Source organism: Melozone crissalis, unplaced genomic scaffold (assembly GCF_028551555.1).
Source record: "Melozone crissalis strain CALT ecotype California unplaced genomic scaffold, PUWL_Pcris_2 ptg000023l_1, whole genome shotgun sequence".
NCBI lineage: Eukaryota > Metazoa > Chordata > Aves > Passeriformes > Passerellidae > Melozone > Melozone crissalis.
In genome coordinates, this window is record NW_026535801.1 from 29,846,570 (window position 1) to 30,088,124 (window position 241,555).

At 43.2% G+C, this 241,555-nt stretch overlaps 2 protein-coding genes and 1 non-coding gene across 3 annotated transcripts; 1 reads left to right on the forward strand and 2 right to left on the reverse strand.

Moving 5' to 3' along the window:
* Nucleotides 1-9,359: 9,359 nt before the first annotated feature.
* TFCP2L1 (transcription factor CP2 like 1) lies at nucleotides 9,360-39,405 on the reverse strand. Its single transcript, XM_054278123.1, has 15 exons — nucleotides 39,344-39,405; nucleotides 35,043-35,194; nucleotides 22,322-22,398; nucleotides 20,646-20,751; nucleotides 20,292-20,398; nucleotides 19,556-19,708; nucleotides 18,571-18,681; nucleotides 16,761-16,852; nucleotides 15,357-15,405; nucleotides 15,167-15,260; nucleotides 14,222-14,312; nucleotides 13,537-13,637; nucleotides 12,425-12,567; nucleotides 9,992-10,043; nucleotides 9,360-9,555 (listed from the first exon to the last, which is right to left on the reverse strand). The coding sequence occupies exons 1-15, from the start codon at nucleotides 39,403-39,405 to the stop codon at nucleotides 9,518-9,520; spliced, it is 1,428 nt and encodes a 475-aa protein (XP_054134098.1). The 3' UTR covers nucleotides 9,360-9,517.
* Nucleotides 39,406-62,685: 23,280 nt separating this feature from the next.
* Nucleotides 62,686-231,069, reverse strand: CLASP1 (cytoplasmic linker associated protein 1). Its single transcript, XM_054278250.1, has 41 exons — nucleotides 230,958-231,069; nucleotides 219,109-219,583; nucleotides 185,731-185,809; nucleotides 185,394-185,497; nucleotides 184,816-184,907; nucleotides 184,656-184,731; nucleotides 182,021-182,118; nucleotides 180,622-180,689; nucleotides 150,279-150,431; nucleotides 149,253-149,326; nucleotides 148,504-148,596; nucleotides 146,989-147,134; nucleotides 146,129-146,264; nucleotides 145,335-145,405; nucleotides 144,301-144,360; nucleotides 143,507-143,584; nucleotides 141,489-141,656; nucleotides 140,621-140,670; nucleotides 139,285-139,455; nucleotides 130,374-130,481; nucleotides 128,870-128,896; nucleotides 127,279-127,446; nucleotides 122,065-122,172; nucleotides 118,489-118,551; nucleotides 114,499-114,602; nucleotides 110,870-111,114; nucleotides 107,213-107,276; nucleotides 105,885-105,887; nucleotides 105,484-105,647; nucleotides 104,521-104,599; nucleotides 104,099-104,242; nucleotides 92,049-92,192; nucleotides 90,704-90,810; nucleotides 85,700-85,816; nucleotides 81,981-82,131; nucleotides 81,091-81,337; nucleotides 80,145-80,335; nucleotides 78,381-78,509; nucleotides 68,037-68,243; nucleotides 65,746-65,862; nucleotides 62,686-64,001 (listed from the first exon to the last, which is right to left on the reverse strand). The coding sequence occupies exons 2-41, from the start codon at nucleotides 219,301-219,303 to the stop codon at nucleotides 63,915-63,917; spliced, it is 4,686 nt and encodes a 1,561-aa protein (XP_054134225.1). The 5' UTR covers nucleotides 219,304-219,583; nucleotides 230,958-231,069; the 3' UTR covers nucleotides 62,686-63,914.
* LOC128938349 (U4atac minor spliceosomal RNA) lies at nucleotides 186,963-187,079 on the forward strand. Its single transcript, XR_008483141.1, has one exon. It is a non-coding gene; the product is annotated as a U4atac minor spliceosomal RNA (small nuclear RNA).
* Nucleotides 231,070-241,555: the final 10,486 nt, after the last annotated feature.

Below are 241,555 nucleotides of genomic sequence, written 5' to 3' on the forward strand. Positions count from 1 at the left end.
AAGGATGTGGTTTATAAAGCCAGGTCTCCTGAGCAGGTGCAGGGAGGGCTCCTTGTCTCCAAGCTAGTAATGCTGACCCCACCGTGGGCCAGTTTGGGAAATTAACCTCCCAGGAACACCTGCTGGCTCATCTGCACCTCCCAGGATGTCCTCCCAGCTTTAGCAAAAAGGGTATTTTCAGCCCTGGCTTCCTTGTAAGACCTTCTAAAAAGTCAAATGTGGGTGAAAAAGTGTTACTCTTCATTAAGGGCCATCAATTCCTTCCCCAACACCTCCTTGTCAGCTTCCTTGGCCTCCACCACCTGGCACCCTGCTAAGGTGACAAAGAAACACCTGAAGAAGGACCCTGGTTGTGACACTGTTGGGATGGGGCTTAGTGTCTTGTACTCCTGACTATCAAAATGGCCTGTTAATATTTTACCTAATGTCTGATCCATGCTTCAGCTATAAATCTCCAGAGGAAGAATTAACTTAAGAATCAGACATTGCAGACAAAACACATCTGGCAGAGTGCTGCTGTGGCATTTAAATTCTTACCATTCTTCCTGTGCTTTGTGGGCGTATAGAATGTAATTTCTTTTTTTAAATGTATATGTCTTTTATTTATTCCTTTCTCAAACCTGAAATCACCTCCCCACATACTCCCATATTTGTTCAACCAAGAGTGGTGGCCACCAGTCAGGAATGTACCAAGAGTCTGGTGGTTTGGGGATTTCTGAGTTTCACGGCACTGTAATGTCATAAGAATTTAATGTTATAAGCAAGTGTCATGCTAGTTTTTCTCCACAGCCCCAAGCCCTGATTAACTGATCCATCTTTTTGGCCCAGGGTCTGAGTTTGGGCTCTTGGTCATGCTCTTTGCACCACTGGGGCTCAGGTGCTTTGCACAAAAATATAATTTTAAGGACATTTTCACAGAGGGAGACACAGGGTCATCACCTGTGGGCATGGGAGCCTGAAAGGTGACAGATTAACACCACTTGATGATGTTCGTGAGAAAGAAAAAATGGTTTCATTGTTTTAAAGTGGGAGTCTCCAAGAATCCAAAGGTTCGTTTTCTCAATTACTTTGTTTGTGTAGCTGGCCAGCAGTGACCAAACCGTCACCATAATTAGATCAAAAATTCAACTGTTGGAGAATTGAAAAGTGCAAAGCCTTTTCAAGGGCTTTTCAAGGGGTTGGAGGAACCAAAAGGGAGCGAAAGTTTTAGAAAAAAAAACAATGTCTCTCCCTTTCTTCCCCCAGTAATCTCTTCAACAATCACCAAAATTATCCCCACGTTTTCATTTGGGGATACATTTCTTCATTTCTTTCAAGCCATGCATGTGGCAGTAAATAACTCTGGCTGCTGGAGGAACAAGAGTTGTGGCCTCGTAGGCACTGCTGTGAAATGAGGTGAATCTGATGGAAAAGGGAAACTGTGGGCGGCTCTGGAATGATTTTGTCTGGGCCGATGTTTTTGTCCTCAGGACAGCTGAGCACCCTTGGCTCAATGCATGTGGCCTCCCAGCCTTTGTGCTGGGTTTGCTCTCCAGGTGCTCTGGCCATGCACCCTCAGCCAGGATTTCCTACCTGCACTGTCATGTGTTCATCTTTTTACTTAACTTTTCCCTTATTTTACTATCACAGGTTAAGCCATTAGGTGATGTCATGGAGATCTTAATTCCCCAAGTGTGCCAACCCATCCAGGAACTTTCTTCTGGGAGATAGTAGGCTTTGAAAATATTTTCAAGGAAGAATTCCTCTCAGCATTGCCTTTTTTTTTTTTTTAAGTGTATCCAACATAATATTTCTAGCGCGTCTCTTCTCTACATCAAAGTCTTCAGCATTTAAATTTTCACCACTGGAAAAACTATTTCTCAGCGCACTAATGTACTCAGCTAATTTTGGATTCTTGCTAATCAAACTTTTTCCAGCTGCATCATACTTGCTTATTACTTAATATCAGATAAATCAGAACTGAGGCTTTTCTAGACAGCAAAATGGACAGTGACACTGATTGCAACAGTCAAAAATAGAAGATTTAGGATGGGATAGGATGAGACAGTCCTGCCTCCCTGGGCCACACATCTCTGGGGAGCAGTGGAGTCAACACTTGTCTGAAACTCCAGTTTGATCAGGACAACCAGCCTCTGGTGTAATATACTAAAAAAACCTTCAGCAATTTAATTTATTGCAGGATCAAATCTTTCCTACTCAGGTAAGCCTGGAAGCATTTAGCTTCTTTACAGAAGGAGTATGACAGGTGGTATTTCCCTGTCTGCTCTACAGTTGTGACTAATCTAGCTGAAAGACTGCATTGTTTTGGGAATTAGAAAATTAATTTTAAAATGTTTACTTCTTGTTGAGGATTTAGATGATACTATGTCAGTGCTTTGACTAAACAGCTCCAGTCCTAAGTCTTGTTTCTCCTCACTCATTAAAAGCTCTTAAGAATTCCTGTCCAGTCCTATAGCTGCTGCTAACTTCTGGATCTATTCTGAGGGTGTTTACATGTGTTTCCCACAGAAATTATATTGTGCAGAATAACCACTTTCCCAGTCCTTGAACACTTTTTATTAGGTAAAAACCTTCCTAGTGTTCCCTTCTGCATTGACCAACCCCTGCCAGCACATTGGTCAAGCTTACAGGAGAGGGATAATTGTGTGTGGAGTTTGGTAGGAACTCTCCATGCACATGGCACTCCCTTGGCACCCCACCTTGCAGGATCAGGGAGGGATTCACCTCCAGCTCCCAAGAGCTCCAGGGATGGCCCCTGCAGCTGGCAGGGCTCATACACCCCCCAAGGCACCAAGCATTTGCTGCCAGTGACCCCCCACACTCTGCGCCCTCCAGCCAGCCCTGAAGAGCCCAGATGCCAGCCTTGGACCCTGGAGTGCCTACCAGCATCCTGCCCTCCGGGAACAACCCACCCAAACCCCCTGCTGCTGCCCAGATGTGGATTTGAAGCTGCACGGAAGCTGTGTGAACCCAGGAGCCTTGTGGGACACAGTGCTGCCTCACCATGCATGGAGCAGCTGAATACAGTACCAGGCCTCAGATGGCTGGACTTCTGCCTCCAGAGGAATTTTAAGCTAACAGAAACTAGGGTGGACAGTCCCTTTCCTCCTCTCAGGGATGCATGAGTCACTGGTAGAAAAAGATATTAAATTCTCTTGAACCTCTACCTAGGAACATTGTCTGTGCTCTTATACTTTGCATATGAACTTCTATTCACACCCAAGGCCCAAGATGTGTTTTCTAATTTTGAGATTCAAGTATTTCTTCAGCAGAGGAAAGGAGCTGAAATGGCTTGAGGTCAATTCAGACTAAGGAGCACCCTTACTCTGGTTGTACAGCCATTCTCACTACTTTGCCTTGACATGAACTTTGGCTGCTGGAAGAGTATGCCATCTCCAAACTGGGCTCCATCTTCTCTCACTGGAAAATGACTCTGAACATCTGCTCATTTCCTGACTATGTAAGTTACTAGATCTACGGTCTAAACCTTAGAGGATACTGGAGTTCTTCCAGTCAAACCACTGTGAATGCTTCACAGTCCAAGCCTCACTGCCAGCATGTGTCTCACAGCTGCTCAATGGGACAGAGCATTGCCGTGAGGAGGGACTCTGCTCAGCTCTGATGTCTGAAATGGCTGTGCCTTCTGAGCACTGCAGGAGCAAAGCCAGCTGCCATCTGACACAGCTGGTGCCCCCAGTACAGCACATGCCCATGGTCACAGCCCTGCAGGGACGAGGCTTCTCCTCGTGCCATGACCGGATCAAACACGAGCTGGGCTCTGCACTGTGGGGAAATGCAGGCAGTCCCAACTCGAGGAAATCACTGCAGGACGTTTGGCTGCAGCTGACACTCTCTGCCCAGCACTCTGCACCCTCTGCTCCCCCTCACCCCGAGGTGGTGCCCAGCCCCTCATTGAGCAGCAGCCGATGCCGAGGCGCTCCTGTGCCCAACCGCACCAAATAAACCAGAGACCAAAGCCGTGCTTCTTACAAACAGATTTATTTGCATTTTGACTGGAGCACAGATTCTAGATACAGATTTCTTCTGCACAACAGTACAAGAGCCAGTGCAAAATATGCTTTTTTTATTATTTATTCATGTACAAAAAACCCCAAAAACCAACAAAGGAAAAGACAAAGAGTGTGGCAGTATTTACTCACAACTGGTACGCCTCAGCCTCCCATCGACCCACCTCCACCCACCCTTGCCCATCATGCCAGCTTTGTGGCCAGCACTGCCTGCCTCTAACAGTTGCACTGTCAGTGAAGAGTGGTAACTCCCTTTTGAAAGATAAACACTCACCCCAAGCAAACCAGGACAGCAGGCTACTTTAAAAAGTTGGGCACACCATCTGGTCACCAATGCACCCCCTGCCAGGGAGCAGAATTTTGAGGGAATGGGGAAAAAAAAGGTACAAATCAAAAATGCACAAAAAATTAGGCACTAGCTTAACCCATTTGTTAGAGAGAGCCAAGGGTGTTAGATACACCTCCAGTCTGCCTTCTCATATTCACCCACAGTAGTGATGATCAAAGCAAACACTCCCCACTCTGAGTACCCTGTGCTGTCAAAGAGATTATAATCTAATAAAAATATTTCCATTACTAGCATAAAGTTAAACCATTTCATAACTGGAGGAGAAAGAGAAGCTACAGTCTGACTATAAGCATTTCTTTGAAAAGTAAAGAAAATCCCAACAGATAAGAGACAAAAAAACCTATTTGAGTCATCCACCAGATGATTGTTAGAATTACAGCCAATGCTTAAGCAATACAACATTGAGCTAGGAAAAGTCATCGTATGGTTGTTCTGCTTATGGAGTAGCCTTACTAGTTCACTAAGCATTGGGCAATCTATTTCTCTGTTACTCTAACTAATTTTCAGAAGCTGCATTTAGAACTGCAGTGTTAGTGAAAGGATATGCTCATCTTCACCAAGGCCTGGGATTTGTATTGCAGAAATTTATCAAACTTACATCCCTCCAAGTGTACCATGTCCAAATCACCTAGTTGCTACTATGGACTTTCACATTTCTACCCAAGGAATGGCTGGGTTTTGAAGCTTGATCAACCAGAGTCTTTTACACTGAACTGCAACTAAACAAAGCAGAGTACCAGTTAAAGCCAAAGAACACATGTACTCAGCACAAATATGTGTTGATACAGTACAGTATGTATGTGGATATATATGTATATATATATGCATATATATGTATATGTTACATTATAAGGAGAGTGCCATTCAGGGCTTCTCAAATGCAAGAATCCTTTTACCACCTCAAAGTCTTGAAATTTCAGCCCATTAAATTTCACACTAAGACAATGAGAACTCCAGTATTTTCCATATTGAATGATTATTTCTAATTTAGCCAATTAACCATGCAGGGCCAGCAGAAAGAACAGGAGCTTTAATTTTAATAGCACCAGTCCTGCCACCTCAATCAGATGGCCAAGATTTTATCACCAGATTGTTTGCCCTCTCTCTGCCCTGCAGGTGTGTGTCATGGGCATTACTGAGAGTTTTCCAGACATCATCAGAGTCATAGTAATTGATCTCTATCATTTTACTCCGTTGATAGAGAAAATGCCACAATTTATGACATTTCAAACAGACAGTACAGATCCAACAAGAATGCAAGTTTATTCTCTGCAGTACTGGCTAGAGTCATATTGGTATTAATCACATAATGATCCTGCCTTTTCATCCCCAGCAAGCCCTTTTACTCATAGTGGCTGTCATCATACATACGACTGAAGAGCTGGACAGCTTGATAAACAGTGTTACTCACTGTTATCCTAAGCCCCAGTCCTTATAAAGTTCTGCTGCACAAATTTCACATATAGCTGTAAGAAGTTCCAGTTAAATCACTTTGAGTAGGTTTTCTAACTTTTTAAGAAAGAAGTAGAAGCAACAACTATAAAAAAAGAGTAAAAATAAATGTAACAGGCACTTAATAAAAAAACTAAATGTTATTTAGATGAGTGGGAGCTACTCACCTCCCTTGCCTTTAGTCTATATAGAATTTAGATATCTATCCCAGACTAAACATTTGTGCTTCCTCCACTGTTGAGGAAACAAAAGTTTCCTTCTGGAGGCTGTCACTTCCACAAATGGGTCAAACAAGTCCCTCCAGGGATGGCAGATCCAAGGACAGTCAAGATTACCTGACACACAGGTGAGACAAGTCTTTCCTTCTCTCTTTGTCTCTCTGCACTTTCCTCAAGGGCAGCAGGGGAGGGGAGGTGCTGATCTCCCCTCTCTGGTGACCAGCAGCAGAAGCAAGGGAAGGGAGTGAAGCTGAATCAGGGCACGTTCAGACTGGACACTGGAGAAGGTTCTTCACTGGGAGGGTGGCTGGTCACTGGGACAGGCTGCCCAGGGACCTCCCTTGCCCCTGGTCATGGCACCAAGCCTGCCAGCGTTCCAGGAGCCCCTGGGCTGCTCTGGATGACGCTCATAGTAACAAAGATCAGTTTTAGGTACTTCTGTAAGGACCAGGGCATTGCACTCTGTGACCCTTCAGGTCCCTTTCAACTCAAGACAGTGTGTGATTCTAAGCTGAAGTAACTCAGCAGTCTTCTGGACACCAAGCCTGCCATGCTGTGTCTTCATGGACATGTATGTTACTCAATCACAAACCTCCAAATTCCTGATGGGGCTACAGAGGCTAAACAAGGACTAGAACCACTCTGTCAAATAAGGATAGGTATTACACACACCCCTAAGCCATACAGCTTTACAACAGGCTCACAGAGAGCCAACCCATAGGAAAATATACATAGGCTATGGGATTGTTTACTCTGGTATATCCTTTTAGAGCACGAGAGCAAGATATCAAATTCATCCTAAAATTATTTGTTTTATTTATTTTAAAAAATCTAAATACAGGAAGGCCCTAAGCGAATTCTTTTTGTTCAAAATTCATCAAGCAAGTACTATTGAAACAGTTAGAGGACTCTGGCATATAATTCCTTACAGGAAAGAGTTGGTTTTTAAAAGAATCAAGAATTTAGACATTTTATAACAAACAAACAGCTCTCAGTCCCTAACTCTGGCAGCAAAGCCACCTCTATCCTTCCTTCACTCTACTGTATCAGTATTGCTGTGTCCCCTCAGTCAGAGGGCTATCACATCCAAGTGGATAGAATATGACACAGGCTACACCCCTGGCAACTTCAAGGTCTATTTAGAACCCTTCTCACAAGGTCAGATTCACCTGAGCTGCATGCCCATGACAGCCACACCATGCACTGGGCCAGTATTACACAGCAGGATGAAAAACCACAGCCAACATCCATCTTCCAAAGCACCTTCTAGACAAAAAATCAAGCAGCTCCTGGTGCACAGGGGCACACTGGTCCCACCTGCTCACAAAGGCATCTGGAATTCATTCACTGTTTTGAAAGGCAGCTGTGTGTGGCCACAACCTGGCTTCCATGGCCAGGAGCTCCTCCTTGCCCACACAGTTTGGTTCTCAACCAAGAAGCCTCAATTTCTTCATTACAGAAGGGGGAAACCACCACATCCCAAAGCCTAAACATCCTTTTTGCATGCCTACAACTCATGGAGCATCCAGGACAGTCAGTTGAGCCAAGATCGTGCCTAAGGAGGCATTGCTGCTCAATTAGCTGAGTTGGCTGAAGGTTTTCCCATTGTAACACAAGTTTTCTATTCTAGTATTATTTTCAGTGTTAAGAAAAAATAAAAATTCAGTGGAGATGGGTGGGGTTTTTTGCGCAAAACTTGATGCTTTAATGAAAAAAAGGTTGCTTTTCTCAATATTTTGCTGTTTATTTCTGTTGGGAACACTTGAAACACATAACTTTTGTCAGAGACATATCAGTCCGTGTCTGTCCGAATTCCTCCAGTGTCAGCTGGGAGCTGTAACTCAAGGGCTCCATGGCCCCCTCTCTCCCTGGGCACCTCTCCAGCCCTCATGACGCATTCCCTGTTTGACTAACCCAGGGTAGGAGCATCATGGGATCTGTGATTCAGCCAAAGAGCTCAGCCCCAAGGGAGACATGGCGCACAAGGCACTTGAATGACAATTTCTGAGGGCTGCAACAGTAGCTCAAACTGATGCTGCTTTAAGGGCCAAATGGATTTAATTAAATGTTTCCATTTCAAAAGGCTGGAACATTTTATTCAGTGTTTTCCAGTTGACAATTTCTCATTTTTTGAAAAATTTCCATTCCAGGAAAATGTTTGGTATTTCAGCTTTCCATGTCAGTTCAGGATGAAATGAAATGTTCAAGAATCAGATTTTGATGGTAAATGGACACTCAGTTTGGGGAAACAAGCCACATTAGTTAGCTGTCAAAAGTGAAACGGTTTCATCCATGCAAGAAAGGTATAATGCAGTTTGCCTTTGACTTCAGCAGAAGCCACCTTTTTACCTTAATGGAGCTTGGATGGAGTCCCAAAAGCCCAAGGGCAGGTGGAGCTGATCACAGTTACAGATATGGGAAACAGGGGTCAAAGGTAAAAGAGCAAGAATATAAGAAGCAGCAACTAAGATGATCTGTTACCTGGTCTTGATCAAAACAGTTTTACTTCAGTAACAGGATGAAAATCCATTCAGATTATAACTTCTAATTCCCAGCTACAGTAAAGATAGCAGTTAATCACTAATTTGTAGAGTAGAATAAATCCATAGTATGAATTTGTCATGAGCACTATAGCTTCCAATGCTCAAAAGAGTTCCTCAGAAAACCTTCATATGCTCCATTCAGGGATAGTACTCTTAAGCCACAGATAACAAGGTCCTGAACTGCTCACCACAAATTGCCTATCCTGCACTGAACCCCCCCAGAACTGCTCTGCTGGATTGGTACTACAGGAGCTCTGTCAGGAGGGACCAGGGTCTCTGCTTTGAGCACACCTGCAGGTGCAGAACAGCAGAGTGTGGTGGGCTTCCAGAGCTGACACTTCAGTGAAGGCTGGGCACCAAACCCATCCTCTGCACTGCCCAATCTGTTCTGGGAGGTAGCCCCAAGCCTTCCACCTCAAAGAGTACAAGAGGAACCCTGGGGAGTCCACATCCATCAGCATCAGGGTGTGTGTTGAAAGCAAGAGAGCACTCAGAACTGTAAGTAAATCAATTCATCTGAACATGAGGGGTGAAGAGAATTGGGATTTGTTTATCTTTCATTTCCCTTTAGTACAAGGCAGATGTTTCTAAGTAATAAGCAGAAACCTCTACAATTTTCAAGACTGAAGAGGAAGGGAGGGAGGAAAAAACATGTACAAGCTTTGAGGATGTTCTCAGCTCCAGCTTAAAAAAACCAAAAGAACCAAAACAAAAATGAAACCAAACAAACAAAAAAACCAAACCCATCAAAATCACACACCACCAAAAATTTCTATCTGTAAAAGCAAGTTTTTTCTTAAGCTGTTTGGTAATTCTTAGTTCACAGGAGCATTTATCCAGAAGGTTCTTCGTGTTTCCAGTCTAGGTTGTAGCAATCTCAGTGAGGCACTAAGTTTTAGGCCATTAAAGTCTCTCTGTGCAGCACGGTCATTTTAAAATGATGTGGTAGCCATCATTGCTCTCAGCTATAAAAAGAAATGTAAAACATGTTTTCATTGCTTTAAAGAAACACCACAGATACAGAACTGATTTTCTTTCTAGGCAGTTTGCAATAGTTCCTACACTTGTTTCAAAATCCACTCATGAAAAACAATGTTGAACATCTCAGTCAAATAATTTACATATAAAAACTCCTACATACTATCATATTTTATTGTTTTACTCAAAGGCTTCCTGCTCATTTATGTCAGTGGTGTCAATGCATTTATGGAATTTTTGTAGCAGTGTAACTGAAAGTAAAGCATTGATCATTCTATCATAGTGTAGTCAACAGCTTGACTTATACTAGATTAGATTACTTATCTTTTCAGGATAACAGCATTGAGTTTGTGATAACATTTAGTGCAACTGAAAGGAGGAATTATCTTTAGAGAAACAGGTAACAGCAGCAGCAATACACACCTTTCAATGTACTGATAACAAAACAGGACTCGTCTTGGAAGTTTTGCACCATCTGAAGGGCAGAAGGAAAAAGCCAACACAATACATTTTTAGCAATTAAATTCACAATTCTTTCAGAGCCAGTATAGACTTAGAGGAGAGGTGTTAAACAGCATTTGGTGTCTAATCCTGCACAGTCCTGAGTAACCCTGCCCATGAGATTATTAATGTACATGACTGATCAATTAAGGTCCTTGCAATGGCTACTGTGTTTAAGGGAAGCTCACACTAAATGTGCTTGCCTGAAACTGATCTAGCTTATTCAGCATTTTACCATCCTCTTTGCAGCTCTTGATCCTGAAGGTTCCTATACCACTACAATTATTTTATTAAAGATCACACCCTTTGCTGTGTTCAGTGAAGCTGTACTAGTTTAGATAGGATTAAGGTAGTCCCTTTCCTAAAAATCCAACAGTGGTAATTACATATTCAGCTAAACAATGGAGCTCAGCTGAACTTACATCAGCATTTAATGAAAACCTGGAAATGGTAAACCCCAAGAAATGGACTCCCTGCTGAATAAAGGAATTGCTACTGAAAAGCCACCTCAGCAGCATCCATCTGGCTATTCTGATCAGACATTAAGTACAGGTGCTGTGCTTGTAGGATTCATTTACCTTTTTGTATTTTGTCAAGGAAGAAGAATTGTAATGAAACTGTTATAAGAAGCAAGGCAAATCATGGGAAGAAAGACTAGAACCTAAAGCTATTGAGCTATTCATGAGAGGCAACTAGATTTTCAGAAGAGGTGCAGATTCTAGTGACAGCCTTAAGTAAGGAGATAAGATTATTTCAGTTGCGATATGAAAAGCCCATTTAAGCCTCATCCTTAGTCAATGCTTCCTCCCATCTTAGAGTAGTTATGTGGGACAAAAGAGGTAAATTACCTTCAGGAGGTGTCTCATACAGTTGAGGCAAATGCTGGACACAATTCCAGAGAAGGGAGGTGTGACCTGAACCTCTCTGATCATTTCATGAAATCCAGATTTCTGAAAAAGCCTTCTCCTAGCTACTGAGTATCATTCAACAAGTGCTTTTTTTCATCTGTAAATTCTCACATCAAAACACCCTTTTCAACTTGGACTGATCTCCCTATACTCTTTTGGATTTAACATCCAGCCCCTACTCCTCCAAATCAAGCTTCTCTGGCCAGTTTGTGTGTCTTTGCCTAATGATGCATGAAGTACATTCACAGAGTGCCACACTCTTGCCACTGTAGTACTAGAACAAGAAAAAAATATTAGAAAAGCAATAGAACTTGTTAATAATTGACTTAAGCAAATACTTAAAGCCTTATACCCAGGCTGGTTCATGCAATTCCCCTACCAAGAGCTGCCTCCAAGCACTTTGCATCCATAAAGCATTGAAGTTTCAGATTTAATCAGGCTGGAATAGCAAGGAGACTTCAGGAATAAGCATTACAGCCTTCCATTTAGGCTCCAGTTGAGACCTATGCTCTGCTTCATTTGTTTTAACAATGCTTCTTTAAATGAAGCTCCTTAAGTGATTCTGGTGCATGAATGAGTAAGTAATTTAGTAGAGGAAAAAGAGGAAGGGCAACTCACTATTAACCTGTAAGTTAATGGAATGGACTAAATTAAGGCATCATATAATGGGACACAAACAGTATCAGAGGTCCATAACTTATAGTATGCATATAGTGACAGACCCAGTGCCTGGAAACACGGGCCAAGATGTAAAACTAATTGCCCTACAGATTTTAAAACTTACCTTCTTTGAGGAACTTACCTATTGAATTTTAAAAGTTCTTTAGATCCTTACTTCAAAATGTGTGTAAGTAGCCAAAATGAAAAGAAATTCATAGAATCATTTAGGTTGGAAAAAACCTCTAAGATCACCATGCACAAACATTGACCTGGCACTAGCAAGTCCAACTCTAAACCATATCCCCAAGTGCCACAGCTACACAACTTTTAAACACCTCCAGGGATGGTAACTCAACCACTTCCCTGATCAGCCTGTTCCAATGCTTGGTAACCCTTTCAATAAACAATTTTTTCCTAATACCCAATCTAAACTTTCCCTGGTACAACTTGAGGCCATTTCCTCTCATCCTGACACTTGTTATTTGGGAGCAGAGACAGAGCCCCACACTGCCACAACCTCTTTTCAGGTAGAGCGCAATAAATGACCAATTTTGGGGTTTTTTTACTTTAAAAAAAGCAAACAAAAACCCCAACATCTTTTACAAAGCAAAGGTCTTGAAACCAAAATCAGTGTTGTGCATGCTGATTCGCTACTTTAACTTGTTGGGATTAACGGCTTTACAATTCTCCCTTGAAGACACACTCCATAATTTGAAAGCTCATTCTAACTCCAAGAAGTCAGACAACTGTTGCACCCCTGACCAAGCTGCAGCCCTCAGCCCCTCACCTCATTGCTCACTAGGACGTGGATGCCCGTGGGTCCCTGCCGGTAGATGCGGTTGATCTGCTGTGGAGAAATGCTGTACAGGTTCGCAATCTTCTCCAGCAACTCCAGCGTGGTCAGCTCCTCTAAGAAGATTGCATGATACACTGCAACAAGTGGAAAGCAGCTACAGAACAGCAAATACAGATGGCACCAAGACACTCACCATCAACAACCAAATGGGTTTAAGATGAAGGTTCAAGTGGAATAAACAAGTTTAGTATTTTAAAGCATCCTCCAAATATCTGACTTGATGATTTGCAGAAAAATACCCACTATTTCTATGCAGCAGGCAATTAAAACATCACTTTTACCCAGAGGAAAACATGGGGACTAATTACAACTTGCATCATGAGGCAGTAAAACAGCCTTCTCATAAAGCTGCTTATATTTTTAGATAATCCTCTTTTACTGATTATTGAAGTTTAAAAAAAAACATTCAATCAAATAGTAAAACACATGCTGTGTGACACAAAAGCAGTTTTTTATTAGACACCATTCACTGATTCCATAGGCACAAACTAGAACATACAATGTATAAGGTAACACCATGGATGACAGTATTGCTTTAGAAATCCAAATTATAGCTACCAGGTAGGAAGGCTGTGCCTGTTTATTACTAAATGCAAGATTTAAGGATAATCTTTGTTCTCATTTGATTGCACATTGTGTCATGAGGGATGAAAAATTCCCAAAAGCTTTGAACTTTCAAGAATTATAACATTACTTTAAGACATACTGATTTTTAATTTCCCTGAATTTTTTCAGACAAGAAGACATAATCTAAAGCAAATTGTGGATGGAAGGGTGGTTTCTAATGCTGTTGTGGCTACTAAGAACTGAATAGAGATTTTGCTGTGGCATTCTGCAGATAATTTGTAAGCTGGGTCTGTCCCCCAGGCAGACAGTGTCATTTGGAATCTGTAGCTGTGAAACCACAACCAAAGTGGCAAAACTGGGATAAACAGGATCCCTTCAAACACTAAGGACACCAAGCTGTCCTGCACAGGAGCTCAGGCAGAAAGCAGCATTCTTACCAGGCAAGTGTTTAACAAAATCCATCCATAAGAACTTACCACAAAGACTGCCATCTCCATTTTCTCGTTTTTGGTGGAGATGGGACCTGTTTTGCTCTGGTTCTTGACAGACATAAATTGTCATCTTGGGCCTCACATTTCTATGGATTAATCAAAGACAGTAGTAAGTTATTGAGTAGATCTGAAATAGATCTGGAAGTTCCAAGTCAGCTATCAGACAATAAGAGATGGAATCATTCATGCCGTGCATAAGTAACAAACTAAGGGATAGTCTTGATGCTGGTGACTAGACAGCCTAGGATGTCTAGCAAGAGACTCCTGGGAGGTGATGCAGAGCATCTTAATCATTTCAACACCAGATAAGGATAAACAGTTTACAGCACTTGCTAAGCAGTTCATCATACCTGCCTCTACTGAGTTAAATCCTGCTCAGCTGTAGAATTTATGAGCTGCATAGGGTAGTGTAGGCTGTGTATCTCATGAAATGGATGCGAGCTATCAGCTGGTAGCAAATAAACCACTAGAGATCCACATTATGCTGCTTTGTTTTGGCAACATTTCTGAGCTGTGCTTGGATTTGAATATCATTGTGATCTCCAGTCCCTGAGAGAACGTCTCTCAAGTATTAAAAGGAATTTTAAATACTACAACTCCAGGATTAACTTCTAGTTAACACTGAAATTATCAAGGGATCATAAAAAAATAGGAAGGAAATAGTACAAACCTTCCTTTAATTGCATTAAAGAGCCGAATTCCATCAGCAGGCCCACAGATTTGAACAAAATCTTCTTTGGACATCTTCAGTAAGTCGGCACCTACATATTTCAAATTGATTTTTCTTCAGAAGTTAAGCAAATCTCAGCTTCCAAATAGTATGTATGGGCAGCAGAAAAGGGCAGGGGTAGAGGGCACAGAGAATCCACAAAGCTAAACCAGATCGATTTATAGAGAGAAGTTGCAAATTCAGAGAGGTGTGCACTTTAAATCAATCACTGTGAAACTGAAAGCTGGAAGCTGCCAAAAGAACAGTGCTGCATTGGAAAATATTCCAGCCAACTCATAAACAAGCCAGATATTTCACACTGGCCATTAAATGACCTGGTCTTCTGTAACTGTCACATTCACTGATTTATTTCATCGTGCTGCAAGTCAGAGAGAGTCTCCTCATGGTTTCAACACCGCTAACAGCTGCCCCTTCCACCCCCTTACTGGTGTGTACAACTACTGAATGGAGGGCACAGTGAAGGTGCCAGATGCTTCTTAAATATGCACATGGACAGGATGGGAGGCAGCAGACAGAAGATGAAGTGCTGATTAGACATAAGAATAAACATTTTCACTGTCAGAATAGTTAAGTATTTGAAGAAGTTGTTTAGAGAGACTGTGGAATTTCCAGCCTTGGAGATGTTCAAAGGCAACTGCACAAGGCCCTGGACTTGCTTTGAAGTTGCACTTCCTGAACTTAGGAAGTCCCTTCCATCTTAACTTATTTCCTTCCATTTTTACTTACTCTGTAGGTCTACAAACAGTTTTGCTAACTGGTAATTAATCTAAGAACCAAAGAACAACCACACTGGATCAGACCAAGGATCCCATCAAATGTGGCCAGCAGAAGAGCTGCACTTACAGAAGAGAAAAAAACCAGAATATTTGGACTGTTTAAACTCACCCGAAAAACTTGAGAAGAGTCTACAGAATGGAGAGAACCTATTACGATGAAGCCACTGCTGGGCATCTTGAATAGAAGCAGAAGGAAGGAGATGCTACATTGCAAAAAGAATAAGAAGGTCTTGAAATGAACTGTTCACCAGTGTCCTAAAAGAGAAAAGCACCACATTAACATGATCTCAAGTACTTACATCATTGGTGGGAGGCAGGAGCTCCATTTGGTGGGTTGGAGAACTGTTGCTAAAAGAAATTATATAAAGTTGGAAGAGAAAAAAAACACATTATTTTAAGTTTTACATTGCAGTGTCCATCCTCTTCCCCCTCCTCTATTTGACTCAATTGTCACAAGTTACATCCAACTTAGCTTTTTTTTTGTCTATCAGATCTTTAAAAAGGTGTTCAAAAGTTGGAACAAGAATTTTAAAAAAACACTCTCTACCTGAGTCTTTTTTTCATCAGTTGAGGTTCTCCTCAAAACTGAGAGAAAAACCTCAGGTTTACTGACCTCAATCAAGCTTTTCCATACGGTTGACTCACTAATGTGACATCACCTAAGCAAGAAAATTGTAACCTACAGGGTGGTAGGTTACAATTTTGAATTTGAAATTTCTATGAGCCAGAAATACCCTAACTAAATCCATTGTCTAATAATAATTCTTTTAAAAAATTGAATAAAGGACCTTATAATTCAACCCTGGTGTTATCTTAAACATAGTCAAGTGGCATAAATCATGCAAAACCACATTTCTAGTAAATTCTCCTAAACACAGACAGGACTCCTAAACATATCAGGGATTTTGCCAAAGGAAAAAAATACTCAGCAGATCTCTCTACTAACACAAAATTTTGTAATTTCAGTGTTTGTTCTTTTTCATAGTCTGAGGGGATTCATTGAAAATTAGTGATACAACATGGATGAATACAACATGGTAATTAAGTTGTGTGGGAAGGCAGTAAGATGGCAGAGTCCTACCAAAAGTAAAAGCCTATACCAAATTCCTAAGGGGAAGTATGTAGCAGGGAGGACTGATAAGTACTGAGGGACACTTCTGTACCTTTCTGACACCAGTTACCATCTTCAGCATTTCAGAATCACTAGAGCTGTCTCATTATGATGGCTATTTAATGAATTAAACATGTCTTCATTAGTCCTTTGTTCTGAAATGGCATCTCAAAAGCCAGGCTGTTTTGCCCCAAACAGGATTTCTTTACATGTCATTCACCTAGGAATTCAGCACCCCAAACTACCTCAAGACGGAAATTAAGGAAGAAACACCTACTCTGAAGAGGTGCTGAAAGCCTTTACACACTTGTGAGAAGATACTGGGGTTGGTGGTACAGGGCATGGTGTGTTCTCACCGGGGTTGCCTGAGGCCCTCTGATGCTCCCCTTCCAGCCACCACATAAACATGTACAAACAGTACTCTGCACTACAGGGAATTCCTGGATGGAAGGTCTTAAAGGCTTTTGGAAAATACTTTCTGCTTGCCAGAAAGGGGGGAGGTCCTTAACATCATCTTGCAGGGTAAGAAATGCACGGACACACAAAGGCTACCATATCAAGAGGGAAGATAAAGCATGTATTTGTTACATACCCATCTCCGAGGTTGAAGCTGTTGGGAGAACTGTTGTAGCTTGGAGATGGAGCATTGTTCATTTGATAAGGCACATCTGGCCAGGGAGAGCACTGTTGGAAGAAAGGCAGTGGGGAAACTTTCATAAGGATGGAAATAAAGGATTTGATTCTCCTCTAATACCACATTCATGCTGTTGCCACGCCACTAGCTTCAGCTCATCACTCCTGCTGGGAGGAGGAGACGGGCCATGGATTTTCTACACTGCTCTCCAAGTGGGCTGTCAGGGGGCCAAGATTGATTCCAGTTGTGCATTCCACATTTCTTTCTCCCATTTCACAAAGCCTGTCCCCAAATAACACTGGGCCAAAGCGTGCACAGCTGTAAGTCAGAGCAACGCCAGTAAGTCAACTCAGACTGAAGGCAGCAAAGATACAGAAATACCCCTGGTCTCAATTATAAATCCCTAATTAAATCCAGGCAAGAGTGACAAAAATGCTCCTGTGGCATTGCTTCAGGTTTATACCAGCAAAAGAGCAGAATCTCAACCAGCCTGCTGAAACCTCTGGCTATTAGCCAAACAGCTCCAGTCATAAATGGGTACTAAGTGGAGAAAATTTAAGATAGACAGACAGACACAAAGCTACTAAAAGCCTTCACAAATATAGGTCAGACTCCACATTCCATGACAGTAGTATAAAACCAGAGTAACCCAGCTAGAATTGGTGACTCTGTCCTGAATTTAAGCCACAGTAATCAGCAGGAGAAATCTAGCCCTGTTGAACCCCCACCACCAAGAGCTCAAGAAAACGCTCTGTAGTGGCCTTGTTTGCAATGATGAAAAGACAGCAAGTGTAGCTTTGGAGCTTTATCATCTCCACAAACACTAGCAAATGTTTTATAATCTCCACAAGCACTGACAAATATTTAACTCTTTGGCAACCCACATTTCCCCACGCAATATGTCAAAGTGCATCAGAGCTCACAGGGAGAGTCTGGGATCTGCCAACTCAGTAGAATTAGGTCTGTCAATCAGAAAACATGCTGGTTGCTCCTGGCAACATGAGGAAAATGGAGTGGGAGAGATTGGATCTCACAAATAGGAAGCTGATTTAAATTAAGAATAATTAATGTCATTTTTGGAAGTCCAGCAAGCTGCTCCAAAAAAAGAAGAACTAAATCAAATAACAAGTCATTCCCATAGGGAGGCTGAACAACACTTCTAAATCTCTTGAGTCCTGTTGCTGACTAATTCTACAGCCTATGGTAAGTTTATACAAACATCTTAGTAATGACAGGGAGGGGCAGAAACACACACAACTCTACACCAGATGCATCAGAACATAAGACAAGATATTCCTAGAGTACAACCCAAAATCTTGCATGTAACAACAGCTTCATAGGCACACTCACAGAAAAATAGATTAATAATTTAATCAGACAGCCTATTCATCTGCTCAAGTGTCCCATCTTCAACATGAGCTTTTGCCAAGCAGTTCTGAAAAAAATACAGACAACTGTATTTTCATACAATGGGCACCTGAGGGCCATGACAAGTGCCCAGGAGCACAGTGGTGAAAACTGAGAAAGTTGTTGTTTCGGTGTTTTTTTAAAGCCAGGCTTCTAAGGGTTATAGTTTATACCCCAAGACAAACTTTGGCACCTTTCATAAATTTCAGCAGTGAGTCATTTTATAATTTTGCTTCACTCTCAGTTTCACTCAGATCTGAGCACACATGTCTCCACAAGACAATCTCCAGGGCTCAGATGCTGTTTTCTTTTAAATTTATATCCCAACATGATGTAGTATGATGTGTCTAAAACACTTTACCTCCGTGAGAATAGTTGTCTCATAGGAAGGCTGATACTTCTCCTTCTCTTGGGTGGTCTTCTTTTCCATTTTTTCCCTGTCAGTCTTCTGTTTTCTATCTGCTCCTTTAGGCTATAAGTACAAGCACAGGCTCTCCCTTATGCCAAGCATTACTAGTTTGGAGACAGAGGCCAACAGATTTATCTAATCTGTTCACAAAAGCCTCCTTAAGATTTACATGCATTCTACATATGAAACAAGATCAGATCTGCATTTTTCTAGACAAAAGTATTAATCAAGCATCCCTACTGTTTCTGTACATCCACCACTGATGCCTATTGCAATTCTGAAATAGACTGACCACAGCCCTGAGATGTGATTCCAACTACTTCAGTCCATAAGTTATGCACCTCAACTGGCATCTGTAGCATCTTTCCAGAAACAGGAAAGACACTGCTCACAGGAGCAAACTGGAGCAGCAGATCCCTTGAGCAAACAGGCCTATGGAGAGTTTGTGGTTAAGTAGCTGTAGGTCTGCCATGCCTGGATTAGGAGCTTCACAGATGCTTGTTCTCTGAACCTTTTTCTCCTCCAGGTACCACAGAGACAAACTGTGCTCCAACAACAACAAAATGGTATTTAAGATCTCCACAACAAAATTTTATTGTTCATGGAAGGTTCAAACAAAGAAACTGAAGATGCCCTAATGCCTTGATTGCCTAGGAGCATCAAAACACACTGGATACCCCAAATATGTCAGTATTTTTGTAGTGTTTGAGGTGCAACAGACTGGCACAAGTCTTGGTGCAACATTTCAACTAGAATTGCTGTGCAGGTCAGTGTTTATAGCAAAATGTGCACAGGAGTCCTGTTTAAGATCTTAAGCATTCCCAGTTAAAAGTCTGTTCTTTTACTCCAATATTTGCATCGCTCCAATACCACCTGAAATCTTTGCATGTTCCTGTGCCTTAATCTAGTTGATGACAAAGCCAAAACTACCTCATACCTTGAACACTTTGATCTGGCAGCTTGCAGAATGCAAGTGTTCTGTGTATTCACCATTTTCATTCTGCTTAAAGGTGTCGATTTGCACCCGGAAGGGCACCCCCTTCTCTCCTCCATGTTTCCGTGGAGTAAACTCTGTGCTGATGCAATGTACCTGGCAAAACAGAAACTGTGCTCATCTCTGGAGACAGCTGGAACCTGTGCTCATCTGAATTTCAGATACTGCCTGAACATGAGGTTTTGGCTTCTCACAAAAACCTAGGAGGCAGAAGAGCTTGTATGTTTTCATTTCTGTTCCTTTTGACAAAATAATCAGAACAAGCAGTTCAGAAAGAAACAGGGCATCAGGAAAAGCATCCTTTAAGTAAATCCCTCATTTAGATTAAAAACAGACTGTTGATGCTCAGAATGAGAAACAGTCATGAAAGAGGAAAGCAAGGAAAACAGGTTATGAACAGTTTTCTCAAAATAAAACCTATGCTTAGAAAGCAACACCACTGTCTGAGTACTTTTTTAAAGAAAATCCTGGCAGTAGCAGGTAGTACTCCAACATTAACAAGTAGCCAGCAAACTGATTTAGTGAGTATCCTACAAATTAATTACACATGATTATCACAAGTTAGTAATTATCATTACCACTCTTCTCTGTTGTTCATGTACTGGCTATTTTGTCTCCCCAGGTCTTTAAAAGATATCTAACCACTGTATTTAGCACAGAAATATGACTTATCTCTTACCTGAATGAATGCTGAAGCCCTCTTTGACGGATCCCAGAGAAATTCAACAGTGTTCAACTGGGTCGGGCTAGCCCTGGGATCCAAGATACCAACTGACAGTGGGATATCTGTAGAAGAAAACCCCTAAAATTTTAAAAATATTAAATTGAAGAAGAGAAAGCACTTCCATACAATCAGAACACGCATGTGAAAGCGAAGCCATCAAAGACAGCTCTACTTGGGACCTATAGCACTAGATCTCTTTCCCTCCCAAAGACAAACAGGATTCTTAGGAAACCTAAACACTCATGCAAACACTGCATGCACCACTCACGTCCCCAGCAGAGCAGAGGTGCCACAATGAAATAGCCTCACCTATATCAAGGATGCGGTCCCCAGGCCGACTCCACCTCCAGCCCTCGAGCTGCTGATGCTCCGTGTACTGCAGGCGGCGGTCGTGGAAAACCACACGAATTATACTCTGTTAAAAAAAGACAGCAGCATGAGCAATGGCATCCAGAACCCTCTCTCAAGATGACTTTGGTTTTCCAGAGTAGAAGCAAAAGCTGATCTGTTATGCTTCTCACCCCCATTGATGAGGAGAATAGAAGGGTCCCCCTAAGAGACCCATCATCTTGGGTGTCAAATTCCTAAGGGACCCCTGAGAGAGAAACACACTTCCCTCTTCACAGGGCACATCTTACAGGAGTAACACAGCCCTGTACAGCTTTCTGGGATTCACTCTGGAATTCACTATAGCAATGTCCACCTAATTTTAGGTGTCATGGCATGTAAACATCACTATTTTGCCTCAACACCAAAAAAGGCTCATATGGGGGTAATATTTAATGAGTCTGTACCATGTCCCAACCCTAGTATATCCCATTGTGATATGCAAATGTGGAAGTCAGCTCACCTATCCCTGTCCCAGTGGAGCTGACATGTCCAGACACCTTGTCAGTGGGAATTAAACTTTATTCCAGCCATTAGGAGCCAGTCATAGGATTTGCCCCAGAGTAGTGAAACAAGGGTAGGTAGAGTAGGAAAGCATCTGTAACAGCAGGCTGGTCTGCAATGGCGCAGCCATGCCAATAACTGGAGAAAAAAGGCTGGAATAAAGGCAATCCCCAGGGCAGACAAGTCCTAAGTACTCCTAACTGAAACATTCTTTTGTATATTCACAGTGCTATACTTATACGAGTTAATGACCCCTAACATCCCAGTTTCTCAAGCCCACACTCTTGCTGGGGACTTCTGTATCAAGTGAGTGAGAAACTTTTGCCAGTGACCCTGAGAAATGCCTAAATCAAACCCTAGCTTCAAGATGCAAACATGCCACAGTGGGAACACCTGCAAAATTGGAATCCCAATCCACATACTACCTGAAATGGGCCAAAAGACAAATAGAGAACGGCCTAAACTTGGACAACAAATCCAAATTGGAATACTAATTTTGCAACCAGTTCCCACTTCTCAAAGGAAATCCTGAGGCAGAAAGTCAAGAATTGAAGGTTGGATCCAGAACCAGGGTCCAGACCAATGTTTTTCAATTTGAACTGTAATGGCAGTGGAGGAAACAACAGGAAAAAGTCCCCCAAACCAAATGATCAAGTTCTATATGTTCATCATTATGCTCATTACCAAAGTAAACTGGACCTATACAGAATCAGCCTGGCAGAACTATGTAAACACCCGGGCCCTCCATTTGTCACGTAACAACCCAGGCATGCTGCTGTGATTCAGCAGGGAGACAAGTCTGCCTCTCCACAGCTTTGACCGTGTTCACCACTGAACTTTGGGATTCCCCTGAACCCAATATTCATAGTGAAACTCTGGGGTCATGATCACAAATAGAATAAAGGTCGCCCTGAAGCCCTGCAAAGCCAAGCTGCATAGTCCCATGAAACTAGCACTCAACAACTCCATCACCCCTGCTTCCATTAAAAACAATGGCAAAGTGCTTTCCATTGTCTCAGTGGGAGCAAGGTCAGGCCCTTCATTAAAGGCTGTATGTAGTAGCAGGAAGAAAAGAAATCTATGTTTCTCCTTACCTTTACATATTTTGTGTTTAAATCTTGAAACTCTCCCAATTTCCTATTCTCAAGTAGACGGATTTCATAAGACTGACCTAGAGTTTAAGGAAACATTTCCAAGGTGTTTAATATGTTGTAGCAATGAGAGAGTCATGCTGGCATTTATGTGGCTGATAAAGCAAACGTTTGATCAGGGAAAGCTTATTTTTGCTAACATAATGCATTTGCCCCAGTAATCGACAGGCACTAAAGCACAGCAGAAATCTGAGGGGAAGGTTTGCCTTTTGGCAGCTAAAAGCTCTCCATTAGAGCATCAATTATATCTGTCTCCCGAGGCTGCTGTGGTTTTCTGGTCACCCTCCAGAATGTCACCAGGGTGCTTGAGGCAGTTGTCCCCCCATGCCACATGGCTGTAACAGCACTGCCTCTGCCTGTCCCTTCTGCCAAAGCAATTCTGCCAAAGCAATGGTTGTGTGAAGAGGTGCTGGCACAACAGGTCCAGGAACAATTCTGCAGAGGATGACAACTGGGGAAAATCTTGCAATCCTCAGGGAGCAGTCAGGCCTGTAAGGTGTTTTGGTGAACCACAAAAAAAAAGTTTCATAAGGCCTGGAAAGTCACTGCCAAGGGCATAAATATTCCTCCAGACTGGTGTGGAGGCAGCAATGGTATTACAGCATGTGCAAGGACCAGTTCCAGGAAGGGAATACACACGCCCATCACCCCAGCACCACCCTCACATAAGGAATTTAGTCAATTCAATAGAATTCAGCTAACTGGTTTATGAAATAACATCTCTTCGAGGCTGACAACAGACAAAGGAGGCTGATGTCTCAACACCTTACACACAGAAATGACTAAGAGTACAAATGCTCACTGTACTACACCAAGTCTTTACAATAAGCCTGCAACCAGTACCAAGGCAGGGTAGGATCATTAGGATTAATGGAGCATATGTGCGGCTAGCTTTTCTTGTTCATCTTGCTATCCTCCCTGTTCCTGAAAAATGCACAGGGTAGGACAAGGCAGGCACCAAGGAGCAGACCAGTTTGGTTTTTCTGGCTCAACCAGTATCTCGGCAGAACTGGCCCTGCAGAAAACTGCAAAGCAGATCTATCTCCCTCTAAGCAGCTTCTACCAGCAGAGACAAAAATGCTGAATTTTCAGATCTGGATTTAGAAATGGGAAACTTATGGCAGCAGATGTGTCAGAAAGGCAGACTGCCTTTTGAGAATCCCACCTGCATGGGCACAGACTATACCCACAGAGCACAGAGATAATTGTGCTTATTCAGCTGGCTGGCAGATAGCAAAAAGAAAAAAAGGAAGGACAAAAGAGGCCATATTGAAGCCCCAAATGTTTGCACAACAGCCCTATTGATGTTAGTAGGAGTTCTGCAAACAGGAAATGACCCCTGAATCCAGCAAGTGACTGAGGGCATGGGGAGAGCAGAGAATAAACCACATGAAGTATCAAAATAACCATGGCAACACGCACCAATCTTTACCCATCTCTGGCACATGAGTAAAACAAATTACAGCAGTGACCTGCCTCTGAAGACTGCTAGACAACAAAAGTGGATTTTGTAAACTACAGTCCTGAAATTGAGGTCTTCCACACTTAAACTCACAAGACTTTCCAATGCTTCCATTGACACATGTTAATATTGTTCACCTGGCAAATTTTAGAGATATGTACAGCATCAATTCTGTTATACCAGCATAAAAAAGATCAAGGTCAGGTTAAAAAAAATGGGTTTCTCTCAGAATCATAGAAAAGACCCTTTAGACCATCAAGTCCAACCATTAACTTAGGAATGCCAGGTTCACCACTAAAATATGTCCCCGAGTGCCACATCTGCTGTGCTATGTACTTGAATGTGCTGTACTTGTTTATCTATGTTGGCTGCTCAGTGGTTCACTCTGGAGATACACTTCAGCTACACAGTGATACAGTTCATCATCTTGAACCCATTCACACAGCCAAGTATCCCTTGCACTTACAGTTCATTCCCATGCAGGTATGAGACTAATTAATCATTACAGAATATTAATTTAGGTTTTGGAAGCAAGAGACAGTAAAAGACATCTGTGACTGTACTCAGGGGTAACAAGGACAGCAAAATGTAGTGGTATGAGCTGTGCTATGGAGGAAGGCAGTGGTCAAACCAGAAGCATTGTCAGCCACTCAGCAAGTATCTCAGGAATGAGCAGGTTTTTGGGACACCCTTGTGCACTGATACACTCTCGCTCTTTGGTCAGCCTGATCTGCTTATCTTCAGTTACAATGAGACAAAAGAAAAGAACGGGTATAAAAGCATCACCCATATTCCTTTCAAACTAGCATAAAGCACTCAAAAACTCTGTAGCATGCCATCTCTGACCCCCTTGCAGGGATAGGGGCAGAATTGCAGCCTGGAATGCAGTGGGCACCACACATCTCCACCTGACAGGAATGATTCACCTTGGAGGGAGTCAGAAACAGATCCTGCAGACCAGTGAAATAGAAACTGCAGAGTAGACAGAGTTAATATTAAACAGAAAGCCAAAGAGGAAATAACATGCTTTGATGAAAGATATATGGGTCATCTGATGGAAGCCCTGGAATGCAGTTTATGCCACGAAAAGCCTCAATCAAAATGGTATTTTATGCTAACTGCTTTCCCCTTGAACTCTGAATGTTTAACTTGAGTTGCTACATGATTATCAAACAGGACTGCTCCCAGCCAAGCTTCAGAAAACATGAGGGTATTTTCCCCTCACTGTGAAACTCTGTCAGTGAGAATTTGGTCCCAATTCCTCAAAGTTCCCTTATCTATCCATCTTCTGGTAGTGGTTTTTAATTTATTCTCCTTAAAGCTTTCTAGCAAATTCATTGCTTTGTGGCTTATGGTACCCAGAATTTGTTAGCATGGACAGCATTCAAATACTTGTACTTTCATAACACCAAACTGCTTGGATTATACTTTTTCCTTGGAAAATACCCTCCAAACCTTGTTCACCCTGTATTTTCCACCATTGCTACCAGTAAAACTAGTGAAATGGTGAATTACAATCTGAGCCCTGCAATTATTACTGTAGAGAAAAAAGGCTCTAAAGAATGACCACTTGGATGTTGGAAAACAAAATCCCTTTGTAAAACAAAGCAAATAATAGCAATCTAACCTGAAGGAAGCTGAACTCCCCCTGGCGTCAAAGAGGGCAAAGAAGTCACACAAGGCTCTGATAGATCATTTATAAATCCTGCACCACTGACTCACCAGCACGAGCAGGCACACACTGACAGTTTTCTGCTAAAACTAAATCTGTAACAGATCATTCTTAGTCAGGTGTCCAAATCTGTAAAGAAACATGTCTGAAAGTGTGATTACACAATCTGCACTTCCAGTTCCCAAGTTAAACTACAACTAGCTAAGCCCAAAACAAAGCTGAAATACAGAATTCCCCCATACTGAGTTTTTCCATGTGTCTCAGAGGGAAATACTGAATAATACCAGTGCTGAGACTAACAGTGATTTGATTGAACAGCCCAGGTCAGGTGTAATACTGGGCACATGCACAGGGGCACCTAAAGCACTTCTGTCACCACCTGAAATGAAGGGGACACTTTGCAAGCAATCCCCAGCGCAGCTGATGCTGCAGCAGCCTCCTGCACAACTGTGTGACCCTGTGCTCCCCTCACTCACCACAATCCTTCTCCCCTACCTCAGGCAGAGAACAGGACAGTAATGATACTCAGAAAACCACAACACATTCCTGAGATGCTGTTTGTCTCCCAACTTCACTGAAAGCTTCAGGGGCACCAATAAAAACCCGGGCAGGTGACAATACACTGTAATTTCTATTTTAAATAGACATTCTCTGGGCAAAAGGAAATTCATGTAATCTCCTCCTAGGCTAGAGTTTGAGCAACTCACTTTACAAACTAAGTAGTACCCAGTAAAATGGCAACCACCCAGGTCCAGAGAGTTCCTGGTTCATAATTTATGAAGCAATTTCACCTGTCTGAAGGAGGATTTATAGACTGCTTACTTTTTCAAACTTGCATTGTCTTTGATAATTAACACACATTAAATGTGGGCATGGCCACTTAATGTGGGGCCAGTAGAATTTAAAGTCAAGCACTTACTACAGATGAAAAATAATTCTGTTCAACACAGGAATGATATCACCTGCTCAAAAGGTACAAGTTTAACAGCTTTCTGATTTCCATGGAATTTAGACAGCCACAGAAATTTTAGGCAATTTCTGAATACAAAAGATTATCACTATTTCAAGCTCAAAGTTACATTTTGTTCAAATGTCATTTTACTACACAACCACAATATCCTGTTTGCTTTTCTTTGTTTTGGTGTTACATTTCAAGGGCCACTTGCACTATGCATTTTGTGGTTTTCTGCACAATACACCGATACAATGCACTCATTTCCAATTAGGATGCTGATGTTCCAGGCTGATATGACTCAGGCCTCACTTAATCTAACAAAGTAGCCTTTCCAGAAATTAATTAAACCCTAACCTTTGAATCAGCAATATCCCAAACAAAAGTCTGCGGAAAAGGGGAAAAAAGCCCCAAAAAACAACAGTGTCCTCTTTCTCAGAATGGATCCACATAGCACTAGACAGAACCAGCCTGGAAACTGTTTGATTATTAAGCCAAGCCAATAAAAATTCCATTTAGCAAGTTTATATGGACATCCTAAAGAGCGCACAGATAAAGGCAAAGGAATGCTGACAGTCAAATGCACCATGCAGAAGGAGGGGGGAGGGAAAAAAAACCCCAAGCATTTATCATACCAAACCAAAGCATATCCAGCAGGCAGGAGGATCACCTTTGAAACAGCCAAACACAACTATTCAGGGCATCAGGCACACACAAAGACTTTTCTGACAAGAAAGATTAATGAACCCTCAGGGTAAACACACAAGAGCGGCAGAGCTAACATGTGAACTTGCATGCTTGATGACACACACCTTTTAATCCAGTCACAAGCTAAAATAAAAATTAGCATGAGACTTGCTCATGTCCCATGTGTGGACACTCTGCAGGACAAGAAGCAAAAGCAGAACCCTCAATCCCTGAACCACAAATGACAGTGAGATATTCTGCAGTTGCTTGCTGTAGCCTCATTTGACAAGATGCTGTAGATATTTATCCAGTGGATATTTTGAATTCACCAGCTACACAATAGGCCACCCTGGAAGTTCCCACTATGCTAGGAACATGGAAATCCTGCAAAGGAGGACAAGCTGTGGGCCAAGAAATGCAAAAGGAACACCAGAGTCATTCTAACACTGCAGGCCCATCTTGCCCCACATCCCATCTTCAACACAGCAGCCAGAGATGGAGCAGGGTCAATAAAGCCAGCCTTTTCTTCCTTGCCATATCTTCTCAGTTTCTGGTATTGAGAGTCCAGATTGCATCTACACTGAGCTGCCCAGCCATGACCAATGCTCATTAACTCTTTTGTGTGGTCTCCTTCTGAATTTGCTTGTACTGTGGCAATCAGAACCACAATTTCCACACGCCTTGCTTTAGCACTGACAGGCCTTCACCTGGCTCCTGCCTCTCCCCTTGCACAAAGCTCCCTTAGCTACACCACGTTTTGGTACCCAGGGGTTTAACACTGAGGATTCCTGCTCTGCTTGCCCCTACCATCAGGGCAGCAGTGCTACAGGAACACAGCAATTCAACTCCTAATTCTACCACCACACCACAGAGCTTCACCCTCATTATGTCCCTTTTATGTTTTTCCTCCTTTTACAATGTGCCCCCAACTCAAGGGGGTTTTTCTTGCCCCCTTTTTCTACTTCCCTACCTCTTTCTTGTGGGAAAGCCAAAGAGCTGCCTGGGAGCCAAGTTTGCTGCAGGAAAATTTCATTGCTCATTTACTATATGAACATTTTTCTGAGTCCTACTCTCTACAGACTTATGAAGACGATCTATTTTACAGTGGTGACACTTCATAGCTAACAGGCACTAACAGAAACACTCCTCATTTACAATGGTTTCCACTCAAGAGAGGGAGGTGCATTTAAATCCCCAAAGTCTCACTTTGAATCAAGGACACAAAACAAGCCAGTGGACACAAAAACTCTTCTAGTTGCTAACTTCACTGCATGCACTTGGGCTTCTTTTGCCTAGACTTCCACTTGATCTCACCTTAGCTAAACCATGTTATAAAATTTGACTTTTAATACAAATTAATAAGTGAAAAAATTATGGACCTCCAATGGAAAGCTGAAAAAAATACCTACCCTGTAAAAATAATTTCTTCCTGTATTTCCACTTCTTTAGCATGTACTTGAAACACCCAGGATTATCTTAGTCACATCTGTCCAGCTCAGAAAACCTCAACCCTCTCTGTGTAAGTAAAAAATACAGGCTTTTTCTGGTTTCAACCCGTTTTAAGTCAATTTGGACAACAGGTTTTATAGCTTTGAAGGAGTAGCTTTGTGTGTAATATTTACTTGAGTTTCAGATAACTAAAATGAATGGTCCTGGGTGAGGGTGCTGACGAGGGATGCAGAGGAGCTGAGGATGACTCCTGACCCTACCTAGCAGCTCCCTCAGATGCCCCCAGGTTAAGTCCCTTCCTCCACCACATTTCTGCAATAGGAAACTGGGAGAAGCCAGTCCCACTCCCACCCGTGGCTGCTCAATCAGGCTGCCACCACAGGGCAGGGAAGGGGATGGGATCAAAGCTGAATGTACCATCCACACCAGTCCCAAACGTGGCACCAAGCTGGGACAGGAGGAATTTCACTGCTTGCTGTCTAGTTTCAGGGACACATAATAAATGCTTCATAGGAAGCAAATAGGAGAAAAAAAAAAAAAAAAAGGTGCTTTTTTCCCCCTACGTCTTACGGAAAAAAAGTATATTCTCTTATAAAAATGTATATTATTCCTACAAAAACAGCTAATCAGGTCAAACCTACAGTATTTCTCAAGCTTCTTACTGCTACCTAAAATGTGAACTTTTAGGGCACAAATTAGAGGAGGCTAATTGGAAAACTTCTATATCACCTCACATTGACAGTAACATTCACACAAACATCAAATCCTGTAAAATCAGAGGCAAAAAATTCTTTGTCATAATTAAAGGAATCTCAGATATGGATAATGAGGTAAAGTAAAAAAATTATGTGGAATATCAGGCAAAAATCTTCCCAATATTTTCATACTTCTTACTCCACTCTGAGGAACTTCTGAGCACTCCCTTTTTTCACAGATATTGAAGATTTATGGGGGAACAAAACGCAGTCTAGGGGTTTCCAGTAGGATTTGTGCACAGGCTACAATCCAGCAAGCTCAGAATCCCGTTTGAATTTCATCCAGATGTTAGCAACAGAAGAAAGGATTACAAAAAGAATGGAAAACAGTCTCTTGGTTAAAAGACAACTGAGATTCTAGCTTCCTCGGGACAACAGAAGTCAGATGCTCTACTTACACAGAGGTGCCCTGTCATCTGAAGCAAGATTCATGGTGAGCTTTGGGATGGTGTGGTTTGGAGACAGGGTTGTTTATCCTGGGCTGCCAAGTGAAGACAGAGCTGCCAAACATATGGGGAAATTGCTTCTAGCACAATTAATGGCTTCAGCTGAGACACCAGAACCTACTCAGAGCTGTCTTCAAAGTCAGGCAGGAGACAAATTCCTTCTCCAAAGATGAAGTGCACCACAAGAACCAAAACCACCGAAAGCCACTTTCAGAAATGGGAAAGACAAATTAGCATTGTTAGCCATTTCATTTTTTAAGCCATCCAAACCCCAGAACAGAGTGGAAAGGGGTCAAGGAGCAGTATGGCATCCCATAACGATTAGGGAAAAAGGATGCATGGGTGGGTGGGCAGGAACCAGGAGCACCTGGTACTCACAGTCTCAATGGCACAAAGCCACTGTTGTGCCTGTGATCTCAGGCAAGGGTGGAATGTTTGTCCACATGGGAGAAGCCACCAGCAGCAGAGCTCCTACACATGCCCAGGGCCTGCTCAGTGATGGCAGTCACTGTTAGGAAAAGAGGTAGTCCTAGCACGGGACAAAGCAAAAATATCCCCATAAACAGAGCTATAATTAAACCAGAAGCACACCCAGCCAGAGCTGGTCACTCAGCTTTCTCTATACTACATTTAGGCAAGTAAAGAACCATTCCAGGAAAAATATAAACATCCAGGCAGTTGTGACCCCATAAAAACTCAATTACGTAGGAGTTAACGTCAATATAAAACAGCTTTTTTCGTTTACTGTAAATCTCAGTGTTTAAAACTGGGTTCTCTTGCTGTAGATTAAGCAACCAAATTTGAGCTTTAGACTTTTTAAAGGAGGCAAAGGTTCTCTTCCTCCTGCTGTAAGCAATTTCATCTCCTACTCAAACAATCAGGCATCTACTCCAAAGTATCCTCCTGCCCAGTGCTTCCTGCACCTTTCTTTGGAGAAGCAACCTGAGCACATCTGCAGTTGAGCTGATGCAGGACAACACCTAACAGATTTAAATGCAGCACCATTTAAAATGTATCAATTTATGCACACACATCTGGAACCCGGATATATGCCTTGGCACCCTGGGGGTGAAATTTGGGCCTTTGTTTAGGCGTGACCCAGACTCAAGTCCATCATGAGGTTTATAAGGCATCATTTGCTAATGCACCTCTACAGCAACACTCCCAAAATCACAGGTTCTCTCAGATATTAGTGGGCTTCCCTCATGGCCTGGGTTTTTGGCTTGTTTGTCTTCTGAACTATGTAGGACTGGCACTAAGGCTGACTCCTGGTAGACACCATAATGCAGGGGTGTCCAGCCTTCCAAACCCGAGCCAGCTGTACACTAAAGTCTTTGCAGAGCCAAGAACCACAAGTCACACACTGCAGATCGGGAGAGCTGAACGGAGCCCAAGGAAACTTTACAGGCAGATGACGGCAAAGTTACTGTGAAATACCTCTGGGACTCTGGGCTGGATCTCTCACACAGCTCTCAGTGACCTTCTGCCACCAAACTGAGCCTCCCTCCATTTGAAATAATTACCATCTGAAGTTCTGAGCCAGCCCAACACTGGTCATGAAATAAAATCATGACTTGAACAGCTCACAGTCCACATGTGGTTCTGGCACTACAAGCTGATTCCCCTGGGCAATGACTTTCAGGTTTTTGTGATTTTTGACATTTTGTTTTTCACAATAATGACTTTATTCCTCAACTTTATTAGCATTCAGATCTACTGTACACAGTGCTTGTTTCCTCCACGTTCCTTCTGCGGCAATTTCCGGAACCACCTTTCATTGCACCCAATTCTGTCTGTGTTTGAAACTGGTTTCAGCCAGCCATGGTGAAACCACACCCCATATGACCATGGAATATGCACTGCATCAAGCCATCTTGCTGAAGCAGTGGTTTGTAATATGGTTGCTGGTTGATTGTTTGCTTGAAAATCCCTATCCACAAGAGACACTGAAACAGTGCTAAAAGGCAGGCTAGTTCCAGAAACGTTAGGATGTTTGTGCCGCAGACTTCTGGACAATGTAGTTCTGTTGACAGATGTGATCCCCGACCAAAGGAGAAATGCCAGCAGCAGCTTCCAGTGCAAGGACAGCACCTTTACCAGTCTCATGGACTGAAGGTGGAGTGGTATTGAGACACCTTTACCAATAAGCCTGTACTTTGTCCCATCAGATGAGTAATCCTCCTGAGATCCAGTAAAGACCTCTTAATGAAGGAACTGCCCTAAGGATCAACAAACTAATACTGAGTTCAATTTGGCTCCAGTCTCCCAAGGAATGTGGGAAGGCAGGAGAGGAAAGAGCTTGGGACTGACAAGTGTAATGAGTCAGTCTTTGGAAACCAAGCTACAGATCTGACTCTAGTTACCTCATTTACAGGCTGGTTCTAGAGTTGTGGCCAGAGAGCACTCATGGTTTCAAACCGGAGCAGACAAACTTGGGACTCTGCCACTGCTGAATGTCCCCAAGTCAACTTAACAGCTAAGCTCACTTCGTTATGCTCCCTCACAAATCCTTCCCCAAACACTGCCCTCTGGTTTCCAGTCCTCTCAGCCTCCCTCCTTGGGGAGAGTCCAGACCAAAGATCTCTTCCTCCTCAACCCCACTGACCATCCCTCTAGGTCTATCCTGCAAGAAGCAAGGCTCAAGAGAAGCCATTATGCTTCACAAGTCTGGAGCCCTCTCCCACCTGCACACAAACACAGCCACAGGACAGTCCTCCTTCCTAGCCAATATGAAGTCTTTTCAGACCCCACATGGAACTCTCCACTGATTCCTCTTCCATCTCTGCTACTCAACATGGCCTTCAGTTTGCTACCCAGTACTTCCAGCTTTCCACAGCCCATAGGTCAGGTCAGTCAGAGCTTTCTTCCATGCACTTCTGCATATGGACATTCCTGAGCTGGTCCACTCACCACCACTGGAACCTGTCACATGTGGAGAATGTGTTCCAGGGCAGGAAGCAGAGCTGCTTCACAGGGACAAAAGGTCATAACTGAGTGGTGAAGAGCTAAAGCTGAGAAGGAACATTTGAACAGCAAGAATCACCTAGCAAGCAGAAAACCCCAAAGCCCTTACTCACAGTTTGAGAAAGCAACCACACTGGATGTGAATTGCTTTGTTGGGGCTGCTGGGACAGCTACTGTCTTTGTACCTACCTTACTACAAGCGAGCCATGACTGACACACAGGCAGGGCAGAGGGACATTCATTAATGAAGTTACCCATTTGCTAAAGTAATCCATCACAACACTCAAGGAGGGAAGTCTTATGTAACAGTGCTTGGCCAATCCATGATAAACACAGAGGGAGGTTAAGGTGCAAGAGGTGTCCCTTTGCTTACAGCCAGCACAAGGTGATAAGGTACAAGGAATGGTCCTGAATTGCTTCATGAGATGTGGCACTGCAGCTGGGTCACAGTGCTTTGTAGTCAGCCAGTTCTTCTCCCATGCCACAAGCATTGGTTCCAGAAACTTCAGCTGCCTCGAGGTCCCCTTCACACACCTCCTCAAGCTCATAGAACATAACTCTACTAAGGGGATTCATTTTCTGACAGAGCCTTTTAATCCTCACCCCTTTTTAACCCATGGCAATGTTCTAGCCCACTAACAGAAACTAGACAGTCCAGCTCAGCCCCTCTGCACAGCTCCTGCCCGCCCCATCCCTGCTTTGCTCCTCCAGGCCTGCCCACATTCATGCTCTTCTGTATTCTGCAAATACACATCCCACCTCGAGGGGTGAAAGATAGATGATGTCCAAGAAATGACAACAAAGCAGGAAGCACTGTCACGATGTAACAGTAGACAACTCCTTGCAATAGTAAGCAGGACAAAGCCTAACACAACATGGTCTATATAAAAGGCAGTAACAGTCTCACTTTACAAAGGAAAACATGGATTGCTCCAGTCACGCAGTTTTTTAAAAAACTCACGGTACTGCATTAAGAGTTGTCTAACTTTTTCCCTGCCAAGGTAAAAAAGTAGGCACTGTTTCAAGTACGCTAAAATATTTGGCTGTCAACAGATTTTCATTTTAAAAAATCTTTTATTCCAATAGGAAAGAATTGCGTTTCATAGGAAGACTGATCTCAATCTCTCAATTGATATGTCCCATTATAACCTCCTGGGATCTGCTGTGTTTAGATGACTAAATTGAGATGACAGAGTCACATATCCCAAGCATCTTTGATCCTGAGAGACAGAACAGTGCCAGCTTACGTGACAGGAAATACCTCATTCCTTGGGTAGAGCCTGATCTTTCTGTGGGGGTTCTATGGGTCTACCAGCTGTCAACACAGATCCAGCAGCCAGCTGCACCTGAGCTCAGAGATCAAGGGAGGTCAGGGCTCCGATTTCAACCAGCATTAAGAGAAATCTATCCAGAGAGGCACCCAAGCGGGCATCCTACTCAGGGCATGAAGCTTAGACATGAGGCAGTATCCAGAGGCAGGAGAGGATCCCAGTGAGAGGGCAGACAGCCTTCAGCTTGTTGTTAGGCCCTTTTTTACAGCCTGGCAGAAACTGAGTGAAAATGTGTTTTAGCATAATCTGTGCATGGAGAGGTCTGATCCCCTCAAGACCCACGCACAGGAGGTGCCGCAAAGCAACAGCCAAACACCAACCACAGATGTGTCTGCACAAACGCTGCCAAAGGGGGAAAAAGAAAAGAACACAGAGAAACAAAGTGTTTATCCAGGAGTACGAACCAGTCTGTGAGGTCGGCTATAGAGGACCTTGCTGCACTGAACCCCGGCAACTTGTCAAGTTCGGCACAGAGCAGAGCCACCAGCCTGTTGGAGAGATGTCACTGCCCAGGCCTCAGAGCAGCCCTTGGATACCTGCTAAATCATTGCCTGGCTATGCCCTCCAGCAGTGCCAGGGGACTTGCAGTGGTAAGAGCCCTCCCCAGTCCAACGTGCTTCATCAAACTGGCCTTGGGAGATGAAGGCAGGAGACTGCAGCTTAAGGTGTCTGAGATCAAGCCAGTATTATGCCACAGGGAACTGTGCATGCTGTAACACTGCCTTAAGCCAACAGTTAATCAGTGGTATTTCTTTATTTTAAAATAGTTGATAATCTGGTACATAAATGTGGAAAATTAAATATTTCTCCTTTCCTCCACCCCCCTTCCCCACTTCTACCCCTCTTTTCCCATCCCACTGCCCTCCCGGTAAGGCAAATTACTGGATCACATCTCATGAACTGTTCCCAGGAAACACCCTCTCCTTCAGAGTACTGCAGACCCTACCTTGGTTGAGGTAGGTCAGAGTCTCCTCGTGCAGTTTCACGGCGGGGGAGGTGGCTGTGCAGAGGACGTACTGAAAGGGGGGCAGCTTGGCATCGTTCTCAGGAGACAGCTGCGGCTCCTCCTGCTTGAAGATGGGCAGCGCAAGCACATCTCTGCAACGCACAAGTTACACACAGTCAGGAGGAGTTTATGGGCTATCCTAGCCTCAATCTGCATCTGCTTCTCATGGTCTGAGATAACAGGATGGTCTCTGGAGAAACACCGGGTTAAAATGGCTAAAAGAGGAAGAGTTTGGCCTGTTTAATATAACCAGGCAACTTCTGCATCTAAGATATCAGCACTGCATGCAAAAGAACGTAGCGCTGGCAAAACAGAGTATGCCTGAGAATTAATGCAAGTTTTTAAGAAATAAATCAGATTCACTTTTCAGTTAAGCAGTCTTCTTGACAAGGAAAAACTATATCAAAATAGATCCTTCATCCTTGTGGACATACTTGATTAAGAGTTCTCAGGTTCTCAGACAAAAGCCTTTCAGAAATAAAAAAGGCAAGAAAGAGCACTTTGACAGGCAAAAGTCAGATCAGTAAAATGTCTTCAAGTAGCAGCCATGGGTGGGAAGCAGACACAACTCTGGTGTACAAAGGAGATATTCAGGTAAATGATGGTATGAACAGCTGGATTAATTTATTCATAATATATCCTTGCATTCTAGTAAACCTGGTCCCAAGGAATCACACAGCTCTTAAGTCAGCAGTGGGCTACCTTTGTAAATGCACACACAGGGGTGTGGGACAAGCTTCACTAGGACCTGCAACAGCCCCAGCTCCCACTCCTTTACAAAATGCTGATAGTGACCTGCCTGCCGCTTTAGTCCCAGGCTGATCCCAACCCACACTAATCCCCAAGCAGAACTGGTATTAGCAAGGCTGAGAGCTCAACAAATGATGAGTTGATTAGTACAAAATGAGATGTCAGGAATAAGCATCCTTATCTCAGCCTGTCTGATACTGAAGAACCACATTAGCCTTCCCATGCCACTAACACTGCTGATTACTGTGTCCACCTACTTAAAACATTAATACCCTTCCAAATTAGGAGGATTATACTGAACACGGTGACAATTCAGAACAAGTGATTTTTCTTCTCCTCTGTTTCTTCCAGATTCTCTTTGCACAGGCTGTAGCTCTGCTCCTTTTGACAACCCCATACACAAAATGCTCCAAGAAAAACCATCCAGCACATACAGGCACGCAACCTGAAAGGGCATTAAGAATTGTTTCCTTGCCTGTTCAGTTAATGATCCACTTATAGCACTCACAACCTTGAAGGCTACCCAGGTCATCAGTGAAACGGTGCAGCAGTTCAGAGTAAACTGCTCAAGTGCCTGATTCAAACACAGGTACTCCTGTTTAATAGAAAACAATGCCAGAGAGCAAATTGTGCCATTTCAGATGCAGACAGAAGAAAAGAAACACCCATCTCTGTTTCCAGTCTCTCTTCCAACCCCACGCCCCCAGTATTATCAGGGACTCGAAGGCATCCAGCCCCATTTGCTTCCTGGCATTACTGACATAATCACAGCTCTTGCCTAACTGCTGCCACAGAGAGGCTTTTTTTTTTCCTTAGTGATGATTTACTACAGCAATGAAGTGACAGAAATGCCTGCAGTAGATTTCTGAAATAGATAGCATTGCTCCACACACATGCAGGATCTGATACTGCTCCGGAGTCATCTCACCCAGCCCAGAGTCATCTCACCCAGCCTGGATGCCAACATTTGCTCCTGAGAATGCCAACATTTGCTCCTAACCCGCTCTGCACAATGCTCTCTGAATGCCTGTGGCTTTGCAGATGAGAACAGGTCAAAAACTCCAGCACAAAAACTCCTGCAGTCTGGCAGAAACAGTGCACAGAATCTGGCCTGGGTTTAACTGTTGGGGTGAGGAATTTGTACATACACTCACCTGAAACAGTTGAGAAATTTAGGCAAGGGGAAGTCAAAATTTAAATACCATATTTCACATCAGGTTCTCTGCACCCCTACACCTGCCAGCTGTCTGATCACTGAATTCTGCAAGCATGGAGGAATCCATGACTTGCTTTCTGGAAAGCTTCACCATATTTAAGCTCGAACAAAGCCACACAAGTTAATGACATTTTTACTCCTAGAGCATTTAAACTAATGGCCTGTGCTATAACTGCTTTGGGTCAAGACCTTCTTAAGAGTTCGACCTTATTGTAAGTGTTTGGAACTTAGAATGAGGTCAAAAGAATTTTTAACTTATAAGCATATAAGCCATCACAACATTTATTCAACTCTTCACTCAAGAGCTGCAAATCAAGTTTAGGGAAAATCAGGCTTTCACCACAGTTCCTATCCTTAAAAAGAAACATTGAACTCCTTAAAACTATCCCAATTTTCACCGTTATGCTACAGATTTACAGTTCTGGATTTAAATAACAATTAATTTGCATAACTAGAAGGAGAGAAAGTTAATTGAGAGTTCAGTCAGCTGACAGAACAGAGGGTAAAACATGTACTGCATTTTCATAAAAAAAGAATGAAAATTTATAAGAATTTTCTGTAGCATTATCTTGCTCCAGCTACAAATACCACTGAAATACAGCAGAACTTACACGAATGTCTCAAATACACAGAAAGCTCTCAATCTCTACAAAATATAACTTATACAAACTTTTCTTACGGCAACTTCAAATATTGTACTATTTCAGTTTCTTCTAGTCACTACAAGGCGGTATGGAAAGCCTTCAGAAGGGCATTGCTCAGCAGAAAAAATGCCCCTGTTAGAAATGCATGTCCTGACACATTCTCATGGAAAGTGAATTGGCCAGAATTAGCCACCTCTACATAAAAAACACATGAAACACCTGAGGGCATTGTTGCCATAAAAGTGGCTATAGGGATTTTGAAACGTACCACTTAACAGAGATAGGTAATCACTAAAGCTGAAGTTTGTTCCTAAAACACCAACAGGTCACCTCCATACCAACAGCGGTCCTGACAGAACAGATATCCTTTATCCCCCAGTTAGCACCAAGCCAGCAAAAATAAGCTAATATGTTTTCTGGCCCATTAAACGGAATTTAAATTGTGGAGTAAAGCCTGACCCAGACCTGATGATCTTCTAGCACTCCTGCTACAAATCCATGGAGTTACTGCAGCAGCCTGACCACCGTAAACACTCTCTAATGGAGAATATGCTGATGCTCCTCTGCTAGCACCATTTTCACTGTCCTAAACTAATCAGATTTGCAAGTGCAAAGCAAGAGAGAACAAGATTTTTGCCATAGACGTGTTGTGAAACTGAGTTATTGACATAGAGGGAGGAGATGAAGAATCTTGTACGAAGAAACAGAAAAGTTGCCAGAAGGCAAGAATCGCCCAATATCGTATAATTGGATAATAGGAAATTATTATTTAGTCCAAAATAAAATTCCTTTGCAAGTACACTGATAGGCAGCAGCAACAGTCAAGATAGCGTGTCTCCCTGAAACAGAAGCATTATCTGCATTCGAAGAGCTTCCCCAGACAAACTCAATGCTCTCTCAAGAGTGGTTATTTGGGGGTACATTGGAAAGTCAGGGTTCTTGGGCCACAGCCAGGCTCTCCACTGCCACAATTCAGCAAAATCCCACTCCAGCAATCGCCACCAGCTGACGGCTGAGCTTTACATCTTCAGAAGGCAAATAATTCACAAGCACCCAGCAAAAGGGGAACTCCCAAAGTTGCCTGCTTTGACATCGTTTAGAGGGAGGAAACACGGGTTTGTGCTACACATGTCACAGACTATTGTTTAGCAGCCCTTGTACTTAAATTAGGCACATTTAATTAAACGCAACTGTGCGGAGGCAGGAAAAAGCTGGTTTAGGCAAGTTCAGAAAGTGAAATTCTGCGCTTTTCACACATCGTCCTAAAACGCAGAGAAAGAAATCCCATCCCAAGAAAAGTGGGTGCCTTCTCAATTTGCCAGCAGGCGTTTTCTTCAGACCTCTGACAGCGCTCCGCCGCCGCCGCACCTCCTCCCTCGGAGCCGCGCTACCCCAGCCCGGAGAAGAGGGAACCCGGCACAAGCAAGAAAGCAACGCTGCAGAGAGCTGCCTACCCAGGCGCTAAAAAATAAAGAAGGGAAAAGAGAAAGCAAAAAAGGAAAACGGTCTCTCGGGCAGAGGGAGCGGAACGGTGGGGCACCGGGAGGGAAGGCGGCGGGCGGGCGGCCGCGGGACGGGGCACCCGACCGAACACGCACCCGGTGCCAGGGCTGCCGCCGCCCGGGACTCACCGCAGGTAGCTGCCGGTCGAGTGCTGGTTGTAATGCTCCGGCTGCGTGTGCCAAAACAGCATCTTGGGGGCGGCAGGCGGCGGTCCCTGCGCTGCGGAGCGGCAGCCGCGCTGCCCTGCCCGCCCCACGGGTGCCCAGCACGGCTGCCGCCAACTGGAGCCGCGGCCCCGCCGGCTCCCGGCGCTTTTATGGCCCAGCCCCGCCGGGCGCGGGTTGGCCGGGCCGGGGCGCCGCAGCCCGGCGAGCCCTCCCCCGGCCCGCCCCAGCGCCAGCCCCGGCCCCCGGCGGGCACGGGCCGCGCAGTCCCGGGGCGGAGCGCCGGCCCCGAGGGACGGGCCTGGCCCGGAGCGGGGTGTGAGGGTCCTGGGGGTCCGGGGCGGGACGGACACGGGAACCCCAGGGCGGTCCAGGGCGATGTCCGCTGTGCTGGGGCTGCCGCCTGGGCTGTGAGCTGTGATTTAAACCGGGCCACTCCATCCTACAGCAGTGTGAAAGTGCTGCTCAGGCTCCTCGGAGGTCCCTGTTTTCTTTAAATGAACGACAGCTGATGGCTTTAGGCCCGTGCTGTCTCTTACTCTGCCCTGTGCCTCAGGTTAATGCGACCTTTGTGTCAGGGGGTGTTTTCCAACTGAGAGAGCAAGAGGCAAAGTTTGCCAGAGGAGATGGATGAAGAAGAGAACAGTGTCAGAGACTAAACTCACCTCTAGCCCGTTGGAAACCCTCCTGTCCTTTCTACCTCAACTCCCCCACACAATACAGAGAAGTCTGTTTCTTTTCAATTTCAAATTTCAGATCCCGATCCTCACCGACAAAGCTGCCCATAGCTGTCATTTTCTTAAGCCTCTGCTCTCAGGGCCTCTTCATGTCCTACCAGTCCTTCTCTGGTCTGATAGTTTGGACAGGATGGAATAACAGGGGAGAGGGATTCCCTCTTTAGTCATTTCATACTGTCTGTCCACCAGCAGAAATGGGAACAGATCCTTAGTTACTCTGAGTCACTAAACTAAATCTTTCAGTCAGTTTTTCAGGAGAGGGCTTCCTATCCCTGAGGTTCCTGGTCGAATTTCAGCTGAGAAAAAGGCACTTCCCTCAGGGTACTTGTCAACACTGGCTGTCAGATTTCACCACTGGATGAGTTTTTTCAGACAGATGAATTTTCTATTCTCCTGCCATGATTATAGAATATTGCTATTGTCACAGCATTTATGGATCATAGTTAGGTCAAGCCCAATAGAGTCAGATGCAATATAATGATGGGGTTTTGTATCTTGGCATAAAGAACAAGGTAGCCTGAAAGGTAACTAAGCAGCTTTACAGAGATGTTATGAGTCTAAAAGTTTTTAGGATGCATTTTTTATATCTGCTTGTTAATTTCAGTGTAAGAAATTGCACAAATCAACATGCCTTTACAGTACCCTCGGTCACTACAGATTTAGACAAACACTGGCTCTAGCAAAGCAAAATGACTGGAGTTATCTTTTTTATACTCTCAAAAATATTTAGCTCTGCTCACACAACATCTGAGACCTTGATTAAGCAAAGACTATATATAGCTCTTGGACAGAGAAACAAGACAAAGTTTGCAGAGCTGTCCAAGGGCTTCTCTAAATAGTAAATATCCTTCCACAGTTTAAGTAGTTTGCTGCACCTACTGGGGAAATATGAAGTCCAATGTAAAAGTAACTTGCCACACTGTGTGAAACAAAGGACCCCATCAAGTCTGGTGTGATATATTTTCTTTACTATCCTTCTAGAAAGTACATATGTTGGAATGAAAATTACTTTAAAATTATTCCACTCATTTCCTCTGTAGCCTGTTGATGAATGTAGAAAATAAAGTCTACTAATTAATTTTACAGAGACTCTGGCAGCAGCTCTGTCTTCTAAATGTTCTCGTCCTTCCCATTCCTTTCTAAGCCAAATCTGATGAAGAAAAAGACTTCTTTGTTCTTTGTCTACCTCTCCTGAAAGAAATCTCAGCCATTTTCTGTTCTAACTGCTGCTCTTCCCCCTTTGTGGAAGTTTGTGCCACAACATCAAATACCTTCTCCTGGCCTTCAGAACCCACCACATCACATAGGCCAAATCATCCTCTGCCCCTCTATCTCTGGGGCTCCAGCATCTGCTCTTCCTCTTATCTTAACACAACCCCTCACTGAAGAAGTCTTGTCCACCACGGCTTTGTCACCCAAACTTCCCTGTACTCTCCTACTTCATCCCAGATTAAAGTAATTTCTTTGCTGTGCTGATTGCTTTTCATCTCTCGTTTTAGATGCTTGTTCAATTTGCCATGGTAAAACACTTTGATCATATGATTAAAAGAGATTGATTGAATATTTTGTTTGATGGATTTTTCTACTTGAGGTAATGCTGTGAAGGGTCCTTGGGATACTTTTTGTGTTGAAAAAAGGTATTTAAAAAAACAAGTGTCTTTTCCTGTAGATGTTTGTACCTGGAAACTCAAGTAGTGTGCCAGTGAGTTCAGTCCAAAAGCTCATTCTGCTGCTTCACTGTTCGTTGCAATCCCTTTAGCTAAGCACTGAGTGGGAATCATCTTTAATCTGCTTCACTGGAGAGGTGAGAAGTTTTGATCAGCTTTTCAACACCTGGAACCAAACTAGCAGAATTTGCAATGAAGTGACTGAGATATTCACATATTCAGTTCCTTTTCTGCTCTGGAACAACAATGTTCCCATTAGCTAAGGGTCTAAATTGACTTGAGCATTGTAACACTGTAGAGATGGCTACAGATCTGTAAAAGGATTGAAACACCTCACTTGCATGAAACTGAAAAGAAACAGAACATCTCCATACCTTTATGACTTCCATCACAAACATCTGAGTTGCTTCTGGGAAGTCTCAGGGGATGTTCTATATCAGTTTAGCAATTTTGTGTTCACAAAGCCCCAGATAAACTTAAAGGATCAAGGTTGAACATTATACTGTGCCCAAGAGCTCCCAAAACCAGCCAGTTATTCAGGGATTACTCCACCTCCCTCCTGATGCACAGACCATGGAATCTGGATGGACTGCAGCCATCTGAAATGAGCTGCAGAGACTTACTGAGATGGTCACCCAAGCACTGAATATGCTCTTATGAAAAATAGTCAGCATGTGCCTTTGTGCTGCCTCTCTGTGTACTTTAGCTCACAGGTTTCCAGGCTTTGGTTTGGGGATCCTTGGGGGAGTAATATTGAAGGAGGCTCTCCAAGATAACCAAGAAATATGACTGGGCTATGACTGACTAAATTTGCTCAACTTTCCCTGGAAAATACTGAAGGCACCAGAAAATAGAAAGGACTCCAAACTTGAGGTTTTAATCAACAGCAATATTATGAATGAAGAAAGGAACAGCTTTTACACAGCCCTTGTTGCTTTCAATTAGAAAAAAAACATTGCTTTGGCTTTGACAGGGTTTGGGACTGCTTCCAGTGGCAAGTACAGGCTTTCACAGGTACTGACCCTTAAGTTCTTCTCATCTATTCCATGCTGGTCTACTTTTCAGATGGAAACCAGCCCAGATGGGTTCCCATTGCCCTCTGCTGAGCAGAAGCTCTGAGCAGTGGCTACCACCAGGAGTATGAATGCAGTGATGGTATAACAGCCAAGAAGGAGGACACTGAACTGGAAAAACTGAGAATGAATGAGGTCTTGAAAGTGTGCATTATACTGACAGAAACACAGAGCTTATTTTGGTTTTACAGGAGGAAGATTAACAGGTGACTCAAACATAGTCTATAAATACTCCCATGGAAAATCAACATTTTACAAAATATGCTCCTGAACCTCAGAACAAAGATACAAGAGCCATAGAATAAACACTGCAAGTTAATAAAGCGAGGCTAAGAACATACTGCAGTGAATGTAATCCACCATGAGTGTAACTTTCCCAAACTTTGTGGTTAAAGCCACCTCCTGCCACCCCTATTTTCTAGATATAACTACAGACTAATTTTTTTCACATGTACACGCACACACACACACACAAAAAAAAAAAAAAAAAAGAAAAGAAAAGAAAAGAAAAGAAAAGAAAAGAAAAGAAAAAAAAAGTTGAACAGAAAGTAATTAATTTAGGTCCTATGGCCAGTTTGAGAGAGGAGAGCAAAGAAGCTCACCAGGACTCTTTCTGTCATTACAATCTCTGACGTCTCCTGCCAAAGGTTTCCAAAAGCCATCTTATTAAAGTCACCTCCCTGCTCTACCTCGTGAGTGTGGAGCAATGTGTTCCTTTCCCTGACAGTCAAACTGCCCCATGCTCATATGTTGTGATGTGCTGTCAACACAGTCATCCTGACACAATGAGAACCACATTAACTGAACTTAATAGCAAAACAAATATCAGGAAGAATACCACACAGACTGGCTTATTTTCTTATTCAAGTCATTCATTAAAACCCTCACCATTTTCTTACTTATCAGAGGTCACCATCAAATTTCCAGCTGCCACTAAATTTCCAGGCACAACATAGCACTGATGTATCCACGAGGTCTTTTTGCCACAGAAATTAAGCCTCATTTGTGAGCTCTCCCCAATGTCATATTAATCATTTTGACTGTCCTGATTTTATCACCAGAATCAAAATTTTCTTTCTTCCTGGTGAACATTTCTTTTAAAGTCATTTTGTCGTGGAAACAAAAAAAATATTTACACAATGAGGAAGACGGATGATTGGATGACAAAATAAGTGCTTTTTAAGTGCTCATTATACATCTATTGGCATCGGCTGTCTCATTGTGAGCTACAGGCTGCAATCGTGGGGACACACAGTAGCCGTGTTTACATTGCTGCAAGAGGGACCTCTGGAGCCAGCAGCACAAGTAGGAAAGCAGCACATGACTTTAAAAAAAAAATTAAAAAATCAACAACAGCAGAAAAAAAAATCATGTACTTTTTGGCCAGCAGCAGACACTGACTCTGCAAACAGCTGTGCCCAGAACTTGGCTGGGTTTTAGTTCTGGTCCCTCTGGCTGAGGTCACCGTCTGTGCTGCCCTCCTGTCCTGGCTGGAGCAGCGTGAATGCATCACACCTCACACACCAGGGTGGCAGAGAGGGGGGGGACTGTCACTGCCTGGAGCTTTGTGGGGAGCCGTGGCAGGAGGTGAAGCATCGTCACCCAGAGCTGACAACAGCCCAGCTCTGCTCACAGCTCTGCTGCCAGAGGAAGCTTTGCTTCATAGCTGAAAAATTGTAGCTGGGCCAAAAATATCTGTGATGGCTGAGTGTATCCCACATCCGCCCAGCAGCCTGGTCTGCCACCCTGCCCCAAGCACTGGTGTCAGCACTTGCAGGGAGAGGAGAGCAGGGAAAGGAGAGGCCAGGAGCCAGGCTGCAGCAGGAACTGACTGCTTCAGCCAGCTTTGCCCAGGGTGGGTGTGGGAAAGCAGAAGAGGTGCCAGAAGATGTCTAGTCCTTAGATCCCACAGACCAAGGCTGTGTCCTCTCCACTCATGCAAAGGGAGTCCTAAAAGCCTGAACAAGAGGCAGAAGGCTCCCTCTGGAGATTTGCAGGCACCACCAAACTGGGTGGGGTGGTTGGCATTCTGAGCACCCATGCTTTGATCAGCAGGACCTCGGGAGACTTGAGGCCATGAGAAACCTCAGTGAGTTTTGCAGAGCCATGCAAAGTACTGCAGCACACTGGAATAACCCCATGCACCAGTTCAGGCTGGGAACCAGCTGACTGCAGAGCAGCCCTGATGAGGAGGACCCAAGTGTTGTCTTGAAAGATTAAGTACAAAACAGCAGTTCCCCCTTGCCACAAATGAGCAAACCATTCCTCATAATCATGAGATCAAGGAAAGCTGCCGCCCCTTCTCCTTGATGCTGGTGGAACTGCACCTGTTTGAGCCTCCTGTTCAAGGTGGAGAGTTTGGACAGATCCAGCAGGTGAACTGCTGAAACACTCAGTGGGGCACAAACCACCTCTCCTGTGAGGAGAGCTTGAAGGCATTAGGCTGGCTGGGTCTGAGGATGATGAGGTCAAGACAGGTCCTAATAGCAGCCCACTGTGCAAAGGCATTAAAAAAGGTGAAGTCAAGCACTTCTCATTGGCAGCAGTGATCAAGGCAATGTCCACAAACTGTCCCTTGGAGATTAGACTGAGCATTAACAACAACTTCTTCACCAGAAGGCTGGAACAGGCTGTCAGAAAGGCTGTGGCATCTCCATCCTTGCAGGTGCTCAGGATGACAGCAGCTGAGCCATGGTTGATGCAGTCCAGTGGAGGCTCCAGCCCTGTTTGGATGTGGAGTTTAGATTAGAGACATTCAGAGGTCACTTCCCACCAACATTTCAACAAGTCTGTGAAATCCTGCAAGGGGTGCTGTGGTCCTGACCCAGGTTTTAGTCTACACGCTCCATAATCCCCTTCCTGCTCAAGGCGATGTCCAGGTCTTTACCAAATGTGTAATGGGATGTCCACAGCTTCCTACTTTCTGAAGAGACTCATGGCAAAAGGTCTGCATGCTGCTCTACTGCATGTGCTGTCCTGCCCCAGTGAGACTACTATGCAAAAGCCAGCTGAAAAGTGGTTATTTTTAACTCTAGAGGAAAGGCTTTATTGTAATCTGGAGTTGGCAAAGTTACAGTGTCAAGTAGCCACATCCTCTCCAATGTAAACTCTTCAGACATGAAATAATTTCAGGATAATTACTAGACACAGTTGAGCACGTAGAAAGAACTCAAATCTCCACTCCAGGGCATTTATCTGTTATAGGACAGCACTAAGTATGAAATACATTACAGTCTCTCATTTCCCCTGAAACACTTTAGAGACATTTTAAATTCCTTGAGAGGAAAACAATTCAAGATGCTTCACGTACTCAAAACACCTTTCAATAGTCCTTCAGAGAATGCTTAGTACCTCAGCAGAATCACATAGTCCTTCACAAACACTATGTTTAAAAACTCAAAATACAAGAATACATTGGCAATTATTGTCATTACTATTATAGTAATATTTGTTCTTTGCTTCAAAGTAAAGCTTCCATCAAATTAGGTTTTTCTTATAGAAATGCTCTAGTTAGATGATTCACACAACAAATTCATAACTAAGAAGATAGACTGGAAAAGAGAGTGTGGTTTTCTTTTATTAGCTACATGTAGTCTGACTGTAATTATTCCCAACTGGAATATTTGTACATAAAAGCAATTTTGCAATGGCAGTAATTTGTACAATTATTCTAATAACATGTTATTCCCTTAATTTTTATAAACAAATTCTAAGACTCTTTTTTATTGTGTTTGCAGAGCAATTCCCAAGTCAAATAATGAGGCCGCCCAAGTTCCCTGCAAGGTAAAATAAGGTGAGGTGAGTGGAGACTGACCTCTACTGCTAGTTACAAATGCATTTATTTCCTCAACATTCCTTTCTCCCCCAGGATATCCCAGATTTCCTGCTTATACAAAGTGTCCTCTCTTGTCTCTGCAAGTCCTGTGGGGCAAATTAACACATTTGTATTAATGAGTTAATACATTTGTATTAACTTCCTATGATGGCACAGAGTGTGGATGCACCTTACACCTGCAAATATCCCATCACCATTAGGTAATGACCAAGTCACCTCACACTGCAGGAAAATTAAGGGCAAGCTGACATCACCAAGACAGTGGTGGATGTGTGAATAAATCCCAGGGTGATGAGGCCCAGTCTAGCTCTCCTCAGCAGCAATACAGTAGGGCCATGGAGAAGACATCCCTTTCAAGGTGGGACATGCAGTACTGACGTCTGTGATTTCACTTTCTTCTTATGCATCCAGGGGTAAACTTAAGAATTGTCTGACAAAAAGTAGTGGACTTGCAGGAATCTCAAAAGTGTGCACATGGAAGAGGAATCACAGGAACACAGAGTATCCTGAGTTGAAAGGGAAGCACAAGGATCATCGAGTGCAGCTCCTGTTCCTGCAGAAGACGTCCCAAGATTCTCACCATGTGCCTGAGGACATTGTCGAAACTCTTCTTGAGCTCTGGCAGGTTCAGTGTTGTGACCACTTCTCCAGGAAGCCAGTTCCAGTGTCCACCCTCTAGGGGAAGAACCTTTTCCTGATATCTTAATATCTAACTTGGAGACTTTATTTTCCACATAACAGTGGGCACATTGGTGTGACTTTACAATAACCAGAGTGGGACCAATAGAAATGTGACAATTCCAGCACCTTCCCACATAACCCAGGGCAATGGTTTAAGGTACTGTACTTTCCAAATTTTTTAAGACTTGAAATCACCAATTTCAAGTCTAATACACAAATCATCTTCCCACTTGTGCTGTGGATAAAGACTTCCCAGAAAGGAACGGGATAGCATCTGGGGGCAGAAACAGACTATTTGAATGAATACCCTCAAATAAGACAATCCCAGTGACCAAAGCACAGAACTGCTGCACCTGCCCTTGCAAAAGAAGGCTTGTGGGTTTGTTTTCACAGTGCAATAACCAACCTGACTGCACAGCCCTCCTGGGGGCCATCACTGCAGCTTTTCCCATGGTGTAGTTGGTGGAGGTCAGCAGCAGTTCAGATGCGCACTATTCAGTACTGCTGGCTACAGCACGGCAAAAACGACCCATTTCTTGCCCTAGGTCTGATCATCCACAGCAGCTGCACTAAAGAGACAACAGATACCCGGGATAAAATTAAAGCTCACTGTGCTGAGTAGACACTGCTGTCTTCAGTAAGATTTTGTCTCAGGTTAGAAGCACTCCCGTATTTCATAGCAAAGACAAGCGCAGACTTTCAGAGGGAATTTTTTTTCTATTGTTCCACTTTAATCAATCAGTGCCAATTAACCAACATTTAGTTTCAGCTTGAGGAAGGAATGACAGAAATAATTATGTCCTGAGACAGACATCCCATCAACTTCTCCAAATCATTAACTACCTCAGATGAATTGGCAATCAATTAACTGAGATTAAAAAGTCTAACACACCAACCATCTTCATTCCCCTCTCTAGAGCCAGGATGACACAAAGTTACTGCCCAACCTCTGCATGTGTTCGTATAAATGCAACCTTACTCTGTCCATAAAACAGTTTTGCTGGTTCATCTCAGGACAGGGCTTCCTCTGACACTGAAAATCAAGGTGGATTTGCTCTTAGCTGACCCTGAGCAGGGAATGGAATAACCCTCCTGACATGTCTGTTTATAAGGCATCAGCTAAACAGCTGTGTTACCACAGAATGATTCAATCAAGGGCCTTGTGCCATAAATGCATGTTGCCCATTGTAAAAGAAATTTGTGGGCTTGAAGACAGATTATTGTAGATAGACTGAAGATATGAAAAATATAAATACTAGTGTGAAATAGGCTAAGGTTGTAGTAGTTTCACTGTAGCTCTGCCTTCCTTATTTGAGTTACTATAAATATATTTTTAGTATAGGGTGCAGAGCATCCTGAATTCCCTGGATTGTGCCAGTGTAATCCCATTGCTATAAACACTGAAGATGAATCAGATGAATCCTGCCAAACATCTGCTTTCATTTATCAAAACAAGGATAAGAAACTTGGTCACAATTTATAAATCTCTTTGGAAAGGGTCTCTTCTTGGCAGAAGAAGAGGAGGTAACACTGAAGGGGAGGCTGAGTGCATCCAGCAATGTCCAGCTCATAACACCTGGTGTGAGCAGGAGCAGTCATGGGGATTATTAATGGTGAGACAGGACCGTTTTTTACATGATAAATAAATAGAATAAACCCAAAGTGACATCATCTACTTAGTAGTGTCAAGCAGTCAGATTTATCTAATCATCATAGCTGCTTTTCAATAATTTCCATTTATTTGCAGTGGCTAGCATCTTGATTTTATCATTATACCTGCCTCTTGTGCTTTTTTTCTTCAAAAGCATAAAATACATTATTCTGAAGTTCTTCTTCCTGCAGGTTTCTTGTTTGGCCTGTTCTAACCTTAGCAGTGAGTAAACTTACAAGGTTTTAATCCAGCCATGCAAACATAAACTGCATTGAAGAACTGGCGGAACCATTGGTGCCAGTGTACAGCATGACTGGGAATCCCAGAAAAAAAAAAGGCCAGACTGTGATAATATTTACAAAAGGGGAGGGATGGCCTCCTTGAGCAGCTTGCTAACTGCCCAGCTGTAGGAATCAAGCAGTGAGGAACACGATGATATGGGGAGATGTCTCTTGGTAGAGGCTGTGGGTGGCACACCTGGTGTTATCCCAGCTCAACAGCAGGGAGCTGGGAATAATTAGACTAGTGAAATGTGGAAAGAAATATGCTTTAATAAAGGTAACTTCTCCTGCTGTCCCCCCTGGGGTGGTTTGAGGCTCTGTTTCACCTGTGGGATTCCTTTGCTGCAGGCCATCCCTTGTTTGCTGGATCCAGCCTGCTGGTGCATCTCTGCCAGCTCCAGCCCAGCACAGCTGGGCATGGATGAATGTGACCAGAGGGGTTTTCCTCTGCAGCCCCTCACCTGTGGGGATTTAGATGCCAGCAGCTGCAGAGCAATCCCCTGGCTCCTGCTGGATAAGGGGGTGATGCTGCAGCAGGTTCAACCCTGCAAGGGTCCAGGTTGGTCCTTCTGTCAGCTCCCCTCCTGTGGAGAGTGACTGCATTCCACAGGCCAGCTGGCTGTAGATGGGACTTTTGGGGGATTCCCATCTCTACTGCAAATAAAAATAATGGTTGAAAATCATTGAGCTACACAAATGCAAGAGCCTTCCAGTGGCCTTGAATATGCTATTCATTGAGGTCGGAAGCTGCTATGAAATTTTTCAATACATGATTTAATCTAGGCAGCCTGAGCTCCAGAAGCAGAGGGAGGAAACCCTTCCACTCTGGAGCCAGGACCCTCAGGCAAGGAAAGGGAACATTTTCAATGGCTTTTAGAGGACACATTGGCCAAGTCATGCATGTTCCAGCAGTTCACTGGCAGCACTATAAAGCTAGAAAAGAAGTGTCAGGTGAGCTTTCTAAAAGGGCAAAGATTGCTCCCTGCTCTGGAGCATGCTAACATTTGGACATTTTTGGGTTTTAACTGCATCATGGTTTGAAGGCAACCTCTTAGCACAGAGATTTTTGGCCACCCTAAACAGAGTCAGCAGAAGCTCCTCAGCAGACAGAAACCTGCTGTGGCACACACTTCTCAGCAACTGAGGTGCCCCTAGTTGGGTCTGGGGTGACACAGCCCTGTCCTGAGAGCTGCACTGCCTCCCCATGCACTTCCACCCACCCGCAAGACACACTGTCCCTCTTCCCTTACCAGCAGTGCAGGAGGTGAGCAGCTCCCTCTGGGAATTGTTCTTTCTTTGGGAGAGGAAAAAATGCCTTTTTTGGTCTTCATTTTGCTTCTCAGATGGATCAGTCCCTGGATCTGAGTCTTAGTGTGGAGCAGTGGTGCCAGCACAGTGTGGGGAGCAGGGAGGGCTGGGGATGGATTCTGCTCTCAGCCTAGTGAGGTGTGAATACCACTGAGGGTACAGCATAGTCTCAACTCCAAAGAGACCAGTGTCTAAACAGCTTTCCATTAACTCCTTCCACATCTTCCTGCCTTGATGGCATTCCTTCCCTCCTGACAAAGCTTGCTGACATTTTCTGCATACAGCATCTTCTTTTCTATTCCAGAAAATCTGGAACCTTATTAATAAAGCAAACAAACCCATGAGTTCTAACTTTCACTGTTTTGTTTCATTCAGTCCCAGTAACCCAAGGGAAAGTAAAACACAACGTTTACTGAGTGGTTCCTGAAGGGTGTGGGAGCAGCTCTCAGCAGGGAGAGGAGACCCAGAGCTGAAGGACACACACTGTGTCTCCTCACCCTGCACTACACAGCTCTCCAGGCCCTCTGGCAAATGTGTGTTGAGCTTCAAAAGTGATGTCCTCAAGTCAAGGGAACATCATCACCAAAGAGGCACCTATTCAATTTTCTGTCCTTCAAATGCCAGTGGCCTTGTTGTGGGTGTCTTTGATTTTAGAGACTGGTCAAGGAATTTGTGCTTCACACTCAATTGCATCCCACTGCTTTTAAAGCAGAGCACTGCCAGCCCAAGAAATACAATCTTATCCCAAGGCCTTGAGAAACGTGGTGGCTGTTTTTAAGTGTCTTCCTCCACCACAAGCAGCTCTTTGTCAAGGGCACCCAAGGCTAACCAACAGTGATAAGAGGATCACATCCCCCACTGCAGCTCCAAGGGGATCAGGCTCTAAAGGAAAAACCTTGCAAGGCCTGGTGCACCAGGGCTGAGGCAGAGCTCCCTGCCCACCCCCAGGCACCCTTGGCACCAAGGGTGGCACTGCTTGGTTCAGGGTGCACAGCTCACTGGCTTGAGTCCCAAGGGAAGTGGCATCACCCCACACAGGCAGGGACCATCAGCTGCATTTCCCATCTCAGGGCCAGTTACCCTGGTGCCTTCTGCAGCATCCATGAGATGGGGGAACCCGGGACATAAAGTTAGAAACAAACCCTAACACAAACAGAGGTGAAGGGATGGTTAAAAAATGGATAAAATTTGAATGTGTTTCAGCAATGGAGGAAGCCCATGACTGAACAAGTGTTTTAACTCCCTACAGATATGCAATAGCTGTGGAGGGATCCTGAAGTGCTGAGAAACAGCAAAAAAGCAGAAACTCACCATCCCCTTGATAACAGGAGCCCTGAAGGAAGATGTGCCCCATGTCCCCACAAGATCTCCCAGTGACTGTACACTGCTTTGCTAATTTTTTTTTCTGGATGCAGAGTTTGCAAGGTCTTCTCCTGAAAGGGACCTGGTTAGTGCAGCATCCCATGCTGCTGTTTCCCCCCCTGCACATCCAGGGCAACTGGGCTGTCACCACAGGAGCACTGGGAAGATGGATTAGTTAATATTTGCTTAGTGCTCTGGAGATAGCACTATATAAGTCTAATTGCATTTTATGCCCTCATGTGATAAGGATGTCATCTTGGATTAGAGGGGATTAGTTGTTAATGCCATTCCTGTACATACCGGTCCCCTCCAGGGCTCTCATTTCTGCTGAGAAGGTTTTTCACCCTGCTCTTACATCAGTGAGGTCCTCGTGGTTATGATCATCATGGAAACCAAAGATTTTTGATGGATGAAAACAAGGCTTGGTGGATACCTGACTGCTGTCAGCCAGGCATAGGTGTGTGCTCAGTGAATGATGGTGTGCACTCTCTTGCTCTGGCATCCCTAAACCTTTGGCAAGGCCAGGAGAAGGGGGTTGAGGGTGTCCCCTCCCTCTGCACTGAGTTCCAAACACACCACCAAGTTATTAAGTACAAATCTAAGTTAATGTTTAGCACTTGCCCAAAACAGAGTGATTGCCAAAAGCCAAAACAGAGTGAGGATACACACACTGGTAGTGACTGCAGGGAAAATGCCACTGAGAGGACATTCCCACATCCTGGCAGTGCTGCCCTCCAGGGAGTGCTCCAGGCTGGGGACATGTCCCAGAGGGATGCAGGGGCCCTCTGGCACCCATGCTGCATGGCAGGAGCTGGGCAAACACAGGGATTTGGCTTTTTGAAGCCTGTTGCAGTGAAGCTTGCATCCCTTCCCCACAGCGACCCTGATGGCTCTCAGGAGAGCCAAGGCCCCTGCCCTGGCTGCAGAGGTATCGCAGATTATTCCAAGATCCCTTTCAAGGTTCCCTTTTCAGCACTCCCAGTTGCTCCAAGCATTGTTTTGGAGCAGGCTGATTTCAGCTTCTAGCTCAGAAAGAAAAGGGCTGTCCTGTCTCCACCTCCCACCAACCAGGGTGTGTCCCAGAGGAAACCCTGGATCTCTCACCTATGGCTGACCACCCAGGAATAGCCAAGGGTAGGGCACAGGCTCCTCTCAGCAGAAGTTAGGAATATCACCTCCTGGCTCCCAGCCCACAGCTGACAGGAGCAGTTTGGGCTTACCAGCATGATGAAGAAACTCATTGGGAAGGAAAACCTCCAGGGACTTCTTAAAAGCTGCATTAAACTTTAAGAGACAGATCCCACCATGGTCCTTTAGCAGGGACCATCTGCAGGCAGGGATGAAACAGGGAGCTGCAGCAGGAAGTGGTGAACAGCAAATGGAGTGAACAGCAAAAGGAATGAGCAGCATAAGAAGCCCTTTCTGGGCTTCATGGGGAGTGCCCATGACAGCTAAGAGGGCACAGCTGAGTGAGGAGGAAGGTGAGGGCCCCGTCTCTGGGAGCCTGAGGGCTCAGGTGAGCACAGTTCAGGCTGGTGCTGCTGGGGGCCAAACTGGGTCGGACTGGAGGTGCTTCTCCATCATCAGTGGAATGCAAAAGCAACTGGAGCATTCTGCTTACCTGGGTTGGCTCCTCAGGGCAAATACCCACCTCCACTTATTTCTTATTGTTGGCCAGAAGAGTTGGTCTTTTGCAAGAGAGGAGTAAATTACTACCCCTGTCACTCTGGGTGGGTGTTCTCCATCCTCCCAGGGGAAGAGGTGCCAGGTTGCAGGTGGGGTGCAAAATGTGTGAGGAGAAAAAGGTTAGTTTGGTGTCTGAAACCAGACATGTTCCAAGGAGGACACCCCATGGAGCACCAGGGGCAGCTGCCAGGCAGAGTGCTGGGGGACAGGAGGCTGAAGGTGCCACCAGGGTGCCCTAGCTTGGCACAGCCTGTGCAGAGCCATCACCCTGGGAGCCCTGAGCATCGCATTCCTTTGGCTGCCGAGACTGACCTCCCTCCCAGCAGCTACTCCAAATGCAGGGCAGGGAGCCAAGCTGTCAGGGAAGCCAGCAGGATCCCTTAGCAATTTTATCAAACTCAGCATTTTTTTGGGGAACATTTCCATTTCAGTGAGTCAGCAGCCTTGGGAAGTGTCCGTCCGTCGGCAGCGATGGAGCTCGAGGTGGGCACACAGGGAAAGGCCCCTGGGACACACACCTGACCCAGCATGGACACTGCTCAGGAGCAGACATACATTGAAACTCCCACTTTCTGGCTAGTTCTCCTCCTTGTCCACCAGCAGAGAGGCTTGTCCAAGCTGAGTTTTCAGGTTTAAGTGGACTGACATGCAACAGGTAAAAACAACAGGATTCTGTTCCTTCACATGCTTGATCACATCATCCCCTCGCAAAATTAGGCCTGGAAACAAGATGATCATAGCTAGGAGGACCTCACTGATTTGAAAGCAGGGTGAATAACCTCAGCAGAAATCAATTTATTACTCTGATTGTTATGTTTTCCTCATCTAAATTTTTCTTGCTAAACTCAAAATGTCTTGCCCTATCCAGAGAAGAGATTAACCCCACTGTGGAATTGCCTCTTGCATATTTGAGGGCTGCTCTCATGCCTCCCTGAGCCCCTTCTGTTGCCTGTTATCCAGCCCAGGGCAAGCTTGCTGGGAGTCATCATGTCCTTGCTCATCTCTGGCCTCCCTCCAACCTGCCCATATCTTCTTCACCCCAGTGGGAAGCCAGCTTGTCCTCCCAGGCCTTCTCTGCAAACCCCCAGCAGGTCCTCACAAGGATTTACAGCCTGTCGCTCAGCAGGGATGGAGCTGTTCTCGTTGTTGGAGAGATGGAGGAGATAGGGCAGGGGATGCAGCCTTGGGGGTACACAGCAGATTGGAGACTTGCAAAGAGACCAAAACTGCTGTCAGCCCCCTCTCCCTGCTCCCTCTCCACCAAGAAGGATTTTTCACCCAGGGAGCTGAACCAGGTCTACCACATCAGCTTGCAGTGCTTGAACCAGGGCTTCACCTGTCCCAAACCGAGGGGCAAGGCAGGGAGTCAAACTGAACTGGAGACTCTCAGGACTAACCAGGACCCTGGAGTCCCTCCCAGGGCAGGGCTTGGTTTCTCTCCTTCCTTTTTTTATTTTCTTTTTTTTTTTTTTTTTTTTTTTTTGGTGTGTGTGTTTTTTTGGGGGGTGAGTTGGAGTAGCACTGACACCGAGTGAGTCTCATGGGGCAGGACTCGGCTGCTCCTCATCCATCCTCTCCCAGCAGGGTTGGCAGGGCTGCAAACTGTAGCAGCTCCAGGTACCTCCTTGCAGGAAAAAGCAGGAAAAAACTGGCAGGGAGTGGAAACAAGTGACAAGCAGATTAGAAGCTCCTATTTATAGAGCGGCAGTCAAGAAACTGCCCCTGTGACAGGGCCATCTGTTTAACCCTTCTGGTGCCAAGCACCAACACCCAGAGATGCTGAGCCCACCCAGCCTGTGCCATGAGAATTTTGGCACAGGGGAAACAGGATCCTGACCAGGGCACCTGTGGAGGGGGCAGAAGACAGGTCCAGGCACAATGGAGCTTACAGGGGTAATTCCTCAGCAAGGCACTGAGGAGGGTTATGGTTGTTAAGAAGTTGGGTCACCAGGACAAGGAAAGGAATATCCCAAGTATCCTGCTGCATGGCAGACAGAGACAGACAAAAATATTTCCTCTAAGAGGGAGGTAATAAACATGTTTTAGGGGCAGCTCCAATGTTTGCAGCCTCTTTTGTGTCCCCTGGGCGTTGGTGAGTTTGAATGTAGTGGGGGCCCTGCCTTTGAGGGCACTGTTTATCCCATGCCCAGGAGGGGTTGCTGGTGCTCACACGGGGCTGCTGCATCCCTCAGGAGTTCCTGTGACCCCTGCTCACTGCTGCTCCTCACCATGGACTCCCAGAGCTCAGACACTTCCCCAGACCCTGCTGCACTTGCAGTGATTTGTTGAATGGATGCTGAAGCTCCTCTTGGCTGTTCCTGTTCCTGTACCTGCTGTCACTTATGGGTGTCTTTATGCCACACATGGTTGTTTTATACACTGCCATGACAAGATTTCCAGCTGTTCCCCCACTTGCTTGTGTCAATAGTTATTTTTACAAGATTGCCTTTCTTTACTTCTTAATTGATCTAAATCCTTTCCCTTAGCTTTCTTGTTAAAGGTGGATTTAAAGAAAAAGACTTCATTATCTCGGACATTTTTGAGTCATTATGAATTTCATCCCTGTCTTCATTAATTACTCATTACCCCTCAGCTCTGGAGGGCTGCTTTGTGCTCAAGGTGTTTGTGAGCAGCTTCCCTGGCACCCTGTAATCCCGCTAGCCCCTGTTAGCTGGGTCTGGTTTGCACTGCCCTCACCATCCCTCGGCTGCTCCCAGAGCAGCTCCTGCCTTCCCTGTGCCCAGCACTGCCTCTGCACGCTCCTGTGGCCCGGCTCCCTCCGTGGGGTGCACCCCATGAGCATCACCCTGTGCTTCCTGCCTGCCCTAAGGCACTAGCACCCACTCCCTGTGTCCCTGAGCCATCCCTGGCTCCTGGTTAACGGGCTGGCACTCACGTCTGGATGTAAATACTGGGTTTTGGAAAGCTGTGGCTTTGCTGGGCCTGTTTCAGTACATGCCAAGTTGTGACAAAGCAGCATGGAGAACAGAGTAATGTTGTGTAAGGGCCTTGGGATTAACAGTCCAGTACTTCCCAAGACTTGGGCTGCAGTCAGATCCAAGGGAGAATCTGAACCGTGAGCATCTCCTGTGCTGCAGTGGTCCAGGGGCACAATGGCTGCAGTGGGTGTCACTCCCTCCCATCCTGCTGGCAGAGGGAGGCTGTGCTCACTCAGGCACTCAGGTGCTGACCCTGCTACTGAGCCAGCCTTTTGCGGCCCCTTTTAATGCACATACTGCCTGTAATGCTGGTTGTCCACAGAGATGGATCCATGACTGGGCATCACAGTCAGGGATGGCCTTTCTCTGGACCTATACAAGCACACAACCTGAGAGCCCTGGTTCATGCTCTGCCCTCTCCTCCCTGGGCCAGTGTTACATCCATTTCTGCCCTGAGCCTCTTCCCTGGGCTGGAGTGCATTTGCTGGGGTGGGCCCTTTCCATACCTCATGGAAATGTATGAAAAGGCAAAGCAGGAAAAATGTGTTGGGTTGGTGAAAGGAAGAGAGTGGTGTGTGATATTTGCTCAGAGAGGATAAACGAGGGTTGCACAATCAGAAGCAGTGGAATTATTTAGGTTACCATTGATCAACTGAGCTGTATTTTCTTGGGGGGTTTAAACCAAAATATCTTATTCTTTAAGTGAAGAAAATTGAGATAAGACACCTACCTGGTCCAGGAGTGGAACTCTGCTGACATGTCCCGAGTCACTCCTTAGCACTTCCCTTATTGGGAGGGAAGGGGTCACAAAATCATCTCGGGGGAATGCACAGGGAAGAAGCGGGAGCAGCTCAGATTCTTCAGGACAGAGAAATGAATTGAGAATGGGCTCTAAGTGCTTCCAGCAAGTCTTCACACTTGCCAGGAATCTGCTACCTACCTTTAATGGCTGGCAGTGACTCCAGTCTTCCTCCACAGGGTGAGCTCAGCAAAACTCTCTAAACCAAGGGTTACAGCCATTCCTCATCCTCCATCTGTGAAGCAGGCATGTGGCTGAGGACAAGGGACTTCACCACAAAGGGGATACAAGGCACAGATATCTTCAGGTGGTTCAGTAAACAAACTCTTCTGTCTAATCCCAAAGAACACATGAAAATCCATAGAATCATTTAGGTTGGAAAAGTCCCCTGATGTCACCAAGCCCAGCTGTTAACTCAGCACTGACAAGTCCACCATAAAACCATGTCATAAGTTAAACATCTACATCTTCTAAATACCTCCACAGATGGTGACTCAGCCACTTCCCTGGGCAGCCTGTTCAATGCCTGACAAGCCTTTTCCATAAATTTCTTTCCTACTATCTAATCTAAACCTCCTGGTGAAACCTGAGGCCCTTTTCCTAATATTTGTTACTTGGGAGAACACCTCTCTACAGCCTCTTTCAGCTGGTTGTAGAGACCTATAAGGTGTCCCCTGAGCCTTTTTCTCCGAAGCAAGCACCCCCAGCTTCCTCAGCCACTCCTTGTAGTATTTATGCTCACACCCTTCCACAGCTCCCTTTCAGCCCCCCCATGTCCTTCCTGCAGGGCGGGGCCCAAACCCAGATTTGAGGTGCAGCCTCACCAGTGCCCAGCACAGAGGGACAGTCCCTGTCCAGCCCTGCTGGCCACACCACTGCTGGTCCAGGCCCGGTGCCACTGGGCTCCTTGGCCACCTGGGCACAGCTGGCTCGTGTTCAGTCACTGCTGACAGCATCCCTGGGTCCTTCTCTGCTGGAGACCCTTCCAGCCACTCTGCCCAGCCTGAGGCACTGCCTGGGGTTTGTGATCCAAGGGCTGCATTTGACACCTCACCTTATTGAACCTCATGGAATTGTCCTCAGACCATTGATCCAGCCTGCCAGATCCATGTGCAGAGCCTTCCTGCCATCCAGCAGCAACACTCCTGCCCAGCTGGGCACTGTCTGTAAACTGAGGGTGCATTTGATCCCTTCATTTGGATCATTGAGAGAGACATGAAACAGCAGTGCCCCCCACACTGAGTTTTCTCAGGAACACCACTGGTGACCAGCTGCCAACTGGGTTTGACTCCCTTCAGCACCATCCAGACAGTTTTAACCCAGCAAAGAGAGCAGCCAGTGTCTCCAGGAGGTGCTGTGGGAAATGGTGTCAAAGACTTTACTGCAATCCAGGTAGAAAACATCCAAAGCACTCCCCACACCCACTCAGTGGGTCACCCTGTCACAGAAGGAGATCAGGTCAGTCAAACATTGCCTTTCACAAACCAGTGTTGGCTGGCTCTGGTCCCCTGACTGTCCTGTACATGCCCTGTGATGGCACTCAGAAGGATCTGCTTCATGCATTTCCCTCATCCTTTGTCACTACGTTTCCTGTGCATCCAATAAAGGATGGGGATTCCCCCTCTGGCTGTTAATTGCTTACTGTCTTTTACAGCAGCAGCCAGATTAAGTTCTAGCTGGGATTCAGCCCCTCTAATTTTCTCTCTGCATAACCACACAGAGAGTGCTCTGGGAAGAAGCCAGGGTCACTGGGCAAGGATGGACCTTCCCTCCTACTGTTCTGGCACATAGCAGAGTCAAAACAGACCCTGTCACCACAGGAGCAAGATCTGCAGCAGGGAGAGCCAGCACTGCCCCTTGCTCCCAGCCCAGCCCCTGAATCTCGGTGCAGAAGGGTCCCTGGGCTGGCATGGGGCAGGGCTTGGTGACAGTGACGAGTGCCAGTGCTGCTGTTCATGCTCTCTGACACTCTCCATATACTCTTCTGTCTAGGAATATTCAAACCAAAAGCCTCCTCTACAAAATCTGAACCTCTTGTGCACTCCTGGCTTCCTTGCTCCCAGCACAAGGTGTTTGAGGAGCTTTTGCCTTCACCATCAAGGTAAAAATCATTCATACCTTAGGGAACTAATTTCCTGAGTGCAGAGCACAGCTTCTCTACAGGTTTTTAAATTGTGATGAGTTACTATTCCCACAGGAAAACACACAAGTGCTTGAGTGGTCAGGCTGCCCAGACAATTCAAATTCAAGTTCTTTGTCATTTGGTACCAGGCACACAGACCTGTGCAGTGTCCCAGCATTTCTTCATTTGCCCAAATGCTTCATCACCCAAATTTCTACAGCCATGTATTTAAAACCTCTGTAATTCTCTCAACAAGCTTCAGAATACAGGTATCTCTGAAGCCCTTCCTCCTTGAGTTACATGACTTTGCACAAGCATCAGCTTTCAAACACAGTAGTGTCAAATAAGACCAAGTCATCTACAAGCACAGGTTGCAATAAGGAGCTGTGTTGGACAGTGAATTACTTTGAAATTACTTTGATGTTTCTCCCCCAAGAAGAAACCCATCTTCCACTTACTCTAGGGCAAACTCAAAAGGTTTTATTTTAACTTTTTTTTTAGCAAATTCTATCACGTAAATGTTAACAAAAAACATCTGTACAATTGCCATGATACACTCAAAAGTGAAACAAATAAGATATAAATACAGATATGGATGTAACATGACAAAAGCGGAAAAAATAGAAAAAAATACATGCGCATGAACACGGTGCCAACAAAGTCATTTCTCATGGCTGGCATTTTTCAGAGCATTTTTAACTTCCCATTTAAAACATTGTTAGCAACGTCCTGCTGTGTACTACAAAGGTCTATTTTTCTGTCCCTTAATATGTAATATTATGCTTGATAAATAAAGGGGTGGGGAGAAAAGGTTCTGATGACAAAGATGCAAGTTACATTACTTATACAGGTTATTGGTAAGCTAGTAATAAGCAATTAAAAAGACAGTCTTGTATTGTATTGTAATCCAGGCAAGCACACATAGTGTACCTTAAGAAAGCCACATGCCTTGGTATTTCTGAACTACATGAGAACTACAGTACGTAGACCTGTGGGGCAGATGGAGCCGGGATTTGCCCATGCCCACGGAGCACTGGTGCAGCCAATGGCAGAAAAAACACCCACATCTGAGATTTCGGCAACCTTGCAGCCACGAGCTGCTGTCTGCTGAGAGTTTTCTCCCATTCAGATTTTTAAAGCATGGTGGGCAAAGAAAATACACTTTTTTTCTTTTTTTTTTCCTTTTTTTTAAAGGTACGAAAAGTTGAAGCCCTGCATAATGGGCAGCAAGAAAAAAAAAGGCAGCTGCAGTAGGTGGCTACTGCCAGGAGAAGGTGAACAGAAGCTTCACCGGAGCAGTGAGGCACTGCAGCATGCAGGCCTTCCTCTGCAAGCGTGCGTGGACACTGTGATGTGTAGCCAGAGAGACCTTTATGCTTGCTGAAGAGAAAACAAGATGATTGTACAGCTTGTTGAAGTCAAAACTGCAGATCAGAGAGGTGACATTCAGAGCTAGCCCTTTGAGTACTTCAAAGGAAACACAAAATAAAAACTGGGTCATGTTCAACATCCTAAAGAACCCTACTATGTACATTGTCGGCGATGATTCATAAATACCCCAGCAGAATGCTCCTACTGTGGGCAGGCAGAACACACCCTGGAGTCCTCCCAGGATGGACAGTGCTCCACCCATACCATGAAATCAAGTAGCACATGGATGAGCATCTGCTGACAAAGAGAACTGAATCTGATTCAGAAGCAAGGCCTGATCCCCCCGCAGGGCCAGGGAAGCGCGGGCTGGCCGCAAGGACGAGCTCAGACCCCGACGGCGGGGTCAGGGACGTGCAGTGTGCTCACTCTCAGTGCATACCAACAGTGTTTTATAAAGCATTTAAAATCATTGCAGAAGGAATTCGATTCCTGGAGATTTGCTACAGTGTGCCATTCAATGGAAAGGAAAAAAAAAATCAAAACCAACCGACAGCAAATGATGATAGACCAAGCTCCATCACAGCTGGGAGGGACTAACACCACCTGGTCACCTATGCTGACCTTCTGAACCCCAGACCTGGAACAGAAGATGCTGAGCTGAGATGGGGAGAAAGAGAGGCATAAATACTAAGCAGTTAAGAGCATAATTAAGAAAAAAAAAAAACCCAAAACAAAAAACCAACACCCCCCCCAAAAAAACCTAGCCCACTACTAAAAATGCAAACAAGACAGCTTAACTGCTGCCAACAAGTCAACTGAGTATTTCCTCAAAAGGAAAAATAAATTTGTGTTAAAATCAAATTTGAAGCATTCAAAAAAATTAAAAAAGAGCATTCTAACAAGCACACAGAAAGATGTGGAAAAGAAATGGTCCACAGAAAGGCAGACACGAGCCATGGAGCAGCCAATTCCCCCCCTTTAGTGAGGATGGCTTTTCTGAGCCTGCAGAAAGACCCTGGGGGAATCCCCCACCCCAGGAAAGCACATGGTTTCTCCAGCCATAGCATTACTGGCTGGGAAAGATGAGGGAATTAGCCCTGCAGCCAGCAAAAGCCTCACACATATGTAGCAGGAGCAGGTCACCTCCCCTGCTCTCAGGTAAGCAGGGAAAGGGACCAACAAGCTTTGCAGCCCAGTGACACACAGTCCCCCACCAGCCCCAATCCCTCCTGAGAAGAGAATTAGGAGAGAAGCTGGCACCAAGTGTCAGCTCCTCAAGGATGGGGTTGAAACAAAGAGGGATAATTGATGGAAGGGGCTTTACCCTCCCCTGCTGCAGTAATGGAGTCTCATGTTCTCAGTGCGCTCCCAAGGTGTCCCTTCAGCTCCTAAAGGGGAGGTGGAGGAAGCTGGAGAGACTCCAGGGCACTGAGAGCAGTCAGGGAACACACATCCATCACCACAGCTGCAGCCATGAGCTGCAAGTCCATCACCCTCTTGCATCACTGGCATGGAGGCAAAGCCCCAGCTGGGATCCATGACAGGTTTGGGGTGGGCATGCCCAGCAGCCAGGATCCAGCCCAGGGCCAAACCCAGCACGTTAATTAGCAACCTCCTGCCTTCCCTGGTTACAGGCAGGCCAGGGGGAGCTCCCCCTGTGCAGGAAGAAGGGTCTCTGTTCAGGGAAGGGCAGTGCTGTGGGTATTTCATTGCTGCTGGTTTGCCTCTGACCTGGTCTGTGTCATCAGGCTGCAAATACCACACCCAGAGCACCCTGCTGCCAGCAGTGCCCCACTCTTCTGAAATGCAGAGCACTCAGCAAGCCTGTGCATGAAGATGGCACAAAGGAGGCTTCTAAGGGCAGTTAGCAGCACTGCAGGGTCCTCAGGAACAGGAGGGGCTGTGGCAGGCAACCAGCACTGTCCCAGCTGGCTCAGAGGTGCTTCCATGTGGTATTTCTGTTCAGATTCAGACACCCTTTCTGTCCTCTGGGATGAACATTTTGCCCAAAGTGCAAAGGAGCCGTGGGGACAAAGCCATCCAGCATCAGTGGGTCAGTCAGAGCAGCAGATCAGCCCTTTGATGCTACAGATTTCAAGGAAAACAGCTGGCACTGCAGTACAGCTCTGCCAGCTCCCACTGCCCACCCACTGACACACTCAGAGCCTAACCCAATCCCACCCACCCAACTCCACTATCCTATTTGCAGAATCAGTCCCAGAACTGGGTCTCAGGTTCCCTTTGGGGAGTAACAGGTAACCCGGAGAGTCTTTTGAACATATGAAAGAGCCAAATGGGTTGAGAGGGGAGAAGTATTTACAAAGTCAATGAAAAGAGCAAGAGCCCAGCTGTTATGCACAGCACAGCTGGCTGGATAGCAGTTAGAGAGAGATCAGCTCATCTGGGGTCTGTCAGAACTATGTACAAAACTCAGATGTTTAAAAAGAACCTACTTTCATTACTCACTTGGTATCTCTCAGTATTAAAGCATCTGAGGCTGGAATCACAGCCATACCTGCAAAGATCTCCCCATGGAGGGCCCTGTAAGTCAGCTAAGCTGCAACAGGGAGTACAGAACAGGAACACAAGACTTGAAAGAAGAGAAGGACCCAGCCAGAATGGCTGAGGGGAGAGAGCAGGTAATTAACACACAGGAACCAAAACTGGGTATGAACTAAACCCACAAGATTTGTTTGACTTTTACACGTGCCCAGGTTCTTGGACTCAGTGTTAGAATGCTAACCTAAACATATTTCTGAGATTTCAGCAGGCTATACAAATATGTTTAAGTATGGCTTTCTGATGTTCACTTTTAATGAAGACTGCGACACAGACCTTGCTTCCTTTACATTCAATACCAGTAAGATTCTACATAAAAGCTTTGAAGGGACTAAAATACTGATTGCAATAAATATCTGCATGGCCTCCTTGAGCTGATGGAGCGCGCCAGCGAAGAGTAGCAGAAAGGTCTGAGAGGCACCGTTGTTTGCTTCTAAGTCTACACACATGTCCACACATCTCCATTAACTGTGCGTTGAAACATCTGAAGAGGAGCTGCTGTTGCTGTTGGTGGTCTGTGCCCTCTTTATATACAAGTTTAGTAGCTTCATCTGAAAGAAAGAAAGAAACATCAGGAGAAGATGCCAGGAAAAAACAGAGGGGAAAAAAGCTGACTGCCAATGTAAAAACTCTCATTTCATAGTGAGCTCATTTTGGGGTGAGCTGACATTGGGCATTCTGGAGGAAAAGCAAGAAAACTGACCATATTTCAGAACAGAGACCAGAGGCTATGCCCAGTCCCACTGAAGTTACAGACAGACTTAATGGGATTTAGAAAAGCCTCTTCTTGTATTTTCACTTCAGCAGCCATCAGTTCACAGCCCTCAATCCTGCAGCCAGGCCAGGCCAAGCAGGATCCCCACAGAGGTCAGTAGGGCTGCAGGCACACTGGTGATCCAAGAGCCAAGGGTCTCCCTCCTAGGAAACACCCTGAACCTTCCCTGTTGTATAAAATGTTCTTTTTCAATGACATTATATCTTCACTAATGTGGTACATCTAGTGCAATTGCAGTTGTTATGACTATATACTTCCCTTGCACGGATTTGTTTTCTTTTGCCACCTAAACTCCAGATCCTGTAATGACTCATGTTACCATTTAACTTTAAACAGGCAGGCAGTCTGCATAAACCCAGAAGAATTACTTACATGTTTATAGTTACTGATGTGGTGGACTGTGTTTGTGGCACCTAGGATACTGGAATAATAAAGCCTCTACAATATTTTATAGGGGGATTTCCCAACATCTCAAATATAAACCTCAGCACACATAGCTGTCTCTTTGCAGAGCAATTTGAAGGCACAATTGCAATTTTTTTAGTGACAAGACAGAAATAAAATCCAAGTGTTTTTAGTCTCAGATTGTTTTGGTCTACACCACACTTCCTTACCCATGAAAGAAATTATGACTTCAAAATGACAGAATTAAGTCCTCTGAACTAAGTAGCTATTTCTGTGCACAGATTTGTTTCAGAAACAAAATCTGCAGAATTCATGTTAAAATTGCATAGAAATCTTGGGTATGAAGACTTAAAACAGCAGAAAAAATTTGTGGTGGCTTGTTGAGAGCTCTGAAAAGCAATCAAACACTAACACAAAATTCTTGTCTGAAGGATGGAGTTGAATTAAGGGCTTGGTTTCACTTGCAGCATCAGGTCAGAATTTGAGTTTTGCAGCTAGTCTGACTCCAGGGTACAAATTCCTTTGAAGGGTCATTTGAGCTTGCTGTTGTCCCAGAAGGAAAGGGACACACGTGCCCTGTTGTTAAGAGGCTTTACCTGCATCTCTACCAGCTGCTAGCATCTCACAATTTGCTGCTGAGAGGACCTGCTCTCCCACCATCCCCATGCATTTCCATCACTCTCTGCATGAGGATGCCTGTGTGGCCACAGAGCAGACTAAAAGCTATTTAATTTGTATTGCAGATCTGGTTTTCAGCCAGAGCAGCCAGCTGAGCCAGCTCACTCCACAATCACTTCTGGATGTAAAGTCAAAGGAGGAAGACAAATGTGGCTGGAGAAGGACCTGCTCAGAGGCAGCCTGCAGTTACACAAGATCAAATGTATCACAGAACCAATCTCCAAACACCATTAAAATTTTCTAAGTGGGATTTCAAATGCTCACACTGCTGAGCAGGTGCAGTGCTGCTCCTGTGGCATTTGTCAGGGTGAGAGAGGATTTAACAGAGTTCAGGGAACCTGACCCAGAGCTACAGTGAAGCCACTGGTCTTGCTGCTAGTAACAGCCAGCAGAATGGCTTGCAGTACCAAAACACCAGAGACACATTACTCATGTACCTTGCTTCCTGTGAGTTGTGCGAGATGAGGTTTCAGTTCTTCTCCAATTACTGAATAAATAGCCACTAGGCAAAATACACTGGCTTTTCTGACACTGCTCTCCGTGTTATCATAACCCTGGAAATGAGAGGAAAAGGTCAGAAGACAAACAGCACTCCCCAACACCCTTCCTGAGCAATACACTGCAGAGCTGATGTGCATTTTGCAAATGTGGCTGACCTAAGAGATCAATTTAAAAACCTCTGCTTAACATAACAGTCTGCAACCTGAATACTCAAAGAGCAAGAGAATGCAAACACCCTTTCTGTTCCTTCTGATATTACTTATTACTGTCATGTTGTAAGTTATTAATATCTAGTTATTTATAGCATTAGCTAACAACACATGGTTTCCTAACACAAGCTCAGGAGTCCATCAGATACACACATTTCTGTGTCCAGTTCAGATAACCATGAACTGTCCTGAACAGTCAGGATTCTTTGGAGGGCTGCTTACCTATCACAGAAGAAATACCACAGGAAAGAACATGCACAAAGACCCCTGTGCTGATCTCTGGCAGCTTGGGCAGAGCTCACACTAGCCAGCAGGTCACTCAGCAGCTATGGACAGCAGTGCCAAGCTCAGGCAGAGATGCATCACTCAGCAGCCATCCCACCCATGAGAAAGGCAGACACCACTCCAGCCTGCAGGATGCCAGCTCCTCTGGCTGCAGGGTGACCTCTGCCAGGAAAGCCAGAGGAGGGATGCAGCACAGCTGGGGCTGTCCCAGCTGCAGGGCCCAAGCACAGCCCAAAACAACAGTCTGCAATCCCACAGAGCACTGAGCTGGGAAAGCAGGAGACCTTGGTGAGCTCAGAGGAACTCCAAGCCATTGAGCATCAAGGTGGAGAAAAGGCTGAGCCTCCTCATCAGCACCAGGACAAGCACCACAGCTCTCCCCTGCCAAGCCCTGCTCTTCCATGGGGTGCCCCCTGTCCCTGGAGAGCCTGCTCCAGGCTGTTGAGCTGCACACTTGTGCCCACACTGCTGCTGACCCTCCTTGCCTCCTCACCCCTCTGCCAGGACCCTCAGCATGGTGAACAAGCACAAAGGTGATTCTCTCCACACACAGTCCTTCTGCCAGCATCCCAAAATACTTCCCAAGTGTAAGGAGTAAATTCCTTCTATCACTGAGTTTCTAAGGTAAGGAAATACCTCAGGCAGACTCTGCTCTGAAACAAGAACCATTTAAAGTAATTAAAGAGGACAAATAAAGCTGCCTTTTTAAAGGCATGCTGCTCTCAGATTTTTCCAGTGCATCAAAGCTTCGCTGTTCAGATTGTTGTCTCCAACAATGATGGCTAAAACTATTTTACAACAAAAGTTTAGATGAATACAGAATTGTCCAATTCCCAGAAGCTGAGATTTAAGAATTGCAAGAACTGACACTACAAAGTTGGGAAGAATGCCAGGATGCATAAGGGGAATTTCAGACTTTGCTCTTGTCCTTCCAACATTTTAAGCTCACAATGAGGAGGCCTCCTTATCCCAGTTCTTCATGGAATTCTTACCCACCTAAACACATCTCCTCCTTTCACTGTGACTGATCTGTTCCTGTCACAGTCTCTCCCCAGTAAACACACACATTTTCTCTCCTCCCTCACTGCTACTTCACATATTTTCTTCTTGTTTGCAGCCCCATCCCAGCACTGCCAGCTGCTTGTGCAGGGGACCAAAGACAGCACTGCTACAGCCAGTGCTCAAAGCTAAATCCATAGTGTCCAACTAAGCCTTGGCACTGGCAAAAACACAGCTCCCCACCCAGCCCGAGAGAGTTATGAAAGAGACTGAATAAAGTCAGCAAGCAGCTTGGTCCTAATTTCAGAGAGAAAAGAGGAAAGGAGCAACCTGCCTGCTGGGATTCAAATTCAAGTGCAAAGAGCACCATCAAAGCACAGAACAGCTCAGCAGAACGAAAGGGGAATTAAAGGGGACTACAAGATGTACAGAGACAGTGTAAAATGTGGCTAACTTCTATACTCAAATTTATTTCATGGCTGCTACTGGCTTATTTGGGAGTCAGGAAAAGGCATGCAATTGTGGAATATCCATGCAAGAAACTGAATTTTCCTTTCCTTAACATTAAAAGGATGAAAAATTCATATATAAAAATTTTATTTGACAAAAAAATTAAATAGCTTAATTTACTAAAATCTGGCCCCATAGGGTCCATCATTCTCCCTCCCTTGTGGCAGAAATGTCACAAATTAATGGTGACTTGTGCTCAGGAGCAGTGACATGGGATTCTGTACCTGTAACAACCCAGGAATGATATCAGGTAGGAGCTGATGCAACGACTCCTTGGAAATCCTCTCGATGACTTTTGTTTGCATTTTGATGGCAGCCAAGTTAATTGGATAGTCTGCAGTCTGAATGATGGGGCAGAGCACCTTGATGCACTGCTCGGGGTGGATGGAGCTGGCCAGGGTGGAAGCAGCTTCTTCAGCAGCTCTGACGACCTGGAATGAAAGTAGAGCAAAGCCTTATGTTAATGAGGTCACCCTTGACAGCCAACACTGCTGCTGTGTGCTAGGAATGACTGCCAGGAAATGCTTGGGGATGTTCATTAACAGATCTGCAGGAGGCTTTGTTGAGGGGCAAGTGACTCTGAGACTTCACACCCTCTGTCTCCAGTGACATCTTTGTTCCAGCCAGTGGCAAGAACTCCTTCCTGCCTGATGTAACTGTGTCAGAGTTGTGGCTAGGTTGAAAAAATGATCTGCCACCCAAGGCAGACAGGCACTCCCAATCCCAGGAGGAGAGAGAGGATGACATCTCTCCAGCCACTGCCAAAGAACCCAAACCCACCAGCTTAGACTTACACCAAAGGTTTCTCCTTAACCATTATCACAAATGGCTCTGCCACAGCTTCCAGTGTGCACTCAGTGCTGAGTGGCACCTGCCATGCTGAGGCACCCTGGCAGCTGTGTCCTGCCCCTCCCCAGCTGAACCACACTGCAGCCAAAGCCAGGTCACAGACACAAACTGTCCCTGACTCAGCAATGTAACCCATCCAGGCAGCACTGGGATCACCATACAAAATGGGAGCAAGAACAAGTGGAAACAGCAGCAGCACCCACCCTCTGAACCAGCCCACACTGTACAGGAGTCACACAAAGCAAGGATGATGCTAAATTCAACTCTACCCTGAGAGAAAGCAGATTCACAACTTTCACTCTTCCCCAGCAGGTAGGACAGCTAGTTCAAAGAAGAAAGACCCAAATCTGGTCTCTCCTCCCAAGAGAATTTATTAATTTTACATTCTGCAGTAATTGGATAAAAAAGAACAGGATGGGAAGGCAGGTTTTCTTTTTTCAAGTGTCTGTGCTAATTGCCAGGCAACAAAATGAAGCTTCCTCTTGGCTGTCCTCTTCCTGGCCACAAATAACACACTCCTTACTCCTTATGTTCTTGTTACAACACAAAAGATGGAGGATGCTATTTTCCATCTTCTCTCACTCCCCTCTTCTCAGGACTTACTTTAAAGGGAGGGTAAATCCTGAGCAGACAAATGCCCCCATGGGTAGACTTAAATCCAACACCTCAACTTTAAGAAGAAAGAAGCATTCACAAATCCTCATGTTTGGGCTCTTCCAGCTAGTCCCAGGCAGTCCCTAACAAAGCCCAGGAACATTAAAGCACCCTCTTTCCTGGTTGTGTGGGAGGCTCAGGTGCCCAGCACCAGTTCTCTACCTCCTCCTAAACTGAACTACCTGGGACAGTCTAAAGTCAGTACTTTGAAACCAGCACCAGAAAATCTGTCCCAGGCAATCTGCAAAACAGCAAATAAATCAAACCACAGGTCTCCTGGCACTTGGACTGAAACCATGGCTGCTGAATTTGTGTTGCTCTCCTCTCCTACACACTGTGATGGCATCAAACTCAGGGACTTCTCTTTGAGTAAGGCAGCTATGGACAGATGTAGCTCTATCAAGGCCTCAAAAGAAAGTGAGCTTTCATTATTTTTAAGCAGCTACTGTGGATAATGCATGAACAAGGAGTAGCTGGAAGCTTATCTTAGTCCATGGACTACAAAACACAAGGTTTAATTGACTTTCAAGAGAACAGCAATTAATAGTGAGCAGAAGGGATCATCTCCACCTAGAGAGCCAGCTTCACCCACAGTCACAGCATCCCAGCCATGCTGCTAACATTTATCTACCACTCATGCTGAGAGCTCCCTCCCTGAAACAGGAATGGCACAAGACACTTGTGTTCCCAGGAAACAGCAGAACTGCTCCTCTTGGCTTTTGGCATTCTCTAAGGCAGATCCAACAGTGAATGTGACCTCAGACACTTCACACAGCACAAGTATTGCATGCAGGCAAGATATGGGCAGGATGGTGAAACAACCTGAGATTTTAAACTGCCTCTGTACCAGCGCCCTATTTACAGAAATAAAGCTGCCCAAGTGCTCCATTTACTTCAAGCCTTTCTCAGCATTTAATTATAACATTAAAACACATTCCAAAATGAATGGCAATCCACAATGTGGTCAATATGAAAAAAAAATTCTTCCTGAAAGATCTGTGAATGAGCAGCTAGGCAGAATAGAATGCTTGCTTTCCCACTTACAGCAATTTTCCCTCTTCCAGCTATGTCTTTGCTAATTTCTTTTCAATTTCACACATGAGGAGCATGAAAGTTAATATTTTTCCACATAAGTTAGTACTAGCTTAGGAGCCAGCACTGTGTGATTTTGTGGGGAAAGCAGAGAAACACCCAAGTGCTTAAGGGAAATCTAATGCCAGGCTTTGATAGCACAGAGTGGAATTGCTGGAGCAGATTAAGCCAGGAGGTCTCTAAAGGAATCCACTTCCAGATACTGCAGCTTCTGATGTCTGCTTTCCACACATGATGGGAAGCATGGACTTAGAGGGCCCTGATATTTTACCATCAATTTAACTATTCACTAGCAAGCCACTAGCTTAAAAAACCCAAATATTACTATTTGAACACAGGCCACTTGGGATTTTGTTCTGCAGCAATGTCAAACAGGGTTGGAAGGATGTTTTCAGACACTCTCAGAAAGAAAAGCTGGCACATATATCACAACACACTAAAAGAAAACTGAAAAAAAAAATTGAACCTTATATTCTCTTGGTATCCCACTTAATAAAAAAGCAACAATATTTTAGTACAAACCTATGGCTAGACTCTGATCTCAAACACACTACCATTAAAAAAAGCAGTAGGTGAAAAATTTAATGAATATTCTATCTGGGTTTCAGCTCCATATTCTGTTTGCAGTATACTATGTCTATTAAGTTGAAGGTCTGAAGCAAGTCCATGAGACAAAAAGCCCATTAACCAATTCCAAGCACAAGGAACATTAAAATACAGTGAATTTTTAACAAAATAAGCAAGAGTTCAACAGCAACAAAGGTCACACACATTTTGCCCATCAAAAGGTGAGTAAGGAAAGTTGTGAAGGTACAGGAGTTATTTATACCCCTGACAGTCCTGCTTTCAGCACTGCTGCCCAGTTCTAGCATGGATGTGGCTACATTTAGGCAGTGGCTGGCTGTTTCACATCCCTTCCCCCAAACACAGGAGGATGCATTACACATGTCCAGCACGACAGGAGCTTGTAAATGTGACAACACCAGGGAGACTTGCAAGCCTCCCATGAGCGCATCTGGCAGACAATGTCTGCATCTCAGCCACACTTCAGCAAACTCCCTGAGCTGTGATTAACTTTAATAACATGTTCAGGTCTCACTGACATCAACAGCATTCCAGCATGTGCTAACATGCTGGTTTGGATGAGAGCCTCTGCAGGTAACAGCCCCTGGCTCCCTGGGGAAGCACCAGCAGGTGACAGGGCTTAGGAAGGGGTAAGGCAATACCAGCTGACAGTGAGCCAAAGGGAAAAACTCATCCCTGCTGGCACAGGAAGCCAAATGCCACCATTTTGCAATGCAAGTACCAGCCCTGTCCTTCCTGCTGGCTTTGGCAAAACAAAACACTCAGCCACCCAGAGAGACTCTGCATCCCACGAGGGGCTCTCAGTATTCACCCAGCTGGCTCAGAATTCTACTCACCTGGCACTGCCAGAGAAATCAGCAGCATTCCCAAACAGGGAAGTGCATTATCAGAAGGTACAACCTGCCAGGTCATTTGGCAACAAGAACATGCAATTGTGACAGAGTTTAGCAAAGACATTTTGCCATGAGGCACACCCCTTGTGCCTTGCAAATTGGACATACCTTACAGCATCAAAAAATCAAATGTCATTTTTAATCAGGGCTTTAACCTGACCACCAGACCTTAAAAGGAGTGGGAGAAATGAATAAACAGGATCAAGGAACAGGTCTTCCTCCCAGGTTTGAAGGCAAGATCAACAGATACACATTGGGAAGTGACAGGAAAGGCTCGTACTAACAGTGACACCACAATAAGTAGTGTCTATATAATCTACCCTTTAAGCCCAAGAAAATGAAAGGGTGCTGTTTGCTACGTGCTCAGACTGGAGAGCTTGCTGTCACAAGAGGATTAGAAGTTAGACAAGTTAACCAAAGGGAAAAAAAAAGCCAACCCACACAGGGAAGCAAGGCAGAACCACTCACACGGAAAGGTTTTAAGACAGCTGGAAGGGGGAAGAATATCCACAGGGAAGCATCACTGTATGCCTGCTTCTTGCTAGTGAGTCAGGGAGGGTATCAAGTCAAGCAAGATTTTTGTCTGACCTAATATAATTATTCTTCGGAATCTCAGAGATACGAAGTAAAAGTAGAAAAGCCATCAAATGATGACAGCAGCTGGAAGCAGCAGGTTCAAAAGGGTGGCTGTGAAGCAAGATGTGCAAGACTACAGAGAGCCTGCAGTTCTTTAAAAGCACAGACACTAAGCTGTATGTAAGGTATGCCACAAACATGATTTTACCTCCCAGTAAAAGCTTAGAGCAAACCATGGCTTGAACTGGATAGTTTGACATTGTTCAACACAGGGCAGGTAGCCCTGGAATGCAGATCTAAGAGATAGCTCTTGGCTTTAAAGCAGCAGGTTTTTCTCCTTTCTAAAGGCTTACCTTATGCTCTACACACTGGAGACTAGATTCAGCCTGACTTCTGCTGCCATAACATAAGCTCTGTGTGCTGGAGGGTTCCTTGAAAGACATCTGTGATGCACTGAGACCTTTCCAGTGACTCTCACAAAAAAGAAGTTTTTATACTTCCACCCAGCTTGTTTTAGGGAAGGAGCCATATTCACATGCACAAAGCCAGTGAGGTGCAGCACACAGAAAGCTGTTCATCTCCAGCAATGTCTTCCTTAATGCTACCAAGGAGCAAACTTCTTGTTAGGCAGTAACAGGTCAGGCAGGCCCAGGAATATGCATGGGAATTGCTTCCTGATTTCAGTGTGAGGAGATATGTTGATGTGCAGCATTAGTGTGATCAAGACAGCGACCTGTCACAGAGCCTTCCTTTCAAACAGAAAAGCACATTGGAATCATCAAATCACAACATTTGCTGGACAAACTTTGGATGACAATTCCCACTGGTTTACCTGGTTAACAGAGCACTGCAGCCACAGGATCCTATTCATCTAAGACAGCCAGAGCTCAGACTCCATCTCTTCCACTCAATTTCTTCTGCTCAGCTACTACACTTCATGCATTAACATGTTGCTTGCTGTCTGACAGCTGCAGCAATCAGCTTACGAGTTTTGAATAGTTTAATTTCTGCTCTAAAGAGGCACAAAGTACTGGAAAATAAGTAAAGAAAAATGTCCTGACTCCCCTAAGACATGCCAGGCTCATGGGCTACACAGGGCATCAGTGTAACATGTAGGATCTCAGCAAAGCAGCACCTGTGGCACCTGGATGAGAGCTTCCCACAGGAACTCAAGCTCCTTTGGGAAGTACTTTGGGAGTACTCTGCCATGATTGCTAGTTCCAGTGTCTCTGCAGAAGGTTGTAGAGGATGGGGCAGTGCAGGCAAAGCCTCACTGAAAGTTTAGAGGCTTTGTACACCACTGTGAAACAAGCAGAGCATCAGAGAAATTTATTAAGCAGAAGAACAAGGTTTTGCTTTCATACTTACAAGGCATGTGCCTGGGCTTTTGAGCCAATTTTTGCCATCTAGAGGTGGTTACTTAAAGCCTGTATAATCTGATCTGGAGGGGAAGGAGGTTTACCAGTACCTAGTCAGGCAAACTCCCATCCCTGAAGGCTTTACAGTCTAATTCAGACAGGAACAAACAATTATGGACTTGGTTTCAAAGCAGGAAGTGGACTCAGCAATGGGTGAGATGAAAAAGCAGTGTGATTTTTATAAGGATTCAGAGATGAAGTAGATTAGACTGCTTCTCCTGGGCACTAAACATTTGAAATGTATTGGGAAACTGAAAAAGCACATAAACATATATTATGAAACATCAGTGACTGCCCAGCTGCAGCACTCTGTAGCTTCCAGCACAGACTAAGTAACAATCTTCAGGACTATGATAATTTAGTGCTTTTCTTTTTGCAGAGACCTACATAGATCATACCATCATCAGAGGACAGTTAAAATATATAAATATTAGAGGCCAATCTAAAAGCACCTCAGCAAGATAATAAAAATTATCAACAGGTAATGGGTAACTGATTTCTTCTTCTCCCTCTTTCAGAGGGTTACAACAAAGAATGTACAACAATAAGCATCCCAATTATGCTTATGGACTTTCTATATCATAAAATACAGAAATTAGATATCTAAGATATGGCACAGGATCCTTTCCTTACACATAGAAAACAGCCATCAGTTAAGTCTATAGGATTTGTGCCAGAGACAGAAGCTGGGAATTAGCTATCCTATGATTTCTAACTCTGCTGCTGATTTCCAAGATACTAAACTATTTCTGTTTTAAAATACTCAATAATAAGAAATCATCCTCTTTTTTGCTGGCAAGGATCTGAAGCAATGTCATTATCAGCAGTATGGGGTCAGCAAGCAGAATCTCTCCTTAGTTATGGGTGAGTAACTACACTGGAACAAATGAGTTAATATTAACTAATTGGCAACAGAAAGATGGTTCTCTTCCAAATGACTACAAACAAAGATTGATTAAAATCAACAAGATTTAATATCATCCACAACTTCAATTATGTTCTAATGCTCCTAAAGTAAGTGAAAGGCATTTACATGCCAACCCCCCTAAATGTTCCCAGTTATGACTGAAGCAGGCTTGACTCTTCACATCACCCCATTAAACCAACAGCATTGAATAGACTGTTGTGCTACAAACAGTATAAAAACAGGACAAAGTTAAAAAATGCAAACTAAACATGAATCCCAACCCAGAGCCCTCTAGTCTGTAGCCTAGGGTTACATTAATTTTGACCTGCTATTGAGGTCTGTGCTTTGCCAATCTCCTGCATTTGCACTCACAACAAGGTGTGACTCAGCTCCAGCTCCATGTACCAACTTTTCCTCTCCCATATCCCTGAGGGGAATTGTGGTGCTCTCAGCTGTGCTGCTCTGCTGATCCCAGACCTTGCCTTCAGCAACAGAAGGCAGACGAGTTTTAGCCATGGCAAAGACCCAACTGTCTAAAGACTTCTGCTTGGCCTTGGAAAAACAGCCAATTATCCAGGCATCCCAAAATATCCAACTGTGCTACCACTGTTTTGATACTTCCAACTATGTAATCTGGAATAAAGTCACAGGCCTTTTCTTGTTTAAAAAGGAAAAGAAACTTTAACTGGATATCAGCACTCAGCTGGGGGAGGTGGTGATATTTGCTGGTTGGTGAATATATTGTTTTTGACATGTGATGTCTCCTGGTGATGCTGAACAACAGCAATATTGGAATTTGTGTAGACAAACAAACCTTCCTGATTTCCAAATAACTGCCTCCTACTATGACTTCTTGGAGACAGTACCCAATCTTTACAGTTCTGCTCCTCTTCAAATTCCCTTTGCTTGGTCACTTTAGATTGAGTCTCTGTGGGTCCCATATAATTGAACATGTGAGCAGTAGCTGGGAGCAGTTAGTAGTCCCTGTGCTGAAGGGGAAATTCAGGTAAAAAAGACTGAAACAGATACAGCTTGCTCAAAACAGACATTTTCTCCTGAGTTACACAGCCTGTTGGACACCAAATAATCAAATCATAACCAAGGATCACTTCAGTCTTCTGCTACAAGGCAGAAGCAGCCCAGAAACATAAACTGCAGTGTCATCTTATCAGGGCATCACTGACACAAAGATTAACCCTTTCCCAACTAAATTATATACCAGCTTTTCTTGAAATAGTTCTTACAGTCTAGAGGAAGATTTGATTTTATGTAGTGTAAAAATAGTGCAACCACTCCCTTTAATACTGCTCTGATATAGTGAGAAAGCAAGCTGTAGAACAGACTGCTCAGCACCTCCTTTCCCTCTTCAGCTATCCTTTCCAAGTGCCCTTCACTCCCAAACTGGTGGATCCTCATTTAATCCCCTGCTCAGTGGGATCCAGTCAAAGGGCAGCTCCTCCTGCCCTCCTGGAGAGAGCAGGGCCACAAAGTCAGCAGAGGGACTGAGCTGGAGGGCCACCAAGGGAAGGGAATTGGTGACCTCCTGGCTCCAGGCTATGAGTTTGACCAACTGAGCCATGCCCAAATGATCTCTCAGTTAATTTTTCACAGACTTAACTGAATCAGCAAGTCCCAACTACAGGTAAAAGTACTTTGAGCATATTCCCAGGTATATATTTAGCCTAGCTCATGTGGATACTCAAGTGCAAGTATCTTTCTTAACTTCAGGAATGCTATCCTTAAACTACTGACAGGCAGATGATACTTTCCTGGGCGGCACCATGGTTCTGAGAGCCTCACTTACACAGGGATCAGAAAATATTCATACACAGAATGAAAAATCCAAAACCAATGTCCCCACTTAATTCAGCTGTGCACACACAGTGGATGGCAAAACAGGAAAATACCTGCAGTGTCCTGCTGTGACAGCTGCCCCACAAAGGTCCCACTGCAGCTGCTGATGTCTCATTATGAAGCTGCTGGGAAAGCCATGTCAAATCAAAGCCACACTATGTGCAGCACAGCAGCAACTTGCTGAGCACAGCACAGCTCAGTTATTCTATAAAGAAGTGGCAGAACTCACACCTCTCATTCCTGGTTTATCTTTCCCTGTTTTTCCCCGGGAGACACCTCATGCAAATCCTAAAGAACCTTTCCACACCACAGGAATTCAGAGGCATAAAGCATGGTGCTATCAACATCAGTCTTGACTTCTGTAAAACCCACCAGTCCCACAAGGGCAGTGAATTCTGAGGGACATTAAAAACAACGCCAGGGACTATCTGGAAAGGTCCTGCTAGAAATGTTAGTTCTGGAGGATTCTCAGACAAAAAATACAAAGGGCACTGAGTCAAGGTGAGCTGAGAAGCATGCAAGCAGGAAAACTTGCCAATAAAAGGCACTCCTTCAGAACATAATGTTTTGTCTGACTGCTTTATCAGAATATCAATTTACAACTGCTTCTCACTACTCTGAACTGAAAAAGACAGGGCTGCAAAGGCTCTAAATCAAGAAGAGGAAGGTAGGCAGAGTAGGGTGGCCCTCATTCACTAAAGCATTAAACATATTCTACTTCTGTATTTTAGAGAAATCCAGACTGTTATTTTCTTTCCCTGAGGGTGTTTTTTGTTTGGCTGTTTTGATTTTCAAAACGTACAATTTCTGCTACCCATGGTTAAATAATCTTGTGTCATTCACCCAATGCTCTGGAGCAGTCTGGTCTATTTTAATAATCTTTTCATGACCAAATATCTTCAGAGACGCCTAAAACTGCTAATTTAGAATAATCCTGTTGTAGAGAAGAATAAATGCCTTAGATTTCAAACCAAGGACTTTGGTAACAAAACCATCACAGACCGCTAGGGAAGTTCTGGAAGCACTTTCCAGAAGGTTTAGTTCAAACTTCCAACATGCATGAGGTAGATTAGAAGATCCAACTTGGAAATCAATCTACAAACACTAACTTTAAATGTAATTTGAATTGATCTACTTAAAATATTACCATGTCCCTTTATTCTAGCTTTACTGCAGAATACTTTCAGTTTTGTACATGAGTTCTCTAACAAAAAAGAAAATGCAATTCACCCTTTGCTTCTTCCTCTGCCACTGCAGCATGGCCTCTGTCCATTTTCTCCTGTTACTCACCAGTTCCCAATTTTCTAGCACAGCCCAATTTCACCATTCAGTTTTCACACACAATTCTGCTTAACACAGCCTTTGTGTTCTCCAGTACATTTTGTATTCTTACCTGTACACACAGAGGCAGCACAGTGCCCCCAGCATGCTCTAAAAAGTAATTAAACATGCACTTCTTTCCTACAGTTCTCAACCTGTCCCAGAATGAGCAGGGAAATTAACAAACAGTGGCATACCACTCCAGACAGCTCCAAGGCCACATAAATAGCTCTGACAGTCTCCACTTTTTTCCTCACTGTTTCAGCATGTAAAAATCCTGTCTCTTCATACCTGGGAGACTTAATACTGATTTGTTCCACTGTCAAGAAGACTCAACACGTTTGCCTGTTAAGCCTTACAGGTCCTACCTTTCCTCAGCAGGTCCATGTTGCTTTTCCAGTAGCTGAAAGGTTCACTCACCTCCTTGTGGGAATCCTTATGTGCTTCCAGTGTTTTCATGATAGTCAACTCTGCGTAGTTCTTGAACCGCGCCGGCTGGTTCCGCAGGATCTCCCTTAGGACCCGCAGTGCCAGGGCTCTGATTGAATGCTGTGTCAGGAAAAACAGACATTAGAAAAAGATTAGAAAGAGTCACTTCTCAAAATTGTAGTTTGAAGTGAATTCTCATGGCTCATCAGAAATTTGCATGGCTCTCTACGCCACCAGCTCCAGTGGAATGAGCAGTGGAGTCAATGTAACAAAATTCAGAACTGGGCTCCTTGCTTGCTCTTGCACAAAAAGCCACATAAAATTACTTTTCTCACATACACAAGAATCAGAATTACTACTTTCCTAAATTCCATTTTCTTTTGGCAATGAAGTACAAATTTGTACTCAGAGGAGGACATCTACATTACATGAACATGTATGTTTTGCCTTTCCTCTCTTGCTCAGCTTGGCAGATCCAACTGGGCTCCATCCATGCCACAAAGCTGTTTTTCATGTACTAAAGAAGTAAAACTGACTTGTCCTGTAACTCCTATGGAAATTACTTTCAAGGACTTAAGTTACTGTAGTCAACACTGATCTATGTCTTCATCCTTCATATCAAAAGATCATGAGCAGAGGGGATTTGTAACAGCTGTTTCAACTTCATAACTTACATTAAATTTTTGACCTGTGGCCATTCCAAATAGATGTCATTATTTCAGCAGACAAATACGTACTTTACTTCATCCTTTTCAGTCCTTAAAATATGTGCTTTGCTATTCATCTGCAAAGCTCCTACAGTAGCACAATTCACGTGTAGTTAAGACAAAGTCACCAGACCTTGTGATACTTGTGTGATGGTGCTATCATTAAACAAGTAAAACTACAGCAGTTCATGCTCAAACTAAGAACAATGACTAAGAAAATGTTAGCAACCTACCCTGCTTCAGAATTAACAGTTCTGAGAGCATGATATGTATTTTACAAGTAGTATAAAAAATACAACAGATTTTTGAATCAGATGAAACAAAAAAAAGAACTGTGAGTGCTTTGAAGCCTCAGTATTGTAACACTCAGATGGAGCATGGCTCTGATGTGAAGGTGCAGTGGGGTGTTGAGCCTTTACCAAATATCATTGAGCTGCAAGTTGAACAAATATCCCCAAATGGAAAAAATCCTAGCCTGTACATTTCCACTTTGATCAACTACCAAACATAAAGCTGTGATAATAACAAAGTTTTTTTTAACATTTCAAAACAAGATCCCCTATAAAAGCAGCTTGCTCTTGATGACATTTTTACAAGAGACAGAGACTCATCCCATGAGATCTAATACCCTGGGTCTTTAAACCACCCAGGGGAAAAAAATTAATTTATTTTAGAATGCCTTTATTCTGCTTGCTGGGAATGGGTTTATATAGCTAAGAGCTTGTAACTTCATTCTAACTCAGAAGAAAATAACTGAAGCCTTGACAGTTTCTTACTAGACTAGAACTTCTTTTCTGATTCTAGTTCAATTTCCTATCTATTTATTAGTAACACTCTGGAGGGAGGGGAAAAAACTGGGACATTTTGGAGTAACTTAAAACTCTTCAGTGAACAGAGTGAAAACTAAAGAGTTGTTAAAATTCAAAAGAAAAAATGAGCAGTGCAGTTATCACTGATGAGTGGCAGGTTTCATTTAAACTGGTGTGTAGGAATTATTACCCAAGACGAAGCAATGGACAGGAGAGTTAAGACAAAATCTACATCTCACATCTTTGTCTCCAAGCGTTTCCAGCAGCAAGAGCAGAATGGTTTTGAAATGCTCCTCCCAAACTCCAAGATTATCCTCCCTTGTGATCTTCAGCAGTTCCAGGAGAGCTCCTTTCCGCTCCTCCACCCGCTCGTTGTGGTTGGAGAGCTCTTTCAGAAGATCAGCCACCAAATCCGAATGGTCAATGGGTACTTCTAGGACAAATGGCAGCAAATCATTTGGAGAAACGGGGAAAAGATCAAAGGTGCCAAGACTGCTCACCCTCTATGGAATGAGGTTCATGTAACAAGAGCCCCCCAAAAATGCATCAATGTCCAGGTAGTCTCAGTCAAGCAGGCAACAGAATCAGACTAGCCCATAATTTAACCTGAGTTCATAGCAGGGCTCATGCATCTGCACGTGGCTTCTAATGAACCAGGAAGAGATGGCAATTGGATTTCTTCCAGTTCCAACAATTACTTCTACAAGATGAGAACTGCCGTGGTTTTTCCCAGACATACACACCCAAAACCAATGGTCACATGTATGACCTTTAGAATAAAGTACAGTGACTCATCAGTGTACTGCAAAAGAATAAAGCTGATGTGTAGCTGCACTTAATGAAGTCAAACACTCAATAACAACAAGCTGTTGAGTGAGACATTTCAGCCATGAAGAGGGGAAGGTCTCAAAGCAGTGTCCCTGCAGATGCATGTGGATGCTTAAGGGAGTAATTTACAGGAAACCCCAGGCAAACAAGAATCAAAACCACAGTATAACATTTTTTCTCAGTATCCATAGATGAGGTTCTGCTGGGACATGAGAACAAAGGGTATTTCATACCAAGCTTTGGCTCAGATGCAATGTAATACACAACACATGCACAGGCAGGCACGTATCTGAGGGCACTAGGCGTACAGAGTGGCAGTGAGCTGCCTGCAGTGCTACAAGGTGAGCGGATACAAACCATCCCGGAGCTGATCCATGTCGTCATCAAACACTGCTTCCTTCAGGGCAGTCTTGTCGTAAGTGTTAATGGTGTCAGCGTAAGGATAGGGGTTGTACTCCCGAGCACGGGGCCCCGAAAAGGCGCGGGGAGGCTGCGTGTTCAGCAGGGAGGTTTTGTTATCCAGAGCCATCCTGCCGCCTTCCACAACGTCACCGCTTCCGCGGACATCGCCACTAGGGAGAGCAAGGCCACCATCCCGAGACACCTAGGTGAATCGAACAGAGGGAAAAAAGAGAGGTTCAAAATTCTATGGAAGCTGTAGCGTTTTTGGAGTTCACCCACCAACAGGAAAAGGCACAGATTTACTTGTATTATTTATCCATAATACTTACCTAAAACTTTGATTATTATCTCTTTCTTTCACACAACTACACTTGCTCAAAAATATCTCATGATCACAGTTTCTGGAACCACTCTTGCAGCATAAGACACTGTATGAGCTGTGCACTTAGAGTGATCACAGGTCCTAAGCCTGTGAGGGAAATCATCCATGCATTTGAAGAACTAACATTTCCCATTACAGACATGACTACACACACTCTATGCAAGCCATCACTGAGCCACGCTGAGCCTGAGGAACACCAGCACTGCTTCCATCTTTCACGGCACTTGCACAGAAGCCCAGTGATCACATTCCACAGGAGGCCAGAGGTCAAAGGGAGCCAAGGGAAACAGTCAGTGAAACCCCATAATTAAGGTATAAGAAATTAACAACCAATAAGCAGAAGATGCCTGTAAGAATATAGCAGGAATAACTGGATTTTGTACACTAACAATCCACAGACAGGTTTGATCACAGTGTTTTAAAATTTCATCTACTGGGGGAGAGTAAACAGCAGAACACTTACAATGTCACAGTCCTTCTTTCCATCACGTTTGATTGGCTCATTCAGGTCCTCTTGACTACGGAAACTAAATTTCTCAATTGCTTCTGTGACTCCACGAAGAGAGCTGTAGATTTCATCAGAGTTTAGGTTCTCCGTGTCATAATCCAGCATACTAAAGACCAAACGCATATGAAATGTTACAAATGAAACTGGAATCCGCTTCTGACTGTCAACAAAAACAAGCTGGAGACATATGGTTTGGAGTGCCCTTTCTAACAGTGACTTGTAACACAACATGGATGGAATCAAAGCAGAGTTCAGGTCTGAGCTTCCCCTCAAATGGGGCTAAAACAAGGAGAACACATTGCTGTAAGTGAAGGGAAAGCAGGTCCACTGTTTCTTACACTCAGTAAGTGTGCTACCTTCTGTAAACCAAAAAACCCTATCCCCAGTGTGGCAGTGGCATAATTTAAAAAGGAAAATAGTATCAATCACTCTAAGAACTCAAATGATTGTGACAGCTGGCGGAAATGAAATCAGTGAAATTTATGTTTAACAATATATGAAACTAGACATTTAAATGGAAAGGAAAACTTAACTTGACATAAACCTTAGTCTAACATGGCCCATTTTAAAGTAGTAAAACCTAACTCACTTGCACAGTGCCTTGATAAAAAGAGCATTTCAGTACTTGGCCTAAGTTTGGGAATTCTCTCACTCAAACCTGACACCTTCTTGCAGTTTATCAGCTCCTCAGAAATTTCTGAGCCAAAAGTTTTGGGATTCCTTGAGGAGTTATCCAAAATTAGGTCCCATGATCAAATGCCTTGCATGCAAGGGCAGATGATATTAAAGATCTGGCAAAAGAGAAGTTCCTACAATCTTTGAGAAAATAAAACAGCATTATTGGCAGGGCTTTGCTCTATCTAGGAGAAGTTGAGTTTGCATGACAATCACTAAATTAATAGATCCAGCAAGACAGAGCAATTTCTGGCGGAGTCTCAGATCTCAGTAGAGCCAGAAGCAAACAGACTGAATCAGACATTTACATCAAGTTGTTTGTCAATAAATGCAAGAAGTGGCTCCCTACAGTGGTGAATTACTATTTCATAACATTTTGGGAAGAATGACAGGATAGGCTTGGAGGCAGATGGCTGAACTGAGTTGTGTTCCTTTTCCACAAAAGAAAGATTCCCTATGAGGTGGGTGGGGGAAAAACCCAAACAAACAAACAAGAAAATCCCTTCTGAATTCCGCATACACAGCTGTTATTTTCAATGGAACCAAAAGCAGGATATTAAATATCTACTAAATATCTAGAACCACAGCTTTTTTTTTCTGGAAGAAACTTGGGGACTTCAGACAGAGGATAAGATGGGCTGCCCAATTCCTTTGGGATTAACACACTGAAAATAGCCATAATCCCTGGCTCCCAAGCAACGTGTTCGCACTACACTCACACAAGCATCAGCACCATGTATTTTGGCAAAGAAACCAAAGAACAATTCCCCAAACAGTGTCTGGCAGACCAGGGAGAATGAGCAATCATTTAAGTGACCAAGATCAGGAAACAAAAGCTGTTCATAAACCTACAGAAGTTGAAGTATTTAAGGCTTTTCAGACAGCTGAACAACAGTAATGCACTGTGATGGCTTTCCAGACAGAAGGCAAGGCAGTTTTTAGGTTCTTTAGAAGTACCAGTCAGGAATGGGAAAATCTTTGTTTCATACAACCTCAAAAATATGCGTTTTGAGCTCAAGCACGTTTAATTCACAGATCTTAGTTGTTCATGTAACTTTGAAGTGGGCAATGAAACCCCCATTTGAAAAGGTATACATGTGACTGTACCTGTGTTCTCACACCAAGAGATGACATGACTTACCAAAGGTCACACAATTAAATCCATAGCAGAAAAACCAAGAAATAATCACAAATATAATACTGACAATAAATCTGCTGAAGTCATCACTTCTTTCCTCAGGGATGAATTCTGCCCTACACTGTCACCAAAGAACAATGAGAATACAGACTCTTCAGTGCTAAGAGACTAAGGTAATGTCTCAGAGCCACCAATCTGATAGATTTGTCAAAGCACAAACCCACATTTTAATAAAGATCTAAAGAATCCAGTGATTTCATATATCAGAAGTAAGCCTGTGTAGGAGGTCACATTATGGCTGTGCTCTACATGAATGAAAATTCTACAATGTGAACACACGTCTCTACTGACAGTATGTGCACTGGAATACTTCACAGACAACACAATGGGGGGAATAAAAGCAAAATGGAACTACACTCACCTTTCAGGAAAAAAAAAGGCACAAAAGGGAAAAAAAATTATGACCCATGCAGAAAACTAGAGGAAAGGCACAGGATGAATAAGAAGTGAGTAGAGATGAGCAGTGTTTAGGGATGTCACAACATTATTTTCCATCTGCTGCACAAAACCAATGCAGCTGTCTGTAAGCTTATAAAGATACAATTTGGTAGTTTTCCAGTCTGGCATGAAATACATTTTACTTCCATAAATTGTTATTCAGTTTCCAATCCAAACTATGTGTAAGTAGCCCACAGTTTAGCCTCTTCAAGCAGTACACAGTAACTCATGTCCTTGCACTTTCAGGCTCTGGGCTGGAATATATGTTACATTATTCCAAACCGTATTATCTGGTGTCAGATAAAAGGAGACAGAAAAAACACTCTCAACTAGTTTTATTCCAAAAATTAATATGGATCCCCTCCATAGATATCTCCACAGTGTCCTAGCAGAGTCAGAACATTCATCTGAAGTTTTTAATTCTGCAGGCATTCACAGGGTTACCTACTACTGCATTCTACTTTCTCTCTCAGATGTTACAGGTTCTCAAACTTTGAGGCCTCAAAGAAAAATTCCTTTGCTTTTTTTCATTAGTTTTTCATTAGGAAAAATGAAAGTCTTTCCTTTTGCTTTAAGGAGAGACTATATATAGTCCTTCTTCAGGTAACAGACATATCTAAGTCAGGAGAAACCACATTTACAGATGGGTTTGTTGTCAGGGTTTAAACTTTAAAAAATCCAAGGAATTTAACAGAGATCTGACAAATTAAATTTGTATTCAGGTTGGGTTTTTTCCTTAAAACTAGCATACAGCTTTAGTCCACTTTATTGATCCAAGAGCTGTATGCAGACTGGAACAATATGTGAGGGCTCAGGAGGAGGAACAGATGTCGAAATTGCGATTGATAAACTCAAAATCTTGTGGTTAGGACAATTTTAATTTCAATGCTACAAATTTCCAAGATGTTCCACAATCACAATATACAAGCAAAGCTCTATGTGAAGTCACTTCTGAGCTGTATGTATCCATCTGAAGGTCCTCTAGTGCCACATGCACAGTGCAGCCAAATTGAAAGATCCTGCCCCTGGTATCATAACGCAACCAGTGCCTGCCAAAAGTGCTCAGCAACTGTGTTCTGCATTGGAAACTGACTGTGAAGCATCTCCCCTGCCATCTTCTTGAATGGGTGAAAGAGTCTGGAAAAATCAACTTTATTTTATCCCCACTTATATGCTCCATCTTCCCCAAGCAGCGAGCAAATGGCCGCCTGTCACCCCTGCTCTCTGAAAGGTATCATCATCATCTCTGCTCCTCTTGCAACCAAAGCCTCTGCAAGTCCCACATTTGAACAAATCCCGTGGTGTGAAAGGTAAATAATACTGTGACACCTCAGACAAGGTGGTTTAACAGGTAGCTTGTTACCTGGGAGAGTAAGAGCGTCTGAAAGTCTTGTGGGAAGGAGCAGTGGGGATGGAGTTAGGCTGAGAAAGGGGAGGGGGGTGCTTCGACAGCCCATCTGCACTCCAACCCCAGAGCCGACTGCCGTGACCAGAGGAGAAACAAAAGAGAGAAAAAACAGAGAAAGGAGAGGGAGGAAAAAAAAAAAGAAACTATAATCTGAGTGGCTTAGTGCTGTCATGCTGCCTTGGAGAGAGAAAAAAATTAATAGAAACAAAATTAAACAAGAATACTCCATTGCACCTCACAAGTCTTTGTTTTGGTCTTTATTATTCATTTCCATTTTTATTCCTAACATAATATGATTCACAAAAAATCCAGTCCCTGCTTGTACTAACCAGTAGATTTCACAAATGGATATAGCCTCCATAAACAACTCCATTTATAATGTTCTACGCAAGCAATCCCTGGCCACACGTGTATTCAAACTCTAAGCAGGTGTTTCTAAGCAACAGGATTTCCTTGGAAGAAAGAAAAATTGGAATTTATTTTTTTATTAGACACCTGAAGATACCTTATAAAGTTAGTCTCCTGGTGCCTCTATAAAAGCCTGTAGTCAGGCCCTACATAATCAGAAAACCTTTGCAGGACTTAAGATCTGATCCTGCTTCACCAGATTCAAACTGAACCCAAATATGCAGCAAGTGAAAAGTCAGTCTGGAGTGTAAATGTATCATGGGGACCTGGCCCAGGTCTCAGCAGACAAAGCTGGAAAGACTGGGTGAAACCAGCCTTTGAGTTGATTCAGATTGCTCCTTAAACTTTCACAGGCCCCTTTAAGTTATTGTATGACCCTGTGCCTTTGGGTCAAGACATCCATTCCTGTGTCAATTTGTCCAACCTCTGCTTTTGTCCTTTTCCTATTACAGTACATGGATTTTCAAAATCACCTTCCAAATGAGAATAGATGCTTCAGCTGGTGGAGTATTCACAACACTACTTTGTTTCTATTACATTTCAGCACTTTGTGTTGGATATTGTCTTTGTACATATGCAAGTGAAAGATACTTTCACATGAGAAGTGACAAACAAGTCAAGAATTGCTCCAGTGCAAACAGCAGCAAAGCCAGTTAAAAAACTCCTCTGAAGAGCAGTGTCAAGAATTTCACTCATTAACCAGCAATCAAATCCCACAGCTATTACATGCCAGTATTATCAAGGAAATACTCCAGACTGCTTATCAGAAGTTTCACAGCTCAGGTCTCACCTACCTGAACACAGGCCACCAAACAATGCAGGTTTGTTCTTATTGCATAAAGTGAGTGGCTTATTTTAATTCTGTTTCCATGTCTTTGTTGGCTCAACTTAATACTGAAAGTGTCAATCAAATTTTGTTTTTAATGGTATTTTTATTATCAGTGAAATAACAAATATGTAAACTTACATAGCCAGATAAAATTGTAGCCTTTTATTCTGATGCATTTCCTCTAAAGATCTTTGAAAGACTGAATTGTTTTCTTTAATTTTGGGTGATTTTTGTTTATTTGCTTTCAATAATCAAAACTCAGCACAGGCTTCCGGGCTACTAATAATGGCAGAAACTCATTCCAAATGTATTCATTCAATTACTCCTACAAAATTCTAATATGTGAAGTTCCCAACCTGAATGTAAAATTTAAGTTGCAGAAGTCATTTTACCATTCAGAACAGTTATTCTAACACCAAAGGACTTCACAACCTAGTGTTTGCCACTTTGTACAAAACATCATTTATTAAATCTCAGAACATTTCCCTGTCCTACACAAACCCAAGCCATTTATCTGTGCTTTGCCTAGGAAACATTCTTCTCTTTCAGTCTGAAGTCTGTTGGTTTTTTCCCATTATTTTCAGTGTTCCCAAATGCCCTTCCCTGGTTTCTTTTTCAGAAAGCACATCTCTCTTCCACAACTCCTCTCAGCAAAAACTAAAACTGTTAAGGAAAAAAAAGAAGCAGATACAAATGCAGAAGTAACTCACAGATGTAGTGGATATGTTATAGTGACCATGAAGCAGAACTGGAGGGAGTAAATGAAGGCAGGAGAAAGGACTCTGTCCAAGACCCTGAAAGCATGCAACCCTCCTGAAGACTTCAGGGGATACTTAAGCAGATGTTATCATCTGGATAGGTAAATCAGCTGTTTGCAGAGTCCACTTCAGCCAAAACATTCAAAATCTATCCACAGAGGCCAAATACATGTACACATAAATACACAAACACACAACTCCCAAAAAATCAGTCACCTGGAACACACAGCTAATACAGTAAATCTGTATCAAGGAAACCTTGCTGACTAATGTTGAGGGTATTGCCCACAAACCATCAGCAATATGGGAGAGCAGCTATGCTTAGAAGCATTTTCATATTTTTACAGGACCCAGTCATCCTTTCTGCACATATCCCAGCTCCAAAGACATGTATGGCTCTGCATTTGACTCCAATCTGTGAACCAAGAAAAAAATGCAAGGAAAGCATAACCTTCAAAACCAGAGCTGGCATTAAGAAGTGGAGATAATCCTTATACTGACTACACTCAGGCTGCCTGTACAAGACATGGGCAGGGACAGGGTAAGCAGGGCCTGCACACAGAGCACCCCAGGAGGCAATGGGAATGCACAACCTGACTACAAACCTTTGGCAACAGGCCCCATGAAAATGTAAGGCCAAGCCTACTTTTGGAGGAGAGCTACACAAAGAAACTGGGAATCTTTATCCTTTTACACTGCTATCAGAATGACCTGGGCATGCTTATGTTCTGAGTTTGTAGAGAGAAAAGTGACATTTCCCAGCAATGCTGAATAGCAAACAAGCATTTGAAATGGAAACATGACACTGAAACACCTATCCCAAAGAATGCAATGCTGCAACACACCCTACTTACCACAACCTGTCAGCACATCTTTCAAAGCTCCTTCTCTGAAAGGACAACCAGAGCTAAATTCTGCCTTTAAGTCAGGACCATGCCCAAACTGTGCTACTCAAGACATTTTCAAGAAGGATGCAGCCCAGCAGAGCTTCAGAAGCTCCTGCCCCTGATTTGCAGTACTTGCCTTTTCTACAAATGGCAAAACTCTGCAGATACTGTTACAGCTCAGAGGGCACTCACCACAAAAATGTACAGCTTCTCCCTTCCAAATATTTCAAAGGGCTTTCATAGCAGCTTCCACCTTCACCTATCACTGAAGAGTAACTTTTAAACATCACTCTTGAATAACTAAACCTAGCAAGGAAGCAGGACACACTTCTCAAAAAGACACCTAAATTTTTAATTAAACACCTCCAAGAACTCTATATAAAATGGAAGGAATGATTGTTTTCTAAAGGAAATTCCTGGCCAACTGCATCCATGGCAGAATGTTTTGGAATTATATGCCCTCTCAAACCAGTCCTTAAGAACAAATCACATATAGAAAAACCCTTTAGTTTCTAAATCCAAAATGTTAGAAAGCAACAGCAACAATGCACACTGGATGCTTTAATCAATACTTTGATATTTGCCTCCTGACATCAGGAGGTGAGAAGAATGCAAAGACAAATAGAAAACAGTGAGTGAAGTGGCAATAAACAATTGTGTCCCAATGGCAAAACCCAAAAGGCATGGTAAAAGGTTGTGGAATTACAAAATAAGTGCCACATGCCAACATGGCCAACAAAACCACAACGTAACCACAGGGAGACACAGTCAGTAATTTCCCATGACAGAAATCAGCAGGGCAACAATGCTCAAGCTAGTCAAAAAGGAAGCAACATAGTTGGAACTGTTCCCCTGAAACTCTACCACTTAATTTCTTAATGAAACCTTTGTGGAAAAAACTCATAATAGGCAACTTGGCTTTGGCTTTCAAACTCTTGGTTTAGTTTTGAATTACAGCAGATTTAGAAGTTACAAAGATGTATTTAGATACCCAAAATTTTCTCAGGAAACACCAATGATTCCTATGCTGCTGGTATTAGTATAATTATTCATTAAATGCTAAAGGCCTGTACTTTTCCTGACACACTGGAACTCACATGTCTAAGCATCCCTTCAGACAGAGTTTTGCAAGTAACATGGGCAGATCAACAGATTTCAATGTAAACTGCTACACTGCATTATGAACTGCAGTCCCCACCCAACATGGTTCCTCATGCTTTTTCCACAACCTGCCATGAAGAGGACAGGCAGACATGGACAGCAGAATTTAAGCTTTTCCAGCATGAACTAGAGCTTGTCCAGATAACAGCTTGCTGCTTTCCTCCAATACTGTCTACAATGTCATCTCTCCTGCTCTAAGTTTTAATGCTGCAAAACATCCACATTGCCAGCAGCCAAGAGCCCATGTTGGCTGAATACAAGATTTTGGAGTGGACCAAAATATTCTAGGGTAGCACCTGCAGCTTCAGCTGAACAGCTGGTTGGAACAGACCTGCTCCTCAAAAGATCAGGCCACTGCTCTGCTGCTGAGGAGCCACGTGAGCAATTTGGGAGGTATTCAGCACTGAAACACAGCCACCAACTCTTTGTCCTGCATCCTCACAAAGAATAAGAAGGGTACAGCAGATACAGCACCTCTCTCAGCAGCTCAAGCCATGTAATATAGCCAGAAGAATTACTGATTACAGGTCCACACCTAAAAAATGGCACAATCTGAAAGTCCTGTTCTGAGAGTCATCACAGGCTTTGTGACATATGCAATCTCAACAAGACCTTATTTCTAATGCTGCCAATTAATATTACCTTCATTATCCACAAATGTAATTCTGAAGAAGGCCACAAAAGAAAACTATTATAAGAAAAGATATTAAGATTACACAGACAGCATGAGGACTGGAACACTGAAGTCAATCACCAGCCACATATTATCATGTTCAAACACTGCTTCTTTGCAGAAATCTACTGCAAACTTATTGTCTTGTTTTTGCTTTCAAAGTGAGTCATATTCTGCAAGCGCACACTTGGTGTTGAAATCCTTTAGTATTTTGCAAGGGGTTTAATTAGCCTGCCACATTACCTTGGAGACAGTCCACCATGGGAGCAGTTGGTAGGTGAAGTTAAGGGGCTGGTTCTGCTGCTGGAGTGCCGGGAAGGAGTCCGACCAAGGGTATTGCTGGGGGAACCCTGACACAGAAGCAGGAAGACAGGGATTAGCAACGTGTTGCAATGCACAGGCAGGTACAGCAACAGGTCCAAACAGTGCCTCTGTTTGCTCTAGACAAGCTTAGTGCAGTTTTGATTATGCCTCTTGACCAAAAAATCTGCAGCCATGGCTCATGTAGTCATTAATATGCTCCTTCCTTTATCTGAGGATAAAGAAAGTGTATGTGCACTTCTGTACAACCCACAGTACCTGCAATTTAAATACACAACATGTATGGCCTGCAAATATTGCCAGAGAAATGGTCAATCAATCCAGCTTCTCAAACAAGATTTGCAAGGCTCCAAAATATGCTCATCATTACCCTGACAATTTAGTATTCTAATTACACAGCTATTTTCCACATTGTCTAAAGCATTCTGATTATGCTCGTTAGGAGCATAAGTAAGCAGTCTAACTTAGCATTTTTCCACTGGCCTGCACAATCTTTTATACCACAGCAAAATGAGTAGAAATTGCTCTCAATTCTGACACTTTTCACATAGAGTCAAAAGTATTAGAGAATCCAGACCATTTGCCTGGAAGCCTAATGCTGCAGTTCTAGCTTACACTAAATTCTGTTTAGCCCTGTGGAAGTGCAAAGATAGGAGGGTTCAAATTCCAGCAAGTTCATAAGATTTCCACATTAAAAAGAAAAAAATTCCTTAATCCTTGCTGCTCTGGGAAGGGAAAGAAATTTCCTATTTAAATCTACTAATATATTTTTTCAGTGAAATAAAAATATGTAAGAGCTTCATATAAAAGCAAAACATAAAGTAATAGGCATAGAGTGAGGTGACCTTGTAGGTCATATTAAAGATCCTGCAGGCTCCTTAACAGACAGTATAACAGTTATTAAATTGATCTCAATAACAGTCATAAGCCCAGAAAATCTGTGCTATCAGGATCTGTTTTAGCCAAAAAGTCATTACTGGCAGGACTTTCAAAAGCACCACCAACTTGAAAGCACAAACCCCACCAATTTTAATGCACTTCTCAGTAATTTTTTTAATCTCTTCTGGTTAGGACTATATTGAATTTTAAAATAACTGAGTTTTTTATTTTAATGGTTCCTTTTAAAAGCAAAATCAAACAGAAGCCTCTGTTGCCATATTGTTTCAAGACAACAGTTACGGATAATTCAAGCTGAACATCTGCAACAGCTTATCAATGAGCTGCTGTCCTTGGGGCTCTGCTGTTTGCAAGGACAAGGGCCTCTCACCACACTGGTGTTACTGGAGTTCTTGAGGTGGTTGTGCAGGAGCTTGGTAGCACCATCCTGGAATGTTTTTGGCAAGGCACCAAGTAACATGGTAAACTCAGGAGTGTTCAATTCAAAGAGAGAAATCAGGACTATTTGTGCTGCCTGAAAAGAAGAAAAAAGAAATCATCAGTTTTTGTTCTTTGAAAAGAGCATGCATTCTCTTGGTAGTGATCCTTATAGTAAGTGATGTGTGCTTCACTCAAAAAGAAGACTCCCCTACCAGACAGATCTTTGAAATGTTCTTTGTGATATATCATAACAAATTACTAACAGCAACAGTTAGCTTTAGTTCTTAAAGTTTAAATATATTTCTCCATTTATATCATTATTTTCCCAGATGTGAAGTGTACAGCTATTCACAGCCTAGTGAGAAACTCTTACCATTGTCTTGTCCAGCACATATTTCAACTGAACAAGTTACTGCAAAGATTTACTGGAAACAAATAAAACAAGAAGTTCAAACAAATATGAAGACTCTAGGACTGCAATTTGTCATTCCTGTGCTTTTTATTTTATGTGTGAATGGGATGAGCTCTCTTCCTACCCAACCTCTTCTCTTCCTAGGGATCCCAAGTTTGTTTCATCAAACAGATTATTCACCTCTCCTTCTAAGTCTTGACCACTCAGGCTTTTTCAGCAATAAAAGACTCCATCTGAAGTGGAAGACTTATGAGGATGGTGACAACCACCATTCTCTCGACCATGGACCAGCTAAACTCCACCACATTTCCTAAATTTAGTAAGTGAAACCGAGGTACCACTGAAACAATTGAGAATTCTATCATTAATTTTACTGGACAAGGTTTGCTTTATGTGCCTCAGAGAAATCCTGCCAGAACAGGATCTCCCCATGTCCATTAGCAAACACACTGCTCTGCAGATCTGAACTAAGACAATGGAATCAAATGGGAATGGAAGCAGAATAAATCAGCGTGCAGACCTGAAAAAGTAATTAACATCACACGCTCCTAACTGGACTTCCCCAGCAGCATCCAACCTGTGAGGATGCACCAGTTCTGTGGGCTCTTTCCCTGACTACCTTGAAAAAACAAACATCAATAAAAAGAAAAAAAAAAATGAAGCTATGATGAAGGTCCTCTGATAGTCAGCAGCAGCACCTGCTCCAAGGAGGGTGTAGCCATTGACACATCAACTTCCAGAATACCTATCTGCACACAAAGCAGTGGCTTGGGCTCACAAAGTTAAGCAGCAAAGCTACACATGCTCTTATTTTGGAAAAGCATACACATATGCTTAGGAAAAGCAGACACTTGGGTTTGACCCTTTCAGGAACTTTCTAAAATCTCCTAAAAATGAAAAATAACTTTGAAAATGGTACAAATGTAATTCACTGCTGTGGGATAAATGTACATTCATCGTTCTCATCACTTTAAAGAATGATTTTTTAGTAAGTCATGTGTTCACAAAGTTGCCACAATTAATTGGATCTGCAATTCCCTGTGGAGTGGAATTCTTCACAGATGATGAACTTGGGTACACAAGCACCCCTCATAGTGGAAGGGAATCACAGCACCCCATTGTTTCAGTGTGCAAATTGCAGTTCAAGCTATACTGTTTCTTCTGCCATCAGCAGCAACCAGCACAGCTTTGTATAGAAAAACATTTTCCATCCATGAAAGTTTGGTATCATCCTTTTCATATGGCCAACAGAGGAACCAAGGCCCACAACACTCCACAGGCTTCCAAGGAGTGCAGCAAACAACAGGTCTTCAGACTTCATACCAGATGGATCATGATGCCTCTCCTGCCAAAACTCTTACTGACTTGAACAGAAACACAGCATGTCATTATTCACTCCACTCTATAGATCTAAGGATGAAAGAAGTGGGGAGATAGTTTTCCCTGTGCCTTTCTCAACTCCATTGTCTACCCTCCTCTGACCTGAAGTTTTGGACAACTCTGCCATGAAGCCTGCCTGGTATCCAACAAGGAAGTGTATTTCTGTCCATTTTGATCCAAGAACTTTTAAGCTTTCACCAGCACAGTATTTTCTGTAATAAAAATATGACTGCACACAAGAGATCTCAGAACAAGGAACAGCAAGTTGAACTGGATGCAAAGTGACAAGCCATGCCAATGAACATTCCCGCTGGTGAATGGCATGCATATCCTTGATAGTTAGGAGTGGACATGCAGATCCTCTGTGTCAGAACAAGCAGATCTCACATTCACTGAGATTAAATAAAAACCAACAAAACCAAAAAACCCCAAACCAAAAAAACCCCTAACCAAACCCCACAAAAACTGATCAATAAGGTTCGCAGATTGCGAGATTGCCTAAAGATTAGAACCTGGAGTTATCAACTGCTAAGTCAGGAGCTGCCCAACAGAAATGTTTGAGATGCATCTCAGAGGTCTGAGAGAAACCTTCAGCAAAGCTCCACCACAAACACTAATAGCACAGACATTGTCCTACAGGAGTAGCTGAGAGAAGTTTCAGGTCTCAGAGGTCACTACAGTTTTGTTCCACTTTTGTTTTTTGGCTTTAATAACAACAGAACTGTGTCTGCTCTCCTTCTTTGCACAATACAGTTTGTCTTTAGGGATGTTTGCCAGAATTCTGTATACCCAGTACTCTTCAGCAGCTTTCCTGTCACCTGTAAATAGTCACTGGGCTTTGAATGACATGCTTAACAGTTGTTCCCAATGCTCACAATCTTCTGTGGCCTCAAACAAAAGAGACCTATAGTTTATGTCTTTTGAAATAAAGCCAAGGACTACTACATCCTGAGAGTGGTGCTCCAGGAAAGGTCTCAAAGACAACACTGGAGTTACATGGGGTAAAACCCTGTCTGTGTTCTTTCTAAATTGTGCTCAGACAGCCAACAACACTTCCAGGTTTATTTCAGGCAAAAGTCATTATTTGAAAGTGTGCCCGTAATTTCTTACTTAATATTTAATACACAAAGGTCTTAGCCCCTACCACTGTAAGATCAATATTGCTACTTAGTGGCCTCAAAAGTTGGAAGATCCATGCTAGCTTGAAATCACATTTGTAATGCGCTTCAAGTTTCACTCCTGAAATGCTTCTAATACAAGTAATTTCGGTAAGGAAGAGCATCAGGAGCAGCATTTCCGCATCTGCTGTAATAGTTAGATCTGGACACACTTGATAATCCTCTAAGTTTTACTTATCTAGCATATTTTTACCAAATCAAAGGACATCTTCTACAGATAATGTTTCTAAGACTTTTAAATCTGTGGATTTTCAGCTTGTGACAAACCAGAGACATTTTCATAATCTCTGAATTTCTGGACATCTTGCTTCATTAGATTACTGTCAGAGTAAAGAAATATAACAAACAATAAAAAACTTGTTTCTGTACACAGTGTACAAACATTCTCCATGCAACACTCATGCTTGATGATATATAGTCTGAAGAAAGTCATATCTGAATTTTCCCTTGCCTTTGTGTCCCTGTACCATTAGTACAGAACACTAATCCATCTCCTTCAGTGACATAGAACGTAGACCCTACAGATTATCTAATCTTAATGAAGCCATTCACTGCTGCCTTCAGCTGGAGAAACTCCAGTCACTTCAGAGCCTGACTGTGCTAGAGAGGGGGTCTGGCTCAGTGTCAGGTTCTGAATCATTTGCAAAGGATTGCTTATGTCACTTTGTTATTTTCCTTATCACAATGCAGTGGGAGATCAGGTTCCACAAGCCAGTAGCAGCTCCCAAAGTTTCACACTCAGGTCACTGCAATTCCTGCTGTCCAACAGTGTCAACTGCTAAAGGGACACAAATGCTTCAGCAATATCTGGCTTTTTGTTTTTACCTAGATGGTGGATGATAGTCAGATTCATCAAAATCTCTAACTTTTTCGACATGGCTGAATTACAATAAAATGTCTTGGAAATCTTTTGGGTTTATTAAGCAAACAGATCAAGGCTAAGTGGAAAAATCCATTGATTTTAGAAAGGAAACGTGGTCAGTGACCTAGGGTTAACAGAAGTGCCTTATGACTGCTGCTGCTCCAGTGGACCAAGCAGAACAAGCAGATAGTTGCCTGAGCTACATGAAGGCAGTTTCCAAGTTACTCAAACATCTGTTGGTGATGGGCTCCCAACACTGGCAGCCCCATAAAAGAAGGGGACTTTGTACCCTGATCCTTTATGAGGAACTACAACAATAGAGTTAACAGAAAAACACATCAAAGCCAAAAATTACTTGAGACAGACACACTTTTTTCAGGCTCCCAGTCCAGATCTCTTTACACAGCTAGACAGTTGAGTTGAGACTGCAAACACAATTAGTGTGATTAGTGCACAAGGCTTTCAGTCTACCTGTTTACATTTCTCTTCCAAGTTTCCTTCACCAGGCCCTGAGGAGGCTGTAGTTGTCCTAGCTGGCAAATCCTCACCCACCCAACTATGCATCGTCTGGGTTTGACAAACAGGAAAGTTGGTATTATTCAAAGAAAACATTGATTTCAACTCAATCACCTAAACAATACACATGGTATCTTTTTGCAGAAGAATTTTGATCAATTTCTTGCTTCATTTCAAGCTAATAAAAAAAGCATTATTTGATGTCATCAAAAGAGCATTCCTTTTGGCAGAGGGCAGCTGAAATTAAATTCAAAATTAAATTTGGCCACAGCTCTCAGGCTTACACATGATCCCTTAGTTCTTCTACAAGGCATTGCTTTGGTAACCTCCTGGTGGCCTCCACAACCACCTGAAAACCTCTGCTGAGGTGCAGAGCTTAGGCAGCGCTGAACTGGGATGAACTTGCATCTGGCCAGCCAGGAATGGGGCAATAGGTGCATCTCCCCACACCTGCCCTCACAGAGATCTCTAAGTTCAGAAAAAGTTATGGTTAAAAACCTGCAAACTCCTGTCTCCAGTCTGGACATCAGTCTGATGGACCAACACTGCCTATAAATGCCTTTTATCATGTGATCAGTCTGGGGAAGAGCCTCACTAACATCTACTCTCTTTTGACAAGCACAATTATATTCTGAATGCATCACACACAGTTGTATTCTGAATGCATAACCATCCAGTCTAAGAAAAATATGGTTTTTAATAACTTAAGGCACAATGGAGCAGAGAAGCTCTCTCTCATGTCACTTTGATTTATACTAAACTGCAGATCAAATAGAGATCCACTGAGATCAAGGGGTAGCACTTGCACATTAGGCAGCTGCATTAGCACACACTGGCACATGGCTGCAATTCTCCAATGAGTAGCTGGTGTTAAGTGAGTTATTCACATCTATTGAGAGTTTGCAAGCTCTAAACAAGTGTTATTTCAGTGTACTTTCCAGCAGACAATTAAGCATTTGCTGGCACTGAACTAACAAACTATCTACCAAACCAAATCTTCTGCTTGTTCCTTTTCTAGGCCTAGAATCAGATGAGCAAGGACATCCACATCACAGACATGGCAATGTGAAGCAATAAATGGCTTTAGCAGTTTGTATATAATTCAAGCATGTTAGCTTGAGTACAAGTTTTTAAACACACAGTTTTCCCAAAACATGTGTATTAGCATATGCTGTTCATAACCATATCCTGAAAAGGAAGAATTTGTTTAACAGATTTAAATACAGAAACAGATTAAATCCATGTTGCTATTCTGTTTTACACAGTACATACTTTATGCATCACAAAAGGCTTCTATAAGTCAGAGATAGTTGCATTACAAGTGTCAAAGGCATCTCAGAAAAGTGACAGCAAAAAAGATGCACCACCAAACCACCACATGTTTGGATTACTGTTCTACAGCAAATTATGACTGATGAGTGCTGTTGTTTTGTGACCTGGGGACAGAAAAGACCATGGCAAAAATGTTCATTATTTCTTGAGAACCAAACATGACCCCAGAACTCAAGTTTGATAAAGGTTACCTTGAGTAACTTTGTTCATTGTAAAATGGCAGTTGATGCAAAAACAGGTTTCAGGACTAGAAACATAGGTTACCTTTCATTAACAACTGAGAAACTTATAAACTTGGCACAATAGAAGTCTAAATTCTCAGACAAAAGTTCGCACATATAAACTAAGAAAGAAGAGCTACTGAAATCATATGGTTTGTAATGAAAACATGCACTTTAATCTGCATGGATTTTTGAAATGCTAGAGGAAGTATGGCAGAATTACCTGTCACACTGCAAACAGCTCTGCAATGCAGCATGTAAACATCACCTCTGGACTTATTTTTCAAAATAGAAACATCACATATACCTGGGTAGGTGTGTGAGTGCTTATATAAATGGCACACACAAACATATTGTTCACAGATACATAAGTGTGACTGTACAAATTCTGGGAAGCCATTTCTTTGCTTGTATTACCAGCACTAGCTCTTCTAGCAAACAGAGTAAGTGCAGAGTATGTGTATTTAAACTGCTTTCAGTTTAAGGAAATTCACCCTGGCACCATGCTCCCAACAAGCATATCCCCATTTTGAGGCCACTAACATTGGGTGAAAGCCATTTTCCTTACACTGCGTACACTAAAAACATTTGGGCTCTCATAGCTCTGCAGCATTAAATTCAAAACAAACAGAAAATGAGGGATACTATTTTGGAAACACAGCTAGGACACAGAGATCCTTTTTGTTCTAATAGCTTTAAATCAAGTAAACATTACAGTCCACCAGGTGCCTTTCTTCATGCATTACACCATTTTTCCTAACACTGACTATATTTTAAATGCCTGATAGAAGTTCCTCTGGGCATTTACACTGAGTTTGACTTTTTTTGGGATACTCTTTGGCTAAAAGGCTGACCTCAGCAATATGGATATAGTCCTATTTCAGATTTCATAAGCCTGAAATGAAATACTAATGCCTGGTGCAGCCAAGGTAACTTGGCTCATTGTGGAATCCATGAGATGCACAAGTCTGGTGCAGGAATGCTGCAAGTGCTAGAGAAACCTCTGACCCAGAAAGGCAAGGGCCTGTGGGTGGAGAGTACTAAAATAATTTGCCATTCCAAAGTATTTCTGCAGATGTCCTCTTTGCCCCTGCTACTGTAACAGTACAGACCAACATGTTCACTGTGTCACTGCTCTCTGTCCCAGAGCAGCTGAAATCAGACCCATGCTAGATGGATGATTATAAACTTACAAGATATTTTAAAGGTCTCATGGCATCACCATGCAAAGGAGCCTAATTTCCTTCCCTTAAAAGTTGTTTACTTTCCTGTCACTGGTCCTCCTACAGATATCACAGAAATATTTTCTCTAAAGTTGCTCAAGCTAGGCTTCACTGATAGATAGGTTTTGCTAATCAAAGTTACAATATCAATATTTCTAAAGAAATGACCTTGAGGATTACTAGTTAAAGAAGTAAATACATCTTCATTGACTGCTTCAACATGTGAAGTGCCTCTTGGCCTGCAGTTTTCTCTCTATTATCTTCCTCATCTTCTTCATAATTCAGAAACTGTTCCTCAATCAATTTTAGTGAAAAAATCTGATCCCAAACTCATTTTCTTAGGATATTCCTCAACTTCACCTGCAAACCAGTGGTAGCAATCCAAGGAGGGCCTTTCTCAAGGTACTCTCAGGAGGGCTTCATCTTCATGAAAATTAGAGCAACACAAGCACTCTCTTGGGCTTTTTGATTCAGTGCAATGAACTTGGATTTTCTTACCAAAACCCATCCAACTGCCTGTATTCAAGGGCAGCTTGCAGTGACAAGTGGGGCAGTTGAAAGAAAAAGTTTTCCCAGTTACATAAGTGGAAGGCAGGACGTGATGTACACGTGACACAAGGCTGCCCATAACATGTAAAAATGCCTTCAGGCTTGTAAAATAAAACCACCATAGGAATGTTTCAGCAACAGAGAAGCCAGTCAGGATATTTGGAGCAAAGGAAAAAATTTCTTCTGCCCTGAGATCAGCAGTCCAAATACCGATCAAGCAATACAGATCTTGTTATTTATCATTAAGACCAGAGCTGGGCTGATTAACAAGATGGTAAGAATTGTCACTGGCCCTTCACCTCAGGAGGCCTCATTCCCCTTCAGCCTGTACAAACTTCTCCTAAACCCTAAGATCCTGCATGCCCTCACAGCTGATTCCACACCCACAAATTCTGGGCACTCACCTTAAACAAAAGTTTCCATTCAGACAAGCCTTGGACACGAGGTTTCTGTAGGCTTTGGCCAAAGTCAAATGAGAAGCCTTATGTTAATTTCCATTCTCAAACTGATGGCTCTTTTCCAGGATCAAAGTATTTTCCCACACAGAGCCCATGCCTGTCATCCAAATTCAATCAGCACTTTACCTACGTAAGGATTGCATAACTTTTCTGGCAGTATCACTAATGGAATGGTGAAGTTACTGACTTACAATGTCCTCACAAACCAATCATCAAGTACTGGCATTGCCATTGTGTTACCTTTCTGTGTGGTAATTAACTGCCTTTTGTAAAATTATTTCATCAAATCTTAAACAATTTTCAGAGGAAAATCAGAATTAACATCCTGCTACAGCAGGAAACAAATCAGTGCAAAGGAAAGCCAAGTATCTCATACAGGGTTAGATGCTACTGCAGTCGGAATTACAGCTCAGTTATCTGAAATCCTGATCTGTGCCCTGCCCACTGATAAGCTCTGCTTGAGGAAAAAGCCACGAGGTGGCTGCATGTGCAGGAATCACCAACAGGTGCTCTCCTCACGCTGGAAGCACATCCCATCCAGGTCTCCACATGGCACTGCAGGACCTGCTCCTGCCCTGTGGCTGCTGTTCAGCTTGGAAGGAAAATGTCCTCACCTTTCTTCCAGCACTGCTTGCAGGAAGTGAACCTTAAGCTGAATGCAGGGTAAACACCCACAAGTACTTTAAAACAAGACAAATATTTACTCATAACACACTGCAGATGACCTTATTTTAATCTTAAAGCTTGACAATAATTTTAACTGCACATAGCTCATGGCTACTGTCAGCAGTTTAAATGGTTTCTGCCCTGAGAGTGAATCACAACATTTTGTCAATGCACACTTTAGTATCAATTGCATGTTCCTCATAGTACATCATGTCCTCCCTGTGATAACAGACCTTATGTTTTAACTACAGATGTCATTTCATACAGGACCATAAACTGCTTTATGCAAATCAGCATTTCTTTTGACTTTTTCTTATCTCACTAGCTACAAAACATGAGCTGTAGTTCAAGTTGTGTCGGATTGGCTAAGTGTGCTCATTAAGTGTGTTTAAGGGTTGTCACAAGAAAACACAAACACTGTAGCATTCAGTTTGAAAAGGTTTTTGGGCTAAACTACATTTTTTGTTCTGTTTTTCCCCAGTGCCTTAACACTATGTGGCTGGGACCTCCATGACCATCACACATAGTGAGTAGTAGTAATGGACAGACTATCACTAACAAAAGGATAATCTCAGCATAGACTGAAAATCTAATCAGTTCTGTTCTTGAACAGATGCCTTGATTGCTATTACAGGATCAGATTTGCATGACTAATTGCCAGGTGCACACAGCAGCCACATGCCTTCCTCACTGGCACACACCACCAGTCTAAAGAAGTTTGCTTTACCTGCCTCTGCGCCCAGGTAAACCCCAGGCAGAGCAGCATGGCCACCACACACAGATATTACTGGCATTGTGGTAGAATTCAGTAACTCAAACTTCCTCAGGGTGAAGAGGATATTGGCTGTGGAACTCCATTTCTTGGGGGAAAAGTGTCCCTGCCTCCACAAGCAGCTGAGCAGCAGCATCACTGCTCCACCAAGGCAGCCACAGCTGGAAACTGGATTGCACCACCCAGGAGCTCTCCATGCCACAAATGTTGTGCACTCTTGTCACCTGCAGGAGCTGAGCTCATTGCACTGACAGTCTTAACACCAGATTCTATTGAAAAACTATTTTGACACTTTTTACAGACTTCTTGTGGCACTTCAATCACCCGAAGACAAAACTGATTTTTCTCCCCAACAATCTCCACTGCTGTCTCCATTCTCAGTATTTACAGGGCGTGGTCTGCTTTGCATTTAGAAAACCACAGATCTTGAAGGCCACCATAACACCTTCCACAAGGGCAGAATCTTCTGATGCTTAAATGAATCACCCTGATACTAAAATGGTACTAGTACCACTTCCCCCCCATCCCCAAGTTATATTGCCAGGAAAAAACATGGCAATATTTAATTGTGTTCTTCAGAACATTTCACCTACCTAGATTGGCTCTTGATAATACAATTCACTATTGCATAATAAATTTATAAGTCTGTTAACTACAGTCCTGACAGAGATAATGGCCAATGATTGTTTATAAATCCTTAGCTGCACTGTTTCTTCTAAAGCCTCTGCTTTGTACTATGTTCTTAATAAAATCATAGTACAGCAATGATATGATGAAATAAAGATCACCTGTGCATTTGTTTTTAGTAGCCTAAATTAGCTTAACTGTGTAATGATTTATTTGGAAACTACTGGCACCAAAGGCAAATCCAAGTCACATGCAGGTTTAATAAAAACAATTTTGATTCAGTAATCTCTTGCCAGCCCCAGGCACTTGCCCCAGTACTACTCAGGTTGAGTTTGCTGCAAGTTTTGCCAGAGCTGTGCAAGCCATTGGAACAGACAGAAGGATGGACACCACACAGTGAGCACCTGTCCCCCCCAGCCCACAGGGAACAGCAAACACCCAATTTTCCAGCTGCAGCAGATACTCTCTGCTTCCCTTTGCACGCAGCAATGATGACCCCTAATGGTGGAATGTTTCTCCTGCTGAGCAATATGAAGAGATTTTGCTTTTCAATGCATATTTCCACGTAAAATAATTACAAGTTCCCCTGAGAGCCCAGCAGCCAAATAAACTGATTGAGATTCACCTAAACTGTAACACAGAAGCAGCTGCTTTGCCTGATCAATTCTTTCTGACTTTGGACATGGAAATATTAAAATGCAAATCCATATTCCAGATGTAAGTCCAGAATTTAAAGTATCCCTTTTTTCCTGAGGGAGACTGTCTTACAGAAGCAAGTTTCAGTTACAGTGCTGTGAATAATCCCTACTGGAAGTCTTCAGAAAAGAGGTTATTCCTTTTTCCCCCAGAACCAATCATCTGCATGTGAGCAAGCAAACAGCACATGCCCAAACAGCTTCTTTGAAGCCTTCCTTCAGCTGCTGGATAATGCTGCACACATGTGTGTGGCAGCACATTTGATACCCAGCAGATTCTTTTAATCAGAATCAAATAAAAGTAATTTTATTATTTCCAAAGTTACAAAATTGCATGCTATTCTAGTATTAAGTCAACATTATATGTGCCTATAATGTAAAGTTCTCATACATTTTTTACATTTTGGAGTTAATAAAATTTGGCTGGGATTTTTAAATCTAAGTTCATCTCAAAGCCTTTAACTCCTACTGGAAATAGAAGGTAATTTTAAATTGTGTTACAGATGCCAGCTCCATAAAACTAACTCTTGCTTTTCTCTTGGGAGAGATGAGTATCACTAGCTGTCCCATTTTAGCTTGCCTGACACTTGCATGGAGAGAAGATAAAGAACAAGGTAACTATTACCCAGGCCTGACCTAATTGTGTCAGTTTTTTCCAGGTAGAGATAAACACACAGCACTTAAAAGAGAAGGGCTGAGAGCCCCTGGCAGCTTACTGATTTGTTTACTTTCTTTTAACAACATTATAACACTGAAGTTGTGCTAGCTTCCAGTCTACAAAGCACAAAGCCTTCACCTAAACAAAACACAAACCTAAAGATATTTCCAGAATGCTCAAGAAAAAGCACATTTTCAAACCATGATCTCTTTTTGTATGGTAATAGTAGTTAAAGTCACACAAGTAAAAAAATATATAAAGACATGCTTTGGAATTGTGTGTGGACTGAATTGACAGTTTTGTTTGGACAGTAAGGTGTGTAAAATCAGGGCTTTTTAAAGTTTGAATATGATTACTGAATTTTTCATTACCTTTATGACAGGTTTGTTTAGTTTTTTTCTCCTTCCTGAAGAGCAACAATCCCTACAATTACTTCATCATCCTGGCTTACCTTTCTCACATCTGAGCTCTTTGGTTCTGTAGTCCAAGTAATAATTCTAGATACAGCAAGTCTTGTCTCACTGGAATTCACAAAGTCTGTTGGATCCATCTGTCTTGCCAAGGACTCAATGTACTTCAGGATAGCAACTTTGACCTGAGAAATGCAAAGGGATTTGTGAAGCTCAGGAGCTGGCAAAGATGCATTTTTTCCATAGGAACAGATCCCACTACAGATTGACAAGACAAGACTTGCATCACATGGTGAGGAGGAAGCATTCCTGGCACGTGTCTCCAAGTTGCCAATTCAGTCTCTATATCATGCCCATAATACCATAATTGCCTTCTCATGAGTTCTATGCTTTATGGCATGCTTGACATGACAAGCTAAGACAAACACATTGATGCTTTAGTGAAATGGCTTTTGATACTGACCTTCAGGTTTGGTGTCTGGGTCTGATCTACAATAAACCTCATCAAAATGTTAAATTGCTGATCAAATGGAAAAGAATCCCTGTCCAAAGGAAACAAAAGCAAAGATGTAATGCAACATTAATGAAATTAACTAATACCTCAAAGCTTACATTGGAGATTTCAACACACTTATCTTCTTGGTAACTTTACCATCAATAAGAAAACCTCTAAGTTTAAGGATTAGCTAGTTATTGACACAATACTGGAGCAAACTGCTAAATCAGCATCTTTGCACACTGTTGCTCTACTGTCTGTACACTTCTGTTGGCATGCCTGTCCGTTTCATTTCAGACTCTGCTTTGTTCCCTTATCTCTAGAAGCAGCTTGGTTTATCTTGTCCTTAGGGTTCATACCTGGTTTTGATCTGTCTTCTCTTTTTTCCCCACTATTTTCTCCTAGATTATGACTACTTTTTCTTTTCTTTTTAACTATCCTATTTCTAGAATGAGCTCAACTTTACTGTAATAGTGTCCTGGGCTGGACATCCTTTGCAAAGGACATGGGGTACAGAATTGGTGTGAGCACTGCATTAGTATTCAAGATCTTATCCTGACCTGTTATTTGTGTTTGAACAACATGAAAGAGATGCTGAACTTTGTGGTAAAGCACCATTCATATTCTGAATACTGCATTTTTTTTTGGGGTGCCTGACGATCAAAAAAACCTGATATCTGAGCATACACCCCACAAACCCCTAAAATTAATCCATTATATGTTTTGAAATTTATGCTTTAAAGTTATTTATTTAGAAGAGAGACTTTTTAATTCAATACTTGAAACACTGTGACATAACTTTTTTTCTCCTTTATTCTGATATTCATCAAGATTGAGCCCTCAAAATACACAGCACTGCTGGATTTTTAAAATCACACCCTCCTGTAATCCCAAAAAACCTCAGCAACATTTGCCATCTGAGTACTGTACCTGGTGACATCCAGAGCTTTTTGAACCTTTGCCTGCACAGACCCCAACAAATCTGCTCCCATTTTCTTTAGCAACTGGGTCAGGAGAACAAAAAGCCAATCCTGCAAGTCGTCTTTATGAATGATGATGAAATCAACCAGGGTTTCCAGAAACATGCTGAAGACCTATAAACAAAACAAGTGTCAGAAAAAGAAATGCAGTTCTTAAAATAAAAATATTCAAAGGGGAAGGGGGTTTACAGTCTGAGTTTCAGGATGATTTTGTTATAAGAGTTTCATGAATGAATGATTTTAGTGACTACATTGCTCTGGGAAAAAAATCAGACAAGACATGTCTAAAATGTGTTGTATTAAAATACCACATGTAACAAATGAAGGAAGGAAGGGGTAGGAAACACTTACTCTCTGTTGGGAATTCCACGGCAAAGCAGGCCATGCAACAAAACAAACCACTCGTTAGCACACAGAGTGATCAAGGATGCAGTTTCTCAACAGATAAAAGACACAGTCATTCAAAGTTTACATTGTCTTAAAACACAATCTCTTATTATATACCTTGGATCAGATTCAGTCTCATCAGTCAAGAAAGTAACATATGTTTATATGCAGTTATATGAACAAAGTTAATGTGTTTAACACCTTAACTAATGAGTTTGTATCAGTAATTCTACCAAAGCAGTGAAGATGACAGATCACTGCTGCCATAAAGGATATACTTGAGCCCAGTGTGCAATAAACTTCCACCTTACTCAGAAACTGGAATTATTTTGCAAACAAATAATTACACCTTTGCCCCTTCTACTACACAAACCTTGGGGAAGCAAAGCATTAAGAACTTACAGGTAGGTACTACAAGCTTGGTGACACCTGTGGGACAGCTGGCCCACAGCAGAATTAAGGCCAAAAATGCACATTTTGAGCAGGACCTGTGACAGGCTACTCTGCCTGCCCATGGAATTTCCACTCAACAATCATTTATTAAAACTGGTTTGCCAAGAGGTCTTGAAGTACAAAGATTTATACAACTTATTCTTTCTCAAATTGCCTGTAACCCAGCTGCTGATGTTTTTACACAGCCATACTGGTTTTCCTCAACTAGCTCAAAACTCAAAAAAGGGCATGAAATTCCCTTTTCCTTTCTCCCTGCTCCTCCTTAGCTGTCCATAGAAATCCACTAGTCTTGAACATGACTATGGGTGCTACATCCCCATTCTGTGGCCCACTTCTTAAAAAATGTCTGTAAATTCATGCCACAGCCTTTAACTTCCAAGGTCAGTGATTTAAGGAAGGCAAAGTAGCTGTATTAAAGACCTTGATTATGAGAATCAAAATAGTATCTTGGTGAGACACCTGCTCCCAGGTGTTCACAACACACAAACACAGCGGCTGTGATGTGGCTGACGATCCCTCAAGGACCACTCTTCCCTGTGTCTCACCAGAAATACACCCTAGAGAAGTGCAAATGCAACTGAACTCCTGGCTCCAGGAGGCGACCTCTGAAAGGCACCAGGCTGCTCCTCAGGCAGCATGGAGTAACCAGCTCCTAGCAACATAAAAGAGACTGAGACACACCCCCTCTTTGTAAAACAAATGCAAACCAAGGAAAATTTTAAATGCCGGTTTTCCCCAGCAGATGGCAGGGGTAGAAATACAAACCACTCATCTTGGAACAGTGCCAAATGTGCACACACAGTATTGTAGGAGAGCAAGCCAAGGTTTTGTGATCTTACCTTGCTGTGAGGGTCAGCAAACATGCGAGTAAATATTTCACACAGCCTTTTTAACTCCACTCGGCTAAAATACATAAATAAAACACAACATTAATGCCAACGTTTTAGTTGCAGCAAAGAAAATAAAAAGCAGCTAATAAATATTAACAGCTAAAAGATCTAACCTTCTTTCTTTAAATGTTACTTCGGTCACACTTCTGAAAACTTGGTATATCTAGGCAAAGCCTTTACTGGCACTTCAGTTTAACTGCTGGGATCATAATTTTTACATTAAGAATCTAAGAAACAGTTATTTTTTTAAATCTTAAACCAGACAATTTTATTTTCTGCTGGTTTTATTTTCTTTTATATTCTGAATTACAGAAGATAACTTAAAATGTGCATGTTTGCGATGCACTCAGTTTCTGTCTGGGTCAAGGTTGCTGAATCATTGAATTGTGCATTTTTGTCACCCTAAACATAGGTTTTTCAAGTCTCCTTTGTGTCAAGGATTTCAAATTTTCAAGTAAAATCAGAGCTTTCTGGTTATATACTAATCATATCTTTTGGGTTAAATTCCCAGTTGCTTCAGTAGTATCAGTCTAGAATCACACATTATTAACAGATCAGAATTGAATCCAAAGTCTGACAGCAGACACATTGAGGAGCCAAACATATAGAAATGGAAGAGACATTAACAAATGGCCAACTATTAAATCAGAAGATAATTACATCAAGGAACAATCTAACTTCCTACTTGTAAGAGATTATTAGCTACTCAGTAGTGCTCTTTTTATGGCAGGGGGGAAAAAAATGATGCATGAGATACTGAGTTGGAGTCAAATGCAGAACTCTTTGGTGCCAAAGCTCTTATCTGCAATGTATTGAGAAGTCTTAGCTTTCCTGCAAAGCAAACTGGCAAAAAGGACAGAAGCTCTTCTTGTTTATGGTGCAAATGAAACCAGAGCAAGGCAGTTAGGTTACATTTCCTGCATACTTATGGATGTGAACAGACATTTTTCACCATTACAATAAAACCAGAGCTACTAGTGAAATGAACACTCACTGCTCAGAGAAGAGTTACTGAAGATTTTGACTACAGGGAATGTATTTCCAGACCAACATTAATTCTACAATCCATCAACTTCCCTCTTTCTAAAAATAATCTTTGAACAGGCCAGAATAAGGGAGTACTCTACGGATACTTTATGTTGGATTGCGTCTAAGAAACACAGGACTTTTTTTCCCCCAATAAATCTATGCATGAAAGGCTGATTAAATTTTAAAAGGGCACAAAACCAATGGGTTTAAGAGTCTGGTAGAGAGGGAAAAGTCTTTGTAACAACATCACAGTAAGCTGTCAGCTTAATTCAGGGTGAGGCTGCACAGGCTCAAAATGACTACAGCACTCTCCTGACATCATGCAGATTGCAGGACTCTGAATGAACCCCTGTTTATTACTCTAATGAATTTTCTTTCTGGACAAAGGTTATATAAAGTCAGCAAGTACATGCATGTCTGTTTCTAAAAGCTCACAGACCCAAGGTAACAATGCAAGCACTAAACTGCAACAGGCAGTGGAAGAACATTTCCTTAAGGGACTCGTTTGCCTTGTTTTATTTAGAAGACCTTATGGGGAGCCCTTAAAAAAGTAGGCCACATAAAGCTCTATAAAAAAAAGAGGATGGGTAAGTGCCATTCCACTTTGCATGCACATCTCTGGCTATGCAAATCCCAGCTAACACAGGATCAGCCATCTTTCAGTTCAGAATACTAAAGAAAACCCAACCACATCATCACCTCTTATTAACATGTTTCACCACAACAGAAGGCATCAGGTTTAATTACAAGACAGACTTGCCCTTTGGACTAATGACCTTGATGATGTTCTCAAGATGCCGTGGGAACAAGCAGGATGATAAAATCTAATCATTAGAACAGGCACCAGATCAACTCTGAACCAAGGAGGAAGCAGATCAAAAGAAAACCAAAATGGAATACAGAGAACTAATCACAGTATCAAATTTAAAAAATAACTGCACAGAGGTGTAGTTTCTGGGACAGATTTAATAATTATTCAGGATCAAAGCTAAGACAACTTGCTAGCTTGAGGGACTGGTGACAGCACAGTTCAAAAACTACAACCAGCAGGGCTGAAATCAAGAGTTTAATTCCACCAGTATTTCTGCAAAGATCTACTGACCTGGATAAACAGCCCATCACCAAAACTTCTCAGAGCTTCCTCCCTTGCAACTATCCCCAGCAGCACTCCAAACCTTGCTTACAATCCTTACACACTTTTGTGGCAAAATAAAATCTCACCCAACTTTTTCATAAAAGTAATGAGGTGCCACAGTTTTTCCAGACAGTTTTTCTCTTTTTTTAAAGAGAAAGAAAAAAGACAGCATACATGATGGAAGTATCTTTTAAGAGACTCAGAAATAGACCACATCAAAAAGCATCTCTGATCTAGAGACTAGCTATCCATTTTAAAAACTTGTAGCACTTCCCATTTAAGGCCTGAATTACATCACATGAAGTGCTAGAATATTTTTATAATGGCAAGAAACGAACTTTTTCAGGCCAGCCCTCAGCACACTTTTATTTGGACTGTTAACATGAACCATCAAACTCTTTTCAGCCAGTGTGAAGCCCTTTTAAAATAGAAACAATTGCACAAACCCAAGTAGGGAGGCTCTAAACAACTACTTATAAACTTGGCTATAACTTAAGTACACATGATTCATAGCAGAAAAATAAAATTGTCATTCACAACTATTTGTGAATGTTACCTTCAAAGAAGCCAAGAGATAAACAGCTTGTTTCAAACACTTTCTCCATAAACTAAGGGTGAAATGTCTATGGCCTGAGAGCCAGTTGTCCAGTTAATGTGGCCTGTGGCCACAGGGAGTTTCCCAATGACTACTGGATAATTCTGAGACCTACTGGGTAATTCTAAAACCTCTTTAAAGGCGTGATGTGCCAAAGGTGTTGGAAGGGGTTATGTGGTTCTCAGCAAGGGAAAAAGGTCTCCCTCTCCTATGATATGCAGTTTCAGAGCTGGTACACATACTCCACAGCCCTAAGAAACTTCCCTCTACAGTACACACTACGCCATTTATAAGATACAAGTTTCTGATATAAAATTTTTCAAGAAATACAAACAGGATCTATAATTCCACCTAACACAGCCTTCACAGAGTCAGAGTACAGCCAGTGCCAGCACTGTCTGATCTCAGCTTTGAAACACACACCCCAAGTCATTTTAGATTAAGTGCAATGTTTGCTTCACCAACTAAATTGCCATGGGAAAAATACTGAAGGTTCAAACAGGCTAATGTAAAAATGGCACAACCCTTGGAGTATGTTTACAACAGCACCACTGTGGGAAATCTCACTGTGCGACAACAACACCTATCACTGGAGGTCTTCGTGAGACAAATGAAGGCTGAGAGAAGACAGTGTGCTTACCTGAGCCCTTTCTACACTACTGCCACCAATTATACTGATTACAACGCAGAAACCTTTCCAAAAGTTAACTGCAATCCCACATTGTGGAGACAAAGCCTTCACAGCCATGGAAGACACTACCTGCCTCCATAAGGCAGGTACACAATACTGCCTTCTGGCTGTAGCCATCCCTAATGAATTACTGACACCAGAAATCTATGAAGTCACCTCAGTGTCCGCTGGCTCTTCAGCAGATTCTGAAGGCCTATGAGCCCCTCTTTCCTTTCAGACCAGTTGGAGCTGGCACAGTGGTTGAGGACCTCAGCCACGTCCTCGGTCTGGCGCAGGTAGTGCGGAATGCCCCCGTTCCTGGAGCCGTAGGAGCGCTCCGAGCAGGCGCTGGAGGCGTCGCTGTTGGCATCGTCATCCGAGTACATCCCATAGGGCTCATACCTCCTCCTCACTGGCTTCTTCTGGAAAAGGGGAAACTCAGAGTTATCAACTTATTTATAGTTACATCGATACCAAAAGCAAAACATTCTATTTGCAATCACTAAAAAGGAGATTAGTGCTACTGTGATAGTGACTGAAGTGTTTTAAAGAGGTCACCATGCATTGCCTGCTTACCTCTCACAGCAGTGCAAGACAGAGCCCACTGATATCAGTGAGACTGAGTGACTCAGGGGAAGAGAGCCTGCCTACCGCAGCATGAAAATGATGTATTTATGCCCAGTAGAATTAAGTTACTGGCAATGAAATTAAATACAATACATGTTCTATTGGCAATAATGGTTAGTTCCATTGTTGCAGATACTAGGACGATGCAACCTCTACTTTAAAAAAAATTAAGGAAGAAATAGCTAAAAGAATCTGTGCTGACATGCCCAGTCTCTTTGATATCAATACTGAAGTGACTCTAGAAATGCTCTGGATATGGCAATTTCTCTGTTAGTCTGGGTTAGGACTCTTTCCAGAGGCTACTAAGGGAGTTGAGTACTCAAATCCCACTCATTTCCATAGCATGGCATTAGAGGATCTAATTCCCTTAGGTACATCTTTGACTGCCTTGATCCTTACAGAAATAGTAGCATAATTGGCAGCAAAAAAACCTCTTAAAAAAACCTTAAAAGAACAGGGTTGACAAGATAATGTATGAAAAAATAAATATGTATATTCTAAAGTGTTTGCTACAGAATTCCTTCCAGTGTCCAGTCCTGCAGGTCTTGGACTTGTGAAGCCAGCAGAGTTTTGCTTTCACTAGGACTGGAGGACTGAAGCATAGAAATTAACTCACATGCAGTATCATGGGCGTTAGCAACAGGGCGGGGAGAGTTGGAAAGTAGAAATAAAAAGTCAAGAAAGCACTAGTACCTTGCTCCTGGAGTCTCCTAACAGCTGTAGGCAGGAAAATATTGAAGGGTGGGAAAAAGCATAGAGAATTATGTCAGAAGCTTATGTAGGGTTTGTTTTTGCAACAAAAACGTATAGCAAATGTGTCTTAGCAAATTAAAAAAAAATACAGTTTTTGCAAAATAAAAGTGGGTATAATAATGCCTGACTTTATCTCCTAACTGTTGCACTACTCATACTGGCTACAATCTCCCTTAGGAATCTTGGAAGTGAGAATATCTGTTAAAAACTTTTTTAGGAACAGACCTATACTCAGCACCTCTTTTCTTACTTTTAGGAAATCTACAATGAAAGACGCCAGATATTTTGGTAGTGATTTATCTTTCCCCACATATTACTAGCAGCATTTCATTTTAGAGTCTTGCAGAGAAATCCTGATGTGAGAAGTCGCTATCTACAGTACAGCACACTTAATAAACTTCACTAGCCAAGTTCTCTTTCAACCCCCAGTTCTTACACCACACTGTTTTGAAGATTAGCTTCTTTTAAGACCCCCTGGTTGGCACCACTGGCTTAAAGGCCTTACTTAACAGCAAAGTTTCCATCGCCCTTTGAGCTCTTCTGACAGACCCAAGCACTGATTCCCAGTATTGACACTGTGGGTTTAGGCCAAGTCCAGCTCAAACAGAAGTAGTGGATCCAACTGCAATTGTACAGAGGGAGTAGAGGTCACAGAATGACCTACCATGTTTTGTTTCAATTGAGGATTTGGCTGAAGCCATCTTTGGAGAAGCTCTTTTCATTTCTTACTACATGGAAAAGACAACTCTCTGAAAACAAGGTTACTGTGTAAAAGCTGGCATCACAACACTCTCTCAAAAGGAGCCTGCACAGGCTTTGTAAGTTGCCTGTTGTCAGAAGGCAATGAAGAGAAAACTGGGGTGGTAGGAAAGAAGGGATTAACAAGATTGTGTTGCATCTCCTGAAGCTGTACAAATTCAGATTGATCAACCAAGTCAGCAGCACCAGCTAGTTTCCAGCTAGACTTAAGTATTTCCCTTTTAAAGTGTTCAGCCCTTCAAAATTTTAACATTTCAGTTTAATATTACTTAACATCAAAGCTGGAATATTAAAAAGAGCACTCTAAGTCTTGCTGAAGATTAAGTCACACCCAAAGAAATCTCAGGGCTCAGCAGTCAATTGAAATACTGTGAGACTCTCCTCCCTTAAGAGACCTGTATTCAGCAGCTGCTCACATGCAGGGATAAAGGCTGATTTCATTTACACAGGCAAACCACTGTCTGTAATTATGTCCTGAACTGCTCTGGTAGCAAATTTGAGGTGCTGAGAGCAGAAATGGGCTCACAAGCTGTTACATTTGGTGATGAAAATGCTCACTAGTGATTCAACCCACAAAATGCAACAGTCCCATCCATTATACACTGCTCTACCTTTGTTCACAAATACTTTGTTTTAAAAGATAAATTTTGTAAAAAGGGCCATTTTTCTCTAAGTACTCTAATAGGTGCCATGAGCTGGGTGATAATTAGACACAAAAAGGAAAATGTTATCCCTCCTTGAGGAAAGTGGACTAGGAAATGGACAAAGGCCATCTACCAAAAACACTGGCAGCATGGTTCATCTTCCTTAAAGTGCATCTGAGACAGATTCTGAGAGGTTTGTTTCAAGATACATCAGGAAATCCTTCCCTCTTTCAGGTCTACAGCTGGAGAGGACCAATGGATACCCATCTAGCACTGTACAGTAATTTCTCCTGCCTCTACACATCCTCACTCCCCTAAATATTCAAGGTACATACACAAAGGCTTATCATGTGCCTTCTGAAAAGCAGAAGACACTTTCTGGGTTCTATCCAAGAGATACCATAGTATCTCTTAGATACAATAAGATTATACAGGAGAACATAATTTTTTAAAATGACATAAAATTTACTAGGAAAAGCAGTGAATGTTTGAAAGTATTAGCAGCAAACCAGACAAATACAATTCAACTTACACCATAACAGCATGAGATGGTACAGATTCCATGCAAGCCAAGCTATGAGCTCTCTGTGTATCTACCCAGGTGCAAATAACACAGGGCAGAAACTTGTTCTTGCTAAAACCTGATCAGGAATTGACACTAACAGAGAATGCTGTTTTTCTGACAAAATCTTCATGCAGGTAATAGGACTGATGGAAATCTCTGACCCCACGAGTGCTGTCATCCTCTGACAGCCAAGTGAAAGGCAAACAGCTGATTCAACCCATCCTGCAGCTGCAGCACCAACCCACAGCACTATCTGACAACAGCTGCAGAGAAGTGACACAGAATCAAGAAAAACATTCTGCTGCCAGTATTCCCAAAGTCAAACCAGCAAAAGGTAACTCTATAGCATCAGACACTGGCACGATCAGGATAAAGCTATTTAGAAAGAGGAGAACATACGTACAGGTAACTTTAAGCCACTTTCCGGAGTTGGAAGCATTTTGTATTTTCCCTCTTACCAGTGCATCAGCCACAGCAGCCTCCAGATCAGTGCTGGTGCTCAGGACTCGCATGGCATTCACAGAAGCAGGCATCCTGCCTGGCTGTCCGAGCCCAAACCGGTCTGCACAAAAGACAACAGTGAAAGGGATTGTTAAATGAATTCACATCCATTTGGAATCCTAATCAGGTGCCCCAGTAGTTCTCCCCAAGGACTCTGGGAACTCACAGTGCTTTTCCATTAAATGCCCTTTTACCCAGAGCTCCACAGAGTCTGCCACTAGGGTAAGAAATAAACTATTGCTTGTTGGGCGTTGGAGGCAATTTTGGATCCTCAGGGCAATTTTTCATTTATTTATTTTAAGCTGGGAAGCTGGGTATCTATTTTCTGTTTCTTTTTACTCAGTCGTCTCAAAGGTTTATTTTAATGTCAGAGGCAGACAGGCCCATCCCAATCTGGCACTCTCAAAAATCAAGAGAGTTTCTCATTAACTTCAGAGAGACAGAACCATGCCCAGCGTCAGAACATGTAAATACTCAAGCACTCATCTATCCTGCAGCCTTTTCTCTCAGGCAAGGATGTGAGACTAGCAGCATCAGATTAGTCTATTTTATGTCTCAAGGCTTGATTAACCAGTAGAATATACCCCTACTCCTTCACAGTATAAAAATTAAGTTAACAACTCACTTGTGAAGTGACTCCAATTTCTGGTTCTCTTGAGAAAAGTTTAAATTCCAGAGCTCTATATCAAAACTGGTTTTGAGCAGACAATATAATCTTTTTTCCCTTTGAATTTGATGGCAAAGCTCTAAATGGCATCCAAAGCAATGGCTTTGACTCTAAAATGCCATTTACACTCCTAACATTAATTAGTTTACTATCATTTGCCCAGTTTCCCAAAAAAGTTATTGAAATTAGGTTTTTTTTCACAAAGCCAAATTCAGAAAGGTCCACCAGCAGAGCTATGACAGAATCAGTAACTTAAGTATCACAGGCCAGGTTCAGGCAGCTGAGTCCTTCTAGAGGGGGCAGATCAGGTACCAAATACTGGGACCCTGGCTCCGCTCCATAAGCAGAAAGATTGGTTATGACATTCCAAGTTTTTCTTTCTGTGTGGGCTGTTGTTTGCTCATGCAGGACTCAGACTATCCCTCCTGGAACACATGTTACACCTCTGTCCCTGTAACCACACATGCCAACAGGAGTTTTGCCAGCAAATTCAGTGGTGCATGGATCAAGCTGCAGGAACCCATTTGAGAGACCTTCAGCTGATCCACATCAAGCAGCAGGAGAGTGGGGCCAAGTCACACAGGTCTTTTAATACTTCATCTATAATTAATTTAACAGTGGAAAAATACTGCTTATCAAACTGCTGAACCATATTGTGGAATTGCTCAAAACTGAGGCCAAACATGGTATTCAGCAGCTTAATGTGATTTTTTGGGAAAACACTGCATACCAAAAATTTCATTGCTTTCTCTTTTATGAACCTACTGCACTGAAATATCTTTTAGGGATTAGCTTACACTGACACGCATAATTTATATCAGAGATTGAAGCTGGCCAGTTCTACTGTCCTAATTACAAAGCTTTATTTGAGATTAAGCTACTGTGGGGAAATAGGGAAGACTTTTAAAGTCCAAAGTATTTTGAAAAGAAAAAAACCCTGCAAACTAATATTTATTTCAAACAGAAGTGATACCTATCAAAATTTGTTGTTTCTTAGAGTTACATACCCAGACAAGACATTTCTGATTTACAACAAAGGCACATTTTCTACAAAACACATTACAAGGGGAAAAAAAAAAAGAAACAAAGTTCTTAGAACTACTGCCAAAAAGTAATCAAATCATGACATTTCACAAAGAAATAAAAGTTGTATGTGTTATTACTATCCCCTTTTTTAATGCACTTTGGTCAAAGAATAATTTCAAATATGAAGATGAAACAGTGCTTTATTCCTAAAATGGAAAAGTCTGTGCACACTTAACAGAAGCACAGAGATGATAATGCAGTAGGTCTGACTGAAACTAAAGCCACCACTAGAGAGATATATACACTATAAAGTTGTACAAAGGACAAGGATTTTCCTAAGTATAAATGAGATCTGGTACAGTACAAGGCCTGTAACTGTTGAGGTAAGTTCTGGACTTGGTTTTATATTTAAATCCAAACCAATTACATTACTCAAGTGTTACTGAGATCAAAATTTGGCTTTAACTTTTGAAACTATATAGCATGAAAAATACCACTGTCATTTGTTTTTGAATAAATTTAGTGTTACATTAGAAAAGGGAAGATAGTTGGTTGGGTTTTTTTTTAAAATGAAGAACAAAATGACAAAGTAATTCAATTGTAGATCAGTTTAAATACCCAGCATAAAGAAACAAAATTGAGCTTTTTTAACAATTAAGTACAGTGTGGCATGCTGGCTTCTATCTCCATGGCTATGAGGAATCTTCTGAACTACTTTGTTCAGTGATTTTTGAATTTACAACACCCAAGTTACTCCAGGTTTCTCCCCAAGCCACTGCTGTCATCCTGGAGTGCTGAAATAAGACCACAGGAGAGACCTCAATGTATCTCTGATGTGGGGCTGGGAACACACCTGGCTCCAGTAATAACCAGCACAGCCAAGCCCAAGGTTACTGGGCAAGAAATCTGCAGATTATCCTCTGGCCACATTCCCTCGTCTCCCTGGCTAGATTCATTCATTACATTTGTTACAAACTTGGTGAAAATTTGAAACCACCATTATTAACCCTATTTTGCCATTTTTTAGACTATTTTGGCCTTCTGTAGCACACAGGTAACCATACAGAATTTGATTATGCATTGTACCAAACCACAGTAGCCAAACATGAAGTGACTATTACAGGAAGTCAAAAGCAAACAAAGCTTAAATCTGTATTACATCTGAGCTATTTTAAATATTTTTAATTATTTTTATTAAATACAAATTTAAATTGCTATCTGAAAAATGCCACTCAAATCAGCTTGCATCACTTCTGTTGAGTAACATGATAAGGGAAATGTTTTGAGAGTTTTAATTAAGTGATAGCCATTTAACTAGACTCATGAGAAACAGAGTATTTTTCACTCCCTATCTGAAGGGTGTTAATTAAAAAACTTTCATTATAACAAATTCCTTATAAGATTTTAGCCTCCAAGAAAACATTGAACCCCTCATCTTCTACATTATCTTTGTCCCCACAATTAAGTCTCTGTTGTACCGAAGCTAACAGCCCTCATTCAATTATTTTTAAGATTCCCAGTAAAATATCCTTATTTAAAAGGAATTACAGGTTCTCCATAACTGCAAATCCAGTACAGGGGTGGGAGAGAAGTAACTGGAATCTGCAGATTTTTCTCATTACATGAAGCCAACAGTCACATTATGCAAAACCCAGTGAAATTAAGGGATTTTTTTTCTTTCAAAAGCTCCCATGTACTTTGGCAAGGCCTTGAGAATTATATGAAGGATGGATCAGCATGTGTTATGCTCCGAAGTTCATTCTGAAAGCTCATCAGGTGCTTAATTTTTGCTGCTCTTGTGTATTCTGGAGGGGATCCCACAAAGAACTTTCATTAATAGAGACAGGAGCCCAGAATATTTGTTATAAATGGGATAAAACCCATTGGGATCCTGTCCTAGGCACTGAAAAGTGCTACACTGCTAAAGAGGGAAAAGAATCTGCAAGTACTCTGCATCAGTCAGGATTTAGCCCATGCTGCACAACTGATCCAATTTACAGGAGAATTGAGAAAGCCCTGGATCACCCTTTGTTTAAACACTGTTCACAATGTTCCTAAAATGCACAAAATTAAAAACATCCAATAAATGAAACTCAAAACAAAAAGCCACGTTGAACAAAAGCAGAACAGAAAGCCCGGCAGCGGTGAGAAGCACATGCCAAGTGCTGGCTGACGCACACGATGGCAAATGTTAAGATGGTGTAAAACAAGACTACGATTAAGAAGCGGATTCATGCAGTTAGCGCTTGTTCACCTGACTGCCCAACAGAATCAGCAGTGGAGAGAGCACTAGTGGACCTGGAATGACGTCGAGAAGCTGCAAGTAGAAGGAATGGCAACACCCACAGGATTAACACACATTGAACCCGAGACAGAAAATGCCACAATCCAAAGGGGATGCGTGTGAGCGCCACCGGCAGAGGCGTTTCACGGTGACGGGGAATGGCGCTGCGCGTGGAACAGCGGAACAGCGACAGTGCGAGCCCCACCTCCGCCTGCAGCTCCCCCCTTCCCCATGGCCATTAACACAATGCATGACAGAGCTCATTTGGAACAGTCCCAAACTGGGTGCAGCTCAGCAACAACACCCCGATGCACATCGGTCACGTTCCAGACCTGCAGGTCTGGCGGGCGGCCGTCACGAGAACGTGGAGCACGGAACTACAGAGAAGGGTTTAGATGTGTCTGATCTAAACCCCAAAGTGAAGCCATGAGGAATGGTGACGAATTGTGCTTGCAGGTATTTTTCCACAACATTCTAGCCTATGCATAATAAAATCAACGTTAACAAAGAGGATGTGTAACCACATAAGTAGGAAGAGTCATACAGGGAGGTCACCAACCACTGCACAGGTCCTCGGGCTGGTTTCTTTTCCAGGTAAACACACGTACACACATATTCAGGTGTTGCTACTTCCAAAGGTCCCTTGCTTTTAACAAATTTTGCATACATGTTTCTTGAACCTCAGTATGTACATGCAGAGCTAAGGAGAATATGCACATCACACACCCATCCAGAACGACACATGTATACAAATTGTTAAAAGCAATGGAGTGCGCACAGTAGCAGAGGAGCTCAAGCCAAATATAGCTCCCACTTCAATTCCCAGTTGTTAGCAGCACATCAATCACAAAAAGCCTTTGAAGAGGTTTTCAGTTCTTGGCTTCAGCATACAAGTGAGTTCTTTATGAAAGCAAATGAAGAATGGGCCCAGCCATTCCCAAATTACAGAAATTTTGTCTTTCTAAAGAAGTTTTCCCTACGTCTAGCAATGACATGCTCACCAGCTCAAAGCAACTGACCCAAGAAACCAATTGTTCATTTAAGCAATTCATCACCACAGACTCACTGAAGGCCTTGCTGCTTTAACATCATAACTAGTACTGTCAAGAAACTGAAAAAATAAAGCAGAATCACCTTACAATACAAATAGGCTTTGTCAGTTATGTCCGTAAGTGTGCAGCAGAAAATTCTAAGTGTTCTGTTTAAGGCAAAGCATTCATAAACACAAATACTAATATAATGAAATAGGAATCAGCAACGTGAGAAAAATAAAATTTGGGGTTTCTCTGACTCTGAGAGCTTCACTAAAAGTTATATGTAATGTGGCCTTTGGCCATGGAGAACATATGCATTTATTCAAGAGAATTATCCCACGGATATCATAAGTAAACTCATGGAAGTTTTGCATGATCAGTGCAGGATTATGGACCGAACCTCACAATTAAGGTTCATTGCTTTCCCCCAAGCCATCCACTGTGCCCCTGTGGACACCACTGCAAGATCAAGGCCCAGGGAAAAACAAGAATAACAAAAAAATTTAAAAAACCTACATCTCTGCAAGGAGGCTGACTGTTTTTACTAACTTAGGAAGTAGGACTCATGATACACAGACATGTATGCCTGCACTGCAGCCCCAAAACAACAGGATGCCAGTGCTGACATTGACCATAATGCCACTAAATACAACAATCTTGTCATTTCCATTTAGTTACTCTAAATATGATTCACAAATATACAAGTTAATCTTTATAAGCAAAACCAGACTATGAACAGCAGGGTTATATTACCTTTGCATTATTGCAAGATTAACTGGGTTCTAAAAATACTGTAAGAGAACCACACTGTTTTGGCTTAAACTGACATATATAAATTTCTTTGAGATGAATTACACACCACATAATTAACAAATTCATGAACATATTTGATTTTAAAGCATTTCAATGAAAACACAAGAAAAGGTAATAAGGTAACAACTACATTGTTTTTTTGTTGTTACATTGATATTTCCTCCCCATGTAATGTTTATGGCCTAATAACATGTATTTCTAGAAATGCATTACTCTTCAGGTAATTAAAAATCATGAACTAAAATGAGATTATGCTTTCCTCACAATAAAACAGTATAACACACATCTGTAACTGACTGTACACTTATAGTCAGAGTAAGAGTCAGATTCAGCCCTGGTAGAAGTCCAAAGCTCACACCAACTGTGGTTCTGATACACTGCATTTGCTTTTCAGAACAAGGGCTCAAGGCAGTATTTCAATGACTGTATTTTCAATAAAATAAACAAAACACAGCACAGTGACATACAACACTGACAAATTAATACTGAAATTCAGCCTACTTATACATTTTGGCTGGAGGAAAAAAGCTTCATTCAAAATTAAAGCTAGGCAGGTTAACTATAAAAATAAGCTACAGTTATGGATCTACTGCCTTTTTCTAGATCTGGTATGAAATCAGCCTCATTTAATCAATAAAATGTTCATTTATTTATGTTAAAGAGCTATGAACCAAGTTATGAGTGCAAAGTTGAACTCCTTCCATTTCTCAGCAGAAGCTGAGATAATAATGTAAAACAGATTATTTTATAGCTCAATATAATGAAGTCATTGAACCCAAAAGCTTCTCCAATATTAAAACTTATGATCTCTTCCATTTACACATTACATCATATAACTGTATTTTGTCACTATGTGCAAAATAGATACTGTAACACCATTCTTCATTGAATTACTACATAAATGAAGAGAGCCTGGAGATTACTGTATTTCATGTCTGAGATGACAAGTTTTGATACAAGAAGTAATGTATTGGGTTGAACATATGATATGGCATTTGATCAGAAACATTAACTATCTTGCTGTATTCAGCATTGTGCAGAAAAATTCCTGCATATGGTAAGTGTAATAAGATTTTCTATTTGTACTGTACACTTTAACTGCAGTTTCATGATGCTCCTTTAAAATCTCAGTCTTTTCTTGGTTTTACACTGCCTGACAAAGCTTCCTACAGCATGTAAAACTTAACTGATGATTGACTATCCTGTAAAACCTCTACAAAGAGAGAGCTGCTATCTCCACTGGAGGATTCAGGATAGAAATTATATACTGTAACTGTACCTAGCTGTAAGAAAATCCAATCATGAATAATTGAGTCACTCAACAACAGGCTACAATGCTACAAAAACTACTTCAGTGTGACCTAGAAAATCCAGGCTTGCCCTCCCATAGATTTCCATCAGTGTTATTAAGCGAAGCACAGCAGCCCAATAGAAGCTGATTCAATCAAACTAAAAATTGCAAAAGTTCAAACTAAGCTATTTCCCTGCTAACAGTGAAGTGCTGAGAATCAGAATTGAAGCATGCAGAAGAAAACAGAGAAGAGGGAAAAAAAACGGGGTTGGAAATGGGGAGTGTCAGGAATCCAGAGGACAGAAAAGAGCTCATTCCACCTAGCAGTGTCTTGAAAGGGTAATCACAACAAGGGAAAAAGGAAAAAAAATATTGACCCTTAAAGCTCCAATGCCTATATGTACTCACCAAGTGGAGGGAAGCCCCGAGCAGGGCTTGTATCTCGACTGCTCTCACGGCTGGTATCACGACTGCACCCCTGACTCATGCTGGGTCGGGGGATGCGACTGCTCCGTGCTAGCATGCAGCATGGAGAGTTTCAGAGAAGGTGAACAAGTTTAATGAGGACAGAAAGCTCAAAGTCAAGTCACAGTTCTGTTAGTTATGGTAATTATTACATTAGTAATTACAATTTGTAGCTGCCTGCTCAGGCTCTTTACAAACCAACTACCTTACATGCTGAGCTGTGTTTGTGATGTGAAATTTCAGCAGCCTTAATGTCTGGCTGACAGTCTGCTTTTTTCTTAAGCAATCCAAGTTTTGTTATTCAAGTAGAGCAGGAATCTTCAATCATTTAGGGAAGCTCTACTGTTGCAAAACAGATGAGGCTGAAAGAAACCCTTCTGGAATATTTCTTCCTTAATTTTAAAATAAACACCCTTCTGGAATAAATGAGCAGAGAAAAATTTCTTTAAGGAATACCAATACGATGTTTTTACATAGATTTGCCTTTCACAGGGAGAGTTTTTTTGAACAAATATCCTAAGGAAAAAAAAGGTGTACTGTACAGACTTGCAGACATATCTTTCTCTAATGAAAGATACTGGGGAAAAAATATTTAGAACCTGAATACCTGAAAGACAGGTTAAAAAGTGATTTGAATTTGAAGAGAGTGGTAGCTTCAGATATTTAACAGAAGCTAACTTCTGCTCCTCAGACATTTCTAGAAGTTTATCTTTATGATTTTATATGCACACAGTTTGAGGCTTATGCACACTTCAGGGGAGCTTTAAACTATATTCCTTACTTGTACAAAACCCTACATGCTTGCATATGTTTGAGACCCTGAATGTTTCAAAAATGCTTGCAGAAAGTTATTTAGTAAGATTTATGCCTGATGAAGAATACAATATTTTCTTAGAGCAAAACCCAGCAGTTAATTGTCAGAAGAATTTAATGACAAGAGGGATTTCCCTTGCTGTTTTAAAAAGGCAGTAGCATATTTCAAGTGTTCAGGAACCTCCACAGAGGAATTTTCTCAGGCACAGAGTAAAGCCTAATCTGCCAGCTTTGGTGACAACACAGCAGAGGTACATATGCATGAACATGAGGGTGCTAACACTTTGTACCCTCATTTTTATAAAAATTATGTCATTTGCATGCTTCAGAATATATATATATATTCTTAAAAATCTCTATTGGTTTGTACACAGAATTTAAATGCCTAGACTCAAGCTGAAGTTCCTCTACAGTGCTTCAGAGCTCTCACATCCTTGAAGCATCCTTCAAGCAAAACAGTACAGAACAAAATAGAAACCTTCATATTTAGGTTTTAAAATTCAAATAGAGTCTTCTGCCAGATTCTTGCTTTGTCAAATCCCTCCCAGTTTTGCAAAACCAAGTTCATATCTCTGCGATGAATTAATGGTTCTGATGGTTGACCTCTGATGTCAGACAACGTGAGATGAGCTATGAACCAAGCTGATTAGATCACCACAATGTCTAATGATAGTGACTTAGATGGTCTTACAATAAGTAAAACAGACTAAATTATAAGAGCTGGATGAAATTAGGGTTCATGAGTACAATAATCCCATCTAAGATGTACAAGGGGAAAAGCTGACAAGTGAACTACAGGTAAGAGTAACACTAAAGTTCTCCACACAAATACTTGGTTTGAAATTGCAGACTCTCTAGAAGCAACCTTCTCATTCTTGGGTCTCATGCTTAGATGTAAATAATGGCAGCCTTCACATCAAGTTTGCACAAGCAGTCATTTCTCTTAAACAGAGAAGATCTGCCCATCTTTTCTATAATACAACCGTACTAAAAACAGTAAAGTCTCTTTAGAGAGGGAGAGATACGAATGCTTACAAAAATTTTGGATGCACACAACAAATTCTCCTTCCATACCAGCTAACAGCAGCAGCATGAATATGAGGGAAATGCACTTTAATTGCATTGTCCTACACTAGTAGGACAATGCTACAGATGAAGCATAATACTGACTACACAAACAGAATAACCAAAGCCAAACACTGCGTACTTCAGGATTAATGGTCAAATAAAAGGATTGCATGTTGCTGGATACAAAAGAAAATTACGGGAAAAAAAAAAAGGATTGAAAAAAACTGAAGGATGAGTCTGCTGTGGACTCCCAGGCACCTGCCTCACATTTTCATCACCATGTTGTGTAAAGAAGATTTTGTATTAGCTACTCAGACTATTTCCTTTAGACACTGCCAGCAGTAAAGGCCAGCAGTGTTGTCACTCAGCTAAGTCTCTGACACTGTCACAGCCTGTCTCTGCAGTGCAGGGAGCAAAAGCAAAGAAGACTGAGCAAGTCTCAGTTGGAGAATTCTCAATCCCCAAAAGCTGGACAGAAATCAAGGGAATGAGTAGCAAAATGGATTAAGAAGAGTAGGCAGCATGAAAGCACACAGTGTGTCCACAGCCAGCTCTGCTGTGAGAAAGTCTAGGACAGGACAAGGATGGGTTGTTTCCAATAATATTCCAACTTTGTAATGTGTACTGTTACCAATTTCACCTGGAAAGTCAGAGCACTTAGACATGGCTCCCACCATTATTAAAACACACTATCCAGCAGTCTTATGCCAGTGGAACCCAGCAGATGCAAATATCCCCAGCAGAACATGAAAGTGCCCCTGTTTAGCAATCTACCAGAAGAAACTGGTATTTCATTAGGGTGTGAATTTTAATGATTCTTAAGTGGAGACTAAAAATCAGCAGACGCTTTCTTACATCAATAGCAGCATTTTAAAGAGCCTGAAATTCTGCCAAACAGCCAAAGGAAAGCTCTGCAGTGGGGAACACCCAGGCAAGGCAAGTCAAGAACTGCCTGCAGGTTTCCAATGAATGTACACAGCATAACCCCAACAGAAATAGTGCTGCTGCATGAAGCTGATAGGCAGCTGTGCTTGCTCCACTTTTTGGAGAATGGCTGTCTTGGATCTCTCACTTCTTTCAGATCCAGCTGTGCCACATGATCTGCAGAGCATCCAGCACAATTAACTTCAGGCTGATAATTTTCAATCCATGGGAAATGGACATCATCTGTTTGAGCACATGATCTCCTTCAAGGAGCCCAAAGAAATTCTCAAGATTAAATGGACTGCACTCCTCCTTCCCCCTAGTAAAACTCACTGAGCAGACAGCACAGGCAGGCTTAAAACTGAAGTGTCACAAGCAGAAACATACAGGTGACCACACAGGACCTCAGGACACTGAATGCTCCTTGTTGCACTGCCTCTGGGGAAACAAAATCTTCTTCAAGCTTCCCAGCACACAGAAGGAATCTACTTCATGGATACCTGTAGTCATCATGGAACAAAGCTAGCAGCAAGGTATTGATGCTAACAGCATCCACATGCAGAGGGCTCTATTATTGCTACTGCCCCAGGAGAGCCTGAAAAACCCCAGGGGATCGTTTCTGTATTTGGAATCAAGGTGGGTGGGAGTTTATTTAATGAAATGAACAAACAAAATAAAATATCAAGAAAATATAGAGACTGAAGCAACACAATAAAAAAAAAAAGCATAAAATACTGTTAGCTACTATGTCATAAAGTCATAAGTACAATGGAATAATGGTATATAGCTGACAGCTCAAAAGTTATCTCCATCTGGGTCAGTATTGCAACTTTAAAAATCCAATAAATAGAAAGAATTTCTGCATCTGAACAGTAAAGTGTCAGACACTCCTGTTCCCATAACAGCTCAACCCAGGCTGTGTCCACCAACCTGGGGGTGATAGGTAAAAGCCACACACTGATACATGTCAGATCTCTCTCCCACTCTCAAAGAACAAGCACTGATTACATTCTCAGGGAGCACATCAGAGAAATGATACAAACTACTCTTTCAAAAGAATTTAAGGCTCCTGTAATATACCTGAAAGCAGGCAACCCAAGAGTGAGGATTCTACACAAGGCAATTTCCCTTCAGGTGCTCAAGAATGTTTCAAACCAGACCACACAGTATGATGATCAGCTTAAGCATGTGTGATGGTACCATCCACCATTCTTTGCTTCCTCCTAAAAAACAATGCTCTTCTACACAGTGATAGCAGAACAATTACCTCTAGTGTTTGGGAGGCACTTTACATTTTCAAAGCAACGAACAGAAAGCATAATGTACTAATACAGAGCCCATAAAATAGATCAGACATGAGAAGAACACTGAATTTGGAAAAGCAGTCACAATGAATATGCAGTATTTTTTATGAATCATAATGGCATATACACTCAGGTGCTTTAAACTCATTTCAGTATACTGGAAAGAATAAATAAAATAGTTCTTTATTAACGACCTCCTCTAAATCAAGATGCAGCTCAAATGTAAAATATAAAACTATTGCTAAGGCAATAGTTACAAATTTAACTGCCAACAGTAAGGCTACAATTTCAATAAATTTTAATCTACTGGTAAAGTTTCTAGAGATAAAAATAATTTAGAATCAGTATCATTTAAAATGTTCTTCTACATTAGCTTCAAACTTATAAAATAATTTATATTAAAAACGAAAATGTTCAGGCAGTACACTGAATACCTTTTCACTTCAACTCAGATACATAAAGTTTTATATACATGATATTTACTTACCTGACTTTAAAAAAAAGTCTGCTGATAAATTTGAAAAAAAGAAACTATTACAGAATATTTACATAACAGTCACTGAGACAAGAGTATCAAAAGCAGAACAATTACTACATAAGTCTAAAACGTGTTCTAAGAACGTGGCCAGGATATTAAGGATGAGAGAAGCAAACTATTTCAAATGCAAAATTTCTAAAATAATCCAAGAAGGTACTTTTTGCCCTTGATTCCATGTGACTGTAAAGATTGCTCAACTCATTTTAGGAATAAGCTTAAATGAGGTCTCATTGTTCTGATGGTTTTTCACAATTGTTCTTGCTTCCTGATCTAATAAAATTGCTCATGTTGAATTTCAAACAGAAAACACATCATGACATCTTTAGGCTTACTTTGAAACCATAAGCTCAACCTGGAAAATTGAAATTACTCTCCTACAAACCACAATCACATTAACTTGTCAGCTGAAAAACCCAGAAGAATAACAGCAGCATGAACAGTTCCCCAGCCACAAGGCAAGCCCCTCCATCAGGCACATGGCCAGCAGGTCCCTGCAGTGACTGCTCTTACCTAGGCCTATTCTGTTGGGACTCGTCTCCCGACTGCAGCCCTGGCTCCGCGGGATCTTGCTGCGCTTCTCTGAGGAGGATGGCACTGCCTGCACTCGGGATGCTCCACTGCTCAGGCCACCATAGGAGCTTCCTAAGAGCTTACCCGGAGAGCTAGACCGGCTGCCAGCTAGGAGAGAACCAGAAACGAGGAACAAACAATTAAAATCCCCCAAGATTTTAAACACACTCATAGCAAAACTGGAACACAGTCAACTCTATGTAAGAATCTAATCCAAATCCCTCAGAAAACTAATGGGAGTGTTCCCTATAAGCTTTCAAGAAGACTAAGAAAAGCCCATGGACAATGAACACCGACATCAGGCACCCTCTGTTACCCATGAAGATCAAGCCCAAAGCAGACACTGCAGTGTATGAACACCCTAGCTGGCTTTAGGAGAGACTGTGGAGGTGCTGGGGCAGCCCTGCTTTGCTTTGTGGTTCGTGCAAAGGATTTACAGGCTGCCTCACCCCCTCATAAAGCAACCCCAACCAGGCTGTGTGCAGAGCTGTGCTGCAGTGCCCTGGCTTCTGGCACAGGTCACCTGCTGCAAATCAGCTCAGGCACCTTCGTGCTACACTGCAGGGGTGGCATTGCTTTCCTGCAATAATTCAGTGAAGGAAAATAAAAACCCCACCACATCTGAACAGATCAGCACAATAATGGGTAAATCTCATGAGCATCACACTCATAGAGATGCTGGCTTACTTAGGTCTGGCTGGTTAAACCTAAGTTATTTATTTTTCAGATAACAAAAATTTTTAGCAACTTGAATAGTTGGCCTGTTTGAATAGTCCATGGCAACTTTACATTTCTTCTAAGAAATGAGTATGTGAGTCCCTGAAAATCTGCTGTTGTCATTACTATTTCTGACATTAAATTTATTTGCTGAAACAGCCTGGAAAAGTATATTTGAAAGGGTTGCAAGAGCACACTCAGGCATGCTCACATTTTGAACTAATATTCACACTGATTTCTTGCTGAAATGCATCTTACATCTCAGAAAAACTTTATTTCCAAATACTGTTACAACTAGAGTACAACAAAACTTTTCTTCTGTCTTAATGTAAGAAGACAGGGAACTCTATTAGCATCATGAACAATACCACTGCACATGTATGAAGTTACTTGCCCCCTCCAATTTCTTGGCCAGAGCCATTCTGAACCAATCAAATACACTTCAATACTGCAAGAAACGCCAGCTCCAATCTCTCCACCCCAAAGTGACAGATGCCAGTCTTCCACACAGCACCATCACCTAAGAGTCACCTCACTGGTGTGAGCAGGGATGAACTGAAATAACTGAGAGAAGAATTCAGCCCCTGGAGTTTGAGCTGCAGCAGTGAGCCAGCTCTGACATCAGAACATATGCTTACCATGTTTGATTAGTGGGAGAAAGCAAAGTCCCCTGCCATACACATTTTATTTATGACTTCAACAAAATGCTTTTAAGTCTTACAGTTAGGAGAGAATGAGGAAAGCTAAAAGCTTAGCAGTTAAAAAATGTGAAGGAAATAATGTGAAAAAGCAAGAAAGGGAAAATGTTTCTTACCACCAGCAGGATTAGCTGATCTGGATCCTTGATTATGAGGGCAGACCAAGGGACAGGCAAAAAGTGGATTAAAAGACAGCAAGACAATACAGCGTTCAGCATGCGGTTTGTGCTATACACAATACACACAGATTTATTTACAAACATGTCACTCCTAAAGCCTCTGCAGAATGCAGTGAGTTAATGTGCAGATGCAACTAAACTTCCCAAGGTTGACCAACTTCTCAGCAAAATGTCAACCAAGACCCAAGCTCTGCTCTAAACTGCACCCCAGCACAGTCTGTGAAATTACAACATGGTTATCCACTGTGTGGGCATGGAGAATCTGGTTATGTGACCAACTCAACATATTTAAACTTGTAAATAATTCCATGCAACATTTGTTTAAGGATAAAGATCACATCTGGTTGAGAAACTCAGCAAACACTAGACCAAGACAGCAGGTCCAGACACGACCACCTGAAATCTTCATAAGGCATTCTATAGAAACATTAGGTCCATAATCTTTGAAACCTTTAAAGAATAACTATTATTTAAATACTTCTGAGACCTGTCTCATTTGGTCTGACCATTTTTCTCCAAACTAAGAAAAAGGTGACTTCTGGCTTTGGATAAGTTTTAAGTACAATACTGAAGAAATCAATTTACATTAGCATCCCAAAGCCCAGATATATCCTTATGACCTCAATGTAAAGATTTCCATTTGGCCCCATGCTCAATATACTATGTCTTTCTGCAGATCACCCAGTCTAACACAAGGCTATAAACAGCTTTTCAACCCTCCAGCATGACAGAGCAAAGCAATGAAAGAATGAACAGAGAAGGGCTTTCAAATAGGGGTACGAAGCAAGACAAGTCTTCAGAACAGACAGGTCCTTCACAAACCCAATCTCCTTTTCACAAGGCTGAAGGTCCTCATAACAGGGAGTTTTTCATTCCCTCCAGTTCCTTTTTCAAGTCTGAGTGACAAAATTCTCCTCAGATACACATGACAAATATGCAGCAGCACCATATGTGCGGCTCCTAGGAGAAAACCATGCCTTGCCAGGAAGCCAGAGAGCGCAGATGTGTCATGTGAATCAAAGCAGAACCCTTTTTCCCATATCTACACAAAATAGGTAATGTCCTATTTTCAACTGATGCCAAACCCCATTAATTTTAGACAGCTCACGTGTTCACACATACAAAAATAGAGTCACATAAGCAGGAGAGGCTTGGCAGGGGTAAGCAGTCAGCTACAGGCACAGAAGGTGTCTCAGCAAGACACAGTGCCAGTTATTTAGAGCTACACATCACAGCGACACGAAATTCTGCTGCACAACTGGTAAAAAAGGCCACAATTAAGCACTGGGACTTGGGGCCCTGTTTGGCAGCAGGAGCACACACTAGCTAGGTGGGTTTCGATTTGTCCAAAGCGAGCCCAATTCTCTGATGGTGCTACTGCAATTCAAGAGAAACACGTGAGTAACTCTGTCCTGCTGCCCCGAGAACAAAGGCTCCTTACGCTGGGACTGGGACACCACTTTGGCGCGGCTGCGGCCCCGGCTGTCGGCAGGCGTGGAGGTGACGCTGGTGGCGCTGCCAGAGCTCTGCCTCCGGGTGCGGATCCGGCCTGCAGGGATGCAAACACAAGCACGCTGTTAGCAAGGCTCTCACAAAGGCAGCACAGCAGCGTCTAACACGCTATGCACACAATTAGCCAGGGTACAAAAGAAATTTACTGGGAGAGGCAACACCTTTTATTAGGCTGGCTGAGATGCAGGGGAGGGAGTGGAAACAGCCACAGCCCATAGTCCAAAGCCTCCTTTGCTTTCTGTAATGCTATCAGCCAGTTTAATTAAAAAATATTACCTCTCCATAGCCTTTGCTCCTGTTCTATAGTAGCTTCTTAACAAAGGATCTACAACAAAAAAATTCAAGCCTCCTAAATGCAGCTTCCTGTATCAAATTATTACTTTCTGACAAGGTGATCACCCTTTCAGAGACGGGTGTGACAGATGCCCTCCCAAATTCCATCGCTGGGATTTCCAACTAGCTGTCTGGTGCTTTATATCCTGCTCCACCTGCACAGGCTGGCAGGCACTCCTGTGACAGTCTGTCAACACAGCCTGACCACACTTTTATTTCAGGCTCATTGAATTTTCCCTGCTGTTTACAGGTCCCTCATATTTATCCAAGATCAGTGCAACTTGTAATGGAGAGCCCTATTTAACATAATCAGTGTTGAGGAAAATAGATTCTGTGTGCCTTCTCTTTATTTAAGCAGAGAATGGATATAAAGTCTCAAAGTGTTCTCAGTCCTTGTTCTGTCCTTTCCTCATGGAAAAGCCACTGAAATTTGAGCTAGGAAAGCTTACAGGGTCATCAGTTCATCCCCTTCCTGGGGTAGGGTTGTTTCCTACAGAATGCTCTTTCCAGTGCTATGCTTCAATTATCTGTCTCTAGTTAATGGGAAAGAAATGATTAAGAGTAACACAAAGAAAGCCTCCATCAATACTTTTCCACACGTCAGTTCTTAGCCAAGACTGAAGTTGTTTTCTCAGGACTCATGCCAGTGCTATCCTGCATTCAGAGGATGACTTCCAGTCTCAGGCACAATAATGAAAGGAAAAAACCCACAGCAGGTAAGAGAAGTCTAGACAACTGCACCCCCTGGTTATAGATACTCATCTCCTGCCCTCTGTCTCCACCATAAGCATACAGAGATATATGAACAGGGAAACACAAACACTTCCCACCCAAAAAAACCCACTTCACATAAGGCACACATGCAGGACAAGACAATGGCAAGCAGCCCAGACAGAGCGGTTGGGAGCTATGTTCCTTCTCTGAGCTCTCAAAATATTCATAACATGGTCTGAAAGCTTCTGCTAGACCCAAAGTGACAAGGAGATGCCTAACTTTCAGAAGAAAGGGCAAATTTGTTTGCAAGGGAAAAAGCCTACAAGACAGCTCTACTTCAAACCTCTCCACCAGCACCTAGCTTTAAAAGAGCTGAGTAGGCAAAGGACAGGGAAGTACATTCAAACAAGTGTTTACAGATGAGGAAGGAATCATCAGCACAAAACTGGGAAAACACAAACAAAACTTTTTTACCACTGTCTCAACTGAACAAGCTCTGAGCACACCCATGTGGGTCGAACAGCCCTAAAACTGGCTGCTGATGTCTTCTTCACCACAAGCAAGGCTGCGGATTCCTCTGCTCTAGGGCATTCTTGCCCCTTACAAAGGGTCAAGCCTGATGCACTGCCAGAGGCAAGCTCTAGAGCTCTCTGCCAGCCAGATCCCACCCCGTGCAAGTCTGGCACAGCTCCACAGAAGTGAGCAGAGCCACTCTGTCAATTGTTGATGAGGTGGACCCAAAGCCTGACACAGGCTCCAAGGCAGGCAGGCACGGGGAAGGAGGCAGGCAGACATCATGCTCTTCTCAGAAACCTCAAGGCTTCCCTTCACTTCTGTCAGGAAGGCATCACAGTAAGACAAGAATTTAAACCTGACCATCTTTGGAACCAGCAATGGAATTAATTTACATCCTTCCAGAAGGCCATTGGGAGGCCTTGGCATTGCAGGAAGTCCTAGGGGGAAATCAATTTGAAATTCAACACTATACACAGTAACAGGCAGTACTGGAAGACACATTTAGTGATGTGCATGGGCCAAGAATGGGTGAGAAAGGACTGATGTCTCCTTTTACACACAGGCCACTTAAGACCCTCAAAATTTTCTGGATTTTTCTGCATCTACAAAATTTGGGGTGTTTTTTCCCCCTTTCTTGTATCTTCATCAGCAGGTGACTAAGAAGGGGAAAACAGGGATAAGATGTGTGACTTTTCCAACTTAAGAAAAACAGAGTCTAAAATAATATATAAAGTGAAACTGAGACTAGCCTCTGAAACCATTTCTAGGGGCTTAAAAAATTAAATAGAACTAACGCAAACTTAATTAACATGTGATTATCAACAGGACTGTAATAAGAAAATTCAGCCCTATTTTGAAACCCCTGAGGGCTGGTGGACAGATTCCTACCAATTACCAATTTCAGCAGTTTGTAAATGAATGAACAAATGTCCAGAAACAAAATTCTGCTTCCTTTAGGACTGGTACATTTGCACACTGATTTAGGCCTATTGGGGTCAGAGAGAACCCTGTGAGAGGAGTTGTTCTTCCACAGTAAGAAGAGAGTCCAAACACTGATACAGATTTTCCCACCCTTTAAAAAATGCTGACAAGCATTTGAACTAACACTGCATTGGACTTGCACTGTGCAAATGGATTTTTAATATATATTATACCAAATACAACATGCATATATAGTAGTTAATCCATACAACACAAATGTGGCTTCCACATTCCCCCAGGAATTTCATTCAAGACAAGAATGAAAACAAGAATCTGCAAACAAGAATCTGCACTCACATCCAAGAGTTATTTGCACATAGGACCATGTGTGTGGCTTTATCTCTATCATTCTAACCCAGACAGAAAAACTCATTTCAAGCAGAACTGGAAATATAATATCAAGTAAGCTATTTAGAATGTTTCTTGTTCTTAAATTCAAGCAAACACCTCCCCTCCCAAAACTTCTTTTCTTTCAAGTGGGTTTGTTTCCATATCTAGTTCAAACTACAGATGTAGCAATCCATATTTCACAACCATTATTTTTCTGCTGCTTTTAAAAGTATTTCTGCATTCTAACAACAACAGCACAGCAAAGGAACAGATAAAGACTGCCCCAACATGGTTTCCAAAAACCATGAAACTATTTCCATAAAAAAGCCCTTGATCTAAATTTGACATGCGACACACTGTTGTTGGTAGAGAAAAGATTTTGAAAGATTCCATATAAATGTGTTGTGTTAAGAAACCATTTCTGGATTTTTAGGAGATTTTGGTTTAATTTTTTAAAGTTATTGTCGTTTTTAGAACAATGGTTCAGAATCAACCCTGAAATGTCTAACAAATGGCTAAACCTAGAAAGGCTGTTTTGTCTTGTTTGTTTTCAGAAGAGGAACAAATTAAGGAAGATTCTGTGATAACATTTGTGCTTTACAAGAGGCTTCACCTGGCAGGTTGAGTCCTCTGGGTGGATACTGCAGCATCTCCACCCCCAGTGCACAGAATAGCCAAAGGCTTTGTGACACTCAGTCTGCATATGACACTGAAGAAAATGGTTTTCAAATAGTCTAGAAATGGTATGCAACAGCCTCACAACTCACTTTAATCAATTCCATGCAGTGAACAGGGACACCTACAACCACACAAGTTATACATGGACACACTGGGGCAATGATGGTCTCTCCAGGGATCACATTCATGCATTTATGTTACCTAGCACTGGGGGGTTTGCCCCACTTGGAGAAAAACATTCCTGAAAGTGCCTCTAGCCCTAGCTGTGTCACTGCTAAATAACACATGGACATGGGAGACACACAGAGATCAATTAAAAACATAGATAATATTTAAAGAACTTTTTACAACCTCCATCAGAATGGTTTCTATACATATTTAGCAATTCTCCAATGTTAGAAAGACCTGACTCTGCACAATGATTTTCCCTGAGAGGCACTTGATCCTTACTGGAAACCATCAGGCTGTGCTGCCTCAGGGTTTTACACGAGATCTCCCTCCAAAGCAGAGGGCTCAGTGAACTCTCCACTTCACCCTACACAAACAAACACAGCCAAATCAACTCAGCAGTTGCAAAGGGATGGAGCAAGAAAAGCAAAAAACCTGCTACCTGAGCAATTTTGTGTAAGGTACCACTGTCAGTCATGACTTTGAATCAAGCCTCACTCTTAAGGACAAGGGAGAGCTTTAAGGCAGAGAAGAAAACAGGAATGATGATTTCTTTCAACTTGTGTTACTCCTAAAGCCTTTGATAATGCACTCAGGGTGGACACCTGAGACTAAGTTATCTGAAAACTGCAACAAGCCCCATTTTATTGCCTTTCTGGTGAGTACTCAAAACCATTAAAAATTTTGCCCCTGACTGCAAACTGTTGATTTTGTTTTGAGCTTGCCTGTCGCAGGTCAAACCAGCATTTATGCTTTCCCTTTTGGAGAAAGGCTTTGTCTGAAGGGCTTGACTTCATGCTTGCTTTGTAAAAAAGGTAACACAAATGCTCTGAACCATTCTAATAATGAAAGTATTATGCAGCCTTTTAAAATATTACTTGAAAAGCTGTTTCATGATAAAATATGCAGAAACTTTTCTAATGTTTTCCTTTTAATCAGGTATAACAAACAAGGCACAAGGGTCACCTCCCTAGCACTAGCTGTGAAGATCAAGACTGTAAAGGTTTATCTTTTCCTGTGTGTAAAGCCCTTAATGCAGTTCAGAAGATCTCCATACATGAAGAGTCTGGGCAATCAAGGCACATCTGTGCACTGCAAGAAGACCTGCACAAGCCTCACTGAAATACAGACTCACCTACCTTTCCATAAGGAGGTGCATTCCTACAGCATTTGCCAATTGTTGGGATGTCACAACTTCAAACCAAAGGACTGACACTCAGCTCTTAGCTGGCATTCTTGCACTGGCATCACCTACTCTATCTTGCTCCTTTGTTTGAGCTGCCTGACTCCCAACCAAACCATGAGGAGAACCAAGGGCAAAGCAGAAGGGAACGGCCAAGTCCAAACAATGCTGGCTCCCAGCTGAGGGGAATGAGCAGGATCTTACAACGCAGCTACAGAAAGCCATGATGGGAACCAGGCTGCAGATTTAATGTCAAGCTGAACCACACAAAATAACAGAGGAATTTTCTCTTAAATTACTTACTGGTGACCTGCAAAAAAACCAAAACCAACCACAGGAGCACAACTGACATTTCTGCTTTATGTTCTGTTTCCTTCTGTTTCCAGAGCAAGAGGATGTTTTTTTTCTAACCCCACCCTCTTAATTTTTACATTTATGTCAAGAATACAAAGTTCTATCTTCCCTGCAGTTCCTGACTCAATCTGCAAGATCACAGAGTTGGCAGAAGACCTTATTCAGGTTCATTATTAAGTGATGGACAGTCAATCCTGAATAAAGGATTTTTTGCCTCAACTACCTCAAAGCAAAAAGATGAAGAGTTTCAAACAGTGATTAAACTCATTCTTGAAGTACTCTAGCTACTATAGTGTACTGAGTTTTAATTCTCCCTGATCCTCGTCATGAAAGAAGAGAGACTCTTACGGCAAAAAGAGGGGTAAGACTTAGTATCTAAAACAGAGGGGATAGCAAAGTCTGTTTCTGAAAGTTCATCTCAATCTTCCCTGCCCCAAGCAACTTGCTGGTTTCTATTACCGATTTTTACCAAATCCAATCTGCTCCTAATGTAACTGAATTGAAAACAGTAACCAAATAAAACTCACACCCTTTTGCATCATGACAATAAAGTATTTAATAAACTAAAAATAGAGGTATTGCACAGGACAGCTGTTGTAACAGGCCTCTGCAAACATTATTATAGCCAAGGAGAGGATTGAAAGCTGGTATTTCATATAAAACTTAAATCCTCAACATTTCAAATGTAGGCCAAAAATAGCTAGGTTTGAGAACTAAGACAAAAAAAAAAAAAAGAAAAGCATCAACAATTTAAAAAAAAAGGAAGAATAAAAGAGATCAGTTATTACAACAACTTGGAATTTTCATCTAAGTCATGACTGATTTAGAAATACAGGTCTCAGGTCAACTTCATATTCCTTATCACTGACAGATCACAAAGCACAAATACTTCCTGCTCAAGATGAGATGTAGCTCCTCTCTCAACACTAAGTACCATTTCCAAAAATAGTACAGACTTTTTCTTCCAAATAATAAATCAACGTGTCACTAACAGTAAAGAAAATAACACAGATGTCACAACAGCACAGTGGCACTTCTCAAACCACCACATCCAAATACGAGCAGCCATCAAAGATATGAGCACAGTCCCACAAGACAGTAATAGATCCCTTGAAAAGAGACTTGCACTGGGGAAAAAAAGGCTTTGCTGCAGAGTGTGGTATCTCCATTCTGTGTAGAAAACATTTTTGTTTCCAACTCCTGTCTAGCTCAGAAAAAGTAATTTCCCAGTGATCTTTTTTTGCTGAAGAAATAAGAAATAAAGAACAAGTTTTGACAATGAGCCAGAAAAACAGACTGGGATCCTTCCCAAACTTGCAGGCTCAGTGTTCTAGTATAAAAAGCCTTTCCTCCAACTGTCTTTGGTGTAAGCCATCTCACTCAGACAGTTAACAACAAAAAGAGAGAGGTCAGGTTTAAAGAGGTTGACTAAATATTCCTTCCCTAGAGATCATTGTTTACTGTCCTCATTTTTCTGCCATGTGATCATCTCATTCAATTCTCTCACTGCCCAGTCTCTTCCCGAAAGCATTTGGCAGTTGTGACCTGAGCTTTGGATGGAAAAACACAGCAAACCTTTACACATCAAGGAGAAAAGAAATCACAAGCCTTGTGTTGTTTGGGAGTTTTTTGGGTTTTTTTTTTTTGGTTGAGGTTTTTTTTAGTCCATACACAGGTCACCTTGAACCAAAAGCAGAGCTTTAAACAGAGAAACCCACATAACAACTTAGTGACCAGAGTCATAAAAGCAGACTAATGGTTTTTAGCAGGGAGGAGCTCAAAGAGAAAGTGAAGAATACCCCATGGCATCAAAATGAGCAGGACAACCATGCAACACTTCATGCAGGTCACCAGTGAACATGGATGAGAACCAGGTAACACTTTGAGAACAGAGACCAGGTAGGGCAGTACGACTGTGGACACACCTCAGTTACACACAGACTGCTTACCCTCGGCTTTACTGGTTGTACCATCTTTAGGCAAATTAAAGAAAAGTAAGGACAGGGTTAATAGGGAAAAATCAGTAACATCAACAGAACTGGGCACTATATATTAGCTAAATAAATATGAAAAAAAAATAATTAATACAATTAAAGAAATGAAAAAAGTTGGACCAAGCAGCAAATCAAACCTGGATGTAATGGAAAAAAACACTTGCAGGCTTTCCCTCCTGCAACAACCAACCTTTGCCCAACTCCATTTTCATTGTTTGCCTCACCATTTCTCTCATGGGAATGTGCGGGTGATACATGTCCCTACTAGCTAAAAAGGAAGCAGGATCCTTCAGGAGCAGCCATGCTTGCATCACTTAAGAGTGACTTTGCTACTTTTCTCCTAGAGCCTGGTTAAAGAACAAGACTGACACTCAATTCAGTCTCTAAGCTTCAAGGACCAAGTCAGCTCTAAGTAGATACTTCCTCCCTCTTCATTCTTCCTTATGAAATAAGACTGCTTGAAGGCAGTGTAGCCACTGGAGCCAGAGTGCAGCACAACTCAAAAGTGACTGCATCTGTAAGCCCACCATCATGGGATCAACTTCATGTTCTGTATCTGCATGTATCTGGAATGTATCTGCATCTTGAACCAAGTAAGAACAGTTTAAATCAGAGTAAGAATTCAATTCTGAACTGAATACAGCCAACACACCTAAGCCAAGGTAAAGCATTTCAGATGTGAAAGAAACCTGTCTGAAAATTGAATCCATAAAAATCATCCCTATATAATTTACCACTTACTTTTTAACAGGTTAAAGAGCAAATGTCCTACATTAAAAGAAGAAACTCCTCAACCCTTCTCAGTGAAGACAATGTACACAGCTTAAAACAAGAGCACAGACACCTGAGTCTCTTCCCTATTGTAAAGGTAGATTGATGACAAGTCTGGGATAAGATTAGTGTGAAACCAGCAGAATGAGGAAGGAGCTCAGATGATCAGCTCTGCTCACAACTGAGATGAAGCTCAGCAAATACGATGTCAATCTCTGCCTTGCATTTCCTCCTCCGTGACTCCCTCGATGGCAACTCCAGGAGAGAAAGATCCAATGCAAAGTTTGTTTTAAGAAACCCTGAGACACCTGAAGGAGATACACAATGCTCTGAGGGAATAATGTGACATGTGCCTATAAACCAAAGAGTCAGCTTAAGGAACAGATACTTCTATCCTGCCTGATACCACGGCAAGGCCGACCTCCTCTCTGCTTCTCCATCTTTCTCCTTTGTGAAACAGAAAGGGAGCAAACTCAACTAAGATGTACTATTCAAAGCATAAAACAATGGAAAAGCAGTTTCAGGAAAGGAGAGAAGGAAAAGAAGGAAAAGAGACAGGGGAACATGTCAAAAGGAATTGAGTAGCACTGTCCTCAGTCTGTGAGACACAGATTATTACACAATTCAGAACTGTTGCTTCAAGTCAGTTCAGCTGTATATTTTTTTTCCCTTAATCCCAAAGGGCAAGAGATCACACACTGATCCTGGAGAGCTGGTAACTATCTCAGAGGCACGTTCTTCTAGTCAGAGTTTATTATTCCAATAAAACTGCGAGGCACTAAAGGAAGCTAACTGCAATTGTAGAACAATAGATTTACCTAGTGATGCGTATGACCCTGGGGGCAAGGCTGCAGCAGAACTGAAGGGGGTGGATGCTCCAGCAGACGTCACTTTTGACTTGGCACTAGCTGCTGCATTCACATCGACGTCACTGCGGGATCGCTGCAGAGATCCTGGTGTTGACACAGATTTTGTACTTACTGTAGATGCTGCAGATGGGAGTGGGAGATCCAGAATAAAGAAGATTAATTTTTTGAGCTGTGTGCTTCAAAGAGCCTGACAAGCAGTTTAAAGTACTATTTTTAACACTCCCTGCTGGCACTGAAATACCTCAACTAAGAATGCTTTATCAGGGCAATGTGGGCTTCCCCACACTGCCTGCAAAGATATTTCATCAATGCTGCCCTAATACTACCTCTAAGAACTTTATCAAGTTCTATAAGCTTAAATGATAAGATAAAAAGGCTGTCAGGCCAGTAAAAAGAAATGTCTAACAGAGTGTAGATGGGAAAGTTCAACCACAGTACCCATCACTGGCATCTGAGAGTTGCTGGCCAAAACAGACCTGCAGGTCCTTCAGTCCAGGTTCTAATAACTTCCTTCCCAACACCTCATCTTCTCATGAGGATCGTTGTTCCCATCACTTGTTGATGCTCACCCTCTTAAGCATGAAGCTTGACTACTCACTCAGCTGCAAGCAAACATGCATTTGTGTGCACAGTCAAGTAGGTTACACAACAACATCTCCTTGAATCAAAGGTCTCAGTAGTTACAGACAAACCAGCCAGAACCCAACCTTGGTCAGGTGTAAAAGGCAGCTTATCTTTTACAAAGTTTTGTCTATTATATTCTATATTTAAGTGTATTCTTTAGATTATTGTATGCATTTACATAGGACAGAAAAGCTGTACCTAAATATTCCATCTGACAAGAAAAACAGATTAGCAATGAGATGGAAATTAACAGTGTAGAACTTGTGTGCAGACACCTCCAGTAAGTGCTGAAACCACAGAGAATAAATAACAAAAATTGTAGAACTGAAGGCATTATTAGACTACGTAGCTGCATGTCTTAGCATCAGCAGCAGTTTATTCAAGCTATTACAAAGCATACCTTGGCTACAATTTTCAAGGCTTTTTGGGCTTCCCTTCAGGTGTAAGAAATTATTGATTTACTAACTTATTTTAAAAGCATTATTTTATCAGCAGCTGATGCACAGAATATGGTGTAAATTCCAAAAGTAATTAAGATTTCTACCTTCTGAGCTGCTGTTTTTTACTGAGCAGTAAACAGTGATCAAAGCTGGTTTTTGATTATCACAATGTCACACTTCCTCAGCAACACCTAAGCACATTTTCCAGCTCCTGTTCTCACCTCTTGATGTTGTACTTCCAGTAGGACTTCTTTTGGCAGACAGTGGACGGCTGGAAGTTAATACAAACACTTATTAAAACAAAACTTGTATTTCAGTCACTAAGAGCAGTACAATTCTGTTCCATCAGCACACAACTAAGCTAATAGGAAATTATTTATATGCAGGAATAAACTACCAAAGTTTGTTGTTTAAGAATACAGCACCACCATGAAATTATTTATAAAAGCATTAAGAAATAAATTAGTACTCACATTATTTGTGCAAAAAAAAAAGGATTTTAAGAACACTTTTTGTAGATTTAAAAAGTTACACCAGTAAGTTATGGATATTTTTCATACAGGTCTTATGCTTAAACCACACACATTTGGAGTCTAAGTTGATTGTATATCTGAGAGTAGATAAAATACATACATTCAACATAGGAGTGACATAAGTTACAACTCAAGTTTAATTTACTCATTTTTTTTCTTTTATCTGGAAAGAGACAGACTTACACCTCTAGGCTTAATGCTAAAGGCAGAACTTCAATCTAAGAACTGTTTTAAGCACCTGAAAGGAATAACTAACAGTATCTGCTGAGCACAAATAACTTCCTAGAAAATTATCTATGGAGTCAAAATAATGATTATATTTTAAAGCCAGTACAGGGTTTATGGTACAGGGTTTTGTTTGTTTTTATCCAACACTGTATGAACAACTGTATGTTGTTCATACAGTGTTGGATAAAAACAAACAAACAAATAAATAAATAAACAAACAAATCTATTTTGGAGTAACAAGTGTAGAGTCCAAAGAATGACCAGATGAGCCAAAGCAACGTGATGGCTCCCTTCAGTTCAATGGAGAGGCAGTGACACAAAGCCTTACTTGAGACTCTCCTGGGAGCTGGAGGAGGAGCGATCCGACTGTGGGAGGGACACGATGCTGTCCGAGTTCTTCAGGTGGGACTGCAGGGCCTTCTGGTAGGAAGACTCCAAGGTGTGGTACAAATGCTCTGCCTCTCTGCTGAAGTGACTGTGGAAACCCCAGTAGCACCTGGAATGAGGCACAGCACTGTGAATACACCCCGGTCACACTTTAGGGGCTGTGGCACAAAGGCACAGCCAGAGCCCTTCCCACTATACCCATCAGTGGAGCCAATGCCCAGCCATTTCCAAGCTCCTACTGCCCTGACACATTTAAGACAAACAACTTTTTCAACCATTGTGTTGCTCAAACAGCTGCACAAAGACAAACCAAATAAAAGAACAATTTGGTGCATTTGTTGTAAAAGCAGGAGTAGCCAACAACGCTGCATTAGGGAAGAAGCCCTAATCCCCCCAGCTGTCTCCTGCACATGGGAGACTGCAGGCCCACCAGACTGACACTAGTTTGGGACTGGGTGTGCAGCAGCTATTTCAAAACCTGCCAAAGGCAGAACACACATGAATGGGCCTGATTCAGGAAAACACCAGCTGCTGTTTTCTTCCTTAAGTTTAACCAACAGGTCCCCAAGAATGCTGCAGAGACATGTCTCTGTACTGAGCTGAGGATGCTGCCTGTCTTTCTGGAAAAAAAAAAAAAAAACCAAAAAACAAACCAACAAGAAGGAAAGAGATGATCACGTGCACTTCAAACCAGTGCCATGATGAAAATAAAAGAGCATTTTAAGATGAGGGAAGAATTTCTCTATGATTCCAAACCTCCTGGCTGATGGCTAAACACTATTCACTCTTGAGGCACAAAGGAGATGAAGACTCTCAGTACTTTTCAAGGGGCAACTAATGGGCAGTTCAAGAGTAAGATCATCAGATCAAATGAATCAAGAATTGTTTGTGTGACAGCCAGTCCTCAGAGAAGCCACATGCACTCTCACATCACAAGAAGAAAACAAATTTCTGTCTCACAATCAGCCACACTACTATTGAATAAACATGTGAAGAGAGAATTAAGCATGCTCTCTGAAGTCCCATGCCATTCTCCTTGCTGTCTATTCAGCTTAACTAGTCACCCACTGTGAAGCCTCAGTGACTACTGTAATTTTCAGTGATGGACATGCTGCCTCTCAAAAGGATTTAAGCATCCTACTGTGAAACACCACTGCTTAAAACACAGCATTTAGATTAATAAAATTTATTATTCATTGTTTTTATGTTTTACACTATCGTCTTTCTGCAGAAAAATGTTCCTGTAGTGTTCTGTTCAGAAAAGCAGGACCCTGGTATACAGCACACTACTGTAAGTATGATCATATTGATGGAAATGCATAAGATCTTCAAAAGAATAAAATCAATTGCAAATATTAAAATTTCCTATAGATATACACAATTTTTTTTCACTGTCATAAAATACTACCTTAATTTAGGGTACCATTTAGCAGTGTACTAGCACAAGGACTTTGATTTCAAGAGTAGCAAATAACAGGATAGAATAGGCTACTTCAGTGGGATGGGACCTCTAAGAGACATCAAGTCCAGCTGCCTGACCAATTCAGAACTGACCAAAAGTTGAAATCTGTTGTTAAGGACATTATCCAAATGCCCCTGACACAGGCCTGGGGCATTGACCATTTCTGTAGGAACCCTGCTCCAGTGTTTGACCCCTCTCTTGGTAGAGAAATCTTTCCTGAGGTCCAGCCAGAACTTCTCCTGTCAGAGTTTCAAAGCATTCCCACCTGTCTATCACCAGATCACAGGAACAAAGGATCACCACCTCCCTCTCTGTTTCCCCTCCTCAAGAAACTGTACAGAGTGTCACCCCTCAGCCTCTCTTTTTTTCCAACAACTGGGAAGTCAGGAGAATGTATCTTGACTGGATTTTTGTCTCAACCATGCAGTATCACTGACTCACAAAACAGGGGCAAAGAAGGGGAGGAAGAAGAGACACCAATGACAGCTTCCACTTACTTTCTTGCCTCTATCCTGGCTTCAGAGTCTGCATCATGAATTCCCTTCTTTATTGTTTCAGCCAACACTGATATGTGTCTGAAATAAGAAAGAAAATATTATCCAGCAGTTCAGAAAGATGTGCCACATTTATAAAGAAATTACTGATTTGATTTTGCCTTGGTTTCTGAGAACAAACAGTTCACCACATCCTTTCATTGCCATCAAGGATCTTTTGTGCCCTTTATTTATTTATTCTTACAAGTCAAGTTTTATTTCATCCACACTGCTGTCTAGGAGACAGCAAGCAGCATCCTTCATAGGCCTTTACTTAGCTATCCAAAGTGCCTGGATTCAAGAACAGTCTCCTAAGCCCTAAACAGTCTTGTGCAGTCTAGGGCTAAGGAATTGTGTCCCAGTCTCTCTTTGCACAATTACTGGTCACTAGTCTAAAGTAATTTAGAAGTCTCAGAAGGTCCTGATAAGACATGCAGCAGATTTTACCTCATCATCTCACTTCAGAGTGCAAAAGGAAAAAAAAATTCTTAAACAAAAGTTATTGAGTTCAGAGATTCGCTCAGCCAGTTTTCCAAGGCTGGCATAGGAGACATACCCACCAAACTCTGAGAGAAGTACAGAACAAACAATGTGTGTGCATATGTGCCTCTTTTGGATGGCAAAAACATCTCTACTACAGCTACCTAATATGGTCTTCTCTCATAATGATCCTTTCTGCAGAATGTCCCAGGAAATGATCTCCTTCTCTCCAGATAAATAGGACAGAACAAACCCACTGGTATTCATTCAGAACTTACCTTTCTAAGGAGTGTGTTTGCCACTCCTGCAACAGCAAGTCTAAAAATTCAAAGCAGCGCCTGAGAGGAGAGAAGAAAGAGAAGAAATGCTGAGTTTAAGTTAATTGGGGCACACTGGCTTTGCTATACCTGACTCTAAACAACACCAAGGTTTGCTTAGGAAATGTTTTGGGACATCAAAATTCAGTGTTGACCCCAGTAAAAATATCAACAGCTCTAAAAAACCATTAATAAACAGTCAGAAGTATTAATTGGAGGCAGCTTACTATAGAGAAGCCTGAAGAGAGGAAATGCCAAAAAACAATTCTGGAAGCTTCCTTTTTCAATAAATAGGAAAAGGCCCAGGAGATTGACACTGATACTCTGTACCTCTTAGTCCAGGCTTCACACAGAAACCTCACAGTTTGCCTCATGTGGGGAGAGACCTTTCCAATGCTAATCTCCTTTCCTCACTTCAAGAACTGTAAGGCACACATGTGCTGAAATGTGCTCACAGTTTGTCACCAAATACAGCTACAAAGCCCTTCCTTTTGTCTAACTCAAAGAGAGCCAGTTAATGCACAAGGGGGAGACAAGAGTCTCCCAGTGAGGTAGTGGACTGAAGCATGTAAATTCCAAGTGCAGAAAGGAACATTAGACCATTCAGCCCAGCTTCCCTTCCAGATGCTGCTTTCATGTAAGACTGATCTACTGGCTCAAAGAAAAGAAGCCACTGTAACAGCCAGCAGTGGGGAAGAGGAACGTGTGGGTAAAAATGCCAAAATAATATGTTGTTATAACAACATGCAAGGACAACAATTAGTTTAAAAAACATTTCTTCTTGTGGAAAAATGCCTTTTCCTCTCTGCAGTGATGCAGTTTACACAGGATAGCTGACTTTTAATCTGAAGTCAAATCATGGAGAAGAATGAGATTTATGTTATAATAAGTAAGTGTGTTTTCAACCCTTTTCACAAATAACAACAAGCACATTCACATTTTCAGAAAGCATCTATTTACTATTAAAAAGCAGTAAATGCAAACTCAGTTCTCACCTTCTAACTGCAACAGACTTGGAGGTACAATTACTGGTTATGATGGGTATTAACCGAGGGATGTGCGTGTGCTGGAAGTAAAGAAACAAGAACAGGAAGAAATCTTTACACAGCAATTCCATAGCATGAAAGACCATCTCCTTCAGCCACCTGAGCTCAGTACTCAGATCCTTACTGTTGCTCAATACTTTAAAACAGAACTGCTAGATAAAGGAACACTAACAGATATAGGCAGACTTTTAATATCAAAAATATTTTACAATTCATCAGCTAAAATACCTTTAATAAGTACTTGATTTTCTTCTTAATAACACTCTCTAGAGTCAAGTAGCTGAAGTCACTGTGGGAAGATCTAAACTGCCAATGGTGAAAATTTTAGAGACATTAGGCTACCTACAGCTTACCCAATGAATCACTAGGCAGGAGTCACCACTGTGAACTAAGACTTTTGAGAAACATGGACTGTCTGTGAGGTATTTTAGAGCATAATTAAGAGGATGAGTCTGTGCTGCAAGGCTGGTCTAACACCCTTTCAAAGAAAAATGTTTGCTCAGCTCTTAGAGAGATGGAAATATCTTGCCCTGCAAAAAGAAACATTTCCCCTACTATTTTAGCAGAGCTTAAGAAGCATCATCTGCACAAGGCTGCAGAACATCTGAAACAGCCAAGCCCAGCACTATCAGAAAAGTAGATTAGGCATTAATCTCATTTTTATTGCAGCAGCATTCATATTTCATCAGAAACACTGCAGTGTTTGGAAATTATAACACTGTTCTCTTTTGATGTATACTTACTCGAATGATTAATCTAACTGCTACAACACCAGAAGTGGCCATGACTTTGGCACTATTTGGAATTAGATTAAAAATTGTTGGCATGATGGCTTCTGCCCCATGGTCAAACTTGTTTCCCAGAACTGATGACAAATGTCTGAAAAACAGAATGAAGTCATGCTGGTAAGTGAACTGAAGATAAAGCAAGTCAGACTTGTACAGAACATGTGACATAAGCGCATCTGACATCTCAATCTTTGCAACTGTCACCTCCTCTCCAACTCCAAAGGACAGATAACACCATGTTTCAAAAAACAGTTCCTTTCATTTCAAACTTGTGTCCTATATTCATCTGAACACTGAGAAACAGTAAGGTCAGCATAAAATAAAGTAACTAGCACAGCTAAAAATTTATTATCAACCAAATGGGATCAAGGTGATAGAATATTTTTGCTATTTTATACTTTATATTACAACTTCTCTAAAGCTCCCTATTTAAAAAAAAATGTCAGAAACACTGCAGCACACTTTTTCTTGAAGTATTTCACAAAGGACAGACCATCAGGAATAAAAACTCGCTCAATCTGAAGCAGAAGAAAACATAAACATTGCCAGCTTTAGTGTTCAATGCTTCCCTACTTGTGCATGAAGGCATGGCTTGCTCATTCATTCTATGCATCCCCCATCAGCATTGTTTAGTACTCAGGAACACAGCTTGGCAGAATTACAATTAGTGGCCTACATGATGGAGTTTCAAACAGATGCAGAAAAATCATGTTCTAGCTTTAACTATTTGGCACTAGCTGCATCCTGTGCTTTAACCAATGCCTGATCCTTTTCTTCTACATCCCATTTCAAGCACACACAGAAAATAAACTCACCCCAAGGTGATACAAGCCTCTCTGACAACTTGAGAGCGCAGGTCTTTAGCAGATAATTTAAATGCTCCATCCAAAAGTCTTAAGTGCTGGAAGAAGTTATCATATTCTGCAGCTCCAGCCAAAAGTAAGGAGCGGATCTTTTTCAACTGTTAGGAGTATAAAAGAAATCAGTGACTGTTAATGAGCAGCAAATATAACGACAGTTCAAGACCAATAGCTGGTTCCAGGTTTCTTGTGCAATTACAAGACCAATAGCTGGATCCAGGTTTCTTGTGCAATTATTCATCAACATGTATTGAGGAAGTTAATTCTTGATGTCCAAGTAATTTTATTATTTCCTATCTTATATTCAACCCATGGTTAGTTAACATATTAAGTACAATAAGCTAAACATCCTTGCTAACTTAGAGAAATTCAGAAGTGTTGCATTCAGCTACTCAAATGGTATAGTTAATAAACCAAACAATATTTTTTTAAAACTAAAAGGTGTCTTGAACATTCCCCTTTGTTCCCTTATTTACAGCAGCTTCTAATGTTTAGGTAATCTCATAGTTGACTCTTGTGTTAAAAAGATATCTAGACTTAAAGGGCATGGTTCACACTGAGGCCTGGGTAATAATGACAGACCCAGAATGTGTCCATTGACTTCATTAAAAGTTATCTGGCTCTAGCAGAAGGGGAACCTTGACCCCATCAAAATGGGAAATTTCCTATTAATATTACAGGGACCACCATCTCATCCTACAGACAATCCTCTGACACCTTCTCAGGCCCTCCCATGTACCAGTGCATCTGCACATGGGCTCAATTTCAGCTCCCTGTTACTCAGTACAGAAATAAAATTAAACAGAAGTAAGCTGAATCAGCCCAGTCTGCCACTCAGATCTGTAATTCAGGGTTTGACAGACATGGCAAAGCTGCTACACCAGTGATGAAAGTCCACTGTGTAGACAAGACTGCACCTATTTGTATCATGAAAACACAGCTCACCTCAGTAAATAGTATTTGGTCTTGACATGCATATAACACCCAATTTTCCACTTCCACACTCCCACAGTCATATTTATTTATTCAAAACTTAAGTGTGCAGATTCTTGCTGAATTATTTTACACCTCCCTTTTGCAGAAGTATAAATAAGTTCTCTGTAAGCAAAGTAATTTTCTGCCTTATCAGGTAAGTTTTAAGATATTCTGAGTAAGACTTGACATTTTGATCTTAGAACCTGCTAGCAAATTTCTAGCTTTGAACCTGGATTTGCTGCACAACTTCCAGTTCAACCTGATGCTGTCTCAACAGACTCTTGTATACCAAATAGCAATTTTCCTCACAAATGTGGCTTAAATTCAGTCTGAAAAGGAAACATTTCTCACAAGTTTGGGGGAACATAACAAGTGCTCACCACTAAAACTACATTCCAGCCTTAGTCTGAGGTTTTCTCAGTAACCTCAGTGGGATTAAGCTCAGTGTAGAAAAAGTTTCTATTAATAGAGATGCTATCTAAATTCACGACTTACCGCAGAAACTCTCTGTTCCCAGTCATGTTTATCATCTGACAGGATCTCTCTGATCTTGTTTATGGATTCCTCAAGATCCCGGCTGGAATAAATCTACAAATTGAAATACAGAGTAGCACTGTAATGCAGGGTTTACTCCATAAAATCAGATCACTTCCCAACTACATTCTTATGTCCTTTGCACCTCAATGCTTAAACACCATGTGCTAGCCTTGGACACAATTGGCTTTGCACAATGCAGAGAATTTACACCCATTGTCTGCAAGTAAAAACATAGCAATTATCACAAGATTATTAAAGGATCATATTGCATTATTTTAGTATAGTTTCACAATTTTAAGCAGCATTTCTGCAGCTACTAGTGGCTATATTAGTCAAAACCTACAGAAGATCATGAGTAGACACATGTGCTTTTCAGCTGTCCCAAATATAAAGCTCCAGTGAAGGAGAGAGGATACATGAAGCATCTCAGCCATCCAGCTAAATCAGCAAACATGCAGTTTTCACACAACAGCAGTGATCCCTGAGACACAAGTCACCTTTACTGCTTTCAGTTCCCAGAGGGTTTCACATAAACTACTAGCACACCCCACCATTTAAAACCTGCCTCCCTTCACCTTCTAACCTGCTTTCCCCTTAAAGATTTGCCAACATCACAATGAAGCTCAATTTAACAGTGATTAGCATGAGATCCTATATCCACCTTCTGCTTTTTAGTACAGCATGGTTTAACAGTTAACTCGCCTTACCTGAACTGTTGGGACATCTTCAAATGCCTTAATGAAGTCTTCTTCATCCACAGCACCTGCCCCCTCTTTGGCTGCTGACACACAAATGAAAAAGCCTTTTCAATCTTGTTATCAACAAGAGAATCAATTAAGAACCACCAGCTATCAAGGCACTTAATCAGGAGAAAGTTCACTACCCATGCAGCCTGGGAGTGCTGCAGATGTAATGAAAGCAGAGGCAGGGAAATTCAATCCCAGGCACTGGTGAGACATTCAGGGCATCCTTTGACTCACAGGCACACAGGGCACATTAGAGAAGTCATTACAGTAGTCACTCAACAGTTAGGGGACACAGTCTGAAAGATGAAAGGGAATACTTACTTTAATTATATGGGAGACTTTATTTTAAAGGATTTAATCCCATCTATAATAGATGAAGGTGGAGATCTGACAGGTGCACAAACAGACGAACGATAAGGAAGATAAACAGTCTCTGGAATACTAATCAGATTAGAGACTGCCTGATATAGGGAACTTTCTCCCTTTCCCTAGGACACTCATAGAATTAGAGCTACATGCAGAATAATTGCTAACATTCAGAATGACTGATCAGTATCCTTTCTGCACCTTCATTACCAGAAATGCCAAAGAAAGCCAGTGTGTCAGGTTTAGACTGCAAGGGCTGAAGTGTGGCTATATAGCTCATGTAGCTATAAGCAGCCTCAGTTCAGATAGAGTTGAAACTACAAAGGCAAAAATCTACACACTAGAGCACCAACATGATTTACTTATAGCCCTCAGTGCATACCTACACAGGTGCAACCTCTCACAAAATGCAAAATAAATTATGGGGATGTGGAGATTGCCTGGAGATTCATCCTACCAGACTCTGGTTGTGGCATGCAGAGAACACAAGACATAATGACTGCATAAGGAAAAATTTGTTACTGGATTCTGGGGGCCAGTCTGGAAGTGCTTGCAAGAAGCTCAGTATGAACACTGTAAATACTTCACAGGCACATCAATTTACACAGGCTATTGGCTTACTTGAAGACTTGGAGCCCAGAGGTGCAGAGCCAAGCCTGCGGGTAGTGCCCATCCCAACTCTGCGAGAGTTTGCAGGGGCCTTTGAAGATGTAGAGGAGCTGGCTGAGGAAGGTCTGTTCCCATCCACGGAGTCTTCATCATCAAAAATTTTATCTGTCAAAAAAAACCCATTCAGCTCTAAGACCAATGAAGCAAAGGGATGTCATAAGGAACATGACTATGTTATGGCAAACATGCTACATTTTCCAGCCTGCTCTGCCTGCTCCCATCTCAGCAGTGTCCTCATGCTAAAATCCAGTTAGCCACGGAATAGCACCAGCTCACTGAACCCAATACTTGCCCACTGCAGCCACTATGTTATAAACTATTCAATAAATGCATTCAGATGAAAAGAATGAACTTCAAATCTACAGCAAAAAGATGCAAGCCCCAGAAAATACTTGGGGTGCTGACAGTCTGCAGCTCTCACGTTTATGTCTACAATAACTCTTTTGACACAGACTGTAGTGAAACTAAAACCACAAGCAAATCCAAGATCCAGCAGCAACTGCCTGCACCAGACCAAGGATAAACAGTCATTCAGGAAAGTTCATATGGTAACACCCATGTTGTTGATGAACCACAGACCATTAATCACAGACCCATCTGGAGCTACAAATCCCCTTTAACTCTTTAAATTAACACCAGAGATTCCTTAAAAGAAATACAAAAAGTTTCCTCAAATTCATGAAAACATAATTATAAGGTGCATTAAACCTTACAGAACCTTCTGTGTACATCCAACCTCAGCCTCTACCACCAAATGTGAACATAAATTAACTAAAAATGAGTTACAGCCGCTTTGATTCTCAGTCAAGGTTACTTCAATTACAAAGTACTGCTTATATTGCAGTTTTACACAGATTAGCTAATTCACTTGAAAAAACAGCCTTAGGTTGAAAGGTGACAAAGCAGTTGGGCAGCTGATATAGATGGAACACGTAATTATTGAGGCCAGAAAGCCAGCTCAGCCCCCATCACTCAGCATCTCCACAGGAATACTTCATTCAAAATTTGAGATCAGCTTCATGCCCATCCCTCTCCAGCAGCCCAAGGTACACACTCACTCTCCACCAGATTAGCAACATTTCCTTCACAATTTTCACTTGGCAAAAAGTCAAGCAGGTGCTTTAATCCATCCCTGCTCAGGAAAGCATCTGGGAACATCTAGTAACAAATACAGGCTCCTAGTGAGACACTAATGAGTGAAATTTAATACAGGCTGAGCTTTCTGAAAGTAAAAAAATAACTTGATAACAGGCATATTCTTGGGGAGGCAAAAGAACAGGAAGAAAAGCCTGTTTTGTTCTCAGCTCAACCACCTTCAGTTTTCTCTGCCCTAAGTGGCACTGGCTTATTAGCAGCTGGACACAGGAGAACTATCATGTGAAAACCTACACCCCCCCATTTCTGATATGCAGTAGTGCACATCATGCCATACACCAGTCACAACTCAATACTGACATAGCAGGTACACAAAAGCATCCCAAAAGTGAAAAAAGGTGGACAAGGACATCTCTTCATTTTGATGTTTAAGATGTCTTGAAATATGGGAAAGAGCTAGGGGGAAAAAAACAACTCTAAAGGAAAGGGGTAAAATAATAACTGTTCTGTTACTGTACTATTGTTCAGGAAAAAGTGAACAAGGCAAAAGTGAAAAGAATATAGATAAATAGATAAATTCCAGGTCACACAGCTGAAGAGAATATAAACCACAATTAGGATGTGGGCTGTCTCTTTAACACGGTGCCTGAAGGCAGCCATGGAGACCGTGCTATCTCCCTATTGACACCAGTCTTGTTCTGACACATGTAATTCAAAACTAATTTGAAAAGAGCTCAGGGAACAATCATGAGAATGATTAAAGGATTAGAAAATATGTTTTTAATTCAATTAAATGAAAATTCTCTGCAAAAGATTGTTTAGTCTAGCCAGATTCCTAATAAGTTGCTTGATTATGTTCTGTGTTAACACAGCTACTGAAGATTTATTAACACAGTTTTCCAGTGTGATTTATTAATATTTTTTCTTACCTAATAGAAAAATATACAACAAGGCAACTGGCTAGAGGTTAAAAACAAATTAAATTCTGAGTTGCCTTTTTCTTCTCTCTTCCCCCTTGCGCCCCCCTTCATTTTCTGCAATAATCACAGGGCTGACCCTCTGTGAGGTTAGGAGGTGCATCACCCAGTGAATTCTACCACAGGCAGTTCTTAAAAAAGCAAAACTGAATTTTTTTCCCCCCAAAAGACACAGTCTAGTTCAAACAGGAATTATTTCAAAAACACTACTTGGTGTGAGTTGCACCAAGGTCAGGGCAGATCAAAATAGGCTTTAAAATGTGTAATCTCTGAAGCCTCTAGGACAAGGTTTAAGTGATTCAGAAAGACTTGGACAGCCATTCAATCAAAAAACTTCAAGCAAAACTTGTTCCAGGTGCAATTGTTTCAAAAGCTCCTATATAAATATTTAATAAACTATTATTTGACATGTGTGTATTAACAGCCAGGAGAAAGTCAGTCATATTTGAAACAAAAGGTACTTTTACTAGTTCATAGCCTCTTCCATCAGGTAGTAAAATTCTCCATCAGCTGCATTTCAGACTATCTGGATGCAGCCTTAGTTAACTCACTTCCTCTTCTATATGCATTTTCAAAGCCTCAGCCCGCTGAAGGGAGAAGAGGGTGTGGTTTCCTATTTCAGATAATAAATCAAAACTAAAAAAAATCCAGATATTAAAGGCATTGCACTCCTGTAGTATTTTAGCAACTAAATAAGACTATAATTTCTTTCTAAAACAGGCTTTTCTGAGCATTAGCAAAAAACACAACACTCCAAAAATCAAACCAGCCCACCCACAGTTCTGGGGATGACTGGATTGCAATCGCATCTTCCTGCTCATTAAGTCTGTAAACTAAGCATTACATATTTATCAAACCAGAAAACCCCTTCAACAACCCAACAGCATTTTCTCATCTGAGCAGTGCAGAATGACAGCACCACGTTCAGAACTGCACATCAAGTCTGCCAGAGCACGTGTGCAGAACAGAAAGAGAAACAAAGAACAGAAAGGAACCTGGACAAGGAGTACAGAAAAGAACAGAAAACCAAGCTACTATACATTATTGTTACAAACCCTTTTTTTTCTTTGCCACCCATTGATTCCTGCTCATAATAATAATTTGAACCAGGATCATATTTTTCATCATATCTGCAAATGGCAAATTCAGCATGGGTGTAACTCTCAGGACACCTGCTGAGGTGCACTGAAGCGGGATCAGTGCCCCACTCTAACATTAAATAACCATTGACATTCTCCCATCCCAAGACACCCCCAGTGCTCTTTTATAAGGACCTTACAGTACTCTCTGTCAAAGACATGCCCTCATAAAAGAGGCCTTTGTCTGCTCGCCACTCTGCTGTCTCAGAGACAGAGAGAATACAATCTGCTTTACGTTTTTCAATTCCTTTACATTATTTAAGAAGAAGAGAAAATTGCTTACAAGTACATATCCTTCTGCAAATAAGCTTCCTCAACATTCCTTCATATTTTCCATAGCGTGCCCAGATGTAAGAGTGCTTCACGGAGCGCCGCGGCTTTCAGTCCACAACATAATCAATCATTGCCCCTCGGATTCATTAAGCATGCTGTCTTCACACGTGGATTTAAACAGCCACGGCCTCTGTCCTCTCTCTCTCTATGGCTGCAGATCTGCACAATTCTTATTAGCAACACCCATTTCAGCCCAGCAAACTTGGGTTCACTTCTAGGGAGCAAATTCCCTACTAGCGAGGGGAAGCCAGGACAAATAATCCGGGATGAAGATGAGCTGAGTGTGCCTGGCTCGGCTGCCTTGCACTAGGAGCCAGCCTGACTTTATCCCCTGGGAAGCGCTAACAGGAGCATCTCAACAGCTGTCATCATTTGTCCATGACGAATAAATTTAGTCATTATTCATTTTAAAACGTAACCCCTTCAGGTCTGGCCAAGGTGAAAAGTGGGGAGAAGAGGCTGCTACTCAGGAACCATGGTAAACAAGGGCCAGCACTTCCCTTGCCTGCACCACCAGCCTGGGACCTTTTAAAGCAGAGCCTCAAATGTCCTTTTCAATGAAAAAAGATGTTTTCTGGCTTTTAAAAACTTTAGGATGTCAGATTCAAATCTTTTAGTTATTTGTTTGTAAGCTTTAGAGAAGACAGACACTCTGTAGTGATGACAGACTGGGAAGAGAGCTTTCCATCACATCTGTTCCTCACAAAGATGCTCCACTACGGTCCTCAGATTTGACTCTGTAAAGGACTAAACTTGCGCTGGGCCCACTGTGCCCACTCATCATCTGTTCCATTTCCAAGCATCAGAGCAGCTGAAACAGGCAGGATGGGTACCTCTTGCATGAATCACCTGCAACACTCTCAGAAGAATCCCACTTTTGGGTGCAGATGGAAGTGGACAACACCAGAGGAGCTTGCCTCCCGCCATTCCTATGGCAAGCTCCACCAGGAGCAGACAGGTAGCTGCTAAAGCTGACAAACATTACAGCACTTCCAGATTCCATGCTCAATCCCCACTAGGTGGGCAAAGCCCAGCTCCCTGAAGATCTGAGAGCCCTTTACAAGCCAAGAACACACACCAGCAAAACTACCAATGCCAAAGGAAACAGGGTGTGTTCCTCTTTAATCCTTTCTGCCAGGCACAAGTCCATGAGCACTGGACCATATTTTTGAGACAGACACCCCTTTGACATCTCAGCTCATGCCCTGCCCCCAGGGCAGCATCTGGCACCTCCATCTCCAGCTGTGACTTCTGCTGTCAACTTCTGTTGGGAGTCCAAGTGAGACAGCTTCAGCTGAGAAGCCTTTTCCCATTAGCACACATGAAATCCAGGCATGGCTTAGCTGCAAGGCTGTCCAACTCCAACATAGTTGCTGTAGAGGTTTCTCCAGGAAAATGAGTTTATAAACCCACTAAAGACAGAGACATGCATATGGTCCTCAGCAGGATTAAGTGTTTAAAAACACAGGAGTGGCAGCTACAGGCAGAAGTCCATGGGCACAGCACATCATTAAGGTTTCCTGCTTGGCCATCTCCCAGTGTCCCAGCTGCTCTCCCTGGCCCCAGACACAGCTCCTCCTTCCCACCCTCCACACCAGGCAGTGTTTTGCACCTAAAAAGCCACGCACTTGGCCTCAGTGACCCTGGTCAGTCCTGCCAATGCCACCTGCCCCTCTCCCTCCCATCATATCCAGTTATCCCAGTTTGACCCAGTCACCAGCTCCAGTCCCAGCCCCCCCCTGCTGCTGCCTTCTGGCACCATGTGCTGAACCTCCTCATCCCCTTCACAACTGGCTTTGGGAGTCCCAAAAAACTGACTGCAGCGTGAACTGCTCCAGGGGCTGTACAATGACAAGGACATGCATATCACCCAGAACCTTGGCTTTTTTTCTCTTTTCTCATGTATCATCCTATTTAAGCTACAATCCACATCATTATGGGTAGGAGATTTTCTGAATAAGGTTTCAACAATGCAAGTCTAGTCAATGTATTTATGGCAATAATAAATACAATAAACAACACACCTGCCATCAGCCACAGGTAAGGTGGTGCTTAGAGACTCAGGCCAAGAATGTCAGGCCAGGCAGGTGCAAAATGCTTTTTGCTTTAATGATTCTTAAACACCATGTGCTTTTCATTAATCCCAAATGCTTCCATTTTCCCTCCTTAGCAAGGAAAGCCATCATCTTGGTTGCTGCCTCATTCTGTCTAATCACTACCTAATGAATCTAACAGGTCCTCAACGTTCTTATCACAAAGGAAAAGAAAAATCCTCAAAGAAGTAGCAGCTGGAATTGTCTTCTGCTCCAAATACGTTGTATTTACATATGCTATTGTTCTAATACACATACTGCTTAGACCCAAGCACCCAACTACAGCAATTTCAGAGTATTCATGCCTGCCATCCCTCTGTAAGCAAAGAACATTTAGGCATAGAAATCATTTACAAAGGACATTCTTGTTAGTGAGGAACCCTATATTTATTAAAACGATATCAGTACGATAAAATTAACTTTACCAAACTGGTATGAGGGAATTGTTGCACACATTGACCTGACCACATCCAACCCCAGACTAGGCAGACACAATAAGCATATGGAAAGTAAATTCCAGCTTCAATCTGCAAGAGTAAGCAACAGCCCAGCAACACCCAAAATCTGCTCTCAGGGACTGGCCTGGTAAGTCAAACAAAATCATCCTGCAGAAGACTGATCTGAAATAATGCAGCTAATGATGATTTAAGTTACTTTTCTGAGGGACATTAAAATTTTCAATCCTGGAATCAGATTACTCCAATTTAAGATGTAGCCATGATGGATGGCTGCAAGCATGATTGAGAACAAGAATTTTAAAGACTTGAAGACAAGAGACAAATAAAAAGGATTTAATGAGCCTGTTTACTTCAAAACAGAACTTTTTTTAACCATAATGTTGACAGTATTAATGCCATCATGTCAATAAGTCACAGCATGCCCCCTCTAATACCATCTATGAGTACCAGCACAACTAAGAGCACAGCAAACAAAACTTTAAAGAAACTTCTGTTCATGAAACTAACACACCTGGAAATGGGAGTTTTTAAAAGTTAGTGAAACTGTCACTTAGCCAGTTTTCAGCCATATGAAACTCTCCATTAGCTTTAAGCAGATTTAGAAAAGAGGTGGTACAAATGTTATATTTCTGTCAGCTTTATTAAATTAAATATCAATAGCAGACAACATAATAACTATGATACTGAGTGAAAGAGTACCAGCTCAAATAACCAAAATAATCCACAAAAGCATCAAATATTGAAATAAACTCATTAAGAGGTAGGAAGTTTCACCAATTACTTTACTACAGTTCCTAGAGACACCTAAAGGAGAATCAAACACCCATGTGCGAGGAGCTGCACAGACACAGCCTTTACCCCATAATGATTTTTAAAAATTAAGTAACTGGGAGACAGACACAGACATGTACATGAGGCAAAATCAAAGTGGAGAAGAGACAGAGATAAGGATTTACTTTCCTCAAAGTAATCCTTGGAAATACAATATTCCCACAGTGCTTTTTCCAGCCAGCCACACAGCCTTCCCCCAGACCTCAAGAGCACCAGGAAATCCACAGCGCATACCTTGGAAAAACACACCCACCCCAAAATCCCACACATTTACATAAAGTTTCAATTTAAAGAGCAAAAGCAGCTTCTCCCTGCCCTGCACTTACCCCTGAGGTTTCCCAGAGGTTGGTCATTATGCCTTGTGGGGCACCCACCCTCCATCCCTGCCAGGCTGTCCACACATCTCCCCAGCCTTCACAAACGCCCCAGCTATTTCAGAGCCTCCAACACACTCCACACCAGGGTGCTGCTGCTGTGGCTTTCCCTGCTGCCTGTGCCAGGGGGTGCTGCCCCACTTCTGTTCTGGACCCTTGAAAATACCCTTTAAATTGCATTGCCTTATTACTCCCTCCTCACTGCGCTCTCATTAGCATAATCTTCAGAGATGAAAGAGACAAAGTGGGTCCCTGAGCCCTAGAGATACCAATCAGTGAGAAAGTCTGATCAGGGAGATCTTTTAGAGTCAGAAAACATCTTTTGACAGAACTACAGGAATGAGCCTTGTCACAGCCTCCTGTCACATCCAAACTGCAGACTTCACTATTTCCCACTTTAATATTAATCCTCTGTGCTGCACTCCAGTGGCAATGTTAAGATTTTGCCTCAGCCTTACTGAAGTTTAATTATTTATGCAAATAATTATATAAAAGAAAGTGAATTTTTCTGCTTTCATTCACAAGACAGAAAAATTCCATTCTGCAGAGGCACAGGAACTCCCTCAGGCACCATTTCCATATGCACACATAACAGGGATGTGTCAGGTTAAAGAGCAATCCATGAACCTTCCCCTTCCTTGCTCTCACCTCCATCTCTGCATTTGCTTATGGCAACAGCCTGGACTCCCTGTGTTTGCAGCAAGCCAACATCAGGATTCAGGCAGCAAAGGACATCAGCATCACCCAGCTGCTGGTCACCCACACTACATCCAGCACCTCAGGCAACAGCCTCCTTTGCCACGTCTGTGACCAGCTTTGCACAGCATTCACTTTAAAAATTATATAAATGTAACTAAAAGGCAGAGCCTTTCAACAAGAGCAAGAAGTATTTGTTGTTATTTTAATGTGTGAGTGAACTGAGACAGAGCTGAGGGACATTCTCAAGGGTGTGAAGAATCCAGGGCACTGCCAGAGCCTAGATTAAGCTCCATTCCTGAACAGTTTTTTTGTACTGGTCTCTTTCTCTTCCTCCGACTAAAGATGCAAAGAGTGCCACAAATGTTTTCTTATTTTCACAATATTATCTTCATAACTGCTCTATGTATATTCAAAAAGTGAACATTTGCAAATGGCTTGGGAAAAATAGAAATAACATCATATATTAGAATCAAAATATTAGAAATAAAAATTTTAATTTAGTTGTTCTTACATGTTGCTTGAAGCTTAGCCACACCTGAAACTGAGTTCTCTGTATTTCCCAGGGTTGGCACTACAGGAAAACAGCAACCAAGACTAAACCAAGCTCCCAGGGAGACACCTGCTGGCAGCAGCCTGGGGCTTATTTGCCAAAACCTGAAGGAACAAGGAGATACCTGTGGAATCAATATGTGTTATTTTGTCTTACCTGGACTGCCTATACCCTATGGAACTCAATTAGCAGGCACACCAACAATCTCAAGCCTTCCAATGGACAGTGTTTCTCAGCAGTGAGTGGCAGGAGCCCCATGTGCAGACAGGGCAGGTGACTCCAGCCCCACAACCAGGTCGAAATTTCCAGCTATTTGCACCATCTGCTGCCATGACATCACAGGGTGAGGCACCTCTCCAGCCTGCACTGCCCGGTTGGCATTCCCTGCACAGATCCTTCTGCCTCCTCGGGCAATAATGACCAGTGCAGCTCACCTCACGCTGACAGCCCCAACACCATCATTGTCAACACAAGGAAATTGCAGTTTCTACTGTTAGCACTTATCACTTCCTGAAGGGATGCTCACTCTCAACACACAGAACACCGAGGTGTAAAGCACTGACAAGGAGCACACAGAGCTGTTTTTGGAAGGAAAGAGCATCCTGACATTTCTAAGACAAAGCACTGTTACAAAAAAAGGCAAAGGCATCTTATTGCCTCCAGTTACACAGAGCACATTGGGGGGGGACAGAAATGCTGCAGATGCCACTTCCAGCCACCACAGAACATCCTGCAAAGCCTGCTAATGCACCAAGTCCTGCAGAAGAAAGCTTTCTAGAGATATCTACAAGGAGATAAAAATGCCAAGCTGCAGCCCTGTTTCTTTTTGGGTTAATTCTCAGAGGATGGCTGGGTCAGTGAAGCTAAGCCAGTAAGCTGAGCTGGAGGGACCGGGGGAAGCTGCAGAACCAGCCCTTCCCAGCACCTTCATTTATGTTTATTGGCAATCATTAACAGGGACGTGTTGCTCAGCACATCCTGTGAGATGGTGGGGCATCTAAACTTTCCAGGCAGCCACCTCTGAGCCAAAAAACAAAATAGGTGCAGTTATCCCAAAACAATGAAGGAAAAACCAAGGCTGTCAGCCTACAGCCTGTACAGCCACAGAAAACAGGAGCCCTCTGTCCCAAGGCATTCTATCTGTCCCATTAAAGGCTAATGCAAGAACATGGGTACTGCACTGGCAAAAACTGTACAGTGTTACACTCATCACACGTCAGTGATTCCCATCCAGAATGCCTGGCCTGATGCATAATTAATGTACTTTAATTCGATGACCATTTAAAATACTGTCAAATGCTCAGTGGGCAATAATCATGAGATAAGAATGTCTTAGACTGAAGGCAGTTGAAAACTATGGAACAACTCCCCAGCCTACATGCCTTTTGAGAAAGATTATCAACTAGTAAAACAGGCATGACCAGCATGATAGCCAGAAATTTCTACCATAAATAAATGCTTCATCTTTATAAAGATCCATACTACTACAGACTGTGAAGACACATATACAAGCAAAGCGTACAGACAAGTTCTGTTTATTTAAGAATAATCCAAAGTTGAATTTTATGATCCAGGCTATGCTCTGTAACCAGAAATGGTTACCAAAAATGGTCTGAGGTGCCTCTGAGCTCCTGCCACAATGGCTACTAAGTTAAAGAGTTGGCTCTGTGATCTCCAGAGCATCCACTAGAGCTGTCAGCAAAGGAAAGGGATGGGGAGCCAGACTTGATGCTGACGCTTCCCTGGAGATTCAGCAGCTCTGCCGGCCACTCTCCTGATGCACTGGAAGGCACAAGCTTCTGCCTACTCCTAACTAATAAAAGCAGGACTTGGGAACATTCCTGTCTCCCCACCACTTCAGTACAGCTCCCTGAGAGCAAGCAGAGCCTTTGAGAAGCTGCTTCAGCACCAGTACACCCGGCCAACATTTGCAGCCCAGGCCAGCTTTTGCAATGTCTGCATGAACACATTCGACTGCAACCAGAGCTGAGAGCAGCAGCTCCTTAGAGCTGGGGAGAAATACCCATTCCCACTCACATCACACTCACTTGGGCTAACACTGGCAGAGGGAAGCAATGGCTTCCTGACAATCAAGCCCATTTGGTTTTTACCCCCCGTTTTAAAGAGAATAAACACGGTAAATGAAAAGCTAGCATTTCACTTTTCTCAGGATCATTGTAGAAAAATCTTATTGTATTTATTATGATCACTCAAGACCAGTGACTCCAAAGGCAGCATTGAAAATGTCTGGGGTTTTTTTAAGATGCAAAAACAAAAACTAGTGAATCATATGAGAAAGGTTTTACTTTAAGTGGAAAAATGCTTGTTCAGTAATTTTTAGAATGCATGCTCACTGGCAGTAACTTAATAATACTACTCTGCACAGATTTGTGTATGATCTAGACAGGATTAGTTCCACTTTTTTGGCACAGTGGAAACAAAGGCCAAGTACACGTGAGGAAGCTGACTGCAGGTGGTGCAGAGAAGTCAGAATTAGAGCAAATGCCAGAAGATGTATCAGAGTATATAGATTTCCTTTATTTAATCACCATCACATTAGGCTAAATTCTGCTTCCAGCTCTATACCTATAGGATGGAGGGGAATCCAACAGCATGCAGAACTTTGCAGGATTTTTTTAAAGTTGCTATTATCTCAGATTTTCTTCTATATGGTTTCAAGTGAGCATAGAGAGGTTTCAGTACATCATCTAGTAGCCTATTTGACAGATACTTCAGTACAGCATATGGTTTCCACATGGCTGGCTAACATAAACAATTCAGACTGATATTTAATCTTCAAATAAATATTTAAGCTTCAAATAAATATAAGCACAGTCTGAATGCTTCATTTACAAGTGGAAAGCTCCAATTCCTGAGATACATCAATTTCTTGGGTGTTTTTCACCTGTCCTTCAAAGCCTCCATTTAAGAAAACCATGGGCTTAAGGAAAAAAGTCACAGGAGAAAAGCACCAAAACCGAAAATGTGTCACAATTTATAAAATATTAATAGTCAGCAGGGCTTCTGTTTTCCTGAAGTTTGTTTCATCCACTCCTCAACACCTTTAAAAGAAAAGGTAGATCTTCATTCCTTCATCCACGTTCCTCCCCACAAGGAATCATCATTAGGTACAGCAAATAGAGCAGTCATACTCAGAGGGAGAAAAGCAGACAAAAAGGTAGAGTGAAGACATTGCTGAAACTTTCCTTCCTTTTGTCATTAATTACTTCAGCCTACTAAATTTGGTATTTATATTTCAGAGGCAATATGAAACTCCAAGCAAGCAGGGGAACTTTAATGTGCTACAAAGAAGAAAGCCTCTTTCTCAAAGTGCTTGCAATATAAATAATGCATAGCACAGACAAAAATAATTACTATTATTTGACTATATTATTAGACTTTATAAAAAAATAAGCACAAATATCTCTCTCCTTCTCTTTTAAAAGAAAAAGGGCAGTTAAAAATACTAGTAGTTGTGTCCTAATCAGTTTAAGACATTCCTGCCCAACCCATTTTTATTTGGCTTCAGCCAGTGCTGCTGTTCACTTTCTCCCCATGGCTCAGCACCCTTTTTCAACCCTCCTCAGGTCCCTGCACCTAGGTAAAACTTAAGCCTGTCATCCAGCCATCCAAAACCATCTGCCATGACTGAAAGTTGGACTTAATAATTGATTCTGATCACAGCTGGTCATTTGACTGCTTTAGTAACCATGCTCTTTTCTTCCCACATGTATGTTCACAGTAGAAGACTTCCACAGCTGGTCTGTCCAAGAAGTAACAATGAAATAAATCAGTTTTACCACATAAAGCCACTTACTGCATCACATAACAGTATGTCAGGATCAAATAGGAAATTCAGATTGAAAAAATGTGTTTGGTAGACCAGTAAAATCTTGATTCATCTGATCTGAACTCTGCCAGTTTCTCTGCTGTACCTCCTGTACTACTTGACTCTAATCCCAACACCATCTCACCTACAGGAAGAACTAAACAAAAGGACTAAGGGCAGACTTGTTTTTGACCTTAATCTCTTAGTTTTAATCAAGTTCAAAACTTGCTAAGAGGTGGTAGAAGCTCTGAATAAACATTCACAAGCAAGCAGATTCCCTCTGGTTCAAGGGCAAAGTCTGTCAAGTGAAAAGGAAGGATGAGTTTGCCTCAGGACTCAGACACACAATCAAATTATTGCTGCTTAACAAGTTATAAGACACCAGCTGAGCCAAAGTAGCAGCCCTTGAGATGCTATTAAACTATGGCAAGTGTAAGGTAATTTAATTTAACTTAGCCCTAAAGAAAGAAAATTAGGCCAAGCAGAACCACTCACATTTACTACAAAGAATACAAACACTCACCACAACCCAGCTAAACATCTTGCTCTGGATCTGCTCATTAAACACTCCACAAAACAAATGCTGACCTAAACAGAACTGGAGACATTAAAAGCCAAAGGGGGTCCCATGCAAAAGCTGGGAATGCTGACTGCAGAAAAAGCCTGGAACAGCCATTTTCACCACTACCGGGGAAAAGAAGTCACAATCACTCATCTTTCCTTAGCATTTCTCACAGGTGATTCTGCCAAGAGAAGCTGATGTGGAACAAGATTGAAACAAGGTGGTGAGCATGGCTGGTTAAGTCTTTTCTCATTCAGAAAAGTTACTGGAATCATTATTATCACAGAATACTGAAGCCCAACTGATTTCCATCCATATAGACTTCTGGTTTCAGACAGGCACATCTACTGCCTCCATGCAAGACTTAAAGAAGTCAACAAGTCAAAACAAAAAAGAAAACACTTTATTAATAAAAAGAACCATTTTCTAAGCAGCTTGAGAACTCTCTTTTCCCTGAGGCAAGTCTGGCTGGCACAGTGACTTTGTACATCTGTGACCCTGAAAGATCACTGCAAAGATAATTCAAACGGACAAATTAGACAGCAGCGTCTTCCCTCTTGCACTGCTTTGTCTATGCTGTAGAGAGATGTGTCCCTTCATATGTGACATTTACACTTTAGTCCTTAACAGCAAGCTGTAAAGTGCAGTCCTTGTGAAGGCTCAGCTCCTAGAAGCAAGCTGTCCCCTTTTCAGCAGGCTGCTTATGATACAAACACAGAAGTCACCAGGAGAACCAGACTCCACTACACCGTGCTTCTGCTTTGCCACATTATAAAGATGAGCATAAAAACACCTTGAGATGAACAGTTCCTACTTTTATTTCAGTTCTAGGATATACAATTCACTCCAAAGCTTGAACTCAATAACCTTAAAACTTAGGAGGATTTTTACTACTTGACTGAAACACTGATTACCCAACAGAGACAAAATCTAGATAACCAGGGTTTAGTATGGCGTTTGATGTGCACTGCCTGAGTTAAAGTCTGGGGAGATGGAAATAGGCTCTGGAAATTACAGAGGAGAGGCAGAGATTACATTTCTATACCAGGAAGGACAGATAGTGAGTAGAGAAGGGAATAGAGAAATTCTGGTAAAACACATATGACAGGAATTCACACACTGTGCTTTGTGAGCCATCCCAGGAACTGGTGCATATGCAACTTCTTACTTGTCTGATCAAATAACGTCATGCTCAAAAAGCAAGAGGCAGACATCCCTTTCAGTCCAGCAATTCAATTAAATACTTCCTAGTGACTGAAGCCATGATTCCTTATTCCCCATTACTATAAAGTCACTCCCCACAGTTCGATGTCAAAATCAAATATTACTAAAACAGTATCAGCCCAGGAGATAATTTGAATGTCATATTTTCCCACTAACAGTTGCTTCTTGGGTGGCATTTTTTAAGTAGCCAGACAAGCTCAAAGCCTGGCATAACTATCTAGGGTGATTCAAGGATGACCAATTCAGATCTTCCTCTTGTTCAGGCATGTTATGGCATGTACTGTAATGCAGGAAGACTTTTAGGTCCACCTGCTCTCTGGAACTTAAAGGACAGAAATCCTTGTATTCAGGGGTGTGGGAGAACAGACAGAAATAGAGATTAAATGGATTCATATCATTGTAATATCCTACCACTTAGGAATAGAAGAGAATACATAGGCAACCAACTGCACACCACATAGCACAACACTTGAGCATAAATCTTAATCAGGAGTAACAACAGAAATTAACAGATTGCTTTAATCCTACAGAGGCTTCTTTCAAGATTATTCAACAAAATAAAATAGGGATGAAGTCTGAGACATCTCTATTTTGGAAACTCTGCAACAGGTTCCCAGGTTGAGATAATGGTCTTCAAGCACTTACTGGGCCTTTTACAGTGCAACAGCACAGATGAAATCTTTCCCTAAACCCAGGTTTACAGTAAGTGATGACTGGGAAGAAGAATTTGTTTTCTAAGTTTGCTCTGAAGATACTGATTCCAAGGTAAGTATCTGTACCCACCAGGTCACAGAGGTGGAAGAGCTGAGGGAAGGAAAGCTCTTTGAAGCACCTCTGAAATCAAAGTATGATGCATTCTCACATTTGCATGATTTCTCATATCCCCCTTTTTTTAAGTCTTTATTTTTAGACCACTTTGTTGTCATCTTCCACTCACTCCACACTGTTGAACAGGAGAAAAGGCATGACTCAGAGGAGGTGCAGAAGAGCACCATTTCTCTTTCACAAAAGGCAAAATGGATGACTTTTCTTTGTAAGGATGAGGCCACCCAGTGAACACGCTGCTGCCAGTCCTCACTCAAATTATGATGCTCTGTAATACATCTGTGTACTGAGTGACAAACAAAAAGTCCAAGTTCAAGGTTATTAAAGGTACTTTGTCTCTCATGGGTTGTAAGGTGTCCAGACACAGCTAGAATTTACATTCCAGAGCAGGAACAAAAGAAAGTAACACATGTCGAAGAATTCAAATATCTTATTTTAAACACATTTAATTTCAGACACAGGAATGGAGAGAATTAAAAATATGGGACTAAGTTGTTAAAAATGAAATGTTAGAGAGTAAAATCTAACAAGGAAAACAATGGTTCTTCCACATCAATCATTTCACAACAGCTTCCCACTCACATGTGCGAAGCAAAATACACTTGTATTATATACAAGTTAAATATATTTGGTGGTTTGTACTTATTAATTGTGTAGTAACATCAGGATTCCAGGTGACACCAAGACCTTCCTTCTACCAGCTGGAAGAGACTCTGAAACCAATCTTCAAATGATAACAACTAGTCATAGACTTTATCTGAGAGTTTCCCTTCTGAACCTTCAATTTTGGGCCTTTCACAGTGACTCACAGGAGTGCAAATACATTTGTCCAAAAGCACACTTGAACCAGTTGTAAAAACTGAGAGCTACAACTCACTATTTCTATTTATTCCTTTAAGTAAAAGGATCTTGACACTCAAGTAAATGATTTGGAAATTATAATACTGCTTAAGATCAACAGTCAGATTCCAGACTCTCATGCATTTGCTTTACATTTTCACAGATCAGAAGCAGGAGTGACCATGTGTTACCCTCTGTGTAACCAAGTGTTAATACTCACTTTGACAGGCAGGATTACTATGTGTTGACACACTGAAAAATGCTCACAAACTCCGTGACTGAAACACTATCAGGTATGGAAGTGGTAATACCACAGAGAAGGTGTGAAAGCAGAGGCAGATAAGAGCACCAAATTAGCAGATTTTATTATTAGCAGGTGTTTCCAGGCATTGCTTAGACTGTCTGAAGAACAGTATAAACATTAAAAAACATTATAAACATTAAAAAAATTTGCACGAACAGCTGACTATAATACAAAGAAAACAAAGAAGTGTATCAGTAGTTGCACATCAGAAAATGTCAAGCAGACCAAGTTGCAGAAGAAAAAGCCATATAAATCTTTCTCCAGCCAGTTCAGTAATTTTTAGCAGACTGTATAGGCTGCTGCTGCCTTGTTGTTTAACACAAATAACAGGGAATGCTCATAGGGCACTGCCATCTGTCAACAGCTGTTACTGAAAACCAAACATGGGGCAAGTAAGCAGTTCACAGCACTCTGCCTCCAGATGCAAACAAAATTCAGAAGAAATAGGAATAAAGTGTAGGGGAAAATAATGTCTTATCAAATCCCTAAACCCAAATTCTGTGCTCAAATGTACATAAACCTTCAGCATTTCTGGAGAAGACAAGTATCAGTCATAGCTTGACCACTTCATTCCTTTCACAAGAAGGAGTGCTGAAGGTCCTGTACACTTGCAGATACTATAGAAGTAAGAGATTTCTGTCTAGGCGTGATTATTCCTCAGATGTGGCCAACTGCTTTACCAGGTATCAGTTTATTCAGACAGAAAAAATATTTGAAGCCTCCCAAAACATGAGAGCAGCATCAGCCTGGTTCATCTGAAGTTTCCACCATTAACCAGCTTGAGCCACCTGAATTGCTCATCTCCACTACAGATCCCTTACCTTAATTTCAAGTAGCAGGAATTATTGTTTTGTCCAGACTGGAACTGAATGGCTCAGTTCCACAACAGCTCTTTACTATTTGTCCTGCTGTGGCTTCCTGTAGCAATCAGTGACCAGCAGCATCCTTTTTCATTGGATATAGTGCACATCCCATCAGCTCCCTAGATGTTGTTAAACACTGAATCCATGCTTAGAAGCCACAAGCCAGCCAGGGAAGCAAGCTTTGGACCATTACCCTGCATATTAACCAGCACCCAGGGGCCTTTCAGGCCAGCTAAACTGTGTCAGTTGAGCTAAAAAGATGAAATTACACTCACACTGCCCCTCTGGTGAGAGTCTCTTGGCATGATTTAGTCTGAAGAGTCTGTGAAGGGATGAGAACAACTTTGCCTCCTGGCACTATGGAGAGGAGAACCCCTAAGAGTCTTACAGAATTAATGCATGACCTACATGAACTTCTCCATTCATGGCTGATTCATGTCCCATTCTTATTTAGGCTCAACAGGTAGCAAGCATGGCTCCTGAACAACAAATGACTGAAAGGTCAGCAAGCATCTTGCTAGAATTAAAAAACCCATAAATGAATCACACCACAAACTAAAGATGGTGGCAAAACTTAGGAATTTCAACTTTCTACATGAAAATTTCAAACTCAAGGCAATGACAACAAATCAGCCTTAGGCCTGTCCAAGTCCCACTCCTGCAAGCACACCACCATGCTGGCAAATCATCTGGTTCTCTTCAGCAACCATCTGTGCTTGCCTGCACTTAAAGAAGAATTAGCAAACAGAGGAATTGGCACATGAGAAGCACAGCACATAACAGACAACTACAGATTCACTTTTAGATTTGCTCAGAGATTGAAAGCAAGTAAGTTCAGTTTTTTTAACTGGGAGGCAGGAATTTCAATAAAACCTTTACATAAGGATGCCCAAAAGAAGTCAATGCTTCAATTAGCATGAACTCAAATTGTCTGCCTAGCCTCTTTACCCATGCAAAGCTTCAAGGCTGCCCACTCTCTCCTCTTTACAGTCTGGAGACTGAATTGATGAAGTCTTCACTGAAAAACAGAACCAAGAAGATAGGCTGGAGAACTTCCAGTCCCTCTTTTTTAATAGTAATTTTGTGTTAAGTTTTTAAATATTTGAAACAGGGTCCTTCTAATTCATCTGGAAAGCCTCTCCCACTGACACAAAGAACCACTGATAATTCCTGCTTGGAATAGGAGTGGATTTGTTGAGGTGATCTAGGTTAGTCATCTAGATTACATTTAAATCAGGATTACTTAGCTTCCTTTTCCAAATATTACACAGAAAGAAGGCAAAAAACCTTATTGGGATGAAGAAAAGAAATTCAAACATCCTGAGTTATATTTAGGCTGTCTACATAGGGAAGAGGAACACAGAGCTCTGCAAAATAAAGCTTGCCATTACAAGTGAAGTTTCAGGAGACTCCTAATAATAGTATTTTGAAGAATGGCATGAAGATTAAATGGAACAAAATACAGCTCACCTACTAATTTGTAGCAAACTGCTCTTCACATAAACAGTTAGAATATATCCACATTTAAATACCAAGCCTTAAATTCTTAATATTAAAATCAAAGAGCAATCTGCATCTTAATGCTTCACTGAAAATGCCCATGTGCAACTTGACAGCCACACTGATGACAGACCAATAAAACTAAAGTGAAGGATTATCACCCATTCTAGCATAACACCAAATCAGCAGAGGATGTGCATTAAAGGATTCATGCTGCCATTTATAGAGGTGCCTCTGTGGTGGCTTGCAGCCTTTTCATGCTGACATCAGGCTGTGCTGTTAGCTGAGGTCACATTCTCTTCTGCCTTTAGCCCTGTTACCACTCGTGATAAACTGGAGAGCTGAATATCAGACACAATCTCAAATGACACTGGCAAACCTTGCCTTCAGCTCACTGATACACACAGCTAGAAAGTACTGAGCAAAAAAAAACATTGAATCAATTTGAAGATCTTCCATAACTACTGCATCCTACAGGAGGAAAAACGAAATAATGGCATAATTTAGGTTAAAGGGACCTCTGAAGGTCAAGTGACTCAACCTCCTTTTGAAAGCAGGGCTGACAAAGTTGTTTTGCTCAAGAACACTTCCAGACTAATTTTAAAAACCTCCACGGATGAAGATCCTCTTCCAGTGCTTCACACACTATCTTCAAAGTGAAGAAAAATATCAACACATAGGAAAAAACCCCAAGCATAAGGCTGTCCTCTCAGTCCCTAAAGTATGTGGACTGCTGGAACTTGCATAAAACCAACTGAATACCTCTTGATGAAAAAAACCCTACTTCTAATTCAGAGGTTTTCTGGAATTAGTGGTCTATGCGTTATAGGTACAGCAAAGTCAAAATTCCAGCCCAAAATTTACAAGATGAGCTGCTCATCACAGCTTTTTACTGGCATTTATCCTGTGTGCAGTGTCACAGAAGCCCCTTGCATGTCATGAGGGAACGGAGATCACCTGCTTTCAAATAGCGGTCAGACCATCGCTGGCCAAGGGCGCAGAGCACCATCACACACAGTTCACGTACATTCTCACCTCTAACTGGAACTATTTACCATTTTTAGGGCATGGTAAGCATGGTGTTTCAGCTGGCTCTGTGATGCAGCTTTCCTGGGAAGAAGCTGTGGAAAGGACCAAACATGACATGCTCCCAGGGGAGGCCCTGAGGGAACGCTCTGCTGCAGCTGATGGAGCGCCCGGCCTGCTCTACAGAAAACACACAGGACCTGGCACAGTCCAACCCTGTCACAAAGCTGCCAGGGGCCCAGAATTCTGCCACATCTCCCACACTTTCAGCAGAGTGAACAGAGCTCCTTACAATGTGCTGCTGCAGACAAGAAATAGTTAGGACAAAAATAGGGACAAGCCTGCTTTAGAGCCCGTGAGAATAAATAGGCTTCAGGGAGTGCCATGAAGGGAAACAGCAAGCACAGAGCACAACGTGCATACAAAGACCTACAACACAGAGGCTTTGGAGAAATCCCACTGCAGTGAGACAAAATCCAGTGCACACATCAAAAAGAAAAGGAAAAAAAAAAAGACATCTAAGGAAAGCACTAGAGACAAGTATGGAGCTTCTTAAGGGGGAGGGAGCAGAGAATAAGTTTCAGCATGCTGGTGCATAAATATTTTGCCTGTGGAAGCTTGGGATCAGATCTTATTTAAGTCTCCAGTGAAAAGGAGCGTGACTGTCCCTCCACATCACAGCAGCTCCATGTGATTAAAACCCTCTGCAGATTCAGCTCCTGCCCAGCACAGAGCTCAAGCAGCAGGAGCATAAATCGGAGCTGAAGTGCACTGGCAGAGCTGCAGCAGGGAGAAGTGTGCCCAGCCCTGCCTCTCCAGGGCTGCCCCTGGGATTGCCCCTGATCCCAGCAGGAGCTGGGGGGAGCTCAGGGGAAGAAACAGAAATGATGGAGAACAGAGTTAGACCCATTCTTTATAAAGCTGCCCTAATTAGAAATGTCAGGCCTCATTATGAGCCAGCACTCACTAGACAGGAGTCCCATTGCTGGGCACAGACGTATGTGGGAGACATGCATTTCTTAAAGATGTACACATCCTTCCCTACCCACACCACAGCCAAGGGAACAGCCTCACTGCATGGGGGTGAAGGCAGCACCATGCTGCCAACTGCACAAACACTAGCAGAAGCAGTGCCAACACTGTTTCATACCTCAAACTCCTGTCTACCCCTTCCCTGTGGAAGGCTAGGAGCACTCATGCCTAGAATACTCATAACAAGGCTTTTTATAACATAATCTACCAGAAATTTACATAGGGGACTGTTCATCTCCCATGGAAATAATTAGAAAGAGTCCATTAGTGTCAAAGGGAGCAGATCTGGAGTAAAAGAATAGTGTAAATTTCTCTCTTCTACCTCCGCATTCAAGCATTCATTTCCCAAGAAGCCCAGATATGTCTCATACTCCTTAGACATCAGCATCTGCACCTCATACCAGACACATCTACGTCAAGCATCTAAAGGATTTTGTTGTGCACTGACAAGCTCTGAGAGAAGGCAGGTTAGGTGTGTCACAGGAAAGGGAACAGCTCTGGAAATCTGGTTGCTACAGGTTTTGCAATTCCTGAAAAAAACAGTTCAGGTAACACTTCACAGTGAATGAGGTATTTCTCTCTTCCTCTGTAGTGCATTGTTTATAAATTTTGATAAAATTCACCTGGCTTGAATCTGAAAGCCACCTGCAAAGCAGCAGCCATCAGCTGCTTTCCTCATGAAGATTTGTCTGCAGTGAGATCCCTGCAGGCTACACGTGGGGTGTAAACCTAGCCAGGATTATTCAGGGCTCTCTGCAGCTTTGGGGCTGCAGGGGAATAAACAAAAAAAGATACTCAAACTGCTTAGCACAATGCAACAAAATGATTCTTTTGACAGAGCAGCAGGGCAGAATTAATTCCTTCAGCAGGCAGAAGAAACCCAGTCATTATGCAGTATTTGCTGTCTTAATACTACAAAAATAGGATGCATTTACTTATTATAGCTCAGTTTTGTTCTATTTCACATCACTGTATTTGAGCTACAAACAAAATACTTCAGCCAAACATAACAGAGGAGGAAGGCAGTGTATTGCCAGACCAGGGCCAAGTACAGACAATGCCTTCCCTGTACCTCCCCTCTGGAGTAACAAACCAGCACTTGTCCACTCCTCCTGCATTTTGGAAAAAGCTCCTCTTCATGCCCGCCACTAACATGGCTTTAAGGACAGGTTTTGTTCTACCACTGCATGTTAAAACTGGATATACCATCAGTATTAGTAAGTCTTCCTCAGAAATGGGCTCAGCAGTCTTATCTCATCCAGCCTAAGGTCAATGATCTGAAAATGGAAAGTAACTAGGTACAAAAAGACCTTCAAGCTTCCAGGTATTGGGTCTCAGGTTCTTTAGAAATCAACCAGGTGCTCTTCAGTCTAGACTCTTTAATAAAACCTCACAGTTACGGAAGCTGCAGCTACTGTGGTTACAATATACAGGAACAAGGATGTTATTTGTTGCTGGTAGGAGAAACACATGTTTCATGAACTTCTGCAGCCCATAAAAGCCTATCCTGTATTTCACCAATTACCACAGAGTGACTGCTGTCCTCAGTGGCTGCTAATTACAGCAGCTAAACCCAGTCCACTTGTTACACACTCAACCTGAAAATAAATCTCATCAAATAAATGAGAGCAGCAGCACAGAATTTATCAAAGTGCTCCACAAGAGGTGCAAGAAATTTCATCTCTTCCTCAAGCAGTCTTTGGCTACCACTGAGGCAGCTGATTTAGGACAGCAACTGAATTGTAACTGGGACAGTGATTCCATATAAAAACAGCCCAGAGCATTCATTTAAAAGTAGTTATTAGGAAACTACTCTCCAGCACCCAGCCAGCATACAGAAAGGAAAAAGAAAGACACCTACTCCTCCGCCACTTTCTTGGAAACTGAACTATTTGTGAGCCTCAGGCAAGGACTTCTATGCCAAGAACAATTTTGTAATTATTGTCATAGGAGCAGAGAGCTTGTGATACCTTCACTTGTGCTCACAGAAGTACTCTACTATGTAGCCCCAACAAGTGTTGAAGTCAGTGTGTGTGAAACACAAACACAACCCAAATAAACTTCACAAATCTGCACAGTGTACAACCATGGGATACTTTTTACTCCCACCAGATTGCCCTTTAGTGTGCCAGTCTTCCTCTATGATATTTGAATAGCTTGTACTCCCATCTCTCAGAGAATTGCTGAGAATTAAAAGGCTGACTTAAAATCACTGCTGTGTTGACAGTGATCAATATGTGTGTGCACAAGCATGTGTATGAACCACCCTACTGATGAACTTGCCCCTGGAAGATTCTGTGTACCATAAACTAAGCTAAGTGATCAAAACCATAAGATTTAGTTAGTCCTTTCATGTAAAAATGTCACTGAAGTTAATATTGCTCCAGCTTTGACTGCAAGTTCTTTCTGACAGAACAACTACAAAGGAGAGCCAGCTGGGAAAAACAGCACAGGAAAATACCACTAAACTGGTGCAAAGACTTTCATGACCTCTGCAAATTTAAGGCTTTGTTTTAGAGGTGAAACCAACCTGACACCAAAACAGGTGAAAGAATTTGAAAGAAAATATCATAGCAGAGAAATCAGCAAACTACTAAGCATTCCTGAACTGTGATCACCTCCACAGCCGTACCAGATGTTACTGCAGTTTCCTTCGGAGGGAAGGGTGTAGGATTTTTTCGTTCTAATTCTTTATGAACACTGGCCAATAAATTCATACTTGCCATGGTTCTAAGTTGCATGTGTTTCCTGAGAGAGCCACTGAGTTTGCTCAGATACACATGGTACTTTACCAAATGGGAAGAAGAGAACAGGCCCTGCATGAAGAAATTCATCTCCAGATGTGCAGGACATTCATGCATTTAACTTCCATCAGTAATAATGGAATGGCGCACATCAATCTTTTACTCATGAAGCCCACACTAAACAGCAGCATCTCATCCTTTATCAGCCCACTCCCTCAGCCTGTATTTATGCATGTCTGTTAGTGATGCTGGTAGTAAAGTGGTTCTGCTTAATTACACCAAAGCTTTGCAAAAGAGCACTTGTGTGTTCATATAAAACCATTGGGCTTAGGGGAAGTGATGAAACAACCTGGTCTTCTTTGCAAGGAAATCCTGGGTCAAGGTACTTTGGATTCAATCCAGAATTCACAATACACTAACAACTTACACACGTACTTTTCTTCTGACATTTGCTGCTACTACAGTTCAGACAACCAGCAGTGACCTGGAGGTCAGACATTTCCCAACTGATAAGATCAGCTAGACCACTGCCCCAGGCTCTTCATTCCACCAGCTGATCTTTTAAAGCTCAGAAGTTCCCAGCATGATGAAATCATCACACTTCATTGGCAACAACAGATACATGCTTGCTTTCTGCAATCAGCAACGAAGTACATTAATTATTTAACACAATTCTGACTTTGGAAAAATCATGGATTATTCTCCTCTTTTGAAAGACAGGAGGAGCCAGAGTGCAAAGGTCTCTCAGCTGTAGATGGTACAGGTGATGCAGTTCATGAGGAGGATAACCAGCTCAGACAGGTTTCTGTATTAATTTCCTGGCATTGGGAGGCATTTACTGATGGTGAACAAGAACACCACATATATGTATCCACTGCTTCCTCTGAAAATACATGCAGCAATTGCCTTGGAAAACAGTATTCCAAAAGCATAAAATAAAGATCTGTCCATAGAAATGGCACATATTGTACCATGCAGTATTCATTCCACAGCATTCAATTTGCCCAGGAGATTTCCATGTTCTGTTACAAAAAACCTGCCAATTAACTCACACCTTGAGATAGTAAATATCAATACAAACCCAAGGTCTATAAAATTTGGATACTGACCGCCTCAGACTTCTTAAAATTAGTCTACTACATCCACAACGTAGGAAGGATTTCAAAAAGACAACAGGTACAAAGAATCGAGAGAAAAAGGGGAAGAAAGAAAATGCAGCTTTTACAAACGTGGCTAACAGAAATCATCTCCTCTGAAAGCTCAGATGAAAAGCACAGGCTTCTTATGTACCAAAAATACATACAATATATGCTTCCCTCCTGTAAATCAATTCTTCACAGATGAATAGATACAAATCTCCTCTGCCTTTTCATTTCACCAAGTCCCAATCCAGCCTCACCGACTACCACAGACATCCTGTTACAGAAACGCAGTTGAAACACAAAAATACAGGTTTAAAAAAAGTGATATCTCTATTTGGTACATTCTTGGAACTATGATTCAATGCTAATTCAAAAGTACTCATAACCAATTTAAATAGCCTTCCCAACTGGTGCTGCAGAAGGAAACAGTTAGGAAATGGAAGTCTCAGTGATCACTCAAAAACAACACAGACCAGCAGGGTTTCTGTAAATTCATGTCCTTCACCTCTCTCAACCTGTTCTGGTCCCTTACTTATGCACACACTCTTCTTCTTCAACCCATCAAACAGACCATTTATCATATTTTACAGAATCTTAAACTGAGCTTGATGACACCAGGCTACAGATGCTTGCAGACTATTTTTTTAAGTTCCACTTTTACTGCAAGATTGCTTCAGTCTCCACACACCGTAAAAAAAGAAACAGAGCAGTCGAACACTCAGCCATGAACAAACACACACATCCACCCATGGGGCACATTCATTAGCACCTACCTTTCCCTGTAGTCATTATCCTCTTCTCTGCAGTGCTGGGGAGCTGCTGGAGAAGGCTCTGTGCTGGGGAGCAGCCGTCTCTCAGTACATGTTTCTCAGCAACTTAATCACCAGCAAACTCGCCAGCCTCCTACACCCCTTTGCTGTGTGACCTAGCAGGGAGTGCCAGCTCTCCTCCAAAATAAAAGCCTGTTCCGCATGAGCCGAGCTCCATGTGCCCCCCTGTGCCTGCCTGCTCACTCCCCTCCCCTTCTGCATGAGAGAATTTCAGCAGTATGCTTGTTTACAGAGCTGTCAGAAAGGGAGCAGAGCTCCTCTTGTCCATTTATACCTTCCACAAGGATGAACTATCAATTAATGGTGTTCATTCAAATATCACTCACACATTACTGCTCTCTCTCGGCCCACACAGGTGAAGAGGCATTTATTTGCTTTTTTCATGCCCTGAAAATGCTGAGTCAATGAAATTAATCTTGTGTTTCACTTTGTATTCCAACGTGAGAACTGTATTAATAGAGAGCAAGCCATAATGGCAATTTAATTGCACAAGAAGGTATGAATGCAAAAAAGCACAGTGCAGCATTTACTGTTATCCTGGACAATTGTCACTCCTTCCCATCTGCAAATCTGCTGCTTGGATTTGTGTTGACAAACAAACAATATTCCACCCTCAGATGCATGGCACCACTTGGCAAATGTGGGTGGTTTTCCTTCATATAATAAATATGAAAATAGTTTCCAATGACTCAGCTTTATTACCAGCAAAAAACAGGAATCTAAAATAGCTCCACTTTTCATCTATTTAACTCCAATTTCACAACTTCACAAACAGAATTCATTTAGTAAATAGCATATTTGTCTTACACACCCTCCCAAATATAGAAGTAATTCTACTGAAAAATAGCATTGCTCCCTCTTCATAAGTTTTCAGTAACTGAAATTATCATGTCTTTTATTTCAGCACTGTTTTAATTAACTTGCTTACTCTTAGAACACACACTCATGCAGTCAGCTACCAAAATTGCATCCTCCCCTCACCTTACTCCACAAGTACCAGTGGGAGAGATCTCAGCTCCAGAATTCTGGCTTTAAGATCCTGCTTTGATTTCCTTCCGGCCCAAGACCACTACCACCTCCACTGTCCCTAAATCTTGCTCTTCTGAATCAAAATTCAACATCAACAAGAAAGTTCAATGCCTTCTTTTGCCACAGGAACTCAACCACAATATCCCTTCCAGCACAAATATAAATACATCTCGCAAAAATTGTGTGACTTACATAAAAAAATGAAGGTTTGCATCATATTAGGATAATCACAATGATGAAAAGCATAAAAACCACACCAAAACAATTTGGTTGCTAAAAACTTTGGTTTGGGTCATTGGTTCCTATCAGCCTGTATTTTTCAGAAAATAATTTATTTTATTCTTAATCTTCACTGAAACTTGATTATAACATCTTCTGGAGTCCAGATCTGATTCAAAGTCAACTCAAATCTATGGACAACCTGTACAGTTTCTGTAAAGGCCCTTCCAGATAATACCAAGGAGACCCATGAATTTCTTGGAGCCTCTGTCCAATAGCCTCTCTCTGTATCACATCCAACTGAAGATCATCACACAATGCCACTCAAAGACAGCAGCTGACTAGCTGGCAATTACTGGCTCTTTCATGCTGAAAATGTATTTGTCCCAGGGGAATAAGGCATCTACATAATTAGCAAAAGCAGTTACACAGAAAATAATTAGCTTGCTGAAAGCCCAAAGGGAGAAAACCTATAATTTTTGCTTCAAGAGGCTGACTAATTATATGCCAAATAACAAAACAGAGATGCACTGAGAATCATCAAGAAATCCAGCATGGATTTTAACTTCATATTCTAGCTATAAGGGTTGCTGGTAGCCTAGCAACAAGCAGCATACTTGGGCATGCCAAAACCTCCTCCGACTTAATGAAACACCTCAGATTACTATGCAAACCTCCCCCACCCCACTATGCATTTGATTCTTGTGTTACTAAATTATAAAAACAAAGCCTAGCAAAAAAGACAATAAAACAATTCAAGATAAACTCAAACAAGCACTAATGGACTACAGCATAGAAAGATAAGCCAAAACAAAACATGAATTATTTTCAGAGACTTGAAATTCAGTGTGATTAGAGTTGACTCATTAGATTTCTTCTGTGGGTTAAGAGAATGTCCTATTATTTTAAGCAACTTTTCTAGTAGCCTGTGTAAGATTTCTGTTTGTTTGTGTCTTGGGAACCACTAGATATGAAAACTTTAACAAGTTAGAGCAACTCACTAATCTCCAAAGTACTGCTGACATACAGAGAGTGCTGCTGCAATTCCTTCCTTTTACTTGGATCCTCAGTGACCTGGCAGAGGAAACTGTTATCCCAAACAGTAGTCTCAGAGGCAAGAGACCAGCTTTTACTGTTTTGCACTGTTCTAGAAGCCACACTGCTGTCCCAGCTGCCCAGTAGCACTGTGTTCTGTGGTAAGAGAGGTTTGACAACCACTTGGAGTCTCGCTGTGATTAGCACAACTCTGGTGCTCAGTTATGAGTGACCTTTCTGCCAACAGCCTGCTCTTGGTTACTCACAAGAGAAGCACATTCACACAGTCACCCACCCAACCACTCGGCCAGATTCAAAGGGTTAACAACACTGAGCTACTTCCACTATTTCCTGAGAAAGGCAAATCTTTTGCATGTGCAATATCTATCACCATACTCCCTGGTGACTCTGACAACTGCTGAAAGTGTCACCTTTGTTCAGAAAGTGTCAGGGACACCAGAAACCTGACAAATTTAGCTTGTCTTTCTCTCACAGGCCACAATAAACTTGTGACTGTGGGTGAAGATAAGGCTCCTTTTGCTGGCTTACACAATCTCAGACAGATAAACTGAAAGTTGCACAGAGCTGTTGACACACAAGATAGGACGAGCATTTAATGCTGTATTTGTGCTGTGCTTGGAGGGCAAGGGAGAAGCAACAAACAAACAAACCTATGGCACTAAGGGAAACTGAATCCTCCCTTCAAACACACACCAAAAATGTTAATAAGTAATGTTATCTTTACTAACTTCACAAATGAGAACTACTTTAATTCTTCAACTACAGAACTTGTAGAAACACTTTTTTATTTCTAGGGAAGATGAAAAGGTTCTGGCAGACCAATAGAAGATCCTAGCTTTGCTCTCTTTGGCCCTTAACACTCCTCCACCCTCCCTTTTCCCCCAGACCTTTTGTCTTTCTGTCTCAATGTTCATACAGGAGATTCTACTGAGGATAAATCCACTCCACACACAGACTCCAGAGATTGCATCCTGCCACAGCACAAGCAAGAGCAGGGAGGCATCAGGAAATCAGGTTAAACAGAGTGCAGAATACAGGAGTACTTGTGTTGGGAAGTACTGAAAGCCTGTCCATGGACTCAGAAGATGGGGATCATGACATCTCAGGACCTCACTGCACAAAAAGGGTAAATCTTTCACTGAAACAGTGACAAAGGGGTATAAAAGAAAAAATAATTTTCAATTAAGCCTAAAAGCAGAAGATCTGATACACACCAGTGCTTCAGATGTAGCAATACATCTCAGATCACAAGTCTGCCTCCTAGAAACACCAAACAATAGCAATCTACATAGTACAATGATGCATCAAATTGCTTTTTCTTTTTTTGAAAATTCATTCTATTCCACTGCTAGCAAGACGAAAATTCCACCTTAGCCTAGCCAAGCAGAAAGCAAGGAAGTAGAGTCAGCAGTAAATCTGTTTCAGTTTGAGCAGGGGTTTCAGAGAAATCACCTGGAGGCTGGGAACCTGAACAAGTTTGCTAAGGGATTAAATATTTACTTCCCCTCCCACCTGTTAAAAAAGAACAAGGACATTTGTTTCTCAACTGCACTTTTTTATCCCTGTAAGGCTCATCCACCTGGACATACAAAATAGTCCCATGTTATGCAAAAGTGTAATTTTAACCCATTCCATCACAGAGAAACCTGTACTAGGTCTTCATCATTCCCAAACACACAAGATAATACATCACATTTCTGAATAATCCAAACTATAACTTCAGGATTTTCAAATCAAATAATTTTATTTTTTTCTGCAGGGATGAAGTTTACTGTGTTATAAAATGGTTATGGCAAGAAGAATGGTGCCCAGAAGTGAAAAAGGTTTTTTTCCTGTTTAAAAAAGAAAACACCTCTCTGCTCTCTTGACTTTGAAGAGCATGGTGGGAATGGCTGGGACATCACCTCCCCTGCTCCTGGCCCTGCAGAGGGTGTGAGCTTGATAGGAACACACAGTGCTGAACTCAGGTTCTTCATCTGCTCTACTCAACTGTCAGCAGAAAGATGCATTTCCTCACCAAGGATTCTCACAAAAACCTACTGTTAAACAATACTTATTCAATTTATAATACCTGTTAAAATTATTTCCTAGCCCATAAGCTTATCTGTAAACACAGTAATAAACACTTGTTACTACAGTAAGCTTGTTACTACTAGTCTCAGACAAGACAGACAGAATTAAGGCTCAGATTAAGGGTCTTTGGCTATCAGTCCTAAACACACAAAATATGCAAATTTAGTGTGCTGCTTTGGGACAGATTTGGGAGGAATCCCAGACACTTAGGAACTACAAAATACAAACAACACGAGCTTTAAACAGAACACTGATGCATTATTGGGCACTCTCTGTGCCTTTTAGGGCATTAAACTGAAAAGACAATTCTTCTCTGAAATTATTATTTAATTCACCTTATGAACAATTTACATGCACATGGACTTGAGAACAGGAGATGTATTTCCCTAATGTAACTCAAGAGGACAAGAAGACAGTTACAGCACCACCTTCTCTTCTTGAAACTTAGGCTTCCTTCTCCTTCTGATACTACAAAAGGACAGCAGACAAACTAAACATCCATTTTATTTGCTGCAAAGGCACTGTGTATATTTCTGAACAATCACCATTCCTGCTTCCCCTAACAGAATGCTTGCTGTATATCCATTTGAATGCCTCCCCAACTGAAAATTGCTAAAAGCACCAGAGAGTACAAGTACTTCTACTCACCAACTGAAGTCTGGACCATGTTTCCAGATTTTTGGACCTCATCGAATTTTGTAAAAATTACATTCAACCTGTTTGAAAGTTAAAGAAATACACAATGAAGAACTGAATTTAAATTTTAGGAATAGTAGAATCATAAAATCACTGAAGTTGGAAAAGACCTCAAAGGCCATCAAGTTCAACCTTTAACCCAGCACCACCTTGTTTACTACTAAACCATGTCCTCAAATGCCACATCCACATGGCTTCTGAACACTTCCAGGGGTGGTGATTCCACCAATTCCCCGGGCAGCCAAATTCTAACATTTTATGATCTTATAGAAGAGATTTGGCTTCACTTAGGTCATTGGGAACACTGTCAAAAATGTCAGCAGAAAATGTCAATGCAAGAAAGTTATTTTAATATTTAAAAAGCACAACATCAACACACAAAAGTGGAAAGGAAAACCTGGGATATAACTGAAAATACTACATTACTGAAGATGTGATAAAGCTGATTGTAGATGCATTTCCAGTTCATCACCCCTTTTTCTATCTTAACTATTTACAGAAATACCACAAAACACATCCCTAAAAACCAACTTGACATAACATTTGTCTCTGGCCCTGACACATTCCCATTTATGTCACAGGTCTAGCAGAGCATAAGATTCTTATCACATCTCATCATTCCTTCCCAGTGAGTTTATTACTTTAAGGCACATTGTGGGAGCAGATGTTTCCACTGGAGAACAGGAGGCAACAACAGCAGTGCTGCCTCCACCTGCATGTGCCCCAACTCCAAAAGCACCTCTTCCCTCTGAGCACTGGCAAGCTGCCATCTACTCCATCATCCTCAGGGCTAACCATGCTCTGCCCTGAGCACTGGAGGCAAGATGCAGAGCAGCTTCCTAATGCACCTCAAACAGCAGAAGCAGAGGGACATGGCTTTGGTTTTGACATAAGATTGGTTGCTTTTTGTTTGAGGTTTGGTTGGGGGGGCAGGGGAGGGAAGCTGCTTTTTTTTCTTAAATAAAAATATTAAAATGGATTATTTTGTTTGTGCATTTTTGTTGTTTATGACAGCCTAAGCTGCATAAACACAAGGTACTCTGAAGTGTCTCCTCTCTACATATGGAGAACATACAGGAAAAATATTAATTCCCTTAATTTTAAATCAGTTAGCTAAATATCTGTAATATTTTTTGTGGTTTTCCAAAGATGCTGTGGCATACTTGGGCAAAGATACAGGATCTGCACTAAATAAATCTGAGTGCTTATCAGATTAAAAAATAAAAATAAAAAATGAAACAATGATCCTGGGAGAAGGTTCAATCATGAGGTTCCTCAAGTCTTCTGAAGGAAGGAAGGGAATAAAAAGCAGCCCAAAAGTAGTGAAGACCTAAGGACATTCCCAACTTACCGAGACTGGGGTAATCCTTTTTTACTGAGATCAGCCCTTACACGTTCACCAACATGTCTGTAAATTTCCACAAGGCTGTTTATTGCTGCATCTCGAACCTGGACGTGAGACATGAGAGAAATCAATCATCTTTACAATTTAAATTAATAAAATCCCTAATAAGCCCTACATTAGAGAACTAAATTTGTTTTATTTCTCAACAGCAACAGCTGCCACCATACACATTAGCACACTGCTCATGAAGGAGCTTCCAACCCTGCCTTTCACATATTAACAGTATCAGCAGGTAATTGAATTGAAAAGGCAGTGGAGGTGTAAGATGAAAGGTTTCATGCAAAAGGAGCTTGGCTGCCTTTGCCAAACTCCTCCCATTGTATACAACAGGTAAATTTACTGGATGAAAAAAGGATAGAGACATAAACAGACCTTATATTACTGGGATATTATCAAATAAATGGATTTTTAATGCTGTCTTAAAAACTTACATTTCTATGTTGATAACAAAACAGGGAGGAAGGGAGGAGTATTCAATCACCTGAGTCACCATGAATTTTGCATATTTTCCTAACTGATTTGCAAGAAATTGCTGAGCACATCCTTCCTTCCAGCCAACAGAAGAGACATAAATCTGATTAAGTGTCACCTTTCTGTACTTAAACCCTTCCTCCACTAGACACAGCAGGCAGAGAAGGTAAACAAACTGCTCTGCCTACAGAAACACCAACTGTGCAGTTCTGCTTCTCAGAGGATGGCCCAGCAGCTACCCCCACACACACCCCAGGACTAGACAAGGAATATCCTGAGACACAAGCCAGAACTGCCTGTGGGTGGGAGTCAGAGGGCAGGCACACATACCCTGCCTCACCCACCTCTCCCCGTGCTCCTGCCCGCTCAGCAGGTCCCTGCCAGCCTCCAAACCCCTCCTGCACTCATGCCAGCCCTCACTCAGCACTCCTGCCCATCAGCCCCAATTGCCACCAGTGCTGCTGGGCACAGAAGGCCGTGGGGACCCTCTGGTGCCCCCAGTTTTGGGTACACAGACCCCAGCCCAGCCTGAGCACTGCAAGGATTGCCCTGTGTGCACAGCTAAGCAGAGGCACAGCTGCAGGACTGTAAATCCCAAGAAGCAAGGCAAGGAGCCCCCATCATCATACTTGGTTTAGTCAACCACAGCAATAATAAAGCTTTAGTAATTTTATTTTTGAGGAGTGTTGAAGGAGTTTAAGTATTGTTGTCACACCAGATGCACATTGGGTTAACTCAGTCACATCAGCTGAAAACAACAAAAGCACTATTTCTGAAAAGGGCTCTGGTGGAACAGCTTCCACATCCACAACAAAAGAAAAAATCCGGACTTGACCTGGATTGTTTCTCCCCTCTGTCCGAGAGAGGGCAGCAGTGCCCGAGCCCAGCGACTCTCGCAGCGCTCAGCAGCAGCTCCCGGGGGGCGCAGCACCAGCCCTGCCCCAGGGCAGACACTGTTCCACCCAGAGCCGCTGTCACAGCCATTTCTGTCTGACCAATTCAGGCACAGGCTTTCTGGGGATGAGGGACCAGACCCAGGAGAAAGGGAAAGAGATCAGCCTGGTTTCCCCCTGCAGCTGGATACAGGACAAGGAGCTGTGGCACGCATAAGGAAGAGGGAACACAGAGGAAAAATGTCTCAGTGCCCTCATCAACTTTCCAGTTAATTCAACAGCTCACCTACGGCAGCACCAAGGCACCTGTGTGCTTAAGCCATAAACTCAGGATTTCCTTGGAGGGTAACAGCTTGCTTAGTCCCAGCTCAGAACTACGGAGGACCCCAAACATTAAATTTCTTGGAGTAATGAGTTTACCATCCTGCACTGGCACAAGCAGCAAGGGAAGCTGCTTCACTCTCAGTCCTCTTAGCAAGGGGAGACCCTGACAGCCACAGAAATCTGGCCAAGTCCCCAGAGCAAACACAAACCCATTCTCCAGCTGGACACCCCACACCTCCTTCCAGCTGAACACCCTCTCCAGACCTGGATCACAGATGTGTCACCCTGGGTGGCAGAACAACCAACAGCATTATTCAAAAACTGCCAGTCCACATTACACAGCGAGTTTGAACACTACTTCTCCACCTCCCTCTTCTCACTAGCCCCAAATCTAACTTGCATCTAATCCCAAGCAAAAGCACTAAGGAGTAACAGATTTTATTCCACTTGTATTTTCATTGGGTAGCACTGCTGATTAAAGGTTGTATCCCCCCCTATTCAGACACTGCCTGTACAACTTGTGGCAGTGCACCTGGCCAGGCTGTCTGACTGGCCCCATCTGCCCTCCCTGCCCAGACTGGTTTCTCTCTGAAGGTGAGGGGTGCTGCACTGAGCCCACAGGGATCCCTGCAGCCTCCAAGGCACAGGAGTTCCCTTCCCACAAAGGCTTCCCTCTTCTGTTCATCCCACCTGCAGATTCATGTTGTTCTGCTGAACCCTCGGAGTAACTGATATGCTGGTTAGGACATACTTCAAACTACACCTCTCCAAAACCAGCCAAGGGCTCTGTGTGCACAGCATTGTTCAGAGCTCACCACCAGCAGCACAATTAGCTCATTTACCAACAAGGCAAGCAGCACAACCTTTAGATGTGACTCACAGCAAAAGCTCACCTGGCTGTTTGGATCTCCAAGTAAGTTACATATATGTGGCACTATCTTGCTCAGTGTTAAACTCTGAGCTCCAGATCTGGGAATAAAGAACAAAAAGCACCATTATGAATCAGAGCAGGCTCATGTACACAACACAGGTTTGCAGAAGGCTCTGACTTACGCATTGAGTGTTGCAATAAGGCAGAGGCAAATCCCTTCTCTTGTCCGAAAATTCTTGTGTTTGAATCCTCCCAGCATCCTGTCCCACACGTACTGAGGAAGACAGAAAAATGAAAAAAATGAGATGGGCTAAGAAACAGATTCTGTCTTCCAGCAGTCATACACCACATCACCTCTGGTTCTCAAATACAAGCTTTACACCCATCCAAACAGAACAGGACAAAAAGGAGCAAGATACTTTTAGATCTGACTGACTAATTCTTAGTTTTGTGCTCACTTCACAGTAACTCCCCTCTACCTAAAACAATGCTCATACTTACAGAAAGCAAGCACCTTCCAAAAACCTGGAACAATGGCTCTTGACATATACCCATCCCATCCTTGAGAAATCCACTGACATGCTCTTGTGTATCCTATCAGGCAATAGCCTTCCCAAGTAAAGTAAACACCTTATAAAAAGGTCTCGGGAGATGAAGTTATTTCAGACAGAAAAATGGCACAGAAAACCTTCTGACACAAAAAAGGTTTCCTTTTTTCACACAGCCAGTCACTCATGCTGTGGAGGACTGCTGAACATACCTGAGGGTTAGCAGCTTGTTCCATGATTTTCAGCAGCAAGGTCTGATCCTGCTCCCTCACTGAGTCCTTAGAATCTCCCAGCCTATCAAGTAAACTTGGCAGCACTAAGGAAAGAAAACAGGAACATTCATATGCCTCTGGAAAAAACTAACAGTGGCAGAGCCCCTCTGCTCTCCCCCCAAAGCCCAAAGGAGGCACCAGCCTCACTGCCCTTCAGCACAGCATGAAAACCACCAAGAGCCTCCCAAGTGCTCTCCTGGGAACCAAGACAGCTCTGAGTCCAGCAGCCAGTGCAGGTGGTGGCAGTGATGGTGACACTCACACAGAGACCCCTCACCTGTGCCAATCTGGGCCTTGAAGCGATCTTGCAAGCGGGACACCAGTGCAGAGATGATGTCAATCCCCAGGAGAACCACCTGCAAGCACACAACAGGCAATGAACTGAGAGTGCACTGCAACTGCCATTGCTGCTCAGTGCTAAATTCATGTACATAGATGTTCAAGGTACACAAACCATGTGCATAAACCGTTTCAGTATTTGCTGTAACTAGCATTCCTAATTCATTGCAATGATGACAATTATAATTAGAAAATGGTATGCACTAAGAGCTGCTTAATTATTTACTGGCAGAAATGAAAGCAAACACTTTTATGACGTAACTGGAATTCAAAGAAAGAAACCTAGTTTGAGAGAAGCTTCATGACAGGCTGCAGATCATAAAACCTGCTCTGATTTTAACTAAGCTTACTTACTAAAAAAAGGTACATCACATACTGAATGTACTGTGCAGCCTGTATGTGAAACACTTCACAAAACTCTATAGATCATGATCGTGCTGGTACAAGACACTTCTCCCTAGGTTTTTGGATAAGCACTGGGGTTAATCATCCCGGGAAGTATTAGGGACAGCCAGGCTCCTGAGGCGGTGCCACCGGGGCTGTTCCAACACAGCCCAGCTTCCTGTACATACCCACAACTGTACATATATACACAGACAACCAGGGCAGCGGTGGTGGCCCCAAGCCTGCCAGAGCTCAAGGAGTGTTTGGACAAGGCTCTCAGGCACATATGGGAGTGTTGGGGCTGTCCTGTGCAAGAGCCAGGAACTGCAGCTGATGATCCTTGTGAGTCACTTCCAGCTCTGGATATTCTGCGATACATACATGTATTTGCACTCCGGTGTGTACACGTGCACAGCTGTACTCGTTGTGTACCGCTGTCCCTCCCGGTGCCGGGAGCTCGGTTATCCCCGCAGCCGCGCGTTACCGGAGCCGTGCCCTGCTCTGCTGCGGCCGCTCGGCAGGGGGCGCGCACCGTCGCCGCTGCCGCCGCGCGGTGGCCCCGCCCTCTATGCAAATCTGCACCCGTCTGGCGCGGAGCACTCTGGGTAGCGGCGCCGCCGAAGGGCTCGAACCCGGGTCGGAGCCGCCCGGGCGCGCCGGGCCCCGCGCGGTGCGCGCCCCCGAGCCGGGCGTCGGGCAGCGAGCGGGCCGGGGGCGCGCCGCCCCTCGCCGGGACCTAGGCGAGGTTCGCGCTCCCCTACGGGCGGCGCGCCCCAGCGGCCGCCAACCGTCCTTATCTGGGGGTTGCGCGGCTGCTCAATGAGCGTATGGCGAGAGCAGCCCTGCTAACGCCTTAAACAACACAGCAGCGCCCGCTCCGTGCGCGGCGCAATTTTTGGAACCTCGCACCGCGGCGTGTGCGCGGCGCGTTCTGAACAACGCTCACCTCGAGCTGAACCGATCCCGAATACCCCTCGGGGCTGTGCGGGACCCGCGTGGGGCTGCGACCCCCGGGCACCGCTCCCGCCTCCCGGCACCGCCCCCACTCTCCCTTTCCCCCTCCATGCCCGGCGCTGCTCCCAGCGGAGCCGTGCGGGGCACACCCGGTGCTGCTCCGCGCTGAACCCCGTGCGCTACTCGCGCACCAGCGGTCACCCCACAGCCCTCAGCCTGTCACATGGATCCGCTCCAAATTCGGCTCCGGAACACCCAGGGAAACAGCCTACTACTCCATGCCAAGTATCCTGTGAAAAAAACCTTCCTAAATACCACCCCCTGGATCCTAACTTGTCACAACAATACAACTTCACCTTCTTTAAAGAGCGCCTGCAGTCTTCTCCCCTCACAGTAACAGACCTTTCAACACTGCCAATTTTTAATTTAACAATATTTACTCATACACCAAAGGAGCTTTTTCCTCGTGCTTTTGTTTAGCTGTGTGTCGTTTTCACATTCTTCTCGCCCACTGGATTTTATCTCCCACTGCCAAATGCTCAGCCAGCTGCCCTAAGGGCTATCGCTGCCCGTGTCTGCCGGCTCAGGGCAGCCTCACCCGCCTGGGGCCTGGCAGCAGAGCCCAGCAAGAGGGTGGGCTCCAGAGCTGCATCAGTGCAGAGATGCTTTTAGGGAAAGTCAATGGCACTCTGAGTGCCAGTCACCATTCACAGCTGCCTGATCAGAGCCCCATCACAGCAGCATCCCGCACAGTGATAAGTGCGCTGCCTGCAATTACAGAGATGTGCCCCAGGGATAAATTCGATCCCGGGAGAGGAAGGAATCCATCTCTTCATCAAACTGCCCGCAAGCCAGGAAGAGTGAGGGGAACTCATCACTCAAACATGAAAGGAAACACATGCACAGCGCAAATATACCCCGCACTTCACCCCCAGGAGAAGGCCAGGACGATGAGCTAAGCCATGCACGATTTTTGCTGTTGTCCTTATAAATTAGCACAATTATTACAGTGGTGCTTGGACAGCTATTGAGGAAACGGCAACTGGGGTGAGCAAATGTTCCTCCCAGCTATGCTGGATTCATTTATCAACCCCAATGTGACACCTGCCTCAGAAGGTCAGAGGCAGAAAGCAGAAATCATGTATGGATTGACAGAGTCAACAGATCCGCTACAGACAGATAACAGACAACCCAGGGCACGGCTGGCAAATGAACAAAGAATTAATTGAATTCCAGCCCTGGCTGCATTGCATTGAGTGCACTGAAGAGCCCACCCGTTCACTGCTGGAACAGTTACTGAGGCTCTGCCTGAATTAACACACACCAGGGGCCAGAGGGAAGCTCGGGAGCAGCGATGGGCCCTGGCAGCAGCCATCCCACTGCCGTGGTTCCACTGCCTGATCCCGATGGAGGCCTCTCCCCAGGGCAGTGATGGGCCCTGGCAGCAGCCATCCCACTGCCTGATCCTGATGGAGGCCTCTCCCCAGGGCAGTGATGGGCCCTGGCAGCAGCCATCCCACTGCCTGATCCCGATGGAGGCCTCTCCCCAGGGCAGTGATGGGCCCTGGCAGCAGCCATCCCACTGCCTGATCCCGATGGAGGCCTCTCCCCAGGGCAGTGATGGGCCCTGGCAGCAGCCATCCCACTGCCTGATCCTGATGGAGGCCTCTCCCCAGGGCAGTGATGGGCCCTGGCAGCAGCCATCCCACTGCCGTGGTTCCACTGCCTGACCCCGATGCAGGCCTCTCCCCAGGGCAGTGATGGGCCCTGGCAGCAGCCATCCCACTGCATGATCCCACTGCCTGCTCCCGATGGAGACCTCTCCCCAGGGGAGCGATGGGCCCTGGCAGCAGCCATCCCACTGCCTGATCCCAAAGCCGGCCTCTCCCCAGGGCAGCCAGCTGGCGGGCACAGCCCCACACCAAGGCACAGGAAGGGCAGCTCTCCATCTGAAATTCCAATCCGAAATTCCAGATAATGCTGCAATGCTGATAACTACAGAGCTATTCCAGGCCTTGACATCAGCCCAGATCTTTTAGCCTCCTATTTACACGGGCCCCCAAAAGAGCGATCACAGAATCAGAGAGTGACAGCCCTCAGCCTGAGGGTCTGCTTCTGCTCATTTGACTCCTGAGCTTCCCCAAGACAGTCAATAAAGCAAGTTGTGCCACCCAGTATTCAGCTCATTTGGCATCTGCTGCTGCTTTGTCTTGTCTCAGAGTACTTTCTGTAGGCGCCAAGGGCTGTCAGCAAACCCTTCTCCTGCCTCTCTCCAAATGCCAGGTCACCTCTCCCAGTAAAGAAGTCTCTTGTTAGTTCCCAGGATGCAACACAGCCTTTCCCAATACAGACAGTCCTTTTTTTCAGAGGTCAATAAAAACAACTCAAAGCATCTGTCCTTTAATATCTAGGTGGTGTTGAAAGACTTGCAGGCAGCTCCCCATATCAGAGAGCAGAGAGTCCATCATCATCTGCTCCAGCAGTACATGGTCACCAAGCATGGCAGACAAATCCATCCAGTTTAAAACAATACACACCTAAACACATTCCCAGAAAAGGGTACAAAAGCTGCACAATCTAGCAACATCTGATTGAGCAGAAAGAAATCAGAGTGAATCAGCTCCAGGCCACCCCAATGGCCTGGACAAACTGGGGGGAGAAACAGACAAGCCCTTCCTTCCACTCACCACACCACGCCACAGCAGGGATGTGGTGGTGCCTGCAGGAACCTTCATCCCCCCTCTCTGCAGGGAAGCAGCAGTGGGGTGGGCAGTACATCCCCACAAAGTCACTGCACTCTGCCAGCCTCCTGCTGAACCTTCCACGCCTGGCAGCTTGGGACTAAACGGGAATGCTGGAGAGAGCTTCTACAGCAGCTGTGCCACCAGCTTGCTTCATGCTGCTCCAACACGCTGATTGTCACCACTGGTGACACAGCTCAGCTATCTCACTTTGAACTCTGAGAGGTTCTCTTTGGAGAAGAGATGGGAAATGGAAGACAAGACTTCTAAATCCCAATATGAAGAAAAAACCCCAGAATTTTAAGAGTATTCAACCACGGGTTTTTTTTGAAGAGTTGCTTAGCTAATCTTCTAGATTCATAAGCAAAAATATGGAGAAGCACTTCCATACTTGGAGTAAATTTAATATACTTTTGAAAAAAGTGTAACACTTCAGATTACACACTGAGAAGTCCAAGGCAAGCATAGATGGCTCACATCACTGCTGGTCTGATCAGTGCAGATCAGTCAGAGAGGGAGCAGTTCTAATTCCTTGTGACATTAAACATCCATCACAACTGAACTGGGCACTCAGGACCAAGCTGAAGTTAGATGATATTGGCAAATTTAGTTTTGAAGCCAGGTATTTTGGGTCGGCACAGCAGTAACCAAAGTCCTGTCAGAGAAACCTGGAATCAGCTTCTGAAATGCTGTATCCCACCTGCACACAACTATAACCACATCTACCCTGGAACAGCCCATCTCCTTCTGCCATTCCAAGAATTCTCATTCATTTTCCAAGGCAGCACCACATCTGCACTGGAAGCATGAGCCCCTCTCCCCAGCCCAACAATCCTCACACAGACACATATGCTAAGTTTTTTTTGTACAACACAATTTGCAAAACCAACACCAGCAAAGAAAAAGGCAGCAACAGCAGCACAACTGGTTTTACTGGCATGACTGCAAGCTATGGTCGAAGAGCTGAATGAGGCAAAACTTTGAATATATATTCTTGAGTTCTTTCTCTAGATTGATGAGATACCATCCATTCTGTCACAGACACCACCTTGAAAATTCTCAAATTCCCTGATGGAATTAGGTGAACCGAAACACCCAACAAAACCACCAGCACATGTAAAATAAGCAAAAATATGGTTATTGAAAGTTGTTCTTCATTTACAAGTCTGGTAACAGATGAGCAACTCAGTAAAAAATGCATAGTTCTACAGTGAAATAAATTCCAGAACAACAAAGGTCATTTAAATATTGGGAGACATTAAGAAAAGGTTGTCAGAAATGATCTCCACAGAGATGTATTTTTACCACTACTGTTAGGACACAAGGGCACCTTTCATGTGCAAAAGCAAAAAATTCCAGTAACTATCTTCTGGATTCAGTAAAAAAAGTCAACAAAGTACCTCAGTTGTCTCTTGATCTCAAAGCTAGAGATTTGGTAGAGCACATGAGAAATCCAAAGCAATTTAAAGGAAATGCACCACAGAGCAAAAAGCTATCATTACAAAAATTCCACAAAAACAAACAGGGTGATGCTTAAAAGAACATGGTCACCCTGAAATGCAGACATCTGCTTCCAGAAGAGCTGCCAAGTATGTCCCAGGTGAAAGAGCTGGCTGGACCAAGTCAGCCCTCAATCACAGTGCTCCCTACCTGCCCCTGCTCAGGGGAACTGAAGGGGGGAATTCCAAAGAATAAATTCACCCTGTTTTGCAAAGATTCTCAACTTGTGGTTGTGTATGATGAGAAGAGGAGCAGCCACTGCACTTTCTCCAAAGGACATGGAGGGAGGCACAAGTTGCAGAGTCACTGCTGTGGAGTCCAGGAGGCTTTTCTACCCTGAGCAAGGTCAGAGCTCAGACAGCACAGCAGGTAAATCACCACTGACACAACATACAGTCTGCTAAGTCTCCAGGGAAGCGGCACTCATGGTAATACAACAGGAGACTTTGCAGTGGAAAGCAGAGTTACAACTTACTTCACACTTTCACATCTCAATTACCCCAAACCCTGCTGGAAAAACAGCAGCAGCACCATTTTTCAGGAAGGTGGTCCTGCTTATGCAGTACCTTACCTATGGATACTCAATACTTAGTGTCTTCACATGAATCGACATCAAAACAAAACACCTGCACTACCAACTGCTATTGCCTTTGGTTCCTCACCACACAACTGTTAAATATCTTAGTCACAAACACTGCCACTATTCCATACATTTCCACTGCCCTCAGCTGAGCATTTACACTTACAGCCAGGTCCTCAGCCAGGAAGGAAAAATTATTATAACTCTGTGAGTGCTGATGAGATCTTGCCCTGGGATCAGCACCACTTCCCTGTAGCTTTGGTAACTAGTTGCATCTCAGAGTTCAAGGCATAATGAAGCCTCATACAATGAGGCTTCATTGTATGAAGCATTCCTTTTGCTACAGAAAAGCAAAAAGAATACGGCAAGGACAATAACAAGGCCATTGCATTGCCCTGTTTAGATTTTGTAGGAAAATGGAAAGCCTTTATTATGGCAACTAATCAATTGCCAGCACAGCAATGTGCCTTATTAGCAGAGCAGGCTGCTTTACCTAATAACACTGCCTTCCCCTCCATTAGCAGCAAAAGGCTGCCACAGTGCACAGAGCAAGGGAGAAATCACACTGGGAATCTGCCTGCAGGCAGAGCCATATTAGCTGGAGCACCTCAAAAGCTCCGAGCACAGAAGCACTGACCCCAACTCCATCTCTAACACTACAAGAATAGAAAGGGTCAACACATTTTAAAACTGGAACAGAAGTGTTTCTGAGGGTTTAGACAGCATCTGGAAAAAAACAAGGCAAGCACACAACCTAGCAGATAATCACTGACAATCTTCTGCTCCCTCAGGACTCACAAAGTCTAGTAACAACTGTGAGGATGTTCAAATATCCAGATACTCCCCTTAATCACTAGTTCCCAAGCTTCTGAACGTCTGCACTTGCAGATTACACCATTCAACACCAGCTTTTATGATGCAATGATGACAGGATGCATGGCCAGCCTCATGAGGAGGGCACCAACGAGGTGCAGACACAGCAAAGTCCCAGCAGCTGTTGGCAATGTGAAAAAAGTGGGGATCAGTCAGGGAGGCAGAGCAGCCCCAGTGGTGAGGAGCAGGCAGCAGCCGAATTGAGTGGGGAACTTACAAGATGATGACAGCTCTTGCTAGGTCGTGGCTAATGAAGCCTTTGTTCTTGCCTTGTTTGAGAAGAAAGGAACACATGCAATTAAAAATGCAATAGCATTTTCAGTAGTCCGAGTCTTTGTAACACTCTGGAAACACCCTAAGACCTCGAGCTTTCACAGCACCTCCCACCCTGCACACACTGCCTGCTCAGCATGTACCACACAGTCCTACGCCTTTGGAAAGTGTCTCCAGACACAATCAGCAACAGCTTAATGTACAACAGTGAAGAACTCCATTCAGAAAAGAAGAAAGGTTCCAGATGCCTTTGTCAGCCACAGAAAGATACAATAGCCCAGGAAAGCGAAGAGATGGGTGCTAGGAAGAGAAAAGGGTGAGAGGTGGGAAGAAGGAATTCCACAGAGGAAGGCACCACTTCAGCCAGAATCCTGCTCACACTCTTTCTGACCCATGTAGGAGAAAGGCCAGAGGATGACCTTTAAAGGCACAGGTTAAAACACTTCCCAGTCTCACCAACACCAGTGAGGGGTGCAGCTGAGCTACATCTAACACAGCTTCTACAGCAGCCACAGGACCTAGCACAGCCCATAGAGTGATGCTTCCCACTGTTCTATAACGTCAGTGAAGACTGAGAGCTACTGCCTGAGCTGTTGACTACATCAGTCTCTTCTTTTGCCATTCCCTCTTACTCCCTCTCCAAGCTATTCTTCATTGCTGTTTTCTCAATTCATATCAAACAACTTTAAGGGAAAACTTTCAGGGGCTTACCATCAGTGTTCTACTCCAGCTAAAACCAGGACCCAGCAGAAACAGTGTCACAAGAACACAGAACAGGGGGACAGCCCCAATGCTGACCTGCTCCCTTGAGTGTGCCTGTGCAGGTGGAACCAGACCTCACGGCAGCAGATATGCACCAGTGCCTGTCTGCAAGCTGGGCAGCTGTCAGCATGCCCTCTGCTGGAGCTGCTGTGTGATCCTGCAAGGGACAGGGACGTTTGAGTGAAGTGACACCACTGGCCCAGCCTAGCACTCTGCACACCTTACACAGCTTTTGGCTCAGCAGCTTCAACCACTCTGTAGCCCGTGCACGCCTCTTGCAGCTAACTAGGTCTGACATCCAGCTCTTAGCACAGCTAAGAGACTTGATCAAGTCCAGCATCACTTTTAATATTGTTTAACTTTTGGCAATTAGATCTCTTCCAAGACTTTGATCTATCTGGTCCAGGAAATCAATGAAAAAATATTCTGTCCCTGCCCATTTAAAAGTTAATTCTAGCTTAGAGAGTAATGCTTTCCACATGCTTCAGAACCAAATCCCACATGTCACTTAACACAAAGGAAATAGAAATTATTTAATGTTGATCTCCTCAACTCCTTTTGACCTGTGTGTCTTTCCCTTTGCCTTTCTGGCTGTCATCATTGAGATCTGGAGCAACAGCTGATGCATCACTGTGAGCTCTCACAAGAGAATAAAACATCTGTTTTCCTCCCTCAGACTGAAAACAGATGCATTTTTAGTTGTGTCCAACAGATACTCAATTATGTGACAGCATAGTGAGGCACAATGCATCTAAATCAGGGCACACCCTCGGGCCACATGGGTGCCTGGCACGTGCTCAGGAACCCAAAAAGGCTCTGCCATCTCATGCAGGCTACCTAGGCACAAGTATCCAGGGTCTGGGACACCTGCACACATCAAGGGGAGTTTTCTTGCCATAGAAATGTCTGCAGAACTGCTCAGGAGCAAACGCCACATGCACCAAGTGCTGTGCATTCCCACTGTGGCTCTGCTGTGTACTTGGGGCTTCTCTAATAAGCTGTCTGGAAAACCCAATTCCATACAAAAATCACTCCTTATCAACCAACTCACATGACACTGCAGATCTGAAAGAGGTGACAGTAGTCACCATGGGACAACTCTTCAACAAAACCTGCCAGGAGAGAGTTTTCTGGCTACTGTAGCTACTGTAGTCGAAGCATAACTCACTGCTATGAAAAACTCCTGCAAAGACACCTGGGGAAGCCCAGGCACAGCAGAGTGAGGTGACAGCCTGGCTGTCATTGGTTCAAAATTCAGGCTGGGACACATGGATGGGCTGACACTGCTAAGACAGCTCAAGCAGTGCCTGTTCCATGTCTGTTTCTGTGGCTGAAGCAATCCAGTCTCCAGACCTGTTCAACTGCAAGCATTTAACAGAGGAAAAAAACCAACCAAATCCCAAAGAAACAAACAACCGAACCCCCATCCCCAACAAATCAAAAAAACAGCTCAGCCAAACCAAAACAAACAAAAAAAAGTCAGCCACAAAGTGAAGAGCAGGGAATTCTGCATCCTGCACTGCTTGAGGGAGCCAGCATATTGCTAAGGGAAAAGAACAAGCCATCTGAGCAGCTGACAGCACAAGTGGAAAACCAATTGGAAAATTATAGGGACAAACCACATACATTCTGGCTTCTATATCCAGCTCTAGAAACACATTTAAACAAGTCAGGCAAATAGCTCCTATCAATGCTCTAATGCCACAGCTACACAAACAAGCATCCATCATGTTAAGAGGTTTCCATGAATTCTTGTGGATTAATACAAGTAAAGTATTAATTAAGTGTTCAACTAAATCATTAGTTCTTGGATTAATTATCTTAAACAGAACTCTTTAGACCTGAAACAGATCAGAGGAACAGAAGCTGTAAGTGTAACAAAAGAAGCCACTCAGGGTTCAGCACAGGTACACAAGAGCTGACACCCCAGGGGAGCTCAGCCAGACCAAGCAGGCACCTCTGGACAGGCTCTACTCACCTGTCACAATGCTTTCACTACATTTTTCTCTCCTTCACAACTATTGTTATTTTCAACATAATAATGGCTAAGCTGAATCAAGTGTTCAAATAACCTTTTTTTGTGATTTTAGAAGACTGATGCCTTGTTTTGTAATTCTGTTATTTTCTCAGAGGTTTGTTCTCACTGGACACTTGCTGACAAGATCAGCATTCTTGATTTCTGCTGAACAGGTTGGAAGCTCTGTAAGCCTTCCTGTTCCTGTAACTCCAGAAGTGGTTTGTTTCCTTTGAGATACCTCTTCCAAACTGAAGTATCCCATTATTATTTTTTGTTTTAAATAAAGCAGCAAAACTTTCACACAGATGGGAAAGCATGGTCACTTTTAGAACTCCAAAACCTGGTGTCTTGTGAATTCTGAAACGAGACAGACAGTATGCTGGATGTGATAGTGTGCCATTGTTAACCTGACATGAAAAGGATGCCAGACTGCTTCCTCCCATCCCAGTCAGCCTTACTGCATATTCCAAACCGAGTAAAATGAAACAGTAACTCTTTACTTTTAGAATAAGAATGGGCCTCGGGCCTCATCAATAAATTCAGCTGAGAATTTGTTTCTGAAGGCCAATTAGTTCAACACCATCTCACCTCTGCTGCTCAAATTAGATCAGTCAGGCCACTTTGCTAGAGAAGGTGTTCTGTTGTACTTGATTCTTAACACACAGGTCTTCAGCTGAAACTGACTTCTACTGTTCATTAAAACCTGAACACTTTTCTGCATTCTAGTTAGAAGCAGCCCTGTCAATCCAAAACCAGGTTTAATGAGCTGCTGTGTCGCCACCTGTAAGACCCTGCTGTGAAACAGAAAAACTAATTTTATTTTTTTAATCCTTCTCCATGTACAGTAGTATAAGCCAGGCAACATTTTGTAGCCCCCAAAGACTCCAGCTACATGATCTGACCCACGATAATCTTGGACTTCAGGGGTGTTTCACACAGCTAATAAAGGATCTGCAACACGGATAAGGGAGCAAGATACACACACACTTCTAGTTCAAATACTGCCAGTCATACCAGGAATTGAGTTATTCTTTTCAGCACAGAAAAAGGCATTTTGGTTCATTTATCTAGGAGGTTTTAACTTGACATCATCTGATAAAAGTAAAAACTTCAAAGTCACGCAGCGATAGGCTTCAATTACTGTTTCTCTATCAGTCTGTCAGTGGCAGAGTGATTCAGGAAGGAGGAGGGAATGCTGCTGGCAAGACTCCTGCAGTCTAAGGCACAGAAGCTATTTCAGCTGAATTGGAGATTGAGTTTCACAGATAGTAACTATGTCAGGCTAGAAAACATAATTTAGAGGATTTAAAATATGACAATGCCCAAGGATAACACAGAAACATAATATGCTTTTCAGATAACACTGCTTGTAGTACAGGTTAGAGATCAAGTGGCTGCTTTTCTTAAGAACAGACATTGTAAGAGAAGTCAAGCAGATAAGTTACTAAGTCTTCCACAAAATCAACACCACAAACTGACTCAGAAGCAGATGCAGCTGCAGTTATGCCTCTTCTTGCCCTTCATCCTTTTCCTCCTGTAGGTTAATAGCACTTTCCTGCACCACAGCAAGACAGGAGATACAAGGTAGTGTTTTTCATTTGTTTTCATATCCTCATCTAGAACTACAGAGCATTATTACTACCATAAACTTGTCACACTGAGGTCTAGCAGTACTGTATGTTGGAGAGAGGTATTATTTGGCTTCTTCATATACATCTGCCTGCAGTGTTGGGACTGTGCCAGCATGCAGTCCAGTAACAAATGTAGTTCAGTCCAAGATCTATAGATGCAGGGAAAAAATATCCATGCAGACCTACTCATACACTCATATCACCATTTAAAGAGATTTCTCCTCCATCTTTCAAAGGACTGGGAATTTCAGTGTGCACATACACATTCTGTTCCTTGTCTCCCAATTCATACATCAAAGAAGATGCCACAACCACAAAGCAACACAGAAACAAAGCACAGATTCTTTATTAACTATTTCTTTATAAAAAAAAAATCTTCAAGAGGTATGCAGGTCCTGCAGTGGTTTCTGCTGTATCTTGACATTTTCATCAACCAAAAGTAAGGAATTTGGATTAGCTGCTACAGGCCAGATTCTGACCCATCACACTAGCACAAAACCAGAATCTTGAGCCAGCTGTCTGCATTCACATTCTCTCTGTCCAGAAACAGGACAGGGAAATAACTGTCACTGCAAATTTCTCTCCTTTTGATGACTTAATTCAGAGTCACCTAAATTTTACTAGGTAGGGGAAAAAAATAATCCAGAAACAGATTTTTAGCTACTAAGCTACTTCAATCTACTACAGAGACCACATGTTCTTTAAAGAGTTGCCCAATTATATGCTGACCTTACATGGGCTTTGATGGTTTCTTTAAGTGACTCATTAAATAATCCAAGATAGTGAAAACTTTATTTTGCAAGAGAGGTTAATGCAGTTACATTATTTTTCATAAAATTCTTCTTGATCACTAGATAATTAGGACTAGGAGTCAAGATACAGCAGCATTAACACCTCCCTTTAAACACTTCTCTCTAGCAAGAAATACAGGGTCCCAGGAAAATCACCCATGGAAAGCAATCCCAAATGCCTCCTTAGGAGGGTTGGAGAAGACATGTAACACCAATCAACACCAGCACTGGTTTTATTGCTCCTTTCATCTGTACAAAGCAGCATGCAGGCAAACAGCACCCTTCTCTGAAAGAACTTGAGAAAATTCTCTGACTTTACAGAAAGGAACTGGGGTGCTCCCAGGTGACTCTGAGCACCACAAAACAGTTTCTGTAGCAGAGGTAGGATGGGTCTCCCCAGTGTGCCCCCTGAAGCCTTTGGTCAGGCTCTCTCCCTGCACACAGGTGATGTGGGGCTGCTCACAGGTGCCTCACAGCCCAACACAGCCAGCTCAGCAGGGAGCTGACACACACAGCTCTCTGTCCTCACCGGGGACACAAGAGCAGCACAAGTCAAACCAGTTTTCTGCTCACATAATAGCAGCTCAAGAACTTCTTCTGAGGCAAGTCTAAGAGCCATTGCTGGCTTCTTGCAGGCCCTCACTAGAGCAGCACACTGCAGTGCAGCCACAGTGCCTGTGAAAGGCACATTCCTCAGGCTGCAGAGCTAACCAGGAACACCAAAAGGAGAGCTCCACCAAGGAATGGAGAGGAAAGACTGTGAGCCTTAAACAGACAGTCACAAACCAAAGCACCATTAACACCACCCATCACTCCTGCCATGTACATCAGATGACCGTAAGACACTCCATAAGCACAGTGACCACCACGGGAAGCTACAGCCCAGCTGTACTTGTACAGGACATTTCTGCTGCAGCCTCCAAGACTGATTTGATTCTCTCTGCTGTTGCTTTTCAGGCTGTACATGCAAGTTCATCCAGAGGAGACTGATTGGAACCCTCTGTCTCCAAGGGCAAAATTCTCCATGCACAAAGATCAATACTATCTCTTCTACAGGTTCCCTTCCCAGAAATGCCCTTAATTCATATCATCACATTCTTGATCACAGCTGAAGTTCCCAGAGTGACATTTCAACATTGTGACCCACTTGTCTACCACAGCAGGAAAGCCTCACAACAGTGTCTCCTTGGTATGACTGTAGCTGCACTCCCCCCATCTGCCAGCACGCTCTTTTCCCTGCCACACGCTGTGCCTTTCTAGAGATTACCAAAACTATCCCTGCCCAGGACAATTCCTTTAAAGCTTTATCCCACATCTCCCCCAGATCTTTGTTAATGACACTGCTACAGACCTGGAGCTGGAAGCCAGAGCAGCTACCACAAAATGGCTAAAGATTCCTTTAGATCTTCATTAAGTAATGAAGATGTTACACCTCCAAAGGCACATGACCCCTCAATGAAAAGGAGGCATAAACAAGGCCTTTGCCTGTGAGCGTACCTGCCTACAGGCAGAGAAGTTCTGTTCTTTACCCTTCAATTATTTGGCACCTTTCTGGGATGAAGAGTGGTGTGCCCTCCCCCAGTATCCCACCAGATCCAGCAGCACAGACAAAGCTCTGCCAACACACCACTGAACAAGGCACAAACCACCAGCCTCATTTGGCACACATTAACAATTGTACTGAAAATCACATTGAACAGATTTTGCTAGCATGGACTTGAACAAAGGTGCTGATCATCTTTTCCCATATCCTCCAGGAGAAGGATAAAGAGAAATCCTCTTAGATTAGCTAGAAAGAAAATTAAACATGCAGAGCAGAGGGGCACTGGAGCAGACTGATTTGGGAGAATGTGAAATCTTCAAAGGATGTATTTTAAGCATAGGATAAATATCTGACAGAAGACATCTGGGTATATTCATTTGTCTTCTGTGAACAATAAACTGGATTTGACTGTTTCCTGAAGTCCCTGGTATTACAATACCTACAAAGCCTCAAAATTTCCTCCCTTGCCATAAGAAACACATTAACAGCAATGCAAGTTATTAGTTAGTAAGCATCCTTTATGAACAATAAAAGGCAGAGTGATAGACTCTTATTAGCAATGCTTTGTAGGAATACACTACACACTGGCTAATAAAAGCTACTCCCCAGGGTAAGGTTGACACCCTGGTTAACAGAACTCTCCAATACTGGCTTAAATCAAGATTAATGTACAGTCATGAAGTGTATAAAGACTGTGCTGAACCTTAGGCTCCCTCTCCTAGGTCTGAAACTCAAACCATATCCATCCTTTCTTCCCCTGCAGGATCCTTAGCAAATTCTACACCAATGATGCCAAATTAAACACACACACACAAATACAATTTTCTTCTTGACAAAACTTTGAGTCAAGCTTTGAGAAATATGGAGCATGTATATCACAAGATTTCTTGGAATAATGTATTAGAGAAGGGCTCACTCAGAGAACATTAAAGAGCTTTCTCCTCACTGCAAGATGCAAGGAGACATTTCGATTCTATCATGCTGAGCTGCTCCAAGACCCAGTAAAACTCCTCATATTTGTGACATTCATTATCCAACAGCAATCAATACATCTTAACAAACTTTTGGCTCTTCAGAACAACTCTCTAACCACCCCTACACCTAACTTCACAAAACACACATGCTGGACTCTGCATGGAAAGGAAACAGACTCAGAATATTCAGCATGCTCTGTCTTGGGTTCCATATCAGTATGACTCAGTTGTGCTGCTTTGCAAGACCTGCTACCAAAGCCAGAATAACACACAGACCAGCCCTTTCCCAATTAAATCCAACTCATTTATGCCACACTAAGGGAGTTAAACCTTGTAAAAAAGGCTCCAGGCCACTCAAAGCAATAGAAAAATTACTTTAGGCTTGCAGTGTTTTACTTATTAGGGAGAAATTTAAAGTAAATTGCATAAAACTGTGTCAAAAGAGATTTGCACCATTTCCCAGACCATATGGAAACTGTCTTACTACCATATAGCTAAAAAACACCACATCATCTTTAGCTGTTGGCTCTGGAAGGAGCAAGACACAAGCTGATCTTAAGTTAGACATCCTCCCCCAACCTCACATGTCTCAACATCACCCCATTGTCAAATCACTACAATGGGCCAATATCCTCAATTTGAGCACAAACATTTTCCCTAAAGAACAGATAAGAGACTGAGGAAGAAGGGAAGACTTTACAAACTTGGACACTGTATAATGAATCTGAGTCTGTAACAGCCCAGTTCCTGCCTGAAGCACAAGCCCTGCCCTCCACTGACTCCAGCTGGGAGGTTCACAGCTCCCAGGCCTTGCAAGCAGACTCACTGCTCTTCATACAAGAGAGGATATTGAACAGCTCAGGTTACCTGGAAATAGAAACTTTATTTTAAAATCTTACCTCAGGTGATTTTTTTTTTTTTTTTTGCTGTGGGTAGCCTGAATACCATAAAGACAGAGACCACCAAAACACATTAGTTACTACAGGCTAGTCTTACACATTAATGTGTAGAACTCATATCACATAATTGCAATGCCTTTTCATCCTAAAACCACAGGGAAAATACAGCCTAGCTTGCAGTTAGGGTTTCCTAAAATTTCATATTCAACCTCTGAATGTTGAAGTCTTCAACAAATTTTCTCCAGAGCTTTCCCATGAACACAGATGAACAAATGGGCAACAACTTCCAAGTGGGCACTCTGCACTGCTGCTGCAACTGTGTTGCTCCTGCAGCCTTCATTCAGAGAGGCTACAGGACCTCCCTAAAGACCTCCTGCCCTCCAGGCAGGGAATGCATGTCCTTGCTGACTGCAAACACTTGCAGAAGGACAGAAACAAGCCCAAAAGCTCTGCTGGTGTCTGGGAGGAATCTAAAGTGTCATCTCATGAGCCACTGCAAATACACTGGACTGCTATTCTGACTCCTACACAGAAGAGCTCGGTTGTGGTGCAGACCTGTGGTTTGCAAACCTGGCTTTTATCACCACCACCTTTTACAGCCTCAGCACCCAGGGAGGGAGAAGGGTTTGCTGCCAGCTGAGTCAATAGCAGCCCCTTCATTATAAACCACTCTTCACTATAGCTCTCCTCATACTGACACCAGAGAAAATCCACACAGCTCCTTCACTGCTCAGACTGGGAGCAGTAGAGGTTGCTTGACAAGGATCTGCAAGAGAAGTTTTCTTCTTTCAAACCTGGACTATACAATATGCTTGGGAAGGGGAGAATGGCAAGGTTCTGCCCTCCAGTCATTTCCCAAGAGCCCAAAACACTGGAGGCACAATTGCAATCACCTGCTGCTAGAGCTACCAGCTCAGCAGCAACAAAGCCCTGCCCATGGCTCCAGAGTGAATTCACTGTGCTGGTTTGAGGAACTGGGCAAACAGACCAGACTCAACAACTGAATCCTGTCAATACACTTCTCTCTCCTTTAAACAACCTCCTTGAGACCTAGGGGTACAAAGCATCATTAATCTGGAACGAGAAGCATCTGCATGTGGCATTAGCTAGAACACCTGCATATAGCAACAAGAGAGAAAACACCTTTTCCCCTGGAGCTAATCCCTGCAAGGGCACCTGCTTTCCCAGCAAACCTTTACACCAGCAGAAACCCAGTTCCCACCCAGCTGATCACCATTCAGCAACCCAGACAGATGGTCTTTAACCTGTAATTGTAATCTTCTGACATACACAAAACCCACCTGCAGGAGTTTAATCATGTTTTTACACAGAAGGGGCCAAGGCTGGCAAGCCACTCACCTTCCACACAGTGAGGAATCCTTTCCAACAGGAATTTGTGGAGCAGCCTCCATACTTTGGGGGGGTGACTTACAGCTTCATAGAAACATAAGGCAAAAAATGAAGACTGTGAAAAATATCCAGGGATTTCCTCTTCAGTGTGCAGTCACCTTGCCTGCCAGCCTATTTCAGTCATGCAGGCAGAGGAGGGCTTCCTCCCACCATGCCTGGTACAAGAAGTGTATTCCTAGCATTGGTCCTGTACCTCTCCCTGTGACAGTGCTGCACAGCAGGTTCTGTGCTCAGTCACACCAGAGCAGTGCTGGCCCCTAGAGCCAGGCTGCCTACTGCCCCTGCTGCTGCAGCAATCAGAGCAGGGGGAGCTGCTCATGAACCCCTACCAATGCTGCAGTAAATAAATACACTTAAATCTGCAGAGCAGTTTCCTTACCCATCCACGGGCAGAAGGGAGGCAGGGTACACTGCAAGCCCACTTCCAGATTTTCCCTGTAGTATTGCCTCACTACTTCATCTCTGAACTAGGAACTAAATACAATCTCTGCCTTAATGCCTGCTGACTAAAGAACATAGCATCAATATTTAAACCAGTCAAATTTCCTTGACAGAAAGCAACACATCTATGCCATGTCTATTGTTCAGGCAGGTAGGAGCAGCAGGCTTCAATGATGGATTTAGCCATTTTGTTGGTCTGAAAAGTAATTCCAGATACTTTCAGCTGAAATGCACTACACAATTTAAAAATTTATATTAATCTCCTTCTTCCAAAATGATTTTGTTTTCTTTTGATCCAGCATCAAAGACTTTAAAGATATGTATATCATTAACTATGTCAATCAGAAGAGCAGTGAACCTGCAAACCAACTATTTACAGTATATGCTGAAAAAACATGAACTAAGTATTTCTAAATCAGATCTTGCAAGATCAGGGGAGAAGCAGGGAGGTTTCTCATAACAAGCAGGACTTTCAGGAAGTTTTATACAGATTAGCTCTAGTGAAAGCTTTAGACATCAGACATCAAATAGCATTATCTCTATTGAAGGAGTCCATGCTCAAATACTCTGGACAAACAAAGAAGATGGCACTACACAAAGCACGGGCCACCACCACAGCCTGAGACCCACCAGGCCCAGAAATGACACAGACTGACTGAGGCTCAACCGTCCACAGTGCAGCCAGATCACCTACTGCTCACCACTAACAAAGGAGCAGAAGGAAACAGGGAATCTCCCCAGGAACCAAACATTTACCTCCCTGTGACTCTCCCCTTGCAGACTCCTGGTGCATGTGCACAAACTTGCTTTCAGCAGCAACTTGAAGCTCACAGCATTAAGGAGAACATTAGCTGTGCAAGTCAAATAAAAGCACGTATGCTTCTTTTCAAGTTTCCTTTTAATCTTTTGATGCTAGATAAAAGGAAAAAACAAGATTCATCTCACAGATATGCAACAGTTCCAAAAATGAGCACTGAAGAGCAGAGATTCAAAACCAGGCACAGAGATGAAAACAATATCCATATGCAGGTTAAGCATGTCATCCACAAACACTGAACCTGTCAGTGAGAAAGAGAATGCTTGTGGCAAAGAACCTCTTTCAGGTCTCTGTGGGTTCACCCCTTATCTCCCTCCCTGCCAAGCCTCAAGCCTCAGAGGAACAGGATGCACCCTCAAGTTCAAGAAGAATGTGGAAGAATGCAAGAATGTGGACGCTACCACAGGTCCTGGGACAACCAAGTATCTGCTGCTCAGCTTTTCCAAAAACCTCACTCTCAGCTCTGGTATTTGCCACAGAACAGCAGCCCTTTCAATACAATGACAACCCCCAAATGGTCACCCAGCATGAACCCAAGCAACCAATGTTCCGGACAAGGACAGCTCTCGTAACTGAAACCTTAATTCCAAATCACAATCCAGCTTGTAATGTTGGTTAGTCAGCTGCTCTCCTCAGATGCTTATACCTAGAGTGATTCTATTCAAGTCAAATGAGATAGCAGATTTCCCATAAAATAACCAAGGGAAGATTTCAGGATGTCAAAACAAACATTGTCTAGAGGCAGAGGGAATCTCACACTACTGATCTAGGAAGTACAAAGGAAACAGCAAGAAGAAGAGAATTATTGAAAACAATATCTGTCTGGTATCAAGCTACATTATTTTAAAGAATACAGGCAGCAAAAACTATGCCCTCTTTATCCTACATTATTTGCACCAGTAACAGATTTTTAGAGGCAGAAGGGCCTCATTAGATCAGTTAATCTGATATCTCATGTAATACAGTACACAAAATCCCAAGCAGTTCCTTCTGCACTGAAACCAATTATTTTCTATGAATAAAGTATTTCTTCTGAAACAGCGTTAGGGTTTAACTTGATTTAAGATCCTCAAATCAAATAAAGGAAGAAAATCAGAACTAAGAATCGTGACCAACAATTTATTTTTTGCTATAAACACAGACATTCCCTATACCACAGTAAAATGCAGGAAAACAAGCATTTTTGTCATCTGCCAAAAGAGGACTCCCCACCCCCAATTCTAAACCAGACTATTCTAAACCTATTCTAAACCAAACTATTCTAAACCAATAGTTTTCAGCCTTCTGAAACATACAGTGATCTACATACTTTCTAATAAGGATGTGGATCTCTACAGAGCAAACAGAAGCCCACAGAAAACAGCCTCATTTCCTTCAAGTTATCTTTACAGCTCCGTAAACAATAAACCAAGTTCCACGTGGCTGAGAGCTCACAGCTTCGAAACTGGTGTGCTCCTCCAAGAGCACAAAACAGCAGAGAGGGCTGGGGTTGTTCCCATATCCATTCCTAGGGCAGTATAAAAAAAACTGTAATAGCACAAGATTTTTCCCCCATCTTCTATTGTGTAAGATTTATACAAAATAGCACATTTAGAAAATGCCACATTCACAAAATACCAAAGTAATTAGCACAGAAGCCAAAATTCCTGATGTAAAATCACATATAACTGATTTAGAAAAAAGAACTATCAATGTGTTGTTACTTTAAAATCACTGAAACTATCACATGGAAATACAGATTCAAAAGCTTCAAATAGTGGGAGTGGAAAATCATAAATTTCAATCACAAACTCTGACTTCCGTAACAAAAGACTAAACAAGATTAGTTACCCCCCCATTATTATTATTAAAGGAATGCCTCAAAGGAATGTCTCCTAGGAAAAAATCTCCATAAGAAACAAAATTCAGATGTAAATTAATCCTTATTAACATGCACACAAGTAACACAGGCATGTTATTAACAGCATTTGAAGAGCTCAAACTAAAAATAAACAGACAGATCTTCCGCACATTAGAGGTGGTGCTCATCCAAAATTCCGTCCCGTCTCTGGAGAGCCTGCACATGGCACACTGCAGCAGCTGGGGTCAATTTGAGTTTCTCCAACTTCAGTGGCAGCAGGATTTGGCTCTTAATTAAGTTCCAGACTTCCTATTGTCCCAACCCTACCACACCTTTCCTGACTAAAAAAGCAGATTTTAGAGCATTTTTGTTTTAATTGCTCCCCAGCCAAGTCTGGCTGTAGAGCCATTTTCCAGCACACGTTCACTTACCAGAACTGCTTCTCTCATTTATCACAAGTATCCCTCTGATCCCTGGAAAACAACCCCCCAGTAACACACTTTATTTTCATCCTCCCAGTCTGCAGATGCCAGACTTCAATGGTGATAGCCATGAAGAAAACAGAAGGAAGACAAACAGGCTCAGGGCATCTTCTTGACGTGCCAGAAGTTTTTCGTGGCTCAACTCCCACCCTGATGAACACCATCTAAAAGTCCTGCCCTTGGCCTCTTCTCTTTGCCTGTGATTCCCTTATCCCAGTTTTAAAAGACACACCAGAATCTCTCCTCCTGCTCTCTTCCTCTCAGATTGCCACATGAGAGGCATCACTGGATATCTTCCCACAAGGACACCAGAGTCTATCCCATACTCATCTTTCCCCACAGCTCCATCTCTTCCCAGATCAGCAGCTCCTTTCTCCTCCAAGCTCCTAGCTCATGCACACCTTCATATTCCCCAGAGGGCTTTATCCAAGCCTTTTGCACTGCCAGCATTAAGCTGTCTGCACAACAACTGGTTCTTTGAGATGGTTCTTTGCACAGCTGCCCCCTCTTTCTCACTCTGTGTCTCACCCTCCAAAGCAGAGCCTTTGCTCAGCAGTGTTCAAGCAAAGGAGCCCCTCTGAATGGGAGCATGAAAACAGCAGGACCCCCTGAACCACCCTTTGTGCCAACAGACTTATATTGATGTTTGACCAGTGATCTTGGAATCATCACAAAACACACTTCGGCAAAACAATTGTGATAAATATGGATTCTAGTTAAAACACAGAGAACACCACATGGAAGCCTGGAGTACCCACACAGAGTATAAAGTACATATTCCAGCAATTCACCCTGGCTTTCCTGTCTAAATCAACTTTCCCTTCACCTAATTTCCCTCCTTTACATTAGCTGAAATAATTAGGGAGCCCATGGACCTATGTGACCTGGACAACTTCACTACTACATCATGAGAAACCTGCTTTCCACAGACGAAAGCCAGCAAGCCACCCTCACACCAGCTTTCACATGGGTTAGTTTTGTAACAGAGCTACCACCTAGAAAAGTCACCAACTCTCGTTCTTAAGTGTTTGCCCAGCTTCAGCACACTACCACAATTCTCATGCACTGCTTCCTCCTGAAAATGGCCACCAGAAAACTCAGAAATGCCTATCAGAGAGCCATCAATTACATCAATTAGCATCAGCCCCAAATACCTCGGTGATAGCAGAAAGAAGGATAAACAGCTAAGACCATGCTAGTACCTAGTACTCAAGATCTCTCCCTGATAGAAACCTTGAAGATACTTTTCAAGTTTGTTAAGTCTCTAAACTTGCATGCAGACCTAACATCCAGCCCATCTCATCTGATTAAACAGCTTGAAGTTCTCACATGGTTCTCAGCAACTCACCTTTCTGCTATTACAAAGCCTCTCCCTTCCACCTTTCCCAAATGTATGCCCCAATTTGTACCACTGCTCCTGAAAGGGAATTATCTTACAGATGCCTTTTTTCATGGATGATCCTTCTTTTCACACCACCATCACTCTCTAGCTGTTCTGCAAATTGAAGTTTCAGATCTCCACCTTCAAAGCACTGTCATTTGGTCCAAGATGTCAGCTCCTGCCTTTCCATTCATCTGCAGGACCAGTTCCCATCAAACCACCTCTAGGTGCAACTTTTCACAGCACTTTTCTCCACACATGCCCTCCTGCTTAGGAAACCTTCTCATTAACTTTCAGCAGGCTTATAGAACAGGAAATTCCAGAAGGAAACAGATTAAACTGCAAGTAGAGAATGGGACCTGACCAGCATGAAGAAAGAAGCAGAGTTCTTTGAAGGCAACAAGAAAGCTCAGATCTTGATGGGGATTCAAGCTAGTAGCCTTTCACAAGCAAGCCTACTCACATAACTTATTCACATTCCACCAACATTATGCAGGTAACAACTTCCCAAAGACACCTAAAGGGAAAGAAAGCAGAAGAGGCAGACAGGAAAACCAGGAAAGCCACCCATACAGGCCTGGAAGAAAAGCTCTAGCCAGACAGAATATTCCAATCTGTAAGAGCATGCACCTCCCAAAACCAGTGTGCAGTTTCAGCTTTCCATACCACATCAAATCATTGAGTGAGAAATTCCTTTTGGAGGTCAAGCAGTTCAGCCAGGCACACAACAGCAGCACAGCGATGGCACCCTTGGTGCCTCAGGACAGGACACTGCAGTGCCCCTCTGAGCATCTCAGAGTCAATCAAGGTACACAGCTGCCTTCTCCAAGGGCTTAACTTACCAAAGTAGGAGTGTACTGCAGTATTTGCACAAGGATCATTCTGTCCACAGCACTCCAAACACAAGAAAGCACACACACATACACAGGTTATTGAGGAGCATTGGGTTAAACAATTTGGTGCATCAGGACTGATTCCATCAACTATGAGCAAACAGAACTCCCTCCAAAACTCAGGTGCACTTTTTATTCCAATGTGAAAACTCAAGGTGTCCATATTTACAGAGCTATTACAGTAACTGGAGTATGAACAGGTCTGGCTCCATCAGACCACTCTGGTGATGGGTGTACATCAGTAAAAGCCTGTAAAGCCCAGCTCCATACCACACTGAACGAGCTGTGACCCTTTGTTTAAGCTCCCAACAGTGAGACATGAACTCCTCCCAAATTGTTAAAAGCAGAGATTTGTTCCATGTCACTGCACAAGCACTGATGCCTCCATTTGCTGCAGGATTTCCAATCAGACCCAACACAACTATGTCACTTGATATTAGTCAAATGGAGAGTCATGGCAATACAAGGCAAACTCGATGTCTTTTAACACAGCACAGGTCTAACAGACACAAAGAAAATTAGTACATACAGCTGATTCCTAATATACATTTCACAGGAAATGCAGATATTACTCAGACAATATAACTTCAAAACACACTGAACTGAAGCAACGTTAGATGTCCCATTTGCTGTTACCAGGTTCTCAACTACAGCTGACTGGCACAAACACTCAACACTGGCAGGGTGGCACCACCACAGTTCACCCCACAGTGCTTCCACACCCCAAGGAAACCTTGCCAGCCTTTGTGCCTGTGTGCAGGTCCTGTCCATAGGAGCAGAGCTGCCACACCAAGGGCATGGCCAGGCTGGGTGAGGCTTTGAGCACCCTGTTCCAGTGCAAGGTGCCCATCCAGTGCCAGGGAGATGGAACCAGATGATGTTTAAGGTCCCTTCCAACCCAAGCCATTCTGTGGTTCTATGTCAGAACAGGACTCTACTGTGCAATTTTTCTTCATTTCCACAAACTTCTCTCCAGGTGGGTACTTCTAGAGATGAAAAAGCATTAGTAGCCACAAAAAATTTTCTCACACTTAATGCAGATTCAATCCTACACGTTCTTTCCTCTGGCCAAAATCCCAGCCACACTAAAAAAAATATCAGGCTCTCCACAGTCTGATAACTGTGTGTCTTTGCTCTGATTCTTGAATACTCAAATGTTGTTTTGTTTTAAAGTTCCATGTTTAGCACAAATGAAGAACTGAGTAGGTTTTGCCTAATTAAAAAAAAAGAGATCTCATCTAGAAAGAAAGTAATGAATGATTTGTGGGAGGCAACATTCATTTGGGAAAATTCAGACTACATGTCTCCAGTGTGTTCCCTCCTACATTTAATGATAGAGCCACAGAGCAGAGGACACGGGATACAATTACAAGAGGCAGCTTCATACAGACTCACACAAAGCCCAGTGCAGCCACCAGCTCTGAGCAAGGCAAGCTGACTGTGCCCAGCCTCAGTGAAGCTGTCACTGGTACCCTGGGTGACTCAGTCACCACACAAAACTGCTGGCATCACTGGCATCCCAAAAACATTTACATGGGAGTCAATTCATGCAAGCACCTCTGACACTGGGACACTTAGTACTTATCAGCTAATAAATTCTGCTGAAAAACAAGTAATAAATAAGTTTTAGGGCCTTGACAGCATACAGTGGTAGGGTGGATGAAACTAGATGGTGAGTCCAGAGGACCCTGCAACCCTAACCCTAACCCTGTGACCCTATAGCTAATGCCACCTTTCTGTTCCAAAATGCATCTGCTGAAAAAGGAGGGCTGCCAGAGCCAGAAATGCACATCTGAATCACAAAGGTAGCCCTGCAACAGATTACCTAGTCCCGTGGGCTGGTCTTCCAAAAAAACCCATAGGTGCACTTAATGCTAAGAGCACACTGGAATGTTTAAAAAAGCATTATCAGGTATTTTCCAGTCATATTTTTAAGGAAGAGATCATTAAATTGTTGATCTAATATTCAGCTATTCTTTTTTCACCCAGCTTCTGAATTCTTTAGCCAATTTTAACAAATTTCAACCTAATATGATAGGGAAAACAGAGATACCAAAGATTATCTGCAAATACAGTAACGAAAAGAGAATCCACTGAAACATAGACCTCAGCATGAGGAAAACCAAAGCATGAGAGACCAGCAAATCTACAGAGAAAAAGACAAAGGAAATGAGGCTTCATACAACTTTCCTACTTACAAAATGACTTAATTAAAACTAGACCAAGAGGTAACTAGAGCCCACTGACAGTGGGACTTTCAGTATACAATTTGTTCATGTGGAAGTTCAAAGGGTGAGACAAGGATGACTTTTAAGACAATTTCAAGGAATATCCCACAAAGAAGACATGGAAGAATGTGCATACTTTCTTTCAGTGGAGAAGCTAAGAGGTTGGTGCTGGTGGGAGGACTCTGGGGGCTGATGAGTATTTCTTTCAGCATCAAGAGGACAACAAAACTCCATTGAACAATTCAGAGACTAGCAAAAAAATCAAGGTCCCAGTAAATCCAGCACTGACACCAACCTTGCATTCAGGTCGTGTCAGGGAAAGTGAGGATTCACTCCTACTCACCCTGCTACCTACTGAACATGAAGGCAGATGGGTCCCACATGCATGTAAATGACTGCTAATTTTACTCCAGAGGTAACAAGCACAATATGAACAGTCTCTGTAAGTCACTTTGGGATTTCTGAGGATCAAAACCAGTACACTGTTCAAAATATTTTATTTAAAGTGTTCAAGCAGTTTAAGACATATCTGTTCTACCACACAAAGGACTGAAACAAAATTGTCCTACCACTATTTAGAATCCTGTTACTCTACACTGTGCATAAACAACTCAAAATCATCCCAAGATCTATCCTAAAACCAAATGTCTTGTCCTTATCTGTTCATCTCCAGGAGTTTTCCAATGTTCTTTCTGCAGGCAACTTTCATCTGACATGCAGTCTAAATTTACTCACAGCCAGTTTATACCCTTTCGTTCTTGTGCTAACCTTGCCCTTTAAATCTAAGAGTTCTTTCCCATCCCTGACGGTCACTCCTCTGATGTATTTATGGACAGTAGTCATGTTCCCTGTCAGCCTTCATACTGTAAACTAAGCAAGCCAAACCTCTTAGTCTCCTCTGGTTAGGCAGGCTCTCCAATACCCTGGACACTCCACTAGCCCTTCCCTGCACCTGTTCCAGCTTGAATTCCTTTCCTGCAGACAGGCAACTAGAACTGTACAACACATGCCACAGAAGGGCCCAGTAAGGCACTCTACAATAGCATTAGTACACTCTTATCCCATGAAAATAAATCCCCAATAATCTGCCTTTTCCACCAATGCATCAGCTGTGACCCTTAGCCTGCAGTGAAGCAACACACACCAAGGTTTTCTGAGACCTGGCTAACTCTGTTAGACCTCTGATAAACCCCAGTGACAAGAGCGAAGTGCTGCAAATGAAACACTACACCAGCATTAAAGGAATAGCTTTATCCTCTCAATTTAGTAACCACAATGGTTCAGTCTGTCGTGTGTTGACCCAGACTCACAGTCCCAAACAAGAACCTCTTGGCCTTGCCAGTGCTGAGGCACTCACTCTACCAAACACACAAGAGAAAACATATCCAACAAAATGAAAATATAACAAAAACACCCAAACAAATACACACTAAAAAACACCCCCCAAAAAAACACACGCCAAAAAAACCCAACAAAACCAAAACCACAGGCACACAAAAATTAAAACACTTAACAAAAACAACACAGCAAACAAACAAACAGACAAGAAAAAAATAGCCCCAGACAACTTTTCTTAGTCCCAGCACTAAAATCCTAAGGGAACTTTGGTCAGCAAACAAAACCGGGGAATCAAATCTCTACAAGGCAGAGTGATATCCAAGGGAGACTTTCACTTTGTATCCCATATTTCCATTTATTTCTCACCATCCACTATGGGCCACCAAGAGACAGGACATCAGGTTGTCATTTAATTAAAACTCCATGTAAGTGTTGCAATTACCCTCAGGCTGCTTTGGTCAAAACAAGAGAGATGCAAATGGTTGGAAGGGTTTTACTGAGTGTGAAATTCTTGGTTGGTTTAAAGCATCTCCTTATGGTTTGTAAGGATGCTGTGCTGCAGACACTTCTGGGATACCTGAGGACTCTGCTCCAGGCTTCAACTACTTCTGAAACAGGTGACCCAAAGGAAATACACTTTGGTTTACAAAAGCTACCTGTCTTCTCAGGGATGGGGTTATTTTCCCCTCCAATTCATGAATGAGCTTTGGATATTGAGCTTTAAAGCAAAAGAGGTTAGACCTTGAATGTGCCACTATGGAAACAAACTTCTGCCCTAATTATTTCAACACTCTGTCTTCACTCTGCACGTTCCCTTGGGATCCTGTAGGTTCTCATTATTTGTATTTGATTTGGTAATACCTTGGTAAACAACTGAGAGACTGTTCTTTAACACACTCAGGATCACAAACCTTTTTTTTTATGCAGCCAGTAGCACATCCACTTTGTGCATAAAATAAGAAAATATTACTGCTCCACCAGAGTTCTTCCCACTGCAGCCAGAAAAGGACAATCCTTCCTGCTATACCAGTCATTATTACCTTTTAAGTATGAAGAAAAAGCTCCATGGGAATTCTAAATGCTGACTTGCTAAAGCAGGTAATTTTTCCCCTGCTCTGAATCCAAAGGTCTGAAACTAGCACTGAATTTGATCTATTCCAGCTGCTACAACTTCTGTTCGGCACGGCACCCTCTGTGGCACTCCCCACACTGCTGATACCACAGAGGTAAGAGCTGCACCATAATCCAATCAAATTGCCATATAAAGCAGTTAAGTGTTGGGAAGGCAGGTCCAGCTATTAGAGCCAGAGAAAAAACAACTGATCAGCTGGACTGGGAATGAACATCAATGCCCACAGGAAACTGGAGCCCAAACTCTGCTCTTCCATAAGTTTAAGGCCGGAAAACCCACCTATTAGGAGCATGCCAGCACAGAAGCCTAAAAATAAGGACTGGGCAGACTCCACAAATGCAGCTCAAACAGAATGAGCCTTTAGCCCTTGCCAAGGTAACTTCTCCCCACAAGAGGAGTCATCAACAGCAGTTTCTGCCACAGTCCCTTTCGCAATATGGGCATATGGAAGCAATGGGCTATACTCTCCAGTCCAGATCTCAAGATCACTTTTCCTCCATTGTCCCTTTCTCATGTCTTTTGTACATCAAAACTAATTTAATTCATCATTATTAGCAATTTCAGCTTCATGGTAAAGAGTGATGAAAGCAGTAGCTGACTGTGTACATTACTGATCTCCATGCACCCCCAGCAGCTCAAAACTCAGCAGCTAACAGCAGCTGCTTGGAAACCCTTTACAAGTCTCTTTTTCTTCCACAGATAGTGAAGCCCTTTCCCTCCGTGCATTAAATACTCAACAAAACACACTCACCAAATTATCATATCAACCCATAACCATGCATGATAATTATGTCTTAAATCAGGATTTCTTCTACTGAATTTCAACCAAAATAAACATGGTATAGAGGACAAATGTATGCTTATAGTGAACAACCATTCATCAGCTTAAGTAACTCTAATGGATGTCACTTTAAACTAAGCCTGCACCATCTGTTCTACCCCTCAATTAGCAAGCAAAAAAAATTATTCGATGCACAGTTTAAGAAAGCCAGCTAATTTATGTAAGTTTTATTTCTTTTCAGCTCAGTGAAACATGCTCTTGTAATGCTTGATATTCAGAAACAGATCAGAATGGAAGGTTGCTTTCTCTAATGCTATTAGGAATTTTATCAGGGGAAATAAAAGATCTGTGCAATATTTCACCATATCAAAAAAAATGCTCGTTAACATCTTACATTTTACTTTAAAGAGAATGATGTCTCTCTCAGTACCAAAATCAGCTGGGAACTAAACAAATCAAATCCGAAGTGCTGCATACATGAACACAAACAAAGCTCAGGACACAGCCCTGCCCTGACAGACTGAGCCTGCCAGCACAGCAGGAGGCTGTGGATGTGTCCTCAGACCCGGGGGTCTGTTGTTAACCATGTCAGCTCCTAACTCACCTGTCAGAGGCAAAACCCAGCCCTACAGACTGCTGGGCACAGAGCCTCACACAGAGCTGGCTGCCCTGGGACAAGGGGACCATTCCATGCAAGGTGAGATACCCTCCTTGGAAAGCAAACCCTGTCGAGTGAGAGCAGTGCAGTGCCAAAAAATCACCACTTGTCAAAGTGCACGAAAAAAATACAAAGCTGCATCCAATTCCTTACTGCAAACCTCCATCCAGTTTCACTTCAAGCTCACCTCTTGTACCACTCTGCAACAACTCAAAACACTAAATAGAATCTCTCTTCAGTATGTTGGACCCTGAACTGCCTGAAGGCTCTGTTACCACCTATCTCCCTCTTGGATGTTTGTCTAAAACACCCTGCAATAATAAGAGCTATTTCCACTGGAAACCTCAACTCCACCAGCAAAGGCAACACATCCCAGGGAAAGAGGTGCAAGAGACCTCATCTCCCAATACTGCTGAGGAGAAGCAGGCAAGAGAAGGTCACACTGCCAAACACTCCCACCTCACCTCTTGGAATAGCATCCTGGTTGAAACGACTTTAACATCCTGGACATACTAGTTTACATTACACCTTAATTTACATCATGGTTTGGGTACTGAGAAAGGCTCATCAGGCACAGATGAGCCAGGAGATCCTGCATGCTCAACATCAGCATTACTAAATGCTGCAGAAGCAGCTCAGAGGGAGATGGCTCACCAGGGGATTACTGACATTTCAGCTCTCTCCCCCTGCCACAGCATTCTGGAACCTGAGAGGACATGCTGAAGCCTCTGACACTGCTGTGCTGTTTTGCCTCATGTTTTAAGACAGACAGCTCTGTGCAGGCCTTAGCTATTGTTCAGAGATTCAAAGCTCAGCAAAACAACTCTCTTTTATGCTTAGCAGGGGAAGAAAAGGAGTCAAGCAGAACCACCATCCTGGAACAGCACAGACCAGGCAAACAAAACACAAATGAAGAAACAGACCAGAGGCAGAATTCCTCTTTGGCCTAAAGCATCCTGCAATACCTTCCCCAGCTCAGCCTCACTGGTGTAATCCACAACTCCTAGTGCTCACACAAACACAGGCTCTCTGCTATAAGCAACTGTGCTCCAAAGAGGAGTAAGAGCTCTCAAAGGGAATTCATCTTACCACTCTGCACCATTCTTGTGTCTTCTAAATACCTGTAAGTGCTGCTGAGAAAACTGAAGCCTGCAATGGCTGTTGGGTGCAGTTCAAGCACACTTCAAGCAAGCATAAACAGGCAAATGGCTTTGCACTGGACTTCAGTGCCTTGTTCCTTACAATCGCCTTTATGTTTCCTTGACTTGAAAAGCATTGTGACCCATCCAGGTGCCTTCTGCACCTATGGCATCTGTCTGTTACAAAGCAGGAACCAGTGATCAGGTCACAAGACAATTTGTTTAGGAGTTTCAGAGTACTGAATGCTATCAGAAGTATGTTAGGCTTCACTATGTTTTACACAGGCTGTTTTCAACAGACTTGAGACAGCACCAACCAAAGAAAAGCATATCTGCCCTCCATCATTCTTTTTTCTCCTGAATCTCTCTGAAGTCATGGTGCTGAGGTCAAGGACTTCACAAAGTAGTGTCATGAAAAAATAGAAACAATGTACAGAAAACCAACAAAGCCTAAAAAGGTCAATGATGGACATGACATACACAGATCAGAAATGGATGCCAATGAGGGAGATAGCTTGAGCCCTTCCTGTAAAGCTGCAATTTCATCACCAGTTCAAGCTCCTTTTAACCCAAACTAAACTGGTTTGCCTTAGAGATGCCTCTTCTCTGGTCCACTGATGTTTCCTTGGTGATAACATATAAGCACAAGTGTTCAGTTAGAGGAGTCCTAGACAGGCAGGAGCCACGAATCCACTGGATGCTGTCCAGAATAATGGCTCTTGTTATCCACACTCAGTCTTATTCTGAGAACACACACTTTTTTGGTGAAGTGCTAGGAAAGTTCAAATCATGCAGATTATCTCAATCTTGTTTTAAACTGATGCTTTTTCAAATGAAGAGACTGAGGTGAGAAGAGAAACAGACTACAAATATTCAGCCTCTTCCACTGTGAGCAGACCCCTCACTGCAGTTCAGCTCTCCAGATGGCTGTCCTAGGGCAGTGATGCTTAGCCTTTCACTCCTAAAGTTGACACACTAATCCATGAACTGGATCAGATGGCACCAGCTCCTCTGTGCTCTCACACCAGACAAAGCTGAGCTTCTGAACCCCTACCCCACAAGCAGTCAGGGAAAAGGCAATGATAATGCAGATGCAGGCATTAAAACAGAAGGAAGAGATTGGCATAAGAGGGGCACTAAGCCTTGGCTGGATCCTGAAGCAGACTTCACCACACCACTGACCTTCACACAGCCAGCTTGCCCCACTCAAAGGCTTCACATCTCCTACTGTACTCATTCACTGAGAAAACACCCTCCAGACATCTGAGACATGTCTCTGTTATGCTTACTAGAACTTATTAATCACAGCAAATGCTATCTATAGAACACACACATTAATGAACAGCCAGCTCAGCAGCATGAGTTCTGGAACAGAGTCACTACAGTACAGAAGTGCCACCAGTCTGTTACTGGAAAATGAATACCACAGAAATCATTATAAGCATGTAGTTCAGCAGACAAAAGATTGGGAAGAGAGCAAGTTATCTGAATAGAAATTCTGCAAACTAAGTGCAATACTGGGATTGCAAAGCACTGCATAGCTCTATGATCTACATCACTTCATGAAATCCATGCAACATCCTGTAATAATTTCAGTTTTACTGTGCTTGGGTTACTCTTCCACTGAGAATCATGGAAGTTTGTAAGAGAAAGCCAGTTAGCAAGAAAAGGGGCAGTAAGAATATGTAATACTCTCAGGAAATTACATGTACACTGCTTGTTCTCAACAGCAAGCTAAATATTTCTTAATGTGTTCCACCAGAACAGATTCTCTATTGAGACCATATTAGCTTTGGTGGTTGGGTGATAGTGTTTTTAGTGTTTGGGGTTTTTTTTCTCCTACATGCCAAACAGCTTCTACAACAGCTGCTTGTTGACAAAAATGAAAAGAAAGAAATGCAGTCATGCAGAACACTCTGCAATGTCACAACCACCTCCCAGTCAAAATTTCTATTAAAAATAATTTTAATTGAGTATGCTGAGCTCCAGAGCACTTACAACCTACACAGCCAGTCCCACCTTCACTTCTACAGGTGTGAACTCCAGTACAACCCCCATCTTTAGGCCCAGCACTGTAGGAACTTTCACTCTGAGATTCCCCACCACTTATCAAAAAGGAACATTATTACATCCCATACAATAGCTTCAGTACTTCATTAGACTTTTCAGAGAACCTCATGAACAGACCAGGACAAGACTTTTCCAAGTCACAGCTGATAATCCCTCCCCACTCCCACAGTACCTGGCTGTGGTAGGAGTTCCTCATTAAATCTGAAGGGAAATGAAGTAACATGGCAGGGATAACAAGGCAGTGGAGTTCCATGTCCTACCAACTCATCTCAACATTGTCAAATTCCAAAGACACACACACACACACACACGTTATCTTTCTTGAGCTAAGCACAGTTCATCAACTATGTTGCCCACAGAAAACAGCAAAAGTCTAGCAAGATTTAATGACAGTGAAAACAAATGCAGTTCATATATGCTTTTTTCAGTTTGCTAAACCTTTTAGTATGGCAGAAAATCAACACTGCTAAACTATCGGGATGATCAAAGCATGGCACCAGCTAACAAAGTACACAAAGAAACCAGGATATCACAAACTATGAACACCAAATGTAAATCCACTTGTGCTTCAAACACCATTCACCCAATTCCTACTGCCTTGAGTCCTTGATATCATAGCAGCTATCAGCTACCAGGATATGGAACTACAATCACTGCCTCAGTCTAATTCCCAGCTTACAGAACAGTGCCATAGAATGTCTACTATACAGCTTTCATTTAGATCAAGTAGCATTTGACATCAACACTTCTGACAGTAATCACATTCCACATGACAAAGTCTTACCTTATAATTGCTGGAATTTACCCAAGAAGTGGCCAGTCCATCAACCATTTTATCCAGCATAGTCTGATCATGTTCAAGATCAGCTGACTTCTGTTTATCTGAGAAATAATCTATCAATTCCTGGCCAACCTGAAGTCTTTTTCCAACATCCTTCTGCAGCACCTGTGCTAAGCAGTACTCCATGCTGGGCTCCATGGTGTCTCAGAAATACAGCAGCAGCCAGAAAGCCAGAGGGCAGCAGGGCCAAAAACTCCCTCTACAAATGCACGCAGGAGGTCGCCTCTTTCTTCTGTGAAGGTTACTGAGGGCCTGGGTTTCAAAGATGCAATTCTGAGAATGGCAACAATGCACCATGTGTGTGTGGACAGCAGCTGGCAGGATATTAAAAGTCCAATTTAAATAACTGGTAATAGATGAAGCAATGAGCAGCGCTGTACAGTTGAGTCTGCAATAAATCCCAATTCAGCAGTCCATTCTGAAAGAAATGAAAAAGAACAGTATTATAGGTTAAATTAAGACTGGAGGAAAAAAAAAAGATTGAAAGCATGTCACAAAATAGGTTATTCACATACAGCTGTGAAGCTGTGTAACTCAGATACAAGCAGCACTGGTCTATTTTAAGGAATCAAACAAGGTAGGTCAGGACAAAAACCTTATTCTTTACAATAGCAGTTACCCATCAGTTCCCTGAAGTTTTAGTGACAGACAGTAAATTTGTGGCTTAAAGTAATAGCTGATTAATAATCAGTATTATTGCAACTGCCACCATCCACCCCAAAAGGTGGAGACAAAATCCTTAAGCAGGTCACCAGGAAAACCTCTCTACTTTAAGTGAAAGCAGGAAGAGATCTGGATCCTGTTTTGACTGTTGGCCTTCAGCAATCAATGTCATCAGCTGGTCAGCAAGACAAAGCACTAACACAGGGCTCCAGGAATGCACAATGATCAGTTTTCAAAAACTAGGTGCTCAAGCTGTTTCCAGGGTGAATTCTGTTACATCCCAACTACACAGGTCCAGGAAATAGCACTCACTGGCACACTCTAAATGCAGTTCTGACAGCCAAGGGCACACACAAGGGAGGTCAGGCTGAACTTTGCTGCCACTCTGAGGCACAGCATCACCTTAGAAGCATTTGGTTTATGCAAAAAAAAAAAAAAAATTACTGTATATTTGGGCTCTGTTTATGTTCTTGAACCCTAGGAACTCTCTTGTCCCCTTCATTGGTGATTCTTTTTGTCCCTCCATCTGCAGCCAAATTAATCCCTCCAGGCAGCCAGGGACCAGACCAGGGCCTGTCCTCCACCTTCCCACAGACAGGGTTCCTGGCATCACCACCACAGTGCTTCCTGAAGCACTCCCTCATCACATGTTAGCTCTTTTAGGAAGTGGGTGATAAAAACCCAGGGTGTCTTTTTGTTTCCTGGCTAATAATACCCAAAGCTAGAAATCTACCCTACTTTTTCCAGCAACATGAGGAAAGCAGGTCAAGCTCAGAGTAAGGGAAGAGGTTGTGCAGCGGCCGCCTGGTTCAATAAACAACTGGAAGGAGGCACAAGTTTGCTAATTGGAAGCACAGGGGCAGCAAATAAATACCTTCTGTTTGAGCAAATAAGGCCTTCGCAGAGGTCTTAACAAGGCAAAACGGACCTGACAGCAGATGAGATGCACACAGGAACCCCAGCCTGGAAACAAAAGCACCCTTTGCACAGCAGGTATTCAGTTCATTACCTCACCCCATCCTCCCTGGCCATATCTCACCACCACCAGCACAGCATCTAGACTCAGCTCTGAGGGCCTCAGCTTCCCTAAGCCTACAAGCATCCCAGCTTCCCACACTGCTTGTGCAGGAGTCACCAGAGTGCAGGGCCCTCCATTCCAGGCAGTTCAAATCCCTGCTGGTGATGGGCATCAAAACTGGTTCAGTAAACCAAAGGACTCACCTCAACCAACTGCCAGGCAAATCCTACCCTCAGCCAGAAGGGACTGTATATTTGTACACTAAGCTCCCTGTCAGCAAAACCTCATCCCCAGAGCAGGAAGGAAGCCTTGGCGCTACTGCACACACAGCACCTCAAGCTCTGAGTTAGTGCTTTGCCAGATCACTGCTTGTGACCCCTACCCCAATCTAAACCATCTCAAAGACACACAAAACTCCCACCATTTTATTTCAAGTCACCTCAGGAGGGATTTGATTTTAAATACTAAGACTGTCAAAAACCCCTCCAATCAGTACCTCTTAACTCCTTTTTTCTTCTAAAAGAAAGTTCCAAACTAGAAGGAAGCATTGCCTTTTTTACTGCAGTTGCTACTGATGCTACAGTTTCTCACTTGGTCAATTTAGCACCAAATCTGAAAGAAGCACTCTGAGCTTTCCCATCCTCAACCAAAAATGGTTCATGACATGGCACTCACTCCCATGGCAGCACAGGCACAAAACCAGAGCCACTTCCACAATTGTACAGGCACAGCAGATGCTCTCATCCAGGTCTCCCTGTCTGCAGCTTTGAATACTGGCCCCTGCCCTGCCCTCTAGCACAGGCTGCTCTCGCTCCTTGCTGCAGACACTCCACTTAAGGGAGACAGTCTTACACACAGCATCTAAATATCCAGGGGATGGATTGTCACATAGCAGAGAAACATTTCAGTGGACACCTCTCCAGCATGGAGCTACTGAGGAAGGAACAGGGAACTGGCATTAAACTGCTACCACATTCCAGCTGAAACCCTTCAAGTTAGCTGGGCAGTTTGTTTCTGGACTCCAGAAGCTGCACACATGTTCAAAAAGGGACTCTTCTGTTAAACTGGATACATAGTGAAGAAAGTGTAAATGCTTTAAAATGGAAATTTAGAACTTGCTTAAACTTGAAAATTCAGATTACAGAAGGGTGTAAATGAGAGCTAGTTGCCACAAAATAGCCATTTTTTATTAACATCACACGGAGGCATGTCCCAACACGTCCAGTAACAATTAGCTGGCCATTCTGCCATGAGAAATGAGCATTCAAAGCTTCAGGTCCGCCTTCTATGTGGTTTTCATTAAAGACTTTGTAAGTCTCTGCCTACAGAGACTTATAAGCACAGAAACAATCTTTAAAGCAAACGAACGTAAATAAATTTCTCTCCACTTTCCTTGCTAATTAAACACATGAAGGAAGGCATAGGGCAAAAAATCTTGGTGCACTACAGAAGAACAAATTTGTGTCACAACCTTGAGGACTGCAGTCTAAAGAAGATCCACTATACATTATGGTACCACTATCAAATGCATATGGGGAAGAAGAGCCAGAAATATCTTTGAATCCTGGGGAAAACAGTAATAGGAAACCAAGAGGAAAAGCTCAATGTGGCTTGTATCTACAAACTAACAGATGTTTAAGTAGCGCTTTTCTAAAAAAAAAAAAAAAAAAAAAAAAAAAAAAGCTATCCTACACATGTTAGGAAGTCTGTTGACTCCCCTCTTCCCAAAAGGAGGAAGTGGAAAAAAACACCACCTGAGAAAAACAAGACCCACACTGACAAAAACACTAACCTGCCAGACAATGAAGCATAGGGCTGCTGCATCCCACCAAGTCTGCAATCACCTGGGCAGATGCTCCCCACATAAATTTTTAAAACCACCAAGCCACAGTTGTCAGCCCCAGAGGTCCACTCCTGGACTTTTTGGGTAGCCAACGTTACAAGACATAAACAACTTTGGACGGGGATGTTGAGTACAACCTCTTCCTACAGAAGAACAGCAATGCAGAACTCAAAATTAATAACTCAGTGGCACAGGTCCTGTGTTTGGAGCTCCCCCAAGCTCTGAGAAGGGCTGCCAGTATAAGCTCCAGAGCAAGGGTTTTCTCCAATCCTCCCAAGCCCTGCAGTCTGACCTCAAAGAGACAGGCTAGGCTCAACACACAGACAAAATAATCCAAGAGAAAAAGCTACCCCAATTCTGTCATTGAAAAAAAGTGCTTTGTTTCACTAATCAGCTATCAAAACTGTGTGCTTCACAACACCCAAATTTTCCATCAACAGCTATCCAGCAGAAAGCCACTATACAAAGGTTTATGTTTAATGCCACCTTGGAGCTCAAAATAATGAATTTAAAGGGGAAAGCAGACAAAGATCAAACAGCCCAAAGTTACTCAGCTTAGATACTACCATCATAACAGCATAAAAGCTGATACTATTTACAGTAAAGCAACTGGCTCAACACATAGAATAAATTAATCCAAGCACTAATAAGGAAATACTTGTTACCTAAGATGCTGTGGCAATATTAAACTGGGTACCTAAGACAATGAATTTTTTTCAGCACTTAGGAGAACACCACCTCAGACTAAGTGAAAGTGCATGATTTGCAATTCTCAAGTAAGATTTTATCTTAGGAAACTTCACAGGAAATTCTGAATCTTCTTTCTCTTGCAAGGAAGGGAACCTGAAGCACATAAAGAATGCACTACTACTGTCTTGGTGTCCTGCCTACCCTTGGGAGTTCTTCCAATATAACTATTTGACTTTTAAAATTATATTCCACTCTCTTCTGCTCTAGACATCAGGTTATCATCTTTGTCATGTTCCACTGTCATCTTCATTTGCCAAAAAGTCAGTGCAGTCCAAAACTTCCCCAGACAACTGCTCCAACACAAGCTTGCAGACAAGCCTCTTGCTGCCACTCACAGTCACCAGAGGCAAGAGCCAGCACCACTCAGTGACCAGTCATCTTCCTCACGGCATCTCTCAACTTCCAGCCAGTGAGCTTCATTTGTAACCAACCTGTAAACATGACCACACTCCTTTGGTGCCTTTTTTTTTGTGTACATGGTTAGCTGTAGCCCAACATCTGTAGAAATAACACAGCAACACAATGGTACCAACAAGTCACCTCCTTCACAAGTCTCAGGACCTAACTGCACAGTCACTTCAGTTTAAAATTAGTTTAAGGTATATTCAACAGATCTCTGTCAACAACTGAACTCTGATCCTTCAGGAAATCTCCACCCTAGCCAAATGGAGCAATTTTTTCAAATATAAAAGCAACCAGGCATTCAACCTGCAGTAGCTCACCACTTCTGCAAGGTGGGCAGTGTCAACACACATCTAACTTGTTTTGCCAGCCAAGCCCCCTTGGGCAAGAAATTCAGAGCACTTAGAACAGCATGTGGAAACCATGTGCTGCGAAGACTTAAGTGGGGATCTCATCAGCAAGGCAGTGTCAAATTGCAGCTCTGCAGGGTGGAAGTTCTCAGCCCTCTGTCCACTTCTCTATTTTTGCTTCCACCAGTACAGCTATGCCCTCCCCAGAGGGGACTGGTGTCAGGCCTCTACAGCATTACAATCACCAGCACGCAATCAAACCCACTCTTCCCTCGGGTGTGCAAGCGGCCGTGAACAAAGCAGTTTAAAGTGTTCCTACTCGTTCAAACTCTGAGACAAGGAGGTGGCAAGTACCCCATCAAGTGTCCTACTTGAAGAAGAAAGCAACATTTTTCTGGAGCCAAAGGGAGTTGTAGGAAACACCCACCGAGCAACTGACAGCTGGGCTCTCCCCATTGTTCACCTGTATCCATGAGAAGGTAATAATGTTTCTTTAGTGACGGGGAGTATTACACAATCACTGTGATTGTTTTAAATCAGTAATTAGTGTTGCCCTGTACTTGAGCCTCCCCCTAATCCAAAGATGGCATCTTAGATTTCCAGACTGACAACTCATGCTTTTCTAATTAGCTGTGGGACAGCCCCGTGCTTATCTGCCTGTACCAAGTGTCTCTGGTGGCACTTGATGCGCTCCTTCCACGTCCCATCCAGTAACTTTTAACTGTCCTCAGACACTGCCAGTGCCACCACTTCAGTCCAACCTCGCTGAGAGGCAAAGCACTGCCTAGATGGATGCAGTTTCTTTCAGGAAGGTCTTCAGAGGAGCATTTCTTTGTCTTCCCGCAGCACCAGCTGCACTAAAGCAGTGTAAAATTCTACTGCTGCAGGCAGTCCATCCTCAGAAGAGCCAGGTCTGGCTGAAGGCTTCCTAGGACTCTGCTAAACACTGGCTGGTCTTCAAACTTACCTGCAGTCTGTTCAGGGGCTCACCTTCAAAAGTACAGACAGTGACCAACCTGCAGCAGGGCACAGCTCCACTGCCATCAGGAAAACTGAAGCAGATCTCTAGAATGAAGACAGATGAAAGATTGCCAGGGCTTAAGCTAACCATGGCCTTCCAGGCCAGATGCTGGCTGTGAAAGTTGCATTACCTAGCCTGGGTGAAATGAGAGATAAGCTTCAGATAACAGAAATTCTTATGCCTCCACTAAGGGTTTACATTGCTGCCTGGGTAACTGAACACCTCACACAGAGCCACCAATTTCAGCAATGCAACAATCTTCAGAAAAATCTCCTCAGTAATGAAGCTGCAGCAAATCAAGACAAGTCACAGGTCACCTCAATGTGACTCCAATACCCTACACTAATGAAACCACTTTGCAGACTCTGGAGTAACCCTTCCAGAGTGGGGTAGAAAATGAGATGAGCTTTATCATCTATTGTTTTCCTAATACAACCCTCTCTGAAATTAGTTTGGTTTCAACTTTGTCTGAGACAAGGACAAGTCTAGAATGAGCTTTCAAGGTCTCCCTCCTTTTTAACAATTCAAGTGCCAAGACACAGCTCAAAATCCTACAATGGCAGGAGCTGCTCTCCGTGGACTCCCTCTTGCAGACATCTCAGTTCATGGTTCCAAGGAGATTTACTACAAGCAACTTCCTAGGGGCCTGTGGGACCAGTGGTGGGGGGGACTATCATCATGACACTTAATTCTGTGAATAATTCTCGAGTTTTGAGTTTATGTGTATGAAAATATCCTCCCTGTGCCTTACTCTAGAGATCTAACCTTATCTCAGAGCCTGCAGCTCTGACACTGTGGGACCCTGGCACACAAACATCCAGCACAAGGTTCCCTCCAGGGGGGTGTCTGGCAGCCCAGAAGAACGGCAGTGTCATCAGCCCCCTTTCTGCAGCACCTAGGAGAGCAGGACAGAATTTTCCAGCCACATCTTAACCCTCTCCTCCAGAACCCAGCAGCAATATGGGATCATCTGGAAAAAACAAAGGAAGGATAGGCTTTCACCTGTAGCCTTGTGGGTAAAATGCTTAGCAAGCTTTGGAAGTAGAACACTACTGAGAATTGGAGCAGTGACCCATCATCACTTGCAGTTTGCTGGCACAAGCGGCTTCACAGAACATCTGAATCTTGTAATTTCTCTTTGCATTGTGAATTATTAAGTCCCTCAGGCTAAGATTACTAGTTTAGGCAGTCCTGAAGATGGAAAGCATCTACTTTGTGTACATCACTTGAAGAAAAAATAGTATAATACCACCTTCCTATTTTACAGGCAGGTACAGGGTAGGAATTCAGTGCCTTTCCCAGAGTCACTCTAAAGTAAGTCTCCAGTGGCAGTGGTAACTGAGGGTGAGATAACACCTTGGGAAAAGAAAAAACCAACACATCACATAAGATCCACATAACTGAATTTTAAAGAGAGCAGTGGGTTTGACATGAATCTCTTACTCCAGTTGTCCAGGACCTTGCTGCTCCTATTGATATGTAACTGGCCAGTGACACAGAAGTCAGTTTTTGTGTGAAAGTCCAAGCCAGAACTACCCTGGAAGGAAGTACTTGAGAGACAAATGCCTTTAGTAAAATGACAGGTTGGAACAGTAAAGTCATACAGAAGATAAAACCTTGGGTGCAAGCCCTCAAGGGACACTGGCTGTGGGGTGCAACAGCAGCAGTTTACAAGTCAACAGTTTCAGAAAAAGGTTATTTTCTTGGTCTCATTTCAGGCTTCCCAGCTAATATCCATCTCTCTTCCTTGATTCTAAGCACAATTCTCTGCGTGGCAAAACAGGGGACTTTGCCTACCCCTGCTCTCCAGGGCTGCCATGGGAACTCCTGGCCAGAGAGAGGAGAAGCCAGCAGCAGCAGCAGGATTCCAGCTGCTGATGGACTGGGGTGTAGAAGGCAGCAGGCAGAGCCAGTTCAGCTCCAGTTGGGGAAGGAGGGCTGCCCTCCACACTCAGGCATCAGCAGATCCCACTCAGCCTGGCACTTGCAACTGCACAGAAGGGGATGCCAAAGAAATCCCTCAGCACAGACTGCAGAGGAGTGCAGAAAGCCACCATGACACTCTGAGGTGTATAAAACACTGGGTGGAGGAAACACAGGGCATGGAGGAGCAGAGGGAGGTTTTATTTGACAGTACCATGAATTGGGCTGAGACCTAGCAACAGTTAAGGGAACTTCTGGCCTATGAAACCACCTGCATGTAACAGGCAGAGACACACCTGCAATTCCTCCCTTCTGCTCAGCAGCACTTTGAAATACCTGTCAAAATCTGACTTTATTTTGATCAGCTCTCTGCCTCAGCAAATTACTGTTGGTTCAATTTGGCTTTCTGAAGTATCTTGGAATCTGAAGTATCTACACACAAGATGCAAAGAAAGGGCCACAGACTAAGCCTGAAATACTGACACACTGCATCAGGGACTGGCCTGGTTAGGCTGTTTAGTCTGTTATCCTGCTGGCAGTGGAAACAAATTAGAGATTTTTAAATCTTCCCACTCACAATAAACTAATGATGATGACGCTTCCCTAATAATGAATTTTGTGGCTCCTGCTTGGCATACTTATTTCTGGATGCAGAATGGGCATCTCCCTCCCTGCAGAGCCAAACATGCAGGGATTTGATTAAGGGGCAGGACAGGAAGCCAGATGAACTCAAACACTAACCATGAACTGAGATCAAATCTCTTGGGCAGCACCTGCAACCTCTCCAACAAAACCCATTTATTGCCCTTCCACAACTTGAACAGTTACAACTCCATGAAGTTCATTTGGGTTTTGTGGTGTGCCTTTTTTTCCAGGTGTAAGAGGGCTAATGCTCCCCAAGAGAGGAGAAAGTGAACTCTCCCATGTATGACAGAGCCAGACACCAGAGCAGAATGCCAAGGAACATGTATGTGCTCAGCTCCTCAGAATGCCACTGTGCAAAGCTCACAAACAGCTCACATCATGCTTTCACACAGCTTTGAGAACTGGTAACAGGTTGGTGCAATGGACAAGATCCAAACCACTGAATGAGCTCTAAAGAAACAGTAATGCAAGCTTCAACACTGTGCAGTGTGATGGAAATGGAACAACTGAGCAAAGCACAACTTGAAGAGGACACCATCAAACAGCGAGGTAAAGCTAAAGCTGCACATCACTGTCACATCAACATTCATCAAGGAAAAAATCAAACCCCTTTCCTCACAGTCAGACTGCTCAGAATTTACTCAAGTCACAGTCTGAAGAAATTAACAGACATGGACAGTCTATTTTACTTGCTGAGGTGACAGACCTTTCTATACTTGCCAGCATTTTCTCCTCTGCGCTGGCAATCACTGCTCCAAGGTGTGCTGGCACTGTCACAGCCCAGGAGAAGCTTCAATTACAAGTGCCGGCCAAGGAGGCACAAACAGCAGCAAGCCCCATCCAGGGACACCACCGAGATTTCCAGCCCTAGTCTAGGCAAGGCTGAGATAATGAGACACTCAGTGACACATGAGCCTGATCCAAAGTCATCTGAGGCCAGAAGGGACCTGTAATGGCAGTCCACAGGCTTCAAAGCCACATTACTCCCACAGAAATCCACGTGTATGTTGAAATTGTAAAGTACATGCAGGGAAGGTCACTACTTTATCCCTCTGAACACTTCATGTCCAGCCTCCTGAAACATTTTCTGACCTGCCCCTGACACAAAGGTTGCTGAGGGCTCCTCTGTAGAGGACATCTTTCCCCCATCCTCCTCTGTGATGTTGTAAACCACTACAGTGGCCAGACTTGCTGTCAACTCTCATCCTCTTAAAATCCAACTGCCCTGACCAAACTGCCTGATGGATAGAGAAGGATTGATTAATATGGGAGAAACTGAGAAATTTCATTTCAGTTTGACTTTTGCTGTTTAGATAGATGGTTTTCTTAATAACTAAGCTGTAGCACAGATTCAAGATCCCTACAGAACTTCAAAGATGCCTGGAGGACCAACTCATTCAGTCATAGGCACTCTCTCCAGCTGTACTTCTGGGAACATCACGTGAACTACAGCAACGTTTCCACTTCCAAAATCTGCTGCTCTATCACTTTTAACACCACTTGTTATCAGCTAAGTGAAGCAAGGCTGAAGTGTACAACACCATGGCATTTTTCCTCTTGAAACAGAAAGCTTTGAAGCTGCTTGGCAAATTCTAAGGACTTCACAGGAATTTTACAGGCATCAGTATGAAAAAAATCTATTTATGTTGGCAACAATTAAATAAAGAATTAGGCAAGTGAGACTATGAAACACAGAATCACCCCTGGTGACATGTCATTGCTCTGTCCCCCTCGTAAGTTCCAGGCGTCAGTCCCACTGACAGGGTTCAACAGGGAAAACAAGCAAAGGCTCGACTTTGCCAAGCCCAGGAATGCAGCACAAAGGCTTGCTCCACACAGCAGGCTGTGTTGCCACGACAAGGAAGACCCTGGATATGACAGCACTGCAGCTCCACTCTGCACTTGGGTGTAGTCCTTTACTCAAGAGAAAGCTGACTCCTACTGCAAGTTCTCAAACATCCCTTCTCCAGCTGCAAAACTCTTAAATCTAATTCAGAGTCCCACATGGAAACAAACACTTGCACTTCCAACACCTTCCAAGAACCATCCAAGCACTACTGATCTGAATGATGGATGTGTCTCCAGGTGTCAAGCAACAATACTTTGATTTGTGCTCAAAGGTGCCCAGGGACCATCAAGAGGAGCAGAGAACAGAGATGCAACAGCTCAAAGGACACAGAGAAATGGCTACACTGCTCAGCAGTAAACAGGACTAAAACATTCCTCTCTGATGCTGGCACAAGTGCTGGGCTGGAGACCACAACCCTGCCCTATTAACACTGGCATGGCACATGCTACTTTACTTAACCCTAGTCTCCTTTACTGAACACTGACTTATGAAGCAAGTCCACATGGGGCAGAGAGATCTATTGGTCAGAACAACCCACACACCTGGGGAGCCTCTGTACTTCTCAGACAGCCCTGAGCCTGTTATCCTACCTCAGCTTCCCACATCCTTCTCAAGCAGCTGTGCAGGGTACTGGGGAACGAGGCAATCTTTCCTTTCTTCACCAGTATCTTCAGACATACAACATTAAAAATACCTTAGGCAGAGCCCACACAGGCCTGTATCATGCACAATTACATATTATTTACTCAGACTTAGTGTCTCTCTTGAAGCATTTCTGCAGGATTTGCCTAACGACCAACCCAGCTCTTCGCACACACTCACAGTTCTGACCCAACTTCCATTAAAAACGCTGCCAGAAACGAGCGAAGCGGAGCTCGGCACGTGCACAAAGGGGCCAAGCACAAGGGCCAAACCCACCCAACCCACACGATGCTCTGGGAGCGCAGCAGCCCCAAGCGTTAGCGAAGCCCCGCGCCGCCGGCACAGCGGCCGCACCTCTCTCCGTTCCCGAGCCGTCCGTTCCAGCGGGAGCCCGGCTCTGACGCGGCCCCGGCACCGCTCGGCGGCCCCAGGGCGGGGGGCCGAGGGGCGGCCCCGCTCCAGGCCCCGGCAGCCCCGGTCCCACTGGACCGCCCTCCCCTGCCCTTCCCGAACCGCGCCGCTGCGAGAGCCGGCACCGCGCCGCTCCCGGCCGGTACCGCGGGCGGCTCGGCTCGGCCCCGCCCCGAACCGCGCTCCCCGCGGTCACCCGGCGGCGGCACCGCACACAAAGCCCCCCGGCCGCGAGTTTCCCCGCGGCGCCCCCGCGGTGCGGGCGCGGGCGGTACCTGCGGGGCGGGGGCGGGGGCCGGGCGGACGCGCTCCCTTCTCCCTCTCGCGTCTCCCTCCCTCAGTGCCGGCGGCGGCGGCGCCCGCTCCGCTCCATGGCCGCGCGCGCGCCCCGCTGACCACGGGAAGAATGGGGGATCCAGCGCGCAGGCGCCGCCCGCGCCCGCCCCGCCCCGCCCCGCGCGCCGGCGCGGCACCGCCCTGCGGCCGCTGGTACCGCGGTGAGGTCAGCGCGCGCCGTGCGCATGCGCCGGGACCGTTATCGCGCGCCCGGTCGCCATGGCGACCCCGCCCGCCGGGAGCCGGGAGCGCGGACGCGCGTGTGCCTGGGAATGCCACTCGTATTCCCGGGAATGCCACTCGCGTTCCTGGGCATGCCACGGTATCGTTCCCGCCGACCGGCCTCCAACCACTGCCGCGCCCCCGGCTGCTGCTCCGACCGGGGACAGGCCGGAATGCTTTGAGAGGAGCCTCGCAGGCTGCGCGCGGAGCGTGAGGGCTCAGCGCCGCCGCGGGCCCTGGGCGCGCTGCCCGCCTTCGGGAGGAGCCGCAGAAACACCGGGTGCGGCAGCCCGGACGGACCGACCGCAGCAGGACACCCGGGCCGACATCCCTGCTCCCGCAGGGCCGTCCCACAGCACAGGCCACGGCATTGTGCCGGGGCAGCGCTGGAGTGAGGGAAACTCCGCACTGTGTCTGGACGAGCTGTTCCAGTGCGCAGTCACTGCACGCCGGAGAAGTTCTTCCTCATGTTCAGGCAGAAATTCCTGTACATCAGTTTCTGCCTGTTACCTCTTCTGTTGCCGGGCACCACCGAGCAGAACCTGGATCCATCCTCTTGACATCCCCCTTTAGATATTTATACACATGGATGAGGTCCCCTCTGTCATCTCAAGGCTGAACAGCCCCAATCCTCTCAGCCTTCTCTGATACCAGAGATGCTCTAGTCTCTTAATGATCTTTGTTGTCCTCCCACTAGACCCACTCCATGTCTGGTTTTTGCAGCCTTAGTTTAAAAGCTGCATTTAAAAGCAACAGCATCTTTCTCCTTCATGGAAAAAATTGCAGTACACCCACTCTATAACTGAGGTGAGAATGGGAAATAAATGTCCTGTGCAGAAGCTCTTTACCAACGTGTATTTGGCCATCTTGTTCCCTGGGCTCATGACTGCTGTTCTCCTGTTGGTTATGGGGAATGAACCTCCACATCTCCTCAAACCACCACTGTCCTCGTCCTCAGTGCTGCAGAAAGCAGCTGACCTCCATAACACTGCAGCTCCCAATGAGCACCGAGACTGAGCCATCAAAACGTGGGAGAGCAGCACATGGAACAAAGGATCGATTTTCATTCATAACTTTGTGAAATAATAACGCCCTTCTCCTCGGCTCACAGCTCTGCCACAGCAGGGACTTTTGGTAAGCTCCCTCCAAATAATCCAAGATTTTCCAGCTTGTTCTTTTTTGCCGTCGGGTTGCAGAGCAATACCTACCTGCTGCTTTGGGTGAAGCCATCGGCACAGGCCGAGCATGGTCTGGAACAGGCTGCACAGATGTCAAGGGAAAGCTGGGGATATTAGTCCTTAAAAGGATGCCAGGTCTGAGTGAACTGAAAGCAGGTGATTACAAACCAGCTTTAGAAATTACCATGGTTCTCACCCCCGGGCAGTAGCTAATCTCCTGAGAGCCCTAACTGGCTAAGCACTACCCACAGCATAGCCTGTGTGCCGGGTGTTTCCTCTCCCTGGCTGGGCAGCTCTGCAAACAGGACTCCTCCAGAGTTTTGCCCTTCTCCTGTTTTGCAGTTCCCAACAGCAGCTGAGGCCAGAGATCATGGATCCATTAACAAAGGACCAATAATTCCACTTCATCTGGATCTGCTAGAACTACAGGCAAAGTTCTCTCAGAGTCTAAATAGTTCCTGCTCTGTTCCTAAAATACCTTCACAAAACACCTTGCTCATTTTGAGTGAGAAAATGAGATAAAAACAGAATTGTAGTAAGTTAGGTGAATTATGATAAGCAATATTTTGTTTAGTTTTAGTAAGAAATCAATAACTTTGTATCACACATTTATTATTGCATGTCACACATTTGCTGTGAATTTATTCTCTTCAGTATTACAATGAAGAGGCATTTACTTTGGAAATCCCCCAAAACTGCCTTCTGATATAATTGTATGTTTGCTCTTTTTTCACAGATTGTTTCTTCTGGTGATTCTACATTCACTGCTTGGCAGGCTAAAGCTTTGTAAAGAAATGCTGAGAAATGCAACTGACATAGGTTAAAGTATTTTTTTTCTCCACTCCTAGGTAAAACTTGCACAGAAAATATTATTTTTATTCTCTCTTTTGTTGCAAGACTTCAGGGGACAACAACTGCATAAAACCTAGAAGCTTTCTTGTGCAACTGACAGATTGTGGACATGGTCTTTATGCATTTTCTTCACATTTTTACTTTAAAGCAGGTAAAGTCTGCACAGAAATAAATTTGTCACATAATCAGCTCTAATATTTGGATTTTTTTCCCTGTTGCTACATGACTGTTTCCTTGCTCCCTGCAGAGACTTTCAGAGCAGTTTATGCCTATATTCACGACATTGTTCCATGAGCAGCAGCACTAATGATGCCTGGTTCCTCATAGGTCTGTGTTCTTTGTCCCTCTAATCCACCCTGCTCTCTCAGCAGCCCTACCTTCCTTTGTGTCCTGTGCCACTCCCCTGCAAGGGGACACTGTGGCACGGTGGGGTTAGTCCAGGGCTGTATCCCCGTGCAGATGGGAGGGCAGCCCTCCATCACAAGGGATCAACCACGCCCGAGCTCCCTCCTGCCTTCCCCTGAGACTGGCAATGATTATTTCTCTCTTCTATTCTCATGAAACTTGAGATTGTTTCCTCCCCCCCAAACACTGAGAAGGGAAAAGGAGGGGGTTAGCCTGACAGCTGAATAGAAGCGGACAGACAGACTGGTCACATAAGCCTTGTTTTCATTAGGAAAAGAAGTCGAAAATACATTGTAACCTGCAGGTTTTCTTCCAACTTTTTAAAAGCAGGAGGTGGAAGCATTCTTCTGATTCTTGGCCTTTAGGTTTCTTAACATTATTCTGAGCATTCTTTAATTCTGCTCTCGATTCCATGGCACAATGCATCAGCTTTCCCAGGGCCATCACTCTGCATTAGTTCTGGCACACCTGTGACAAGCTGCACATCCATTGCCTGCGACAGTTCCCAATGGAAACACCATGAAGGCATTGCAGGATACCCCAAGGGCAACTAGATCCAAGCTCCTGCATGGAATCCAGTCTGCAGGGACACCTCAGCTTCTCCAAAGTTATGGTTAGGTAACAACTGTGCTATTGCTAAGGAGCCCTTGGGGATTCATCCTGGGCTGCAGAGAGGACTCTCCAAATGAAGGAAATGGAAGTCACCACTGGAGGAGCTGCTGCCATCACATGAGAGTGCTTGACCAGGCCTTCACTACCAGTGGCTCAGCAGCAGGCATTTGGCAGTTCCCCTATCTATAACATACCTAAAAAAGGTACTTTTTACTATGCTCTCATTTCTCAAAGATCTCCATTTACCTACCTGTCTCCAAAACAAAGAGGCCAGTGCAGCAGAAAAGTCTCCTGAGAAGATACTGCTCCCAGTGAAGCTGCAGGCAGCTCTCTAATCAGACCACTGCAAAGTACACTGTTCCCTGCTTGCTGGGAAAGGTCTGGTTGGACACAAGGAGCTGTGTGCTTATACACATGCAAAACAAAGCACAGCCCATGTGCAGGGTGAAGAAAGAGATGAACTTATGGACATCTGCAGCAAGGGCACAAAACGCTTTCAGTAAGGGCAAAACAAAGTCAGAAATTATTTATTTCTAAAATAAAGAAATGTAAGGATATTCTAGCTTTCAATTACAAACACTGCTCTTTCAAATAAAAACACATCGTCAGAACTAGTGGGAAGCAGATGGATGGACTATTTCAGCAGAAACACTGACTATACCTGAATGACCTGCTCTTCCCTTTTCCTTCAGGGCCTTTTTGCACATCTGCTCAGGAACCTGAGAGCCTGGTGCTTCAGGGAGAAATGTTTTTATTTATGAATGACAGTATGATGATGTAGCTGCCCATAACAGCAGAGGACAACAGTGTGAAAGCCTGGCTGTCCTTGGGTTGCTTTCCTAGAGCTGAGCACAGTGCTATGCAGACTCAGCCACATTTCCTTTATGTGCTGTCCCAACTTGACTGCTTGTATGGCTAAGGGGCAGAACAGCTTCATTTGACTCATGTAGCAATGGACCTCTCCCTTTGCCATCTCCTGGCACTTACATCTCCTGCACAGCCTTGGGCCATGCTGAGGAGAAGGCTGGACTGCTGTTGGCACAAATACCATGGGCCAACATGAGGTGATGTCCAAGTACCCAACTTCTGAGTGCTGCTGATTCTACTCTGGCACAGATCCCCAGTGTGACTCACCTCTTCTACCCCTCACCTACCTGGGAAACAGGGAATAAACTCCTCATCCATGCTGCATGAGAACAACACTTGAGACAGGGAAAGCACAAGTACTTCAGATCAACGTGAAATTTAACAATTCCTCGTTCTTCCCTTTGCACATGGCAGTTGTCACAGCCCCAGATTTGAGCATTTCCAGCTCACACAATGTGCTCCTGCACCGCTATCTTTAATTGGCACTTTCCTGCCAAGCCTCAGCGTTTTGCATCAGACTTTTTCCACGTGAGAGCTGCCACGAACAAAGCATCCCACTGACCCACTTAACTCCCACGTGAAGGCACACGAAGCTTCGCTTCAGTCACCAAACAGAAAAGAAAACACAAGAGCAGAAGGTTTTGATTAAAGGGAAATGAGCAAATGGCTTTAAGGCCCATGGAGTGCACACTGGCTCGTCTACATGTGCTCACTCCTTGCAGACATTTGGCCACCCAAGGAGAAACATCCTGCACAAAGCAGGTAGTCCTCAGGCAGTGTCAGTTGGGTTGGATTCGAGATTTCCCGTTGGCAGGAAGGTCCTGTGAGCCATGCGACATCCCCACAGGCTTCTTGCCCTGACCTGGAGTGACTGCCTCCAGGAAGGCAGGGAATGCTCATTCTCCCTGACCAAACATCAAGGAAGGTACCAATTAGTGTTAATTGTGGTGTTCTTTGTTTTGTGACCAGAGCCTGAGCTGAAACCCCCAAAACTCAACACAGGCTACTGGCAACAGTTTTCCATGCTTTCTGATCTGTGCTACATTTAATGCAGTAGCCTGGAAGATCAGCTCTGGCCTTACCAAGGCGTGGGCACCAGGTCTTGTATTTGCATCAGAGACTGTATTTTTCCTGGCTGCCCTCAGGCCTCTGGGAAGAGACATTTGCAGGTCAAACTTACAAGAGTTCTATTTTGTCTTGCACTTAAATTTACATTAAATGAGATTTCATCCCCATTTCCGCTTCTCTCATTGTTTCCCAGTTACACTGATTCTAATGGATTTACCTCTTCCTGTGCTTGTTCTCTGTAGTCATCTGCTGATACTATTTTATCTTTTTTCCACCATCCAAACACAATCATGCTCATATCTCCTTTTTTTTTTTTATACTTGCACATTGCATGTGCACATACCTTACCAGCATGGGTTCTTTCAGTATTTGAAAAAAATTTCCTTTTATCCTCACTCAAATATTAAGCCAACTGGAAAGTGACACATCAAGGTTAGGAATGCAGTCTGCTCCTGACAAGGAAAAAATGCTGATCTTTGCAATAGAGGCTAAGTGGATTAAGATCCTTTTCAAAGATTAGGTCACCCTTCACCCCAAATGCAGATTTCTACTAAAATTAATGGAAGCTCTTACAGAATGCAATGGGAAGGCTGACATTGAATGGCAACACAGCAAATATACACTGGCAGCCCACCCAATCCCAAGTGTCCAAATCACGAACTCCAAATGAGTCTTAACAACCAACTGGTTGATTCTGTACTGTATATTAACAGGCAGGATTTAATCTTGTAAAATTATGAGCTGATGGGGGAAAAAAGATGAGGTAGTAGTTATCAGGATAAAACTTAGGCTGTGACTCATCTGATGGAGCTGCACTGACATAACACCAACAGATACATTTGCCTTAGGAGAATCCATACTGCCTCTGGAGCTGGTCCTTTGCACTTGCATAGCTCCTGCCAGACCAGCCACAAAGCTCCAGCAGTTCCAACCTGGAATTTGTTTTTAAGGACACAGTTCAATAGAACACACTTTTAGCACTGCCCTGTTAATAAACCACAAACAGCATGTCTTTGTGTGGGATAGCTGAAGGAAAACTTTATGGATTTGTCTTACATTCCCTCTGCCGTCACCTCTGGGCAGATAAACCCAACCCCCTTCTAACAGGCAGACCTGCAAATGCAGCCCAGCACCTGAAAATCACACCAGAGCTCTTCCAGCTCTCACATCAACAGAAATAAAAATAGTGCAGGTGACAAAGCAGCTTTGCTGCTGCTGCTGCACAGCTGGCACAGACCCTGCTCACTCCTCACTGCAGGGCTCCTTGTGTGAGAAACAGTAACTGAGCAAACACAGCAGAGAGGCAAGTCCTGCCTTCACCCTCCAAAAGCTGCAATGCTCCCAGCCACCCTGACAGAAGTAACTCTACTTCCCTGCTTGTTTTAAAAAAAAACAATACACAAGCAAACTGTGAGTTTGTGCAAGCCCTTGTGGGAAACTGGCAGCAATGCCTCACTGCAGAGCAAGCAGCCCAATTTCCACATCTGCACCTGCTCACCAAGGCTCCTCTCAACCAGTACTGGAAAAACACACAGAAAAGAACAGGGCTGTCCAAAATCACTATCACAAAAATGAGATCTGTTTCTTCCCTTCCTGTTCTTTAAAACAACAAGTTTCAAATCCAGGGCAAGCCCCATTCTCCATGTGAAAGATCAAATGGACAGAGAGGGAAAGGAAGCGACCCCAGTGCCTGTGGCTCCCTACAGGCCCCACCTCGCTGTCTCCAATCCTGCAGAGTCAGTCCTCACAGTTCTGCCTCTCTTCAACAACACTGCTTATGAGGACTATCATAAACCAGGATTTCCTTCCCTGATCACAGGCAAACCTCGTGTAGGAGCTTCTCTGCAGCATTTCCTTTCCCAGCACAGGAGAACCCCATGGTTACTGGCCACAGACACACAGGTGTGTAACTACTCCAAGCCTCCCAGTTCAGCCAAGATCTCTGTTCCTGCCATATGTTTAATTAATGCAGGGTGTCAGAAGTGATGAGAGGCCTTGCTGCACCCTGCATGGAAGAAAACATTTCACTTCAGGAATTCTCCCTCACACAATTAACCATTTCCTCAGCTTGCTCTGACAGCTGCTGCCCCTGGGCAGGGAGGGATGTGCTGCATCAGCAGTGCCAGCAGCAGCCTGACACACAGAATGGCCTCCCCACCGTTCCAGCAGCACCCTGGGCTGGTCCCCAACACATCTCTGGCTAAGAAGTGCAGATTATTGCTACCTAGAGTTAGACATTTCAAGAATCTGGGAGTTAGATGGAAAAGTCAGGAGAAAAGGATGTGTTTAAACAGCATCTTGTGCAATGAAGGAGTCTGGTCCAAGAGGATTTGTGGATATTCCTGGAAAACATGTAATGGAGATCACACTCCCTGTACTCCTGTTACCTGCTCGCCCAGCTTTCACCTGCAGCATCCTGCCCAGGGCAGGGATGTGCACAGCACCTCACACAGCACAGCCCACCCCAGCTGGCTGCATCACACTGCAAAGTGAGAGCCAAGCTCCCCAGCACTCAGCACAGGAATTTGCTGGAGCTCCCCTCTGCCTCGCTGGTTGGTTGGAGAGGAGAGCATGTCACCCCTCAGAGCCATGCCTAAGTCCTCCCTTGCACCATGAGCCATTTGCAGACAGGTTTTAACTTTGCTCCCCAGGGCTGCAGCCATTTCCAAAGCCAGGTATGCAAGCAAACAGGCTTGGTGCCACTTGCCCAGCCTGCTCTCCTCCTTCAGCTGGCTCATGAGCAAGTACCAGCACTCGGACTGTGATGGCAGCACACTCCTTATGCAGCCTGGGCACCCCACAGCACATCCAACAGGCAAAAATTAGTAGTAGGAAAACATAAAACTGCATCTTTAATTTTGAGCAGTTTAACTCTGCCACATTCACCGGTATCTTTGTCTTGAGAGGTGAGCATTGTCTTCATCATTCCTTTCTCCCCTCTGTCTTGCAGCCAATTCTGCTTTTTCACCCTCCCTACTCCCCATTCTTCTTTTACTTCCAGTATTTCTTGTGCCAGGAAATGGTGAACACTCTTAAACCCTGCTCCCTCCTCCAAAACAGAGAAATTGTAATAAATGAGTGTAAATTAGCAGGCTTGGCTAGCACCTAAGTTTTTCAAGCTTGCAAACAGTAATACATACATGAGTGTTCAGCAAAACAGCTCCACAAAGTCACTCATACCTGAAAGGCAGAGCACTTGCAAGTCATGCCTTGAAACCACAGCCCCAACACTCCCAACATCCCAGTAAAAACAACTTGGAGCCTGCCCTAAAATCAGTGGCCAGGAGGTTTGTGTTTGTCCAAGATGAACAAACAAATTATTGGAGAAATGAGAAATAAAAATCAGTGCAGGGACTGGGGCATAACTCATGACACAGCACATCTGTCCACTTGCTACGGAAACTATGTTTGGCAAGTATCAGGTGTCTGAATTTCTGCTTACGTACATCTCCCTGGACAGCAGGGTATTAATAACACAGGCAGCCTAAAAACAGAAGCTATCACCAAGAAAAGCTGCCTTCTGCCGAGAGCCCCTTGCTGTAGCCTGGGTATTGTTGTGCTTTCCTCAAACAACACAGAATTTTGCTTCCTTGCTGTTCAGAGTTGCCATCTAAGCTGATCTCAATTGAAGGAAGATGAACAAACAAAAGGAAGGGAAAGGAAAATTACAGCAGGAAGCAACCCTTATTGTGAGCAGTTTTCTTGAACGTCTTCCCATCGAGGCTCACACTGCTATGTGACTCTGGAGAGCCAGCAGCAGCCAGGGGTTTAGCTTAAAGGCACAAACCTTTCCAAGAGACCTCCAGAAGGCAAAGTCCCTCATGGCCCCCCTCCCAAAGGGGACATGCAGGAGCTCCTGCAGCCAGACAGGACAGCCCTGGCACTGCAAGCAGCATGAGAAGCTGAGTCAAACATGGAAGAAAGCAGCAAGTGGACACAGGCAGGGGCAGAACACTGGGCACAGAGAGGAGCACAGCAACAGAAGTAGAGTGGGAAGAAAGCAACTCCATGTTCAAAATGCAGGCCAAGGCATTGGAATGGGAAGCACAGGAATGGAGATGCTCAGGCTTTGGGGAATGTGGAACTGCACCAGAGAAGTTACTTTGGATAAAGAAAGTTTTCTAAAGAGCAGCTTTGATTCAGAACCTAGGAAGGAGCACTTGAGGCAGCACCACAGAAATGGGCATTTTTGGTTCAGATCAGTGTCAGGTTTCTCATGTATTCTCAAGCCGTGTTAGAGACGTGACTCCACGCAGTGCAGGCACTCACTGCCCGGAGAGGGGAGAGGCTTTCCTTACAAACACGTGTGGTTTCCCAGCAAGCCCTGCGCTGCCGCACGGCCACACAGCTGCGCCGTGCTGCCCCCCGGTGTCAGCACATTCGGCTCCCAGCAGCAGGAACGAGCCACATTTCCACCTCACCCTGACTCAACATCCAGCTTTATGTGCCCGAGACAAAGTTGGGAACACGGATTTCAAAAGAAAACTGTATATTCTGGGCAGATGCATTTTGCTTCTTTTTTGCTGCTCTCTGCTGTATGATGTCAAGGTAGAAGTTTTTCAGAGCTGCACATCAGATACAGATAAGCAATTTCTGCCAACCACTGTGGTGGTCATGTATCTCTCAAACCTCAACTGAGTGTGTATTTTCCAGGGGTTTGGGGGGCAGGCACTGCCTGTTTCCCATCAAATAAGGCACAGGGAAGGAAGCCTGCAGGTGTTCACAGCAACACTTCCATTGAAAGGCAAGGACTGTCCATGAGCACTGGGCTGGTGAGGAGATTCCCCTGGCCTGCCCAAGGTGACAAGCATTTGATATGAAGATGGACTCATCCAAGTGGCTTCCTCAAGAAAGGAAAATTATCTAATCTGAGTCACCTAGACAATGTCATTATGATCCCCCGATTATTCCAGTGATCAGGCCAGACAGATCAGAAGCAGCAAGGCCAATCAGCAAGGTTTAGATTAATTTTTCTCTGCCAGGACTTCAACTAAAGTAGCCAAGGAATTAGTGCCAGCCACCTACCTAGCTGGTTATTATCACCTGGGCTTTCCTCTAAAATCATGTGCCAAGCCCGACCAGGAGCCAACAACATTAAAGTGTTTAAGACAACAAAAGATGAAGGCTAAGTATGTGCACAGAACCCAATCTGGGACTTCTACACATCTCAGACTTGTATCAAAATCCAAATTCTAACTGCACAAACTGCCTGTTCAAGCAGGACTGGATACCTGCCATCTGCAATAACAAGCTAGTTGGAACAAGAATGAATCTTAATGCATTACAAAAAGCTACACTCAATTCTCTGAACTCATACTACTGCTGACAAAAAC

Coding starts and splice junctions, on each gene's coding strand:
- TFCP2L1 (XM_054278123.1), bottom strand. CDS start 39,405: ATGCTGTTTTGGCACACGCAGCCGGAGCATTACAACCAGCACTCGACC. Junction 19,709..20,291: donor GGGCTTCAGCATTCATTCAG/GTAAGAGATAAG, acceptor CTGTTTTGCCAG/GTACATTGCATCAGCACAGA. Junction 18,682..19,555: donor GCCAGATCAAAGTGTTCAAG/GTATGAGGTAGT, acceptor TTGTACTTATAG/CCTAAAGGAGCAGATAGAAA.
- CLASP1 (XM_054278250.1), bottom strand. CDS start 219,303: ATGGAGCCCAGCATGGAGTACTGCTTAGCACAGGTGCTGCAGAAGGAT. Junction 148,597..149,252: donor AAGATGTCCCAACAGTTCAG/GTAAGGCGAGTT, acceptor TTCAATTTGTAG/ATTTATTCCAGCCGGGATCT. Junction 65,863..68,036: donor TCATTCCTGGGTTGTTACAG/GTACAGAATCCC, acceptor TCTCATTTCCAG/GGTTATGATAACACGGAGAG.